This window comes from Pelophylax lessonae (assembly GCF_965119305.1).
Source record: "Pelophylax lessonae genome assembly, chromosome: 6".
Classification (NCBI taxonomy): domain Eukaryota; kingdom Metazoa; phylum Chordata; class Amphibia; order Anura; family Ranidae; genus Pelophylax; species Pelophylax lessonae.
In genome coordinates, this window is record NC_138773.1 from 259,942,226 (window position 1) to 260,230,583 (window position 288,358).

At 42.7% G+C, this 288,358-nt stretch overlaps 2 protein-coding genes across 2 annotated transcripts; one reads left to right on the forward strand and one right to left on the reverse strand.

Moving 5' to 3' along the window:
- Positions 1-10,002: 10,002 nt before the first annotated feature.
- LOC309557374 (bile salt export pump-like) lies at positions 10,003-164,693 on the reverse strand (the record flags this gene model as incomplete). The annotated part of the gene is made up of 27 exons (XM_082260065.1): positions 10,003-10,257; positions 12,618-12,764; positions 15,029-15,235; positions 18,152-18,349; positions 38,233-38,389; positions 41,829-42,070; positions 43,114-43,317; positions 48,440-48,601; positions 52,746-52,850; positions 56,155-56,313; positions 80,794-80,938; positions 108,420-108,495; positions 110,471-110,651; positions 117,361-117,531; positions 117,830-118,033; positions 123,063-123,188; positions 126,401-126,511; positions 128,207-128,320; positions 130,449-130,623; positions 132,235-132,359; positions 136,988-137,159; positions 140,223-140,356; positions 147,649-147,733; positions 148,393-148,631; positions 152,592-152,652; positions 159,106-159,133; positions 164,666-164,693. The coding sequence occupies 27 exons, from the start codon at positions 164,691-164,693 to the stop codon at positions 10,057-10,059; spliced, it is 3,957 nt and encodes a 1,318-aa protein (XP_082116191.1). The 3' UTR covers positions 10,003-10,056.
- An 84,425-nt stretch (positions 164,694-249,118) lies between these two features.
- On the forward strand, positions 249,119-282,034 carry LOC309557375 (retinol dehydrogenase 7-like; the record flags this gene model as incomplete). Its single annotated transcript, XM_082260066.1, has 6 exons — positions 249,119-249,327; positions 256,639-256,680; positions 256,814-257,144; positions 263,183-263,441; positions 279,827-279,990; positions 281,784-282,034. The coding sequence occupies exons 1-6, from the start codon at positions 249,313-249,315 to the stop codon at positions 282,032-282,034; spliced, it is 1,062 nt and encodes a 353-aa protein (XP_082116192.1). The 5' UTR covers positions 249,119-249,312.
- Positions 282,035-288,358: the final 6,324 nt, after the last annotated feature.

The following is a 288,358-nucleotide window of genomic DNA, read 5'->3' on the forward strand; positions in this document are numbered from 1 at the left end:
GAGATGCATGGGGTGACCGTTCAGATCCGCCAAAAAAAGCGGACAGGCGGATCTGAACGGTCCGAATGTGTGAAAGAGCCCTTATGGAACAAAGAGAGTGCTCTTAATCTCAGCTCGTTACCTGTATAGAAGAGTCCTGGTAGACAGAAATCTTGCTGATTGATAGGGGATCAAATACCGATTTCACTCATCAAAATGCAAATCCATTTATAACTTTTTTGAAATGTGTTTTTTTTTGGATATTTTTGTTGTTATTCTGTCTCTCACTGTTAAAATAAACCTACCATTAAAACTATTGATGGATCATTTCTTTGTCAGTGGGCAAACGTACAAAATAAGTAGGGGATCAAATACTTTTTCCCCCTCACTGTATTACTATCTCAAGGTCTGCTGATAAAAATTTACTCTGCTCATTCTCCTCATAACTTCTTCTTTCACTTGCAAGATAAGGTTGTGTAGGTTGAATGTTGTAAGCTGTCCACAATTTGGTAATGGCTATAAAAAGTCAATCATTATTGTGTCATGGACAGTACTGCTGTTTCCCGAGACAAGTTGTTGGGTAACATAACTAGAAATTATTTCCTCTAAACTCAGTAGATTGTGTTAGTGTTGCTTCATTAAACAGTTGTTCTGTGGAAGTACATTCTGTACATTGCTCGCCACAAAAATGTCAATAAATCACACCAAAATATTTTTCAAGAAAAAACACTTTATTGTGTAGAATATATTACATTTGTAATGCTTGTAAAAAAAAAAAAAAAATCGAATCTAAATGAAAAACAAAGTGCTCCTAGTGTTAACCACTTGCCGACCGCCGCACGACTATCTACGTCGGCGGTCAGCCCCTCACAGGCAAACTGACGTAGGTCTACGTCACTTGCTTGTGAGGGTCTAGGGAGCGAGCGCGCGCCCCCGGAGGCGCGCTCCCGCGTGGTCACGGACCCCCCCGCGCGTGTGACCGGCGGACTCGATGTCCGCCGGCCACTCTGCGATCAGCGGGGGAGAGGGAGAAAGTCATGCAGCTTGTGTAAACAAGCTGCCTGTCATTCTCCTCGGTATAAAGACACTGATCACACGGATCTACTATGTAGATCCGTTGATCAGTGTCCTTACAGCTCAAGCCACAGCCAATCACAGTAGAAAGCACGCTCCTAGGGACACACACAGCCCCTCCCTCTCAAATAAAGTTAACCCCTTCACTACCAGTGTATTTTTACAGTAACAGTGCATATGTATAGCACTGATTACTGTAGAAATGTCACTGGTAACCCCAAAAGTGTCAAAAATGTCAGTCAAGGGTCTGATCTGTCCGCCCCAATGTCGCAGTACCGCAAAAAAAAACGCAGATCGCCGCCATTACGCGTTAAAAAAAAACAACAAAAATGACAAAAATCTTTCCCTTTGTTAGTAAACGCGATAACTTTTGCGAAAACCAATCAAAATATGCTTTTTGCGATTTTTTTTACCAAACATAGGTAGCATAAAACAAATTGGCCGAAAATATTAAAAAAAATTAGATTTTTACATTTTTTTGGGGGGGAATTTCATATAAAAAAATGTGAAAAATATTGCTATTTTTGCAAAATTGACGCTCTTTTTTTGTTTATAGCGCTTGATCAAAAAATCGCACAGGTGATCAAATACCACCAAAAGAAAGCTCTGTTTGTGGGAAAAAAAGGACGCCAAATTCGTTTAGGTACAGCGTCGCACGACCGCGCAATTGTCTGTTAAAGTCACGCAGTGCCGAATCGCAAAATACCCCCTGGTCGTTTAGCAGCCAAATCCTCCGGGGCTTAAGTGGTTAAGAATACATAAAAATGAACCCCAAGTTATGTACAGGTATTTTCTAAAGAAATCATTAGGAAATGTATTTATAAAAAAATCTCAGAGCTATTCATCCTGTGATACTGGGTGTACATTTGTTCTGTTATTAGGCTATTTTCTATCCAGGTAGAGTGTTCTTTATTCCTATAAAATATTGTGAATCAGGAAAATACTGCAATATGGCCATTAGATGAAGACAATGACCACAGGCAATAAATCGTTTTTTACTATGATCGTTAGAAGGGCCATCTTACCGAATGGGCATGCTGGGCAGTTGCCCAGGAGCCCCACTTGTCCGGGGGGCCCTACCTGCCCAGCCCCAGCCAAGCATTAGTCCCGATTCCCGTGTCATCCCGCCGCTGAACTTAGCAGGTGACAAGCTCCTGTCGGCCCTGCTCTGCTGTCAGGCCACTTGGGCCGAGGAGGGGGAGCCCACAACTGCAGGAATGCCTGTCTGTCTCCACGGAACAGGCACACACAGGACAGTCTAGTCTGACACCCATCACCGGACCCAGCCACCGAGCTTGGAAGCGGTCATTAGCCTGGCACTGCTGTACCAATAAATATCACCTTATCGACAGTTTGCATTTTTATTCTAGTGGGTGGTTGTGTAGGCGGGTCCGCAGTGCGTTGTATTGCCTGGGGGGCCTATAATGCTCTTAAGATGGCACTGATCGTTAGTTCCATCTATTCGCCACAATGCCATATTTTCCTGAACCAGTTCATTTTTTTAATGAGCTAATATTTTGGCCTAGAAAGAAAAAAACCTAGCAGCATTTGATTTTGCCCCCATTTGCACAAAACTATTGAACAGGCAGTTTCACGGGACAAATAGCTTTGGGAATTTTTCATAAATAACTAGAATGTTTTTAAGTCCCGGTTTACACTGGTGCGATGCGGGAAACCCTGCGATTCATTTCCGGTTCCCGCATTGGACCCTGAATCACACAATGGTTTACAGAGATCTGTGAATCGCTGGAGGTGTCAATGTAAAGTTAATGACACTCCCAGATCGGTTTGCAGATTGCAGTGCGAAGTGTGAAATGGCGCAGGAATTGGATCCCATAGGTGTGAACACGCATGAGATCCGATTCCAGTGCAGGCCAAAAAAAGGGTCCTGGACCTGCACCATTGTGGCGCGAATGCGATTTCAGCTATACAATTTGTATGGCTGAAATCGAATCACACAGACATCACATGTGATCTGCACAGCAATGTGGTGTAAATCACATGCAATGTCTGGCATCACACTAGTGTGAACCGGCCCTTAATGTCTTTGAAACATAACTCGTATAATAGTTTGGACAAGAGTCAAGTTTAGTCTCTTGTAATTCCTGCATTTACATGTGATGACAAGGAGCATGCTGACTGGAGGAGAGATTGTGATGACCTTGTCAGTTTGTTCTTGCTCCTTTGCTGTCCAATCCCATGATAATGGTGAGTTGGTGATCAGGTGGTGATGTTTCATTTCAGTAGAGAAAACTCAGGTCACCAAACTTGGACATATTTACAAAAAGTTAATTCATGAGGTCAGGCAGTGATGTTGGGCAAGAAGGTCTGGCTCGCAGTCTCCGCTCTAATTCATCCCAAAGGTGTTCTATCGGGTTGAGGTGCAGGCCAGTCAAGTTCCTCCACCCCAAACTTACTCATCCATGTCTTTATGGACCTTGTTGTGTGTACTGGTCCAAATCATTTGGTGGAGGGGGGTTATGATGTGGGGTTGGGCTTGGCCCCTTAGTTCCAGTAAGGTGTCAGCATGCCAAGACATTTTGTACAATTTCATGCTCCCAACTTTGTGGGAACAGTTTGGGGATGGCCCCTTCCTGTGCCAACATGACTGCACATCAGTGGACAAAGCAAGGTCCATAAAGACATGGATGAGCAGGTTTGGGGTGGAAGAACCTGACATCAACCTGATAGAACACCTTTGGGATGAATTAGAGCTGAGACTACAACCCAGGCCTTCTCGTCCAACATCAGTGCCTGACCTCACAAATGCACTTCTGGTAGAATGGTCGAACATTCCCATAGACACACTCCTAAACCTTGTGGACAGCCTTCCCAGAAGAGTTGAAGCTGTTATAGCTGCAAAGGGTGGGCCAACTCAATATTGAACCCTACAGACAGACTGGGATGCCATTAAAGTTAATGTGCGTGTAAAGGCAGGTGTCCCAATACTTTGACAATATAGTGTATAAAGTTCACCTGTGTAGTTAGTTGTTTGTCTGGAGTTTATTTTTACAGGTGTTGTAACCTGTCATAGTTCAGGTTCCTATCCAGTGCGGGAAACTGGCAGTGACCAACTCCCGGAAGCTGGTACTCTCAGTGGCTTCCAAATTGTGTAAATGGGCTTTAATTACATTTTGCAATCAAAACATAGTAAATGTTCTCACCAGTTTTCATGCATTTTTTAGGTTAGGTCTCTAAAATGAGTATTTCCTCTGCTTTTCATGCCTGTCATTCAGTGCACTCATTGCAGGTTTTGGTATCTCTACAGACATTGTTACACAGTAGGAGGTCAGAGGAAGGGGGGGGGGGTGTAATAAATAAGAACTAGATCAGTGATAGGGAGACAGGGGAGACAGAAGCCAATCATTAGGATAAAAAGATATTATAAAGGACACTTGGGAGGAGGTTTACTAAAACTGGAGCACACAGAATCTGGTGCAGCTGTGCATAGTAACCAATCAGCTTCTTACTTCAGCTTGTTGATTTAGGGCTCTTTCACACAGGTGGACCGTTCAGATCCGCCTGTCAGTTTTTCAGGCGGATCTGAAAGGTCCCCCCATGCATCCCTATGGGGCATTGGATGCCAGTGGAGACATGTCCGCTGACATCCGATCCGTCAAATCTGGACAGATGGAAACCCTATTTTCCATCCGTCCAGCGGATCGGATGGGATCGGATGAGAACGGACCGACGGTCCGTTCCCATCCGATTCCACCATAGAGATGCATGGGGAACTGACAGCTGTGTCTCCGCACACAGCACGGAGAACAGCTGTCATCCTCCTGCTCAGCGGGGGATCGGCGGATCGATCCCCCGCTGAGATAAACGGAGTCCGTCAGACGGATGGAGTGTGTGAAAGGGGCCTTAAGCTTTGACAATAAAAGTTGATTGGTTACTATGCTTAGCTGCACCAGATTCTGTGTGCACCAGTATTAGTAAATCCCCATGGTGTACTTAATATTATTACAAAATACATTTAAAAAACCATAAAGCATATTTATATAAATTACTTTAGAATTAACTAAATATACACCTGTACTAGATTATGTACAGTAACCACTTCATGTCTAATAGCTAAACTCCTCTAATAAGCAGAGCTTTTTATAGATATGTCTGTCTGACAACTGCTGTTGTGTCTTGGGATGGATTTCTTTTCTTTGGATCTTCCACATGTTAAAACTAGAGATCAGAAGATAAGCGCCAAAGAGTCTACTTTTAAATTAAAGTGTAACTAAAGGCAAAACTTTTTTTTTTTAGTTTTAGATAGAGTAGAGATGGATTAGAACACCTGTCAGTTTTATTGCTGTCTGTGTCCCCGTTAAAGGGATTTACCTTCTCTATTTGTCTTGTTTACCATTATTATTGATGAAGATGTCCTTAAAGTGGTTCTAAAGCCTTAAAAGAGTTGTAAAGTCAGAAGGTTGTTTATCTTAATGTATTCTATGCATTAAGATAAAAAAACCTTCTGTGTGCAGAAGCTGCCCCAGCACCCCCTAATATTTACCTGAGCTCCCATCTCTCTCCAGTGATGTCCACGAGTCTCCCAGCCTTCCAGGACTCTCTCTCCTGATTGGCTGAGACACAGCCACAGCACCATTGGCTCCCACGGCTGTCAAAGTCAGTTAGCCAATCTGGAGAGAGAGGGGGTGGGGCCGAACGGCAGGTCTGTGTCTGAATGGACACAGGGAGCTGCAGCTTGGCTCGGGTGCCCCCATAGCAAGCTGCTTGTTGTAGGGGCACTCAATAGGAGGGAGGGGCCAGGAGCAGCAACGAGGGACCCGAGAAGAGAAGAGTCTGGGCTGCTCTGTGCAAAACCAACTACACAGAGGAGGTAAGTATATTATTTTTGTTATTTTTTTTATGAAAAAAACGAGACTTTACAATCACTTTAAGGTTTTCACCTTAATGCATTCTAGTCATTACCGTGAAAATCCTTCTGTGCTGCAGCTGCCTCCCAGACACCCCACCTTTTCCTAACCTGAGCCCATCCAATCCAGTAATGTGCATGAGAGCAGCAGCTCCCACTGCTGTCTCTCTATTCATTGGACAGATTGATAGCAGCAGCAGCGATTGGCTCCAGCTGCTATCAATCAAATCCAGTGACACAGGAGCAGGCAGCGGAGCTGAGTCCCGCTGTCTGTGTCAATGGATGCACGGTAAAGCCCCCGATGAACTGGTGGAAGACCCCAGAAGAAGAGGTTCAGGGCTGCTCTGTGCAAAATAATTGCACAGAGCAGGTAAGTATAGGCATGCTTTTTATTTGTATAGAAAAAAAAGAAGCTTTACAACCACTTTAAAGTCCTTTATAAGCTTTTTAACCACTTCCTATGCATCAGTTCTCAAATGCATGCACCATTTATAGTTAGTTCTGTAAACATCCAAAGTGTTTTATTCCATCTGTATTTCCATCTCTAAGCCTGTCACAGCTCTCTGAAAATCTCTGGTCCATGGGCGTGCCTTTGATCTGGAGTGCAAGGGGGGGGAGTCATGACATCACTGGCCCCACCTCCAAGTTGTACATTCACACACTAGCACTGTCGCTCCCTGCTGGGAGGTGCAATGTACAGCTGGGAGATGGGGCCAGTGATGTCACAAACCCGGCACCCACAGACCAGAGATTTTCAGAGAGCTGTAACAGGCACAGAAGTGAAAATACTGAGGAAAAAATACAGTGCTCTATATTTTTACAGAACAAACTATGAAATGATGCATGTCTTTGGAAACTGATGCATATGAGGTTTACAACCACTTGAACCTATAAACACTTTTGCTTAGGCTGGGACAGCAGGAGACACGAACCCATTACTCATGCTCGTGCATGAGTCTCCTCTGCATGTCTGTCAATCAAAGGAAAGGGGGGGGGTGGTGACAAATTATTTTTTTGCATGTGTCAGATTTTTTTTTTCAGTAGCAAAACAGGGAAGATTGCAGATGACAGACTGCCCGTATTCCCGCCAAGCCGTGCCCAAACGAGTTGTGCTGCTTTGCTGAGTTAGCTAAAATGTTCAGTTTACTTTTTGTTATCTGGGTTTAAAACCACTTTAAATGCAAAGAGACCTTAAAGTGTATTTTAACCCAAAGTAAAAATGTAATATATTACAGTTTACCAGTCCTTAAATTTGGTGGCTGTTGTGGTTCTCTTTTTAGGCTTTTTCTTTATTATCACCTGGTGATCCAGTCAGTAATGCCTCGTACACACGTACCGATCGTCGGCCGAACGATCGGCAGTCTTTTGTCCGAGGGCTGTCGTGTCTGTTGAAAAGTGCAAAAGACTGCACACGAATTTTGTCGGCCAACAACAGCCGACTGCAGAAGTGATGTCATGTGATGGTTAACTTTCCCTTTGTTTTTTCTTTTCTGAGCATGCCCAGTCTTGCAAATCTGCTGTCTGTCGGCTGAAATCTGTACTGACTGGCGAACAATCGGCCGTTCTGGTGTCGGCATACAAAAATTGTAATGCTTGCACGACAGATTCTGTTCGGCCGAAAGTGCGCTGTCGGCTGTCGGAAGCATCATACTAACAAGCCTACAATCGGCCAATCGGTCGCCGGCCGAATCTTTTCGGCCGACAATCTGCTCGTGTGTACGGGGCATAAGTCTATTATTTTATACCTTTCTTTAACAGACCAAGCTATTCAGCAAAAGTCCATCCCACCATCTACTACACTCATTGACAATGCTGAGGCCTGGAAATCGGGCACATTGAATTGAGGGTTATGGAGCGGTGTGTGAAGTGGTCCTCATACCTATAAGTAATAGGTTCCTCACTAGGGCAAAAGAAGCAAATATAGCAGTGGGTGAGTCTTGGCAGGTTAAAAGCAGCTACTGTTTTGGGTATTTTTACTACCTCACTTATTCTTTTGATCCTATCTGGGATTTTAAATAGAATAAGTGATCAACGCCTTTTTTTTTTATGTCAAAATCAGGTCTTGTTGTATCTTTCATTAAAATAATTTTAAAAAAGGGATAACCACTGTGCTAAATAAAAGAAAAATAAAATCCACATTTATTACAGAAGAGAAGCTAGTCACTAATAACATCAAATAAAATGAACTACAAAGTGAGTAATACAAAAAAAAAAAAAGAATGATGTTACAATGGAAATACAAATGATATCAGTATATAAGAACAAATTGCAGGACAGAAAAGGTTACAGAAAAGAAAAACTAGAGAAATAAAGGTGATACGTTACGCAGACATCCTGGTCGCCTAAAGTCTGGGCTCAAAAATAATTAATGCAGAGCTTTGACTTGCTTTTGTATACCTTCTCTACCCAACCTCATTTAGTTAAAATAAAGAATAAATAGAAAAAAAAAAACACACCCCTGACTTAACCGGTTGCCGACTGCGCACAGTATATTTACTGCGGCAGTCAGCCCCGGCCAGGCAGAGTGACGTAGATCTACGTCGCTCGCCTGTCATCGGGTTTTGAGCCAATAGCGGGCGAGTGCGCCCGCTGAGGAGCGCGCCCGCCTCGGCTCGTTCACGGAGGAGTGCGGGCGTGTGACCGGTGGACCCGATGTCCGCCGGTCAAACTACGATCGTCGGTAGAGCGGGAGAAAGGCGGAGCGGCTTATGTAAACAAGCTGCCTGTCATTCTCCCCTGTGTAAAAATGGAGATCAGACGGTTCTACTATGTAGGACCGTTGATCTCTGTTTTTACACTAGTAGCCATGTCCCACTACAGTTAGAATCACGCCCCTAGGACACACTTAACCCCTCCCTGTCCAATACAGTTAACCCCTTCCCTGCCAGTGTCATTTTTGCAGTAACAGTGCATATGTATAGCACTGATTACTGCAGTAATGTCACTGGTAACCCCAAAAGTGTCAAAAATGTCAGTTAAGGGTCCGATCTGTCCGCCGCAATGTCGCAGTACCGCAAAAAAAATCGCAGATCGCCGCCATTACTCGTTAAAAAAAAAAACACCAAAAATGACAAAAATCTTTCCCTTTGTTAGTAAACGCGATAACTTTTGCGCAAACCAATCAAAATACGCTTTTTGCAATTTTTTTACCAAACATATGTAGCATAAAACAAATTGGCCGAAAATGTTAAAAAATTTTGATTTTTACATTTTTTTGGGGGGAATTTCATATAAAAAAAGTGAAAAATATTGTTATTTTTGCAAAATTTACGCTCTTTTTTTGCTTATAGCGCATGATCAAAAAATTGCACAGGTGATCAAATACCACCAAAAGAAAGCCCTGTTTGTGGGAAAAAAAGGACGTTAAATTTGTTTAGGTACAGCGTCGCACGACCGCGCAATTGTCCGTTAAAGTCACGCAGTAAAAAAATCGCAAAAAAAACCCTGGTCAGGAAGGGGGTAAAATCTTCCAGGGCTTAAGTGGTTAAGAATGCTGATCAGGTAGAGGTCCAAACCCCCCCCCCCCCCCAAAGTGATTCCTTCCAGACAAGGGACTGCATTGTTTTAAGGAACATTACATTGTTTTTAGATACCATCTTTATACCAAGCAGCATCGTGAACAAAAGATTAACAGACCTTCCCAGATACTAACCCTAGATACAATGGAACAGACCTTCCCAGATATCAACTCTAGATAGGTGTTTTATGATGTCAGCTGTTCTCAGAATGTCCAGGCAATGTTCTGAGTCATCAAAAGTTCACAATAATGTTCATTTCAGGTAAAAATAATTGTAGACTTCAATATTTCCATTGCACTTATATAAGGGTAGGGGTGTTGTTCACCCTAAGATAAATCTTCTTGGCTCTATGGATTTATATATAGCATGTCACCTGGTGATCATCAATTTAAATGTATTTTTGCCAGTGTTCACTATATTGACTCTCAAGATGAATACATGACCAGAAAACATCAAAACTGTTCATGAAGAGCTGTGGAAGGAGACACATCAAAGGAGATACACAATACAGGCATTTATGTGATCTCAGGCACATGGTTTTAGGGGTCACACAAATATACAATCGCTGGACATAAAGCTGATAAAACACAAAGGGTTTGCACATAAACAAGCCTCTGTCTAACTTATGGGTGCTCCAGTAGTTACTAATTTATAATAGGCCCCTTTCCGAGACATCAGCTCTTCATGATTCCCTTTTTCTATAATGAGGCCTTGGGACATTACCGCTATGATGTCACTGTTTTGAATAGTGGTCAAGCGGTGTGCAATAGCAATGCAGGTCCGGCCTTGCCTAGCTTCATCAAGTGCTTCCTGCACAGTCTAAAGGAAAAAAAAAAATCCATGTTATAAAATTGTTTAATTAATGGCAAACATATCAAAGGAATTTCTACTTATAAACAATATTTACTCCAACACCATTTTTTAAGATATACTGCATTAGGGTGTGCACCTCAAAGCTCAAACATATACATGTGTATATATACTGATGGTGTCAGTAGAGCAGTGGACGCTGGCATTAGGGGCAGAGAGTGGTGTGAGGGTAGTGGATGGTGTCAGTAGTTTTTATTTTTTATTATATTTTACAATTTTATTATTTTTAGTATTTTTTATAAACATTGTAGGGACTGTTGGGGGCTTTGCTGAAATATCAGGGGATCAAACAGGGTGAATCTGCGCCACACAGGGTTATTAGGGTGTGCCCAGGCACACCTGGCACACCCTGTGCTCACGCTCATGTTCTGAATACTTCTTTTCACAAAATACTATTTATTACCTAATAAGAAAAGTACATTTCTATTATAGTATGCTAAAGGATTCCAACAAAAACATTTTTTTAACAAGCCACCACTGTACTACTGATAAATAATAAAAAAAAAAGCGTAATGGGTGTTATGTAGGAAAAATATACAGTATATAAGTCGTTATACTTATGCTAAAATTAAAGATATTTGACAGTAATTTCATTTTTCTGTACAGTTGAAATGATAGTTGTGCCTTCTGTTTAATATTTCTTCAACTGAAACCTCTATTTACCTAATCCATTAATATTAATAAATATTATATAATAAGATTATTAAAAAAAATAAAAAAATAAAAAATAAAAAAAATAAAAAATAGGGATGCAGTGGTCCTTTAACCGGTTGCCGACCGCCGCACGACTATATACTGCGGCGGTCAGCCCCGGCCAGGCAGAGTGACATATCGGTACGTCACTCGCCTGTCACTGACTTGCGAGCCTATCGCGGGCGGGCGCGCGCCCGCCGAGGCGCGCGCCCGCCGCGGCTCGTTCACAGGCAAGTCAGTGCGTGTGACCGGCGGACTCGATGTCCGCCAGTCACACTGCGATCGCTCCTGTGAAGGGAGAAAGACAGAGCAGCTTGTGTAAACAAGCTGCCTGTCAGTTCTCCCTGTGTAAAAGTAAAGATCTGACCGTTCTACTATGTAGAACGGTGGATCTTTGCTTTTACACCAATAGGAATGTCCCTACACAGTAGAAAGCACGCCCCTAGGACACACTTAACCCCTCCCTGTCCAATAAAGTTAACCCCTTCCCTGCCAGTGTCATTTTTGCAGTAACAGTGCATATGTATAGCACTGATTACTGCAGTAATGTCACTGGTAACCCCAAAAGTGTCAAAAATGTCAGTCAAGGGTCCGATCTGTCCGCCGCAATGTCGCAGTACCGAAAAAAAAATCGCAGATCGCCGCCATTACGCGTTAAAAAAAAAAACACCAAAAATGACAAAAATCTTTCTCTTTGTTAGTAAACGCGATAACTTTTGCGCAAACCAATCAAAATACGCTTTTTGCGATTTTTTTTACCAAACATAGGTAGCATAAAAGAAATTGGCCGAAAAATTTTAAAAAATTTTGATTTTTACTTTTTTTTTTGGGGAATTTCATATAAAAAAATGTGAAAAATATTGTTATTTTTGCAAAATTTACGCTCTTTTTTTGTTTATAGCGCGTGATCAAAAAATCGCACAGGTGATCAAATACCACCAAAAGAAAGCTCTGTTTGTGGGAAAAAAAGGACGTCAAATTCGTTTAGGTACAGCGTCGCACGACCGCGCAATTGTCCGTTAAAGTCACGCAGTAAAAAATCGCAAAAAAACCCCTGGTCCTTTAGCAGCCAAATCCTCCGGGGCTTAAGTGGTTAAAGCTAAACTTCAGGCAGATATAATGAAAAACCCACAATGCTATCTAGTTATTTGTTCACACAAAAAAAAATCTTTGAATGTATTTAATAAACAGCTACTATAAGTATCTAAATCTGTATTTATATTATCTCCTTGTAGTACCCTACTAAGTAGGATATGAACAGGGATGGACAGCACAGCTGTCCGTCTATCACTGGGAGCATCCTGACTGGAGAACAGAGTAAGCAGAAGGACGGCCTGTAAAGGTTTATAAATGTAGCAATACTCTTTCATTGTCCAATTAGCAAGCTGGGGGAGGCAGGTCGGTGAGGAAATGTATTAATTACAGTAGAAACTGGCAAAACAAAAAACACCGTATATATTTGTTTTTTAGACACATCAAATGACGTGTGATGTAAATTCAAAAATGAAGTCCTATTTTTATATGAAAGAAACACAATAGTATATTAAACACAAGTCTACCAGATTTATACTTAAAATATTCTGTAATTTTTTTTTACTACATTTTAGGTTACAAACCTTTTCACTTTCTGTGTCTAAGGCTGATGTAGCTTCATCCAGCAGTAAGATTTTAGGATCCCTGACTATTGCCCTGGCTATTGCAATACGCTGCTTCTGCCCACGAGAGAGCTGGGATCCCTGGATTCCCACATTCGTTTCATATTTCTAAGATATAAAGACAATAATTAATGAAGTAAAAATCTAAACATAGTACTACAAGCAATTTTTTTTGATTTTGAGTAGAGCAAAGGAGGGTAGTAAACACGGTCACATTTTTTTTCGCCATCTCTGTCCCATTGTGGAGATTTGGATATACAATGAGATTAAGGTTTTGTGGTTGTAAACCTCAGACATTAAATATGAACAAAGCATACCCTTCTATACTGTGTACTTGCCTCTATCCAAAGCACTGAGTGAGATTTACTGTATCTCTGCTGCTTTCTTCCTCTGTTATCTGTCACTTCTGACAGGTTTTCTTGACACCAAGAGATAAAAAGGTAATGGGGAGGAGAGCGCCAGCACACAGCCGGTGAATGGCAGCCTCAGATTTACATGTTCTCCCCGTACTGTGAGGAGGGGGTGAGTTCCTTCCCTCCAATCAGGGCTCAGAGCTGTCCTCACTGAGATCTGCATTGTGAGGCTTCAGCTCTCTGCCCTCTGCTGTTCAGAACTGAAAGATCCTGTGTAAATGCTAGACTTTGAGTGGCTGTAGATGGCTACAGATAAATAGGCCCAAGTTACATAGAAGAACTTGTTTCATCTGTATCACTTCAATGGTTATATGTGAGGGTTTTCAACCACTTTAAAGTAGAACTTAGAGACCTTGCACAGGTCCCCTTCCCCTGTAAAAATCTCTACCCTATAAAATGTCTAATGCTCCTTTCACACACGGAGTCTGTCAGGTGGACTCCATTTTTTTCTCAGCGGGGGATGGATCCGCCGATCCCCCAGTGAGCAGGCGGATGACAGCTGTGTCTCCACGCCATGTGCGGAGACACAGCTGTCAGGTCCCTATTCTTCTCTATGGGGGAATCGGATGGGAAAGGACCATCTGGATTGGATTGGATGTCAGCGGACATGTCTCCATAAAATCAACATGCAGCGCATCCGTATGGCATAGGGTCCGCAACTACCTCGTTCGCGGTGCACGCCTCATGGATGCGCTGCATGTTGATTTTATGTGAGTACTTGTTTTTTTCTGGAATCTAAATAAAAGTTTTTAAAGGCAATCCTGCACTATCGGAGGCTTCTGTTTTTCCCCTTTCTCATATACCCGGGAATTGTACTGGAGCTCTCTCCCTGATGCTTTAACCCCTATGTGTACCGGAGCAAGGAGTGGATACGAGTGGTAATAGGAAGGATAGGACGGAACCAGATTGCCGGTGTATGGGAGCGATCCCTGTTATCGACCCGCCATTTACCCCTGTAGGGGTACGGACATCCGGTAAGCACAGGACCCCAGGAGAGGGGGAGCACCCTATCTTCCGACCACTCACTGCACTCCCGGCTTCATAGAAAAAAAGAGCACCTTACTCCATCCTTTTATGGACTATAGAACTTTAGGATTTTCGTACCAGCTCTGATTGCACTATTTCTGGACAATTTTAAAATACACCGAATCTGCTTTTTGAGCCTTTGAATTTATATGGTTCTCACTTTTATAATTTATATAGTCATTTGCACGGCTACACTTATTTATTTACCAGTTTTTATACTGTCACCAGTGTGGGATGCACATAGTTCACCCACTTATTTATTTTCATTGCTTATGAGTATGCATTTGCACTTCATTGAATAGATGGTTATGACTATTCGGTATGCACTTTATTTAGTTTGATTAGTGCACTATATTTATATATTTTCTAGCACCTTTGCACATTAACTCTTTATATCACCATAATTCATTAATACTATCTATATATGCTTTTATATTTTTATACTTACATTTATTTATATTTGCATATTTATGTTGAGTTTCAATAAGCATATAAGGTATTGAACACATTTATTATTTATTGATTTGGTATCAGCGCAGAGTGTTAATTTTACACACTTATTACACACCCATTGTGTTTTTATATCCCTTTATTTATATAGTTTTCACTCCCACATACATTCTATGTGCATTTGCATGTGTTGAACTTGGTCTTGAACTATAGCAGCTCAACCCAGATTTCCCATTAACCTACTTCCCTGGCAGCGCCAATCACTTCCCTTTTGACATTTACACCTGACGCTCCCCCACTGGGGGTGCATCTTTTGAAGTGGGCAGCAGCCATTAGTGTTTTATTTATAGAATTTTTACGCACAATTTTATAGATAGCTTATCCTAAGCGCGGATCTTTCTTCCTTTCTTCATATTCCTATTATGTGTATACATCCCCTTTAAAGCTTGTTATATTAATTTGATTTATATTAGGCACACTTACATCTGGCAGTGACAGGACAAAGTCATGTAATTGGGCCTTCTTGGCAGCTGCAATCACCTCCTCCATTGAGATCTCTCGAGAGTTGTCACCGTACTTGATGTTGTCTGCAATGCTGCCTTCAAACAGTACTGGCTCCTGGGACACAATGCCAATTTTGCTTCTTAAAAATGATATGTTTACTTTTAAAGTATCATGGCCATCCACAAGCTGAAATTATCAATAAATAGATCAATACAAAGACATTGTGAAGTCATCACACTTATATAGCATATATCTGCTTCTTGACCAGACCAGCAATCTTCCTGTATCCACTTCATTACAAGCTCCGAGATATGATGTGTGATTGTATGCAGAGATTTGCAAAGGAAGTCAACGATGGAAAAATGAAAAACTGTTAAATGTTTATTAACCCTCCTCTTGTGTTAGGGTCAGAACCGACCCGTTTTTTCAGGTTTTGAATGTCTATAAGTATCACATAAATTTGTTTATTGCATCAAGATTTTTTACTTTGTCAGGAACCTCTATTTAAACAATGTAATAGAAAAATAATCCTTTTCACTAAATTATAAAATACTGTGGTGAAAATTAAGACGTTTATGGTGTTAGGGTCAATTCTGACCCAGTTATAATATAGGATTTTAGGACACTAATAAGTGCCAAAACTGAAATCATAAACACTCTCTCTGCTTAGTAACACTGACAGCCAATCCCCTCTCAGCCCTGTGAGCTGTAGTTAGGGAGGGGCCTATCTCTTTTCCTGCTTGTCTGCTTCTCTAAATAAAGTGAAGAAACATAGGACAAATTCATTTCAGAGTTGCTGACTTTATTTTACCATTTTATAAATTTGAAAATGAGAGGTATGCTATCAAAAGAATGGTCTAAGGGGTCACACCAAAAATATTAAAACCAATCTTTTCAAGGATAAAGAAGCCTAACAAGGTAACCAAGAGGTAAGAAACAAATTTGATGATATATAATTATTCAGAGGGTATTTTATGGCTGATTTAAAACACGGGTCAAAACCGACCCTAAACATCATGGATAGTAACGGAATTCTAACATAAGAGGAGGGTTAAGATGGAACTTTAGTCAATGCTAGATCACTTCAGGCTTGCCCCTTTTGCAGGTAAAGCTATGTAAAACTTAAGTGTCTATACTATTTAAAATCTAGTCATATTTTGGGGTTGATTTGCTAAAACTGTAGAGTGCAAAATCGAGTGCAGCTCTACATGGTAGCCAATCAGCTTTGAACTTCAACTTGTTCAATTTAAGCGTTCGTTATCCCAGCATTTCATATTCCTGGTATGTGGCTGCTGTACCATGTAAAATATAAAACAGGAAAAAATCCACGCTAGGTCAAGCAAAAAGAACGAAAAGGTAAGCAGCCACTTAACCAACTATGATACCAGCTGTAAATGATCAATAAAAATAAATCCTAATAGTGCAATCATGAATAATCATATGGTAAAAAATGTGGCCTGAAAACAACTAAACATCCAGTGAATATATTATGAGAAAAATCTATCATTGAAAAAGATCAATCATATGAAAGTAATATAATGAAATAGATGCAAAATCCAGTGTTCGGTAAACATAAAAAAGTCCTTTCAATGAAAAAGTCATTTTCAATATTAAACAAAAAGTGCCCATAAAGTGCAAAAAAAGTGTATAAGTGTATCTGTGACATCATTCCAGGGGCAGGCCGTTATCTAATGTTCGGCCTGCCCCTGGGAAGAGGTCACTGATGACGAAACGCGCTGGGATTGGCCGTTACTGAAGACATCACGCATGCTTAGCCGTCACTTACAGTGTTCCTTTCTCAAGAGCTGACAGTCTGCTGGTTTTTTACTCATTTGTGTCGGTGTACAACTCATCAAAAGGTACTTTTTAAATATTTTAAGTAAAAGGACTTAAATGTTAGCAGGCTTCACTATGCTTGTTCAATTTTTTTATTCTGAATTCATTTGCAGCTGCTGCTGATCAGCCACCGCCTACCTCGGAGGCCAGGTTATTTAAAGCTTTTATGACCAATATAATTTATGGTCTATGCTATCTGGTAAGAAGAGTATGCTAAGTGTTGGTGCTTGGTGGTGGATTTCATCAATCAACATTACTTATACACTTTTTTGCACTTCATGGACACTTTTGCGGAACCATATACTTGTATGAGATAGTATCCTGTTCTCTTTGTATTGCTTCCTTTGTGTGAAATCCTTGGTGTTTTTTGGTAGTCCCCTTGCTTTCCTATTAAAATATAAAAAGCTATACTGGGAACTCAGTGTACTCTCCTCCAATGATCAAATTTGTCTTGACATGCCCCTACTGCACAGCCATTCACTGGCAAGCTCAGTGTACTGCTGCTTTTCCTCCCTTCAGCTCTTCTGCAGTTGAGAACAGAGGGGATGTGATAATTTATAAATAAAAAAGGGAAGAAGGGTGTTTAGATTTTTTTTTTTTTTTTATCTATACAAAAATGTTTGACTTTCATTTCTAATAAAACTTAATAGATTTTTTTTTTTTTTTTTTTTACAAGGTGATGATTTACAATCACTTTAAGCTCTGATAAAAATCCTGGAAGCTAATTGGTTTCTAGGCTGTTCCTGGGGAAACTAGCAAAGGGTCATGTTAAAAACCTTTTGCTTACTTCTATTGCTTTTCCTGGTCACCTGAGGGAGTCTTCCTGATATTTCCTGTCCATCATCCAAACTGACCTAAAGCAAACAAACCTTTTGACTAATTTAAAACCAAACCACCGTTTGCACAGAAAAATGGCAGAATCTCACTTGGCTCAGACAAAAGCCTCTAACATACACATTAACTATCCCCTCCTGTTTAACACTTAATATGCTAGACAGAATTAGCCCAAGAAAGGGGTGGTCTTTTATGCAATTGGTATTATACAGGATTTATATTGAGTCAACAGTTTGTGCAGTGCTTTACAAAATAGTTATAAAACATTTTACTTTTGATGTATATTTTTTAATGGGAATGCTGCCTTTGCATGTGCCAACATAAGGGGTATTCTTAGAATATGCTTTAATACTCCAGGTTATACTGTATAACACATTACAATAAATAGTGTTAGGCAACCTATAGAATGTAAAGGATTTGCAGTATACCTACCACCTTCCCTTCATCTGGATCATAGAATCTCTCCAATAACTGAACACTCGTACTTTTTCCACATCCACTGCTCCCTACAAAAGCAAGGGTCTGTCCAGACTTTACTTCAACCGAAAGACCCCTCAGGACCATGGTGACCGGACGACTGGGGTACGTGAATTTGCAGCCCACAAACTGAATGTCACCTCGGAAATTGTCCTGTGTGGTGTTGAATAAAATTTAGGATGATTTTATAACGTCCATAATTGGTAATTGTCATGATTACTTGCAGCATAACATTTATTTGAAGATACTGCTATCCTAAAATGCTGAGTTGAGGCACTTTGGATACATGAAGTTAAAGTAGGATGGCTCACCATCTGACTGTCACGCATAGTGATAGTGATTTTTTATACCCCTGAAACTGTGCATGCATATTTGTCTAATCTAAGGAGCATCATACAATTCATGAATCATGTTTGCTTGGTTACCTAAATTATGTAATTCCCTGCAAATCATACAAATCCACATTCAGGAGATATTCAGAAAAATGTAAACTATATATATATATATATATATATATATATATATATATACACTGCTCAAAAAAATTAAACAAATGCTTTTTAATCGGCCAGAGGAGATAGTTTTATATAAAAAATATACATTTTATTACAAAGATAATAAAAGGACAGAGAACACATATATAAAGCATGTAAAGACAAAACCATAGGGTGGCTAACCCAAAAATGACCACCTCATGTAAATAGGGTACATAATAGCAAAACAGACAAATGCCGTAAGGATAGATACACCCAGGGTTCTTTTGTGTTCTTTGTCCTTTTACTATCTTTGTAATAAAATGTATATTTTTTATATAAAACTATCACTACTATTTTTTCACTACTATTATAGCAGCAAATGATTGTCTAAGACCTTAAAAGTCCCATTGGGGGTTCTCCTTTGGCCTTTTTTGTTTTGAGATGCTGTCTTAACCATTAACTCCCTATTTCACCAACCAATCCCTTTCTAACGCTTTGTAATCAGTATAGTATAGCATGAAGTCAATTAAACTCATGGGATATTGATCTGGTCAGTTAAGTAGCAGAGGGGGGTTGTTAATCAGTTTTAGCTGCTTTGGTGTTAATGAAATTATTAACAGGTGCACTAGATGGGCAACAATGGGACAACCTCCGAAACAGGAATGGTTTTACAAGTGGAGGCCACTGACATTTTTTTCCCTGCTTATCTTTTCTAACTGTTATTCACTAGTTCATTTGGCTCAGTGTCACTACTGGTAGCATGAGGCGATACCTGGACCCTTTTGAGGTTGCACAGGCAGACCAACTCCTCCAGGATGGCACATAATTACGTGCCATTGCCAGAAGGTTTGCTATGTCTTCCAGCACAGTTTTAAGAGCATGGAGAGGATTCCAGGAGACAGACAGTTACTCTAGGAGAGCTGGACAGGGCCGTAGAAGGTCCTTAAACTATCAGCAGGACCGGTATCTGCTCCTTTGTGCAAAGATAAACAGGATGAGGACTGCCAGAGCCCTACAAAATGACCTCCAGCAGGCCACTGGTGTGAATGTGTCTGACCAAACAATTAGAAACAGACTTCATGAGGATGGCCTGAGGGCCCGATGTCCTCTGGTGGGCTCTGTGCTCACGGCCCGGCACCGTGGAGCTCGATTGGCATTTGCCATTGAACACCAGAAATGGCAGGTCCGCCACTGGTGCCCAGCACATTCCACAGATGAGAGCAGGTTCACCCTGAGCACATGGGACAGACATGAAATGGTCTGGAGAAGCAATGGAGAATGCTGTGCGGCATATAACATTGGTTAGCATGACCGGTTTGGTGGTATGTCAGTGATGGTCCGGAGAGGCATATCCATAGAGGGACACACAGATCTCTACAGGCTAGACAATGGCACCATGACTGACATTTGGTATTGGGATGAAAGCCTTGGACCCATGCCATTGTCAGGCCCTATGCTGGTGCAGTGGATCCTGGATTCCTCCTGGTGCATGACAATGCCAGACCACATGTGGAGAGAGTTTGCAGCCAGTTCCTGGAGGATGAAGGAATTGATACCATTGAATGGCCCCCATGTTCGTGTGACCTAAATCTAATAGAACACCTCTGGGACATTATGTTTCAGTCCATCTGATGCCACCAGGTTGCACCTCAGTCTGTTCAGAAGCTCAGTAATGCCCTGGTCCAGGTCTGGAAGGAAATACCCCAGTACACCATCCACCGTCTCATTAGGAGCATGCCCCGACATTGTCAGGCATGCATACAAGCACGTGGGGGCCATACAAACTACTAAGTACCATTTTGAGTTGCTCCAATGAAACGTCAGCAAAATGGACTAGCCTGCTGCATCATTTTTTCACTTTGATTTTTGGGGTGTCTTTGAATTCAGCCCTCTGTAGGTTGATCATTTTAATTTCCGTCAAACGAGAATGCATCGTTTCATTCCTAACACGTTACCTAGTCGATAGCTATCAGTATAGATCACAATATTTATCAGTATAGATATCCAGAATGATATTTTCCCCTATTGAGATCTAATGTGTTTTCAAAGTGTTCCGTTCATTTTTTTGAGCAATGTATATATTATGCAAGTATATCTAAAACCAAAACTTTTGTCAAACTTCATACACAAAATTGTAAATGTACATGTAGGGCTGCAAGGTAAGCAAAGCCACACAAAATCTGTCTTACTTTTTTTTGTCAATTAGCCAGTCATTGTTTGACATTTGGGACTTTTGGCAGTGAGTGGGTGAAGGAAGTTGCAGAGAACAGGGAACTGACTGCACAGTCTAGTTTAAACTGGCTAATTTTTGTAAAAAAACGTAATTCCTGCAAAACATTAAAAAATGTGTAGCACCCTCCTAGGTAGGTGCTAGGAGAGAGAGAGAGAGAGAGAGAGAGAGAGAGAGAGAGAGAGAGAGAGAGAGAGAGAGAGAGAGAATAGTTTTGGGTCTTTCTTCTTACCAGAGAGATTGCCAGGTAAATTTATATTGCTCTCTGCCTAACAGAGAGCAGGATCTGTTAGTGAGATCTGCTCATGGTGCAGCTCAGCTTGTCTGAAGTGTTTCACACTGTTCGAAATAGGGAGGCATATTGGACAGTGGGAGGAAACCTGACAAATGAGTTCACAGGCATACTCTACAGCCCTGGTGACTGGCAGAGGAAAGTGCCTTGGTGCATGCTGGGATACTGTATAAATACAAAGGGAACATATGCTCGGGACCTTTTCAGCTGGAGAGGGGGATCCCAGAAGGAGGGTGCGGCTGCCCCTCCTCTGTAGAAGCTGCCACAGATGATCTGAAGGCACGAGTCAGAGAGGAGCTGAACCCAGAGGTCCTGCAGAGTTGACTGGAAGGGAGACATTGCATAGGATCTGATTCTGCCTACAGTGAGTACAGATATGTGTTGTAGGGCCTGTCCTGAGAGGGCCACCCCCTTCTGCTAGAAGAGTCATTGGATGTGTGTCAGTCATGGGGATGCCAGAGAGTGTCCTGAAGATAATATGTTGCATCAAGTCTGCTGCTAGAGAGAGCAAGAGGATTTAAATTATTCCATACAAGCAGCAGTATGGTTAAAGCAGCATGTCTGCTTCCACAAACAACCTGCTGAGGCCATCCAAGTTTCACAATAAATATTAAAACTAAATACCCTAGACCAGAGGCGTAACTAGATTTCTCAGGGCCCCGGTGCAAGAAATCATGAAGGCCCCCCCCCCCCCCCCCCCCCGAAAAAGCATGTTTTTGACACTATTTTTTTTTTTTTTTTAAATCTGACCTGGGAAATGGGATCAGTGGCAGGGCTGGTGGGGAGAAGGGGAATGGCATCAGTAATAGTTCTGGTGGGGAGAGAGGGGTAATGGGATCAGTGACAGTGCTGGTTGGGAGAGGACGAATGGGATCAATGATAGTTCTGGTGGGGAGAGGGGGGAATGGGATCAGCAGCAGGGCTGGTGAAGAGGGGAATGGGATCAGTAATAGTGCACCATGGCGATGGTGGTGAGGAGGGTGGGAGCAGTGGTGGCAATGGTGGGGAGAGGCAAGGGATCAGTGGCGGCAATGGTGGGGAGGGGGGTGTAAACAGTGGCGGCAATGATGGTGAGGGGGGTGGGATCAGTGTTGGCAATGGTGGGGAGGGGGGTGGAATCAGTGGCGGCAATGGTGGTGAGGGGGGTGGGATCAGTGGCGACAATGGTGGTGAGGGGGGTGGGATCAGTGGCGGCAATGGTGGTGAGGGGGGTGTGATCAGTGGCGGCGGTGGCGGGGAGGGGGTGTGATCAGTGGCGGCGGTGGCGGGGAGGGGGGTGTGATCAGAGGTGGTGATGGTGATGAAGGGGGGTGAGATTAGTGGCGGCAATGGTGGTGAGGGGGTGGGATCAGTGGCGGCAATGGTGGGGAGGGGGGTGGGATCAGTGGCGGCAATGGTGGGGAGGGGGTAGAATCAGTGGCGGCAATGGTGGTGAGGGGGGTGGGATCAGTGGCGACAATGGTGGTGAGGGGGGTGGGATCAGTGGCGGCAATGGTGGTGAGGGGGGTGTGATCAGTGGCGGGGAGGGGGGTGTGATCAGTGGCGGCGGTGGCGGGGAGGGGGTGTGATCAGTGGCGGCGGTGGCAGGGAGGGGGGTGTGATCAGAGGTGGTGATGGTGGTGAAGGGGGGTGAGATTAGTGGCGGCAATGGTGGTGAGGGGGTGGGATCAGTGGCGGCAATGGTGGGGAGGGGGGTGTGATCAGTGGCAGCGGTGGCGGGGAGGGGGGTGTGATCGGAGGTGGTGATGGTGGTGAAGGGGGGGGTGTGATTATTGGCGGCAATGGTGGTGAGGGGGTGGGATCAGTGGCGGCAATGGTGGGGAGGGGGGTGTGATCAGTGGCGGCGGTGGCGGGGAGGGGGGTATGATCAGTGGCGGCGGTGGCGGGGAGGGTGGTGTGATCAGTGGCGGCGGTGGCGGGGAGGGGGGTGTGACCAGTGGCGGCGGTAGCGGGGAGTGATCAGAGGTGGTGATGGTGGTGAAGGGGGGTGAGATTAGTGGCGGCGATGATGAGGGGGGTTGGATCAGTGGCGGTGGTGAGGGGGGGTGGATGGTGGGGTGGGATCAATGGCTGTGGTGAGGGGGGTGGGATCAATGGCGGTGATGAAGGGGCGATGGTGGAGAGGGATCAGTGGGGGCGATGGTGGGGGGGGGGTGGAGGAGGGGTGGGATGTGGTGTCATCCTCCCTGACCACCACTACCTCTGTCTTACTAATCCCATCCCCCCACCACTGCAGATCTCATCCCTACACCCCCCCCCCCACCTATGTTGTAAATGAGGATGAGATCTGTTCTGTGCCATCTGCCATGGGATCATTAAGAGGCAGCAAACCAGCAAGGGTGGAGTTTGGAATCATTATTCTTCAAGACAAGTTAGTTCACTTACATTATCAGACAGTTGGTCAGAGTCAGACGATTCCCCCTCACTCAGCAACTCCACTCCAGCCAGGCAGGCACGCTTCTAGCAGGCAGCATGGTCTCTTCGCAGAGGGGAGAACTCCTCCCCCTGAACTCTATTGTTATCACAGCCTTCTGTGTTCATTGGAGGATCGGCAGGGCCGAGGACTGTGCAGGCAGCAGCAGACTGCTTTTCAGAAGACTTAGCCCAGCCAGCCTCCTCTTAGAATCCTGGCCGCTGTAGACACCTCCCCCTCCCCCCCGCGCAGTGCGGGACAACGATCGGGGAGGGCAGCCAGTTACAGGAGCCACTAGACAGAACAGTCAGGTGGACAGACGGGCCCCCTCACGCCGCGGCCGCGGTAAGAGAACGGGGGCTGGCGGGCCCCCCCTCAGGTGGCGGAACTCCAGGGACGGTCGCAAGCGCGACCGCTGCGACCCTGATAGTTCCGCTACTGCCCTAGACTGTTTATTGAGTAACGAGCAACGGGGAGTAAGGATGGCTGTGTGAATTGTCCCTTAGTGACTGTCTGCAGATAATCAAAGGAGACCTAGGAAGTCATCACACAGCAAGCCCTATGGGGACAGTGCTACATTTAGGGGGCCTCTAAAGTCCCAATTTGCCTTTACCATCTATATTACTGGGTTGGGGGTGTGTGTCTTCCAGCTGGTCATTTTTTAGTTTGCACCCTATGGCTTTCACATAGCCATTCGTTTTTCGATACCAGTCATGGCTGGGAGCAGGTGGGGGAGGATTGGGCCACCTCCAAGCTCACCTGTTTCCCATCCATCCATTATCATTCATGTACTCCCATATTGGAGACACTCAGTAGACACTCAGTTTGAGTAGTGTTAGCTAGTGGTAGGACTGCAGAATACACAGGGTGCCTTGGAGTGGCCTGCAGCTTATACATGCATTTGCAAATGTGTGTTAACTAAACCCCTGTTTTTAACCTATTATGTTAGACAGGTTTATTTGTTTTGTCAGCAGACTGGTGGGTAAGTATAGCAAACTAAGGGCCGGTTGGTTTCTACACACACACACCCCTTCTTTAATCCCCTTTTTTTCTTCAGTTCATTTAGGGGGCCTAGCCTGGGATTTCCTCTGCATTACAGCAGCAGTTGCTACTGGCAACGACCAGATATTTACCCGAAAAACATTATGTCTTCTCAAGTAAAGTGCTGGAGTGTCAGTTGAGAAAGGATGTGCTGTACTGTGGAAGAAAGTAATGTCTGCTTTACAGTGATCAGTGCTTTCAAGTTATGGTCAAGAAAGCAGTGACCCGGAACGTGGGGATTGGCACATCAGGGGTTGTGTCGGTACATGTGCTGTAGAAGAAAATTCCCGCCGTGCAGTTGGCAACAGCAGTGGGGGAGTTTGGTCGGCTTGTGAATGAGACCGGAGCTCAAGTCAAGACAGAAGAAGCAGATGTATATGTATCTGTAGCAGGGAGCACAATCTGCATTGCAGTACCATTCGTGCAGGCTAGGCAGCATTATGGCAGCAGCGCAGGGGTTTTGATATAAAACAAAAAAAGGAAAATGGATTGAACAATCTTGTATTGAGGTGATACTTTGTTAAAACTTTGTATTACTTTTAACAAAGTATCACCTCAATACAAGATTGTTCAATCCATTTTCCTTTTTTTGTTTTTCCCGCATACTCCGGGAACTCCCGGCACGGTAAGCCCCGAATCCTCCCTGGATCGGGGCATTTCAAAGCCGATCGGTCGGTCTCTGACCTTCCACCATCCCCATTGGGGATCTCGGCTTTTACTCCGTGTCGGCGGCCGTCTGGGCACGTCCGCACGGTCACAAGGGATGCAGCTCCCGCATCTCGCAGGCGCATCCCCCACCTGACCACGCACGCCGCTCATTGGCGTCACGCAGCGCACTACCGCGCATGCGCGACAGCCTTTAAAAGGCCGGGGAACATCTCCAAGTCCTCAGTCTCTCCCGGACCAAGGGAGGAGAGGACCTGGAGACTACGTGCTGAGATACCCTATTTGAACCACACATCAAGCAAATGTAAGTATAGACTCGGAGAAGATTATCACATATCTTCTGACCAAGTCTAACTACTTACCTCTACTTTGCATCTTACTCCCAAACTTGCACAACTCAGAACCCTTGATGTATTACTCATCACAAGTACCACCTTTATACCTTTATTATAGAGGACCTTCATCGATGTGGACTCTCACTTATCCTGACCACATTGCATCTTGGACCCCTAAAAAGCGTGGCCCAATAAGTAATAATACTGAAATTTCTTTTATACCTTTTACTCCCAATTTGCTCAAATCTGGTAAACTCTAATATACATCCTCTCATCTAATACAGCACTGTTCCTGCAGCTCCCGGAGACACCCCGGAAAAACAATACTTTAGGAATTGGACAAAAAATATGTATGTAACAACACATTTTTATGAACAAATTAATGTTGATTACAGCCATATACTGTTACCACTGACATTATTTTTATTTACTTCAGAATCGGTAAAAAATCCTTGATAAAGGCCGCTACAGGCCGAAACATGTCGGAAATATTATGATCAAGCCCGTTCTCTGCAATCATTCCTAATCTTGGATATGAGGAGCAGCAGAACAGGACCAATTATCAATTGTTTCTTTAAAGTCATTCAATTCACGTTCAACACAACTTATTATTCTTCTTCACTATCACTATGCGACTGTACCCATTTATTCACCTATGTTATGTATAAAAACCTCAACATGGAATAAATTTCTATTTTTTACGTAAAATTGTACTACTTCTGTGTATTTGTTTACTCCTGCCCTTAAAATCCCATACTGACCTGAGGCACCACAGACCGACGGTTTCAACTAAGATAGCAGCCACAAGCACAAGGGACATTTCCCATTCATTGCAAGTACTGTCCCCTGTGTTTTTTTTTTTTTTTAATTAACTAAAATTAGGTTTTAACATTTTCCTTGTACATTTCATGGTATACTAACAGCTGAAAGAGTCTGCTTGTCTACACCTTTGTTTGAGGTTTTGTTATTTTCTGAAGAAACACATTGTATGTTGTCAGATGTTGTGCAATAATTAAATGACAGAGCAATTAGAATTTCTTCATAACAACATGTTTTATCTCTTCCAGGTGGAAGTCACTTGAGGTTTATAGAAATAAAGAGTTCTATAAGTGGCATTGTATAGTAAGTCTTTCTATACCACTGCGAGCAATTACATTTCCCATCTATGAGTCAGTCGAGAATTCAGAGTCAAAACATGCATTTTTATGGGCGATAATAGTCTGTCTTTTATAGTTTGTTCAAGACATTACAGAGTAGAAGCTCTTTGGTGACATCTGTGCGTAAAATGATGATATGTGCTAAGAGGATCAATTTGACAGAAGAATATATCTTTTCAGCAGAACCAACTGCTGCGGAGATTTACTCTGTATTTGGTTTACCTTTTGATATAAAACATCACTGAATTACCATTTAATGGCACCTCTTCCCTAAAAATTTTTTTTCATTACTGGGTGGAAGCTGTTTGAAGAACTGATTGCCTCCATCTTTCAAAGAATACAGACGTCAGACCTTTAGAGGTCACAGCACAACACCCATCTTGTTGTTACTATTTTTTTAGTTGTACTCTGCCAACACACTTTGCAAACCGATTGCTTAATTTTCTTTAGATTTAGCAATAGCTTGGATATAATTAATTGGATATAAATTGAATGTTTGTGTAGGTAGGCCTATGAACTACTCATTTGTTGGTAAATCTAAGGAGGACTGCACAGTTTGTAAAAATCAGATTGTAACATATGTGGGAAATTCTTGGCAGTACAAGGTAGATGAAAATGCCCTGTCACACCTAAAGAGATCTGGGGCACAGCTTGAAAGTTTTGATAATGTAGGGCTTAGAGCAGTGGCAGATCCGGGGGGGGGGGGGGTCAACAGGGCAATCCCCCCGAGAAAATATTAGGGACTCTCCCTCCAGTCCTGGGATGGGGGGTCGGTAAGCCCAGATTGCGGGTTCCTGTCCCGCCATCCCCAAGAATCACTGTAAATAATGGAGCTAGCACTAGAGGAAGCAGAGCCGATGCTTCCTGTATAGCGCCAGCTCCTGTCACAGACGAAGTGATACCAAATGCACTCTGCCTCCGCCTGTGACAGGAGCGATAGAGGAAGCAGCGGCTCCTGTCACGCTGATCCCCAGGAATGGTGGGTTGGGAACCCACCAACAGTACCTGCCAGCACCAGCAAGCAATACCAGCCAGCAGTACCCGCCAGTAGTACCCATCAGTACCAGCCAGCAGAACCCACCAGCAGTACCAGCCAGCAGTACCCACTAGCAGTGCTGGTCAGCAGTACCAGCCAGCAGTACTCGCTAGCAGTATCGGCCAGCAGTATCCACTAGTGATCGACTGATTATCGAGGGCCGATATGCACTTTGCACGATATATCAGAATCGGCCTTTTGATTTACCGATATTGCCGATATTTCAGGAAAGTGCTTGTATTGGGGTGATGCCTGAAGCTAAAGGGAATCACCCCGGTATCGGTGTCCATAGCCGACGGTCGGCTGTCTTGTAATGATGACCGATGTGGCTGAGAAGCCCCTCGGCTGTCATTCCAAGGAGTGGGAGGGGACGTCCCCCCCTCCTGTCGCCTTCCGCAGCTCGCCCGGGTCTACTTTCCCACCGGGAGACCTGGGCATCCTACCTTCACTGCCGCCGTCTGACCGGGTCTCCATCTGCACCGCCTCCGTCTGACCAGGTCTCCATTTCTTTGAATTCGGCGCCGCCGAGTACCCGGAGGTGATGTCATGACATGGCGGCGCCAAATTACTGGCGGCGCCGAATTAAAACAACTTTCTTTCTTTTAGACCCCCAGATCCCTCCACCACAGTACCTGTAGACATTAAAAAAAATAAAATAATTAATGTCCGAAAATATCGGCCGATACCAATATCCGATGATCAAAATATCGGTATCGGCGGTAAAAAAATTATATTGGTCGATCAATAGTACGGTGTGCAGCCCTCATGACCAAATCAATTAATGCCTTAAGGATAAGGAAGCGCTGTAAACCTGTTAGTAAAGCCAGGGTACGTGCCATTGTCACATCCCAAAACTGGGATTGTGAGGATGTCTCCTCCAATGAGGATGAGGAGATAAAGTTTGATGTTTCTGATGATGATAATCCAATGGGAAAGAAAAAGTATGCCAGACCTCTCATTACTAAACATAGGAAAAGGCAACATGATATAGAGGATATGGCAGATGGGGAGGTGCATTATCGTAACCCCAGAGATGTTGAATTTGAAGAAGTCAGGGAGTTTACACAAACTGAACTCCATGTGCTGGCAAAACAATACAAACAAAGGTACGGGGAACCCCTATTGAGCTATTGAGTTGGCTCTTATGTTTGTGGGATGAAGGGGCGGACAGCGTTGTTTTGTCAGGCAAGGAAGCAATGGCTTTGGGAGTGTTAACCCATGATCCACAATTGTGTCAGGCCATGCGAAAAGCCAGAGAGTTTAGTGTGAATTTTTCACTCTTAGACCTCGTGAGAGATGGTATAGTCCGAGTATACGCTAATCCTAGTGACCTGGAAAATACCTACTCGTGGAAAACATTAGGAGAGGGTATTTCCAGGTTACGTGAGATGGGTTGTATAACCGGATTAAATACATTTCCAGAATGGATGGGTCCAGATATGGAACCCTTCACATCTGCTCTGCGCTCTAAGCTAATCAAGTCTGCACCATTTAATCTCAGGTCTCCTTTATTGTCCTTGTTGGGAGGCCTGGGTTTAAACAGCAAGATTCATGAAGCAACAACCCTTTTAAGCCAGTTGGGGGAGCTAGAGGAGACTAAAACAAAACCTGTCAGGGCAGTAGATAAGGTCAGACAGGCAGAGAACAGGCTGAAAAAGACTTTTAAAGAGAAGAAAGGGAATGTGGGAGAGAAGACCGGAGGTGAAGAGAAAACCAGGCTAGTTATCTCTAGGAAACAAATGTGGGTGGACCTATTAAAAGGCAGGAGTACCTAAAAGTGAGATAGATGGGATCTCTACTCCAGAAATGTTGAAGAGGTGGGAACATTTAGTGGGGAAAACTGTCAGGGTTAGAAACGCTACTCCTAGTGAAGATAACATCAGCCTAGATTTAGAGACAACAGAACAGACCCCTCCTGTTAGCCCCAAACCCATTCCCAAAACTGCACATGAACCCAAACCCAAATCCCTTTATCCTGGGTAGGAGTTAGAGAGAATCAGAAAAGGGGATTGGGAGGTTCCTTGTCCTTTATGAAGGGAAGGTGGGTCTCCTATAATAGCAGTAAGGACAGTGATAGCAGCAGACCGACGCCCATATGCACCTGTCACTGTATGGTGGGGGAAGTCGTCTCCTCCTACACATGTCACGGCTTTAGTGGATACTGGAGCTGAAGTTACACTTTTGCAAGGAGATCCTTCCCATCACAAAGGAGAAGTGATTTATGTAGAAGGTTTGGGAGGGCAAACCACACCAGCAGTTAGGACACGGGTGAATTGGCTATTGGCAAGGGACCAGGATTTTGGACAAATGTTTTGGTATCAGAGTTACCTGAAAATATTCTTGGGATGGATGTACTTCAAGGTCAGTCTATTCAGACTGAACAAGGTACATTCACATTCGGGTATCCTGATAAAACGTATATGGTCAGGGCGGTGAAGGCTGTGGTCAGAGGTCATGCAAAATGGACCCCTGTCTTTATTCCTCCACCAGAGAAGCCAGTCTGTCTCAAGCAATACAGACTTCCTGGAGGCCACAAAGAAATTGGGGAGACTATTCATGAACTGTTAAGAGTAGGGATCCTTAGACCTGCTGTAAGTCCATTCTCATCTCCGGTGTTCCCAGTAAAGAAACCTGATGGGACATATAGAATGACTGTGGATTACAGAGGTCTAAACAAAGTGACACCTCCATTAACGTCAGCTGTACCTGATGTGATCTCAATCATTGAGAAAATTGCTAAAGAGGCAGGAGAATATCATGCTGTGATAGACCTGGCTAATGCTTTCTTTTCAATTTCAATAGACCCAGAGTGTCAGAACCAGTTTTCCTTTGTGTGGAACGGCCACCAGTACACTTTCACTGTCCTTCCTCAAGGCTACCTTCATTCTTCAACGATTTGTCATGGACTGATTGCCCGAGAATTAAGCACCCTGAATCTGAAAGTCGCTATGTTTCACTACATTGATGACATCATGATCTCTGGAACAAAGGAAGATGAAACTGAAGCACTGCACCTGCTGATACAGCACATTGAGAACAGAGGGTGGGCTATCAACAGAGTCAAAGTCCAAGGACCTACCACAGAGGTGAAATTCCTGGGAATGATGTGAACTGGGCCACAGAGGAAAATTCCAGAGACAGTTGTGCAAACTATCCAGGCATTGTTGCCACCTACTACCAAAAAGGAGGTGCAGAAGTTCATTGGAGTTGTGGGATTCTGGAGATCATTCATCCCACATCTTGGACTGATTCTGAGGCTTATATACAATGTCACAAGGAAAAAGACTGTTTTCACATGGGGTTCAGAGCAGCGGACTGCATTCCTGGCTGCTAAAGAAGCCATTTTGCAGCATCAAGGATTGGGACCTGTGAGACAAGGAGTACCATTTCAGCTGGATGTAGTTGAGCAGGATGGTACAATAAATATCTTGGATTTTGGTCCAAACAACTTACAGGGGCACAGAAGAGATACACACCCCTAGAGAAGTACCTGTTTGGGGCCTACACAGTACTTCAACACGTAGAGACCATTACAGGAAAGGACACAGTCATCCATACTGCATTGCCAATAGCAGGATGGGTGAGAGATAATGGACTGACCACTAGGGCAGCTGTAGCCCAGAACCAAACACTGATGAAATGGAAGGGGTAGCTTCAAGAAAGAGGGGGTATTGCAGCTGGGGATGTCAGAGACATTTAAAAACAGTTGGCTGGGCTTACCACTTTTACCAGCACCCATACAGAAGAAGAAATTCCTTTGCTGCATCCCCCATTCACGAGGCTCCACCCTTTGAGTCTCTGTCAGATAAGATGGAGGAGTCCACATGGCTCACTGATGCAGTGGCGTAGCGTGGGTTGTCAGCACCCGAGGCAAGGCAGGTTATTTGCGCCCCCCTAACCCGCGGGATTTTAGCACTCAAGTCTCTTCCACTAGATTAGTTAAAGAAACCCTTACCCCCTAAGCACATGTATTGTTTGTTATGAAAATACTGATGTAATTAAAGTAAAATACAATACAAGTTTGAATGACCAGTGTGCCCCCTTTCAATGCAGAGAGACCAGCGTGCCCCCTTTCAATGCAGAATGACCAGCGTGCCCCCTTTCAATGCAGAATGACTAGCGTGCCCCCTTTCAATGCAGAATGACCAGCGTGCCCCCTTTCAATGCAGAATGACCAGCGTGCTCCCTTTCAATGCAGAATGACCAGCGTGCCCCCCTTCAATGCAGAGAGATCATCGTGCCCCCCATTCAATGCAGAGTGACCAGCGTGCCCCCTTTCAATGCAGAATGACCAGCGTGCCCCCTTTCAATGCAGAGTGTCCAGGGTGCCCCCTTTCAATGCAGAGTGTCCAGCGTGCCCCCTTCAATGCAGAGAGACTTACCTGCAGCGGTGGCTTCTCCTCAGTTCCCTGCGTCTCCTGGAGTCCTCCCGCCTCCTCCTCGACCAATGGCATGCGTTCGCCTTCCGGCCAATCAGGAAGCGGGTCTCGGACCCACTTCCTGATTGGCCAGGAGGAGGATCCGTGTGACAATAGCGAATTTTCATTCACTATTGTCACACAATGGGTGGGCTCAGGGCAAACTGCTCTGCGCTCAGGGTCCACCCTTTTTTGAAGCCTATTCGAGCCTCTGGCTCTAATCAGGTGATTAAAAAAAAAAAAGACTCTGTGACAGCGCCAGGCTGCTGACTCACTCGCTGCTAAACTGACTGAGCAGGGAGGAGAGGCAGCATAGGCGGGGCTTGTCTTGCAACGCCACCCTACACCAATGGACAGGTGAGGCACAGTCCAGCCCCGCCCCGCCATTTTCAGCCATAGGGCGGCCGCGCTGGACATATCCCATCGTAAAGATGGAGGCAGTTGCAGACAGTGTGTGAACTGTGCATGTCAGAGTAAGACAGACAGATTGACACTGCGAAAGCGCCCCCCCAGATGTTGCACCCGGTGCGGACGGCCCCCCCTGCACCCCCCACGCTACGCCACTGCACTGATGGTTCAGCCATAGTCACCTCATCTGGGCGTAAATGGACAGCAGCAGCCTACAACCCGAGTACAGACACAGTCCTGCAGGAGACCGGAATTGGAGGGTCCAGTCAGTATGCAGAGTTGAAAGCTGTAGTGATGACTCTTCAGGATCAGGAGGATCTTTCTTCCCATGTCACTATCTACACTGACAGTTGGGCGGTCTTTAAAGGACTGACAACTTGGATGCCCACGTGGAAGTCCAATGAATGGTTGATTCGTGGAAAGGTGGTGTGGGGAGGCAAGGAAGTCTGGGACTTCATTTGGAAGGAAGCTCACTCCTGCACCATAAAAGTGGGGCATGTGGATGCCCATGTGCCCCTGGTCCCAGACTTTGAGAACTATAACAGAGTGGCAGACGAAATTGCCAAGGAGAATGCAGTTGTGCCAATTGACCCTGTCTTGGTTAACTTGGCCAACTGGGCCCACAAGCAATCTGGACATTTGGGGCAAAAAGCCACATATGAATGGGCACAGCAAATATGATTGCCCATATCAATGGACATGATAAGGACTGTAATAGGGAACTGTACAGTGTGTGGAGAAGTGTGACAATGGCCATTGCAAAAGTACTCCACCGGGTCGATTAAGAGGGGAGAGAGGCCTGCAGAGATTTGGCAGATTGACTTCACCGGTCCCCTGCCCCGGTGAAACAATGGACTGAGGTATTGTTGCACTGCAGTGGACACCTATTCAGGACTTTTGTTTGTTCATCCTTGCAAACGTGCAGATCAAGCTGCAACACTTCAACTGCTACAGAAAATTGTTGTTGCGTATGGCTGTCCCAAACAAGTCCAAAGTGATAACGGCTCACACTTCACCGGATCAACAGTACAGCAATGGGCCAAAGATTCTGGAGTGTACTGGCTGTGCCACATCCCATACCATCCACAGGCAGCTGGTTTGATTGAAAGATACAATCGGCTATTGAAGGACCAGATATGCAAATTTACACCCACACGTACACTAAGGGGGTGGGATCGGGTCCTCACACAGGCAGTCATGTTGTTAAATTCTAGGCCACTAGCCAAAAGCACACCATATGAAAGGATGGTTGGGGCTGGGGTGCAGATTCCACAGCTAGAGTGCAGAGTTCAGTATTTACACAAGTTTCCTGAAAGAACAGGGTTTAACAGGTACCAAGTTACCATGACATAGAAACCAAGAGTGACGTATCTGAAGCTGAAGCCTATCTAGGAATGAGAGGGAATCTGGCAGGAAGGTTTGAAGTTATATTTGCATTGGCAGATGAGCTTCAGGACAGTGGCTGGGACTCTGATTGGTTAGTGGATACTTCCTCTCCTCCCTATTGATGTTCTTTGGGAGGGTCAGAAGTGGATACAGGCAGGTGGAAAAGTGTTGGTCAGAGATCCAGGCAAGAAGTCAGTTAGAGGAGAGATTGTAGCTGAAGGGCCGGGGTCTACTGTATATGTATTATTAGAAGGAACAGATTATCCGCTTTGTTTTCCACTCCACAGGCTGTCTCCGATTTGATCCATAGGAAGACCAGAGAAAGTGGTTAAATGATGGACAGAATGATGGAAGACCACAAGAGCTATGGAGAGCAAGGCCTTTTGATGTACAGTATTAAAAGCCTGGACTTGTTTTCTAAAGAACGTTAGATTTGACTTTTCTAATGAACTTTTTTTAGCCAAAGACTGAAACACCTTCATAGTTATAGGAGGGGGTTGTATTCAAATTATTGTTTAGTTAGTTCACCCATTGTTTTTTTATTTAAGATAAACCAGGGGGTGGGAGAATTATTAGATGGTGTCTTTATGTAACGTTGGAGGCATTATATGACATTTGTGAGCCAAGGGGTGGAGTGTTGTGGAAATTGCATATTACATATTTCCCTCATTTAATACAGTGGCTCACTAATGCATTGTAATCTCTGGTCAAGAAGCCATATAAGGTCATACCTTTCTTTTGTAAAGGCTTGAGGAATGTCAGTTTAACAAAGCCTACCTTCCCCACCTCCCCTTTAAGGTGAAGTAAACAATGGATAAGCGAGCCCTTTTCTCCTCAGGATAAAGTATGTTGGTTTGGGGGGATGGTATATTCCTTATACACAAGTCTAAATACTACTGCCCAAAGCTGCAAGAGTCAGTCTCACAGAAACATCCATGAAGCAGGAACTTGACACTGATTTCCCTGAGCCATGTGCATGAAATGGGACTCCATGGCTACAAACTTCTTTTAGTTAAGTATTATATATTTGCTCTATCTTTATCTGTATCTGCCAGTCTTGTATTATGCTCCTAAATATTGTAATAGTTTTGTATGTACAGATTGCTTTTGCATAGTAAAAGCACATTTATACACTGCAAAGGTCTGAGTTTCCTTGTTTGTACCGCAAAGTAACCTTGCTAGATAGACGCAAGCAAAACACCCACCAGCAGTACCAGCCCTGTAGGACAGCCAGCAGCAGCCATCAGCCAGCAGAACCCACCAACAGTACCAGCCAGCTGTACCCACCAGCAGTACCAGCCAGCAGTACCCACCAGCAGTACCAGCCCTGTAGGACAGCCAGCATCAGCCTTTAGCCATACCCACCTTTGGGACAGCAGCAGCCAGCGATACCTGCAGTAATCCTGAGAAAGAAGGGAAGATTGAGGTCTGTTGAGGTGCAGGTAAATGACATCCGTGTGAAAGCAGCCTTAGGCCCCTTTCACACAATCAGTCTAATCGGGTCTGCCTGTCTGTTTTTCATGTGGACCCAATTGGACCCTCCATTTACCTCTAAAGAGTGGCAGATGTAAATGGACTTGTGTCTGTTTACACCAGCCTATCTGTAATCCGATCCACTTAAAAAAACAGAAGGGGGAATCAGTCCCCTTCTGTCTGGGTGGATCAGAGGGCCATAGAGTAAATAGGGCTTTTTCCATGTCTGCTCTGCATATGCTGAGTGGATACGGACCTGTCATCTGCCCACTCTGCTCATTGTGGCCTGTGACTGATTACCAAGGTGCTAAAGTGTTCCTCTCTCCTGAAAAGGTTGGGAACCCCTTCTGTAGGGGTTTGAGTTCTTGGGTGAGAGGTGTGCTGTAGCAGCCTTCCCTCTTAGTTTTGCCGCGGTGTGTGACGGAGGGAAAGAATCCCAGATGGAGCTACAGTATAGCGCATCAGGAGACCCTTGGGGAAATCATAAAGATTTCCTGTGAAGTTGATAAGTGTTAAGACCACTTCCACTGTCGCAGCTGCCCTTAACATTTTAATTACTGTGGTTGGCAGGTCTCACTATCCTTCTCTACCTCCTATGTGCTGAGAGGAAGTGGCATCATTTTAAACACGTCACTGTTTTAAACAAGGACTGTATGATACGTTAAAAATTGTTCTGTAAGCAACACCCTATTTTCTGGCAGTGCCCCTCCCAAGACTAGACTCTGGATCCGCCCCTTGGCTTAGAGCCTAATAATTAAAGTGGATCTTAAGACAAATTGACTGCACCAGTCTCCTTTCGAGCTGCAATTAAAAAATAGCATTCAAACCCCCAAGTACTTACCTTGGTAAGGTTTCATAAAGAATCCCAGGTTTCTTGTGAGGTTAGGTTTACTCCAATAAAGGAAGCTGTATCATAACTTCTATGAATGAAATGTGATATATGAATGGAGGACTGGCAGATGATTGAAAGGTCCACCCCATTCATTCATAGATTGTTTTCCATTTATAGAAGCTATATTACCGGCTTTAATGAATGGAGAAGCTGGGCAGAAATGATGGGCATAGCTGGGCTCTCTTGATGAAGATATAAAAGAGAGAACCGCCTTTAACTGTAGGAGTAAAACCACTTTATTGAGTACAAAGGCAATTGGCAGCTTACATAGCGAATAGAACAAAAGGCATATCACAATGGAGTCATCATATGAAGCTAACATCAGTGTCTGTCAACCAAGGCGCTGGCTCCCGCCGTAAAGTTCCTCCACTCGTAAACCCAGTACTCAGCAGGAAGATGGAATGGGTATCAAAGGGAGGCTTGGGGCGCTCGTGGAGCATGGTGCGAAGGGTGATGACGTCACTTAGTTTGCAACGCGTTTCCGATCATGCTTTTCCGAGCATGCGCTTTGGTTAATGGACACTGATATTAGCTTCATATGATGACTCCATTGTGATATACCTTTTGTTCTACTTGCTATGTGAATTGTCTTTTAACTCATGAATGTCATTTTACTCCTACACTTTGAGGCACTTCTCTCTTTTATATCTTTAGCAACTGCTGGATCATAAAGATCTCCTGTGAAGTTGATAAGTGTTAAGACCGCTGCCACTGTCGCGGCTGGCCTTAACATTTTAATTACTGTGGTTGGCAGGTCTCACTTTCCTTCTCTACCTCCTATGTGCTGAGAGGAAGTGGCATCATTTTAAACACATATGCTCCACTTGCTATGTGAATTGTCTTTAAACTCATGAATGTCATTTTACTCCTACACTTTGAGGCACTTCTCTCTTTTATATCTTTAGCAACTGCTGGAATCCGCTTCAGGTTCTTAACTAGGAAGCTGTCATTTGTTGATGGACTAACATTACCACTATAAGACTTTGAGACAGTATGCCTCCTTTTATGGACATTTGCACCATCCTTTATTGTATGTTTTCTCACCCCTAGCTATATCTAGGTCCCCCATATTTGCAAGGACACTGCACATTGGACGTTTACCAGTATAGCGCCACTAATTTCATATTATGGGCACATAATGGGAACTGTAAGTAATGTCCCTTATGCTGATTTTTTATTCTTTTTTTATTTCACTACACGAGAGGTAAAAATAAATACATTTATTTTATATCAGTCTTCTGCAATCTACCATGGAAAAGAGCTTAAACTGGGAGGAGGAGTTCAATGAGACAATTGTAACATGCTGATAGGAAGAGAAAAGAGGAGGAGAGAACCATGACAAACCGCTAAGTTCATTCGTTCATTAGTCTTCTTACTCAGTCAGCTTTCACTGCCCAGCCATAGGCTGGGGAATGGATAGGACATGCAAGTGTTACTTACCTGAAAGAGAGGAAAATCAGGTCTCCTGTATGCCAGATACTATTGTGTGGGAGAGCTACGTAAATCTCAGGGCTGGGAGGCCAGAAATGCAAATTCTATGGCAGGTAAACATATTTCATAGTATTTGTTTTGTAGATTTAGCTATTTGCCTAGAGTTCAGCTTTAATTTTTTTTTTCTTTTAGATTAGGTAGGTCCACTTTAATAACACTTAATGGATAAAGTTGGAAGCGCCAGGTGGATAAAGTTGGAAGCGCAGATGCTGATAGCCCAAAAGAAGACTAATGACATATCTCTCCTTATTTACATATCCAAATGGATTCTGCAATTGTGCAATGCTTAGAAATAGAATAGGCTTTTTATCAGCTGTCTCACCCATTTATCCCCATCTGTGCTGTAAACGCTGGTCTTAGGAATCCGATCCAATAACTTGAAGAATTGAGTGGCAGCAGTTTTTGCTTTGGCATAATCCGGAGTGAAGGAGGAAGCTCTGCCCAGTGCAGTACCACTTGTTACTAAAGCTGCAATTACTCTGAAGGAGAAAGATAGAATTCTCAGTGTATGTTTTTAGCCTATTATGGTGATCATCAAATATAACATTTTAAAAAATGGATTTATACTTAAAAAAAATAATGTATTCACTGTGGGCAGACAACAAAATATTTGGTAATTTCTGTTAAATAAAATATTTGTTCATTACTTTAAAGCCCAACTCCGGGTAAATAAAAAAATGATCCCTTGCACTGCACAGGTTAACTGCTCTTTTATGTCTCAGGGAACAATAAAATAAAATATACCTACCTAATCCTCTGCTCCTTCCTGTATCTAGACTTGTCCCTGCAGCTTCTGCACCCCCACACTCTAGTGGTCTAGGGTCTTGACATTGTCAAGACTAAAACAGGGTCCATAGCCCAGCTCTGAATGTAAGGGCATTGGGGAACAGTCCGCCGCAGGATCGCGGTGGAGCGTCATCTGCCAGGGGAGCAGGGGAGCAGTTAAGTGAAACTATTTCTCCTCTGCTCTGAACAAAATTTCCTATTAACTCTTGCAATACTGTCACAGCCCAACTGCAATGGATCATTTTATTTTCTGCCCTGAGTTGAGTTTTAGGAAGATTCCAACTCTAGAGCCTAAGAGGGACTGACAAATAGACTCCATTACAGCCTGACAAATAGAGGGTAAATTATATGCAAGTCTATTGGTGGATCCCCTCTTGATTGGTCTTCAGCAAATGCAGTTTCTTAAAGCAAAATACTGATTATCACATTAAAGTGGACTTAGACTCAGGTAACCTTATCCTTACACAGTGTGAGACAAGTGAGTTGTGAATGACATAATGATATTCATTGTGTAGCTGCTCTTTATGTTAGGTCCACTTTCATCTATAACAGTGGTCTCCTAACTGTGGCTTAGGGGCCAAATGCAGCCCTTTGCTTGCCTTTGTCTGGCCCTTGGGGCACTATTCTTCCCAATGACACCAACAATAAGGCAGTGATTTCTGCACTGACACCAATAATGGGATCTTATTCCTTCAACTGACACCAACGATGGGGCAGAAGACTATATTCTGCAAAGATGGGGCACTATTCCTACCACTGACACCAATGATTGGGCAATATTCCTACCACTGACACCAATGATTGGGCACTATTCCTACCACTGACACCAATGATTGGGCACTATTCCTCCCACTATCACCAACAATGGGGCACTATTCCTTCCACTTACACCAACGATGGGGCACTTTTCCTCCTATTGTCACCAATAATGGGGCACTAATTCTCTCACTAACATCAATGATTTGGCACTATTATTCCCTTTGACAACAATGATAGGACACTATTACTCCCAATGATACTATGATGGGGCACTTTTCCTCCCACTGACACCAATGATGGGGTATTAATAATTCCCCAGTAAAGATGGGACATTGTTTACTCCCACTGATAAAAAGGACATTTTCTACTCCCACTGGCCACGGTCCAGCCCCCAAAGGTCTAAAGCACAAACTGGCCCTTTGTTTAGAAACTTCAGAGACCTTAATCTATAACACAATGGCCTCAAACTATGCATTGCACAGTACCATGTTCCATGTAAATTTATGCGCACAGTGGCTCTAATAAATAGCTATCCCTCAGGGACCTCTGTCTATTGCATCTATATTGCATAGTGACAGTCACTGTGCAGCGAGAGATACAGCAACCTGGCAGCTCACAACCCTGTGATCAGTATCCGCCCAGAGGAGAGGGAATTGCAGGCAGCAGGGAAGCACAGAGCTGTCAGCTTCCTGCCCCCTCTGATGTGTGTCCAGCCAACCAGGCAAAAGGAGGGAGAGGAAAGGGAGGAGACAGCTTCTCTCGGCTCATTCCCCCTCTGGTAAGTGTCTACTGATGCTTATCAGAGGAATCAGGCCAAAGTGCAGGTCTTCACCAGGTTAGATCAAGTGGAGATCTGTGGCTAATATCTGTGCCATATTGAAGCACATGTATTAGTTTATAGGGTGCAAAAATTGAAACATTCCTGTGACAAATCACAATTTGGGATTTTTCAGTTTCTGGGACATTTTGCAAATCTTTTTCAACATAGTCGCAACTGTTCCTAGCTCCTGCTCCCTAATGGCATCAATGTCATTCTATATTCTGGAGCCAGAGTGGACAGGGTTTGCTTTTAAACACCTAATAGGCCACTGTGAGATTGGAAGAGTGGAGGGTGCCATGCCTGGCAGCATCACATCAGCACCATTCTTTGCACCAAAACACTGTGAATGGAGGGTGCTGTGCTGATGCACTGTCAGGGGTTGAGGCCATGACACCCTGCACTCACAGTGTGAGCTCAGTCTTCTAGGTTGAGTGACACTGGCCATTATTTGACCTGGAAGGCTGATTATATCTTCTGATGAAGAAGAGTATCTGCAAGGAGACAGTTCCAGATTGCAGGTGAGTATCACAGCTAGAGCTTTTTAAGAGTAGAACAATTCAGTCTGATGGTTGTCTTTAAAGGAAAGCTTTAGTTAAAAAAAAAAAAAGACCATACTCTGCAATTACTGAGCTCCTTTTTAAATGTCACTGGTCTGCTTTATTTCTTTTAGTCATGGAATAGTCACTGCAGCAAGACACAAGGAAAGTAAGGGTGAAGTCAGATCTTCTGATCTGCATACTTCCCCCAGGTTAAAGAGGTTGTAAACCTCATTTTTTTTTTTTTTTAAAAAGTAAACTTGAAAAAAAACACATAATGAGCTAGTATGCATCGCATACTAGCTCATTATGATATACTTACCTTAGAAAGAAGCGCCATCTGCTCACTTCTCCCATGGGTGACATGTTCTGTCACCCTTCTTCCGGGTTTGCGGCATCCGGCCATCTGATTGGCTGGACCAGCGATTGCATCACTCCCACGCATGCGCGCGGGAGCCGACAGTCACGGCACAGGGCTCTGAAGGAACGGCACCAGCGGCCGTTCCTTCAGAGCGCATGCGCCTGTGATGTCACTGGCTGCATTTAAGGTAAATATCTCCTAAACGGTACATGTTTAGGAGATATTTACAGTACCTATAGGTAAGCCTTATCATAGGCTTACCTATAGGTACAACTTGCAGAGGAGGGTTTACTTCCTCTTGAAAGATGAATTAACTATTGAAGTGTGGTCACCAACATAAAAAGTCTAAAAATCTAAATTTAAGTCAGCGGGGTTCCTTTAAAAGATACTTATTAACCCTTTGTATTCTGTGGTCATTCTATTTTTAAATTAAATAATAAGTCTACTTTCTTCTAAAAAGAAAGAAGGCCAGATAGGTCTATGTTGGCCCTATGAATATTTTCCCATCAGCAGCTCAGCTAAAATATGTCAATATGACAGTTAAATGATTTCACTCCCCTGGTGAAAAGGTTTCCCCTTTTTTCTTTAATTAAAGCATGAAATATCAATAAAATAACACACATGCTTCTTGGATTATCAGAATCAATATGTTGTACCTGAACACCAGAGAATAGTGTAAACCTTCCGTATTGACTAAATATCCTCCAAATCTGAAAGATGCAGCATAAGCCATATAGATGACACACTGGGCAAATCCAAAGCATGCTCCATATACGTGAGATTTTTTCACTGCCGCCTTGTATGGCATTACCAGCAGCTCCTCATACTTCTCCACAAACATCCTCTCCTTTCCAAGTCCAGCAACTGTTCGAATATTACCGATTGCTTCACTGGAGACCTGAGAAGTGGCAAATTCAAAATAAATTAGTTTCATAAGTATTTTGTGAACGATGTTGGGACGTGTGTTGATAATGGAATGACTTTTGACCTCTACAATAGCCTTTGATAAGCTTTTCTTGCAAACAGCTTACATCACATTGCTTAAGAGCTTGGTGAAATGGATAATGTAAATTGGATTTCTGTTTAATTGGCTTAAACAGTTAATTGCCTGTAAATTCTGCACAAAACAGCTTCTTCCATATCTGATATCTCGGTTTTGCCCATGCATTGGAAAGTTGAGTCATCTGTTTACCATACTGTATATTGCAATGTCTTCAGTGCCAATATATGTTCACCAAAATACCAAAACTAAAAAAAAAAACAGCTACTGTAGATCAAATACAGAGGCTAGAATACTTCTGCCCTGAATAGTTGCAAAGAAGTTAACTAAGATTACCCAAGGGACTTTTGATGGAAGTGTAGACAGATATAAATACTATGTATGAAAACAAGTTCATATACTTGATTACATAGAAAAAAAACTAAAAAAAAAAAAAAAAAATGCACCAAACATCATTGTTACAACATACAATGCAGATTATACACTTTCTTCCTCGTGACTGATATAATTTATATGAATACTCAAAATACAGGTGTATTAAACATCTTAGATCTCAATGCGCTTTGTAAAACAATGTTAACTTCATCAGGAGTTTGATGTTTCTGACATGATGTATATGAATAATAATAGACAAAAATTGCCCTACAGGACGGTTCACATCACTCAGCATTTGGTCACCATGGATTTCTGGGGTTCGTTCTATTTGGTACATGAGCCATGCTTCCACATTGTTGACCTTTACCCTCCAGGCATTCTTTGGCACACTTCTTGTCTCCTCAACCCCAGGACAGACTTTCCATCTGGTGGCTGATTTTTTGATCGAGTGGAATGTTGATTGGACGATTTTGGCTAGTATTATTCAAATACTATTAAAATATTATTCATATGGTTTGGTCTTATTATTGAATGGAGACTACCTTCAATGATCCCCATTTTGTTACCTTGCCAGCCTCTTCCAATGCTTCTTTGTCCTGATTGGCAAATCCTGTAAGCATTTTAGCTTGAAACACTCCAGACAATCCAATCAGGGGGAGGAAACAGAGGACAACCAGACTAAGCTTCCAGCTAAAGAAGAATGCAATGATGAGCGATGCTGCAATATTTGTCATGGAAGTAACAATCATTCCGATCTGGGCACCTGTCGCCTGAAGAAAAGGGTTTTAAGTAAAAGTATATTAATAAAAAAGGGTTATGAAATGATCCTAAAGAAGTACATAAACATTAAATGACGTGCTCCTAATAGTTTTTGCCATGTTAATTCCTAAGCCTATTAACGCATGATTAAAAGGTATTATTCAAATATACTTGAGCAGTGAATAACAATCAGATTTCCTATACTTCCCATTTCTAATATGAACAAAGTAGGAGCAGCGCCAATAGAAAATGCATATATATGTGTATCAAATTATATACATGGAAAGTCCCAAAATCTTTATGAGGCAGGGAGGAAGGAAGAGATCAGTCCAGATTATCCAATCACCGGTGTATACAGTAGGGAAAAACCTATTTCCACCCTGTGGTGACAGTCAAGGCTCCTTACCAGAAAGTCTGACCCTCCTGTTACAGAGTGGTCAAACAGTCGCCAGCCAAATAGGAATACACTCAATGTGAGAAGAGGAATCGCTCCCAACTTCTCCTGCTAAATAGCACTCCAAACCTCCAGGAAGGTGGTATAAATACAGGACCCCTCTGCACTCTCAGCACGAATTATCTCAGAAGGACAATGTCAATTATATGACGATACGCGTAAGGGGGACCAGACATACCCATGTGAAGCACGCTTTTTACATACCGCGGTTGATTGTTCTATATCAGGGGTCCTCAAACTATGGCCCTCCAGTTGTTCAGGAACTAAAATTCCCATCACGCCTGGTCATGTCTGTGAATTTCAGGGTTTTACAATGCCTCATGGGATGTGTAGTTTCACAACAGCTGGAGGGCCGCAGTTTGAGGATCCCTGTTCTATATGCTGATTCATCATTGATTTTATGTAAGTGCAATACTTTTTTCAATAAAGTTGCCTTTTTTAGACCTACTACACTATTGGCCCCTTTTCTGTCCTTCAGAGGTATTTCGTGTTGAGAGTGCAGAGGGGTCCGATATTTATACCACCTTCCTGGAGGTTTTGAGTCTTATTTAGCAGGAGAAGTTGGGAGTGATTCCTCTACTCACATTGAGTGTATTCCTATTTGGCTGGCGACTGTTTGACCACTCTGTAACAGGAGGGTCAGACTTTCTGGTAAGGAGCCTTGACTGTGACCACAGGGTGGAAATAGGTTTTTCCCTACTGTATACACCTGTGATTGGATAATCTGGACTGATCTCTTCCTTCCTCCCTCCCTCTTTCCATATATATAATTTGATACACATATATATGTATTTTCTATTGGCGCTGCTCCTACTTTGTTCATTGCTCTACTATAGGATTGTAATCCACCTATTGAGTTGGCTGCCTTTTGTCATCATGATGTTTTGATTATTGTATACTTTGTGGTTCTGATCGCAGATATTTCTTCCCTTTTTTTTTGACCATTTCACATATGGACATATAATAAATGAGTAAAGGTGGATTATTAACAACTTAGATATAAAATATTATCCTCCTTCTGGCTATTGGGGGTATTAGAGTATAGCAAATGCAAAACTTTTTATTTAATTTTGAAGAGTGTAGCGAAGGATATTTTTTGTCATCTGTGAGGTAATTTTCCTTCATTTCCTGTCATATGGACATAGCAGGAAGTAAAAGGAAAGCTCTCCAAGGTAAAGAGAAATTCCAGTTCTGGTGACATTTAGGGTTTTTCCTCACTTACTGGGCTCCATTCAAGCCCCTTTCACACTTGTGCAGCTTGTCCTGCGACTTAGGACTGCAAAGTCGCATGACAAATTGGAACCCCATGATTTCCAATGAGTACCATCCATATCTGTCTGACTTCAAGTCGCAGCAACTTCAAAGTAGTCCCTGCACTACTTTGTCTGACTTTGATGCGACTTTAGGTCCATAGACCTCAAGATTACACAGGCATTGCTTCAAGTCACGTCAAAGTTGCTGCAAATTTGCATCGTATAGGTGTGAAAGGGGCCTCACATAAACAGCACACATGCGGCATGTAGGTGTCCAGATATATTTTACCTAGATACCACATGCATTTCTGAAAAAGTCAATTCAGTATACTGTCAACGACCCAGCATGCCCCGGTCATGACATCACAAGGGGGTAGGGCCACTATCGTTTATTGAATGGTGGGAGGCAGAGAAGCTGTCACTCGCTGGAGCCTTTGTTTGGAGCTGAGCTGTTTTTTTGGGGGGGTCATGGTGGCAGTGAGCATGATAACTGATGTTGGATCTACACCAGAGGACAATTTTTAAAAAGGTTTGTGTTTTTAATAACAAACTTGTCAAAAACTGCCTCCTGTGTTTAGTAACACTACTTATTTTTGGTAAATGAGTAGGGGTACTATGTATCCCACATTCATTCACATAGGGAGCAACCGGGATCTTAAGGCCCCCTTGATAAAGGGGGCTTCCAAATTCTGATAAGCCCCCCACCCACAGACCCCCTACAACCCTGGCTGGCATCAACATGGGGACAAGGTGCTTTGGGTGGCCCCCTGCCCAAAAGCACCCCCCATGATGAGAGCATGTGGCCTGCTATGGTTCAGGAGGGGGGCACTGACTTACCTGCCGAGTGGCATGCTCGGATAGGGGCCTGGTATGGATTTTTTCCCCTGATTTTTTCATTGCCAGTCATGTTTTTTGCTACATTCAGCTGTCAGCAGGGAACCAAGCTAACAGCTGATGACTTATTGGTTGTTAGGGACGCGATGGTCATCCGCTCCTTAACAATCATGACAGTTACTGGTTGTTAGGGACGCCAATGACAACCCACTCCTTAATGCAGTATTTACTACTGTTAATAAATAAACCAGCTACCGCTAGGCATTAAATTATTGCATGTTTTCACTACTAAATACAGCAAGACTTCATAAAATTACTTGTGGTATTAAGTAGCATTTTTTAGTGAATGCCAAAAAAACGCTATCAGGTATTTTACAAAAAAATTGAAAGAAGAAAATACTGCTTTGTGAACGGAGCCCACTATCACATATTGTTCTGTTCTGTCACCCCTGTCACCCCTAACAGAAACACAGAAAGCAATAAAACCTGATGGGGGTTCTAATCCTTCCCCAACCAATCTAAAATTAAAAAGAAAATGTTCTGGGCTTAAATATATTTTAAGGCCAAATCCGACAAGCTTTACCCATAAAAATAAAATATTATTTTAACATTTATTTTAATGTATTATAGCACATAATTAGAGTATAGTACATGCTCCATGCAGCTGGTCCAAGGTGATTTCTTTATGGCAACAGTATTAGGCCGGGTTCACATATATGCAGATTGGATGTGTTTGGATGCCAATTTGCATAGCATGTGAATGTGACCGGTTCTCAACGAAGCGGGTTCACACAGGTCTGGGGCGGCCACAGTGCGGTTTTGAATATGGTCCAGTGCATCTTGGGTCTGGTTCAGGTGTGGATTCAGGCAAAAAATTGCACCTGAACCGGACAACAGAAATGCACTGGACTCCAGATTGCAAACCGCAGTCGGACATGTGTGAACCCAGCCTAACAAGCATGGTGCTATATTACGAATGATGGTATATTTTAGAAAGGACTATTGACCAGTACACTCAACTCACAGTGTCATGGTCAATGCCATATTTTACAATGTGAAACATAAACAAAAGATGTAAAATCAGTTAAAAAACAAAAGACTTTAGATGCAAAGTTCCCATCAAAGGAAAAATAAGAATATTTTTTTTTACTAGACTTGGAATTTTATTTCACCAGCTCTTCAGACTACAACCTATTAACACACGTTCCCCAGTTTTTGAAACTGGAAGAATTGCTAATATGCAGATTTGCTGATTTCCTAAACTGGACAGTAATTTGCTAACTCTGTTGTTAAATCATTTGAAGTAAGTGAGAAACATGCTGTTTCTGTTTCCCCACCCCTTAGATCCGAAAGTTTTCAATTCTTTCATGTTTACTAATAAGGGCGGGGACAAGGGGTGGGCAGGGTGTTCTAGGAGGAGAAATTTAGGGTGGATGTGCTAGGAGATTAGGGGGTGGGGGCGGTTTGTGTTGGCAAGGGGAATTTGGGGGGCAGCAGGTTGTAAGAATTGTTCTACGAGGGGAAATTTAGGGTGGATGTGCTAGGAGTGGTGTTTTAAGGGGATTTGTGCTGGGAGGGGGATAGGGGAAGAGGAGTTGTGTTAAGAGAGAAAATTTGGGGGTATTGTGCTAGAAGAGGTGATATGGTAGAGGAGGAAGGGAAATTGTGCTAGGAGGGGATTTTTTTTTTGTTGGGGGGAGGGGATTTGTGCTAGTAGAAATGAATGGGGGGGGGGTATTTTTGTGCTAGGATAGGAAATCTGTTGAGGGGGGGGGGGGGGGGAGGATTTGTGCTAGGAGGGGGATACAAGGGGATTTGTGCTAGGAGGGGGATGTGGGAGGATTTGTGCTAGGAATGGGGATTTGGGGTGAGAGGGAGAGGTTGTGCACTCAGAGAGATAATTTGAACGGTAAAGGGTCTGTGCTAGGAAAGGTGGGGGCGGGGGGGGAGTCATTTGTGCCAAGGGAAGCAGATTTGTACTAAGAGGAGGGGAAATTTATGCTTGGAAGGAAAGCATGCAGATTAACGCTAGCTTTATTTACTTTTTTTGTGGGGGGAGAGGGGGTTGCTGACACATGATGGTCATACATCTTGGGGAGGGGGTGAGGGAGCAGTTTGGCATGCTTGCCCTGGGCTCTAGATGACCTTGTCCCAACACCGGTGCTAAGTGCTAGATGGCATGGGGGATCCTTTTAGCAGTAATTGTTTTTTTTTTTTTCCACAAAGAGTATATTGCTATATACCAGTGATGGCGAACCTTGGTACCCCAGATGTTTTGGAACTACATTTCCCATAATGCTCAACTACACTGCAGAGTGCATAAGCATCATGGGAAATGTAGTTCCAAAACATCTGGGGTGCCAAGGTTTGCCATCACTGCTATATACTGTTTAGCAGAGATTACTCTGTAGCATAGAAATATATGCCCCCACCCACATTCCAGCAAAGAGTTTTTGTATCATATTCATATTTTTTTGTGTTTTTGTATCATATTTATATTCATCTTGTCAACCAGAGGAATTTTTAGTGGCTAATAACAATTTATCATTCATTTTACCAATATTTCTATGACATGCTAAAAGTTTGTCATACCCCTTGAACTTGAGATGCATCTGTGGCCAGTCTAGTGGTCAAAGCCCCAGGGCTATTATTGGGATTATCAAACCATCCAATTTCTTGACCAAGCATTGACTGAAAACCAATTCTTCTCAATCTCCGAGTCAGGAGTTCTCCAGATTTAGCAAAGGCATAACCCTGAAAAAAAAAAAAAAAAACCCACGTTAATGTCTTTTGCTTTTATATGATCCTCATGTTACTGCATCCAAACAAGGTTAGAAAAGGCCAATTCAACTAAATGAGAAGGGGACATTTAGATAACTGCTTAATATAAAGCATCAGTATACACTATCTCTGTGTTCTATAATGTTTCATGGCTCTTTGGTGAACAGAAGTAATTGTAAGTTAGTTGCCCAGACCAATCGTATCATGAAAAGTGTATGTCAGTGTACTTGACTTTAAATTTAAATTTAGTAATAATTTGTGAAATACCTGTTGATCTACCAGAAATCTATTGAGCGCTTAAAGAAAAGCTTCAGCCAGGTTCCAAAAAAATTAAGTCAGCAGCTACAAAAACAGTAGCTGCTGACTTTTAATAAACAGACACTCACCTGTCCAGGGATCCAGTGCTGTCCTCACCTGAGCCAAGTGGTGGCCCGTTCATTGAGGGCGCAGGGGCACCACCCACCCCATCCATGTGTCCGCCCCCCTAATCTACATGCAGAGCGCCAGACGCATGGATTCCAATAGGGGATTTTTTTTTTCTTGAAGCACGTGATTAGAGCCAGAGGCTCTAATAGGCTTCAGAAAAGGGTGGGCTCGGGGCCAGAGCACTGCGCCCAAGCCCACCCAGTTGTGTGACAATAGCAAATGAATATTCGCTATTGTCACACTGACTCTCCTCCCAGCCAATCAGGAAGAGGGTTGTGAGACCCCTTTCCTGATTGGCTGAAAAGAGAACCGATCTTACTGGCCAGTGGCCACGAAGAGGCAGAAGACACATGGCGGAGGACAGCGGCTCAGCCATCCAGCACTCCCCGGCAGGAGGAAGGAGGAGAGGAGGTAAAGAGGCAGAGAGGGGGGGGGGGGAGGAATGTGCCACCTGACTGACCCGACTGAGGGGGGTGCACTTTGTTTTTCTGCCCCCCCCCCCCAGCACCAGCCGCCACTGCCTGAGCCGGTTCTTTTTGGGTCTGTGGGTCCCTGGCACTGGCATGTTAACTGTGGGAAGCTGGTTGTGACTCCTTGCATCTTCACAGCCAGCTCCCCAATGTGCATGCGTGAGCCACACTGCACTCTCTGAATGGTCCTGCAGTCTCCTGGGACCTGTGATGTGTTTCAGAAAGTTGCAGGTGTGAAGTAAACTTCTGCTCAGATTGCCTAGGTGGAGAAGGAGGAAGAATGGAACTTTCCCTTTTGGATGAAATTTAACTTCCGACAGCAACACAACACTGTGCCTCTGTTGCACTGAAATCCTAAGCAGTGTTGTCAGCCTTGCCTTAGACTACAGGACACCTCCCCTTCTCTTCTGTAGTCGAGGAAAGCAGAAATCAGCAGGGCTAGTTATAACAACATTCTAAGACAAGCTAAGTGAATATTCCATAATTCTTTAGTAAATTAAAAAATTGAAAGGAAGAGTACAGGGTGTTGGAAGCAGAGCTGTGATCTTAGTAAGCTATCCCTAATAAATTAGATGCCTGTGGGTGATTATGCCACCAATATAACCACCAATATCAGAAATCTACTTAAGCCAACTTGCAGTTTAAAATGACAAGAGTAAAAGTGTCTCTTTAAGTGTCTCTTTAAATGTCATAAAGTTTTTTTTTCATGTACTCATGCAGACCGCTTCCCTTAGGTCCCCTACCGACCTTTTTTACAGCGTTTACTGAATTTTACCAGCAGTAACTACCGCTGTGGGACACCTCAGTATAAGACTGGTGTGACAGCACAGTATGATGTGTCAATAAAATAGCAATATAAGGGAAAGCAATCAATTTTTTAAAAGCCAAACTATTTTGTCAGGTTGGAAATTTCCCTTGTATTATTTTGCTGCTATTTTCTGTGTTTTCAAACTAGTTTGAAAGACTTCAACATAATGTGGCTTCTTTTATGTGTCGGAAAAATTCAGTACAGTTTGTAGTGATAGCCTGATTGCTGCTCTGGCAATTTAAACCATTAGACCAACAAACTACAGAAATAATGATTATTGGACTTTTTTTGTCAAGCTTTTTGCCAGCCATTACCTTGGTCACAAAATTGTGTCATACAATCTTGTGTGATTTAGTGTTCTTTTTTTTTTTTTTTGTGTGAATAACTAGACAACAGACAGACATGGATCCGGTTGAAAATATATATATATTACTGTGCAAAATGTTTAGGCAGGTGTGAAAGCAGGTGTGAAAATGCAGTATATTAGGAATGCTTTCAGAAGTAGAAGTGTTAATAGCTTATTTTTATCAATTAACAAAATTAGTAAAAAAAGAAAAAGAAATAGATAGAAGAGAAATCCAAATCAAATCAATATTTGGTATGACCACTCTTTGCCTTCAAACCAAAGTCAATTCTTCTAGGTATACTTGCACACAGTTTTTGAAGGAACTTGGCAGGTAGGTTGTTCCAAACATCTTGAAGAGCTAACCACAGATCTTCTGTGGATGTAGGCTGCCTCAGATCCTTCTGCTTCTCTGTAATCCCAGGGAGACTCGATGATGTTGAGATCGGGCTCTGTGGGGAACAATCACTTCCAGGACCCCTTGTTCTTTAATAAGACTGAATGACATCGGCTGTATATTTGGGGTCATTTTCCTGCTGCAGAATAATCAGAAGCCTCCCTGATGGTATGGCATAATGCATAAGTATCTGCCTGTATTTCTCAGCATTGAGGACACCATTTATCCTGACCAAATCTCAAACTCCATTTGCAGAAATGCAGCCATAATCTTGAAAGGAACCTCCACCATGCTATGTTGCCTGCAGACACTCATTATTGTACCGCTTTCCAGCCCTTCAGTGAACAAACTGCCTCCTGCTACAGCCAAATATTTCACATTTTCACTTATCAGTCCAGAGAACTTGCTGCCACCTCCAGCCCAGTTCCTATGTTTTCGTGCATAGTTGAATTGCTTAGCCTTGGTTCCACATCTGTAGAATGGCTTTTTCACCACAATTCTTCCATGAAGACCACTTCTGGTCAGACTTCTCTGGACAGTAGATGGGTTACCTGAGTCCCACTGGTTTTCACTAGTTCTGTGCTGGTGACACTTCTGTACATCTTCCAATGTTGAAAGGAAGTAAGCATGATGTGTTTTTCATCTGCTGCATTAAATTTCCTTGGCCGACCAATGTATCTACAGTCCTCAATGTTGCCTGTTTCTTCTTGCTTCTTCAAAAGAGTTTGAAAAACACATCTTGAAACTTCAGTTTGCTTTGAAATCTTTGCCTGGAAGAGACTTTGCTGATACATTATATCTATGTTGTGTCTTGGACAAAAAACAAGGGGTAGTAGGGGCCAAGAGAGGACCCAAGAAAGCGGGACTATACCGGAATAACTGGTGGTTACAGGAATACAAATACAACACTCATTTATGTAATAAAATGAATATATTTTTTTATACATATATGAGTGTTGTATTTGTATTCCTGTAACCACCAGTTATGCCGGTATAGTCCCGCTTTCTTGGGTCCTCTCTTGGCCCCTTCTACCCCTTGTTTTTTGTCCTAGTTTCTTGGGGATGATGGCATACATTTCACGGTATCCATTTTTTTGACTATGTTGTGTCTTGTTGCTGTGCTCAGTCTTGCCATGGTGTATGCCCTGTGACATGAAACTGTCTTCCAAAATCACACGTTAGTAACAGAGCTTGGCTGTTCCTCACCCAATGTTAAGCCTCTTACACAGCTGTTTCTGTGTCAATTTCTGACTGTGTTTACCTGTGTTGATGGGGGAATCAAGCATTTTTTTTTCCTTCAACCAGGGGTTGAAGCAAAGAAAATTGCATAATGAATGGCCAACCTAAGTGGTACAGGGCTTCTTAGCAAAACCGTTAAGGGGCCCTTTCTAAACTCCATCTTAAATTACATCCCTTTAGTCACGGTTTTTCCAGGCCTCCTGTGCCTAATAGCCATTGCAAGGTCTGTTATTACTATAGTTACAGCCTTCGGCCTGACTGTGCTGTCTGGCAGGTTTGTGTGGATCACAAGACTGACTACACAGAATAAAAAATACTTTACCAGGTAGAAGACTGTCCATATATTCAGCTGCTTGCTTAGAGTTCAGCTTTAACAACAATCAACATTTTATAGATGCTCTATCGAGAATTGAAGTATCACATTAGAGACTTACCTGTAAGAACTGGGTAACAAACGACACTGCTGCAATTATAACAAATAACACGCACATCCCATTTATCTGTCGTGTCTGCTCAGCTTCATCTGGCAGTGAAAAAGTCTAAAATAGAGGAGAAAAGCAGAAACCTCAGAAAGTAAATCTGTAGAGGATAAATTGGCTATATATGAAGAAAAATTGTTCTTTTATAAACATCTAAAGAGATGGTCCCAGAAAGTGAACACATCAATTCCCAGACAGGGATCACTCACAGCTGATACACTGGAGAGATGTGTTAAAGAAGGCATGGAGACGCTGAAGTGGAAAGAAAAAAAGCTTTATTAGACCCATTAATTGCTATATGGGTCGGAAAATCTGGTAAGAATCTTTGAGATTGAACCTACTGGATATACTTGCCTCACTGTTGACAGAGTGAAGAAACAGCTGCATATATTTAAGCACTGAACTTTTTGAATTTACACATAGAAAGACAAAATGCCTTGGGCACCGAGAGAAATTATTTGCAAAATTGGAAACAGTGTTTCTGGAGCCGTCCACCAGATTTTGTGTGCACAAGTTTTAGTAAATCCCCTCATTATGGGTAATATGGATTCAGATATAAGACAAAACTGTATATGTTATTTATATTTTGTCTTCAATTCACTGCAGCCACACTTACTTGCTCTATGTACATACTTAGTAATTTGCAGCATTTAGAAAACGTGTTTATGATTGTTTAGGATAAATGTTGTTTAACAGGAAAGTTTTGTGAGAGTAGGTGTTGCATCAAAGTCCAAAAATGAAATAATGAAATACATGAAATGATCTGCATGTCTTGGGGCAGCTTTTGATAAGCAGATCACTGGATTGTTTCTAGCCAGTGCTTCTGCTGCCCCCTACTGTTCTTTATTTTGATAAACTCAAACATACATACAGCTGTTTTGTGTTTTAGTTATACCATATAAACTGAGTTTTTAATTTTATTTTAATAACAAAAAACTGACCTTTTTTTTTTTTTTCAAGCTGTAGCGGTTTGTATTTCTTTAAAACTGCTAAATTAAAGTGCTACTGGAAATGTGCAGCTGGAAATGTTCTCTACACCATTTACTAGTGAATTGCAAAGGCTGTAGTAATGTTTTTATTACAACACTGACATCTTCTAACTTAAAGTGATTGTAAAGTCTTGTTTTTTTTTTTGTTTTTTTGCACAGGGCAGCCCAGATCCTCCTCTTTTCAGGTCCCTGGCTGGACCTCCTGCACCCCCCTCCTGGTGAGGGTCCCCACAGCAAACAGCTTGCTATGGGGGAACCCAAACCAAGCCACTGCTCTGGGTGTCCATTCAGACACAGAGCCCTGGCTTGGTCCTGCCCCCTCTCTTCTTCCTCATTGGTTAATTGAGTTTGATTGACAGCAGCAGGAGCCAATGGTGCCACTGCTGTGTCTCAGCCAATCAGGAGAGAGAGTCCTGGAAGGCAAAGGCAGGGCCGTCTTTATTCTTGATTGGACCCTGGGAAAAAATTTTCTTGGGCCCTCTTGAATCCACTTATCAACTATTTGGGGGCTCAAGGGGCCGCTGCTTTGGGCCCCACAACAATGACTAGACCCGGGGCAGCTGCCCCTTTTGCCCTGTGTTAAAGACAGCCCTGGGCAAAGGCACTTGTGCACATCACTGGAAAGAGAGGGGGGCACAGGTAAGTATTAGGGGGGCCGAGGGGGGCTGCTGCACACAAAAGGCTTTTTATCTTATTGCATAGAATGCATTAAGATAAAAAAAAAACCTTATGACTTTACAACCCCTTTAAGCCCTGTACACTGGGTAAATATTGGTCGACATCAGCCGTTAAAGTAGAAACTGCATGACTTTCGGCCCATGTGTGCAGCTACTTGCCCAACAGAAGCCGATCTCACGACAAGCTTCTGTTGAACAAACATGCTGGAAAACCAGCAGCTGATTTGCATCCGATCAGCGCTAGCAGCCAATGGCTGCAAGCGCTAACCGGTGTGTTCTGGCGAAAGGGGCAGCCTCCCTGTCAGAGCGTAATAGCACAGTGGGGAGATAGCTGGACTAACATCGCTGGATTGAATGAAAAAAAAATTACCATAGGTACCAGGCTTTAGGCTTCAGTTTAGTTAAAAGTGTTAGCAAAGGATCAGTGTCAGACAAGCAGCAAACGTTTGCTAAAACGCTTGCACTGTGTAGACTTAGGGAGGGTTTTGGGCTTCTCATTTAGGAAAGCCATCAGTGAAAGTAGTATATAGGCAGTCATTGATGTCTTTGAAAAATGCTAGTTGTCTGAAGGCCATCATAATGATCCAATGGCTTCCACGCTTTCTAACTCACAATTACCTGGAGTAAGTATGCAGTTTAGGAGTTTTGAGGAAGTCAGTTAATCATAAATGATTGAAGCCAAAAGGATCAGCATGACAACTGAGAAACTACAATTGATCATACCCCCAGTCACTGTCCCTCAGGACAGGTTTCCTTTACAGCAAAGCCAGAACATGGCAAGATAGTGTGATGGCATGAAAAATCCATGAAAATATTTCCAAATTTCTACTGAGGACATTTGTAAAGGCAAACCGCGGCCACTTTTTTTTCCCTCAATGGAGTTCAGGCTTTACATTTTGCTAAGCGCTAGGATGAAATAGCCAATATGGACTGAACCAGGACACAAAGCTCAGCTACTATTATGTAGCAAAAGATTTCCATAAGCTGCTCTGTGTGAATGTTGATTTAGTATGAAGCAGTGGAGAAGATGAGAAAATCATTTATTTTTCTGATTTAGGATCAGAAATGTATTTATTAAGGTTTCATCTCCTTTGTTGATTTTATTCCACAGAAAGTAAAAGGAAAAATGTTTTTTTTATGGATGTAAGCTAATGATCTCCTTTTCATTCTGCTAAAAAAGTTGAAAAGATGGTAGCGGCAGTAAAATATTTTATTCTGCAATAAAATCCAACGCGTTTCAGGAGGTCAACACCCCCCCCCCCCTCCCTTTATTAAGGCTCATTTCCTTCTGAGAAACGCTTTTCATTAACACATTTCAATATACACTAAAGGATGTCATTGGATGACATTATAACAAAATGGGGTCAATTTACTAAAATTGGAGAGTGCAAAATCTGGAGCAGCTCTGAATAGAAACCAACCAGCTTCCAGGTTTTTTTCCTTTCAAAGCCTAATTGAACAAGCTGAAGTTAAAAGGCTGATTAGCTACCATGCACAGCTGCATCAGATTTTGCACTCTCCAGTTTTAGTAAATCAACCCTAATGCCTTCCCAGACTGATATAAGTGCCCTGTAGGGAAACTCATGTTTTTCTACTAGAAGAGAAGAATGGTATTGGTACATAGAACCTGTCACTGAGCAACAAGAGCTTGGGTACATATATACGGAATGCATACATTCATCCATAAACATTACTTACCCCAAGTATCTGACTGAACAGCAGAGCATACAAGGGAGTTAGTGTGCCATTAATGGCAGCACCTACAGAACCCAGGACAAGGTAGGGCCATTCCGGGGCATTGTACTTCAATATTCTCATAACAACAGATTTATTTTCTTTCTTGTTCTTATTTTTACCCTGGTGAAAAACAAATTTACAAATGATCAGTAAACTCAGTGTCACTCTGCCTTGGTGACCATGCTAGAACATTAAAGCCCAAAAACAAAAATGTAATATACTGTAGCTTACCAATTCTTAGTGGTTGCATTCTTTTTTCTTTTATTTCACCTAGCGATCCAGCCAGTATAATGTAGGGGACCTGGGTTAGATGGCAAATAGCGCCATGCTGTCCCCGGGTCCCACCTTCTTTTTCTTGGATAGAGGCCCCACATACCTGTCTTTGGATCCACCATGTTGGATACGTTTCTCCTAGCCATAGGCAGGCTCACAACATCCTTGGCCAGGGGCCCATTATTAAAGTAAAAGAATGTCCACTCTTTGATGTGTTTCAACACTTTACTGCAACTCTTCTCACATACAGCTGCAAGAAAAAGTATGTGAACCCTTTGGAATGATATGGATTTCTGCACAAATTGGTCATAAAATGTGATCTGATCATCATCTAAGTCACAACAATAGACAATCACAGTCTGCTTAAACAAATAACACACAAAGAATGACATGTTGCCATGTTTTTATTGAACACACCATGTAAACATTCACAGTACAGGTGGAAAAAGTATGTGAACCCCTAGACTAATGACATCCCCAAGAGCTAATTGGAGTGAGATGTCAGCCAACTGGAGTCCAATCAATGAGTTGAGATTGGAGGTGTTGGTTACAGCTGCCCTGCCCTATAAAAAACACACACCAGTTATGGGTTTGCTTTTCACAAGAAGCATTGCCTGATGTGAATGATGCCTCGCACAAAAGAGCTCTCAGAAGACCTACGATTAAGAATTGTTGACTTGCATAAAGCTGGAAAGGGTTATAAAAGTATCTTGCTGTTATTCAGTCCACGGTAAGACAAATTGTCTATAGATGGAGAAAGTTCAGCACTGCTGCTACTCTCCCTCGGAGTGGCCGTCTTGTAAAGATGACTGCAAGAGCACAGCGCAGACTGCTCAATGAGGTGAAGAAGAATCCTAGAGTGTCAGCTAAAGACTTACAAAAGTCACTGGCAAATGCTAACATCCCTGTTAGCGAATCTACAATAGGTAAAACACTAAACAAGAATTAATTGCATGGGAGGATGCCACAGAGGAAGCCACTGCTGTCCAAACAAAACATTGCTGCACGTTTACAGTTTGCACAAGAGCACCTGGATGTTCCACAGCAGTACTGGCAAAATATTCTGTGGACAGATGAAATCAAAGTTGAGTTTGTTTGGAAGAAAACACAACACTATGTGTGGCGAAAAAGAGGCACAGCACACCAACATCAAAACCTCATCCCAAATGTGAAGTATGGTGGTGGGGGCATCATGGTTTGGGGTTGCTTTGCTGCGTCAGGGCCTGGACGGATTGCTATCATCGAAGGAAAAATGAATTCCCAAGTTTATCAAGACATTTTGCAGAACTTAAGGCCATCTGTCTACCAGCTGAAGCTCAACAGAAGATGGGTGTTGCAACAGGACAATGACCCAAAGCATAGAAGTAAATCAACAACAGAATGGCTTAAACAGAAGAAAATACGCCTTCTGAAGTGGCCCAGTCAGAGTCCTGACCTCAACCCGATTGAGATGCTGTGGCATGACCTCAAGAAAGCGATTCCCACCAGACATCCCAAGAATATTGCTGAACTGAAACAGTTCTGTAAAGAGGAATGGTCAAGAATTACTCCTGACCGTTGTGCACGTCTGATCTGCGGAAACGTTTGGTTGAAGTCATTAAATCCAAGGGTTCACATACTTTTTCCACCTGCACTGTGAATGTTTACATGGTGTGTTCAATAAAAACATGGCAACATTTCATTCTTTGTGTGTAATTAGTTTAAGCAGACTGATTGTCTATTGTTGTGACTTAGATGATGATCAGATCACATTTTATGACCAATTTGTGCAGAAATCCATATCATTCCAAAGTGTTCACATACTTTTTCTTGCAGCTGTATGCAGGGCCGGTGCAAGGATTTTTGCCGCCCTAGGCAAAATAAAAATTGCTGCCCCCCCCCCATATGCTCTCCCACCCCCCACCTGAGGATGCTGGAGGGATTAAAACCAGTGGTGGCTGGTGCTCCATCGGTCGGGCGGGGGGGACGGGGCGGCGGATAGACGGACCTGGCCACGGACCCCCCTGTCACTCCAGAGTCTAGTCCACACCATATCCCCCCCCCCCCCCAGGCACCAGATCACTTACTTTGTTCCTCCGGATGGCGACGGCTTCCCCCTCAGTCTCCTCCATGTCCCCTCTCAGCGGCCGTCTCCTCCCTCCTCCTCCACCAATAGGATGCCTTCTCCTTTGGCCAATTGGGAAACAGGTCTCGAGACCCACTTCCTGATTGGCCGAGAGGAAATCAGTGTGGCAATAGCAAATATTTATTCACTATTGTCACACAACTGGGTGGGCTCAGGACGCAGTGCTCTGCGCCACAAACTCACCCTTTTTTGAAGCCTATTAGAGCCTCTGGCTCTAATCATGTGCTTAAAAAAAGAAAAAAAAAAGTCATTGGAATCCATGTATCCGGAGCCCTGCATGTAGATTAGGTGGCTGGACGCATGGATACGGGGAGCTGCGCCCGTAATGGACAGGCCGGCCGCCACTGGTTAAAACCCCTTCAGTGACCTACGGTAAGTCACTTACCCCAGGTCAGGTTACGACGGCGCCCCCCCTTATAAGTTGCGCCCTAGGCGGCTGCCTAGGTCGCCTTACTGGTAGCACCGGCCCTGGCTGTATGTATCTCCAACATAGCATCACAACTTCACAGACAGTTACTGACAGTGTCTTTAGCGCAGAACATCAGCAATTTTAAAGTGACATCTTGACAGTGTTTTCATGTCATTGCAGAACACTATTCATCAGCTTAGCCATCTTCCTACATTTCCAAAATGAGCCCCTCACCAAACCCCAATAAGCTGAAGTACAGCTAACATTTTTTAAGCAGTTACAGCAACAGTTTTTCCTTTTGGGATAAAGGGTTTACATAAATGAAAAAAGACTAACTATAGTAAGCACCCCTGTCAGTGCTGAATGGGTTGCCTCAAGGCTATAACTGCTACTTTATGTGGACAGCTTGGTCTGTTAACCACTTTACCGCTAAGTACTTGAATAGTACTGCGGCAAAGTGGCTCTTGTAGGTCTGACGACGTAGACCTACGTCGCCAGACTCCTTCCCTGTAGGCGGCGCTCGCGCGCCGCCGGAGGCGCGCTCCCGCTGTTTTCATTCACAGCGGGAGTCAGGCCAGGGGAGGAGCAGCGGCGATCGCCGCTGCTCTGCCCCGATCGTCGGGGATCTAGTGTGGAGATCCGCCCGCCTGTGTAAACACAAGCGGGCGGATCTCCTCAGTGACAGGGAGTGACAGATCGGACTGTTCAGCTTAGCTGGACATCCGATCTGTCCCTGTCTCACACAGACACCTCCCCCCCCCACACATCAGTAAGCACCAGGCATACATTAACCCCTCCCTCTCCAATAAAATTAACCCCTTCACTGCCAGTGTCATTTTTACAGTAACAGTGCATATGTATAGCACTGATTACTGTAGTAATGTCACTGGTACCCCCAAAAGTGTCAAAAATGTCAATCAAGGGTCCGATCTGTCCGCCGCAATGTCGCAGTCCCGCAAAAAAAAATCGCAGATCGCCGCCATTACTCGTTAAAAAAAAAACACCAAAAATGACATAAATATTTCCCTTTGTTAGTAAACGCAATAACTTTTGCGCAAACCAATCAAAATACGCTTATTGCAATTTTTTTTACCAAACATGGGCAGCAGAAAACAAATTGGCCAAAAATTAAAAAAAAAATTGGTTTTTACATCTTTTTTGGGGGGAATTTCATATAAAAAAATGTTAAAAATATTGTTATTTTTTCAAAATAAACGCTCTTTTTTTGTTTATAGCGCAAAAAGTAAAAATCGCACAGGTGATCAAATACCACCAAAAGAAAGCTCTGTTTGTGGGAAAAAAAGGACGTCAATTTCGTTTGGGTACGGCGTCACACGACCGCGCAATTGTCAGTTAAAGTTGCACAGCGCCAAATCGCAAAAAGTGGCCCAGACGTAAGACAGCAAAGTGCTCTAGTGGTAAAGTGGTTAAAGTCTGCTAAAAATAGAAAACTGATGCAGCCACCACATCTAAGGATTGGTGAGCTGCAATTTAATACATTTTTGTTTTGGGATTTAATATTGCTACAAATGAAACAATAATATCAATATTAAACATTATCCAGCAAATATTGCAAAATGTCAGTGTGACTCCATTCCTTTATTGGTGTTGGGAGTCAAAGTATGTATGAGTATGGATCATTCAGTATGGATCAGTCTTTTTAACCAATTCAACTCCAGAAGGTTTTACCCCCTTCCTGACCAGAGCACTTTTTGCAATTTAGCACAGCACTGCTTTAACTGTTAATTGCATGATCATGCAAATCTGTACCCAAATTTGCATCCTTTTTTCCCCACAAATAGAGCTTTCTTTTGGTGGTATTTGATCACCACTGAGATTTTTATTTTTTGCAATATAAATGAAAAAAGACAGAAATATTTTTTTAAAAAATCCGATTTTCTACTTCTTAGGCCAAAATGTATTCAGCCACATGTCAAGTGTATATTTATTGGTTTGCGCAAAAGTTATAGCATCTACAAACTATGGTACATTTATTTAAATTTACACAGCTTTTAGTTTATGCCTATCTCATTTTTTGAGGTGCTAAAATGTCAGAGCAGTACAAAACCCCCAAAATTGTAAGGCCTCCAAAACCGTGATAGGTAGTGTGGAGTAAAATCAACAATTTATGCCCTTAGAAAGCCTGAAGGCAGTGATTCATTTTAGGGTCCTGTTAGCAGCTAGACTGCCAAAAAGTTCCACACATGGGGTATCCCCCTACTCCGGAGAAGGCGCAAAATGTATTTTGGGATGAAATTCCACATATATCTATGGCATGTGTAAGAAATATATAATTTCAGTGATACTTGTCCATTGATAAAACTATTATTTATTTATTTTTTGTCATTTTTCCATCACTTGTGACAAAAAAATGAAATATTCAGTTGGGGGGGGGGGGGGGAGTAATTCGGGGGGTTTTGTACTGCTCAGACATTTTAGCACCTCAAGAAATTAGATAGGCAGTCATAAACTAAAAGCTGCGTAAATTTAAATAAATGTACCATAGTTTGTAGACACTACAACTTTTGCACAAACCAATAAATATACACTGTTAGAAATATTGCCCTCGATCTGGCGTTCGCGGTGATACCTCACATGCATGGTGCAATTGCTGTTTACGTATGACACCAGATCGATGATTGCATTTGCCGTTGCGAGCATGGGGTGACAGGAGTGATTTTTTTTTTTTATTATTATTTATTTTGCCTTTTTAGTTTATTTTTACACTGTCCCTTTCATTTTTTTTTTTTATCATTTTTATTGTTATCACAGGGAATGTAAACATCCACTATGATAGCAATAGGTAGTGACAGGTACTCTTTTTTTTAAAAAAAAATTGGGGTCCATTAGACTCTCTCCTCTGCCCTTAAAACATCTGACCACATCAAGATCGGTGTGACAAGGTGCTTTCCCGATTTCCCAATGGCACTGTTGATATCCAGGGAAACCGAAGTCATGAAATGCTCTTAGCTTCCGGTTTTTTAGTCCATAGAGATGATTGGAGCCATTCTGGTCTCTGATCAGCTCTAAAGTCAGCTGGCGGAACCACCAGCTACAGTCTTGGGTTACACAGTGGGATAGGGAAGCCCGAGATATCCGTGAAAGGTGGGGGGCATCCCCTCCCACTGCTTGTAAAAGCAGTATAGCAGCTGATTAACCGCTAGGATTGCTTTTACATTAAAGCCGACTGCCGGCTGAAAAAAATGATACCAAGATGATGTCTAAACCTGCAGGCATAATTCTGGTATAACCACTACATAGCAGTACTTTACTGGTCCTTGTTGGGCATATATTGTACTGTTCTTTTCTTCATGCAGCCTAACACACTCCTCCATTCACATCGATCGCTGTGGATAAATAAATCTCTACCAGGATAAGTGAATTAAAATATATGCCAAACATAGGGTAGATCTGCTCTCTGTGTCCACCCCATCCCCTATGCTTCGGCATATATGCTCTTTTTTTAAACTGTGGTGGTGAAATCATCTCCTACAGTGCTGGAGTCATTGATTTTACGTGTTGTGAGAGCAAACCATGTTGCTGTCAAAATAAGCAAATCAGTGCTGCAGCTGAATGGCGTACCTGTAAAGCAAACAATGGTTAACAATAAAAAACAGTAACAGTACAGTAAAACAGTAAAATGACATACCTGCAAAGCAAACAATGGTTAACAATAAAACACAGTAACAGTAAAACATTACAGTATAGCATCAAATACAGTAAAACTGTAACCTATAAAACTTATATTGTAACTATAAATGTTCCAGGGTAGGGTCTCTCAAAATGTGAGAGCCATCTAACATCTTCCGAAACCCTGTATGAAAGTGTGCCCTAGACAGTGCCGTGCTTTACCCTATACTAATACTTTACTTTGTGTGGTAGCGACAAAAACAGTCACCGATGCAAAGACCAGGTTCCCCAGGACAGGAGGGACAAAAATAGTGGCTGTCACGCCTATATCCACGCTTGCTACAGACACAGCATCTTTTTTGGGGTGTTCTTTGGGTAGGGGTACCAGGGAGGACATCCAGAAAATGCCTCATGCAGCCGGCTCTGCATCTTGATTGGGAAATTGAGCCACAGCACCTTCTGGACACAGAAGGGTTGTGATCATCTCTTCCTGGAATTTTAGGAAGAATCCACTTCTTCCAGATGCATTGTATAGTACATAAGCGTTAAAAAGAGCCAATTGGAATAAGTATACAGACACTTTTTTGTACCAGCATCTGGCCTTACGGGCAATTAAGTACGGCCCCATTATCTGGTCATTGAAGTCGCTCCCTCCCATTTTACGGTTGTAGTCATGGACACAGAGGGGCTTCTCAACAACACCAGTCGCCATTGTACTTTGGATTGTCGTATCTGCGTGAATGGAGGACAGAAGGAAAATGTTCTGTTTGTCCTTCCACTTCACTGCAAGCAATTCATTGCACCTCAAGCATGCTTTCTCCCCCTGAGTAAGTGGGGCATTTACAAGCCGTTGGGGGAACACCCCAGCGATTAGACAGCACGGTGCCACATGTGGCAATTCCTAATTGAAAGAGCTGTCTAAAAAGTGTCAGGCTTGTATAGAAGTTGTTAACGTATAAATGGTACCTCTTTCCGAATAAGGGTGACACCAAGTCCCAAACTATCTTGCCGCTGCTCCCTATGTGGTCTGGGCAGTTGGGGGGCTTCACATTGCTATCTTTTCCCTTGTAAACCATAAAACTACACGTATAGCCTGTTGCCCTGTCACAGAGCTTATACACCTTGACCCCATAACTGGCATGCTTGCTGGGGAGAAACCGTTTAAAAACAAGTCGGCCAGAGAACTTAATCAGGGACTCGTCAGCACAGACATCTTGTTGGGGGATAAACAAGGCTACAAATCTTTGATCAAAGTGGTTTATGAGGGGCGGAATTTTGTGGATCCGGTCAAATCCAGGATCACCCCGAGGACGACAGAGTTCATTGTTAATGAAGTACATGAACCCCAAGATTTGCTCGTATCTATTCCTGGCCATGGCAGCAGAGAACACGGCATATGATGAATTGGGTAAGTGGACCAATATGAATGCAGCTCATTCATTTTAGTAATGCCCATGTTGAGGGATAGGCCCAGAAAGGTTTTACATTTGGGAACCGGTATAGGTTCCAGCAAAATTGTCTGGCAAGGGTCAAATTTGGATTAGCGGTGATAAATTGATTAGCATACAAAATGCTTTGGTCCACAATAGATCCGTACATATCTTCATTAAAAAAAACAGCTCAAAAAAATCAAGGGGAGTGAAATTGGCTGTTTTCACCAGAATTCTGGGCTGACCAGTGAATGGGGGAAGTATGGGTGCTGCAGAATCTGTAGGCTGGCAATCAGGATTTTCAAGCTGATCAGGGAAGGCCCTATGGGCTCGATGGGCCTGCGTTCGAATTTGTGGTGGCTGCGGGCCACTACTTCTGCTAGCCACCGCACCAGCTTGAACTGCACTTATGGGACTCACCATGTCATGAAGTGATACTGCAGTGCTGGTTTGTCTATGACCAGGGTGTACTAGGCAGCTGATGCTCGCCAGTTCACCAGAAGGTTGAGCAGCAGTAGTACCGACACTCTGCTGCATTCGAGAATCATGCAGTTGTTGCTCCTCAGCAACAGCAGAATGGGGTCGGGTAAGCCTGACCTCAGCAGGGACCACTACTCGGCCCTCAGAGGTATCTGTCAGGGTGCCGCTGTTCTTTACAGGTTCGTATACTGAGCCTGATTGTGACAGTGAGAACTCCCAGTCTCTCTCATCTGTCATGCTCAGTATCCTGTAGGCCTCTTCACTAGCGTACCTTTCGTTTGACATTTTGGCCAATAAATTTACAGGTACCTAGTGTAACTCACAGGTAAAAAAGCACCTGGTTTTCAAGGACTGTTTGAACCGCTACGAAAAAAAACAACTGCTAGTGCTAGCAGAGATTAGGCCTGACTCTGCTAACACTGCGGTTTTGTGTGCTGTGTTTTGGAAGTGACAGTGATCTATTGATACTGCAATTCTTGGAGGGAGGGGTTAAACGCAGGTCCTGGCAGATGTCAGGGCTGATCCTGCTAACGCAGCATTTTTGGGAACACTAAACTATTAGGGACGCTAGTATAGTTCTGATCAGATCAAAGATATTGCCACTTTCAGACACTATTCTAGTATTGGAGGTATATAGTGTGTGTTAGTGTTATGAGCAATCAAAGGGTTAAAATCTGACTCTTCTGGGATTGACCCCAACTGATGCTGATACTAACTAACTGGTGTCACGTGTGACACTAATACAGTGATCAGAAAAAAAGATCTGTACACTTTACTAGTGACACTGTGATAGGGAGTGAAATGGTTAACTGGGGGTGATCAGGGGGTTAAAACTTTTTTTTAGAAAATATGTGGTGGGACCCTGACGCTATACTAAGACTGACACTGATGTTAACTAGCGTCACCCATGACACTAATACAGTGATCAGTAACTTATCTGTATATACTGGGGGTGATCAAGGGGTTAAACCTTTATTAGGGGGATATATGGAGGGTACCCTAAACCTAACCTGGCGGGTACCCTAAACCTATCTGGGACTGGCACTAACTAGCTTCACCAGTGACACTAATACAGTGATCAGTAAATTATCTGTATACTTTATATAGTGACACTGTGACAGGAAGTGAAAGGGTTAACTGGGAGGTGATCTGGGGGGGATGAGGGGGTTAAATGTGTGCCTATGTGTACTGGTGTCAGTGTAGTGCTTGTGTACTCACTGTCTGATGCTCTCTTCTCTCACGCTGGAACAGAAAAGGGCTCCAGGAGAGAAGATTGCATAATTTTCTGTGCCTGTGTTTATATTACACAGGCACAGGACGTTCTGCAATTGGTCAGAACTGATCACTAGGTCCAGTCCATAAATCATTGGCCTGGACCTGATGACTGATCGGTTCTGAACCGAATCAGGTCACCGTAGAAACAGTGAGCGCCCGCACCCGCGAGCGTGAATTACATACTTTTACGTGATTTTGCACAGCCGGACCGCCCTGCCGCAGTTTAAACGTGGTGGGCGGTCTGGAACTGGTTAAATCAAACAAGTCATTACAAATGACTTCTAATCTACTTAAGCCTATTGGGCCGAAAAGTGGAGTCCGTCTGACAGAAGCCGGCCGGCTTCTGTTAAAGGGACATGACCGAAAAAGGTCTGCCGTTTGGATCCTGATTAGGGTTGAGCGGACACCTAGATGTCCGTGTTCGACGGGTTCGTCCGAACTTTAAAAAAAAGTCCGGGTCCGTGTCCCGGACTTTTACCGAACTTTTCCCGGACACCGAACCCCATTGAAGTCAATGGGGACCCGAACTTTAAGGCACTAAAATGGCTCTAAAACACCAAAGGAAAGGGCTAGAGTGCTGCAAATGGCAGCAAAACGTAATTAAGAGCATGGCAAGTGCTCTGCAAACAAATGTGGATAGGGAAATAACTTAAAACAACAAAAAAAAACAGAAAAATAAAACAATGTTCTTCTTCATCTCTGAAGGACGAGGCCCATATGGAGTAGGAGGGAGGTTGAGGTGGTGGTGGATGTGGCGGTGACATAGGCGTGCGCACAGGGTGTGCTGGGTGTGCCTGGGCACACCCTAATCACCTAGGGCACATAGCATTGCCAGTGAGGAGATGGGAAAGATCTCCCTGGGACCTGCTCTGCTCTATTTCTCCTTGCCTACAGGTACATGGCCCCGATACATTACTCTCCCTGCTGGCAAACACATGCATGTGTATTTCAACTTTGGGGTGCACACCTTAATGCAATAGGCTGCGCACACCTATGGGCGGTGTAGGTGGAAGCGGCGGTGGAGGAGGACCAGGGCCGGATTAACAGCATCATGGGCTTGGTGCTGAGGATTTTGAAGGGCCTTAAGGGCCGTGCCTTGCCATGCACCCAGAGGAGGAAGGGTGCAGCCATGCATGCCTAATTCAACATGGGATGCTGTCTCTGAAGCCCATAAACACATCCATGCATCGCCAACTGTCCCTCCTTGTCCGGCCTTCACGCTGTGTGGGGAGGTTCTGAGGGTGCTGCCTGGGGAAGCGAGCATAGAAGCCAGACTTCTGTGTTTACAAGTGACAGAAGAGCGGTAACAGTGAATATGGCCAACCCGGGGCCTATATAAAAGGTAGGGGCCTGGAGCTGCAGCTCCAATAGCCCCTACATTAATCTGGCCCTGAGGAGGAGGACGAGGTAGCCAACACTGCTTCTTTTCAAAAATTTTAAATGAGGGTACACCCCAAAAGAGTGAGAAAGAGCAAAAATGGAACAATGGGTGGGTAAGGTCGGTATCCATTGCTATTCTGCATAAGGTACGGAAAAGTCCCGTGGGATCCATGCCTGGTTCATTTTAATGAACGTGAGCTTGTCCACATTGTCTCTGGACAGGCGGCTGCGCTTGTCTGTTATAACGCCCCCAGCCGTGCTAAATACCCGTTCAGATAATACACTGGCTGCAGGGCACGCCAGCACCTCCAAGGCGTAAAGGGCAAGCTCAGGCCATGTGCCCAATTTGGAGACCCAGAAGTTGAAGGGGGCAGACCCGTCATTCACTACATGTAGGCGTGTGCACACATACTGCTCCACCATGTTGGTAAAATGCTGCCTCCTGCTAAGACGTTCCATCTGAGCTGCTGGTGCTGCTGTTTGTTGTGGCGTGCTGACAAAGCTTTTCCACATTTCGGCCATGCTAACCCTGCCTTCTGAGGTGCTGGCGGTGCCCTGGTTGCGTTGGCGACCTCCTCCTCCTCCTCCTCTGCCTTGTGCTTCCACTGTGGCCCCGCTGTCAGATGGGAATGCCAGCAGCATGGCGTCTACCAGCGTGCGCTTGTACTCGCGCATCTTGCGATCGCGCTCCAGTGAGTGAATTAAGGACGGTACGTTGTCCTTGTAACGGGGATCCAGCAGCGTGGCCACCCAGTAATCAGCACAAGTTAGAATGTGGGCAACTCGGCGGTCGTTGTGGAGACACTGCAGCATGTAATCGCTCATGTGTGCCAGGCTGCCCAGAGGCAACGAAAGGCTGTCCTCTGTGGGAGGTGTATCGTCCGTGTCCTCTGTATCCCCCCAGCCACGCACCAGTGATGGCCATGAGCTGGCCTGGGTGCCACCCTGCTGTGAACATGGTTCCATCTCCTCCTCCAGCTCCTCCTCCTCCTCATCCTCCTCATCCTCCAGAACTGTGCCCCTGCTGGACAATTGCGTCCCTGGCGTTTGCGTGTGCAGGAACCCACCCTCGGAGCCCCTTGCGAATGACTGCCCTGAAAGCCTTGGAAATGTTACCTCTTCATCCTCCTCCTCCTCCTCATCCTGTGCCACATCCTCTTCCATCATCGCCCGAATTGTTTTTTCAAGGAGGCATAGAAGTGGGATAGTTAAGCTGAGAACGGCGTCATTGCCACTGGCCATGTTGGTGGAGTACTCAAAACAGCGCAACAAGGCACACAGGTCTCGCATGGAGGCCCAGTTATTGGTGGTGAAGTGGTGCTGTTCCGCAGAGCGACTCACGCGTGCGTGCTGCAGCTGAAACTCCACTATGGCCTGCTGCTGCTCGCACAGTCTTTCCAGCATGTGCAAGGTGGAGTTCCACCTTGTGGGCACGTCACATATGAGGCGGTGAGCGGGAAGGCCGAAGTTACGCTGCAGCGCTGCCAGGCGAGCAGCAGCAGGGTGAGAACGCCGAAAGTGCGCACAAACGGCCCGCACTTTCTGCAGCAGCTCTGACATATCGGGGTAGTTTTTAAGGAACCTCTGCACCACCAAATTCAGCACATGCGCCAGGCAAGGGATGTGCGTCAAACCGGCTAGGCCCAGAGCTGCTATGAGATTTCGCCCGTTATCGCACACCACCAGGCCGGGCTTGAGGCTCGCTGGCAGCAACCACTCATTTGTCTGCTGTTCCATGCTCCTCCACAACTCCTGCGCGGTGTGTGGTTTGTCCCCCAAACAGGCAAGTTGTAAAACTGCCTGCTGTCGTTTACCCCTGGCCGTGCTGAAGTTGGTGGTGAAGGTGTTACGCTGTCCGGATGAGGAGGCGGTAGAGGATGAGGAAGCGGAGTAGGAGGAGTTAGGAACAGGAGGCAAACTGAAGCGCCCTGCAATCCTCGGTGGTGGAAGGACATGCGCCAAATTGCTATCCGCCTCAGGCCCATCCGCCACTGCATTTACCCAGTGTGCCGTTAGGGAGATATAACGCCCCTGACCGTGCTTACTGGTCCACGTATCCGTAGTTAGGTGGACCTTGGCACAGATGGCGTTGCGCAGTGCACACCTGATATTTTCCCCCACTTGGTTGTGCAGGGAAGGGATGGCTTGCCTGGAAAAGTAGTGGCGGCTGGGCACGACGTACTGTGGGACAGCCACCGACATAAGGTTTTTAAAACTGTGCGTCTCCACCAGACGGAATGACAGCATTTCAAAGGCCAATAATTTTGAAATGCTGGCATTCAGGGCCAGGGATCGCGGGTGGGTAGGGGGGTACTTCCTCTTCCTCTCAAGTGTTTGGGAGATGGAAAGCTGAACGCTTCCACGGGACATTGTGGAGATGGTTGTTGGTGACCCAGGTGGTGGTGTTGCTGACAGATCGTCTGTTTGCGGGGTGGCAGGTGCCGGTATCACTACAGATGTGGCTGGAGCGGCCGAGACTGCAGCAGAAGAGGAAGCAGGATGAGCCAGAGACGTTTCTTGGTTTTGAAGGTGTGTACTCCACTGCAGCTCGTGCTTTGCACTTAGATGCCTGATCATGCAGGTTGTGCTCAGGTTGAGAAGGTTTATGCCTCGCTTCAAGCTCTGATTGCACAGGGTGCAAACCACTCGTGTCCTGTCATCAGCACATTTTCTAAAGAACTTCCACGCTAGAGAACTCCTTTGAGCTGACTTTGGTGCGCTCGTTCCCTTGCTGCGTTGGGCAGTAGCGGGCGTAGTGTCTAGGGCAAGGCCGCTCCGCTTCTGCACCCTGCTCCCTCTTCTGCTGTGCTGGTGGCTCTGTGCGACCACCGCCTCTTCCTCCAAACTACTCAGGTCACCTGCATGACGTTCATTCCATGTGGGGTCGAGGACCTCATCGTCCTCCACATCATCTTCCACCCAGTCTTCACCCCTGCCCTCCTTGTCGGTCTCCACAATGCTGAACGCCGCAGCAGTTGGCACCTGCGTTTCGTCATCATCGGAGACGTGCTGCGATGATCCTTGCATGTACTCATCTTGAGAAATAAGTGGTTGGGCATCGCTGCACTCAATCTCTTCCACTTCTGGGGCAGGGCTAGGTGGATGGCCCTGGGAAACCCTGCTGACAGAGTCCTCAAAAAGAATAAGAGACTGCTGTATGGCTTGGGGCTCAGACTGCTGGCCTGATTTGCAAGGGGGTGAGGTGAAAGACGGTTGGACATTGGCTGCAGGTGCCAACTCTGACCTTTCTGCAGTAGACTGGGTGGGAGACAATGTGAAGGAACTGGAGGCACTGTCAGCAGCAAACCAATCTACTATCGCCTCAACTTGTTCTGGCCTCATCACTTCTAGGGGCGTTTGATGCCCTACCAAATACTGATGCAGGTTCTGTCGCCTACTCACACTTGAGGAAGGTGTTTCACTTGTGCGTGTAGCTGGCACAGATCGACCACGTCCTCTCCTTGCAACAGGAGCTCTACCAGCAGCACCACGACCCAGGCCACGGCCCTTATTTGACGGTCTCCTCATATTTCTGTAATTTAAGATCTTGCCCTAGAAAGGTTTTTATTGAATAGCGGAATAGTAAATATGATCCAAAAAAGTGTATGTATCTCGCACGTACAAAACCACACTAGGCCCCAATTACTATTGTTTCTACCCCTAAAAGGATGGATGAGGAGTAGGAGGAGTATGGAACAGACAGCACCCTCAAATCTTCAGAAGTATGAGATGAACCCCAAAAACTTGGAAAGGTGGATCTCACACGTACCGACACAGACTATCCCGCAATTCAATTGATCCTCAAAGGTTTTTATTGAATAGCGGAATAGGAAATATGATCAAAAAAAGTGTATGTATCTCGCACGTACACAACCACACTAGGCCCCAATTACTATTGTTTGTACCCCTAAAAGGATGGATGAGGAGTAGGAGGAGGAGTATGGAACAGGCAGCACCCTCAAATCTTCAGAAGTATGAGATGAACCCCAAAAACTTGGAAAGGTGGATCTCACACGTACCGACACAGACTATCCCGCAATTCAATTGATCCTCAAAGGTTTTTATTGAATAGCGGAATAGGAAATATGATCAAAAAAAGTGTATGTATCTCGCACGTACACAACCACACTAGGCCCCAATTACTATTGTTTGTACCCCTAAAAGGATGGTTGAGCAGTAGGAGCAGGAGTATGGAACAGGCAGCACCCTCAAATCTTCAGAAGTATGAGATGAACCCCAACAACTTGGAAAGGTGGATCTCACACGTACCGACACAGACTATCTCGCAATTGAATTGATCCCCAAAGGTTTTAATTGAATAGCGGAATAGAAAATATGATCAAAAAGAAAGTGTATGTATCTCGCACGTACACCACCACACTAGGCCCCAACTACTATTGTTTGTACCCCTAAAAGGATGGTTGAGCAGTAGGAGGAGGAGTATGGAACAGGCAGCACCCTCAAACCTTCAGAAGTATGAGATGAACCCCAACAACTTGGAAAGGTGGATCTCTCTCACACGTACCAACACAGACTATCCCCCAATTTAACTGATCCCCAAAGGTTTTTGATTAAATAGCGGAATAGAAAATATGATCCAAAAAAAGTGTATGTATATCACACGTACACAACCACACTAGGCCCCAATTACTATTGTTTGTACCCCTAAAAGGCTAGATGAGGAGTAGGGGGGGTATGGAACAGGCAGCACCCTCAAACCTTCAGAAGTATGAGATGAACCCCAACAACTTGGAAAGGTGGATCTCTCTCACACGTACCAACACAGACTATCCCCCAATTTAACTGATCCCCAAAGGTTTTTGATTAAATAGCGGAATAGAAAATATGATCCAAAAAAAGTGTATGTATATCACACGTACACAACCACACTGGGCCCCAATTACTATTGTTTGTACCCCTAAAAGGCTAGGAGTAGGGGGAGTATGGAACAGGCAGCACCCTCAAACCTTCAGAAGTATGAGATGAACCCCAACAACTTGGAAAGGTGGATCTCTCTCACACGTACCAACACAGACTATCCCCCAATTTAACTGATCCCCAAAGGTTTTTGATTAAATAGCGGAATAGAAAATATGATCCAAAAAAAGTGTATGTATATCACACGTACACAACCACACTAGGCCCCAATTACTATTGTTTGTACCCCTAAAAGGCTAGATGAGGAGTAGGGGGGGTATGGAACAGGCAGCACCCTCAAACCTTCAGAAGTATGAGATGAACCCCAACAACTTGGAAAGGTGGATCTCTCTCACACGTACCAACACAGACTATCCCCCAATTTAACTGATCCCCAAAGGTTTTTGATTAAATAGCGGAATAGAAAATATGATCCAAAAAAAGTGTATGTATATCACACGTACACAACCACACTGGGCCCCAATTACTATTGTTTGTACCCCTAAAAGGCTAGGAGTAGGGGGAGTATGGAACAGGCAGCACCCTCAAACCTTCAGAAGTATGAGATGAACCCCAACAACTTGGAAAGGTGGATCTCTCTCACACGTACCAACACAGACTATCCCCCAATTTAACTGATCCCCAAAGGTTTTTGATTAAATAGCGGAATAGAAAATATGATCCAAAAAAAGTGTATGTATATCACACGTACACAACCACACTAGGCCCCAATTACTATTGTTTGTACCCCTAAAAGGCTAGATGAGGAGTAGGGGGGGTATGGAACAGGCAGCACCCTCAAACCTTCAGAAGTATGAGATGAACCCCAACAACTTGGAAAGGTGGATCTCTCTCACACGTACCAACACAGACTATCCCCCAATTTAACTGATCCCCAAAGGTTTTTGATTAAATAGCGGAATAGAAAATATGATCCAAAAAAAGTGTATGTATATCACACGTACACAACCACACTGGGCCCCAATTACTATTGTTTGTACCCCTAAAAGGCTAGGAGTAGGGGGAGTATGGAACAGGCAGCACCCTCAAACCTTCAGAAGTATGAGATGAACCCCAACAACTTGGAAAGGTGGATCTCTCTCACACGTACCAACACAGACTATCCCCCAATTTAACTGATCCCCAAAGGTTTTTGATTAAATAGCGGAATAGAAAATATGATCCAAAAAAAGTGTATGTATATCACACGTACACAACCACACTAGGCCCCAATTACTATTGTTTGTACCCCTAAAAGGCTAGGAGTAGGGGGAGTATGGAACAGGCAGCACCCTCAAACCTTCAAAAGTATGAGATGAACCCCAACAACTTGGAAAGGTGGATCTCTCTCACACGTACCAACACAGACTATCCCCCAATTTAACTGATCCCCAAAGGTTTTTGATTAAATAGCGGAATAGAAAATATGATCCAAAAAAAGTGTATGTATATCACACGTACACCACCACACTAGGCCCCAACTACTATTGTTTGTACCCCTAAAAGGATGGTTGAGCAGTAGGAGGAGGAGTATGGAACAGGCAGCACCCTCAAACCTTCAGAAGTATGAGATGAACCCCAACAACTTGGAAAGGTGGATCTCTCTCACACGTACCAACACAGACTATCCCCCAATTTAACTGATCCCCAAAGGTTTTTGATTAAATAGCGGAATAGAAAATATGATCCAAAAAAAGTGTATGTATATCACACGTACACAACCACACTAGGCCCCAATTACTATTGTTTGTACCCCTAAAAGGCTAGATGAGGAGTAGGGGGGGTATGGAACAGGCAGCACCCTCAAACCTTCAGAAGTATGAGATGAACCCCAACAACTTGGAAAGGTGGATCTCTCTCACACGTACCAACACAGACTATCCCCCAATTTAACTGATCCCCAAAGGTTTTTGATTAAATAGCGGAATAGAAAATATGATCCAAAAAAAGTGTATGTATATCACACGTACACAACCACACTAGGCCCCAATTACTATTGTTTGTACCCCTAAAAGGCTAGATGAGGAGTAGGGGGGGTATGGAACAGGCAGCACCCTCAAACCTTCAGAAGTATGAGATGAACCCCAACAACTTGGAAAGGTGGATCTCTCTCACACGTACCAACACAGACTATCCCCCAATTTAACTGATCCCCAAAGGTTTTTGATTAAATAGCGGAATAGAAAATATGATCCAAAAAAAGTGTATGTATATCACACGTACACAACCACACTGGGCCCCAATTACTATTGTTTGTACCCCTAAAAGGCTAGGAGTAGGGGGAGTATGGAACAGGCAGCACCCTCAAACCTTCAGAAGTATGAGATGAACCCCAACAACTTGGAAAGGTGGATCTCTCTCACACGTACCAACACAGACTATCCCCCAATTTAACTGATCCCCAAAGGTTTTTGATTAAATAGCGGAATAGAAAATATGATCCAAAAAAAGTGTATGTATATCACACGTACACAACCACACTAGGCCCCAATTACTATTGTTTGTACCCCTAAAAGGCTAGATGAGGAGTAGGGGGGGTATGGAACAGGCAGCACCCTCAAACCTTCAGAAGTATGAGATGAACCCCAACAACTTGGAAAGGTGGATCTCTCTCACACGTACCAACACAGACTATCCCCCAATTTAACTGATCCCCAAAGGTTTTTGATTAAATAGCGGAATAGAAAATATGATCCAAAAAAAGTGTATGTATATCACACGTACACAACCACACTGGGCCCCAATTACTATTGTTTGTACCCCTAAAAGGCTAGGAGTAGGGGGAGTATGGAACAGGCAGCACCCTCAAACCTTCAGAAGTATGAGATGAACCCCAACAACTTGGAAAGGTGGATCTCTCTCACACGTACCAACACAGACTATCCCCCAATTTAACTGATCCCCAAAGGTTTTTGATTAAATAGCGGAATAGAAAATATGATCCAAAAAAAGTGTATGTATATCACACGTACACAACCACACTAGGCCCCAATTACTATTGTTTGTACCCCTAAAAGGCTAGATGAGGAGTAGGGGGAGTATGGAACAGGCAGCACCCTCAAACCTTCAGAAGTATGAGATGAACCCCAACAACTTGGAAAGGTGGATCTCTCTCACACGTACCAACACAGACTATCCCCCAATTTAACTGATCCCCAAAGGTTTTTGATTAAATAGCGGAATAGAAAATATGATCCAAAAAAAGTGTATGTATATCACACGTACACAACCACACTAGGCCCCAATTACTATTGTTTGTACCCCTAAAAGGCTAGGAGTAGGGGGAGTATGGAACAGGCAGCACCCTCAAACCTTCAGAAGTATGAGATGAACCCCAACAACTTGGAAAGGTGGATCTCTCTCACACGTACCAACACAGACTATCCCCCAATTTAACTGATCCCCAAAGGTTTTTGATTAAATAGCGGAATAGAAAATATGATCCAAAAAAAGTGTATGTATATCACACGTACACAACCACACTAGGCCCCAATTACTATTGTTTGTACCCCTAAAAGGCTAGATGAGGAGTAGGGGGAGTATGGAACAGGCAGCACCCTCAAACCTTCAGAAGTATGAGATGAACCCCAACAACTTGGAAAGGTGGATCTCTCTCACACGTACCAACACAGACTATCCCCCAATTTAACTGATCCCCAAAGGTTTTTGATTAAATAGCGGAATAGAAAATATGATCCAAAAAAAGTGTATGTATATCACACGTACACAACCACACTAGGCCCCAATTACTATTGTTTGTACCTCTAAAAGGCTAGATGAGGAGTAGGGGGGGTATGGAACAGGCAGCACCCTCAAACCTTCAGAAGTATGAGATGAACCCCAACAACTTGGAAAGGTGGATCTCTCTCACACGTACCAACACAGACTATCCCCCAATTTAACTGATCCCCAAAGGTTTTTGATTAAATAGCGGAATAGAAAATATGATCCAAAAAAAGTGTATGTATATCACACGTACACAACCACACTGGGCCCCAATTACTATTGTTTGTACCCCTAAAAGGCTAGGAGTAGGGGGAGTATGGAACAGGCAGCACCCTCAAACCTTCAGAAGTATGAGATGAACCCCAACAACTTGGAAAGGTGGATCTCTCTCACACGTACCAACACAGACTATCCCCCAATTTAACTGATCCCCAAAGGTTTTTGATTAAATAGCGGAATAGAAAATATGATCCAAAAAAAGTGTATGTATATCACACGTACACAACCACACTAGGCCCCAATTACTATTGTTTGTACCCCTAAAAGGCTAGATGAGGAGTAGGGGGGGTATGGAACAGGCAGCACCCTCAAACCTTCAGAAGTATGAGATGAACCCCAACAACTTGGAAAGGTGGATCTCTCTCACACGTACCAACACAGACTATCCCCCAATTTAACTGATCCCCAAAGGTTTTTGATTAAATAGCGGAATAGAAAATATGATCCAAAAAAAGTGTATGTATATCACACGTACACAACCACACTGGGCCCCAATTACTATTGTTTGTACCCCTAAAAGGCTAGATGAGGAGTAGGGGGAGTATGGAACAGGCAGCACCCTCAAACCTTCAGAAGTATGAGATGAACCCCAACAACTTGGAAAGGTGGATCTCTCTCACACGTACCAACACAGACTATCCCCCAATTTAACTGATCCCCAAAGGTTTTTGATTAAATAGCGGAATAGAAAATATGATCCAAAAAAAGTGTATGTATATCACACGTACACAACCACACTGGGCCCCAATTACTATTGTTTGTACCCCTAAAAGGCTAGATGAGGAGTAGGGGGAGTATGGAACAGGCAGCACCCTCAAACCTTCAGAAGTATGAGATGAACCCCAACAACTTGGAAAGGTGGATCTCTCTCACACGTACCAACACAGACTATCCCCCAATTTAACTGATCCCCAAAGGTTTTTGATTAAATAGCGGAATAGAAAATATGATCCAAAAAAAGTGTATGTATATCACACGTACACAACCACACTAGGCCCCAATTACTATTGTTTGTACCCCTAAAAGGCTAGATGAGGAGTAGGGGGGGTATGGAACAGGCAGCACCCTCAAACCTTCAGAAGTATGAGATGAACCCCAACAACTTGGAAAGGTGGATCTCTCTCACACGTACCAACACAGACTATCCCCCAATTTAACTGATCCCCAAAGGTTTTTGATTAAATAGCGGAATAGAAAATATGATCCAAAAATGTGTATGTATATCACACGTACACAACCACACTGGGCCCCAATTACTATTGTTTGTACCCCTAAAAGGCTAGGAGTAGGGGGAGTATGGAACAGGCAGCACCCTCAAACCTTCAGAAGTATGAGATGAACCCCAACAACTTGGAAAGGTGGATCTCTCTCACACGTACCAACACAGACTATCCCCCAATTTAACTGATCCCCAAAGGTTTTTGATTAAATAGCGGAATAGAAAATATGATCCAAAAAAAGTGTATGTATATCACACGTACACAACCACACTAGGCCCCAATTACTATTGTTTGTACCCCTAAAAGGCTAGATGAGGAGTAGGGGGAGTATGGAACAGGCAGCACCCTCAAATCTTCAGAAGTATGAGATTGTGTTCACTGTACCCCACAAAGATTGAGTTCACTGCACCCCACAATGATTGTGTTCACTGCACCCCACAAAGATTGTGTTCACTGCACCTCACAAAGATTGTGTTCACTGTACCCCCCAAAGATTGTGTTCACTGCACCCCACAAAGATTCTGTTCACTGTACCCCACAAAGATTGTGTTCACTGCACCCTAAAAGGATGTTGTTCACTGCACTCCACAAAGATTGTGTTCACTGCACCCTAAAAGGATGTTGTTCACTGCACCCCAAAAAGATTGTGTTCACTGTACCCCCCCAAAGATTGTGTTCACTGCACCCCACAAAGATTGTGTTCACTGCACCCCAAAAAGATTGTGTTCACTGTACCCCCCAAAGATTGTGTTCACTGCACCCCAAAAAGATTGTGTTCACTGTACCCCCCAAAGATTGTGTTCACTGCACCCCACAAAGATTCTGTTCACTGTACCCCACAAAGATTGTGTTCACTGCACCCCAAAAAGATTGTGTTCACTGTACCCCCCCAAAGATTGTGTTCACTGCACCCCACAAAGATTCTGTTCACTGCACCCCACAAAGGATTTTGTTCACTGCACCCCAAAAAGATTGTGTTCACTGCACCCCAAAAAGGATTTTGATCACTGCACCCCAAAAAGGATGTTGTTCACTGCACCCCAAAAATGATTTTGTTCACTCCACCCCAAAAAGATTGTGTTCACTGCACCCCACAAAGATTGTGTTCACTGCACCCCAAAAAGATTGTGTTCACTGTACCCCCCAAAGATTGTGTTCACTGCACCCCACAAAGATTCTGTTCACTGTACCCCACAAAGATTGTGTTCACTGCACCCCAAAAAGATTGTGTTCACTGCACCCCAAAAAGGATGTTGTTCACTGCACCCCAAAAAGGATGTTGTTCACTCCACCCCAAAAAGATTGTGTTCACTGCACCCCACAAAGATTGTGTTCACTGCACCCCAAAAAGATTTTGTTCACTGCACCCCAAAAATGATTTTGTTCACTGCACCCCAAAAAGGATTTTGTTCACTGCACCCCAAAAAGGATGTTGTTCACTCCACCCCAAAAAGATTGTGTTCACTGCACCCCAAAAAGATTGTGTTCACTGCACCCCACAAAGGATTTTGTTCACTGCACCCCAAAAAGATTGTGTTCACTGCACCCCAAAAAGGATGTTGTTCACTGCACCCCAAAAAGGATTTTGTTCACTGCACCCCAAAAAGATTGTGTTCACTGCACCCCACAAAGGATTTTGTTCACTGCACCCCACAAAGATTGTGTTCACTGCACACCAAAAAGGATTGTGTTCACTGCACCCCAAAAAGATTTTGTTCACTGCACCCCAAAAAGATTGTGTTCACTGCAGCCCAAAAAGATTGTGTTCACTGCAGCCCAAAAAGATTGTGTTCACTGCAGCCCAAAAAGATTGTGTTCACTGCAGCCCAAAAAGATTGTGTTCACTGCAGCTCACACACAGAAAAATGGATGTGGATCACTGACACCTGCCTATCTCCAATCCCACACCACACAGCAATATCGATTGTAGTTTGTAGAACACAGTTTCCCTAAAATTCAGCAGACTCTGTCCCTAACAGGATTGAGAAGAGATCGTAGATCAGGATTGAGTGCAGATTCACCCCACCCCCCACACAGCAATATCGATTGTAGTTTGTAGAAGACACTGACCCTATAATTCAGCAGACTCTATCCCTAAAATGCCTACAACTCGCCCTGCCTAAACACTCCGACCTGTCCCTCAATTCTATCCGGACACAAATGGTTTTTTCCTGCCTATCTTTCCCTAATCAGCAGCCAGCACATTGATGTGTGCTCTGTCCCTTAGCTAAGCAGCAGAATGACGCTGCTGCGGCGGCTGCCTCGAACTTATAAAGACTTGGTCACATGCTTCAGACGGCCAATCACAGCTACTAAGACATTTGCAGGCATGGCTGGGATGGCTTAAGGCACACCAGTTAAACGATTGTTGATTGGCTGTTGAAAGCCCGCCATGAAAAGAGCGCCAAAGCATGCAAAACCCGGAAATAAAACGACCGAACACGGATTTTTACCCGAACATACAGTAAAGTGTCCGTGTCCGTGTTCGGGTAAAAAAAATCCAATTATTCGGTACGAACACGAATAATACAGTCCGTGTTCGCTCAACACTAATCCTGATCAGTGCTCTCAGCACTATTGTCTCAGCACTGACACGCTGTTGTTAAGTGCACCAGCACTCTTTAAGGGCCCCAACAATAGCCAGCAGAAGAACATCTCAAAGGACTGTCCCTCTCATAATAATTATTCTGCAAGTCCCCTTTTTTCCCTTCCCCTCCTCTACCACCCTCCCTTTCCTGTGGACAGTGCATACCCAGTTGGTCTAGGATTAGAATTACCACCATAAATACTCTTTGACAGTATAGCTCCAGGACTCAGTAGCATAAACTTTACTACTGGCCACTGCTGCACATCAGGTGGCCTTGCCACTGTTTATTTTGATCTGGATGCCAAATGTCATCTTTTGCCTAATTTTTACTGTTAATCACTTTGTATAATAAATTGTGTTTTTACCATTGTAAATCAATGTTATACTTGCCTAGCTTCCAAACATATTGGGTGACAATATATTGAGTTTGTCTTTACTACCTGGTTTGGTGCCTGTTTTCTTTAAAAAAATGTACTACTACTTGGTACTAAGTATCACCTTCAATAATTTCCTTTAATATTGTATGTCTGTACGTTAAACCTGGTGTGTTAAAAGGGCTGAGGGTTTTTGGAAAGGTTTGAAGCAAAGAACAGAGGATCTATCCTAATTAACGGCTCCTACAGGGGTAGCACTACAGACATTTGTTAAGTGATGACAGCTGAGGGACCCACTGCAAGCTGTGCAAGCCAAAGGATGACATGCAACCATGAGATTGTCTAAAAGGAGACCTATTGTATGCTCTGTAAGGTGTAAGTGAACTTCTCAGGATTACATAGAATTTATCAGTTCGCATACCAATAATCTGATCACCTCTGGGACAAGAAAAAATACAGCAGTAATATTAGGAATGACTCCTGATGCGTCCATACCTTTTTCTGAATGTTTGCATTGTCTTGCAGCTTGCTCTCCTCAATTTCATTGGACAGTAAACTAGAAGGTGCGCTCACAGTACCAGACAATGAGTCAGGAAACAGATTGGAAAGCTGTGATTTCGTACGAAGTCGTAGGGTGTTCCTATAGAATATTTTATATTGCTGGGATAAGTGATATGTTAGACAATTCTTGTTGCAAATATTCTTTGCATTGAATCACATGGTCAGATATCTAGTCATACAGCTTTATTCATGAATGTTTGTAGATAATGACACTAGCTATAACCAATTGTAGAGTTCCAGTATGAGAAATATCTTTTTCTTATACTGGATTATCTATATCAACCTTCTAAATTCGGCTGCTCTGCCACAGCAAACACAACTACACAACAGACTATAAACTGAAAAGATAAACAGAATGTAGTACATTTGATATTAAAGGCGCAGACACAATTGTTTAAGCAGTACTTTGGAAACCCATAAAAAAAATAAATTTACTCTTATCTGTGACTGACATATGATTATAGATTCTATATCATGAACTACAGGACATTATAAATCATTATGGTCATTTGGTAATATGTTTTGTTTAACTTTTTTCTAGATGTCAATTCTTGCAGCTTTGCCCCCTGTACTGCTGATGTGGTGTCCAGGGCCATGTCCTGGGATCACGGCATTAACCTTATTGTACTTTTAGCACATGCTCATTAACTCAAAAAGGCATTGACTGGATTAATCAGGGCTGTCAGTGGGTAGTCCCAACATATATAGGAGGGGGGGGTCTGGGTGGAGCCAACACATAATGTAGGCATAATGGGCAGTACTTGGATATTTAGAGGCAGGGTCTGGATTGGACCAACCCATACAGTGGTTGTGATTTAGGCACTCCCACCAGCAAAGGTTTGTGCAACTGAAATTTGGAACGTAGGCTGGGTTAACAGTGTCCTGATACCTTTTTATTGGTACAGTGCATCTGGAAAGTATTCACAGCACTTCACATTTTGTTATGTTACAGCCTTATTCCAGAATGGATTCAATTCTTTATTTTACTCAACATTCTGCAAACAATACCTTATAATGGCAATGTGAAAAAAGTTTGTTTGAAATCTTTGTAAATTTATTAAAAAAAAAAAAAATCACATGTACATAAGTATTCACAGCCTTTGCCATGACACTCAAAATTGAGTTCAGGTGCATCTTGTTTACACTGATCATCCTTGAGATGTTTCTACAACTTGATTGGAGTCCGTCATTGGTAATTTCAGTTAATTGGACATGATTTGGAAAGGCACACACCTGTCTATAAAAGGTCCCAGAGTTAACAGTGCATGTCAGAGGACAAATCAAGCCATGAAGTCCAATGAATTGTCTTTAGACCTCTGAGACAGGAATGTATCGAGGCACAGATCTGTGGAAGGGTACAGACAAATTTCTGCAGCATTTGGAAGCAAGTTTGGAACCACCAAGACTCTTCCTAGAGCGGGCTGCCTGGCCAAACTGAGCAATCAGGAGAGAGGGGTCTTAGTCAAGCAGGTGACCAAGAACCTGATGGTCACTCTGACAGAGCACCAGCGTTTCTCTGGGGAGAGAGAACCTTCCAGAAGAACAACCATCTCTGCAGCACTCCACCAATCAAGCCTGTATAGTACAGTGGCCAGACAGAAGCCACTCCTCAGTAAAAGGCACATGACAGCCCATCTGGAGTTGCCCAAAAGACACCTGAAGGATTCTCCGACCATGATAAACAAAATTCTCTGGTCTGATGAAAAAAAGATTGAGCTCTTTGGCCCGAATGGCAAGCGTCATGCCTGTGGGAAACCAGGCACCGCTCATCACCTGACCAATACCCTCCCTACAGTGATGCATGGTGGCGGCAGCATCATGCTGTGGGGATGTTTTTCAGTGGCAGGAACTGGGAGACTAGTCAGGATCGAAGGAAAGATGAATGCAGCAATGTACAGAATGAAAACTTGCTCCACAGTGCTCTGGATCTCAGACTGGGGCGAAGGTTCATCTTCCAACAGGGAATAAGCACACAGCCAAGATAACAAAGGAGTGGTTATGGGACAACACTGTGAATGTCCTTGAGTGGCCCAGCCAGAGCCCAGACTTGAACATCTCTGAAAAGATATGAAAATAGCTGTGCACCGACGCTCCCCATCCAACCTGATGGAGCTTGAGAGGTCTTGCAAAGAAGAATGGGGGAAACTGCCCAAAAATAGGTGTGCCAAGCTTGTAGCGTTATACTCAAAAATAATTGAAGCTGTAATTGGTGCCAAAGGTGCTTCAACAAAGTATTGAGCAAAGGCTGTGAATATTTATGTACATGTTATTTTTTCAGATTTTTATTTTTAATAAATTTGCAAAGATTTCAAACAAACTTATTTCACATTGTCATTGTGGGGTATTGTTTGTAGAATTTTGGGGAACATAATGAATTTAATCCATTTTGGAATAAGGCTGTAACATAACAAAATGTGGAAAAAGTGAAGCGCTGTGAATACTTTCCAGATGCACTGTAAGTATGCTTTTGCATGCATGTACACTCATCTAAAAAGGGATTAAGGCTATTATATCTTAATTTCTGCCTATCAAAAATCTGTCAGAGTAATTTAAAGTTTAGAAGTTCTTTTTTTTTCTAATACTGTATATTGTACTACCAAAGAATATATTTTTGTAACTGATTTATTCAAAGTCAGTATACCAAATAATACTAATAAGGTAATCAAATAATGTAAAGGATCAAAGGATGTTAGATTCTTTGACCACCCTTTGATTCATGTGACATCTCAGGGGTAATATTAATTGTGCAGGTTATAGAACCTGTCCCACATGCTTTTTTGCTAACAGATGGAATGTATCTTATCTTGATCCTCTAATCCTAAAACTCATTTAAAAAGTGGATTTTGACTGCAACTGTTTCCATCAGTAGCTTCTCAGACAGGCATTTTGTTTTGCCATGAACATGTTCTAATAGAGTGGCAATGTCTGAGAGATTCAGAAGACAGATGCCTGAGCTGAGATTTTCCATATCATGCAGGAGGTAATAGAGTGTTTTATGACTGCTAACAGATGCAGCTTTTGGAATTTATGTCCTCACTGTTCATTATCTGAACAAATATCATTCGGCTGCTGGAGTGATTACACTCCATAATTGGTGCAGTTATTAGCAGATGATTTATTTGTTCTTATTCTATTCTGTTGTATAAAGTGAGCATTTTCCATAAAACCTGAGGCTAGTTGCACGCTGTTGCAATGCAATACCACTATTGAGTTAATGTGCATTATATCGTGTATTATTGTACACTGTCTTAGGTCAGACTATTCATTTTAAATGGCAGTCCAAGACCAAGCTGCAGCCAAGTTTTGACTGCAATAAATATTTTAACACACTTACACCTTTCATTGTATGTGTACATGCTTGTAAGTTCTGATCCACTGGCAAGGTACATTGAGGTGCCTGCCAGTCAAAATGAATGAAAACGTCCAGAAAACTGTTAAATATGGGTCACCTCTGAGGTGATGGATCACTGGGAGGGAGATCTTCAGAAACCTGAGTTTTTTAAACCACATAAAATGTTTAAGCCAAACAGTGATGACCAAGGAATTAAAGTGTAGCACTGCCCCCGCAAGGATTGCTGGATATTGACTCTGCAGGCTCCCCTGGTTGCCAACACACGGTTATAAGTAGATAAAGTTTCTGGATCCCTCCTTGCTACTGTTGGCTCTTGACAGAAATAAACAGTCTAAGGGTGTTGGTTTTTTTTGTTGTTTATTTTGTAATTGGGATAGGAGAAGGGAATAGTGGGATTCTCCAATTTAACTATTCACAATACTTGAGGACTTCTATCTTCAGACCTCTGCTGACATATATGGAACAGCCAGGCTGTTAATTCACCCTGCCACTGGGATGAACAGGGTTCAGCAGACCTCACTAACCGATCCTGCTCTCTGGTAGGCAGAGAACAATAAAGATTTACCTGCAGCCCCTCTGGTAAGCAGACAGAGCTCAAAACGATACTTTCTCCCTAGCACCTACCTAGGAGGGTGCTACACTCACCCCCTGTCAAAACAAGCCATGTCCTCACTGGCTCTGGGCAGCCGCCCCTACAAAAATTATTGTACAAAAATTTTACGGAGTATCCCACAAACTTGGAGTAGGGGAAAAGGGAAGTAACACATGTACAGGGCAATGGGGCATACCCCATATGTGGCCAGTGAATACATTAAATTATGTGGAAAAATATATGACTCTGCTGTACAAAAATTCACACATGTATGTACATATGCCAGGTGCATTTAGACCAATGCACCCCCCACCAAACAAAAATCTGTTTGACAGGTAAAGGCATTACCCTATCCAACTAACTAGACAATTTCAGCATTGTATAGAAATTTACATTGAAAAGTGGAGGGCCTATCCAGACCCGGAAGTCCCATGCAAGCCTGCAAAGGAAACAAAGGGTTAAGCACAAAATGTACATTGTCCACCTACTCACGGTGAGACTGCCCTCTCCGCAGAGGTGACCTTCTCACCAGCATTATCGTTAGCTGTGACATTCCCGTAGAGATCATCAGTTCCGGCCCCCTAAGGGCATGCTTGACTCGAAGTTCTGTTGTGTACCTGCAATAGACAACAAACAGATCCTGCCAAGCTGACTATTTAACACTTCACCATCAATTTCATTGATTTCTACTGAGAATCATGTTTTGACTAATAGGCACACAGTCCCTTTCAGACACCAGGGCACCGACTCTCTTTCCTATTATAGTCAGACCACAAGTTCAGAATGAAGAAATGTGGAGTCCACCCGAATGGTGTTCACGGTGTCCTCTCCTTCTGTAACACTGAGGCAACACATCTTCTTCAGGCAGCAAGGTACTTTGCTGGAGACTGAGAAACTTGCTTAACTTGCGAATCTCTGCAAAGCTCTTCAAGGGATCCTTCACTCCGGCATCTGAAGAGACAATGAGTCACTGCCCCTTTTTCACCAGGTAGCAACTCACACAAACTTCCTTCAATTGGCCCACTGGCCAAACAGGATCTTCACAAAGTGTCCTTTGAGCAAAATATTCTTGCAGTGTCCTCTTCTGTACTTCAACCGTCTTGGCTCACTGGACCAAAGCTCTTCGCAATGTATCTCTAACAGCAATTAGTGATCCTAGCCCAAGGGATTTTGGCAAGGTGTTCCGTGGACATTACTTCTTTTTGCAAACTGTAGCATGAAGGCAAAGCGTTCGCTAGAGTTTTTTTTAACAGAAAGTCTTTATAAACCAGAGGGTTGGCCCTCTTTCAGATAAAGGAACTGCACAGTAGTAGTGTTGCTGTATCCCAACTCCATATGCATGGTTAGAAAGAAAAGGGAATTAGGGGATAAGGCTCCGATCTTACCAACCACTCTGAACTCAGTAAAAGCTCTTCAGGCACTCTAGCCCCTTTTACATCGTCACATTACTGGAGAATATCCAAGCTAATTAGCCTCTTAACAATACAACTCTCCTGGCAAGAATAGGAACTCTGCATCCTCAGCAGTAGTAGTCAGGATGAGGTATCTGAATAGTCTTTCCTGAATTCAAACAGCCCAAGCTTGGCCTATTCCATTTGGCCACTGAATTTCCACTCGATCGATGTGGATGGACCGCCCCCAAGTTCCAGTTGGCCTTTGCAGATAGAAAGGTGTCCCACAGCTCAGGCCTCTTCTGGTTGCGATATGGCTTGGGGATGAACAGGAAGTCCCAAACGGCATCATCACACCAAGCCTCTCTCTTGGCCTCAATCTCCTCCATAATCTCCCGAGGAGCATATGGATAGTCGTACCCATACTCCAGGGCTACCTTCTTCTGTATTCGACGCTAGAACCGAGAGAACCTGGGAAGTCTCTGTCTCCTCTCCCAGGTGGTGTTTATAGGGTCTCCTCTTTCTTAAAGAGACTGGCGTAGGCGTCATTCTGGTCCCAAGCCCGGGTGTAGGTGCGAGGTGGGGATAAATCTGTGACCTTTGTGGCGTAGGTCTCACAGAACCCCAAGTTCCTGGCACACTGCATAGGCACAACAGCCCCCTTAGTCTCATCACTGAGAGAACTAGGACTTGCAGAGCTACTTCTCTTCTCTGTCCCCCAGTCCCATTCAGTCTCTTCCTCCAACTTCCACACATCAATGCCCTCTTCCAGGGACCCAAACTGACCTTGGAAATGGGGCTACCCTATGTCAATGGCTCCAGCCTCTACTTTACTGGACACACTAGAGGCCTTCTTCTCTGGAGCCCATTGACTCCCCTCTGCCACTTTAAGAGTGGAATGTTCTGCCATTGCAGTGGTTGCTGGGGCATCTTGCGGCTCAGCCTTCACAATCTGCGCACATCTAACCTCTGAGATACGGGTCTCCCTGGCTTGTCAGGCAGGTTGCTGACGTACTAGAGCTGCCAATGGCTTATGGAGCTCGGGACTTATTGTCCCTTCTATCAAAAACAGTGAGACATATATGCATATCCTTCCCTGCCTGGAACCATTCCTGCAAACAAATAGGTCCGGAGTATGATGCCTTACTTGACTACATAAAATGTGCCTGCCCCTACCTGCTTGAGGCTATCCCCACACCATAATAGATCTCTTACACCTAATGTTGAGCACCCATAATCCTGAATGTATCAGGGAGAGGGTGCGGGTAGTCGAGATTGCCAGGAGATTACCAACAGTGGAGACTATAAGGGTCCAAAAAATGTGTGAATCCAGCACAAATTTAATGTGTATACACGCCAAAATGAAGCGTATGTTTTGAATACGAAAGCAGTAAGCCCTATTCAGCATCTGTGTCGCCACAACCTTGTCATCTACTCTGAGTCATTATCAATAAGGGTCAGTACAGAACCAGAACCATGTGCAACAATATATGATAATAGTATTGATGACTTGTTAACAAATGTACAATTGACTAATAGTCACCTGGTTATGTTTTATGTTATTCATAGAAATACCGGTCTGTCTTGGTCTCTCAGGCCCTGAGAAAGCCTTGAGCGAAACGCTTCGGCTTGCTGGGGACCTACACTGACCGATTCCATCGTGAGACCTACACTCCATCCTACACAGGCTTTTTGATCTTGTTCCCCTTCTGGGACGTATTTCTATGTTGTAAATGGCTCATTCTACTTGATTTTATAATTGTACGTCAGTCCAATTGCATTCATTATGCATGGTGGTTCATGCTTTTTATCCGATATACTAATAAAATGTTGTCTGGTTTTATAAACTGGTTTTACGTCTGATCCTTCTACTCCCATTGGCCTGCAAAGCCCCATCTTTTTCTTTCTTTTTTTGTTGGCTTGACACACTGTAGTGCAGGTCTGCGTCGCCCCAGCAATGCTCTCAGCACTCCTCTTCCTCTGCCCACAGGGATCCCCATTGTAGAGGCCAGCAACTCCCGAGTGACTCCTGTCTCCCAACTCACTCTCAGTCTTCTGGGCTGACAGTCACTCTGCACTGCATGCAAGACCATGTCACCTCAGTGCCCACACTGACTCTATGCCAGCAGCCGCATAGACACATTCAAGCACCGGCTTCATACCAGCCCGAGATGCTCCTCGTCTCCTCCACTGCACAGGGCCAGTCTTCCTGTATGCACCAATCGCACCCCTGTATCCCATAGTGTCAAATTCGGCGACTCAGTCCACTCAGCAGGTACTTCGCCAGCATGTGGGATAGCCCCTGCGCTCCGGCTCACTCTGAAATCTGCCATCTTGCTCCTCCACACTCGTGTCTGCTGCTCAGCTACATCCGATGGTGAAAGGGATGTCTCAGCTCTCTTCCTCCACTTTGGTTGGCAGCTTGCGGGTGGCGACTCTGCCCGCGACCCCAGACTAGCTGACTCTGGCGGTGGCTCCTCCTGCGAGGCAGATCTCTTTAGTGCGCGCTTTCCCGTGTAGTGCAGCAACTCCTTCGCCGCTGCCATAACTCTGCCCAGCCGACACAAATGGTACTGTGTTGCAGACTGTGTTCCCTGACACTGACACACACACATCTGCTTCCTCCATCTGTACTTGAGCCTCAGTTGCGCTTCTCTCTTCACAAGCCAACCAATCTTCTGTACTGCCACTGAAAACTGTCCCGCTGTCAACTGCACGGCCGACATTTTTCTTCACAGTACATGTACAGACATGACCCCTGACACACTGATCCCTGCATCCCAGGTCACCGATTTCTCCGTTAACACTTGAAAGCACACTTGTATCGATTATTGTAAAGCAGACACAATTCTATTGTACAATACAGCACATCCTTTCTCTAGCAACACTCCAGCACTTTACTTGGGAAAACACACTGTTTCTTTGGTAAATGTCTAATGGTTGCCAAAAGCAACCGCTGCTGTGATCATGACTTAACAGCACACTTTCACTGATCACTGTAGAGCAGACATTACTTTCTTCACTGACACTCCAGCACTTTACTTGGAAAGACATCGCATTACTTGGTGCAACTACTCGGTTATTGCTGGTAGCAACCATTGCTGTAACCCAGGGGAACTTCCCAGATGACGCTCCCAAATGTAGCACTGCCCCCGCAGGGATTGCTGGATATTGACTCTGCGGGCTCCCCTGGTTACCAACACGCGGTTATAAGTAGATAATGTTTCTGGATCCCTCCTTGCTCCTGTTGACTCTTGACAGAAATAAACAGTCTAGGGGTGTTGTTTTTGTTGTTGTTTATTTTGTAATTGGGATAGGAGAAGGGAATAATGGGATACTCCAATTGAACTATTCACAATACTTGAGAACTTCGATCTTCAAACCTCTGCTGGTAAATATGGAACAGCCAGGCTGTTAATTCACCCTGCCACTGGGATGAATGGAGTTCAGTCTCTTGTTTTCTTTACCCTCTCTAACAAGGAGACTTGATGGATGATCGCCTGTCTTCAGGACACTCTCCCTAGCACCCTCCTCCTGCTGACACCCATCCACTGACTATCCTATGAACAGGGGTGGCCCCCCTCAAGTCAGGCCCCTTGACACGAGTTCCTGTATTCACGATACTGAAGAAACAGGACCTCCAGTGTCTCCCCTCTCAGTCAGCTTCCCTGGACCTCTAGGTTCAGCTCCTATCTCACTCCTATCTTATCTCAGCACCTCACTCCTCTGGACCTCAGAACGACCTCCTGAGACTGCATGGCACCTCTACAGAGGAGGAGGCAGCCCTCTCCCTCTGGAACTCCACTCTCCAACGAAAGAGCTCGAGCACATGTGCTCCGGGCTTTTATACAATATCCCAAAATGCACCGAGGCGACCTGCCCTCTGCCAATCATCAGGACTGTATCAAAAGCCCATGCACCCATTCATCAGGTTTCCTCCTACTGTCCAACGTGCCTCCCTATTGGACCAGTGTGAAACACTCTCTAGACTGAATGAATTGCATGCTGATCACAATGAGCAGACCTCACTAACCGATCCTGCTCTCTGGTAGGCAGAGAACAATGTAGATTTACCTGCAGCCCTCTGGTAAGCAGACAGAGCTTAAAACTATACTTTCTCCCTAGCACCTACCTAGGAGGGTGCTACAAAAGTGATACTAAACACACACTGTTTTATTTTCATTGTCCCTTCTATTTCTGTATGTGGATGAGCACCACTCACCCTGTAACTCATCTACTATATACACTATAATACCAAAAGTATTGAGACCCCTGCCTTTACACGCACATGAACATTCCAGGCATCCCAGTCTTAGTCCATAGGATTTAATATTGAGTTGGCCCACCCTTTGCAGCTATAACAGCTTCAACTTTTCTGGGAAGGCTGTCCACAAGGTTTAGGTGTGTTTATGGGAATGTTTGACCATTCTTCCAGAAGCACATTTTATGAGGTCAGGCACTGATGTTGTAGAGAAGGCCTGACTCACAGTCTATGCTCTAATTCATCCCAAAGGTGTTCTGGGTTGAGGTCAGGACGGGGCAGGCCAGTCAAGTTCCTCCACCCAAAATTGCTCATCCATGTTTTTATGGATCTTGCTTTGTGCACTGGTGCACTGTCATGTTGGAACAGGAAGGGGCCACCCCCAAACTATTAGAGAATTAGAGCAGACACTGTGAGCCAGACCTTCTGCTCCACATCAGTGCCTGACCTCACAAATGGGCTTCTGGAAGAATGGTCAAACATTCCCATAGGCACACTCCTAAACCTTGTGAACAGCCTTCCCAGAACAGTTGAAACTGTTATAGCTGCAAAGGGTAGGCCAACTTCATAATGAACCCTATGGACTAGGACTGGGATGCCATTAAAGTTCACGTCCATGTACAGGCAGGTGTCCCAATACTTTTGGTAATATAGTGTATATTCTAAGGAAGGTTGCCACCTAGTGGCCAAAATGGGAAGTACACTAACACTCTTTACAAGCCCCATTCCCCCTACCCACACCGTCTGACAACGTAGCTAGCAAGGAGACAGCTGCATGACCAGAGGATTTCTCAGCTCCAAGGGCTTGCCTGAGGCAAGCATCAAGAGGGATGCATGCAAGCATCAGGTTCCCATGCATTCCTCATGCTGCTGCCTGTCCTGGGCAAGTGCTTGGTGCCAAGACAAGCTGTGGTCAGGCGGCTTTAAAGAGCACTCTGTCTGACCTCAAAGCTTGGCTTTCGAAGCATGTAGGAACATAGTACAGAACACTGAAAAAAATAATTGAAGTAAGAGTTCCTTAAGATCTGATTAATGCTGGCTAGAAACCAGTAAAGCTTATTTTGATGCAGCATGATGTTCTTAACTGGCAGAGGTGTTTATATCACAGAAATAGCTGGCCAAAATTATAAATGCTTTGGCAGATAAAACATTAAACAATTAGGTCCTCTCCCATAGCAGACAGAGCTGTGATGTGTGCCAGGGCTGTGGAAATATCAGAAATGAATGGACAGATAGAGAAACCCTTGGCTGGCAAAGCAGCTCCAATACACGTATTTAATCTATGTATTGTTTTCTTAGAGCGCCACTTTAATAAGAATGCAAGTGGAAAGTGCATGTCTAGGCCAAGCTTGTTTTCAGTGTTTAAGGTATTTATGATCAGTCATGATTTTATTCTAATTTACAAATATAGCTAAGTAATATATTAGCTAAGTAATATATTACCCAATGGTCAAATGTGGTCCCCCGAGAATCAATTAACTGTCAAACGATAGGAGTTGTTTACTACATGGAGTGTCTGTGTAAGGCAATCTATGTAGGGAAAACAAAAAGACCCTTCCAAAAACGGATATGAGAGGGGGAGATGTTGACAAACCGCTGCTACAGCTGGAAACTCAATGGATTTTCCAGCTCAACATTACCAAATCACCTGGCTTAAATGAGTATGTTAGCTATAAATGCTTTTTGTGATTTGTACTGTATCCCCTTCTCCCCCCCCCCCCTCCTTTTCATCTAGGTGTCCATTGAGACCTTTTGAAATAAACGTTAGATTTCAAGAAATATACAATATATTTTCTTCTTTATGTACATTTATCTGCTATACTCTTGTATTGTATATATGAAAGTATTTATATTATTTATTTGGGTTAACGATCTCAGAGGGATTGGATTTGCCTCTTTCAGGGAGGTTGCAATTGTGGTGTTTCTGCATTCCCCAATTAGGGGAAAGTTTTACATATTTGGGAGAGGGGGTGATCCTTTAGTGGGTGATCCGTCCTGGTGGGGGCGACCCATCCTGCCCGGGGTTGCTCAATATGGAAGGTGTAAGTCTCGTTTGGGGGACCCATATGCAGGGTCTTTATTGATTGGTGATTGTGTGGTGCAGCAAAGATGATTGCACATAGTTACCTATATAGGGATCCCTGCCATCTCTAATAGACACGTATGTGATATTTATGCATGTTTCAAATATTTATACGTGTATTTCCAATTATGTAATACACACTTGTTTATGACAGAGCTGGTGTTCCTTCATTAAGTAATTCTCTTATTAACTGCGTTCAAATATAGGGATTGGTTGTTGTTTAGTGCCTATTAAGTGTCCACAGGAGTGAATATTTATAGACATATGCGATATGATGTCCTTTGTGAGAAAGAATGGTGCAGGTTTATTTCCCCTATGTTATTGGAGTTTTGTCACTGTGGGATGCCTGCCCTGCATATGGGGGCCAAGGCGTGGACTCGTGGAGGGACATAGCGGCTCTTTTTTTCTGCCCTCTCCTGACTCCCCTGCCTCTCCTGACTGATGCCATAGTTACGGAGAAAATGGATGACGTGGTGGGACGATGGAGGGTGACCGTATGCCACGCCATTATTGCACATACATGATAGCATCTTCCCCACTTGACGTTTTCAGACTTACGTTAGAGACAGCAATTGATGGGGGGTGGAGAGTAGGGAAGCTGCCATTGGGGATCCAGGAGGGTATCCGTGTTGTGTTGTCAGGAACAGGTTGAAGGATTGAAAGGTAATCTAAGACTGGACATGGATGGAACGTGGGGATCCCTTTTGGGAATTATTATATTGTTGGAATGGGATGTTTATATGCCCTACTTTTCTGGCTTGTCTATATAGGCACCAGAGAGATTAGCGTCCCTGGAGTGGGCAAAAGCAATTCAATTCTGGCCCCAAATTCTGGGAATAAGGTTGGCCTATGAAGGTTCTGTTTTGTTTGAGTAAACAGAGATGTATATATGGTTGCTCTATGATTTATATAGATTTTTCTTCCTCTATTGTGTTTCTTATTTCCTTCCTTATATGCCTCTATATAGCACTATTGGAATTGAGGCTATTTGTGCTAGACTGGGCCAAGTATCTCCCTCCCCTGTTTTAGATAGGATACCCAGTGTTTTGTGGATGGGCATGTAAGTGATTAGAACACGCAAAGTTAAGTTTGAAACGTATTATATAGTTTACATTGAATTAGCGTGTTTTTTTCTTTATAGTCACCCATTTGAACCCTCTTTACTAAGTACCCCTGAGGAAGCAAGAAAGGCGAAACGCGTCGGGGGGAGTCTGCTGCCCTCCTTCACTCACGTCGGTCATACTGTATGATACAGCAGATCTGTAGGAAGGTTTGAACTTTGATAGTTTTAGGGTGGTGAATTTATGTATTTGTTTTTATCATGTTTGATACCATTCCTGGGTATAAGGATTGTATTTGTGATCTGACAATATTTTTATTGTAAATTAATAAAGTAATAATAATTTTTATTAACTGTGTTTTTTAATCATTCTGAGTGGGGAAGTCAGCTCCGTGAAAGTCCCTGTTCTCTTCTCCCTTGTTTGCGTTTTAATTTATTATTGGGATGTGGTGGTGACGCGATTGACTTATCACTATAAATTGTTCAGGCTTTAATACCCACTTTCTACAGATGTCCGAAGCCAATCCCCCACTCAGAGTCTAATGTGTAATTGGGTAAAGGACCTTATGACTGTCGACATTAAGGACTTATTATCCTGTCAATTGATTGCATTGAGTCTATGAGTTAATCAGATTAAAACACCAAAATAAATTTTTGTGGACTGGATTGGGAGGGTTTCACCTCTAGGAACAAACTGGAGGCGATTGGCACAGTAGATGGACAACAGGAAATCGATGCATTTTTTCAAAAAATTCAACAATTATTGATAAAAAAAAATCTTCACTATATTGGCATATGAAATACTTTGAGTTGTAATCTGAACGTAAACGTATTTCCTTTGGTCTGAGAATTTAGATCTTTCCCACCATACTGGTGGTCAGTAATAAGATGAAAATACTCTGAGAGGATAATCTCCAGAAATGTTTAATGCAAATGATGGAGATCTTGAAAGCTCATTACCAAAGGGAAATTATGGACCTTGATGAACAAATCCAAATTCTTAGCACCAAACATCAAAATTTGGTGTCAAATTCAATATATCCAGATAAACAAAGAGATCTGAATGAGTTCATGGAACAATTTAACGAAAAACTGGTAATAAATAAAAATAAAACATTTATGAGACGTACAGGCCTATGATATGAACAGGGCTTATAAAGGGCAACAAACCCCCAGGGGTAGGTCTACACGCACTCCTCGCCCGTTAGCACATCAAAATAGGGTGAAAAAAAGACAAAAGAATGATGATGACACTGACGTCTTATCGTCTATTTCTTCTTCTTCAATTTCTTCTCGACAGGTGGATTCGGTAACTTCAAATACCCCGGAACGGCTAAGGAATAAAACATTTAAACATTGCGGACGGCGATCGAGTAACTCGCGCACTAAGAGACAAAACACGTATAAGGGTGACTTTTCTCAAATGGAAGGCTCGCAACTGCCTTCCCCCAATTTTTCTCTCTCTCAATTCCAACCTCCTACTTTTCTCTTGGTGGTGGAACTGTGGCACCCATACACAACGCGGGGGGGGTTCAGGTGCGAACGCTCTGGGGGAGCAACTACATACAGGTAAGCAAATGACAACAAATACGCTTACTAAGGTAGGCACTACACCATTTCAGCTAAATGTGTCCTATTTGAGGGACTTGAAGAAACAGGAGAATCTGGAACCGTATCTAATAAGGAAATATACTTAAATGCCGACAGTTTACGAATTGCGAATCTCTCTTCCAATAAATTGAAATAAATGGAAATAAAACTGCGCTAACTGGAATAAATGATGAGCTGCTAGCACACCAACCGACATAAGTTAGTAAATCAAACAATAACATAAAGTGCAGCGCTTAAAAATTGACAAATGTTATATCCGTTCATAAGTGGTCATAAAGTAAAGTCCATAAAGATAAGTCCCAAGTGAAGAAAGTAAACCTCCAAGTTCATGGGTGATATTACACGGTGAAGAAATCCCAACACCAAGAAGAACAATGAGTGCGCTCACCAGAGGATGCAGGCTGGTTATACTTGAAATCCCCAGAAGGTAGCTGAATCCCCGGAAAAATCCATAAGGTGGTTCGAGCGTTACAACCACAGTTGCCAGGAAATCCCTCGGTTGTGCATAAAGGGACAAGCCAGACAAAACCAACATAGTGTAAAACTGCTAAAATTTATTGTAAAAAACACAGGAATACACTTACAAGCATCCAGTGGAAATAATCCGCCCTGGTGGGAGCGACCCATCCTGCCTGGGGTTGCTCACTATGAAAGGTGTAAGTCTCATTTGGGGGACCCATATGCAGGGCCTTTAATGATCGGTGACTGTGTGGTGCAGCCAAGATGATTGCACACAGTTACCTATATAGGGATCCCTGCCATCTCTAATAGACACCTATGCAATATTTATGCATGTTTCATATATTTATGCGTGTATTTCCAATTGTGTAATACACACTTGGTTATGACAGAGCTGGTGTTCCTTCATTAAGTAATTCTCTTATTCATTACCTGTGTTCAAATATATGGATTGGTTGTTGTTTAGTGCTTAATAAATGTCCATGGGAGCATATATTTAAAGACATATGGTTAACTTGAACATAGATGAGGGTCATTTAATGTTTGGCCACAAGATGGCGATATGATGTCCTTCATGAAGAATAATGGTGCATGTTTATTTTCCCTATGTTATTGGAGTTTTGTCACTGTGGGTTGCCTGCCCTGTGTATGGGGGCCCAGGCGTGGACTTGTGACTCCCCTGCCTATCTTGACCAATGCAGAGGTTACGGAGGAGGTGGATGACACGGTGGGAGGACGGAGGTTGGAGGTCCTATGTCCCGCCATTATCGCGTATGCGCGATAACATCTTTCCCACTTGATGTTCTCTGACTTACGTTAGAGATGGCAATTGATGGGGGGTGGAGAGTAGGGGCATTTTTTGGTGCCAAGTACCCTTTATTAAGGGATTCAACAGAGAGGAAGCTGTCATTGGAGATCCAGGAGGGGATCCGTGTTGTGTCATCAGGAAAAGGTTGAAGGATTGAAACTGGAGAGATTAGCGTCCCTGGCATGGGCAAAAGCAATTCAATTCTGGCCCCAAATTCTGGGAATAAGGTTGGCCCATGAACATTCTGTTTTGCATGAGTAAACGGAGATGTATATGTGGTTGCTCTATGAGTGTATTAATTTTTCTTCCCCTCTTGTGTTTCTTATTTCCCTCCTTATATGCCTCTATATAGCACTATTGGAATCAAGGCCATTTGTGCTAGACTGGGACAAGTATCTCCCTCCCCTGTTTTAGATCGGATACCCAGTGTTTTGTGGATGGACTGCCCCTGTTTTGGGCCTGGACACACACCACCCCACTCCTTTGGAACAGTAGACTACCTGACTAACTGAGGTGGATGTCCATAATTCCCTCTGAGACCATAATTCAGCTATGTAAATGATTAGAATGTGCAAAGTTAAGTGTGAAATGCATTATATAGTTCACATTATATAAGCATGTTTTTTTTTTTTTTTTCTTTATAGTCACCCATTTGAACCCTCTTTACTAAGTACCCCTGAGGAAGCCAGAAAGGCGAAACGCATCGGGGGGATTTTGCTGCCCTCCTTCACTCACACCGGTCATACTGTATGATACAGTAGATCTGTGGGAGGGTTCGAACTTCGACAGCTTGAGGGTGGTGAATTTATCTATTTGTTTTTATAATTTTTGATACCATTCCTGGGTATAAGGATTGTATTTGTGATCTATGACAATATTTTTGTTGTAAATGAATAAATTAATAATAATTTTTATGAACTGTATTTTTGAATCATTCTGAGTGGGGAAGCCAGCACCGTGAAAGCCTTGTTTTTCTTCTTCCTTTTTTGTGTTTTAATATATTAAGATCATTGACAGTGACTGATGTTAATTGATTTAAAGAACAATGAAAATGTAATTTCCAGCTTTAAACTGCTTGCTTGATACCGAATGTTTCCAGTATATAACAAGAACAGATGGTTAGCATTACAGGAATGCATTTGGTTTGCAGCAATTTAACATAATCTGAAAAGGACAAATCAATACAGGATACATCAGATGTGTAGGTCAGCTGCATTCAGAGCTCACTGTTGTATTAAATTAACATTGAACAATGTCGTTGGAATATTTGTATGTCATTACATTGCACTAAACTGTCCCTATACAGTGAGAGAATTATTGTTAGGAAATATTGCAGTGAATAGAATGCGTAGTGTTTTTGTATTCGTTTTCTCCTAAATAATCTTTATGGCTCATTATTATTAAAATGTGGTTTCATTTCATATTCAAGTACCTATGAAATGTTGAATGTAAAGTTTTTAGATTTATTTCTAGCCAGGAGATGGAGCTAAAGGCTTTTTTGTACATGTTTGTCTGGGTAATTGGAATTGTTTTGCTTTAAAAAGAGCTCAATAGCTGAAGCTCAGGTTGCACACAGCTGAAAAACAGAAGAATGACCAATCCTCCTCTCCTCTTTCTATTTTATGTAGAACTTAATTAAGAGTTTCAACAGGCCACAGGCAATCTAAAAGGAAACAGCACTCCTTTGTGGGTTTTGGTATTCTCAGAAAACCATAAAATACTTAGTGTTTTGGGTGTTTCAGATATTGAATATTTGTAAAAAATATATATATATTTAGATAAAAAAAAGGTATTCATTTATTAGTTTAGAAAATGGCCCAAAACCATTATAGTTTCCCTGAAGGATACACAAGTATGATGTTCTAGTGATTTTCGAGATACAAGATGGAGCAATAGGCTTTTTTGTACATGTTTTTTCTGGGCAATTGGAATTGTTTTGCTACCACTTACCGCAAAGTGACGTAGGGGTACGTCGGGTAACTTTGCGGGGTTATACCGGGATGATGCCTCTAGCTAGAGGCATCATCCCGGTACCGTGGTTTAGTGCCAACGGTCGGCTTCCCGTCGGTAACGACCGATGCGGCTTGGGAGGCGCTCGATCGTTACCCGGGTGAGCGGGAGGGGACGTCCCCCCCCTCCCGCCGCCTTCCGTGACTTTTAATGGGCCTCCCATCCCACCGGGAGACCCAAGCACCCAGCCATAAAGAGTACCTGTCACTGCATATTGGTGTCACAAGGGATGTTTACATTGCTTGTGACAGCAATAAAAGTGATCAGATTTTTATTTTTTTTTTTTAAAACCTGTAATAAAGTTAAAAAAAATAATAAAATAAATAGGAAAAAAAATAAATACATTTTAGCCGCCGTCGTCACCGTTAGCTCGCGCACAAAAACAAACGTATACGGAAGTCGAGCCGCGAATGAAATCGCTGTTCAAACCACACATGTGAGGTATCGCCGCGATCGCCAGAGCGTGAGCAATTATTAAAAAAAAAAAGAGCTACACTCTAACTCTAAACTGGTAACCGTTAAAAAAATTTAAAGCGTCGCCTATTGAGATTTCTATTGACCGTAGTTTGTCGCCATTCCACGGGTGCGCGCAATTTTAAACCATAAAATGTTAGGTATCTATTTACTTGGCGTTACATCATCTTTCACAATATACAAAAAAAATGGGCTAACTTTACTGTTTAGTATTTTGTAAATGCAGTGAAATGTGATCTTTCAAAATTTTTCCAAAAAAATGGCGTTTTAAAGACCGCTGCGCAAATACGCGTGACAAAAAATATTGCAATGACCGCCATTTAAATCTCCAGAGTCTTTGCTAAAAGAATATATATATAATGTTTGGGGGTTCTAAGTAGTTTTCTAGGAAAAAAAATGGATTTTTGACTTACCGTAAAATCCTTTTCTCTTAAGCTCATTGACAGACGCAGGACTGATATCTTAATATCCGTAGGGTTATACTGCCCCCTACAGGAGTAGGACACTAGGCAGGAAAAAAGTTCTGGCCACACCTATGGGCAGTCCCAGGGGGTATATCCTCTCTCTCCCTGCATAGGATGTCAGTTATGTAACAAAGCAGTGTCAGAGACTCATACCAACCCAACTCAAAATAGAGGGGCGGGTACTGCGTCTGTCAATGAGCTTAAGAGAAAAGGATTTTACGGTAAGTCAAAAATCCAGTTTTCTCTGTCGCTCATTGACAGACGCAGGACTGATATCTTGATATCCATAGGGACGTCCCAAAGCAGTGCCATAAATGAGGGGTGGGATAATAGAAATAAAATCCAATCCAGAAGGCCAAAACAGAGCCAACCAGAAGAACAGAGGACTCATTGAACCAAGCAGATGAGACCCACCTGAAAAAACAAAACCCCCGAGGTAGACCAAAGGTCCCCTCAAACAGCAGCCTGCAAAACCTTGCGGCCAAAAGAGTTATCCGCCGATGCCAGCACATCAACCTTATAAAATTTTGTAAAGGTATGAACCGACGACCAGGTAGCCGCCTTGCAAACCTGAAGCATTGACGCCTGATGGCGGAAGGCCCAGGAAGCACTAAGAGCCAGAGTAGAGTGCGCCTTAACAGGGAACGGAGGAACCCGACCCTTAATAGAATAAGCCTGCACCACCATCTGTCTGATCCATCTGGAGATAGTCACGGCAGACGCAGGCAACCCCTTTCTAGGGCCATCCGTGATCACAAAAAGTGAATCAGCCTTACGAAAAGAGTCAGTAGTAGCCAAGTACACCCTGATCGCCCGAACCACATCCAAGGAGTGTAACGCAAACTCCCGAGGATGACTGGGCTTAGGACACAGGGAAGGTAACACAATATCCTCATTCAAGTGAAAGTCGGAAACCACCTTAGGAAGAAAGGATGGATTCGGACGAAGAAACCACCTTATCCCTATGAACCACCAGATAGGGGGAACGACAGGACAACGCAGCCAGTTCCGACACCCTGCGTGCAGAAGTGATAGCCACCAAAAAGGCCACCTTCTGGGATAAGGTAAGCAAGGGAATCGCCCTAATATTTTCAAAGGGAGGTTTTTGGAGAACCGACAACACCAAATTAAGATCCCAGGGCGGCAAGGGCGCGTGCACCGGAGGAACCATGTGCCGCACCCCCTGGATGAAGTTCCGCACCAAAGAATGAGTAGCCAGTGGCCTCTGGAAGAAGATTGCCAATGGTGAAACCTGACCCTTGATAGTGCTCAAGGCCAGCTTCTGCTCAATCCCCTGTTGCAGGAAGGCCAATATCCGAGCCACCGAGTAAGAACGTGGAGGAACCCCGAGGGATTCACACCACGCGATACAAGACTTCCATGTGCGATGATAGATCTTTCTGGAAGTCGCTTTCCTCGCTTTAATCAGAGTAGGAATAACTGAAACAGACAAACCCCTGTCCTTCAGCACCTGGCTCTCAACAGCCAAACCGTCAAAGCCAGCGATCATAAAGCAGGATAGAAGATCGGTCCCTGAGACAGCAGATCCTCCCTGAGAGGAAGTCGCCAAGGAGCGTCTGCGACCAGCCTGACCAAGTCGGTGTACTAGGCCCGACGAGGCCAGTCCGGAGCCACAAGCATGACTGGAATTCCCTCCGCTTCTATCCTGCGAAGAAGTTTCGGCAGCAACTTGAGAGGAGGAAAGGCATACAGCAGCTGATACTGCCCCCACGGAGCAACCAGCGCGTCTGCGGCGTCCGCCCGAGGATCGCGGGAGCGGGCTGCAAACCTCTGCACCTTCCTGTTGAGCCGAGATGCCACGTCCGGGGTGCCCCAATGAAGGCACAACTGGTGAAACACCTCTGGATGAAGAGACCATTCCCCTTGATCCAAGGTCTGACGGCTGAGAAAGTCCACCTGCCAATTTTCCATGCCCGGAATGTGAACTGCGGAAAGAGCTGGAACAAACCGTTCCGCCCAATGAAGAATGCCGGCCACTTCTACGGCCACCAGAACACTCTTGGTGCCCCCCTGGTGATGGACATAACCCACGGCCGTGGCATTGTCCGACTGAATCCGAACCGGTCTTATCCTCAGGTCTGGAAGGACCGTATTTTTGCTTACCAGACCAGGGTCTCTTGAAAACCCCCGGGGGGGGCTTTGGAGGGCTTCGCCTTGTCGCCCGCCCCGGAAGAGCGACAAAACTTCTTGTGAGCTGAAAAGGAAGGTCCCTGTCTGCGACGAGGTTCCTTACCCTTATTAGCCTGTGGTAGAAAGGTGCTCTTGCCCCCAGTGAGATCCTTGATAATCTCATCCAAGGTAGCACCAAACAGGCGATCCCCCTGAAAAGGGAGATCAGTCAAGGCTTTTTTGGAAGCCTGATCCTCCGACCAGCACTTCAACCATAGCATGCGCCGGAGGACCACCGTCGAGATTGACACACGCCCCAGCAATGGAGCAGCGTCCAGTGCGGCGTCACATACTGTAGCCCCTGCACAATTTGCTCCAGCAACTCCGCCACAGCAGGGGGGAGACTGCTCCTCTCCAGATCATGGCGTAACAGCTTGGCCCATTCCGTCAACGTCTGTGAAACCAGAGCAATGGTAGAAAACCAGCGGATCCACCGAAGGTGGCACCGTCCATTTTTTAAGGAGGGACTCTTCAAACGGGTAGCGTCTAGCAATCCGTTTGGGCATCCCTGGGGGTCGTTTATGACGGACCCACTCCTTCTTAATAAGATTGTCAAAGCATTTGGGAAAGGGAAACACCTTCTCCACCCTGGAGGGCTTGCGAGTGCCAAAGGCAACTTCTGTATGAGCTGCATCCGCAGGTGCAACCTCCAGTTTTAGGGTCTCCCGGACAGACACAATCAGTGCGTCCACTAGTGCCTTGTCTTGCAATATGGCGGAGGCAGAGAGGTCATCCTCACTATCAGAGGAGACGGGGCGCGAGACAGCAGCCCCAGAGGAGGAACCCGCAGCAGCAGCGACTGGCTCAGGATCAGAATCTGAGGCATCAGCCAAGACAGGGGTAGCCGGGGGTCGCTTTTTAGCCCCCCGTCCCTGACAGGCCACCTCCACCCGGGACACAAATGACTCCAGGACCGCCGAAGTGCATCAATGGTGAGCAGAGAATCAGAGGACCCTGCGGACACCTCGAGGGGATCAGGTGGTGACACATGTGCAGCAGGGTCCACGGTAACACCAGGGGAACCCGTCAGCAAAGTATGACAAAATTGAAAAAAATAAAAAAAAACTTTTTTTTTTTTTTAGAAATGTCACCCAGCGCTACAGCGCCCCTCAATGAGACAGCATGCCTCGAGACCCCCGCAGAGAGAGAGAGACCCCCAAAAGGCTCACCACACGATGCACCATAGTCCAACAGGACTGCTCTCAGCGTTGTCTACATGACAAGGAAGTCCTGTGGAGCGATCTTCCCGGGTCTAGGGAGGGGCTCCGCCCCCTCACATGCCCTCAGTAACTCCCACAGCTGCTCAGCTCTGCAAACAAAACGAGCTGGGTGTACCAAGATGGCCGCCCCCATGAGCCACATGAGGGACTCCAAACAAATGGCAGCCCCGCACGCTGCGGTGGGAAGGGGGGTCCCCACATCTACTAACAGACGATCGATCGGCAGGTAGGCCCTGGGAAGCCAGGGAGGAAGCCCCCCGCCCACAGGGGGAGGGTGCACAGGAGAACAGAGGGGAACCCAGATTAGTGTGGGTCCGACCGTCCCAGGGAGGGGCCCGGGTCCACCCCAGAGTCAGCCATGAGCAGGGGGGAAACATTTACTCACCATACCGGAACAGAGCGGGCGCCACTCCAGACAAAATCCCTCGCCGCCCAGTGGGGGGGTGTCAGCCAAAGGAGACACTGCGACTCGGCCGTCGACCGGTCCTATGCGACTCGGCGGGACATTTAACCCGCGGGCCAGTCCCCGTCCAACGGGACTATGTCGCGGCTGACCCAGCGCGGAGCTAGGGCCTGCATGCGCTCGTAGGCCGGCTGGGGTGACCACTGGATCTCAACATCCAGCCCGTCGCCCAGATCCGGCATAATTGCTTGAAGATCTCACAGGAACAACTGGAGAAAAAAGCTAACTAAAAAAAGATTTATCTAAAAAAGCTTGCCAGGACCAGAGATCCCAGCAAGGAACTTAGGTCCTTACTCCTGACTAGGCAGAAAAAAACTGACATCCTATGCAGGGAGAGAGAGGATATACCCCCTGGGACTGCCCATAGGTGTGGCCAGAACTTTTTTCCTGCCTAGTGTCCTACTCCTGTAGGGGGCAGTATAACCCTACGGATATCAAGATATCAGTCCTGCGTCTGTCAATGAGCGACAGAGAAATACTGATTTTAACTTGTAAACAAAAAGTGTCTGAAATAGGGCTGGGGCTTAAGTGGTTAAAAAGAGCTCAATAGCTGAAGCTCAGGTTGCGCACACATCTCAAAAACATAAAAGAATGACCGATCCTCCTTCCCCTTTCTGCCTACTATGTAGAACTCAATACAGAGTTTCAATAACACATAGGCAGTCTAAAAGAAAGCAGCTACTCTAGCACTTTTAGATAACTATAATATACTCAGTGTTTTGAGTGTTTCAGATATTAAATATATTTGCATAAAAAAAAAATGTTTACATTATTATTTTAATAATAAGTGAATAACATTCTTGTTCACCATTTTAGCTGTTCCTGATTGCCAGGGATTGCCCCAGATTTTTTGCGTATTTGCCTGGAATTGGTAAATTCTGACAACTGGGATAACAGTATAAGGTCTTATTTAGATCTGGGTTGGTTGTATTTTTGCTGCCCCCAACCGCTCCCTCTTGAGCTGAAAAGGCAGCAAAGGGGCTCATACCTAAGCCGTGGTATAAATTGTCCCAGTTGTCATTCTTCTAAGTTATTCCCAGTTGTCATTCTTCTAACTTATTCTTCTAAGCATTCAGCTGTGTCTGCCCCAATACAACTGAATTGAAGGTGCCCCGTAACCGCCACACTGGAACGTAATTAAAGGGGTTAAAACAGGAGGCTCATTGCCTGTCAAATAGCCTCTAAAGAGCAATCCAAATGCAAATCACTCTTCAGAGGGCTGCACATGTATAAACAAGGCCTATAATCTCTTTTCCCTGGTTTTGAACTATTTATGTTCTCTGAATAAGACAGTTAAAGCCCAACTGAAGTAAAAAAATAGATATTCACTCATATAGACATTGTACCAATAGCCTTCGTTTTCTCCCACTTTCTTTCTTTCTCCTTATTCCTCCCACTCCTCCCACTAAAACCAACTGGGCACTATTCTTTCCACTGGCACCAATGGCGGGGCACTATTCCTCCAACTAACACCAACAATGGGGCACCATTGCCCCTTACGGATCCAAACAACTGGGCACTATTCCTCCCACTGACACCAACGATGGGGCACTATTCCCTTTATGAATACAAATAACTGGGCACTATTCCTCCCACTGACACCAACGATGGGGCACTATTCCTCTCACTAATATAAAACACTAGGCACTATTCCTCCTACTAACACCAACGATGGGGCATTATTCCTCCCACTAACATAAACCGAATTGCACTATTTCTTCCACTGATTTAAACAAATTGGCATTATTCCTTCCACTGACACCAACGATTAGCCACTATTCCTTCCTCCCACTGATTTCAATGATTGGACACTATTCTTCCCACTTACACCAATGATGGGGCACTATTCCTTCCACTGACACCAACAATGGAGCATTATCCCCTTCACTGATATAAACAATTGGGCACTATTGCACTCACTGACACCAACAATTGGGCACAATTCCTCTGATTGCTCAGTTCTCAGTCTTAGAGCTGACAGGGGACAGATGCAGCATCGGATCCATGCTGTATCCACCTAGGAAAGTATGATTTAAAAAAAAAAAACACCTCTAAATTCTGATTTCACTCTAGGTGTGGCACTTAAAAATAATTATCTATGGTACTTATTCAAATAGCAGTGTTCTCCACAAAGTAAGCCTACATTTGTGATGTCTTTACTGCTGGCTGTTCCGCAATGGCAGCAGATGTTTAAAGGTTCGTCCTCCATTGCTAAACTGTAAGCTTTTGGAAGATATTAGAGAAATAACCTACCAAGGGGTTTTGTTGAGAATCTATAGAAGACGGTTGAACAAAAAAAAAAAGCAAATTACTAATCTTTTCTTTCCAATAACCAGGTGGATCTTTTGCTGTAATTATAGAGCATATTGACCATTGAGATTTGCTTGTTTGTTGCTTGATCATATCACATTTACCACCATTCAAGACATATTAATGGAAAATTCAGGTTTTAGTAACATTAGGTTGATTTACATACAGTATTTTTTTCATCGACCCTACCAATAACTCAACAGTAAATCATAATAGGGATGGGCTCCATGTTCAAGTCAAACGTAAGTTTGACACGAACATCAGCTGTTCGTGTGTTCCCAGAACAAATGGGGCGCTCGGCAGGAAGTTCATCCGCCGATGAGAACCCCATAATGCACTGAGCTGTTTCAGTGCATTGATTGCGGATTATAGGCTAAAGCATGCACCTGATCTGTATGCTTTGGCCAATCACAGCACAATGTCCTGTCAGAGCCATGATTGGCCAAAGACAGGGTGTCTTTAGGCAATCATGACTCAGGGGCTAAGCCCACGCCTCACACTATATAAGGCTGCTGCTTACCCAGCAGCCGGGTATAGTGTGTGAGGTGGCAAGATGGCTGCTTAAACAAGATGCCTGCTTAAATAAATGGCTGCACAGTATTAATCTCTTGTCTCATGAGCTTTCAAAAGCTAAAAATATATCTGATAAGCTGAGATATTCTGCATCTTTCAAAATTCCCTATCTCTCATAAAGAGGAACTCCGTCTGGATATCTTGACCCCAGGACATTAATATCTTCTACAAAAGTCCCTTGGAAATTCCCTGATGAATATCACACACATCGCAATATAGACTATTAACCCTATGCTTACCATAATAAAAAAGATCTTAATAACAACCTCCTTTTTTACGTCATATGGTATATTTAAACTCAGACACGGAATAATAAATCAGGTCATTTTGATTCAACCATCTTGAGTCTTATTTGATCTCACTATATATATATATATATATAGTTACATTTTCTGATTTGGTATCACTGACTAACAGGTAACAGTTATTTGTACCTGAGGAAAATTCCACAACATGTGTTACAATAGAGATTAGGCAGGTAGTTAGTGGATAGTGTGTTATAATAGAAAATAGGCAGGTAGTTAGTGGATAGTGTGTTATAATAGAGATTAGACAGGTAGTTAGTGGACAGTGTGTTGAGTTAGTTTAGTGCAGTCAATGTAGTGTACTGGCATACTCCACTTTTAAAATGTATAGATATGTTGTAGTCCTGGGTCCCCTCCTGGTGCTCCCCAAGTTTTGAGTCCCTGTCACTTATAGTTTGTGAGCAGTGCCATGCCAAGCAGACCAAGATTTCCCATAGACGCCAATGTTAAAAATGGGGACCAATGCCATGCCAAGCAGACCAATATTTCACATAGATGCCAATGAGCACTGAAAGCTAAAAATTGGTCTAGGCAGGAAGGGGGTGAAAGTGCCCTGTATTTAAGTGATAAAGGGGAACCCTATGACACAATTTAAAATGGCGTTGGGTCCCCCCCCCCCAAAATCCATACCAATGCCTTCAGGTCCCGCAAAAATCTATACCAGACCCTTATCCGAACATGCACCCTGGCAGGCTAGGAAAGGGGGGACGAGCGAGCGACCCCCCTCCTAAACCATACAAGGCCGCTTGCCTTGTTGATGGGGACAAGGTCTTCTTGCCGACAACCCTGGGTTGTGGTTGTGGGGGTCTGCGGGTGGGGGGATTATCAGAATCTGGAAGCCCCCTTTAACAAGGGGGCCCCCAGATCCCACCTCCTCCCTACATGAATGGGTATAGGGTACATCGTACCCCTACCCATTCACCAAAAAAGTTTAAAAAAGGAAAAACCGCAAAACAGTTTTTGACAAATCCTTTATTAAAAAGGAAAAAAAAAAAAATAGTTTCCCTCGATGAAAATCCATCATCAATCACGATGCCCACCCACCATATAAATAGAAAAAATTTCAAAAAGGTTTTGCCTCTTCTGAGGCTGCCTGCGGTATGGTGCGCTTCAGCTTTGACAGCCCTTTTATAGGCAAGGGGCAGGGCCACCCGATTATGTCACCCGGTGGCACCACCCCCTTCTGACATCACATAACGTCATGTGAAGTCAGAAGGGGGCGGTACCACCGAGTGATGTAACCGGGTGGCCCTGTCCTTTGCCTATAAAAGAGCTGTCAAAGTTGAAGAGCGGAATACAGCGGGTATCCTCAGAAAAGGCGAAGCGTTTTTTATTTTTTTTAATATATTTTTCAGGTCGGTGGGCTTCATTATTGACGATTTATTTACATCGAGGAACACTATTTTTTTTTTTTTTTTAATAAAGGTCTTTTTTTTCTTTTTTACATTTTTTTGGTGGATGGGTAGGGGTTCGATGGCACATTAAGGGGACCCCCCAGGCATGATGTTTAAAGGAATTTTTCATTTTTATTGTTTTACTTTAAGCATCCTTAAAATCAATGCTTCTGTAAAAAGGATTGTATTAAAAAAAATGTTTGCATTGATACATGTCCCTCAGGGCAGTACCTGGGTTCCCATATGCTTTTTATGGCAATACCTTGCATATAAGCCTTTAAAATGAGGACTTTGATTTTTCATGTTCGTGTCCCATAGATTTTAATAGATTCCGCATGTTCGCTAGACCATTTCCCTGTTCGAGATGTTCTGGTGCGAACCGAACAGGGGGGGGGGGGGGGTGTTTGGCCCATCACTAAATCCTAAGGACCCAAAACACTTACTTCAGCTCACCTTTTGAAGCACACCGTACCTCCATAACTATGCCTATGGAATTACAGAATTCAGAAGCATTAAAAAACACAAATTGATTGTAAAAACCTGAAACTGGATTGGTAGCTTCCTCTACTGAACGCCCTGGTTCTCTCAGTCTCAGGATTTTCATCTGTAACTTTTTCTGGAAATGAAAATAGGAATTGTATTTTAGGTTGAAATAAGTAACCTGTATGCATCAGTTAATACTTAACCACTAGGAGGCAGCCAAGTAACAAGCATGTCTCCCATTCTGCCTAAACATAACTTAATAGAAAATGTTACCTTAAAGAGGAAGTAAACCCTCCTCTGTAACTTGTACCTATAGGTAAGCCTATGATAAGACTTACCTATAGGTACTGTAAATATCTCCTAAACATGTACCGTTTAGGAGATATTTACCTTACATGCAGCCAGTGACGTCACTGGCGCATGCACTCTGAAGGAACGGTGAAGGAACGCGTGCGCGGGAGTGACATCACCGCGGCTCCGGCCAATCAGATGGCCGGATGCTGCGATCCCGAAAGGCGGGCGACTAGACATGTCGCCCGTCATACAGGTAAGCGGACGGCACGGCGGGGGCTCGTTCTAAGGTAAGTATTTCATAATAAACTAGTATGCGATGCATACTAGCTCATTATGGGTTTCTCTTGCAGGTTGCAAAAAGAAAAAAAAAATTTTTGGGGGGGTTTACAACCTCTTTAAGGCCCTGTTCACACCTGAGCGTATTTCAGCTCGTAAAAACGCTCATCTCTGAAGTCTCAAACGCCTAACAAGCAAAATACCATTCATTTCAATGGCCCCTGTTCACATCTGCGCGTTTTGTCTCCAGAAGAAAAACACCTGAAGCTCATAAAAGTACATGAGCTTCCTTTTTGGCTGATTGCAAGCATTTTTGTTAGATGTCAATGCCTTCCTTCAAACACCTACAACAAACACCTAAAAAAGCCAGAAAAAACGCCTGCAAAATACCTGTACAAAGCTAAAAAAAAAAGCCTGAAAACTATACGCTCATGTGCGAAAGGAGCCTAAAGCATATCTCCATAAAAAAATAACAAATCCTCTCTATTGAAAGACCCCCAAAGTCAAATCACCTGCAAAATTAAAATTAAAAGATAAAATTACCTTGGCCTGGCCTGGAAGATGCCACTGCGATGGGCTGGAGTGAATTATTTGAGGATTACAAGCACCCACCTATCCCAGAAGGCAGCATGGTAATATCATCTGCACCTGACAACATGTCAGAAGCAAGAAGGTAAGGGTCCTATCAAACGAGCGCTCCTATCAGATCCGCCTGGCAGAAATGATCGGATGCTCCATGCATCCCTATGGAGCAGCGGATGTCAGAGGAGACATGTCCGCTGACACCGCTGCCATCTGCATTCGATCCTGTCTGTGAAATCCGGACGGATGGAAACCCTATTTTCCATCCGTCCTGGGGATCGGATGGGATCGGACCGCTCAGATTCCCCCATAGAAATGCATGGGGCTCTGACATCTCCCTCTCCGCACACAGAGCGTAGAGGGAAATGTTACCTTCCTGATCAGCGGGGATCTGTGTTTAGGATCTCCTGCTGAGCAGCACGGATCTGCCTATGGAGGCGGACTGTGTGAAAGGGCCCCAAGTCTTTTTTTTTTACAGCTTTATTTTTAAATTGCCCTAGCAGGTGATTTGACTTTGGCGTGTGGGAGGGTCTTTTCAATAAAAAAAATTTAGCATTCATTTAAACAAATACACAAAAAGATGAATATATAATAACAAATAATTACCATTTTATATAATTTTACTATTTGCATATAGTGCATCAGAATATGATTGGCTGCACTGTGGTTCAGAGTGAATACCTGGCAGTAAAAACATTTTTTTAATAGGAGACTTTGCTGTTGGATTTCTGGGGGCTGCTGTACAGCACCGGCCCTAAGTACTGAATCAGCAGTGTCAATAAGTAGCATTGCTCCAGGAAGAAGGACATAGTTTAGTCATATACTGCATATCAACATGAACTATTTGGCAGTTATGATTTATAAAGCAGACTGCAGGACTGATTAATCTGTTTTTTGGTTTGCAGTCTGTAATTTTCACAGATGGACCTAAAATTATAGGGAATATAACAAATTACCTGCAGTGGTATTTTGGCTCTGCATTGTGACAAGAGTAAAGTAAACTCCCTTCTTTTTCAACAGTTCATCATGGGTTCCCATCTCTACCGCTCTGCCACCATCAAATCCCACAATTATATCAGCAGTCCGAACCGTGGACAGGCGATGAGCAATAGAAATTGTAGTTCTTCCACTGCGTACCTATAATATAAAATAAAAAATATTACTCAGACAGTGAAGCTTTGTCTGAAATTTTTAGACCAGGTATTTTAGACCAGGTAAAATATTTTTCTTTTTTAGTTTAGGATAAAGCGGGCTGGCTTACACCCTCTGTCCAGTTTTATTACGCTGCTTTGTCAGTGACGCAGGCATCCATTTACTGATTACTCTCCGGATTTAGATTCATTCATACATAGTTAGTCAGGTTGAAAAAAAGACACAAGTCCATCTGGCTCAACCAATAAAACAAAAAACAGTAAAGAAAACCCAACCATACAATCCCTTATAAACAATCCTATACCCGCAGTTGATCCAAAGGAAGGCGAAAACCCCAGCAAAGCATGATCCAGTTTGCTACAGCAGGGGAAAAAATTCCTTCCTGATCCCCCGAGAGGCAATCAGATATTCCCTGGATCAACTTTACCTATAAATATTAGTACCCATTTATATTATTTACACCTAGGAAAGAATCCAGGCTTTTTTTAAAGCAATCTAGTGAGCGAGCCAGAACCTCCTCTGGAGGGAGTCTATTCCACATTTTCACAGCTCTTACTGTGAAGAAACCTTTCTGTATTTGGAGACAAAATCTCTTTTCCTCTAGACATAAAGATTGCCCCCTTGTCCTCTGTGATGACCTCAGGTCAGGCCCCTTGACACGATCCCCTGTACTCACGATACTGTTTTTCTAGGGTCTCCAGTGTCTCCCCACTCAGTCAGCTTTCCTGGACCTCTGGGCTCAGCTCTGTTCCTCTGCTCCCCAGGCTGACTGCCTGCGACCACGTGCCACTGCTACAGAGGAGGAGGCAGCCGCCACCCTCCCTCCAGGACTCTGCTCTCCATCCGAAGACCCTGCAGCACATGTGCTCCTGGCTTTTATACAGTATCCCAGAATGCACCGAGACAGCCAGCCTTTGCAAACCACCAGGACTGTAACAAAGCCTATGTATCCATTGGTCCAGTTTCCTTCCACTGTCCAACATGCCTCCCTGTTGGACCAGTGTGAAACACTCTCTAGACCCAATGAATCACATACTGAGCAGACCTCACTAACAGATCCTGCTCTCTGGTAAGCAGAAAGCAATATAGATTTGCCTGCTGCTCCTCTGATAGGCAGACAGAGCCAAAAACTATACTCTCTCACTAGCGCCTACCCAAGAGGGTTTTTTTCATATTTCGGATACGTGTCTGTTGTACCATGCACTTTTATAAAAGTATCATGTTCTCCTTGCATTTCTTCTTTGTGTGAAATACCTAGTGGTCCTGCCAGTCCTCTTGCTTTGCTATATCAGATTGACCATGCTGAGCATGCAGCATTCCCATCCTAGCATCGTCAGCTATTTGGCTGTGCTGGGAGCACAGCCAGGTTGTCCTCCAGTGGCCAAGACTTGTGCTGATAAGCCCCCAGCACAGCTGTTTACTGGGAAGATCAGTGTGCTGCTGTTTCTCTGCCTCCTGCTGACATGCCCCCAAACAGTCTCCACCTTCACCTCTCCAAGCCCCTTATACAAAAACGCACATAAATGCCTTGCATTTCTATTTTGAACTAAATGGGCTGTTTTACAGGCTAAGGGTTCACATAGTTCTTTATCACATTCCAACTCTATGCAAAACTAAAGAAAAGTTTTGTTAATGCACTATTTATATATATTTTAAACAAAGATTCTGGCATCGTGTTAAAGCCCTTCTGTATAATCTTTTAAAATAAAGATCTGATGAAAAACTTCAGTTATATATGCAGTCAGTTTATACTTTCATTTATTCCTATTGAAATGGGGGATCACCTAAAATGATCTCCTCTGAATTATCTCAGACGATCAACCTGAGCTCATGTCAAAAGGCCATACAATTAGTATTGGTAGCTGTGGAATGATACAGATACTGCAAAAATAGTCCTGGTCTGGGTCTAGGCAAGGTGGACCATGGCTTTCTCTTTCTATCAATGTGAATGTCCAACTGAATCTAACAAAAACTATTCTATGTGTGAAGTTCTTATCACTTTTGAATATTTTTTTTCCAGCTGAACAGAAAAAAGTAATTGGACAGGTTGGAAAATGTCTGATCTTTTTTGGCAGTGATTAAAGAGAAACACCAGCTATGAGTAAAAGTGCAAATCCTGGGCATTATTTTGTTCAATACAGGAGGGATGGGAGACCCAAAAATTAGGAGAAAAATTAAACTTGGAGCTTAATGTACATTGTAAACGATCACCTTGTAAAACAACCCATTCAGTTTAAAATAGAAATGAAATGCAAAACATTTTTGTATAGATATAAAAAAATATTATAAATACCTTTTTTCTCTTTTTTTTAAGTGATCACATCCCCTCTGTTCTCGCCTGCATAAGAGCTAGGGGAGGAGAAGCAGCAGCAGCACACTGATCTTCTCAATGAATAGCTGAGCAGTGGGGGCATGTCAGGACAAGTCTGATCATTGGAGGAGAGTACACTGAGTTCCCAGCATCGTTATAGAACTGACCATGGTGTGCTCCCTACTTAGTGTGGTCAGTTTTTAATAATAAAGCAAGGGCACTAGCAGGATCTCCAGGGATTTCACACAAAGGAAGCAATACAAAGAGAACAGGATACTTTCTCATACAAGTACATGGTACAGCAGCCACATATCAGGAATATAAGTGTTGGATGTAATAAGTGTTGGGTTAACAAATGCTTTAAAGTATGTGGCAAGCATTTTTTTATTCGACCCTTAATACTTTTCTTATGAAATCTCCTTTAAAGCGGTAGTATACAGCTTTTTGTGATTTTTAACTACAGGTAAGCCTATAAGAAGGCTCACCTGTAGGTACAATTAATATTTTCTAAACCTGCACAGTTTAGGAAATATTTGCGCTGACGCGAGCGGCGCATACGCTCTGAAGGTCCGGCGGACCTTCAGAGTTCCTTGCTGGGAAGTTGCGCGGGAGTGACGTCATCACGGCTCCGGCCAATCACAGCGCCGGAGCCGCGGAACCCAGAAGAGACGCAGAGGGATCATGTCCACTCCCACAGCGGTGTCCGGGGGTCCGTGTCGGGGCTTCGTTCTAAGGTAAGTGTTTCATGATGAGCTAGTACGCTGCATACTGCATTATGCCTTTGTCTTGCAGGGTTTTTTTTTTTTTTTCTTCCTTTGAGTATACTACCGCTTTAATAGATAATTAATAATTCAGTACATCCTTCTATATTTGTTTTTCCAATAATAAAGTATAACTGAAGGCAAAAACTTTTATTATTTATTATTATTATTTTTATTATTCAGGTTATTTACAGTGGTTCTCAATTCCGGTCCTCGGGACCCACTAACAGGCCAGATTTTAAGTATTACCTTGGGGGATGCAGACTAGAATACTGCAATCACTGAGCAGCAAATGAGATCACCTGTGATGTAATTTAGTTATCTTGCAAGCCTGGCCTGTTGGTGGGTCCCGAGGACCGGAGTTGAGAACCACTGATTTATACCACCAACAGTTTGCGCAGCGCTTTACAACATTATATACAGTGGAGAGGGATTAGAACACCTATCAGTTTTTATTGTTGTCTGATCCTCATTAGGAAGATTCACCCTCTCTATTTGTCCTGGTTACTGTTATCACCAAAAGTGAATGAAATCCCACATTTTCAAAAGGAATAGCAGGGAAAACATCCACTGGGGACACTAGCTCTGGCGATCCTGGTGACTACCAAGGATTTTCTTCACTTTCTTTATGCCCCATGGCCAACTGTACATCCAGAACCACTAATTTACACCACAGTTACAGTCTAAGGTAAAGATAGTGCCATACATTATAAACCACTAATCATTTGAAACATGTTCAATAAATAGAAAAAAGAATACAGAAATGTTTGTGACAAATGGAAAAAAAATGAATGTCAATTAAGATAAACATTTAGCTGAGATAAAAAAGAATTAAAAATGTGATTAGCTGTGTAGAGTTTTAGAGATTACACGTGGTAATTTGCTGTGCTATCTTGTGATTGCAGTGATAATCAAGATAAGATAAAGGTTTGCTACTTATGTTCTACAGTCCTACAGTATGTCCAGTAGACAACATAATAACATTGTTGCTATTCTGTGCTGAATTCAGCTTTGTCATTCCAAGCTGTTTTTAATTTTTTTTCAGTTTCTGCAAAGAACTGTGCGTATATTGGATGAATAAAAAGTAAAAGAAATGTACTGTATCTTTAAAGCAGGGGTGGGGAACCTTTTTTCTGCCAAGGGCCATTTGGGTATTTATAAAACCATTCGGGGGCCTTACAAAATTATCACCTTAAAAATTAGCCTGTTATATTTGGTCAAACATTTAATTAACTCACCCCTAATGTGATGGCTGCAACTGCTTCTCTTTGGTGAGGTGTGTGATGTTAGCTGGTATTGATGTTGCTACTCGCAACAGGTTTTCCAGGTTTGCGTCGGTCAGTCTGGAGCGCAGTCGACTTTTTTTGTGGTGGTAAGTTTTGAAAAGAACTGCTGGCGGGTACTGCTGGTGGGTATAGCTGGCTGGTACTGCTGGCTTGTACTGTGCTGTGAGTACTGCTGGATGGTACTGCTGGCTCAGGCTGATACTGCTGTGGGTACTGCTGGCTGGTACTGCTGTGGGTACTGCTGACTCAGGCTGGTACTGTGCTGTAGGTACTGCTGGTTCTGACTGGTACTGCTGTGTGTACTGCTGGCACTGCTGTGCGAACTGCTGGCTCTGGCTGGTACTGCTGACTCTGGCTGGTACTACTGGCTCTGGCTGGTACTGCTGGCTCTGGCTGGTACTGCTGTGTGTGCTGCTGGTGGGAAATGCTGGCTAGGAGAATTGTAGCAGTGCCACGCTGGAGGAAGAGGTGATGTTTCCTGTATTGGTCACAGGCGGAGTGCATTTGATATCACTCCGCCTGTGACTCAGTCAGACTGTCATAACGGAGCAGGAACTATACAGGAAACATTGGCTCCATTCTGACAGATCAGCTGAGAGACACAGACTCAGCTGCATGGGGGGCCGGACCAGATGACTTCGGGGGCCGCATACGGCCCCCGAACCGTAGGTTCCCCACCCCTGCTTTAAAGGATAAGTCCACCCTAAAACTAAAATACCATTTCAAAGTTTAGTCTCCTTGCGGGACCGACAAATTCAGTATAAAATAGTGCACAGGGCTTATTTCACTCCTGCTAGATTGCATTGGATGCATCCATTACGCTTCCCTGAATGTTTGAGATGCGGAGACCATGCTGGGAATTTTATACATATTTTCTGGTCATGTCCTAAAATCATTAGTTATTGGGAGAAAGTTTTGGTGGTACTCAATTAACATACAACAATCTCTATTCCCAGGACCATTGAAATCTGTTTACTGGGTTTGGTGACTGCTTTGTTACATACCAGAGCTGAAAAAGTCTTAGTCAGTCTTCTTCTGTTTTATGCACGGAAGGCCATTACCTTACACTGAAAGAAAAGGGTTCCACCCACGATTTCCTTTTGGAAAGGTTTGGTTAATAGTAATTTACCATTGTATAGAGAAACCTATGCACATAGGGGTTGTTTGAGGGAATTTGATAAGATATGGTCAGGGTGGTTAGCCGTTTCTGGTACGGCCGCATAGAGGTTTAGTCTCATCCTTTTCTTCTGGAAGTAGTTAGGTATTGTGTAGGAGTTGGGAAACTCTGTTTGTAGAGAATATTAAAAGTATCCTTGTGAGGATTATGCATGGGGGAAGGAAGGAAGGACTTATAATATATATTTATTTTCTTTCTCCGTTTTTGTTTTGTTGTTTCTGTTCTTGTAATTGTCATTGCTACCTTTATGTGCATGTGTACAGTATGATTGATGTATGTATATAATCAAAAAACAGATTCAAAAAAAAAAAAACTACAATCCTTTCATCTACAGATCTCCACGACCTAACACTAACCTATCTAGCCCAGTAAAGAAGAAATGAGTATACATACCTTTTTTTGAAGCTGATCCGAACCGATCCCCAGCGGGGGGGAAGCTCTGCAGAGAGCCAAAAACGGCTGTGAAATGAATGGGAAGTGACGTCACCCATAGGCTCACTATGGGCTTCCGTTGTCGGCTGTATCCTCTGCACCGGCCTCCACAGCAAAGCCGAGGCTGACAGCTCAGCGTGAGATCAGGTCAGATCATCGGCTTCAAAAAAGGTATGTATACTGATATCAAAGTGATACTAAACCCAAAACAATTAAATCAGTCTGTATATGCAGTAAAGCATACTTGCTATACTCACTGTGGAACGTAAGGGGTTAATCCTCTGCATTGTGTAAAAAGGCTGATTGATCCTGTCTTCTCTGATTCTCCCGTTCTTCCACTATCACCAATCCATCTCCTGATAGAACAGAGCCTTGGGGGACTGTGCACATGCTCAGTTTAGTGTGTATTGCAAGAGTACTTTATTTTCTTGGGAGGGTGCATGTGATCAGCACAGGGCCAATCATCACCGTCCAGACAGAGGGCCAGGGGTCCTGCAGCCTCATAGGACAGCCAAAGTAGAATGAAAACTCCTCCTACAAGCTTTAACCAGACACTGATAGAAGTCACAAGACTGCTATATACTGCTGATGAGAAAAGGTATTTAGCAGTTTATATTTACTAATACAATTGCATTTCCATGTTCTGTGTACTGTGGGAGACCAGATATAGTGAATGCAGAGTCCTGGGTTTAGTAACACTTTAATTGTCACACTCTGAATAACTGACCTTATCAAGAGCTTCTTGGACAAAAGCCTCACTCTCGTTATCTAGTGCGGATGTAGCCATGTCAAGAAGAAGGATTCTGGGGTTTCTAACTAGAGCTCGAGCAATGGCAATTCTCTGCTTCTGTCCTCCACTCATCTGCCCTCCTCCTTCTCCAACAAGCGTGTCAAATTGCTAAAAGGAAATAAAAAGAAAAAAACTTTATTCAAAATGATAACTTAGCCTATGCTAAAATCATGTGTGTGATTCATGAATTTATTTTTACATTTTATGACCGTACATTGTTTTGTAATGTGCGCTTTGCACATGTATCAGCTGTAACTTGCAAAGTGTACATTTGATCATTTGATTGTCTTCTTAAAATAGCCAAACGACATTATCCTCTTTTGGAATCAGATTAGAGTGCTTATTTAATTTGTAATCTAAAACATTACTCTGGCATTTGGACTAAAGCTTCTTTGCCTCATTTTACCTGTGGTAAATCCATGATGAAGTTATAGGCATTTGCTTCTTTTGCTGCCTTTATAATGTCATCCATAGTGACCCCTTCCCGTCCATATTTAATGTTTTCAGCTATTGTGGTGGCAAACAAAACTGGTTCTTGCTCAACAATCCCAATTATGGAGCGCAACCACGGAATGTTAAGTGTACGAATATCATGGCCATCTAATGTCACCTGGAACGTTGTAAAAGCATACAAAACTTTAATTATTTATGTATGAAACATTTAATAGTGTGACTTTTGTTGTTTTTGTTTTGCAAATTCTCTTTTTGTTGTTATAATTTATTTTAATTTATAGTATGCACAGATTTAAAAAATGTAGAAAGAGAAAATAACTACAAACATTTTGTATAAGTAAAATACAAATTTAACTATTTAGGGTATCACATGCTGTATAAGATGAAAGGATTGCAACTATACTTAAACAATCATGAAAAGATAAACATAAAAGATACAATTAAATAAATTGCTGGACTATTCTTTACATCAAAAAGGAAAAAAGGGGGACATGTGAGAGGATAAAACATTTCTTACTTTTTTCTAAAACTTGTGCAGTTTTGCCTGTACATGCATAGGCTTCCATAGTTTAAAGCCTAAGTTTTGGTAAAACGTAATTTAAAAAAATCAGCACAAGGGACTGTAGTTATATTTAATCCAATGTGTCTCTTACACTGGTGCCAGCTGCCAAATCTTCTGTCCTCTGGACCTGTCACAGGCGGTCCTCAGAGATACTGACTATGCCAGTCCTTTCCGCCACCTTCTCCATTTATAGAAACTGTATATTAGCTGCCATCATTGAACCACTCATCACCCATTCAAAGGAGCTATAGTATGGCATCCATTAATGGAGGAGGAGGGAGGAAACAGCGGGCATATTTGTCTCCCTTGACTGATACTGAGTGATTTTAATAGATTCTTTAGCTCTATTAACCCCTTCAGCACCACAAGATTATGGCTGCAGGGTGCAGAGGGAGGCAGAGGATTCCAACTATGACAGCCAGCTCTGGCAACTTTAAATAAATAGAGTAAATTATTTTATTGTTATAATATTGTTTTTCTAATGTTAGGCCCCTTTCACACATACAAACCATTTGTCCATTTTTCATCCATCAGTTGACGGATGAAAAATACATCAATGCATTCCTATGAAAAATGGATGTAAATGGATGATCATCCATTTACATCTGTTTTCATCTGCTGCCATCAACATCCATTTTTTTGAATGGATGAAAGCCCTATATTCAATTCATTAAAAAAACGGATCGGACAAAAAATGGATGACAACAGATGGAAAATGGATGACAACAGATGACAATGGATTACAACGGATGAAAAACGGATGACAATGGATGAAAAACAGATGACAATAGATGAAAAACAGACAACAGATGAAAAATGGATGACAACGGATGAAAAACGGAGATCAATGGATTGACTAAAAAAACTGATGACAAAAAACGTGCCGAAACTGATGAAATGTCTGTATGTTTGAAAGGGGCGTTATAGTTTAGAAGGAGAAATCATATAACACTATTACTGGAAGGTATTTATTTAGCTAATTACATACCCCTGTTGGAGGAGATAAAGCAAAATATTAGGTATGTATCCAGGGCTGCCGCTAGAAATCCTAGGGCCCCATACAGCCTACCTGACAGGCCCCCCCCCCCTCCACCAAAAATATCAAAATTATTTTATCACCCCCTCCCCCAATCCCTCTTCCTAGCAGAAATCCCTCCCAATCACCTCTCACAGTGCAACCACCCAAATCCCTCCACAAATTCACAACCCCATCCCTGTACAGAGTGCAGGGGTCAGGAATACATTCAGGAGAATGCTAGATACAGAATGCAGGGTTCTGGAGTGCATTATGCACAGGGTTCTGGAGAGTGCTAGATAGAGAGTAGTGCCTTACTAAACTGACCAAGATTTCCCATAGATGCAAATGTTAGACAGGGAGCAGTGCCATACCAAGTTGACCAAGATTCTCCATTGAGGCCAATGTTATAAATCGGGAGTAGTGCTATACCAAGGTGACCAAGATTCTCCATTGAGGACAATGTTAAAAATCGGGAGTAGTGCCATACCAAGGTGACCAAGATTTCCCATTGAGGACAATGTTAAAAATTGGGAGTAGTGCTGTACCAAGGTGACCAAGATTTCCCATTGAGGCCAATGTTAAAAATCGGGAGTAGTGCCATACCAAGCTGTACATAGTAGCGAATGTACGTAAATGCCTCTGTACTGCACCTCTTCCCAGCTGCTACAACCTCTGCAACACACACACCTCTCCTCTGCCCTTATCTTCCCCAAAGGTCCCCCATCTTCCACACGATTTCCTTTCTAAAATACCTTTCTGTTGCTGGCTGCCATATCTTCCTTCTCCTTCTTCCCTATGCACGTGTTGCTTGACACAGGGGGCGGGTCTGAGTAGCAGTCCCGCCCATTACCGACATCACAGCATGAATTTGACAGGTGCAGTCTCTCATTGTGGCTGCATAGTGCACACCCAGCTGGTGTGTTAGCCAATCCCTGGCTGTTCTAAATGTTCCCACTGCTGCAGGTCCTTCTGAGCTAGAAGGTAACATTTATCACCAGAATTATGCCGGACAAAGCCTCTGTACAGCGGGAAAGTTCTGCCCAGGTTGGGAGGTATGCTGTCATCCTACCGATCTTCCTGCTGTCCAGGCCCCATTATGTGTCGGGGCCCCATACAGGAGTACTGGCTGTACCCCCCTGATGGCGGCCCTGTATGTATCTACTTGCCCAATCTCTTGGTTGGGTAGAATAAATATGTTCAAAATTATAATCTTGCCTAAAATAATGTATAGATTCCAAATGCTACCCATTGCAATTCCATCAGCATATTTTAAAACAATAAAAACAATGTTCTTAAAGTACATATGGCAAGGGAAAAAAACTAGGGTGCAGTATGCGGCTCTTAGCAGAGACAAGTTGTTAGGACCTGATATTAAAAGATTTTACACAGCAGCAGTGCTATCACGAATGATAGAATGGACGAAAAAAAAATTAAGAAAAAAGATGGGTTAAATTGGAAACCACCATAAGTCAAACACAAATAGATAACATTTGGATTACACCAAAGTATAGAGAAATACACGAGGACACACACAAAATAACGAAAGTTGTACACAAGATGCGTTTTATAAGCAGGCCAGATGGGAATACAACTCTCTGTTATTACCAATAGTGGGCACAAGTTTTTTTTTACCTGGATATGGAAAACAGTGTTGGGGTGGGTTAGGAGATTTATGATTAAAAGATATAATACACAAAGGAAAGATTAGGCCACTTCATGAACTCAACACTATGGGAAAGTTGACATTAAAGGAGTGGAATTATATGCAACTAAAGCACTTAGTAGTATCTTTGCCTCAACCCATCAGATCGGAAAAAAGAGTTGAACGTTGTGGAAAAACTCTGTAACCTGTTGACAAAGGTAAGACAGGTGTTAACTGATCTGGTGGGAATGAGGAGAGTCACTTTTGTAGAAAAATGGGAAAGAGAATTTGGATAATTAGTATAGAAGATCACGAGAGAGCCGTCCACTGCACCGCTAGAGACGTGAATACCATTGAGATGAACTAGAAGTGTCTCTCGAGATGGTATATTACACTGGTCATAGCACGCCGATTTCAACAAGAAAAATCAAATATATGTGGGAGAGGATGTCAGGCAGAAGGTTCAATGATCCATATATGGTGGGAATATCCCTAGATCTGTGAGTATTGGTTAAATATACAACTTATTAAACTAATCATGGGTGAGGATATCTTGGATGATCCTTGGATATGTCTTTTTCATAAAACAAATAGACCTATATAGATTATAGAAACTCAATATATCCAAACATGCTTAATACTGAGAAGGGGACAAGCCCAAAAAATGGTTGGAAATAGAAGCCCCTTCTGTTATAGAATGATGTGGGGGGTTGAATATATATATAATATGGAACACATGTGCAGTAGAGATGAATAACAAGTTGACAGCTTTTCAAAAAAATGCGAAAAAGTGGTTGGACTTTAAAAAAACTAGAGAGCATATACGAATATGGGAAAGCCAGAGAAACTAGTATGATCAGGATGTGTTAGAGGTATGCTGAAAAGATGGATAGGATTAAAATGGTTGAACAGGGTAACTGTAAGGGGATAGGAGAGGATATGGAGAGGGGTTAAGGGTGGGGGGAAGAAGACTATGCAATCTGTATAATTGAAGGAACTTCGTTTCTTTTTGTAGAATGGATTGGAAGTAATAAAAATCATAATAGCAAAAAAAAAAAAATATCCTTACTGTAAATTCTGTGGGCTGTTGTCTACTTTAAAGTCCCCCCCCCCGAAAAAAAATATAAGGGTGCCTTTTTTGCTGAGAGGAAAAAAGATTTAGAAAAAACTATTAGAGCAAAGGCATAATGTGCTAGTATGCATTGCATTAAGCTTGGCTGTTTTGAATGCTGTCATTTTTTTTAAACTGGCACCAGTACCCAGGAAGCGATGTCGTGACATCACTTCCTGGTTTTTGCATGGAGACCCGATCAGAACTGAATGCAGGTGGGACGGGAGACCCGGGTCAGCCGCAGAAGGCGGTGGGAGGGGGGGGGGGCGTCCCCTCCAGCTCCTTGTAATGACAGCCGAACGGCTTCTCAGCCGCATCGGTTGTCATTACAAGACAGCCGACCGACGGCTATAAACGCCGGAACCAGCGTGATGCATCTAGCTGCAGGCATCACTCCGGTACAAGCACTTTCCGAAATATCGGTAATATCAGGCACCTTGGTGGCTGATTCCGATATGTCGGGAAAAGTGCAGAACGGCCCTCGATGTATCGGCTTTTTGCCGATAATCGGTCGATCTCTAGTAAAAAGCTAAAGCTGAATATGTACAATCACGAATCATACAGTATCATTGTGTGGTTCACAAACATGTCTATTATACACAAATATATACACTATATATACACATACGCACACACGCACATATATATATATATATATATATATATATATATATATATATATATATAAGATAGATAGATAGATAGATAGATAGATAGATAGATAGATAGATAGATAGATAGATAGATAGATAGATAGATAGATAGATAGATAGATAGATAGATAGATAGATAGATAGATAGATAGATAGATAGATAGATAATATAGATAGATATCTCAAATCAATATGTTTACCTTCCCATCCATAGGGTCATAAAATCTTTGTATAAGCTGCACTGCCGAACTTTTTCCAGACCCACTCGGCCCAACAAAAGCAGTTGTTTCTCCGGGCTGAATGCAAATATTCAATTGGCTCAATATCTGTGGATTTAGGGAACAGATACATTATTTCTTGCACCAATTCTGTTATAGCCTGATTTATCTTCATACTTTTTTTTATGGGATCAGCACTATTTGATTTCTGTCTCTGTGTCCATGGAAATAACATATACCAATTATCCACTCTTCCATAGCTGTCTCTTTGAATTATTCTATGTATTGATCTCAAACAGGGTTAACTAGGAAGGGCCACTTTAAGTAATTACTAAATCAATCTGAAAAGCTTCTTTTTCTGTGTGTCCTTTTAAGACTGCTATAAATACCATTATTTATTGTTTTTTTTTTTATTTTCCTACAATTAAGACCATTGATTAGGTTTGACATTGGATACATTCAGTGACAGAAATTTTGATTGGAGATGATCTATGTATCAAGTACATGTTGGTAAAAGAATGCTCTTCATGACAATTTTAAGGCAATACACATCAGCTTACATTTTTACAAGGAATTGATCTCTTAAAATTATGTTTAATTTTTATCTTTTTTCAGTATAGTAAACACTTCAGCAATATATTTAGAAATGTAGAGGTCTGCTTGTTTAAACTATATATATATATATATATATATATATATATATATATATACTGTATATACAGGCGCTGGTTAGAATAGTTACTTTATTTCAGTAATTAAATTCAATGAGTGAAACTCATATTTTATATAGATGTGTTACAGACAGAGTGATATATTTCAAGCATTTCTTTCTTTTAATTTTGATGATTATGGCTTACATCTACTGAAAACCCAAAATGCAGTATCTTAGTATCAAAGAAACCTGGGCTTCCATAACACCTCAGCAGTGCCATAGGTTGATCGCCTCCATGCCATGCAGCATTGATGTAGTATTTCATGCAAAAGGACCCCCAACCAAGTACTAAGTGCATACTAAACTGCACATGGATATACTTTTCAGTAAGCCAACATTTCTGTATTTAAAATCCTTTTTTTTATTGGTCTTATGTAATATTCTAATTTTTTGAGATACTGAATCTTGGGTTTTCACCAGCTGCAAGCCATAATCATCAAAATTTAAAGAAAGAAATGCTTAAAATATATCACTCTGTGTGTAACACATCTATATACAATATTTTAGTTTCTCTTTTTGAATTGAATTACTGAAATGCATTACCTTTTTGATATTATTCTAATTTTATGAGATGCACCTGTATATATTCTAAGACAATATTTGAGATAAACCTGTACCAAACCTGTGTAACTCAAAAAGAGGATGAAAAAGTTAGCAAGATGAGATAATCTTCAGTGAGTACTGTTTGTCAAAATAAGTTGAAGTTCTTTGAAAATTTATACAATCCCTGTAAAGGTCCTTGTTGATGCACGTTGGCCTTGGGTCTATAGGCAAATGCAGTTTGCTTTTCATTTTGAGACGCTTTAAGATTGTTCAGAATTTAGTGACAGGTACATTTTACCCATAGTTGACCTTCTTCTTACCCATATTTGACCTGCTAAGCCTTCTTTTTTTTAATACTATAGTCTTGTATGTCTAGAGAATTAGTTCTGATGCAAACCAAAATTTGTGAACACTAGACCTAAAACATAAGTTCCCTTTTTGGCCATAGAGCTGCCCATCAAATTGAAGAACCATTAGGAAGGGTCTGAGGATGGAAGAAGTGGAGCAAAATTGACATTTAGATAACGTCACTGATTCCATATGCAGTATTCACTAAAGGTAATCTCTGATTGTGCCTGTTTTCACACTTTGTCTGCATTTATGGACATGCATCTGCACAGCTGTCAAGATTGGACCAGCGGCTGTGTCTGGGAAGCTGCTGCATTCTAATAGCCATGAAGGTGACTGGCCTCACGTGCATGCAAGGAACCCCTGTGCATCCCATGTGGGCAAAGACAGCCCTTCGCACAAATATACACCTGTGTGAAGGAGGTCCAATTCATAATATTATCAATAATTGTACACATTGAGTTTTATCCAACCAAAAAGAAAAAAAACAAAACATTTTTATGGTCATCACATTATACCGCTCCTCTTTTGTACCTCTTTTGTTTGGTACTTGTAATATTTAAAATTTGGGCAGAAATGTATCTATCTACCTTAAAAAAACTCTTGGGACTTCAGGTTAACACTTTGAATGGACAGTTTCAGGCTATAAAGTGCAAACACAAGGGTCATGAAAATTTCAATAAGATATGGGCATGCATAACTTCACCTTCACAACAGGATGTAAGAGGAAATTTCTCCAGAACAAGTCCTCTCTTATCTTGTCACCAGAACAAGGGTCCCCACTGGATAATTTCCCCTTTTTTTGGTTTGGAGAAACTAAAATTTTGGATTTTTCTTAGCTTTGGTCTTAGTGACATTGGTCAAGAGGAAAAAAACCCTGACAGTATTTTAAATTCACCCTGCTCTCTCCAGAACTAGCACAAAATGTTTGGCTTTACATGCACTTTAGGGAGTATTCATCTTAAATTACCAGATGTACAACTACTACTATGGTCAAGTTACCCTCTTTCTCCTTCTAAACTGGTCCCCTCTGAACTGAATAGCATAAACAAGGGTCAAAGCATCTCACCAAAAAATACTATAACAGATGTTCTAGAACTTCTAGACACATATAGATGGTTTACTAAAACTGGAGAGCAAACTGGAGAGCGCAACATTTGGTGCAGCTCTGAATAAAAATGAATCCGCTTTCAGGATTTTTGTCAAAGCCTAATTGAACAAGCTGAAGTTAGAAGCTGATTGGCTACCATGCACAGTTGCACCAAATTTTGAACTCTCCAATTTTAGTAAATAAACCCCATAGGGTAGCGATGATGGTGAAAATTGTAGTGGAGACAATATTAAATCACATGAAAGGAAAATAAACAAAAACATTGTTTTTGCTTGCACATTATAGGATGATGAAAGTCAACGAAGCTTCACCTCATTCACTAAAATAGGCGGAAATTTCCCTGCAAAGTAAAAACTCCCTTGAAATGTAAGTAGCCTGTTTTCCTTTAGTAAATCAACCCCGTAATGTACAATGAGTAATACATGTAAGTGTTCCATGTTTTAAACTTTTTTAAAACACTAACCTTTGTTTTACATATATCATGCTCCTTAATGAAAACTGAAAGGCTGTTCCTTTGATTTAGATTTGATACTGTGGTATGATTCCAAGGAAAGATTTTTAGATACCACCACCCAAGACTCCCCATGTTCATCTGTCATACATTACCTTTACTTCTGGCCTTGACGGATAATGGAAATTCACATTATGGAACTCAATAACTCCCTTAACTTGATCTAGCTTGTGACCTTCCTCAGACATGCAGTCAATAAATGGTTTCTTCAAAAGAAGACAAAAAAAGTTAATTCCACTGATTTGGTGGCATTTGGTTCAAACAGAAATAAAACTAAGTGTACAAAATATATTTACTATTTTAAAAGCAGACAGTATATGCTGTATTATAGTATAGATATAAAATATAGCAAAATGTATGTTTAATAGAGCACTGGACACACTTTAAAAGAACTATGTTGGCTTTTAGGTCTAGTGTGTAGTTGTGCTCCCACCTACTATGGAATCTTAGCCTTGTTGTTTGTTTGTCATAGAAAAAAATTATATGTTAAAGTTTGACTGTGATGGCTTAAGGGCCAGTGTCAGTGGGCGTTTGATTTGTTAATGGCATCAGATTGACATTTGTTTAAGACACACCTGAGATCAATCAAATTAATTGACCTGTGAATTTGACCTTCAGTAGACCTTCTTTTGGCCTGAATTTGAGCTACTTCAAGTGAGTTTTGCATATTCCTATAGACTTGTATGAGTATGCAATCCCACTTGAAGTAAGCAAGAGCCCATTAAAACAGAATTCCAGAAGTGCAGAGACATCACTAGAGTTCTTTAGAGGTATAAGAAGAGTTCTTTAGAGGTATAAGAAGCCAGTCAGAGGTGGATATTATCCTGCAGCCTTTAGGAACAAGGAAGCAGGGGCGTAACTGCAGGGGTTGCAATCGCTACCGGGCCCCATGCTCCAGGGGGCCGGTAGCAAACCAGTGGGTGAACTTCTAGGATCTCAAAGGTCACACTTGCGACCGGGCCCTGGCATTTCACCACTGTGGGGAGGCCCCAAGATTGCAGGAAGGGGGCCCACTGCAGAACTTGTGAAAGGATCCTGATGCGGGACCATAATAAAAGGCCATGCAATGAGAGTAAAGAGCCCCAGGATTAGTGGGAAGAGCCCCGGGCTTGAAGGGAAGGGCCCCGGCCAGGGGTCTGGGGGGCCCTTCATGGTTTCTTGCATCGGGGCCCTGAAGGTTCTAGTTACGCCTCTGCAAGGAAGCAGGTCCAGATTTATACTACCTGCCCTCTTAGACCAACTGTCTGCCCTCCTTCCCTAGTCTAACTAGATCCAATACCATGGCTGCGCAAGGCATGCTTAAATAGACAGTTTCCTAAATATGTTCGTGCTTATGACTAGAAAAAAAGGTAAACCATTTGCCCTATTATGTTTTATTATTTTTTGTTTTATTACACAAGGAAATTTGTTGCTGACAGTAAACTACATGATAATCTATAGGCTGTGTGCCACACCCAGCAGCCTTTTCCCCTAAGCCAGGGCTGTGCAGAAATCTGGCCCTGTAAGGCAGTTCATGTACTCTGGATACAGTAAAATTCCATCATTCCAGAGACATTGATCTAAACCCCTCTGCAGCTGTCCTTAAAAGTAAAGCCACTGAGTGCATAGAAGGACCACAGGGAGCAATGAATAGTAAGACCTAAGAGCATCTAGCACGAGGCAACAGTGAAAAGCTAGATCCCAATTAAAAAAACATTCTGACATGGAAGGAGATCCTTTACGTATTGTGGCAAATGTTTTCTTTTTATAGAGACTATAGAGTGTGACTAAGTCTGCTAGGATTAGAATATCCATTTTGGGTTGACTCTTTAATACCTTTATAAACAAAATAAGTAGCAAAAGTACAAGCTATTTAAAAAAAAATGTAAGAATGGGACATGAGATGTGATCTGCACACCAACCTTTTCTATTGTTTCATATATAATTGTAGCAGCAGCTCTTCCAGAAGCAAATGCTTCCAAACATGGAGAGGCTTGACCCAGATTCATAGCGGCAACTAAAATACCAAAGAATACCTAAAATGTAAAAAAAAAAAAAAAAACATTATCAATGTATATAAAGTATAGAACAGTTGATTTTTATTTTTATTTATTTCAGAGCTGAGTGCATTGCTAGTTTGTTATCTCTATTTGTCAACACTGTGGTCAGAATATGTTGCCATTTTAATGACCTGATGTATGGATATGATAATAGAATTGCATTACTATCACATCCATTGGTCAGACCATGAAAGGAGAAGTATTGTTGTAGATATTCATAACATGTAAGAAAATCTTACTTTATGGCAATGTAGGTGGGGTGCAGTGTGGTCCAGAGGCAAAAATTCACACAGTTGCATGCAATATAAAACTTGTATTGAAGAAATGCAGCAACAGCTCCCAATAGACCCGGTGGGATAGCTACCTAGCTGGGAACACTCACAATTTCCAATGACGCAAAGAAGCAGGTTCCAGCCGAACTGACAGCGTCTGTTGAAAGGGGACAGAATGTGGCCTGGCCATCTCGTGCCCAATCTGAAAAGTATCCAGAAAGATGGGACCCTACGCTTTCTTTCCTCGTCAGGAACCTTTCCCCAATGCTTGGTACTATCCCTAATAGACAGGGTACCTTTCCCCACACTGGCCACTCAAATAAAGCATGCCAAACCCAGGGTCCTAAATAGACTCTGTCACATCTAAGATGGCCATCAGAGTCACATGGGCAGCCAGCATCCAATGGGGTTGCTCTCCTAGTGACTCAGGAAACCATAGAGGAACCCTGTACCAGATGACTTCCTCTCCCTCTGCATTGCCGCTGCAGTTGAATGCCATCTGCGTTGGATACAATAGACTGCACCTGCCTAAAATTATAATATTGTGTGTTTTCCCAAACTGTTAAAGAATAGGGTTATGATCAGGTTCTATAATTAGTTTCTGTTGGTGGTGTGATACAGTTTATGTTTGTAAAAATGATATGCTGGCCTTATCGTGATCATTTCATTTTAGGCCTATAATGTTTTGCATGAAGTGTATCAGAATTGTATTCTGATAAAATTTGTTGGTAAGGTTTTTTTGTTCTATACTTATATAAAATAGTATAGTATAATATAGTACAGTATAGTATAGTATAGTATAGTCATTATTTTCACTGGTCAGGTCAATTTGATAGATTTCTTAAGAAAATTCCTATCCGAATTGTATTCTGATAAAATTTGTTGGTAAGGTTTTTTTGTTGTATACTTATATAAAATAGTATAGTATAATATAGTACAGTATAGTATAGTACAGTATAGTATTGTCATTATTTCCACTGGTCAGGTAAATTTGGTAGATTTCTTAAGAAAATTCCTAACAGAATTGTATTATGACTATGTTTTATACCATGGCTCTTATTGGATGTGAAGTTGTTGTATGTCTGTGGAAGGTATAAAAGAAAAGCATTATGGTAACATCCAATATGTGGCCATGTTGAAGTTGTGTTAGTATGTGCCAGTAAAGAGTGGTAGCAATTGCGCATGGATTATGCCTATGAATGCTGATCTGATCCATTTTTTTTCAGTATGTATATATATATATATATATATATATATATATATATATATATATATTCATTTTGACGCACAGTGACTCAAGATGATCTTGACCTCTCACTTATTCCTAAATGTGAACTTGACCCTATCATGTAAAGCCTCTCCCTACTTGTACCCCCTCCCCCAGTTAGCCTAACCCTTAACATTAACCTTCAATTGTTCACCTAAACCTTAACACTTAACTCTTAAAATTGGCCCTTAAATATAACTCTTAAAATTGGCCCTTAAATATCACTCTAACAGTTAAATTATCACTTAAACGCCTAACCCTAGGCAGTCCCGTATGCCATAATTGTGTTCCTAACCAGTCACCCTAACATAATCTATTTAATAAAATGCCGAACACTAAAATATTTCCTAAAATATCATACTTATCGTAAAAAGTATGTTGCTGTTGGGGTCAATTTAGTGCTATAAATTTTTTGTCTGGAAATGATTGCTCAGGCTGTGATGTAATAAGAAAAAAAGCTATATACACTATCCCAAAGAAAGTAACAAATGTGGAAACTGAAGGTGTGAAATACCCACAGGTAAATTAAAATTAAATTATTATAATTTCCAATGAATCAAGTTACCTGCAGCAGACCTCCGGGTGTCAGTTCTTTTGTATCAATGACAAGCTTAGATCCATACCAAAATGCTAGAGAGTAGCAGAGGAATATAATGCACCACATGTAACCTTGAAAAAAGCCAATGATTGTACCTTTCCTAATACCCCAGGCCTGGGCAGCCACCAAGTTTTTATCATATCTGTCAAAGATATAAACATTAACATTTAAATTGCATATGAATGGGAAGGAAGCCTAAAGGCAAATAAAAGTAATTCAGATCTAGTCATTGTTTTAAAACGTAACCATGAATGCAATAGAAACATAGAAACATAGAATGTGTCGGCAGATAAGAACCATTTGGCCCATCTAGTCTGCCCAATATATCTGAATCCTATGAATAGTCCCTGGCCCTATCTTATATTAAGGATAGCCTTATGCCTATCCCATGCATGCTTAAACTCCTTCACTGTATTTGCAGCTACCACTTCTGCAGGAAGGTTATTCCATGCATCCACTACTCTCTCAGTAAAGTAATACTTCAATGTTAATTCCAAAAAAACCTTCCACAAATAGAAAGAGGGCACCTTGTTGAGGTCAAATTGTTAGGCAAATAAGCTTCTGCCACACTCACAATGATGCTTCAAGGAAACATGAACTGAGAGAAATAGATGTGCTGGGTTCTTGGCTGTCAAGCTTGAAGGCGGTACCTCAAAGTGCCAGCTTGGGAAGGACCACACACACACACTAACACTAAATAGGTTTATGGTAACAGTTCAGAGTTTTAGGAATCACAGTAGACGAAAGCTATTGCACACTATTACAACACCATATCAACACAGCCTACTGTAGTATGGGTTGAAATAGAATTACCAGAAGACAGCCTCTGTTGGAGGGGTGGTGGTATTTCCTTTAATTACGCTACACTGAAAAGAGATCCTCAAAAAGATCTTCAGCACCAGACAGTGTCACTTACTCTGTCCTTACTCGCCAGGAACTCCCCCTTTCCTTCCCCACAGCATAGACCCTGCAGCACAGACTGACTTCCCCAGCACAGACTAACCCCACCCAGCCCAGACTGACCACCCCTAGCACAGACCAACCCCCGAGAATAGACTGATCCCCCAGGACAGACCTCCTCAGCACAAACTGCCTTCCCCAGTACAGATGGACACCTCCAGTACAGATCCCTCAATACAGAAACACCACCTCAACACCCTAGTATAGATGCCTCAGTTAAAAAAACCTCCCCAGTACAAACACCCCTCATCTCCCATTCCCCAGGGTACAGAACTTTAAGAACCGACAACACCCCCCCCCCCCCCACACACACACACACCAGATAACATATAGAGGAGGAGCTTAGAGTAAAAAGTCCAGAGCAGAGAAGGATAAAGCTGGGTAGGGCAGGGAAGGAGACTTCCTTTCATTGTGCTCCTGCCCTCACTGAAGCATCAGGGGCAGGCATACAGTCTGTGGCAGCCCCAGCAAGCTTGCACCCCATGCAGACCACACTCCCATTAGTACGCAACTGCGAGCTGCACACAGGATAACCTTTAGCAAGGACAGAACATATAGAGAAAAGCCTGAGACTAATTTAATAGACTATATAGACTATATTATGTACAGAAAAGCCTGAGACTAATATAATAGACCATATAGACCATAGTATTTAGACTAGTATAATAAAGAGGGACAGAGGGATTTCTATTCAAAGAGAGATAGATAGGATTTATGAACTCAACCATGTTGTGGTCTTAAGTAATGTAACATTTTTGGTATTAGTAGTCTTGTGGTCACTATGAGTACCTACCTATCAGCCTCTTTTTTCTCTCCACCAAAAGCTGCTACAGTCCGAATAGAAGAAAGAACCTCATCTGCCACAGAACCAGCTTCCGCATAGGCTTTTAGCTCTCTGCCTGTAAGTCGAGCAACAGCCTATACATAAAGGAAAAATGGACAAATGGGTAAGTATATTGACTGTAATTTATTTATCTATTATATTACATTTCACAGTAATAATTATTATATCAAAATTAGTGTGTGCTGTAAATTGCCTCCAGCTTTGCTCCTGTTTCTTCTTGCCCGAGGCTGCCATTTTGCTGAAGACTAGAGCCCCTGAACAGCAGTAAATCATAAAGTGTAAATAAACCCATCTATTTAACAGTTTTAAAAAACAGTTACATTTCTGGAATGCCAGGATTGCTAACTGTCACATTTGCTTGTGTCCTCAATGTTTTATTTGCTATACCTGCAAAAGTAGCCAACCTGAAGTGATCTAGCGGGACTTAATTTTCTGACTAAATTTCCACTTTAACTGTAAAGCTATGGTTTCATGGTGTACCTGCAAGCATGTCATGTTTGTTGAAGTCCAACCCCAGCGCATTTTTTTTTTTTTTTTTTTAGTTCTGGGTAGGTCAGGGAATGGTTTAACTATGTTAGGTTTTTATTGCTATCCAGTTGGGGGGGGGGGGGCACTCCAATTAATTATTAGCAGATGCTATATATGTCTTTTGTAGCACTACCCCTGTTTGAGTCACTAGTCTCCCGGGTCCCCACTGCTGCACGGCCAGACACATAGAATTTCCTTTGCATGCTCCAACACAGAAAACAGTCCTTGGCTTGTTTCCCATGTTTTATTAGGGGGTGATTTGGTTGGGGTAGGAAATTATGGGATGCACAACTTAAAAAATGTTGAACTATGAACAAAGGGACACTTCCTCCCTACTTACAAAAAGTCCACTTTTCCTTCCCCTGCACAAACATATTTTTCACAGTACAGTATCTGCTGGTTACTCTTGAGGGAACTAACAGTTTAATTGTTAGTTTAACAAAGGCCCATTATAGGCAGGAACTCTCAGTCCATTGACAAAGTAGTACAGTGAGCATACAGCATGGCAGTTCGCCTTCTGCTTTCCTGTGGCCATTGATCCAAGCCCCACTTGCTTGCAGAAAATGCTAACTCACCTGGCTGCCACCAGCCACGCCTGGCTGATCTTCCTCCCAGTCCTCCTGACTGACTTTCTGCCCCAGTCCTGCCCAACTGGCACACACTCATAAAGACTTCCCAGGGCAAGGTTAGATAAAGACCTGGCACTATGCGGTCCTTGAGAGAGGCGCCAGGGAGCTACAAGGATGAGTCATCCAGCCCTGGCCTCCAGTAACCCTGACCAAATTTAATGACTCAGGTTATTCCTGGCCAGAATATACTTTTTCTCACTCTCACACTAGTAGCACACACTAGAGGGTGCTACACCTAATGGATGTCTTAGAAGAGTATGAATGTTAAAATTGAGTCACCATAATAATAGTGGAAGAGTTACGTGTAACAAATTCAGGTTTGCATGTGGACTGGCAAAAAATATGTGAAGAGATGCTTTAAGTATAAAAGTCCACTTATTTGTATATACAACATTACAACACACTTCAGTGGTTTAAACACACTAAAACATGGTAACTTCTTGCGTAAAATAAAGCGGGCTTTTGGAATTTGGTGCTTCATTAGAACCAGGTTTGTATTGCTGTCTGTGTCCCCAGTTTGGCGATTTCCCTTTACATCTTCTTTCAGTAAAGGGTTATAGAGTAATGAGAAATCTTTCTACTGGAGGCAAAGACAGCAGCACTTCAAAGAGGAACTGAACTGTGGAAGCTGTACCCATAGGCAGAAGGCAAAAAAGTAGTGTCCACTATTATCTGTGGTCTTCCTGCAGCTGAGTTTTCCCTCATTACTGACTTTCCATGCCTTGTCTTGCACTCTCTCTGTGAGAAGGTGTCCATCTTTGTATATACAGGATTTGCTTCCTCATGTAAGTTTCTCCAGGAAGGAGAACATTGAGCAGCACAAATCTTAATCACAAATCTTTGGAGACTAGCAGTCAGAGGCTTAATTGCCTTAAATCGTACACTGCTGACATACAGTTGTGAGACTGTAGACACAGGAGTGTCTAGGCACACTCATATACCCGAAAGAGTGCTATTATTTTTTAAAAGAAATTCAAGGCGAAAGGTCATTTTTTTTAAAGTACTGCTTAGTCACAATTACCATTTCTAAATGTTCCCTATACCATAGTGAATTTTCACTTTTTGAGTTCAGTTTAACTTTAATTAGTAAAGAGGTGAAAGTTTAGACCCTCTGGGGTTGATTTGGTAAAACTGGAGAGCCCTGCATAAAAACCAATCCGCTTCCAGTTTTTTTTGTCAAAGCCTAACTGAACAAGCTGCAGTTAGAAGCTGCACCAGTTTTTTTATTCTTCAGTTTTAGTAAATCAACCCTTCTGTGTTCTTATTTCTGTGTTTCCAGGTCACTTTGACATATGAGGTCTTGGTGTCACAGGGAAAAAGAGTGAATAAATTCCCCCAAAAGAGCCAGCAATCAATTGAAATTCCAACCCATTCCCTACTTCTTTATAAGCTATAAGACGTGGTTTGCCTGGGCTTTGATCAACTGATGGGAACCAGGGCTTAAATGAACTAGGTGAACCTTGGAATTTTTGTAAATTTCATATTTTTCTGAAACTCACACATATACAATTTGCTGGAATATGGCCATGTCAGTTTGTCCTGACAACCTGTGTTAACAAGTTGCTTGATTTCTCACAGACTGAACAAATGTTCAGACACATCAAAATGTGCAATTTGCTGAGAAGAATAAACTTGCTGAGCAAAGCAGATTGGCCTTATTCACAAATCGATTCACTCATCTCTAACAGTTACCTTCACAGACATGTCAAGCTCAAATGAAACCAAGGAACAAGAGCAGTAGGATATGTCAGTAAAAGGTAAAGAGAGAGACTATGGTTCTAATGAGGGCCATAGTAAGAAAAACGCTACGTCTCTTTGATTTAACTTTTCCATTTGTAAATATTCTTGAGTATTTTTTATTTCTGGAAATTAAAAAAAATGATCCTATCCTATTGCAGTACATATAAAAACACTTTTTGTACTAGTGAACAGGCTACAGAACAGTGGGGTTGATTTACTAAAACTGGAGACTGCAAAATTTGGTTTAGCTGTGCATGATAGCAAATCAGCTTCTATCTTCAGCTTGTTCAATTTAGCTTTGACAAAAAAAAAAAAAACTGAAAGCTGATTAGTTTCTATGCAGAGCTACATCAGATTTTGCACTCTCCAGTTTTAGTGAAGCAACCCCAGTTTTGGGCAAGATTCACAATGAATTTTTAAAATGGGCCACCAGAGAGGGGCAAGAGGGCCGTGGAGCTCACAGAATACAGGTTTGACATGTCCGGATAAGGGCATTTGCAACTATTTACACTACCACTGTTATGGATCTACAAGTCTGGCTGGCAGTCTGGACAATTTGTTTCACAACTGGCAGGTCATCTCTAGGATGAACTAAATCGAGTTCTGCACGTAGCAATAAGCAGTGACAGTTTCCTGAGTTAGACAACCAGCTGAACTGTATTAAGTTACATAACCAGATAAGATAAGGCACAAACTGTACTCAACATCCCTATGACAGAAATAGCTGGCCACGTTCTTAGAAGAAAAACAATCAACAGATATATTTTAAGAACAAAATTATATATGTGAAAGAATCAGATAAAGAAGCAAGCTAATATTTTTTAGATATTTACCATTATTCCTTTTTTTTTTATCCCAAAGAAACCCTTGAAGTAATTTTAAGGTCTCAAGGAACTACTTCATTAGGAGTCAGTGGTAAGAACACCCCTCTTACAGTGATGATCAGTACGCCACCATTACAGATGGCTGAAAAGGATTATTAGTGTACTAAAACTGGCTTTTATACACATAATCATTCAGGCATCATCAAATGGGAGGTTAATCAGTTACAGCTCAAGGAACCCCAAGTAACCGCTAGAGCAGGGGTCTCTAAACTATGGTCCCACAGTTGTTCAGAAACTACAATTACCATCATGCCTAGACATGTCTTTGAATGTCAGCGTTTTACAATGCTTCATGGGATGTGTAGTTCCACAACAGCTGAAGGGCCGTAGTTTGGAGATCCCTGCTCTAGAGGAACCCTGGTTGAGAATGGCTGCTTTAGAGAGTCATTATCTGTATTTGTGTATATTATACAGCACTTAACATATATATATATTATTTATATATGTCCATGTCACAGTAGAGCTTACGGTCCAATGTCCCTACTACTGGACTTTGACGAAAGCATTTTTGCTATGTAAGGGCTAAAGCTTAAAGTAAACCCGGACATTCAGGGCAAACAGATTTGGTTTGATCCCCCCATCCTTTTCAGAATATACTTATATTTCCTTTGTTGCCCTGCCATTATATTCAGTGTCAGGAACCAAAGAAAATATCAGGTACTTCTAGGCATGGAGGCACATGTAACAATATTAAACAAAATTACTTGTGCACTTAAAAGTAAAAATAATTTACTAGAGTTAAGAGTCCAAATTCCCACAAGCACATGCATAGATCCACTCTAGGGCCAAGCTAAAAAACACAATCATGCCGTTTGGCAGGGAGACACACTGGAGTACCCCAATGTAATTTAAAAGTCAGTGTATCATAACAATAGCAATAGTCAGTTTAAAGAAAATAGAATGCAATAAATATATACATACCAGGGCCATTAATCCTGCTCCTATACCAATAAGGGGACTTACTGCTACTATTACTAAAGTAAGCTTCCAGTTTCCAAGAAAACCAATGAGGAATCCAAAGACGAATGTAGATATCCTTTCGACAAAGAATGCTACTTGATCGGCAATGGCATTGTTTATTTTGTTAATATCACTGTTTGATGAAAAGTAAACAGATTAGTGAGTACATTTTTATATTCAGAGAAAAGTTTTCTAAAACTGCCCTTATTTCTCCCACATGTAAATTACACCTAATTCTTCCTATCCCACTATTTCATGGATTTTTATAGGTAAAGTACTGTAGGTGCAAGCTGGTGGCTAGACCTACAACTTTTGATACACTTTTAATAGCATGGCCATTATTTGCTCTGGGTGTCCTTGTGCTGGCAGTATTCTATCTCAACAACAAGGTAAGGTTTACACCAATGCTAACCATTGAGATGTGCTAAGCGCATGCACCTTCATGGACACTGTGCCATGTGTTACTATGCATTGTGGTAGGTCAACCCATTCACCTAAATAGGCTGCCCAATGCACCACAATCATTCCCCAGACCAGCTACACTGGGCACATTTTCTTCCCCAAATTTGGGATTTTTTCCCCTTGAACACAAATCTGGACATTTTTTTCTTCTCTTTGAACACAAATCTAGGCATTTTTTTACCCTTGAACACAATTCTGGGCATTTTTTCTATCTGCTGCCCACAAATGCAGGTCATTTTTTCCTGACGTTGACCAAATGCACCACCATGATCCTTTCCCCTTATACAATATACGGGGCACTATGTAACATACTGCTGACTGATGCACTGCATTGTGTTGTACATAACAAACCAGTTTCCGCTGTACATTATAAACTTCTGGACAAAGTATTTATTGTCTTAACAGTTGCTTGTTACTAAGACGTTTTTAACTATTTTAAGTTCTATTTTAGGGTATGCTCCATTATATTGTTAGCTCTCTGTCCATATTCTGATTTATTTATAAAAAATAATCCTTTAGGTTTATGAGTGGCTGTAAAACTCTCACTCATGGTACAGTAGTTGAGGAGTATTTTGTAAGTAGAAGGACTGTGGCATATGTGTGGAATGCTTACTATGAGTAGTCTTAGGCTAAGTTCACAACTGCAGTCAGGGAAAGGGGGAGTAAAAACAGTTGACAGTTGGCATCACCTATTAAACTCTTCCATTGTGTCTGCAATCACATGCCATATGCGGCTCGATGCAGAAGTGTGGCCTCCAGACTGTCTGTAATCCAGCTGTAAAACGTGGTCTGAATGGCAATCCATTGCAGATCACTTTTCAGAGGGTGGTAAATATTACCACCAGTGTGAAACAAGCCTTGTGACAGAACCAACCCACACTGCTTCCTCCAGCCTTAAACATGGATATCAGATATTATAGCCGCATAACATACAAGACTAGCCGACAATAGCTTGTATGAGATCTGGAACGTTTATTTGACAAACTCACACAGAATATATACCCCCCCCGATCATATTACCCTAACAATACAAACTGTAACCAGAAAGATAGTTAACATGTGCTAATTAACTAGTCACTTAACCCAGACTGAAAGACTAGACTATTCGGCCACTACAACAGTGAATACAAAGGACACATTATTACAAGTATAAACACATCCCACAAGGGTTTGCTAGCAGAGACAATGGGTGTTCCAATTAACAATAAACTATGGCATTCACAGCTAAGCTTTGCTTTGATTAATTAGGAATATCAGATGGCATGGCAACGGTCTATAACAGGCTATAAGGTTTACCAAATATACCAAAGCTCATACAATGTTCCATCATTTTGATCCAGTGGAATTAATTTATCATAGGATTTCTTCAGGGATATTGTGGATAAATATTACTGTCCCATTTGAAGTAATCCAAACCATATTCTCAGTGTCCATTAAGTAGTTGTCCATCATTTTCCCAGTCACCCTGTGCCCCAAATAGGAACCTGGGGAGCTGAGACCTCTCAATATAAGCTGGGTTCCACGGGCCCCCCAACCAAGGTGACTCCCGTCACAGGCCTTTGATTACATTTAACAATGTTCCTTTTGGACATGCCCAAAATCCAGCGCAGTGAAGCCACACCTATTTTTTCCAGAATGGAGCAATGCTTTATATCTATTTTCTAAATACCCAAATTGTTATATCTATTTTAGCTATTTGTTTGGAGTTCAGCTATAAAGTAGATCAAAAGCTTACACGGTCCCTACAGTCACTATTTATCATAAACAACTGCCAAGTTTTAAAATACCGTGTTCAACTTTTTTATTCTTTTTTTGCTCGCTTCTTTTCTGATATAGCCACAATCACTCAATCCAGCATTAGCAGCACATCATTTCTCTGAATCAATTTCTTGATAGTGACAATGACGGATTAATGGTGGATGTGAAATATGTAGGTTGATTTTCTAACGGCAAATAGGCTGTTCACTTTGCAAGGGAAATTGCATTTTGCAAGAGTATTTTACCAAGAGGTTAATGAATGTGACATTTCACTTTGCAAATAGCACCCAATCACTCAAGAATCAATGCAAAATTTATAAAAATAAACAACATGTTGCTTGCACATGGTTGGCTGATGGAAATCAGCATAGCTTCACCTTCAAATGTCAACCTACCTTGCAAAGTGAACAGCCTTTAGGAAATATTCCCCTAAGTGTCAGCATGACCACTTACAGGGATTGATGTAAGAGAGGCAAACAGGCTGTTCACTTTGCAAGAGAATTTTCCTGAGAGCTTAGTGAATGAGATGAAGCTTTGCTGACTTCCATCATCCAATCATGTGCAAGCAAAAATGGTATTGCTTGCATATGATTGGGTATCCTTAGCAGAGTGAAATGCCACCACATTCACTACTTTCTGGGGAAAATCCCTTCACAAAGTGCAACTTCTCTTGTAAAGTGAACAGGTTATTTGCCTTTATTAAATCAACCCTATAGTTTTCATCAGCAGTGCATGTGACAGGGTGACAGGAAGTGCAATAACAGGAAGTGTCTGAACAATATATGACTATATGAATGTATTTTTCAGTTTAAGAATGTATTCTTCTTCAGAAAGTGGTGTTACACTTCAGTCTTCAGTTTATCAAAATCAAATAAAATGTACACTTACAGTACTGTAACTAGATACGTATTTTATGAATTGCATCCTTGGCAAATGCAGTAAACAAATATTTAATTCAATGCATCATTATACTCACTCTGAAATTCTTGTGTTAAGTTCTCCAACAGAATTGCAGTCAAACCAGCCAATATCAAGCCTCATTATTTTCCTAAAATATTCCTTCCGAATAATTTGAATTTGATGAGCTGCAGCCACAACCCATAATGAAATCTATTATGAATGGAAATACAATTGGATGCGGCATGATGATCTATGTTGTTACCGAGGAGAATCATAATGACAGCATTATAATGCAATGTGCTAAGCACTAGATATGCCATGCCAATGTCAGATATTTGAATGAAAAACATTTTTTTCACTATATTCTCTTCATAAGATTTGAAAAGACACATTTTAGTAAAAAATAAAAGTAGCTGAAGAAAGCATATTGTAAAAACAGATATTGCTGCATACTCAGAGGAGGGGGAGGCAAGGAAGAAGTCTTGTTGTACTCTGGAGAAGGTTGAGGTTAGGACAAAGGATACTGTTATTTTGCAGAGTACTCTGTGAACTGCAAAAGTCTTGTATACGCAGATTTTACTATTCATGGCACTTATGCTTATATTTTTGTATTATTAGAGTACCGCTATGAACTACCCCTGAAGAAGGAGAAAGTATATATCTTCGAAACATGTCGGGTTGATAGGTTCTAGCGTTTGAGTTTTTCTGTCCTATGCTTGTATATTGCTTTTAATTCCATTGTTCTCTATTTTTGTATTTAATAAAGTCATTGTTTACTACATATTAGTTTTATATCAATATGTGCCTATAAAGTCCCAATTAGGGGAACCCCCTCTTTCTGTACTTTGTTAACAGGGATGTGGCACAACCTAACTTAGGTCATCAGCACCCCGTATATTTTGCAGAGTAAAGGATTAATCATTCCATGTCCTATGTTATAATGCGCGTTATCACAACTCACAGCAGCACAATGTAGATGTGTTTTGCGGTGAGTTGTAATGGAAAGTTATATTCCAGTCCACATCTACAGTGGGTTGCACTGCATATGCATATGATCTGGGCTGTGCTCAACAAGATAATGCAAGACCCTTTTTGTTTGCCTTGAAGTGCATTATCATAATAAATTCCAGCACACTGCGTTATGGCATGCAAGGGCCCTAACAAACAGCCATAAATATATTTTATTGGAACACCAAACTACACATAATATGATATGACTTAAAATACAGTATGTATTATTTCTTTCACTTGTGTCGTTTACCTACTGCTGTCATGGTCCATGGTCACAAGGCTGATACATCTGCAGTTTTGCAGATTTTTAGACCAAATGCCAGCTAATTGGACTGTGAAAGACTATCACATTGCTGGAGTCACTCCTGCCCTTTACACCTGTGTATGTTGCCCAAACACCTTCCCCTTTAGTCTCCAGTGCCAGAAAGGATGTTGCACTGGATGTTACATCTTAGGCACCTTTGGTGTGTAGAAAACGTCCCAGTGTCCAGCTACGTTCCTGTAGCTACTGATCCCAGCACCACCTTTTCAGGCACTGCCAGCTGTCCTGACTGCAGCTGCCCCTTTCACTAGCCCTCCTGCCTAATCTTCCACAGTTTTCCCAGCCTGAGTCTACAACCATCTCAGACTGTTACTCCTCAGTCCATTCAGGCTGCCTCTAAAGCCCCGTACACACGTAGCTATTGTCGGCCGAACGATCAGCCGTCTTTTGTCCGGTGCTGTCCTGTCGGCTGAAAAGTGCTAAAGACTGCACAAGAATTTTGTCGACCAACAACAGCTGACTGCAGAAGTGATGTCATGTGATGGTTAACTTTCCTTGTCTTTTTTCTTTTCTGAGCATGCCCAGTCTTGCTAATCTGCTGGTTGTCGGCCGAATTCTGTACTGACTGGCGAACAATCGGCCGTTCTGGTGACGGCCAACAAAAATTTTAAAGTCTGCACGCCAAAATTCGCTCAGTTGTCGGAAGCATCATACTAACAAGCCGACAATCGGCCGATCGTTCGGCGGCCTAATATTTACGGCCGACAATCGCTACGTGTGTAAGGGCCTTAAGTCTTCCCCGACTACCTCACTCACCAGCCACCCAGTTGTCTTCTCCCTGGAAATTTCCTGGACATGCTCGCTGGCTCCTGCTGTCCTCATACCTTCTCCTGTGCCACTGGACAGGACTCCATGTGTTTAGAGAGGATCCCTCCTGGGCCCCAGCCCCAGGAAACTAGTGAGTTAATATTAGGAGCCTCTGACAGCCTCCTTAGCACTCCATCTCCAGCTTCCACTCAAACTCCACCGCCCCTGCTGGCCTGACACGAGTATTTAAGAGGTCCCTCCCCCTGCCAGCCAATTGGGCGTAGATTGGTTGGGGCCCTCATTAATACTTCAGGCAGCTCCTCATAACCTCCCTCCCATTCTTCTAAGGCTTGGTTCATACTATTGTGAATTGGATGCGGGGAGATTGTGACCGGCTCTAGCTGCTCTGAGCTGGTTCACATATCTCCGGAGCGGCTCCGGAGCAACTTTCAGAGTAGTCCTGTGCGTCTTCTGGTCTGTTTCAGGTGCGAATTCAGCCAAAGATTCAGACTGAAATCAGACCTAAAATGGTAAACAGAGACGCGCCGGACCATGCGGCAGAGTGAACCTAGTCTAAATGTTTCTGCAAAGTTCCAACAAGTAGGGGGAGGTATCAGAGATGCTGCCTGATGAGTCTTTCCAGCCTCCCTGGATCACTCACCCTGACCGAGATTCAAGCACACAGGCTGCCAGCCAAGCCTGACAATTTACCTACACTACCAAAAACCTATTTACACTATAGGACAGAGCTAAATGCTGCTACATTAGTACAAGTCTGAACTAAATGATATTCTGTTACATGTTCTTCTTAATCTTGCTTTACGCCAAACCTGCACTTTGCCAACACATGGAAAGCAACAAGCTTCCTTTATTGCCTCCTAACCAGCAGCACATACTCTGCTTTCCTTAGCTCCCCTGCTGTTCTGTTTTAGCCAGTAAAAAAAGGAGAGGAGATTGTGACTTATGCCATAGGACAGTGCTAGGTCAGTCAAGCACCAGTACTTCTACATGGAGTTAGTCTATATCAAGTATCTTCAAACTACGGCCCTCCAGATGTTACGGAACTACACGTCAGTGTTGCCAACCCCCCGGAGGGAAATTTACTGGCAGAACGTCCAAAATTTACGGACAGCACCAATTTTTTACGGACACTGAAAAAAGTACCTAAAATAACAATTTTCAGTGCTAAACCGTGCAAATATCAATATTTTTAACTATAAACATATAGCTAGTGCTATTAGCAATGTGTTAAAGTTAAACAAAAGTCAAAAAACATATTTCTCAAATTTACATGAAGGTTGGGTTACCATAACCCAGCCAGCACAGAGTTCCCCCTTACATCAGAGTCTGCAGACTCTGGTCAGACATGGTACAGGGGGTGGTCAGAGACGGTACAGGAGGTGGGCAGACACGGCAGACATGGTACAGGAGGTGGGTGGGCATGGTACAGGAGGTGGGCAAACACTGCGGACATGGTACAGGAGGTGGGCAGACACTGCGGACATGGTGAAGGGGGTGGTCAGAGACTGCGGACATGGTACAGGGGGTGGTCAGAGACTGCGGACATGGTACAGGGGGTGGTCAGAGACTGCGGACATGGTACTGGAGGTGGGCAGACACTGCGGACATGGTGAAGGGGGTGGGCAGACACTGCGGACATGGTGAAGGGGGTGGGCAGACACTGCGGACATGGTGAAGGGGGTGGGCAGACACTGCGGGCATGGTGAAGGGGGTGGGCAGACACTGCGGGCATGGTACAGGGGGTGGTCAGAGACTGCGGACACGGTACAGGGGGTGGTCAGAGACTGCGGACACGGTACAGGGGGTGGTCAGAGACTGCGGACACGGTACAGGGGGTGGTCAGAGACTGCGGACACGGTACAGGGGGTGGTCAGAGACTGCAGACACGGTACAGGGGGTGGTCAGAGACTGCGGACACGGTACAGGGGGTGGTCAGAGACTGCGGACACGGTACAGGGGGTGGTCAGAGACTGCGGACACGGTACAGGGGGTGGTCAGAGACTGCGGACACGGTACAGGGGGTGGTCAGAGACTGCGGACACGGTACAGGGGGTGGTCAGAGACTGCGGACACGGTACAGGGGGTGGTCAGAGACTGCGGACACGGTACAGGGGGTGGTCAGAGACTGCGGACATGGTACAGGGGGTGGTCAGAGACTGCGGACATGGTACAGGGGGTGGTCAGAGACTGCGGACATGGTACAGGGGGTGGTCAGAGACTGCGGACATGGTACAGGAGGTGGTCAGAGACTGCGGACATGGTACAGGGGGTGGTCAGAGACTGCGGTCATGGCACAGGGGGGTGGTCAGAGACTGCGGAGATGGTACAGGGGGTGGTCAGAGACTGCGGTCATGGCACAGGGGGTGGTCAGAGACTGCGGTCATGGCACAGGGGGGTGGTCAGAGACTGCGGTCATGGCACAGGGGGGTGGTCAGAGACTGCAGAGATGGTACAGGGGGTGGTCAGAGACTGCGGTCATGGCACAGGGGGTGGTCAGAGACTGCGGTCATGGCACAGGGGGTGGTCAGAGACTGCGGTCATGGCACAGGGGGTGGTCAGAGACTGCGGTCATGGTACAGGGGGTGGTCAGAGCCTGCGTGGACAATGGAAGTGCCCTCCTCACCCCCTCACAGCAGTTTCTTCCTCTGTCCCCCTTCATATTAGCTCTCCACATCAGTGTCCTCCTCCTAAGTCCCCTTCACCTCTCCATAGCAATATCAGTGACATTACTGCAGAGTGAAGCTGTGTGACTCTGCCTGTGGAGAGGTGAAGGGGGCACAGGAGCAGGACACTGATGTCCTCTGCCCCCTGACTCATCTCTCTACTACTTCAGTGACAGTCTACGCTGCTACTGCTAGCTGAGTGTCTGAGCCTCGGTGGCTCAGAACCCCACTCACCAGACCAGTCCTCCTGCTCTTCTGTGTGCTCTCTCTGCCTCTGCTGTCGCAGCCTGTCTGCTCTGTCCACTCCACTCCACCATCCGTCCGTTCTAGTTCTTGTCCACACTCCACAGCTGCGCTGGAGCACAGACTCCAATCCATACTGCTGGCGCAGCGCCTGGCGGCCGGCGGGAAAATTTAAATGACGGCGGGGGGCGGAGGCAGGGGCGGGCGCAGGCGGGCCGTGGCACTCGTCCGGCGACGATCACCATCCAGTGCGAGTCTGCATCTCTCTGCGAGTGCGAGAGAGCTCGGGGATCTTCGGAACTGCGCGCCGCGCACGCGCAGTTCTGACAGTGCCGCCGCCGCCATAGATTTACGGGCACTTTTCTCCTGCTACGGGCATTTACGGGCAGGAGAAAAGTGCCCTGTTTTTACGGGCTGTCCGTAAATCTACGGGCGGTTGGCAACACTGCTACACGTACCATGAGGCATTGTAAAACTCTGACATTCATACACATGACTATGCATGATGGGAATTGTAGTTCCTGAACAACTGGAGGGCCATAGTTTGAAGACCCCTGGTCTATATTCTTGGGTAAACTACAGCTCGAGCAACTGTGTAGATTACACAGGGCAGCTTCTCCTGCTCCTGACACCTAATGGTGTGTTAGGGTAGCAAAGAAAATGTGAATATATGCTGCTAGGGGAGGATCTAAAGTGAACATTTTGCATGATTTTACATAGTAGCACTAAGTTTACTGTGGGTCTGGACATATTGAATAGCAATTTGAAGTGTCTGGGCACATGGCAGATCTTCCAACTCTGTGCAGCTTTCTGCTACAGAGGCAGAGATAACAACAGAATATACTAAACTTGTTGATTTGTTTAATCATTTTATGAATATCTCTGATCTTGGCTATTTTCTATCAATGGCAATAAAAGATAAAAGTTTTATTTGGGTTATTCATATTTTGTCAAAGTTCAGGTAACATCAGCTCCATATGTGTGGCAAAGTCACATAGATTCTATCCCCAGTTGGTTGTGAAATCTTTCTATATAAAATATTATTCAAATCATTTTGTTACATATTCAGTATATTTATTGATTCTTTGTGTGTTGTGCAGAACCACGTTGACACAACAAATGGAAGCGATGGGGCAATGGGGGGATATAATTAAGGTGTGTTTTTGACAATAGTTCTGGAACCCCTATCGTGTATCCTTTACTGTTGCATTGTATAAATGTTTTCATAGTGAAATATAGTGCCAATTCAGTGTTACTGCAACTTGTTATTTCTATATTTGTTAATGGTATAACCTAGCTCTCCTATCTGTTGGTCAACATGTAAGAAGAACAGTATTGTGCAATCTGAATGTAAGTGTGAGTCAGATTTATTGTGGTGAAAAAGACAAATGGCAACTCATATTGTGACATTTAAAATCAGACTCATCATATAGTAAGGGCAAATTCACATAGTAAGGGGTCTCACAACAACTGGGAACCTCAGACCAGGATGGAAATACTGGGTGGATAGATACACCTGCAGGACCAAGAGAACACCCTGGGGGGCACCAAACTAGGTGCTGCATTACTAGTACTGAGAAATACTGGTAAGTTAGCAACTCACATGGGAAGAAGAAATAGCACATGTTGTATGTAATCCATGAGCGGTCACCTCATGCATCTGGGATGGGGAGCCTCTTTCTACAACTTGCAGACTGGAAAGTCTGGATATTAGGCTGGATGACAGCTTAGATGAGGAAGCAGAAACCAACAAGATGGTGGAGGGCGTCTTGTGGGATGCAGAGCAGACCGAAAGTGATGTCATTGGGGTGTCAGGGGGACGGAGCTATGCATTTCAAGGCCACTCAAGTCTCTTTCTGTGAGACTGTCATTTAGAAGCCCTTTCTATGTGATGAGCCTGATTTTAACTGTCACAATGTGAGTTGCCATTTGTCTTTTCACCACAATAAATCTGATAATATACTACTCTCAGATTATGCACTGCTGTTCTTATCTGTTTGCCTAGAGATACTTCAATTGCTTCAGAGGTGCTGCATCTGGTGCATTGAGATCAGCGGAAAGTTACTCTGAACACTTCAATTGGACTCCATGAACTTTTTGCTGTTGTACATAGACATTTTTGTACACACAACACTTATTGCACCATATATCCTATTACTACTGTATACTCCTGACTGTTAGCTGGGGCTAGTTCGTTTAGTCCTTTAGACAGACCTCTCCCTTTATCTCCACGTTTCCTCAGTGAGCTGCTAGCCTTCAAAGCAGGCAAAAGTTTCAGCAGATCATAGTCTGTTTACACCAAATAACCGGTAAACACCCTTTGTACTGCATTTCAAGAATTAAAACTATGTTGGAGAGTTTAGCTGTCTGTGAAATATGCTTAGTCAGCAAGTGACCCTACTGGCCAGACAGACTAGGGTATTAAGAAGGTACATCAAGTCTTAAAGTAGCACTTGAAACAGAATAAAGGTATAAGAAAAGAAAATAGTTTGTACCTGGAAGTAGCTGATCACAAGCACTACCGCTCCAATGGCGACATAGTAGTAGGCAAACTGTGTCATTTCTGTTTCAATGTTTATCCTGAAACAGAAGTTTTCGAGAGTCAGTAAAGTACAAGCGCCTCTTGAAATGGTCAGATGAAACAACAATAGTATGTACGGAAAACATAACCCAACATTTTGCCATTGAAGTTTTTGCGGAAGGTGAAATGAATGGGGTTTGCTTAGGGGAGCAATGGGTTTAAAACAACAACAAAAAAAAACATTAAATGAAATAAACTAAAACAACCCTTAATGTATTCCCCAGGAAAACACCTTTTAAATAAAGAAAACAAAAATGTAAAACATATTTTTTCCAAACAAATTACATCCAAGTAGCTGACAACTTTCCCTTTATCAAAATGGTGGCAAAAATAGGTCACACCAAAATCACTCCACTACTCCAGATCTTTCCACTGCTAAATATTACTATAGCCCCTTCTTATGTTTGATGTTTGTTGGGACCATTGTGTTCATCGCCTTTAAATGTTTCGCTCAAAATCACAAGCTGCTTCAGAAAGAAGAACCCTATTGTTACCCACCAATGAACTATAGCACTGTTAAAATGTGAAATATATTATCACAGTGGGGTAATAAACACAGCAAAAATATTTTAATGAGCTATGGTAATATTAGGAACAATTTTTGGGGTATCAATATTTTGCATGCATTAACTGTAACCAGATTGTATTTATCTCTTACCCACACTGCACTGTGGCGTTGTCCAGTTCAAATTGCGAGCCATTGATCCAGGTGATGATACCATTAATGCATGTTGTATTCTCATCTTTAAGTATCTGGCTTTCTCTCTCATATGCAATGAATATATCTGTCATCATGCCGTAGACTAAGAGCATGAGTGGCTGAGCTGCCCCATGTACTAAGGCACACACTGCGCCCACCGCCATCATGAGGATGTCAGTTCTGGTAGCATAATGGAACTGAAAGAAGACAATAAGAGTGCAGTAACTGAGCAGGGAGCACAAAGACTCTAACATCCAGAAGGAACCATGTTAAGAACCCCTTTCTATCATTTATTTTTACTATTAGGGCTGTTCAGCAGACTTTGGGCTAGGCAGGCCATGAAAACAAAGCATTTTGCACGAGGGTCTATTCACACCCATACCAACCAATCAAAAAAAATGTATTTCAGAACAGTACTAGTAAAGAGTGCTGGGAGATTATTTCTCATTGGTTATCTTGATACTCTTGTTACACACTTAAGCATAATTAAACAAAAATGTAATATATTGTAGCATACCAGCCCTTAGCAATTTTGACTGCATTCACTCTTTTTCATGTTTTTCCTTTATCACCTGGTAACCCTGCAAATAAAACAATCCCTGCCCTAGGCTGGCTACACTCTCTCACTGTCTTGTATCTATGGAGGGGGCCTTGGTTTCAGGACGCACTCCTGACTTGGACTACATGCATGTCTTCCTCTTTTCATCTCTATTACAGATAAATGTGTGGACAGGGGTGAATTAGTAGTTTACAGATGACAGCCTAAAAGGAAAAAATACTGTTGTTTGATAATTCATTTCAAATCACAGGAAGTGACAAGGATGCTGCATTTCTAGCAAGATAGATGTACTTGCTGAGAATGTTCTTAGCCATAAAAAAAAAAAGGAACATTTGTGCAGCCACCCCATCTACAGACTAGTCAGTTGCACTATATTACATTTATGTTCTTGACTTTTATATTTGCTTTAAAATTTACAGTATACTGTATATACAGTATAATTTACCTATTTTATTTAATGCCAATTATAAAATTATAATTGCTTATATAGCTTATATTATATCGAGCATGTATGCCTTAACCATTTCAATACAGGGCCCTTTCACCCCCTTCCTGCCCAGGCCAAGTTTCAGCTTTCAGCGCTGTCACACTTTGAATGACAATTCTGCGGTCATGCTACACTGTATCCATATGACATTTTTATAATTTCTTTCACACAAATAGAGCTTTAATTTGGTGGTATTTAATCACCACTGGGCTTTTTATTTCTTACTAAAAAAAAAAGAAAAATGACAGAAAATTAAAAAAAAAAAAAAGTAAATTTTGAAAATAAGTATTTTTTTTCTCCTTCACTGATATGCGTTGGATGACACAGCAATGATGGGCACTGATAGCCTGCACTGATGGCCACTGATGAGGAGGTACTAATATGCTGCACTGATGGGCACTGATAAGCGGTACTGATGAGCCCTGATAGGCAGCACTGATGGGCAGCACTAATGGGCACTGACGGGCACTGAATGGCGGCACTGATGGGCACTAACAGGCAGCACTAATGGATACTGATGGGCAGCATAGATGAGCAGGCACTGATGGGCACTGACTGGCAGCACTATGGGCACTGATTTTGGGCACTGTTTTTTTACTTTACTGTAATCAGGGCACTAATGATCAGTGCCCTGATTACCTGTCCTAGACTCCCCTTTGAGGAGGAGCCACTGACCGGCTCTCCTCACCACACACTCTGACAGTGTGAGGCGAGGAGAGCCGGTATATGGCACTTCCTCATTTACATGTGACCTGCTGTGATTGGGCACAGCCAATCACATGGGTAAAGAGCCAAGTCATTGGCTCTTTACCAAGAGGACACGGCGCGGTCACAATCCCCGCACTGCGCGCCCCCTGCGGCACGCGAGAGCAGCCGTTCTGGGGCACCGTCATATGACGTCATTCTAGAACGAGAGCCGCACTGCTCTGCCGTCGTTTGACAGTGGGCGGGCGGCAAGTGGTTAAAGTATATGTGAACTCTCAACTTGTAAAACAGTCCATTCAGTTTAAAAATAGAAATGAAAGGCAAAACATGTGTATATACATATAAAAAAACATTATAAATACCTATTTTCCCCTTTTTTTTATAAGTGATCACATACCTTTTGTTCTCAGCTAGGGGAGAAGAAAAAACAGCACACTGCTCTTCCCGGCCAATGACTGTGTGGGTGGGACAACGACTGTGTTGGGGGTGGGACATGGCATGTTAGAACCAGTCTGATCATTGGAGGAGAGCAGACTGAGCTCCCAGCATAGCTAGAGATATGACCATGCTGTTCTCTTCTACTTAATGTGGTCAGTTTTTAATAGGAAATGCAGAGAAAACAGGATATTTTTTTTAACAAAAGTGCATGGTACAACAGGTACATATCAGAATATGAAATGTTAGGGTAATATATTCTTTAGGCTGAATATTCCTATTACCCAGAAATGATTTTATGCTAAAAGTATTTTTTTAATTATTTGTTACACACAGTATATCATGTATTTGTGTTTCCTAATAGCAGGGGAAAATTAACAGTCTTAAAAAGGAACATATAGTTGTTATAGTATCTATTTTGATACTTTATTTATTACGGCCAGATCTAATAAAAAAAAATGTGTCCTTTTTTTTCAGGTAAGGCAATAAAATTTTGCATAGAATTATAATGGTCAATAGCTCAAGCTGAAGTTTGTAGACCTGTTGTTAATAGATCATAATAGGGAAAAGTGTAGGAAGGGGACACTCTTGTGCTCAGGTATAACAAGCAGCTTACCGAAATTCCGTGGCTGCTCAGTTTAATGAGACAGCCTCTCCCAGCTAGTAGTAAACCAGTAGGTCAACCGATATCAAGCTCAGGTGCTTCGAAAGACTCCAAAAGCCGAAAGCCGTTTCCGGTGTGTTGTTAAACCGATCACATTAATATGTGGCACACTTGGAACTTCTCATATACTCCATTGAACGTAAAGCCATATGTAGAAAGAAACAGAGGCCCATAGCGTAATCCCGTAAACCAATAGGTAAATTTATTAAAAAAACTACTTACAATTTAAAAGACAAAAACAGGCATGTAGTATGTGCCGGTCATGGATCTAACCGCGGTTAGATCCATGACCGGCACATACTACATGCCTGTTTTTGTCTTTTAAATTGTAAGTAGTTTTTTTAATACATTTTTTTAATAAATTTACCTATTGGTTTACGGGATTACGCTATGGGCCTCTGTTTCTTTCTACATATGGCTTTACGTTCAATGGAGTATATGAGAAGTTCCAAGTGTGCCACATATTAATGTGATCGGTTTAACAACACACCGGAAACGGCTTTCGGCTTTTGGAGTCTTTCGAAGCACCTGAGCTTGATATCGGTTGACCTACTGGTTTACTACTAGCTGGGAGAGGCTGTCTCATTAAATTGAGCAGCCACGGAATTTCGGTAAGCTGCTTGTTATACCTGAGCACAAGGGTGTCCCCTTCCTACACTTTTCCCTGGTGTCACTGGAAGAAAGTTATTTTGCACGTGGATTCACATCTCTGCACTTAATATTGGGACTATTCATTTGGACATTATCCCCTCTCCTTTTTTGTTTTCTTTATATGAGCTTTTCAGCTATATAATTGTATACTGATTTCAGCGCTGCACTTTTTGGTTTTTATTGTATTTTTTGAATCACTGTTAGTTGATTTTGTGCCAGCTGCTCACTATTGTTCTTAATCATTTGGTTTTCTGTCACATCTAGCGCGGAAATTTTTCTTCTATTTATATTAAATAGATCATAATAGCTTAAACTGCAAAATAAAGCACAAAGTGAATGACTCGCTGCATTGACTCCTCAGCTTGGCTTAAGTCAGACAAACCATGTCTCCATGCATTTTGTCTTTGCTTTGCTGTCTCGTCACTAACCTATGTTCCCGGGAAACCTTTGTATTGTAATAAATGTATACTTGTAAAACACAAATTGTATACATATAGTAAAAAAGATGTAAAATTATTTATAAACATATGAAAAACAATTAAGTTGGCTCAAAACCATTAAAGTTTCTATATCTGTCTTATCAAGGTTCATCATTATTCTTATGCTTACTGAAAAACTGTTGCCTATTTAATGAAGATCAAAACTCATATAGTTACCAGCTGAAAGAATCCGACTCTAATTTCTTTTTCTTTCTTTTTCTTGGGTTTATTTTCAAATCTAAAGAAAATAAAGGCAATCAGTAAAATATTTTTTCAATATAACTTGAAAATTAAAAGGGTAGTAAAGGAAACCAAGACCCACAGTGGTTTGGTAGAATTCAGCTCTGACTTTGGTTTAGGAATGCTTGTGTCTTTCTGCTTTATTGTCTCTTTTTCATTATGGCATATTATAAAAAAAGACGTTTATGTTCAAGTTGGTAACACTACGGGGTAATTTACTAAAGGCCAATAGACTGTGCACTTTGCAAGTTCAGTTGCAGTCTGCAAGGGCATGTGCTCCAGAGCTTAGTAAATGAGGTGAAGCTTCACTTTGCAAAGAATACCCAATCACAAAGCAAAAAAAAAAAAAAACAGCATTTTTGCTTGAACATGATTGGATGATGGAAATCAGCAGAGCTTCCCCTCATTTACTAAGCTCTGGAGTAAGTGCCCTTGTAGAGTGCAACTTTCTAAATGCATAGTCTATTTGCTTTTAAAGTCTCAGTAGATAAAAATGGAGGATGTGTATATACAAAAAAGTCAATAGCTACAAGGAGGTCATTATCCTGAAATAACATTACAAGAAAAGATAAAAATTGTCTAAAAAGATACACTTTATTACAAAAAATATATTACAATAAAAACATCACCATGAATCCTTAAAAAAAAAAAAGTATATACACCCTTTTATCAAAGAAATGTTGAAACATTAAGTCCTAAAAAGTCAGCGCGTTTCGCGGGCGCTCCGCTTTTTCAGTACTGTCTTTTAGGCAAACATTACATAGAAGACTCCATCATTCCAGACAGGGCAGACTGGCTAAGTTATCTCAGGCTGCGGAAAGGCTAGGGAGACCAAACAGGGGACAGAATAGGAAAAAAAAAACCCCAATAAACAGAACATTTCAAGAATGGCATCCCAAGGTCTATAGACTGTCCCGGCTGCACCACAGACTTTCTACTTCACATACAGTACTTCGTGAGAGTCTCCAAGTCTAAATGGGAACGATGGGGGAATTTTTACAAGATAGGAGCTATATATTAAACATGGAATAAAGAGTAGCTTTTTAGACAATTTATATCTTGTGTATGTATAACAGATGGTCATTGAAAAATTCCCTTCTTTGTTTTCTACAATCAGATTTTGGCAACTGTGCGTACTATACAGTATGTTATGATGACATTAATATGTTGCTGATGTTGGATGTACACTGTTTGTAACTGTTGTATAAGTATGATATTGAATGTACTGTTCTTCTGTATTTCTGAAAACCCAATAAAAATTAATTTAAAAAGAAAACTTCCCTTCTTGTCTATTTTGCTTTTTTTCCTAGGGCACATCTTTGACCTAAAGCATTAAAACCCTTCTATCATTTACAACCAAGGAAGCTGCCATCTTAGCCTCTGTTTGATCCTCAGTGGATATGGTGCTGTATATGTGATCAGTTATAGGACACTAGGGATGATCGAGCTTTTGAAAAGTTCGGTTCGACCAGAACACCCGAACTTCACGAAAGTTCGGTTCGGATTTCAGAACCCCATTGAAATCAATGGGACCCGAACTTCGGTAATCAAAAAACACCATTTTGAAGCCCCAAAACCCAATAAATGCCCCTAAAAAGTACCTAGGGTTCTGGGTCATGCCCCATTAACTATTAATCACACAAAAAAAAGTTCTTAAAAATTGTCATTTTTGATAAAAAAGCCAATTATTGAAAAATAAAAAAAAAAAAATAAAAAAGAGTTTTGATTTTTACTTTGGATTTAGTATCTGGGGGGTCTAAAAGGTGTGCATGTGAAGTTTCAGCTCTGTAGCATGTCCAGAACCATGAAAAAAAAGAGATAATTTTTCAGTAGAACAGGGATGTGGTTCGGGAGCCTCCTTTAACTTTAACACCTATATGATCTTTTTTTCTGGTTCTGGACATGCTACAGAGCTGAAACTTCACAGGTACACCTTTTAGACCCCCCAGACACAAAATCACACAAAAAAAAGTTCTTAAAAATTGTCATTTTTGATAAAAAAGCCAATGATTGAAAAATTATAAAAAAAAAAAAAAAGAGATTTTTTTATTTTTACTTTGGATTTCAGATCTGGGGGGTCTAAAAAGTGTACATGTGAAGTTTCAGCTCTGTAGCATGTCCAGAACCATTAAAAAAAAAGATCGTTTGTATTAGAAAACTTTAAGCACAGGAATATGGCTTCTCTGCTGTAACACCTTGCCGGTTTAATAGAAGGCATTTTTTTGGGTTCTTTGCAGTCAGGAAAAACATCTGAACTTGTGTATAGTGGTACTGTGCACAAGTTCTGATGTTTTGCCTGCCTCCAAAACCCCCCAAAAAATGCCAGCAAAAACACACATGGGCATTTTTTTTTTTGACGCTAGCGTTTTTTTTTGGCATTTTTTGGGGTTCTTTTGAGGCAGGCAAAACATCTGAACATGTGTATAGGGGGTATATATAGACATATATGTCTGAATATATACCCCTAGACATATATAGGTGTGATAGTAGCAGAAATAAATGCTTGCGCTAATGAAATCATTTACAGTAATATATTTCTGCTACTATCACACCTATATATGTCTAGGGGTATATATTCAGACATATATGCCTATATATACACCCTATACACATGTTCAGATGTTTTGCCTGCCTCAAAAGAACCCCAAAAAATGCCAAAAAAAACGCTAGCGTCAAAAAAAAAAAAATGCCCAGGTGTGTTTTTGCTGGCATTTTTTGGGGGGTTTTGGAGGCAGGCAAAACATCAGAACTTGTGCACAGTACCACTATACACAAGTTCAGATGTTTTGCCTGCCTCAAAAGAACCCCAAAAAATGCCAAAAAAAATGCTAGCGTCAAAAAAAAAAATGCCCAGGTGTGTTTTTGCTGGCATTTTTTGGGGGGTTTTGGAGGCAGGCAAAACATCAGAACTTGTGCACAGTACCACTATACACAAGTTCAGATGTTTTTCCTGACTGCAAAGAACCCAAAAAAATGCCTTCTATTAAACCGGCAAGGTGTTACAGCAGAGAAGCCATATTCCTGTGCTTAAAATTTTCTAATACAAACGATCTTTTTTTTTTATGGTTCTGGACATGCTACAGAGCTGAAACTTCACATGTACACTTTTTAGACCCCCCAGATCTGAAATCCAAAGTAAAAATAAAAAAATCTCTTTTTTTTTTTTTTTTATAATTTTTCAATCATTGGCTTTTTTATCAAAAATGACAATTTTTAAGAACTTTTTTTGTGTGATTTTGTGTCTGGGGGGTCTAAAAGGTGTACCTGTGAAGTTTCAGCTCTGTAGCATGTCCAGAACCCCAAAAAAAGATCATATAAGTGTAAAAGAGGGGTCCCACCATCCCTGCTCTACTGAAAAATGATCTTTTTTCTGGTTCTGGACATGCTACAGAGCTGAAACTTCACAGGTACACTTTTTAGACCCCCCAGACACTAAATCCAAAAAAAGTCATGCCTGCCTCCAAAAATGCCCGATAAATGCAAGAAAAAGCACCGTAGAGAAGCCGTATACCTGTTCTAATAAAAATTATAAGAAAATGCTAATTTTTGGGGGGTTCTGGACATGCTACAGAGCTGAAACTTCACATGTACACTTTTTAGACCCCCCAGATACTAAATCCAAAGTAAAAATCCAAAAATCTTTTTTTATTTTTTTATTTTTTTTTTTATAATTTTTCAATCATTGGCTTTTTTATCAAAAATGACAATTTTTAAGAACTTTTTTTTGTGTGATTTTGTGTCTGGGGGGTCTAAAAGGTGTACCTGTGAAGTTTCAGCTCTGTAGCATGTCCAGAACCAGAAAAAAAAAGATTGTTTGTATTAGAAAACTTTAAGCACAGGAATATGGCTTCTCTGCTGTAACACCTTGCCGGTTTAATAGCAGGCATTTTTTTGGGTTCTTTGCAGTCAGGAAAAACATCTGAACTTGTGTATAGTGGTACTGTGCACAAGTTCTGATGTTTTGCCTGCCTCCAAAACCCCCCAAAAAATGCCAGCAAAAACACACCTGGGCATTTTTTTTTTTTTTGACGCTAGCGTTTTTTTGGCATTTTTTGGGGTTCTTTTGAGGCAGGCAAAACATCTGAACATGTGTATAGGGGGTATATATAGGCATATATGTCTGAATATATACCCCTAGACATATATAGGTGTGATAGTAGCAGAAATATATTACTGTAAATGATTTCATTAGCGCAAGCATTTATTTCTGCTACTATCACACCTATATATGTCTAGGGGTATATATTCAGACATATATGTCTATATATACCCCCTATACACATGTTCAGATGTCATGTCTGACATCAAACATGTCCTCAAAAAAACACTGGCAGTGGCAGCCCCTGCAGCATAAAAAATGCTTGCTGGTGAGAAGCCACATACCTGTCCCGAAGCAACTCAGAGAAATGATCATTTCTCTATAGCGGTCACCCTGCTATGGAAGGGTTTTGTCACCCTGCCATAGCAGTCACTGTCAGTTAACCCTACACTACACTACGGTCCCCTGACACTTAACACTTTCCCTACAGAAACTAAATTTTTGAAGCTAACTTAAGTGTAAAGGAGCACTCTAACTACACTAGATATCCCTTTCCTCACACTAAAAATAGCTAAATGACACTTTTAAAGTAAAATTAACAGAACTGCTTCCACTCTCTTCCATGTCCAGTATAACAATGCTGGGAATATGGCGGGGGCGATCTTATATACTGGGGGGCGTATTCACTAATGATTGGTCTAGGGACCCCCTAGTCACTCCAATCACATTCCTAGCATTCTCCTGCCCCCTCAATTGGCTTTTGCTAATGGTTCTGGTCCAATCACGGGCTTTTAAAGCCCATTTCCTGAAGCATTGCATGTTGGGCGGTTCTGGTTGCCGAATTCCGAACTTTTTGGGCAAAAAGTTCTAAATTCGGCCGAACCTCGAACACCCAATGTTCGGGCCGAACCGATGGTGGACCCGAACCGTTCGATCATCCCTATAGGACACCAGCCATTTGATTACTTATTACTCAAAGCATGCCTTGAATGTAACTGTTTTGGGAAACAGTTAAATTGATGTGTTTAGTTCTGCTTTAAATCGATTGGTTTAGATTAGCTTTAAATTGATGGGTTTAGGTCCGCTTGATGCTGAGCGAAGTTGGCCTGGGTCTGATTTCATAAGGGTGAAGTTACAGTGCCTTGCGAAAGTATTCGGCCCCCTTGAACTTTGCGACCTTTTGCCACATTTTAGGCTTCAAACATAAAGAAATTTATTGGATATTTCAATCTTTGTTAACAAATAAAAAACTGAAAAATTGGGCGTGCAAAATTATTCAGCCCCTTTACTTTCAGTGCAGCAAACTCTCTCCAGAAGTTCAGTGAGGATCTCTGAATGATCCAATGTTGACCTAAATGACTAGAGACATACCCCAAGCGACTTGAGGCGCTACAAAGTATTAACTTAAGGGGCTGAATAATTTTGCACGCCCAATTTTTCAGTTTTTTATTTGTTAAAAAAGTTTGAAATATCCAATAAATTTTGTTCCACTTCATGATTGTGTCCCACTTGTTGTTGATTCTTCACAAAAAAATTACAGTTTTATATCTTTATGCTTGAAGCCTGAAATGTGGCAAAAGGTCGCAAAGTTCAAGGGGGCCGAATACTTTCGCAAGGCACTGTATATGAAATGAGGTGAAGGTATGCATTTCTATCTTTCAGACTTGTACGAGGAGATGTAAAAAAAAAAAAAAAACTGAGATACTTCTTCATGAGGCAGATGTGACCACAGCTCTTTCTTTTACCCCTCCTTGCTTATTTTCTTACTATAGTGAATAAGAACCTGGCCTCATAAGGGCCCATAACCTCATCTTATATGCCTGTACTAAGAGCTTGACAGAAGTTTTTATGGAACATAAAAAAACATTTCATGACAAGTGTAGTAAGCATTGTGATATCTAATACAGGTAGAGATAATTAAATTGCTTCCAGACTGACCAAGTTGGGAGGGGGTCCTGTCTGTCTCCGTCAGAATGGAATGCAAAAGCCATTCTGTACTTAGAGAGACTTTTGATGTCTCGGCTTTGATTCCTCCATGCACACAGGGACATTTCCAATGTACAGAAACAATGATAGAAAAACATAATGCTATTAATGCTTTAGCATTATCCAGCATTTCAGGGCAGTCATATGAAGGTATGCTTTATGACTGACTTGTGGTTGTGAAATTTAAAAGGGGACACACTTCTCCCATAGGAAGAGACAAAATTCCTTAGTCTGGCTTAATTTAGTCAATGGGGTTGTAGCTTCTTAACTGGCGAAATAGACAATACAACAATTTAATGGGAAATATGTATGTCATCCCTCATGTATCGTAAAACAATAAAAAGCACTGATGTGTGAAATGTTCACATGCCAGCAATTCTAAAAAAGACCAAATAATATTGCAACACATATTCTGAAAATGCTTACCCATCTGCCAGATACTGGAGTTCTCCTTCTGCAAAGAACAAGACAAGCATGTGAGGTATAATAAACAATGTAATGTGAATTTTTATATGATGAAGAATTACTTTCTAAACATGATTTAATGCGGGGAAGGGTGATAGGGTGGTCAAACTGGTCATCACGTCCTCCATATTTTTCCTCCTCGTTGGGTGCTAAGCTAGGAGGCCTGGGTTTTTCTGGGCTACACTGGCATTTTGTGTAGGATCACTGCCTTGCACGTGGGATACCTTTGCTTGGACAGACGACTGAACTTTAGTAAACTGTCTCGATGTTGTTTACATCACCATTGTTACTTGTGCATTTAGGAGAGACATGCAGAGCCCTTATCTTCTCCGTCTTTTCAGCGTATCACCGCTATGTCACTCCCAGTAATGGTATAGAGCCCCATTGTGCCCCTAGTGCTGACTCCATGCATGCACTTACTTAATTCTTTCCTCTTTTGTACCTGTGAACAGACTGGATACCTCTGCCGTGCTGATCTGCTCCCGTTGCTGTAGGAGACGGACCTGCTCACAGTGAGAGTGCCAACAACTCCTTCTGCTAGAAGCTATCCCACCTTGTCACTTGTACATGCTTATGACAGGCTGCTAGAGAAATCTATGTTACCCTTGTAACCATTAGTGTTTTCACACTGTAATCATTCTGGTACCATTATCTTCATAACCCAAAGTGCTTAGTGACCCAAGCTATAGACTATATGTGCCCGTTATTCGCATTACACCTCTTTAGTAACTTCAGACCAGGCAAAGGCAAAGTTCCAAAAGCTTTACTTCAATAATTTAGCATGAGGACATTCACAGGTAACAGTTCAACAGAGTTCAATCTTTGCCTACGTCGCTAGTCCCTAACTTCAGGCTTCTGGCTGCCCCAGCCTGCTTGCTTAGGATGAATGTCTATACTTGATAGAGTCCTTAGGAGGTTTCTTCCAGGAGAACTGCAAGTCTCAGCAGTTTCCCCTAAAAACGGGAGTTCCGATCCTGGCATGGCATTGGCTATCCAGATTTCGGCAACTGCGACAAGCAGCACATCTCTCTAGCTCCAAGCCCCAGGCCCTTGGGCCCCTGGATGCAGACCCTCTGTTCCTTTTATATCACACAGAACCAGTGGGTTGGACCCAGAAAAGCTCACCAAAAGAAAACCCAGGAACACAAATAACCATTTCCTTCTCAACTGGGGCAGCATTAACCTGTCTACATGCTTACAACTGTATTCAGGGCAGGGGCGTAACTACAGGGGTTGCAGGGGTTGCAATCGCTACCGGGCCCCATGCTCCAGGGGGCCCAGTAGCAAACCAGTGGGTGAACTTCCAGGATCGCAAAGGTCACACTTGCGACCGGACCCTGGCATTGCACCACTGTGGGGAGGCCCCAAGATTGCAGGAAGTGGGCCCACAAGATTGCAGGAAGGGGGCCCACTGCAGAATTTGTGAAAGAATCCTGCTGTGGGACCGTAATAAAAGGCCATGCAACGAGTGTAAAGAGCCCCAGGATAAGTGGGAAGAGCCCTGGGCTTGAAGGTAAGGGCCCCGGCCAGGGGTCTGGGGGGCCCTTCATGGTTACTTGCATCAGGGCCCTGAAGGTTCTAGTTACGCCTCTGATTCAGGGTAGTTCAAAGAACAAAAAACACTAACTGCAATTTACTTTAACCCACTGCGGCAGTCAACAGAATTCAAATGGCTGAATTCAAATAAGGTTTGAGCAGTACAGGGTGGATTTATTTTTCTGTGGGTAATACTCTTTGCATTACTGCAGTAGAAGGTGTTGGATCCCAAATGCAATTTGTTCCCATGGGTTTGTGTGGAATTAGATGTATTGGGATATGTAAAGCACTGGGCAGGCAGCTCACATGTAATGAAGGGCTTAAAACATTAAAGAAGGTTGAGGTTGGACTTAAGGAGTAAGTGGTAAAGAGAATGAATGCTATATTGTGAATAGCCACAATCCACAACTTGGAGTTGCTGCTGTGGAGATTGCATACAATACAATACACTAGAATATTCAAATATAAGAAAGTCCAACCTTCATCTTCATTAATACTTTAAGCCTTGATGCAGGGGGTGCTCTTTGGCCCCCAATACACATTGGCTACATGTATGGAACACATCAAAATCTTTTAATGGAATACATTTTACATTTGTACTCTCATTTTGGGTATGATGCAATACAGGCTAAACACATGTGGGTGGTATCCAGTGCGCCCATGCACATGTGGTAACACTTTGCCCATAGGCATGCTCACCAATGCCCATGAACAGGCTGAGGCTGCGGTCATGTGAGAAATCAAACATTAAGACAGTCACTGACTCATGTGTGCAGAAGTAAAATACAGAGTCCCTCTGTGGGATGTTCTGTCCCATGTCACAACACACTTGTAACCGATGCATGTTTGCATTGGGAGGGACATACAGAGCCTTCGCATACTCCACCAGTCCAGAAATCTCGGTTACCTCACTCCCAGTAACAAAATTGGGTTCCGCCGAGCACTTTCCTTCCCATGCCTAGTGCTCAGGCCTTAGATCTCTGTAACTAAAGTATATGAGGAAGGCAGCGCATGAACCACACCGGGATGCAATAGATAAGAAAGTCAGGTGAACATCCAGTATAGAAAGGGTTAACAGTTTATTGGTATTGATAACCGAAAAACAAAGTACATAAAATGCTTACATCCCCCTGGGCTGGAGTGGACAAGGGCACCTGGCAGCAAGCAACACGAGTGCGAGGAGGTCAGTCTCCCAGGACTGTTGAGCAGTGTGTGCACAAAACCAGAAACCAGCCGGCGCGAGGATGAAAGGACTCTGCTGTAGTTCCGTAGAGGTGACATCAGCCGGACAGGCGCCACTTGCGGGTAAATACCAGGAACCAGGGTGGAACACAAGCTATATGGTTGCCATGACCACATGTTTCGCGCTATGCACTTTATCAAGTTAGATCTCTGTAACTCTTGTATGTGACGAGAGGAGATTGACAAGTAGGGAGAAAGTCGGAGCACCAACCCTCTTGCTACCGGAGGACCTGTCACCTAAATGGGTACCTTGCAAATTGCTGGTTGCTGTAGCAGTTCTTCCTTATGGTTACCCATAGCAACTACCTCCTCTTCCTTGCCTTGCAAGTTAACCTTTTCTAGTAGAGTTACATGTACCCCATGGTTCTATTACAGTCCCAGATTCTTAAAGGAATAAGCCAAGATCCAACATGCTCTACTTGAATAACTTAAGACCAGGCTCAAAGTAGTTGAAACAACTTTACTGAAAACTTAGCATATTATATGCAACAAGGTAAAAAAAATTCTCCCTAACCAACACTTATTGCGGCTACTCCAACATATCTGCACAGGTAAAGTCCTTGCGGGTGAACGCCATAATTAGAGAATCCAGAATGGAGGTGTCCGTTGTTATGGGGTCCCGATTAGTCGGTGTTCCTGGAGAAGACCACAGATCCCAACAACTTTCCTCAATATCTCTTGTTTTCCTGCCTGCAGCCTTGGACCCAAACCTTTTCCTTTTATATTGCACACCTTCTGTTTGTAACACTGTTTTTGATTTACTACAGGAGTGAAGGATGTAACTTTCACGGTGTTAAATAACAGTTAGTAAAAAAGATGAACTTGTGTTTGCTTTGAATACTATGTGCTAGCAAATCCCGTGTTTTTGTTTTTATTTAAATTTTCTTTACAACTTATTAGGTATCCAGAGTAAAAACAAGTTACCATCTTTCCTAACATATCCTTTACTAAGTGAACAGCCTGTACTCCAATTTCACCCTGGCCATAGCTAGTCATGTGCACAGACTGAGGATTAACTTCACCAAAAGGCTGCCTATGGTCTCTGCTTCTAATCTAAAGTGGGAATCTAATGGGGACCCTGATAAAGTGGGGACTATTATAGGGACCCTGATGTATGGGATACCTTTGTTGTAAGGGGAACTCTAATGTAAGGGGGACTCTGCGAATATAAACTATACATTGGGGGAGATTTACTAAAACTGGTGCGCACAGAATCTGGTGCAGCTATGCACAGTAACCAATCAGCTTCTAACTTCAGCTCGTTTAATTAAAGAGAAAACCAGTCCCCCACAATAAATTAAAAATCAGCAGCTACAAATACTGTGGCTGCTGACTTTTAATATAAGGAAACTAACCTGTCCAGGGATCTAGTGATGTCGGCACCCGAGCCGATTCTTTAATTGGCTATGGGTGCAGCCACCGGCACCTTCACTTCACTAAACCTGTCGGTAGTGACGCCTTCAGACTTCACAGCCAGTTTCCTACTGCACATGATCAAGTCGCGCTGCACTCTGTGAATGGTCCCACCATCTTCTGGGACCTGTGTGTGTCCCAGAAGGCAGCAGGGGGAAGGAGGAGGGGCTGGACATACTCATAGTGTGCCACGGCGATCTTACACGGAAGTGGGTACCTGTCAAAACCAGGTGCCTTCTCCCCCCTAAAAAGTGGCAAATGTTGTAGTGGAGGGCGGGGGGGGGGGGGGGGGTTGGGTTGCGCACAAGTGGAGGGTGGAGTTCCACTTTAATCTTTGACAATATTATTATTTCAGGTACTTATATAGCGCTGTCAATTTACGCAGCGCTTTACATATACATTGTACATTTACATCAGTAAAACCTAGATGCTTAGAAGCTAATTAGTTATCATGCACAGCTGCACCAGATTCTGTGAACACCAGTTTTAGTAAATCACCCCCAATATGTACTATGTACTGAAAGGTTTGGAGAACCCTGCTCTATATGTTACACCTTAGTAAATCGCGGCTAAGTACCCATTACCTGACATAGAAAGGCCCTTTAAGTGTATAGAACAGAGGTGCAACTGGGAATGTTGTATTTCACAGTAAAATAAAGGCAGATTATATTATATTTTTGAGAATCAGGTTATTATGTCTGTGTCATGCAGGATCCTTAAAAGGCATTTTCATATAATTTTTTTACTAATATGTTCTAAGTTGCTGCATCTGCTACTCCCTCCTAGTTACACACTGGTACAGAAATTGCATGTAAACCCTAGCAATGAACTTCTCCTTTTTGGTCTGCCAAATATACCATTGTAAGCATTTTCTTATATCTGTTCAGTAAAGCAGGGTATACACTTACAGTTTTTTCTTTCCGATCAAGAAGCGGGTTGAACAAAAAAAAAAAAAAAACCTCGCAAACCACAGAAATGTAGCAGAACTTTGTCCAACTTCATGTCAGAAATTCAGAGCTGTCCTGTGTCCAGTGCCCTCTAAGTCTTTATCTTGGGACTACAGAATGACTAGCCCGTATGTTGGGTAGAAGGAAAAGTAGGTGGGTCGGAATAGTTAGGTAAGAGAAAACTGAATAGGGCCAAAAACTCAATCCACAAAAAATGCTGTGTTTTGGTCAACCCACAACAGGACTTTGGAGCTGGGTGCATTTCTGGGACCTTTAAAACATTAGGAAATGTACATGTGTGGCAGAGATAGACTGCATTCTTTTTATTTATTTTTTTGTGCTCTGACATACACATTAATATAATTAAAAAAAACAACGTTTACCTGTGGTAGACAACTTCCTTTTGTCCATAGTTAATGCTGTAAGAAATGAAAATGCATTATTCATATTACTGTCAACATCAGAGCTTGACAAACCGGGACACAATTTTTGGCTGTATTTCTTTTCTACAGATTTGGTTTTAATGCAAAAACCTTGCAAGTATAACCATTTATGTTATGGTTAGAAGAGACTACAGGAATCAAGAAGCCCTCAACCCAAATCAAGGCATACAGTGATGTTTTTATGAAACAAAAGGTATTCATATGTCTCAAAGAGCCACCCTCTTGAAGTTAGTGACTAGTGGACCACAGCTCAGGGGACTCCATTGCAAAAGTAAGACCTGGGCCAGCAAACTTCAATAAGTTGGTAAGGACAGTCTCTAGGATCTTTTCTGGTTTGTACTCACTGTTTCCTGGTACTTGAATGCTTTCCTGCAGTACCAGTCTCTGTACTGTGAGCCTACAGGTTAGTCTGTAGACTTCCTTTAACTGCTTTCAGGAACTCTGGACATGGCTCCCCTAGCTCTAGCTATAACTGGGACCCAGATGGCCTCTTCTAGTCATCAACTATGGGCCTAGAGTGATGTTATGGAACCAAAGGTATTCGTACGTCTCGTTATCTAATATCATAAAAATAAGTGGATTATTTCTTAAAGTGGAGTGGAGCCGCGCATATTATTCCTTTATGCCCCCAATGAAATGAGAATACCTTCTGTTTGAAAAGGCTCTACTGGGCTACTCGCTGAATTGGTTTGAGGGATGCGTGATACTTTTAGTCTCTTCTCACCATCACCTTAAATCTTGTCTCTATGTTTTCTTGTTTTTTTTTTTTTATCCAGAAAAAAACTTTATTAACATTCAACCAGTACAACACAGCCAAGCAGTTAGTTCCAGAAGAGGTGTACAAACAGTCATGACCAGGACAGCCCGGAGTCACAATATATATGCATATACATTCGGGAGCATTGCCTTAAGCAAATTATCATGACCACATACATATTAAAGCATCATATAAAAATCACTAAAATTGGGTATAATACAAAATTCAACCCTAACAGCCTGTCCATGACTAGATCCGCTGGGGCAACCCCCGGGACATTCAACCAAGGGGCCCATAACTTTTCATATTTTCTTGAACGTCCCCTGTGCTGGTAAATACGTTTTTCTATCTGCAGAGTATTACCCACTGCCGTAATCCATCCCTTTAATGTAGGAGGATTTTATGACTTCCAATGCACAATTATAAGCTACGTGCTAAGAAACAAGGTTCTCACAATTGCCTCTCTAGTATAATTCTCCTATTCAAATTAATCCATTATGCTAAGTAAACAAGACTTGGGATCCATGGGTAGAGAAACTTGGTAGACTCTGTTCAAAGTGTCCACCACCTTTTTCCTATACGTATGTAATTTGGGGCACCTCCATAATAGGTGTATTAGATCTACGTGATCTCGCTTACACCTTGTGCATATTGGAGTAGGCAATAAGCCCATAACATGCATTCTCTGGGGCGTGAGGTATACCCTTAAGATAATGTATAACTGAGTCAACCTCTGCGTCACATTCAATGAACTTGTCACCACTGTTTGTAAGACTTCCTCCCATTGATCTCTTGTGAGCTGGCCAATATCCCTTTCCCACTTCTCCCGCACCTTTAAAGGGTGTTTTTTCAAGAAAGTAGCATAGCATAGCATTGTGATAAAAACCCTTTAGATGTCTCTGCTTCTCTGATTAGTGGAAACAGGGGCGTCGGGGACATAATCCACTCCGATGATCTTCCCTGCACTATCACTGCATGTCTCAACTGCATGTAGTAAAAGAACATAGAATTTGGTAGGTTAAATTTCCCCCTATTCAAAGGATAGCAATTTCTAAAGATTTGTTACTCCTGTTATCCCCTGGTGATATTTAACTTTATTCCATACTTTCTGAATAAGGTTATATGTCGAGTACAGTTTATGTGGGTTAGCAAATGTCTGGGCTTCCAGATCCAAAGGGATGGATTCCTTTCGTACCGTATGCAACATCACATGCGATGAGCACGTGCAACTTGCTAGCAACTTGCTCACCGTCCCCTTGCATCGTCCTAATGAGGTGCTGCAATAGGGCCAATATGTAGTATAACCAGGGATTTGGTGGGGCCAATCCACCATCATCCTTGGGAAGCTGCAGATGCTCAAGTTTTATTCCAGGAGTCCAACTTTTCAAAATTAGAGTACAAAATATAAAGTTAACAATTCTAAATGTTTTTAAGGGGATCATCAGTGGGGAGTTATGGAGGAAGTAGTGTAATTGGGGCATAAGAATAATTTTGATTAAATTTACTTTGCCAGCAATGGATAGACAAAGAGAGTTCCATGCTTTAATATGATCTCTAAATCGTTGGAAAAAGAGAGATATGTTAAGACGGCTATAGTCAATATTGGGTGTTACTTGCACCCCTAAATATTTAAAAGAAAAGGTAATTGGGATAGGGCTACCCAGGTTCCCCTTATTTATACCTATTTCATCGATCCGCATTAGGGCAGATTCGGACCAATTGATTTTAAGTTCTGAATAGTTCCCAAATCCTGTAATTGTGGCCATAGTTTCCCTCAGAGAAACATTTGTGTCCTCTAACAACATCATCGTGTCATCTGCATACAAAATCACTTTTTCCTGCCTAACAGCGTAGCAGAAACCAGTGATGTTCAGGTTGTCTCTAATCCGGATTGCCAGTGGCTCGATTGCTAGAGCAAAGAGCAGGGGCGACAATGGGCACTTCTGTGTCATGCCCCTCCCCAAGTTAAAGGTGTGGAAAGGCTTGCCTGATGCCCTAATGGCTGCCTGTGGACGGCTATATAACACCCTTACCCATGAGATATATACCTCTCCAAACCTAAATCTCTAATACCTCCCATAAGTATGGCCACTCAACACTATTAAAGGCTTTCATAGCACCCAGTGATAACAGATCTCTGTGACCTACATTATCTGCCTGAGACTGCATGTTTAGGAACAACTGCCTCAAACTAACTGCAGTGGATTTATTCGGCATAAAGCCAGCTTGATCATAATGTATAATGGAAGTGATTACCCCATTCAGCCTAAGCGCCAAAACCTTAGCTAAGAGTTTGATTTCACTCTGAAGCAGTGATATAGGTCTATAAGAGCCCAGGTCTACTGGATCCTTTCCAGGTTTCAAGAGAAGAACAATATTGGCCATTGACATATAAGGGGGGTCTCTATGTTTTAGTGAAGTTTAATTAGTTTTCTTGGACCAAGTTGGTCCAAACTAACTATATCCTTAACTAGCACATGCAGCTGCTCTGTGTGCTGTGTAAATTGTATGTAGCATCAACTACATGCAGTATACAGTGCTGTGTTCTGGCAGTGGGATGGGAACAACGCATCCTGCGCCCAGAACAAAATCGAGTCCGGCTAAACACTGCAGAGAATCCGATATGTAGATCTTCTTTTCTATGTCCCCCAGACCTAAATGAGCAAAGAACCCTTGCATTGTGGGTAGAACCCCACTCCAAGAGATCATTTTAAATTTTTTGGAGTTAGGCTTTAACGTTCCTTTTCTCAATGGTATTATTACTACTTAAAGACACTCTGCACTGGGGGAAAGGGAGGCAATTACCCCAACTCACTGTCTATTTTTTTCTCCCATTGAGGAGGTTACCACTTTACAGATAAGACTAATTCCCACTATCAATGTGGCCATCAAATGGGTAGTTGCTGCACAGTGGAGAACTCTTCCACTCCCTCAAGTTAAGCTCAGAGTGGAATCCATTAACAGAGTGGAAAAACGTTTTCACACCTTATATCACGCTTTGCCTCATTGAGACCAAAAATTGGCTCCTTGATTTAATAATTGCAAAATTGTTTAATAAACTATTCTGATGATCAACATTATATGTCTCTCACTATAACAATGTTGATGTCTTTTCTACCACCTACGCATTATCTTTTGCTATTTTATTTGCTAACTGCATTTTTTATAGCTCATAAAAAATGTTGCCAAGTTTTGATACTATTTACTACTTACTTTACGAAACTGTTTTGATATGATCTTCAATTGCCAATTTCTCTGTACCACTTTTTTAAACTCTCGAATAAAAGTTTGTAAACTGGAAAGGGAGGCAAACTGCTAAAAGGTATGAAGTGCAGGCACCTAGAGGTACACATATCTGCAGCAGCCTCCTGAACCATCTGGTAACAGACAAAGGCAGGGCCATTTTCAGAGGCAATTTTTTAGGGCTTCTAGGTAATGTGTTAACTTGCTGTTAGACCTTGTCCCCAATATTCTCATTGACCCATCATCGTGATGGACAGTGTGGTGTTTATACCTCTGGCCTGTAGATGTCATTATTTACAGTTCCTTCGTGTATAATACTTTCTATACTCTGCAGAAGTTAGTTCCAGTTCCTGTTCCTGTTTTGATATACTCAGAAGGCTGCATGTATTTTATGGATGTCTGAACCTGTTAATAAAGCATTCTATAATTACTCTGCCCCCCAGACTAAAGGACACAACAGGCAGCCTCAATGGACAATAGGAATGTGCAATAAGTAGGAAGGGGCAATGCTTTGACTGTCAGACTCCTGTAGGTACATAAACTATCCCCACCCCTTCTCAAGTTCTCCATAGTAATAAAGTCTCTTTTAAGCATATCTTCAACAACTTCCGGACTGAAAGGTTTTACTCCCTTAATGACCAGGTCATTTTTTGCGATACGCACAGCGTTACTTTAACTGACATGGTCAAGCGATGCTGTAAACAAAATTGATGTCCTTTTTTTCCTACAAATAGAGCATTCTTTTGGTGGTATTTGATCGTCTCTGCGGTTTTTATTTTTTTGCACTAGAAACAAAGAAATACGGACAATTTTGAAAAAAAGGAAAACAATTTTTTTACTTTCTACTATAAAACACATCTATTAAAACATTTTTTAAAAATGTCTAATTTCTTCATTAATTTAAGCCAATATGTTTTCTGCTACATATTTTTGGTCATTTTGCGGCGGACAAATCGGACACCTGACACTTTTGACACTTTTTTTGGGAACCAGTGACATTATTACAGTAATCAATGCTAAAAATATGCACGGTTACTGTTTTAATGACACTGGCAGGCAAGGAGTTAATACCAGTGGCGATTAAAGGGTTAATTGTGTCCCTAGGGGGTGCTTGATAACTGTGCGGGGGATGGACTCATTGGATGAACACAGAGATCCTTGTTCCTGCTTAGCAGGGACACAAGATCACTGTGTTCATCCCTGACAGAACGGCGGTCTGCCTTATTTACATCGGCAGACTGCCGTTATACCTCTCTGGGTAGTGATTGCGGGTGGCTGGCTGACATCACGTCTGCCAGACCCACTGATTGGCCACAGGGGAGCTGGTACAGGTAAATTGTTTCACGCAATAGATTGTACCTGCCACAGTTAATATACAGTTATATAAGTGGTTAAAAAGACTACAACCATTTTATTCTTCAGGGTCTCTGCTCTCAGAAAATATATAATGTTTTGGGGAATGCGTATTCTCCAAAAATAATCCATACACATCGACTATTTATTGTCCCTGTAATCTATGTTTTTATAAAATTGTTTCTTACTGTGTTTTTCTGCCTCCTTGTAATGTTTCACGAACCTCTACTTTCCCCCCTCACTTTCCTTTATTTGGAACAAGCAGTGCACTTTAGTTGCGGTTATGTAAACTGCTCTATGCACACTACAAATCCCATAGTCCATAGTTCCTAGTCCATTCTGGGAGCAACCAAGAGAGGTTGGTTACGTATACACATACAGTGGAACCAAATTGGAACAAAGCCACCCTCTAACAGGAATTCCAATAACAGGAGCAAAAAAAAAGTATTTGGAGGAAGCTGAGAACAAATAAAGGTACTTTTTTTGAGTAAGAATACATATTGGATATACTTGTCCCACCCTCCTTGATGGGTCCAAGGATTAGATAGATTTAGTTCTGGCTCACTGTGTTCAGAGAAGCTGTCTTTTTTTGTTGTTAGATAAATCTGGTTCAATGTAACCAGTGTGGCTGTACTTTTTGGGTCAACCAAATGTAGTTCTAGCTCACTATAATCAGTGCAGCTGCATGTGATCACTTAGGTGATGTCTGTTAAGTGTTTCAGCTGCTTCAGGTTTGATTGCTTCCTCTGTTTTCTGGAAAACTGTGGATCTCTCTAGAGCATAGGTGTGGAGCAATGCAAAAGAGCGGCATAAAGTTTTATACAGCCCTGCCCAATCCCAGGGAAGGTGGTGCTGAAAACTGCTAGGAGGCTGTATAAATACTCTGAGACACTGAGCAGTCTTATCTTGTCCTGAAGAGGAGAGGTGGAGAAGTCCAGCCTGGAGGGCTTGCTGCCCTCTGGAAAGCCCTGCCATGTAATTGCTGTTTGTGAAGCCTCAGCTAGGCAAGCTGAGGGGCCTAGATGCTGAGGTTACAGAGAGTCGTCTTAGATCTAATCTTTTATCATAGGGAAAAGGTGTTGCATGGATGTTGGAAGGAAGCAATCAACTTTCCAAGGACATTTGTGAGTAAAAACAGTGAGAGAGATCTTAGAGACTTTTAGGCTGCTGCCACCCCTCTGGTGCTGGAAAGTCAGCTTTGCGTTTGTGTAATCGGGACATCAGCTGGTGTCCTGAAGAGCTCAGTCTATCTAATTCTTTGTGAATTACTCTGCTCTGATTGCTCAAAGAAAGACGCTTTTGTGATTTTACTGCTTCTACAACAAAGCCAAGTCCACAGTTTGCTTTTGTAAGGACTTTTGCTTTAGTTCTCCAGAAGGAAGTTTACTGCCTTCATTTTGTACATCAGGGGTCTAAAAACTGTGGCCCGGGGACAAGATGAGGTACTTTGCTTGTCTTTATCTTGCCCTTGGGGCAATATTTATCCCACTGATATGGGTCACTATTCTGCCCTCTGAGACTAAAAATGGGGCATAATTCCTGCCACTGGCACCAACAATAGGGCACTATTCCTCCACCTTATACCAAAGATTGGGCACTGTTTACTCCCACTGATGCCTAGAAAATGTTCTATTCCTGCTGGCCACAGTCCGCCCCCCCCCCTTAAAGTCTGAGGGAGAGTAAACTGGCCCTTTGTTTAAAAAGTTTGGAGACCCCTGTTGTACATAGTTATTTTCAGAGTGTCCTACCTAATTCCCCCAATTCTATCCAAGTTACCCCAAAAATAAAAACATCAAAAAGAACACCCCTGGACTGGTTATTGAGGTAAAAAGTGACTCTGAACATGTTCCTGGCTGCGGGACGGGGAAATTACTTAGAAAAAGAGCCAGTGGCTCTTACTGGGGTTTGCGCTACATATAATTATTATTTTATTTTTTTTTTTAAACCAGAATTTAAGGTCACTTTAAGAGTAGGAAGTCAGGACATGTCGGTCGCAGTACATACTGAACTTCTCACAGTCTGAGCTCCTCAGAAGAGCTTGAGTTGCTGCGTTCCTACACATCAGACTTTGGTTATAGCAATAACAGAGTGGTTCAAAAATAGTTACAGCTTTTTTAATAAATCTGCCACACAGTATCAAGCAATATAATATAAATCATCACAAGTTCACAAAAGGGCATGAAGTGCATGTCACAGTTTAGTTCAACGCACTTATATTGTATTGACCTAACATGTCAAGACTTCAAATCACAGTTCAAAGATCCCAACTGCTCTTATCTAATTTTAACAAAACAGTAGACCGCTACAAGAGTTGAAAGATCACAATGCAGTAGCTGACATTGGAAAAAAAGGCCTTATGGTAAGGAAAAACAAAATGCATAGGTTAGGAATCCAGCATGTGGATCATACATACATTTTTACCAAGGACTGCTGTTAAAAATCACAAGGCCCTGTACAGCCTACCTGACAGGGCCCTCTTTGCTCTGAAAATATCAAATGAAATATAAAAATAGATCAGGAGGATATAGAACTAGAAGATTATGCATTTAAATGCACACACACCTTTGCGTGTTTAAACACAAGTATTTTATGTATCATTTATGGAGGAACCTATGTGCCAGGAAAGCCATGGCTATCTGATCAATAAAACTCTTATGTCCATTAGCATGAAGATTGAAAGTGAAGTCCATAATGCAAACCTTGAGCCTCTTGCGCATTGGTGAAACAATGCAGTGTTTGTTACTGTGTAGCGTGTATTTTTTGACTCATAACACATGTGCATTGTTGTCTATGGGACCATGCACACAGTTGACTAATCATTCATAATGCATTCAGAACTTGAGTGCAGTAATGTATGTGTAGCACCCTCTAGTGTGCTAGTTTAGGTGTACATAGTTAGTTTGCAGTGTAGGAAAATTTGGCCTGGCTGAGAGCCTGGGTTTAATCTGGGTCAGGGCTAAGTGAGGCTGGATGACTCAGCAAGCAGCATCTCTGGTTATTACTCCTGCTTTCTGGATCCTTGGAAAACCTTCCAGAAGTAGAAGGTGGCGTCTAGGAGGAGCTGCTTGGAGTATTGATGAGAGCCTTAGACAATTCCCAGCAAAATGGGCTGGCCGAGGTAGTCGGGAGGAAGGTGGAGATGGGGTGCTAAGGGGGCTGTTAGAGGTCCTTGCAGGGCGTCCCCTAGTCTGGGGGAGGGTGACCTTAGGCCTGGGGCTCAGGTGCTAGAGGGACCCTCTACACCACATGGAGTAATCCTTCCTGGAGGCACGGGAGCAAGTGAGAGGACAGCAGGATAGGGTTGAGCGAACACCTAGATGTCCGTGTTCGACGGGTTCGGCCGAACTTTAAAAAAAAGTCCGGGTCCGTGTCCCGGACTTTTACCGAACTTTTCCCGGACACCGAACCCCATTGAAGTCAATGGGGACCCGAACTTTAAGGCACTAAAATGGCTCTAAAACACCAAAGGAAAGGGCTAGAGTGCTGCAAATGGCAGCAAAACGTAATTAAGAGCATGGCAAGTGCTCTGCAAACAAATGTGGATAGGGAAATAACTTAAAACAACAAAAAAAAAACAGAAAAATAAAACAATGTTCTTCTTCATCTCTGAAGGACGAGGCCCATATGGAGTAGGAGGGAGGTTGAGGTGGTGGTGGATGTGGCGGTGACATAGGCGTGCGCACAGGGTGTGCTGGGTGTGCCTGGGCACACCCTAATCACCTAGGGCACATAGCATTGCCAGTGAGGAGATGGGAAAGATCTCCCTGGGACCTGCTCTGCTCTATTTCTCCTTGCCTACAGGTACATGGCCCCGATACATTACTCTCCCTGCTGGCAAACACATGCATGTGTATTTCAACTTTGGGGTGCACACCTTAATGCAATAGGCTGCGCACACCTATGGGCGGTGTAGGTGGAAGCGGCGGTGGAGGAGGACCAGGGCCGGATTAACAGCATCATGGGCTTGGTGCTGAGGATTTTGAAGGGCCTTAAGGGCCGTGCCTTGCCATGCACCCAGAGGAGGAAGGGTGCAGCCATGCATGCCTAATTCAACATGGGATGCTGTCTCTGAAGCCCATAAACACATCCATGCATCGCCAACTGTCCCTCCTTGTCCGGCCTTCACGCTGTGTGGGGAGGTTCTGAGGGTGCTGCCTGGGGAAGCGAGCATAGAAGCCAGACTTCTGTGTTTACAAGTGACAGAAGAGCGGTAACAGTGAATATGGCCAACCCGGGGCCTATATAAAAGGTAGGGGCCTGGAGCTGCAGCTCCAATAGCCCCTACATTAATCTGGCCCTGAGGAGGAGGACGAGGTAGCCAACACTGCTTCTTTTCAAAAATTTTAAATGAGGGTACACCCCAAAAGAGTAAGAAAGAGCAAAAATGGAACAATGGGTGGGTAAGGTCGGTATCCATTGCTATTCTGCATAAGGTACGGAAAAGTCCCGTGGGATCCATGCCTGGTTCATTTTAATGAACGTGAGCTTGTCCACATTGTCTCTGGACAGGCGGCTGCGCTTGTCTGTTATAACGCCCCCAGCCGTGCTAAATACCCGTTCAGATAATACACTGGCTGCAGGGCACGCCAGCACCTCCAAGGCGTAAAGGGCAAGCTCAGGCCATGTGCCCAATTTGGAGACCCAGAAGTTGAAGGGGGCAGACCCGTCATTCACTACATGTAGGCGTGTGCACACATACTGCTCCACCATGTTGGTAAAATGCTGCCTCCTGCTAAGACGTTCCATCTGAGCTGCTGGTGCTGCTGTTTGTTGTGGCGTGCTGACAAAGCTTTTCCACATTTCGGCCATGCTAACCCTGCCTTCTGAGGTGCTGGCGGTGCCCTGGTTGCGTTGGCGACCTCCTCCTCCTCCTCCTCTGCCTTGTGCTTCCACTGTGGCCCCGCTGTCAGATGGGAATGCCAGCAGCATGGCGTCTACCAGCGTGCGCTTGTACTCGCGCATCTTGCGATCGCGCTCCAGTGAGTGAATTAAGGACGGTACGTTGTCCTTGTAACGGGGATCCAGCAGCGTGGCCACCCAGTAATCAGCACAAGTTAGAATGTGGGCAACTCGGCGGTCGTTGTGGAGACACTGCAGCATGTAATCGCTCATGTGTGCCAGGCTGCCCAGAGGCGACGAAAGGCTGTCCTCTGTGGGAGGTGTATCGTCCGTGTCCTCTGTATCCCCCCAGCCACGCACCAGTGATGGCCATGAGCTGGCCTGGGTGCCACCCTGCTGTGAACATGGTTTCATCTCCTCCTCCAGCTCCTCCTCCTCCTCATCCTCCTCATCCTCCAGAACTGTGCCCCTGCTGGACAATTGCGTCCCTGGCGTTTGCGTGTGCAGGAACCCACCCTCGGAGCCCCTTGCGAATGACTGCCCTGAAAGCCTTGGAAATGTTACCTCTTCATCCTCCTCCTCCTCCTCATCCTGTGCCACATCCTCTTCCATCATCGCCCGAATTGTTTTTTCAAGGAGGCATAGAAGTGGGATAGTTAAGCTGAGAACGGCGTCATTGCCACTGGCCATGTTGGTGGAGTACTCAAAACAGCGCAACAAGGCACACAGGTCTCGCATGGAGGCCCAGTTATTGGTGGTGAAGTGGTGCTGTTCCGCAGAGCGACTCACGCGTGCGTGCTGCAGCTGAAACTCCACTATGGCCTGCTGCTGCTCGCACAGTCTTTCCAGCATGTGCAAGGTGGAGTTCCACCTTGTGGGCACGTCACATATGAGGCGGTGAGCGGGAAGGCCGAAGTTACGCTGCAGCGCTGCCAGGCGAGCAGCAGCAGGGTGAGAACGCCGAAAGTGCGCACAAACGGCCCGCACTTTCTGCAGCAGCTCTGACATATCGGGGTAGTTTTTAAGGAACCTCTGCACCACCAAATTCAGCACATGCGCCAGGCAAGGGATGTGCGTCAAACCGGCTAGGCCCAGAGCTGCTATGAGATTTCGCCCGTTATCACACACCACCAGGCCGGGCTTGAGGCTCGCTGGCAGCAACCACTCATTTGTCTGCTGTTCCATGCTCCTCCACAACTCCTGCGCGGTGTGTGGTTTGTCCCCCAAACAGGCAAGTTGTAAAACTGCCTGCTGTCGTTTACCCCTGGCCGTGCTGAAGTTGGTGGTGAAGGTGTTACGCTGTCCGGATGAGGAGGCGGTAGAGGATGAGGAAGCGGAGTAGGAGGAGTTAGGAACAGGAGGCAAACTGAAGCGCCCTGCAATCCTCGGTGGTGGAAGGACATGCGCCAAATTGCTATCCGCCTCAGGCCCATCCGCCACTGCATTTACCCAGTGTGCCGTTAGGGAGATATAACGCCCCTGACCGTGCTTACTGGTCCACGTATCCGTAGTTAGGTGGACCTTGGCACAGATGGCGTTGCGCAGTGCACACCTGATATTTTCCCCCACTTGGTTGTGCAGGGAAGGGATGGCTTGCCTGGAAAAGTAGTGGCGGCTGGGCACGACGTACTGTGGGACAGCCACCGACATAAGGTTTTTAAAACTGTGCGTCTCCACCAGACGGAATGACAGCATTTCAAAGGCCAATAATTTTGAAATGCTGGCATTCAGGGCCAGGGATCGCGGGTGGGTAGGGGGGTACTTCCTCTTCCTCTCAAGTGTTTGGGAGATGGAAAGCTGAACGCTTCCACGGGACATTGTGGAGATGGTTGTTGGTGACCCAGGTGGTGGTGTTGCTGACAGATCGTCTGTTTGCGGGGTGGCAGGTGCCGGTATCACTACAGATGTGGCTGGAGCGGCCGAGACTGCAGCAGAAGAGGAAGCAGGATGAGCCAGAGACGTTTCTTGGTTTTGAAGGTGTGTACTCCACTGCAGCTCGTGCTTTGCACTTAGATGCCTGATCATGCAGGTTGTGCTCAGGTTGAGAAGGTTCATGCCTCGCTTCAAGCTCTGATTGCACAGGGTGCAAACCACTCGTGTCCTGTCATCAGCACATTTTCTAAAGAACTTCCACGCTAGAGAACTCCTTTGAGCTGACTTTGGTGCGCTCGTTCCCTTGCTGCGTTGGGCAGTAGCGGGCGTAGTGTCTAGGGCACGGCCGCTCCGCTTCTGCACCCTGCTCCCTCTTCTGCTGTGCTGGTGGCTCTGTGCGACCACCGCCTCTTCCTCCAAACTACTCAGGTCACCTGCATGACGTTCATTCCATGTGGGGTCGAGGACCTCATCGTCCTCCACATCATCTTCCACCCAGTCTTCACCCCTGCCCTCCTTGTCGGTCTCCACAATGCTGAACGCCGCAGCAGTTGGCACCTGCGTTTCGTCATCATCGGAGACGTGCTGCGATGATCCTTGCATGTACTCATCTTGAGAAATAAGTGGTTGGGCATCGCTGCACTCAATCTCTTCCACTTCTGGGGCAGGGCTAGGTGGATGGCCCTGGGAAACCCTGCTGACAGAGTCCTCAAAAAGAATAAGAGACTGCTGTATGGCTTGGGGCTCAGACTGCTGGCCTGATTTGCAAGGGGGTGAGGTGAAAGACGGTTGGACATTGGCTGCAGGTGCCAACTCTGACCTTTCTGCAGTAGACTGGGTGGGAGACAATGTGAAGGAACTGGAGGCACTGTCAGCAGCAAACCAATCTACTATCGCCTCAACTTGTTCTGGCCTCATCACTTCTAGGGGCGTTTGATGCCCTACCAAATACTGATGCAGGTTCTGTCGCCTACTCACACTTGAGGAAGGTGTTTCACTTGTGCGTGTAGCTGGCACAGATCGACCATGTCCTCTCCTTGCAACAGGAGCTCTACCAGCAGCACCACGACCCAGGCCACGGCCCTTATTTGACGGTCTCCTCATATTTCTGTAATTTAAGATCTTGCCCTAGAAAGGTTTTTATTGAATAGCGGAATAGAAAATATGATCCAAAAAAAGTGTATGTATATCACACGTACACAACCACACTAGGCCCCAATTACTATTGTTTGTACCCCTAAAAGGCTAGATGAGGAGTAGGGGGAGTATGGAACAGGCAGCACCCTCAAACCTTCAGAAGTATGAGATGAACCCCAACAACTTGGAAAGGTGGATCTCTCTCACACGTACCGACACAGACTATCCCGCAATTCAATTGATCCTCAAAGGTTTTTATTGAATAGCGGAATAGGAAATATGATCAAAAAAAGTGTATGTATCTCGCACGTACACAACCACACTAGGCCCCAATTACTATTGTTTGTACCCCTAAAAGGCTAGATGAGGAGTAGGGGGGGTATGGAACAGGCAGCACCCTCAAACCTTCAGAAGTATGAGATGAACCCCAACAACTTGGAAAGGTGGATCTCTCTCACACGTACCGACACAGACTATCCCGCAATTCAATTGATCCTCAAAGGTTTTTATTGAATAGCGGAATAGGAAATATGATCAAAAAAAGTGTATGTATCTCGCACGTACACAACCACACTAGGCCCCAATTACTATTGTTTGTACCCCTAAAAGGCTAGATGAGGAGTAGGGGGGGTATGGAACAGGCAGCACCCTCAAACCTTCAGAAGTATGAGATGAACCCCAACAACTTGGAAAGGTGGATCTCTCTCACACGTACCGACACAGACTATCCCGCAATTCAATTGATCCTCAAAGGTTTTTATTGAATAGCGGAATAGGAAATATGATCAAAAAAAGTGTATGTATATCACACGTACACAACCACACTAGGCCCCAATTACTATTGTTTGTACCCCTAAAAGGCTAGATGAGGAGTAGGGGGAGTATGGAACAGGCAGCACCCTCAAACCTTCAGAAGTATGAGATGAACCCCAACAACTTGGAAAGGTGGATCTCTCTCACACGTACCGACACAGACTATCCCGCAATTCAATTGATCCTCAAAGGTTTTTATTGAATAGCGGAATAGGAAATATGATCAAAAAAAGTGTATGTATCTCGCACGTACACAACCACACTAGGCCCCAATTACTATTGTTTGTACCCCTAAAAGGCTAGATGAGGAGTAGGGGGGGTATGGAACAGGCAGCACCCTCAAACCTTCAGAAGTATGAGATGAACCCCAACAACTTGGAAAGGTGGATCTCTCTCACACGTACCGACACAGACTATCCCGCAATTCAATTGATCCTCAAAGGTTTTTATTGAATAGCGGAATAGGAAATATGATCAAAAAAAGTGTATGTATCTCGCACGTACACAACCACACTAGGCCCCAATTACTATTGTTTGTACCCCTAAAAGGCTAGATGAGGAGTAGGGGGGGGTATGGAACAGGCAGCACCCTCAAACCTTCAGAAGTATGAGATGAACCCCAACAACTTGGAAAGGTGGATCTCTCTCACACGTACCGACACAGACTATCCCGCAATTCAATTGATCCTCAAAGGTTTTTATTGAATAGCGGAATAGGAAATATGATCAAAAAAAGTGTATGTATCTCGCACGTACACAACCACACTAGGCCCCAATTACTATTGTTTGTACACCTAAAAGGCTAGATGAGGAGTAGGGGGAGTATGGAACAGGCAGCACCCTCAAACCTTCAGAAGTATGAGATGAACCCCAACAACTTGGAAAGGTGGATCTCTCTCACACGTACCAACACAGACTATCCCCCAATTTAACTGATCCCCAAAGGTTTTTGATTAAATAGCGGAATAGAAAATATGATCCAAAAAAAGTGTATGTATATCACACGTACACAACCACACTAGGCCCCAATTACTATTGTTTGTACCCCTAAAAGGCTAGATGAGGAGTAGGGGGAGTATGGAACAGGCAGCACCCTCAAACCTTCAGAAGTATGAGATGAACCCCAACAACTTGGAAAGGTGGATCTCTCTCACACGTACCGACACAGACTATCCCGCAATTCAATTGATCCTCAAAGGTTTTTATTGAATAGCGGAATAGGAAATATGATCAAAAAAAGTGTATGTATCTCGCACGTACACAACCACACTAGGCCCCAATTACTATTGTTTGTACCCCTAAAAGGCTAGATGAGGAGTAGGGGGAGTATGGAACAGGCAGCACCCTCAAACCTTCAGAAGTATGAGATGAACCCCAACAACTTGGAAAGGTGGATCTCTCTCACACGTACCAACACAGACTATCCCCCAATTTAACTGATCCCCAAAGGTTTTTGATTAAATAGCGGAATAGAAAATATGATCCCAAAAAAGTGTATGTATATCACACGTACACAACCACACTAGGCCCCAATTACTATTGTTTGTACCCCTAAAAGGCTAGGAGTAGGGGGAGTATGGAACAGGCAGCACCCTCAAACCTTCAGAAGTATGAGATGAACCCCAACAACTTGGAAAGGTGGATCTCTCTCACACGTACCAACACAGACTATCCCCCAATTTAACTGATCCCCAAAGGTTTTTGATTAAATAGCGGAATAGAAAATATGATCCAAAAAAAGTGTATGTATATCACACGTACACAATCACACTAGGCCCCAATTACTATTGTTTGTACCCCTAAAAGGCTAGGAGTAGGGGGAGTATGGAACAGGCAGCACCCTCAAACCTTCAGAAGTATGAGATGAACCCCAACAACTTGGAAAGGTGGATCTCTCTCACACGTACCAACACAGACTATCCCCCAATTTAACTGATCCCCAAAGGTTTTTGATTAAATAGCGGAATAGAAAATATGATCCCAAAAAAGTGTATGTATATCACACGTACACAACCACACTAGGCCCCAATTACTATTGTTTGTACCCCTAAAAGGCTAGGAGTAGGGGGAGTATGGAACAGGCAGCACCCTCAAACCTTCAGAAGTATGAGATGAACCCCAACAACTTGGAAAGGTGGATCTCTCTCACACGTACCAACACAGACTATCCCCCAATTTAACTGATCCCCAAAGGTTTTTGATTAAATAGCGGAATAGAAAATATGATCCCAAAAAAGTGTATGTATATCACACGTACACAACCACACTAGGCCCCAATTACTATTGTTTGTACCCCTAAAAGGCTAGGAGTAGGGGGAGTATGGAACAGGCAGCACCCTCAAACCTTCAGAAGTATGAGATGAACCCCAACAACTTGGAAAGGTGGATCTCTCTCACACGTACCAACACAGACTATCCCCCAATTTAACTGATCCCCAAAGGTTTTTGATTAAATAGCGGAATAGAAAATATGATCCCAAAAAAGTGTATGTATATCACACGTACACAACCACACTAGGCCCCAATTACTATTGTTTGTACCCCTAAAAGGCTAGATGAGGAGTAGGGGGAGTATGGAACAGGCAGCACCCTCAAACCTTCAGAAGTATGAGATTGTGTTCACTGTACCCCACAAAGATTGAGTTCACTGCACCCCACAATGATTGTGTTCACTGCACCCCACAAAGATTGTGTTCACTGCACCTCACAAAGATTGTGTTCACTGTACCCCCCAAAGATTGTGTTCACTGCACCCCAAAAAGATTGTGTTCACTGCACCCCAAAAAGGATGTTGTTCACTGCACCCCAAAAAGATTGTGTTCACTGCACCCCACAAAGATTGTGTTCACTGCACCCCAAAAAGATTGTGTTCACTGCACCCCAAAAATGATTTTGTTCACTGCACCCCAAAAAGGATTTTGTTCACTGCACCCCAAAAAGGATGTTGTTCACTCCACCCCAAAAAGATTGTGTTCACTGCACCCCAAAAAGATTGTGTTCACTGCACCCCACAAAGGATTTTGTTCACTGCACCCCAAAAAGATTGTGTTCACTGCACCCCAAAAAGGATGTTGTTCACTGCACCCCAAAAAGGATTTTGTTCACTGCACCCCAAAAAGATTGTGTTCACTGCACCCCACAAAGGATTTTGTTCACTGCACCCCACAAAGATTGTGTTCACTGCACACCAAAAAGGATTGTGTTCACTGCACCCCAAAAAGATTTTGTTCACTGCACCCCAAAAAGATTGTGTTCACTGCAGCCCAAAAAGATTGTGTTCACTGCAGCCCAAAAAGATTGTGTTCACTGCAGCCCAAAAAGATTGTGTTCACTGCAGCCCAAAAAGATTGTGTTCACTGCAGCCCAAAAAGATTGTGTTCACTGCAGCTCACACACAGAAAAATGGATGTGGATCACTGACACCTGCCTATCTCCAATCCCACACCACACAGCAATATCGATTGTAGTTTGTAGAACACAGTTTCCCTAAAATTCAGCAGACTCTGTCCCTAACAGGATTGAGAAGAGATCGTAGATCAGGATTGAGTGCAGACCCCACCCCCCACACAGCAATATCGATTGTAGTTTGTAGAAGACACTGACCCTATAATTCAGCAGACTCTATCCCTAAAATGCCTACAACTCGCCCTGCCTAAACACTCCGACCTGTCCCTCAATTCTATCCGGACACAAATGGTTTTTTCCTGCCTATCTTTCCCTAATCAGCAGCCAGCACGTTGATGTGTGCTCTGTCCCTGAATCTAAGCAGCATAATGACGCCGCTGCGGCTGCCTCGAACTTATAAAGACTTGGTCACATGCTTCAGACGGCCAATCACAGCTACTGAGACATTTGCAGGCATGGCTGGGATGGCTTAAGGCACACCAGTTAAACGATTGTTGATTGGCTGTTGAAAGCCCGCCATGAAAAGAGCGCCAAAGCATGCAAAACCCGGAAATAAAACGACCGAACACGGATTTTTACCCGAACATACAGTAAAGTGTCCGTGTCCGTGTTCGGGTACAAAAAATCCAATTATTCGGTACGAACACGAATAATACAGTCCGTGTTCGCTCAACACTACAGCAGGAGAAGGTCAGCACATCCAGAAGATCTCCTGAGAAGTCAGCCAGGTGGGCTGGTGAGTGTGCAGTCTGGGCCGACTGTGGAAAGAGTGTCAGTCTGGGAGGACTGTGGGATAATTGTCAGTCTGGGAGGACTGTGGGAAGAGTGTCAGTCTGGAAGGACTGTGGGAAGAGTGTCAGTCTGGGAGGACTGTGGGATGATTGTCAGTCTGGGAGGACTGTGGAAAGAGTGTCAGTCTGGGAGGACTGTGCTGGAGAAGTTAGCCAGAAGGGCTAGTGAGAGAGGCAGCTGCAGACAGGTGGGCTGGCAGTGCTGGAAGAGGTGTTGCTGGGATAAGTAACCACAGCAATGTATGCTGGACACTGATGTTTTTGCCACACACCAAGGGAGGCTCAGGTTCCTGCCTATAATGGGCTCATAGTCTAAATCTGACTGAGATCTGTGTCAGATTAACTATCAGTGTGCCAGAGGGAGTTCGGCAAGCAAGTGTGCTAGAGAAAGTGAGGGGTGTATATAGGATAGGAGAAGTATTCCTTGAAGTTGTTTGAAGTCAACTGGGCATCCCATAATACCCCTATCCCCATTCAAGTTTATCACCCTCAATAAAACAAAATAAAAATAAAGTACTGGACTGTTGTCTTACTCTGAAGTGACTGTGAAAATTCAGTGTGCCTGGCTGTGCAAGGTGGGGGATCCCAGTTCACTGCGGCTCCTTGGGGGTGCACTACATATGTGTATGCACAGGCCTTTTCTTTTTAAAAGAATAGGTGTATGTACTCTTTCCTTGAGTAACCCCTTGTCTCTGCCCCCTACCTACCCCTGAGCACTGTTTCTCGGTTCCACCCCCTAACCACGACCCAGTATTGCCCTGTTTAAAGAATACAGCATCAAGTATTATTTTGTGGTGCTGAATTATTTGTATTGAATTTGTTAATAACAAGAAAAGCAGTAAAATAGATCCCCTGTAGCCATAAACAATTGCTCCCCCCCCCCCCACAACATTAGATCCACACCAGCAACAATACACCCCGAGAGGATTTTTATACCAGCAGCAATAGTTCCCCCACAATAAAATAAACCCCAGCAATAATAGATCCACCACAGCAGAAATAGCCCCCCCCCCCAACAACCCACAGTAACAAAATACCCTCCCCAGCAAAAATCACAGAGCAGCCAGCATTAATAGACCCTCCAGTAGAAAGCAACAACAGACCTCTCCCTCAACAGTAGATCCCTCCGAGCAAAACCCCCCCCAGTAATAATAAATCCCTCACCAGCAGCTTGACATTAGATACATTAGGTGCTGGAGGTACTGGAACTGTGACCCCCCCGCATTCCTGATGAAAGAAAGCCCTGCGTATATACATGTATATGCAAGTAAATACGAGCGCATATGTGTGAATGGAAACACTGACAGCTAGAAGTGGATGAAGAAGAATGTTAAGGCATGGACACAGCTGTAAGAATTTTACTGATCATATAGGCATGTTTTTTTCTGGCATAAAAGTTCTTGCGTAAATGAAAAATGCAAAAACAGACAGAGATTCGGAAATTGATTGGATATTTAGAAAACAGAAAGTGTCTCGGCACTTGTAAACGATCAATCAAAAAAAGTAGAAATGTGAAAGATATGTACACATATGTAAAGCAAGTGTGATCATAATTGCCCCCCCCCCCCCATATACTTACGGTTTATGAAGCACAGTGCAGTGAGCTCAGGGTGACACCTCTACAAGTGATGTCTTATAGAGAATCTTCACCATTCGTTCCATGTAGACTATTGATCAACCTTCTTCCTGCATTCTTCTAATTTATATCAATCTGTGTAGTTAATCATTATGTTAATTATCATTCTCTGATAGACAAAGCACCTTTCTCATAGCTTCCTGTATTGTTCACACATCCCATTTAATTTTATATCGGGGTACGCAGTATGTTAGTATCATCAGTAGGTCCCTCTTGTCCAAAAAAGTTCTTATATACACCTAATGTCATAGTAGATAAGGAAATTAAGAAAAGGCTTTGAAGATATTGGTCTTGTCTAAGAGAAACTGACTTCTGATGATTAATGACAGATCAGTAATAGGTAGATATTAGGTAATGTAGAGCCAGGTGTAAGCAGAACTGTCATGTTTCCCAAGTAGGCTGCACTACTGTACATTGGCATGTCAGGACAGCTGGTCATCCCAGAAATTGCAGTGGGGATTCTCCTTTTTAGTTTAAACTACAATTATTTAGGCTTGTTTCACACTACTCCAATGCGATTTTGATGTGATTTTCAGTGCAGTTATATAGTGCGACGTAGATGCAACTTGGTTGCATTTTTGCATACTCTATGGAGCCAAGTGGCACTGCATATCGCACCAAAGTAGTGCAGGAGCCTTTCCAAAATTGCACCGTGCTGAGTTATAATAATTAGAACAGGCATCATTGAATATATGTGTTTTCCCGTGTCATGTGATTTTGTGTCAAATCAGAAGTCACACTAATGTTAACTGGCACTTCGAGTACACTTTTATTTTTTTGATGTCTGTGTTTTTAACTGTACATATGCATACTTTGTTTAACAAATAAACATTAGTACATGGTAAAGGATTACCAGAGCACAATGGGTTATCTGAAGAGGTAGCTCACTAGACATTAATGGTTTTATGGCTGAGCTTGACTGATTGAAAACTGTGGAATGTGCCATCTGACCTAGGAGAAAGTAAAGCTTTAATGGGTGAAGGCTGAATGGATACTAAAGCTCCATTCTTGAAAAAATAAAATGTAAGTGTTTTGCTCCCTCAGCTGCTTAGTGCAATAGAACCTTTAAACTCTACAGTGCAAAGAATACTTAAAAAAGTGTCAAGTGCTTGTTATGAACCATTCATAAATACATATAAACCATGATGTGGCAAATTATATTCATCATCTCAATAAAGTAAAGTGTAATAGAGTGAACCATCCATAAAGTGCACTGTGCAAAAAACTCAGAAGGTGTGAAATAAAAATAAATTAAAAATGATAAAATGAATTAAGTATAAACCCATTCATATATATAATAGTACCATTCATAATATATAGTGCATATGTACAAGAAGCAAAACATCAATAACATAGTGTCAGTCCATCCATTGATGAAACAAATTCTTGATGAATAACAAAGTGTGTCCCTTCACCAATGTGAAGACACTATTTTATTGATGTTTTGTTTCTTGCACATTTAGCACTCTACAGGTAGGTGCTAGGTAAAGATATAGTGGGCCCTGTCTGCTTAACAGCAGGGCTGTGATTTGTTAGGTAGGGTGTCAGGGCTTCCAGATGTGCCTGCTGAAGGGAGAAGTATCCCCACTGGCTCCTGTGAGAGGCTTCTTATAGGGCAGTGTGGGAAGCCCAATCAGGGGACACATCCCAGCTTGTAACTACCCCAGAAGGCAGATTATGCTGCAAAGGATTCTGGGAGTGGGTATAAGTTTGGGGGTAGTGCGTGACAGGGTGTCTTTGGTGGGAGCAGAGTCCCAGGAAGGAGAGTGCGGCTGTCTCTCCTCCTGTCTGAGGAAGGTGGATGTCTCGGGGCGTCGTTTGAGTGTCCGGTGCATGCTGAGTGAACTGAGGGGATCCGGTGTGCTGAGAGAGCCTGCAGAGACAGAGAGGGGTCCAGTCCCAGGAAAGCCTACACAGGTCGTGAGTACTGAGGATTGCCCCTGGGGGTCTGCCTGAAGCTAGAGGGGACCACTCCGGAAGAGGTTCTGGGATCCAGTGCCAGCTAGTTGTAAAGGGGGTACCTAGGTTGAGGACCCTGAAGTACAGAGGGAGTACATAGTAAGTGGACCCTGAAGAGTTCAAGTGAAAGGGGGGGCACCTGCGGTTGGGCCCTGAATTGTGCAGAGTGTGCCAGTTGCAAGTTCAGCTATACAGAGCTCTACTTCATACTACCTCAAGCTAGCCAAAGCGGGGGACAGTATTCAGTGACTTCCACAGCACAACAGTGTCAGGAGTTCTACAGTTCTCAGTCCTGGATCTTCTGGACTCATAGTCGAGGATTCAGCACTTTAGTGTTCTACAGGCTATATACGGTGTTAGTGAGGGTTGGCTGGCGCCAAGGAAGCGCCAACGGGCATTTTTCAAGAATAAAGTCCCACATGTAATTAGTTCAAGCCTCAAGGAGTATCCCACTCATTCCCTTCTCCCATCCCCTTTAAACCAAATAAAAACCACAAACAAAGATGCCGGAGTTATCGCTGCTTCAGTTGTCACACCCAGGGTCACAGCTCACATGGGCTGGAGAGAGTACCGGTACTGATGGCAGACCCACATCAGGCCACAGGTCTGGAAACCTTGCTACACACATATGCACTTTATATGTGTGCATGTTTTTATGCATTATTTATTTTATCATTTTTATTTTTATTTTATTTTTTAACACCTTCAGAATTTTTTGCACATTGCACTTTATGGATGGTTCACTCTATTGCACTTTACTTTAATGAGATGATGAATATGATTTGCCACATCATTGTTTATATGTATTTATGAATATTTCATTTTTTTTTTCTGCCCTTAAAATCCCCTCTATGTTATCCTATGTGTTTTTAGCAGTTTATCAGCAGAGTTTATAGGCTGTTTTCTGAACGCCCTAAAATCACGTTCAGGAGCGGGAATTCTGACCACAAAAAAATGCATAACGCTGTTAAACGCTCATAAACGCACATAAACTCTAGGCACATTTAGCACTTCAGCGTTTGCTTTTTTCAATGGCCACAATAAATTAAAATTTTGCCCAATTAAATAAATCAATTCCCAAACTCTGTAAAAACTCTGATAAACTCACCTAAATATTTGGAAATAATGCAGCTTAGGTGAGTTTATACCGCTGATTTTCTCCTGTCACAATAAACAGCCTTTACAAGAAACCAGTGTGCATGAGGCCTTAATCTTTTTATTAATTTTTTACAACAGAAACATTCCATGATGTTTACATAAGACTATGCCACCTTGACTAAGGTTTAAGGAAACACCCAAATATTGATTACCTTTGTTCTGCTCGCATTGAACCTGAACTGCTGGTTTACGTAACACACAGCTGTGAATGTATTTCATTATTGCATGTAAAACTGCCCATTTTACATTAGCCTATATACCTAATAAAATGTATATGTTCAGATCCATTAGATAGCATATCTTGGTTTTCCCTCACAGTGGCAGACTATGTGGGAAAATCTCCCCAATAAAGTAAACCGTAAACAGCAATGAAATTATGATATGTAAGTATTTTTGGTCTAAATCAGTTTTTAAGGACTATCAGCATCTGCTTTAATCCATTGCTGAGTATGTAGCTTCTTTATCTAATCATTGCCTATGTTCCAGCTTAGTTTGGGACCATGACCGCTGCTCCAGGTCTCAATCCTTGTTTTAACCGTTTCTCGCTCACCCTATAGGAAGATTGCGCTGGGGAACCTCATATGAAATTTGATCACTGTCCAGGCCTGCTGCCTGTACCTTGTGATCGCTGTAACCAATCATAGCAGGTCACATGACAGTTGTAAACAATGGATGCCTTCTTTTCTAGCTGGAATTGGTCAGCGTGATCACAAAAAAACAAACTGAATGAATCGATTTTATCAGTAAAATGCTTGCATCCAGCAATGAAATTAATTGCTATATGCAAACATAATGTGTAAAAAAAGAAAAACAAATACGGATCATTCCCCAGAGTAGTACAATGTAACTATGGTAACATTATATTGTTCTGGTCAAAGTATGTTAAAAAAAAATTATATATATATATATATATATATATATATATATATATATATATATATATATATATATATTTTTTTTTTTTTTTTTTTTCATTTCTTAATTTTTTTAAAACTTATGACAAAAATGACAACTTCAAAAAGTTGGCATGCCTCTTACTAAAAACCTTACACTGTCTAGTTTCCAAAAAGGGTTCATCTGGGGGTATCTGTACCATCCTGGCATTTTTTTGACCTCAAGAAATTAGATAGGCCATCAGTACATCAGGATTAATCAATTCAGATTTCAGATTTGCTGTATACCACCCACATGGAAGAAAAATATATTAAAAATATATCTAAAAAAAACATTTTTTATTTTTCCCAAATATATTGGAAGAATATTTGACATGCTACAATTTTGGCCATATTCAATATATTTCAAAATATTTTTTCCCTAAATATATTGGAAATACATTTTTCTTCCTATGGGCATAGTTTGTAGACTCTATACCTTTCCAACAGACCAAATAATACACACTGATTTGTGTTATTTTCACCCAAAAAATATAGCAGAACTCATTTGGCCTACATTTATGAAGAAAGAAGATTTGTTTCTGTTATAAATTTTGCAATTTCTTTATTTATTTCTTTTGCAAAAAATAAAAAAACAAGTGGTGATTAAAATACCAATAAAATGCTTCACCCTGGGTGGCTCATTACCTACAGTCCCCGCAGCAATGGTCATAACTGCTGCATGCGTTCAGATATGTATGTGTAAGCTTGATCAACCTGGCGAATTCTACACCATTCCTCAGTGGTACCGATGGGGTACATATTTTGAATCCGGCAGTTCCTGGTTGGTCATACGCCCGCCATTGCCATGAACGCTATCCTGTTTAACTATGTTGCATTTCCTGTTTCAATGATACTCCTCGTATTAGCTGGTTCTACTATGCACTCAGCTGAGCTCACTCGGATGTTACATGTCTTCTTGCTGACCCTCGTTGGTCTCTATCATTGTATCCAGAGCTTTGTATTTATGATATGTATGCTTGTTGTTGCCTTTTTCTTAATAAAAACTTTGAATGGAAAAAAATAAATAAAATACCACCAAAATAAAGCTCAATTTGTGAGAAAAACAAAATGAAAAAATTTAGTTCGAGTACAGTGTTGCATGACCTCGCAATTGTCATTCAAAGTGTGACAGAGCTGAAAGCTGAAAATTGGCCTTGGCATGAAGGGGGGTAAAAGTGTCCGGCATTGAAGTGGTTAACTATCACTAGTTTCCTAATATGTGAACTGGTGGTAATTCTTAACCGCTTGCCGTCTGCCCTATAGCAGTTTTACTGCTATAGGGTGGCAGCTGTGAGCCAGATCACACACATATATATATATATATATATGTAATCCCACATTTCTGGGTAAGGTTTACACACAGTAGAAGCTGATCGGCGGGTGCTGGATATTCGATGTCCCAGCCAGTGTCATTAGTACAGTGACGGTGCATATTTTTTAGCACTGATCACTTGCATTAGTGCCACTGGTCCCTAAAAAGTGTCAGAAGTGTCAGTTAGTGTCAGAATGTTGCCGCAATATGGCAGTCACTGATTGCTGCCATTGCTAGTAAAAAAATAAATAAATAAAAATATCCCATAGTTTGTAGACGCTATAACGATTGCCCAAACCAATCAATATACGCTTATTGGATTTATTTTTTTTTTCAAAAAATATGTAACAGAATACATATTAGCCTAAATTAATCAAGACATTTGATTTTTTTTCAAATTTTTTATTGTTTTAAAGCAGAAAGTAAAAAATATATATTTTTTTCAAAATTGTCCTTTTTTTGGGGTATAGCAAAAAAAATTAAAAATGCAGATGTGATCAAATACCACCAATAAAAAAACTCTGTTTGTGGGGAAAAAATATATACAGTATCTCACAAAAGTGAGTACACCTTTCACATTTTTGTAAATATTTTATTACATTTTAATGTGACAACACTGAAGAAATGACACTATGCTACAATGTAAAGTAGTGAGTGTACAGCTTGTATAACAGTGTCAATTTGCTGTCCTCTCAAAATAACTCAACACATAGCCATTATTATCTAAACCGCTGGCAACAAAAGTGAGCACACCCCTAAGTAAAAATGTCCAAATTGGGCCCAATTAGCCATTTTCCCTCCCCAATGTCATGTGACTCATTAGTGTTTCAAGGTCTCAGGTATGAATGGGGAGCAGGTGTGTTACATTTGGTGTTGTCGCTTTAACTCTCTCATACTGGTCACCAGCAGTTCAACATGGCACCTCATGGCAAAGAACTCTCTGAGGATCTGAAAAAAAAAAAAAAGAATTGTTGCTCTACATAAGGATGGCCTAGGCTATAAGAAGATTGCCAAGACCCTGAAACTGAGCTGCAGCATGGTGGCCAAGACCATACAGCGGTTTAACAGATTCTACTCAGAACAGGCCTCACCATGGTCAACCAAAGAAGTATAGTGCAACCCAGAGGTTGCCTTTGGGAAATTCACATATGAGTGGTGCCAGCATTGCTGCAGAGGTTGAAGGGGTTGGGGGTCAGCCTGTCAGTGCTCAAACCATACCTTGCACACTGCATCAAATTGGTCTGCATGGCTGTAATCCCAGAAGGAAGCTTCTTCTAAAGATGATGCACAAGAAAGCCTGCAAACAGTTTGCGGAAGACAAGCAGACTAAGGACAAGGATTACTGGAACCATGTTCTGTGGTCTGATGAGACCAAGATAAACTTATTTGGTTCAGATAGTGCCAAGCATGTGTGGCGGGAACCAGGTGAGGAGTACAAAGACAAGTGTGTCTTGCCTACAGTCAAGCATGGTGGTGGGAGTGTCATGGTCTGGGGCTGCATCAGTGCTATCGGCACTGGGGGGCTACAGTTCATTGAGGGAACCATGAATGCCAACATGTACTGTGACATACTGAAGCAGAGCATGATCCCCTCCTTTCTGAGATTGGGCCACAGGGCAGTATTCCAACATGATAAGGACCCCAAACACACCACCAAGATGACCACTGCCTTGCTAATGAAGCTGAGGGTAAAGGTGATGCACTGGCCAAGCATTTCTCAAGACCTAAACCCTATTGAGCATCTGTGGGGCATCCTCAAACGGAAGGTGGAGGAGCGCAAGGTCTCTAACATCCACCAGCTCTGTGATGTCGTCATGGAGGAGTGGAAGAGGACTCCAGTGGCAACCTGTGAAGCTCTGGTGAACTCCATGCCCAAGAGGATTAAGGCAGTGCTGGAAAACAATGGTGGCCAAATAAAATATTGACACTTTGGGCCCAATTTGGACATTTTCACTTAGGGGTGTACTCACTTTTGTTGCCAGTGGTTTAGACATTAATGGCTGTGTGTTGAGTTATTTTGAGGGGACAGCAAATTTACACTGTTATACAAGCTGTACACTCACTACTTTACATTGTAGCAAAGTGTAATTTCTTCAATGTTGTCACATGAAAAGATATAATAAAATATTTACAAAAATGTGAGGGGTGTACTCACTTTTGTGAGATACTGTACATTTGGGTACAGCATTGCATGACCGCGCAATTGTCAGTTAAAATACCGCAGTGCCGTATCGCAAAAAAAAAAAAAAAAAATGGGCTGGTCATGAAGGGGGGATAAATCTTCTGGAGGTCAAGTAGTTAAAAAAACTATTGCTGCCGTAGTGACATGTTTTTAAAGTGGTGGTATATAGAACTGCCTGGATTTTTCTGTGAGATGTACAAAATGTGGAATATTTTTTTTATAACCTAACCCTGCTTTAAATTTCTTCACAACTGACCTGTCTTGTGTGTTCCTTGGCCTTCATGATGCTGTTTGTTCACCAAGCGCCACACTAGAAGCTGTGGGAATTCACGGCGAGTTTGTTGTGAATTTGCACCACTTAAAACGTAACCTGCTCATGTGAACTGATTGCGGAGTGTATGATAAGTTAAGAACACCCTGCAATCAGTTTGCAAAACAAAGCGCATTTTGCAGAATCAGATCGCATGGGTGTGTCATGCAATCTGATTCCGGTGCGGACAGAAAAAAACAGGGTCCTGCACAAGTTTAGTCCAAATACGATGTGAATTGGCATCGCACAGACATTGCATGTGATCTGCACAATGCAGTGTGAATCACACGCGATGTCTAGCATCGCACTAGTGTGAACCGGCCCTTAGGTTCTCTAATAATGGCTTCACAGAATTGCTGTATTTATACTGAGATTAAATTACACACAGGGGGTCTCTATTTACTAATTAGGTGACTTCTGAAGTCAATTGGTTCCACTACATTTTAGGTAGGGGTTTCAGAGTAAAGGGGGCTGAATACAAATGCATGCCACATTTTCACATATTTATTTGTAAAAAAATATTTGAAAACCATTTATCATTTTCCTTCCACTTAACAATTATGTGCTACTTTGTGTTGGTCTATCACATAAAAACCCAAGAACATTTTGGTTGTTTTTGGTTTTAACATGACAAAATGTGGAAAATTTTAAGGGGTATGAATACTTTTTCATATCCCATTTGTTGATATTTAATGCCAATACTGTGAGATCATTGCTCTTATTTTCAGGTTGCAGCTGCTGCTGGAAAAAGGTGCATATTATTTATTATTCTTTTTATTATGTAGCACCCTCCTAGGTAGGTGCTAGGAAAAATAATAGTTTGCACTGCCTGCTTCACAGGGGAGCCTGATCAGTAGTTATGCCTGTTGCATGTGCCCAGTGGGTGAGATAGTGTCCCCACTGTATCCAATACGGGAGCCTGTTGGATGGTGGAGGAAACCCAGCCAGTGACACACAGGCTTTTGTGGCTGTCCCAGAGTGGTGCATCCTGGGATTCTTCATAAAAGCCAGGGGCACATGTGACAGGGTGGTCTTTGGGTGGGAAGCCCGGTCCCAGAAGGAGGGTGACGGCTGTCTCTGCTCCTGTCTGCATGGAAGGTGGTCACAAGCAGTATTATTATTATTATTATACAGGTTTTATATAGAACCAAGAGTTTGTGCAGCACTTTACAATTTACTGCCGGTTCACACATATGCAATGTCAGACATCTCATGTGATTTGCAGTGCACTGCTCTGCAAATCACAAGTCTGTGCGTTGCGAATTCAGCCATACAAATTCGGACCAAAGTCGCACAGGACCCTTTTTTAGGTTTGCACTAGAATTGGATTGCATGGGTGTTCACACCTATGCGATCCGATTCATGTCTGAATTGACAGCTCGCACTGCGATATGCAAACTGATCTGGGGGTGTCATTAACTTTGTATTGACACCCCCAGCGATTCACATAAGGCAGTGTGAACTACCTGCAAATCGAGTGCGATGCGGGAGCAGGGTTCCTGCATCGCATATCTGTGAACAGGCACTTAACCTCCTTAGCGGTATTCCCGAGTGTGGCTCGGGGTTAAATTTCAGTGCTATTAGCGGTAACCCCGAGCCACACTCGGGGTACCACCAGGGAGCATCGCTGGATCCTTGTAGAGGTTACTTACCTTGTCCTCGGGATCCCGCGATGTGTCCCTGCAGCATACGGTGGCCGGATCTTCCGCCCGATGCTGTGAGCCCTGACTTCCATCTTCTGCGACGTGACGCTCGCAGGGGAGTGGAACCGGTGGCAAATTTGAAAAGTAAAACACACAAACACACTGATATATTGTAATCCTATTGGATTACCTTACAAAATAAAATAAATTAACATTAGTTTGCCCCCCAGTGCCCTTTCCTGCAGTTTTACTGTATTTTATATACATATATATATATATATATATATATATATATATATATATATATATATATATATATATATATATATATATATATATATATATATATACACATACATATATATATATATATATATATATATATATATATATATATATATATATATATATATATATATATACACACACACACACATATATATATATATACACATACACATACACATATATATATATATATATATATATATATACACATACATACACATACATACATACTTTAACAACTTATTTATAGTTATTCATTATATTATGATAAATGATTTTGTGTTTCAAACTTTATCAAACCCGAGATGTTGAGAATGCACAGTAAAAGTTATATGTAAATAGTTGGTTTGGGCTGCTCGTTCTTATGAATTACATGCATAATAATGGTACCGCTTTCAGCACCTAAAATCGGAAACAATCATACCGCCAGGGAGGTTAAAGACACAATAGACAAGACATTTACAATACAGCACAACGCAGAAAAATTAGGAGGCTCATGGATAGGGCCCTTTTCTACATGCATAGAAAACAAAATAGTAATAATAATATGAAACAACAAGCAGGTCAAATCTGAAAACTAGATTTAGGCTTTGTAATGCCAACGTGCGCTCACTGAAAACATGATACAGCTATAATTTACATCCCCTGAGCAGAATATAGAGCAAGCTCCAGTACCTACACAACACACGGCTTCTGATATCTGCCAGGGGAAGTCATACCTGTACACCAGTTCAATGACCGCTGTGTTACTGAACTTTTTTTTAACCTGCTTTAACAAGTACTGTCATAAATTATTAAAACAATAATGATCTACAACCTGATTTTCACGTCACTTTCAATTAATCATTAGTATACTAGTCACAGTAATGAGCTTTGTCAGCCTGAGATAAAATGAGTCAGTACGTTGAATAATACTGTGTGCTAAGAATATCCATGTATTCCTCTGAGAATGGACAGAAAGAATTCAGCCCCAGGGGAATATCTCCAAACTACTACAGCTGCATTCATAGTGATCTATGGATTACCCATTACCTTTTATGAAGAAAGAAAACAATAGGAGGTAAAGAGGTTCTATAGTAAAAACCTAAAATTTAAGATAACACTTTAGTAGTGTTTTTTTTTTTTTTTCTTTTATCTTCTGCCCTTTCTACTAGTTTACGGCTCAGTTCACACTGCCGCAACTTGTCCTGCGACTTGAGAGTTCAAAGATGCATGATAAGTCGCACCCCATTAGCTGCAATGAAACCATTCTAATTGATGTGACTTAAGTCGCAGCGACTCAGAAAAAGGTTCCTGCAATACTTTGGGGAGACTTCATCTTGACATGCATTGACTTCTATTAGAACCAGTTCATAGCATATGCAGTCCAGTGTGTTTTTTTTTTTCTGCATCAAAAACACATGGATAGTAGGGATGATTGAACTTTTCAAAAGTTTGGTTCGGCCAAAAGTTCGGCCCGTATTTCAGAACCCCATTAAAAACAATAGGACCCGAACTTCGGTAATCAAAAAACACCAGTTTGAAGCCCTAAAACCCAATAAATGCCCCTAAAAAGTGCCTAGGGTTCTGGGTCATGCCCCAGGGACTATTAATCACACAAAAAAAGTTCTTAAAAATTGTCATTTTTGATAGAGAGCCAATTATTGAAAAAAAAAAAAAGAGAGAGTTTTTGACTTTGGATTTAGTATCTGTGGGGTCTAAAAGGTGTACCTGTGAAGTTTCAGCTCCGTAGCATGTCCAGAACCATAAAAAAAAAAAAAAGAATTGTTTGCATTTTGTCACTTAGAAGTTAGAACACAGGTTGTTGGCTTCTCGCTTTTCACACATTGCCGGTTTAATAGCAGGCGTTTTTTTGGGCATTTTTTGGGTTCTTTTGAGGCAGGAAAAACATCTGAACTTGTGTATACGGGTATATATACCACTATGCACAAGTTCAGATGTTTTGCCTGCCTCTAAAGAACCCAAAAAAATGCCCAAAAAAACGCCTGCTACTAAACCGGCAAGGTGTGAAAAGAGCGAAGCCATATTACAGATCTATAATTGCACTAATACAAATGATCTTTTTTTTATGGTTCTGGACATGCTACAGAGCTGAAACTTCACAGGTACACCTTTTAGACCCCCCAGACACATAATCACACAAAAAAAAGTTCTTAAAAATTGTCATTTTTGATAGAGAGCCAATTATTGAAAAAAAAAAAATTAACCAAAAAAAAATTTCTTTGGATTTAGTGTCTGGGGGGTCTAAAAAGTGTACATGTGAAGTTTCAGCTCTGTAGCATGTCCAGAACCATAAAAAAAGATTGTTTGTATTAGTGCAATTATAGATTTGTAATATGGCTTCGCTCTTTTCACACATTGCTGGTTTAGTAGCAAGTGTTTTTTTGGGCATTTTTTGGGTTCTTTGGAGTCAGGAAAAACATCTTAACTTGTGTATAGTGGCATATATACCGTATACACAAGTTCAGATGTTTTGCCTGCCTCCAAAAACCCCAAAAAAATGCCTGCAACAACACACCTGGACGTTTTTTTTTTACGCTAGCGTTTTTTTAGGCATTTTTTTTGGGTTCTTTGGAGGCAGGCAAAACATCTGAATTTGTGTATAGTGGTGTATATACACACATACTTATATGTATATACACACCTAGCCATATATAGGTGTGATAGGAGTAACTATATTGGTGTTAATTATTTCATTAGCGCAAGTAGTTTTTTCTGCTCCTTTCACACCTATATATGTCTAGGTGTATATATACAGACATGGGTGTGTATATATACCCCCTATACACATGTTCAGATGTCATGTCTGACTCCAAACATGTGCTCAAAAAATCACTAGCAACGCCTGCAGCCAAAAAGAATGCTGGCGGCGGCGAAGCCATATTACAGAAACGAAAGTGACTTCAGAGAAACTAGCTTTTCTCTATAGCGGTCACCCTGCTATGGAAGGGTTTTGTCACCCTGCCATAGCAGTCACTGTCAGTTAACCCTACACTACACTACGGTCCCCTTACACTTAACACTTTCCCTACAGAAACTGAATAAATTAAAGCTAACTAAAGTGTAAAAGCGCACCTAACTACACTAGATATCCCTTTCCTCACACTAATAAATGCTAAATGACACTTTGTAACACTTTGTAACAGAAGTAACAGAACAGCATTCCACTCTCTTCCATGTCCCGTATAAGAATGCTAGGAATTTGGCGGGGGCTATCTTATATACTGGGGGGCGTATTCACTAATGATTGGACTATGGACCCCCTAGTCACTCCAATCACATTCCTAGCATTCTCCTGCCCCCTCAATTGGCTTTTGATAATGGTTCTGGTCCAATCACAGGCTTTTAAAGCCCATTTCCTGAACCATTGCATTTTGGCCGGTTCTGGTTGCTGAATTCCGAACTTTTTAGGCAAAAAGTTCTAAATTCGGCCGAACCTCGAACACCCAATGTTCGGGGCGAACCGATGGTCGACCCGAACCGTTCGATCATCCCTAATAGATAGTAGGTTATATGGTTTTTAATGGCATAGTTCACACCAGTGCGGTCAGTTCCAGATTAACCGCTTGCCGCTTGACCGCCGCACGACTATTTACTGCAGCGGCCAGCCCCGTACAGGCAAAGTGATGTAGAACTATGTTGCTAGCCTGTGAGCCTCTAGGGGGCAGGCACGCGCCACCAGAGGCGCGCTCCCGCCCTCGCTCATTCCCTAACAAGTCCGCGCGTGTGACTGGCAGACCCTATGTCCGCCGGTCACTCGCGATCTCCCCGTGGAGAGGGAGAAAGGCAGGCGGCTGATGTAAACAAAGCCGCCTGTCATTCTCCCTGATCTAACTGCAGATATCATACGATCCTGCTATGTAGGATCGTATGTTTCTGTGGTTACATCACTAGCTACACCCCTTTACAGTTAGAAGCACGCCCCTAGGGAAACACTCACCCTGCATCACCAATAAAGTTAACCCCTTCCCTGCCAGTGTCATTTTTACAGTAACAGTGCATATGTATAGCACTGATTACTGTAGTAATGTCACTGGTACCCCCAAAAGTGTCAAAAAATCACAGTCAAGGGTCCGATCTGTCTGCCGCAATGTCGCAGTCCCGCAAAAAAAAAAAAAAAACAAAAAAAAAAAAAAATCGCAGATCGCCGCCATTACTCGTTAAAAAAGAAACACCAAAAATGACAGAAATCTTTCCCTTAGTTAGTAAACGCAATAACTTTTGCGCAAACCAATCAAAATACGGTTATTGCGATTTTTTTTACCAAACATATGTAGTAAAAAACAAATTGGCCAAAAATGTTAAAAAAGTTTGATTTTTACATTTTTTGGGGGGGAATTTCATATAAAAAAAATGTGAAAAATATTGTTATTTTTTCAAAATTGTTGCTCTTTTTTTGTTTATAGCGCAAAAAGTATAAATCGCACAGGTGATCAAATACCACCAAAAGAAAGCTCTGTTTGTGGGAAAAAAGGGGCGTCAATTTCTTTTGGGCACAGCGTCGCACGACTGCGCAATTGTCTGTTAAAGTCACGCAGTGCTGAATCGGCCCTGGTCAGGAAGGGGGTAAAATCTTCCGGGGCTTAAGTGGTTAAAAAACATGCTGCATTTTTTCTGCACTGGAATTTAGTAAAACGCATCAAAAGCACACCGGAACATACCTAAATGCACCAAAAACGCACTGGAACACACATGTCCTTATTTAAGGTTAAGAAAAAAGAGGTTGGGAACAGGGGAGGACTGGGCCAGGGGGCAGGGGGGCAATTGCCCCCTGGGCTGCTCTGATGCTCCATAAAAAGGCTGCACCGGTTCTGCCACAGACATGCCTAAAATGATTCCTGGTGAAGAAAAGTAAAAAGTCACTGCCACTGACCTACTGAGTGCAGGTTGAAGACAAGGACAGAGTGCAGTCCTCACCCCTCCCACATCATGGATGGTGTAAACTGTGTCTGAGCAGAGGCCGGTTCCATGCCCCACTGCAGACTCTCCCTGCCAGCCCCAATTGAGCTGTCTCAGATCCCTCCAACCGCCCCCATCCCAGATTCAGCCAGTAAGTAGAGAGTGCCTGGAAAGGGGGTCAAGGGGAGGATAGGAAGAGGGAGAGCGGAAGGGGGGCCGAGTCACTGCACCATGGTCCTCTGGTTTGTATTTTCCCCTTTGGCCGAAAGTTGCCAGTCTGCCCCTGGTTGGGAATGCACTGGACTGCATCCAAAATGCACTGGAACGCATCAAAAACGCGCATGCAGGAAAGCTTTCAGAACGCATCTGGACTGCGTTGCTATGGTGTGGACTGGCCCTTATAAAAAAATGCAAGCAAGCCGCAATGAAGTCGCGCAGGATGTCGGTTGTCAAAGCCGTATAAATGTGAACCGCCACTAAATCTTTAATGAGGGTTCACAAAAAAGGAGAAATTGAGTAACACAATATTTGTGGGGGGGGGGGGGGGCTTCTTTCTATACTTTTATGAAGGGGTCCCTTCAACAAATATTTTCTCATTTTAACAAAAATTCCCTTTAACAGTAAAAGCTGTCGTACTGTAAATGACTGCTGTAAAGGAGAACATTGTCAATAAATAAAGTATGATAACCCTGGCATTGGACCACTTTGGAAGGAATGTGGTGTTCAACCAGGGGGGTCATGTATGAACATCCTAACTTTTACAGGCTTAGATGTCTGAATTCCTTTGGCACTGCAAAGAGAGGGTCTTTTTACTCAAAGCTCACCAGAGGTTGTCATAAATCCATAATACAACCTCTTCTGAATATCCTTGTCATAGATTGACATGTATATAAAAATAAATGTGTAATGGCACCTTACCTATCAGTCTGCATCCCCAGCATCATCCATGGTCATGAGCTTCAGGTAATGGCTGAAAGAACACGTTTCTGGAAGTAAGGCTGTTTGGTGGTTTCTAAGTAGTTCCTGAAAGTAGAAATAGTGAAAATGAAAGACTGGAACACTTACATTTTAAGAAAAGCTAACTGGTTGAGCAGCTTAAGTGTTTCGTAGTTGGATATACCTGAGAACAAGCGGAGACGGTTAATTTCCATGTATTGGGACCTCATTAATGGATCCCTCTGAAAATGTAAAAAAACCTGTAAAAAAAACCTGTAAAACTGGGTTGGTGTACACAGCCTTCTGCACTTATTTAAAACAACAGTGCTAAAAATGTATTAATAGCATCAATTAAAAAAGGCTGCTTTTCACAAACAAAGTGAAATAATTAAACCAAAAGTTTAACCTCTGAATGGTTGTTGGGAATTTACACCTGATCATGCTATTTTGTGCATGGGACTTTTTTTCATCCATTTATTTAACCATGGACTGTCTATGTGAGAAGTGATCTCAAAGTGAGTGTGAAAGAGGACCTAGTTGATGGAGAGTGTGCTGAATCTGAAGCAGTATGGGTTGAAATGTACATGGGTGTGCGTAATACAAAGATTATCATTGGAGTTTGTTATAGACCTCCCAGTATTAATGAGGAGGTGGAGACTACTGGCACAGATAGAAAGGGCTGCAAGGGCTGGGACAGTGTTAATAATGGGGGATTTTAACTACCCAGACATTGACTGGAGTAATGGCACTGCTGGAACAGTTAAAGGGCAACAATTTATAAACCTATTACAAGACAATTTTATGGTTTATTGAGGCCCCCACTAGAAATGATGCTCTGTTGGACCTGGTAATTTCAAACCATGCAGAGCTTATTAATAATGTTCATATAAAATAACATCTGGGTAGCAGTGACCATAATATGATTTCATTTAATGTTAGCTGTAAGCAAAAAAGGCATACAGGAAATACAAGACACTTAACTTTAAGAGAGCAAATTTTCCAATGATGAGGGCTGCTCTCCAGGATTTAGACTGTGAGGGGATATTGGCATCGATGAGCACAGAACAGAAATTGGAAATTTTCAAAAAGACTTTATGCAAACTCACTGCAAAGTAATGGGTAATAAGTTTAAAAGGCTAAAAATAAAACCTCTGTGGCTCACGGTCAAAGTTAAAAAAGCTATAAAAAGAAAAGAGCTTTTAAAAAATATAAAAATGAAGGAACACTATCATTGTTTAATTGTTACAAAGAATATAACAGAATATGTAAAAAGGAAATCAAGGATGCAAAAATTCAAAATGAACGACAAATTCAAAATGAACGACAGACTGCAAAAGATAGTAGGACAAACCCCAAAAAAGTCTTCAAATATATTAATATTAAAAAGGTTAGGTCTGAGCATGTAGGCCCTTTACAAAATAATCAGGAGTGGGTGACTGGGCACAAAGAGAAGGCAAATTTATTAAATACTTTCTTCAGCTCTGTATATACAAAGAATCATGGGGGAGCTCATGACCATAATGAGGATGGTATTGACACAGCCCCAAATGATCCACAATGGCCCAAGAGTGATCTGGTCCAGAAATATTTAGACAGAATAAGGGTGGATAAAGCGATGGCACCCACCCACACATCCTCAAAGAATTGAGCGCTGTAATTTCAAAGCCTTTGTTTCTAATTTTTAGGGACTCGTTAAAGCGGAGTTCCACCCTGGAATACTTTTTTTTAATAAAAATACCCCCGGGACAGGTAGGGCTAGTACATTCCACAATGGCTAGCCTCTGATCGGTCCCGGGTTGCACTTACCTTTTAGGACAAATACTTACCTTGAAAAAGTATTGTCCAGCGCTGCCATCTCAGGTGTGGGCAGCTTGAAGCCAGCGCGATCCTCTTCGGCGTCCTCTTCGGTCCCACGATGCACTGCACCGGCCCCGCCGTCACTTCCGGTGCGCGCTCGTCATCCCTCCACGGCTTCTGGGCATGCCCAGAAGCTGTTTAGAAGGGAATGACGCGCGCGCCCCGGAACTGACGTCGGGGCCGGTGCAGGCGCAATGATTCCTGGTAGCGATGACGTTCAGCTCCCAGGAATCATTGCAAAGCCAGGAAGTGACGACGGGCCATGGCCGCCGAGGGGAGGAAGAAGGAAGTAAGGTAAGTATATTTTCTTCTCTACGAGGTAAGTAAAAAAAAAAAATGCGATTATCCATTTGTTTTTCAGGTGACCCGGAGCGAGAAGATGGAGGTAAGTATCATTTTAGGGTGGAACTCCACTTTAAGGACTGGAATAGTACCACTGGCTTGGCGTAGGGCCAATGTGGTGCCTATATTGGATTCATGAGAGACAGATGTCAAACAAACCTGATTTCTTTTTATGAGGTGGTACGTAAAACCTTGGACAGAGGGGTGGCTGTGGACGTAGTATACTTGGATTTTGCATAAGTGTTTGACACAGTTCCCCACACACGGTTAAGGTGTAAGGTAAAGTCTACAGGCTTGGAAAGATCAGTTTGCAAATGGATAGAAAATTGGATAAAAGATAGAATTCAGAGTGTAGTGATTAATGATTCTTACTCTGAATGGTCTAAGGTTATCAGTGGTGTACCTCAAGGTTCAGTGTTGGGACCCTTACTTTTTAATATCTTTATAAATGATATAGGGTCTAGGATTAAAAGTACCATTTCAGTCTTTGCAGATGACACCAAGCTTTGCAGTGGAATAACTTCTTTACAGGATGTCTCCAACTTACAAGCTGACCTCAATGCATTGGGAAACTGTGTGGCAAATTAGGTTTAATATTGATAAATGTAAAGTTATGCACTTGGGGGCTAAGAATAGGCATGCATCATACATACTAGGGTGAGTAGAACTGGGGGAATACATAGTGGAGAAGGATCTGGGTGTTCTGGTAGATCATAAGCTTGATAATAGCATGCAATGCCAAGCTGCGGTTTCCAAAGCATGCAAGTCCTTTCTTGTATTAAAAGAGGCATGGACTCCAGAGAGAGAGATATAATTTTTCCCCTGTACAAATCATTAGTAAGACCTCATCTGGAATATGCAGTTCAATTTTGGGTACCAGTTCTTAAAAAAGATATCTGGAACTGGAGAGAGTGCAGAGAAGGGCAACCAAACTGATAAGAGGCATGGAGGAGCTCAGCTATGAGAAAAGATTGGAGGAACTGAATTTATTCTCTCTTGAGAAGAGCAGATTAAGGGGGGGATACGATCAACATGTATAAATACATAAGTGGTCCATAGAGTGAACAACACATATTAGGAGTCCCCCACACTCACATTTAAAGGTTTGGGAATAATTTTATGGACATCATTAAGTTGGCTTGGAATAGCCAACTTACTGATATTGTATTTAAACTTATTATTATTCTTCTTCTTCTTATTATTATTTTTCTGGCCGGTAAATTTTTGGACACTATCTCCTCCTAGACCATTCAAGCTACATACTCCAAACTCGGCACAGACCTTCATACTGTTCTGACTCGGTGTGCTATATCTTTTCAGACTGGTTTGAGTTACGGTTTTCCTAAAAATTAAAATTAAAAACCCAAAAAATGCCCATAGACTTTCATTGACAGGATGTTCAGATGACCCAAGCTCCAAATCCCATTAGACTCAATCAACATGCTAGTAACTTTGATAATCATGCTTGTCTTTAAAAAAACAAAAACAAATCCCATTACTTCAATTGCTGTCGCAAGGCATCCAGACAGACAGACAGACAGACAGACAGCGGGTGGGGGGCGGTAAATTTTTTTTTTTTGTTGTTTTTTTTTTTGTTGTTTTTTTTTGTTTTTTCTATTTAGCTTGTATTTAAAAAAACAAAAACAAATCCGATGACTTATATTGCTGTCGCAAGGCAGCCAGACAGACAGACAGACAGACCGTGGGTGGGGGGCGGTAAAATTTTTAATTTTTTTTTTTTTTCTATTTAGCTTGTCTTTAAAAAAACAAAAACAAATCCGATGACTTCTATTGCTGTCGCAAGGCAGACAGACAGACAGACCGCGGGTGGGGGGCGGTAAATTTTTTTTTTTTTTTTTTTTCTATTTAGCTTGTCTTTAAAAAAACAAAAACAAATCTGATGACTTCTATTGCTGTCGCAAGGCAGACAGACAGACAGACAGGCAGACCGCGGGTGGGGGGCGGTAAAATTTTTTTTTTTTGTTTTTTTCTATTTAGCTTGTCTTTAAAAAAACAAAAACAAATCCGATGACTTCTACAGCCAGCCAGACAGGCAGACAGACAGACCGCGGGTGGGGGGCGGTAAAAAAAAATGTCAAACCTTTTCTATCTATCTATCTATCTATCTATCTATCTATCTATCTATCTATCTATCTATCTATCTATCTATCTATCTATCTATCTATCTTCAAACCTTTTCTATCTATCTATCTATCTTCAAACCTTTTCTATCTATCTATCGATCTTCAAACCTTTTCTATCTATCTATCGATCTTCAAACCTTTTCTATCTATCGATCGATCGATCTAAACTTTTCAAACTTTCTGGTCAGGCTTTCTCAAGCCAACTTAAAGTTTGTCTCGATGAACTTTTTTTTCTAGTTTTAATATAATGCTATATACAGGCAGTCCCCGGGTTACAAACTAGATAGGGACTGTAGGTTTGTTCTTAAGTTGAATTTGTTTGTAAGTCGGATGTGGTACATTTTTTTAGTGTAGCTTCAGCCAAAACAATAATTTTTAAATTTTTTTTGGATAGCATAAGGAAGGGTTAACATCTCTGTAATGTTTGTTTTGCTGTCTGTACCCCTGTTCAGAAGATTTCCCCTCACTTTCTTTCCCTAGGACAATTGGATTTTGAACATTTTAAGTTGTTGTGGAAACAAAGATTGGTGATAAAGCTTCAATGGAGACATCTTTTTCCCATGATAACTCTTACAGGAGTGAATTTCTCTTCCTAGGAGTATATTTATCCTCACTTCCTGTTGTCTTCCTCCATTTGTAAGTAGGAGTCATTTCTAAGTCGGATGTTTGTAACCCGGGGACTGCCTGTAGATGAAACAATGCATTTTATTGTCTTAATTCTGTCTTGTGCTTTCAGAACGTGTATGGTGGGAGGTTGTTGTTTGCAGTTAAGGTGTAAATCAGTTCTTCTCAACCTTTTTTCAGTTGAGGCACCCTTTAAAATTATGGACAATCTCAAGGCACCCTTTAAAATTATGGACAATCTCAAAGTACCCTTTAACCACTTTACCACTAGCCACTGTGCTGCTACTGAGGCACAGTGGCTCGTTATCGTCCAGCGCCGTAGACCTACGTCGCTGGACTCCTCCCCCTGCAGGCGGGAGTCGGGCCAGGGGAGGAGCGGCGGCGATCGCCGCTGCTCTCCCCTGATCGTCAGGGAATCCAGTTTGGAGACTTGCCCGACTGTGTAAACAGAGCGGGCGGATCTCCTAAGTGACAGGGAGTGACAGATCGGAGTGTTCAGCATAGCTGAACATCCGATCTGTCCCTGGCTCACTCAGTCACCTCCCCCCCCACACGTTAGTAAGCACCAGGCATACATTAACCCCTCCCTCTCCAATAAAATTAACCCCTTCCCTGCCAGTGTCATTTTTATAGCACTGATTACTGTAGTAATGTCACTGGTACCCCCAAAAGTGTCAAAAATGTCAGTCAAGGGTCCGATCTGTCCGCCGCAATGTCGCAGTCCCGCAAAAAAAAAAAAAAAAAAAAAATCGCAGATCGCCGCCATTACTCGTTAAAAAAAAAACACCAAAAATGACAGAAATCTTTCCCTTAGTTAGTAAACACAATAACTTTTGCGCAAACCAATCAAAATACGCTTATTACGATTTTTTTTACCAAACATGGGTAGCAGAAAACAAATTGGCCAAAATGTTTTAAAAAATTGTTTTTTACATCTTTTTTGGGGGGAATTTCATATAAAAAAATGTTAAAAATATTGTTATTTTTTCAAAACAAACGCTCTTTTTTTGTTTATAGCGCAAAAGTAAAAATCGCACAGGTGATCAAATACCACCAAAAGAAAGCTCTGTTTATGGGAAAAAAAGGACGTAAATTTCGTTTGGGTACGGCGTCGCATGACCGCGCAATTGTCAGTTAAAGTCGCACAGTGCCGAATCACAAAAAGTGGCCCAGACGTAAGACAGCAAAATGCTCTAGTGGTAAAGTGGTTAAAATTATAGACAGTCTTGAGGCATCCCATTCTAAAATGTAAAAACTATTCTAATAGTTTTACATAATGCAGCAACATCTACAACCATAGGGCATCCCAACATTGGAGATGATGTATTGTTAAAGCAAATACACTTTTGCCCCATACACACCTGCAGATTATCTGCAGACTTTTGTCTGCAGACTTACCTTTTCTATGTAGTGCAAGGGCCTGCCGGATTGCATACAAATTGAAAGTGTTTAGGTTTGACCTCATATTATATGGTTTTGGTAAGTCTGCAGACAAAAGTCTGCAGATAATCTGCACGTGTGTATGGGGCATTTAGCACACTGGTGCTGACTAGTATTCCAATTTTTCTCTTCTCCCTCAATTTCTCTCCATCAGTCAGCTGTTACCTGAATGCTGAAGAAGAGGGGTGGAGGAGCGTAAAACACTGATGCCATGCAGGTGACTGACATCCTCCTCATCAACTGATAACATAATTGGTTGTTAGGATGATGGTGGCTATAAGGTGATAATGGTGCATAATAAAAACCTGTGGCTTTGTGTAACTAAACGGCAAGCTTGATCCACTTGCTAGCTTGTAAATGGTTTTTGGGAATTTTTTAGGCACCCCTGAAGAAACCTCAAGGCACCCCAGGGTGCCTGGGCCCCCTGGTTGAAAAAGGCTGGTTCAAATGACCACTTGAACAATTGCAACTTTTGTCTGGCTATCAAAATGGGAGTTATAATGACTTTTGATTTGGGTATTTAGAAGCACAGGATACTATAAAAAAAAAAAAGAGCATTTCTAATATGTTACCATTGTTTGTAATTTTAGACAATGTCAAGAACAGGATATACTGTTCAAAGTTAATTGTGTACCAGTTAGGGCTCATTTCCACCAAAAACTGCAAGTAACTGCATGCTTTTTCCTTATACCCATGCATGCATTTGATTCGCATTTCACATGCAGTTGACACGCTTTTCTATCTCCATTTGTCCTGTGAGGTCACTTCCTTCTCCTTTTTGCCTTAGGTTTCTATGTGCACTGTGATGCTTTGCAGAGCGTTTGCATGCGTTTTTGTGTGTTTGCGGTGTGAAAAAATGCAATATGCTGTACTTTACTGCAATGGTGTAAATAATGCCCATATGATAGCATGGATTTTGGACTGTCTATGCAGTTGGAGTGCAGTCCAAAAGGCATCCAACTGCAGCCAACTGTGTCCCACTGTGTTAGATGTGAAAGGGCCCAAAGTAGCAAAGGTCTGTTACATACTGTATAAACAGACAGTGCTGCATCATACTTCTTATGAGCAGTGTGTAAAAGGTGAAGAGAAAGATGAGTTCATTTTTTTTTTACAGGAAGCTTTACAGTGTATTTCCTATACCAATAAAAATACTGTTCTTGCTGCTACCAGGGAGTGTTACTTTATAACATATTCACACGTTTTCTTATCATGGCTTTTTTCGTTTGTGGGCTAAATTATGTAAACTAGAACAAAAAGTTGCCAATAAAACACAGAATTTAAACAGAAATGTCTACAGTGTTTGCCAATACTATAACATTTTTCTAGTCTTCGAGAGGGGAAGGAGTAGAACCTCTGGCTAGTTTTAGCTGCTATCTGGGGCTTTGTTACAGAGATTTACCCTCACTTCCTGTCCTGGTGACAGCAGTCTCACTAGAAAGGAAGAGAACATATACCATAGGGCAGGGGTCTTCAAACTATGGTCCTCCAGTTGTTCAGGAACTGCAATTCCATCATGCCTAGTCATGTCTGTGAATGACACAGTTTTACAATGCCTCATGGGATGTGTAGTTCCGCAACAGCTGGAGGGCCGTAGTTTGAGGATCCCTGCCATAAAGAAACAAGCAGAAATGTAAAAAAAAAAAATCAGACATTTAGTTCTAGCCCCTACTTCCAAGTGCTGGTCCTGTGGTCCTGTCCCACTCTGCCATCTCCCCCCCCCCCCCCCCCAATGTCATTTGAAACCGGCTGTCTTTACCTTGATCTATGACCTCGCACACTTCTGATAAAATGTCTTATCTCTTGAAAGCAAGTTTTTGGGGGCTATATTGATCAGTATATCACATTCTACATTAATTTATAAATTTATTCTTTTTTATTGTTACAAAAATGTATAAAAACATGTAAAAGAAGGAAAAACGGGAGAATTATAAAAAAGAGGCCTGTTGCAATTGTTGCAAGCATTGATTACCACAGCTACTTCCATATACAGTACACCTCTCCTCTGCTGGGTTTTATTCTTGTTATGTAATGCGTTGTTATTAATACAGTGGTATCTACTGACACCTAGTGGGGAGAGTAGTGCCACAGCAACTTGTTTATTTGCAGTCTTGGTATGTTACCTTGTATACCTCCATGTTTAGTATTATTTAGTATTTTCTTAGGTAGTCCCACTGTGCTCCCTTATGCTTCCTCAGCTTCAGTTTCATCGCAGAGAAAGGGATTGGGAAAATCATTGTCTTTTTATACGTCAAAAGACTGAAAAAATATAGTGTACTTTGTGATATAAAGCTACATTGGGTTTAATTTCTGTGTCTTATTGAAGAGTTAAGCTCAGTAACAGGGCATGGCATACTATATAGACAGACTGAGATCTAAGGAGGTTTGCCAATGCATAAAGCATAATTTGATACTAATAAAAGACCCTCAACAGCCCACCAGTTAGCATCTGCATATTCCAATCAAGGAGATCTATCCCAAGCTAATTTTAGTGATGGGGTCGGGGTAGCATTTGAAGTATAACCTGCTTCATTGGGAATATGTGGATAGTGCATCTAAAAATATAATTAAAAATTTGTAGGGGGACCATGGGAAAATCTCCAAAAGTACAGAGATGTTTGGGGCTTCTACATTCAATGACAAATGAAGTGGCACAGACCTTTTTCAGAAGTTAGAAAAATTACTTAGTAGAAAAATGGTGGGATAAAGCCTCAAACAAGCATTCTTAGAGGCACAGGATTTAAAAAAATGTCCATCTATGAGTTTACTGGTGATAAGATAAATGGATGGCGGTCCTCAGCAAGGTCAAATTTATGCATTTATTGGGGGCTATAATCAACCTTACAAATCAAACCAAAACTGGAAAAATGTAAAGAAACACCCTTACTTCACACCTTGGACAATAATAAATTAAATAGGACATCCAGTTCTTTCAAATATGTGAGGCAAACAGGACTGTGATGAATCCAAGGTGTACAATTGGGATGAAATAGGATTCAAAAGATTTAATAGAAATCTATTATGTAATTAAAGGAGTTCTTTCTTGAGACCTACTGTAGCTCTAAACCCATAAGCACCTTTAAAATGGTTAGTTTTTCTTCTAAAGTGGTAGAGCCTTCTGTATCAGAGTCTTCAACAAAGTTACCCTTAAATATTAAAGACAGGAAAAGGAAAATATTGGACACATTTTCAGAGGTTGGGGAATCACAGAATACAAAAAAGTACAAGTCTAAGGCTTGGTTTACGCTGCCACGACTTGGGATCTGACTTGTGAGACCCCCAAGTTGCGTGACATGTAAAATCCCATGTTAGTCAATAAGAGTGGTCATAACTAGCAGTACTAAAGTTGCTCTGACTTTAGAAAAGGTTCCTGTACTACTTTAAGGTGACTTCTATCTGACTTATACCCATAGACTTTAATGGAAGTCGTCTCCAAGTCGGATCCTCATCTATATTGATGAGATTTTGGATCCGACATTACAGAAGGATTACTCTGGCATTTTCTGAAAGTCACTTCAAAGTATCTTTAAAGTCACATCAAGTAGTACTCAAGTTGCCAAGAAGTCACCTGGTAAAGTCACACCATAAGTCGCGCAACTTTCAGGTCGTGGCAGTGTGCACCAAGCCTAAGAAACAAGAACAAAACTAAAAGAGTAGGGCCAGCCATAGACAGAGCGATTGATTCCCCCATCAACACTGACGGTGTCCCACCTGGGAGAACACAGTGATTTTTGCTAGTGGCAATAACAGCCGCTAGCAATAATCGCATGTCCAATCCGACATGTTAGTTGTACCCAAGTTGATCAATCAACTTGGGTACATTCAACCTGCCCATACATGGTTCCAATCTTGGGCAGTTCAGCAGGAACCACCTGAGATTCGAACCATCTATGGCTGGCTTAAGGCAAGTGGGAAGAAAAAATAAGAAACATATGTTTTCACAGTTGGCATATTCATGTATCAAACATATTTAAAACAGTTCTAAACGCCATTAAACTTCTCAGGAAGAGGCAGTTCTTTTACGTGGATTGAATTTTGCATTTCAAATTTTTTGCCACTTTAGTGAATACAAGGACACTCAAGGTCCGTACACACGATACGAAAATTGGAAGTAAAATTTAGTCCGACGAACAATCTGCCGACTTTCAGGATTGTTAGTATAGTGCTTTCGACAGCCGATTATGAATTTTCGGATGACAAAAACTGGATGTGCAGGCTATAAAATTTTTATCGTATGTCAACACAACGTCCGATTTTCATTTAATCAGTACAGTTACCGTCCTAAAAAAATCATAAGAGCAAGACTAGGCATGCTCAGAAACGAAAGAACACATACAAAACAATTCAACACATGACATCACTACTGAAGTTGAATTCTGTCGTACGAGAATTTTCGTATGAAAGTAACCTCTTCACTTTCCATATGAGACTAGCATGCAACAAAAAATGGATGAAAGATCGTCTGATAATCTGATTGTGTGTACGAGGCTTAAGGGGTCTTAAGGGGTCTATTTGCGAATGTCTCAATATTTATGCAAGTGTAACAAATAATATTCATAATATTTGTAATATGTATGTAATAGTTTCCCTGTTGCCTTTGGCTAAGCAAATGTAACATCCTCTAACATTCAATTCCAAGAGAAAAATAGCCCTAAGAACATTTGGCCATGACTCATGAACAGAGGAACTAGCCAAACACTTTTGGCTAGGAACATTTGACCAGCAGGGGAAATAATATGAGGGAGACCTCTGCATTGTGTACAGTCTATGGAGATTCCTGTGAAAAAGTCAAACAAATGGGTGTTTGGCTGAGTAGCAGTGGGAAGTGAAAAATTTAGCAGTGGTATTATTACCTCCTTGTTGCTAGGGAGCCGGCACCTGCCAGTGTCCTAACAACCAGTGACTCATCCCCGCCCAGCACATTCAGCTGTCAGTTGGGGACTCTTTGTCACTGAGGATAGTGCAAAAAAAAATAGCATGGAGTCCCCCCCCCCCAAGAAGTATTTTAATTGCCTACAGACCCCCACAACCACCAGGCCAGCATGAGAAGTGAGAATGGGAAGTCAGGGGAGCAAAGGGAAAGTTCTTATAAACAGTATGCAGGGCTGGTGCTTACAGAAAACTGTAGGCCCTAACTTCTTTCAATAGGAATGATAGTTCATACACTTATTAGATAGCCTTTGGAAGCCACACCAAATGGATCAGATAAAGGTATAGCTTTATGAAAAGGGTATGAAGTTTCCAGTTCTGCAAGTGTGATATATTTATGAAATACCCAGAAAAGTATGCTGAGTAGTCTAGCTCCATTGTGGAAGCTCTTGTCTACCCAATGGAGAAACATGCCACACCCCACTCATATGGGAGTTGAAAGAAGCCTGCCTGCATGCTGACAGTATTATTCACAAGACACATGACAACATCCAGAAATAAAGAAAAAAAAAGTCTTTATGATTATTATGATTTTAATCATTGTGGGAAGGTGGAGGTTCATTAGTGTGGAAAGTTCAGTGCTGAATATAACACTGCTTATCAAAAACCTTTTGCACAGTCTAATAAACAGCAATCCTCATCTATATAGGGAGTTCAGTATGCAAAACATTAACTTAAACCTTTAAAAAGATGAATAAAGATTCTGGCATTGCTGGATTCCTTGTGAAAATGCGAGTTGCCTGTTTGTTATGCTGACCCACTGTCCTCCTCAGTACTGCATGAATTACTGATCCAGAACAAACATTCAGATCAAAGTAAAGTTAAATTTCCCAATCAATTACTTATTCTAGGCCAGGTTGATAAAGCTTTGAAGGTTAAAACAAAGCAACAAAGGGTCCTTATTATTAGAAAAAATACATAAAAGTGAATAAAGTTGAAGGGGTCAGTATTTTAAATGTGAAGCCAATGCTGAAGAACATGGGGGGGGGGGGGGGTCATGATTTCAAACTAGCACATGGATAGTTCATGGGACACGAATAGATCTATATTCAGTATAAATCTAAAAAAGAAGTAGAGCAGACTTGAAAGACCATGCAGTTTTTTTTTTTTTTTTCTGACATTCCTCTTCTACCGTATGCTTCTATGTTTCTAGCAACAACTAGAATTCTCACGTTTTCTTTTAATACTGTCTTAGCCCCTGTTACTCAACCTGTGGTCCTTTGGCATTGACTATACAGCCTTTGAACCCTAGTAATCTGTAATGAGAGTGGAGCATTAATTTGTTAAAGTATAACTAATAGCAAATGCATGCTTTCATATTTGTATAGAGCTTTGAAGGTTAAAATGCTTGTCACTGGAACATGGGGAGAGGAGTTTGGGACTTTATATGAGACTCATGGCCAACAGAGTCTCCATTCCTATTTGCACATAAGCGAAAAACAAGTATAATTAAAAACTTAGGATTTCATATGAGGTGTGACCAGCTACTTTATGGGAGTAAAAATAAAATAAGAAAAAAGAACCAATGTAGAATGAATAGTAAATTTATTAGTAAAACCAGTTCTGCTAATTATTTAGCCTCAAATAATGGGAGTAGCCATAAATAATACAGTTGTAAATATATAAGACCATAATAATGGTACAAGGTAATATAATGATGTCATTATAATTACAAATAAAGTACATAAATAAAAAATTGTATACAGTCATGAAACAACGGATCGCATGTATAAACTTGCAGAAATGGCCTGTAGAAGACTCAACGCGTTTCCTGAACAAATTTCACTTCGTCAGGAGTAGGCATAGTTTAAGTATCTAGGAAGAATGTACAGAAATAAGAAACAGTATATATCCAATAATCACAAGGTCTCAAGCCAATCAGTATATAAAACTTACAATATAATATAGGGTATATATAATTTTTGGAGGTGGCGGATCATGCAAGGGTATGTCCAGCCAGGGAACTGAGGGAGAGAAGCCGTGTGTGTCAGGCAGGCATGATGAATCAACAATTGTGCAATACGGCTCTCCAAAAGGGGATCTCAAACCCTTCACTTCTAGGAGTATATATCTATAATAGTAGCAAAAATGCATGGGTATTATGATAAAGATAAAAATGATAAAAAAGTAAGATATGGGTGAGATCACGAAGCAGCCGAGACCCAAGTGAATAGCATATTACTGGGTGTGTCATAAGACCCATTGTACCATTATTATGGTCTTATATATTTACAACTGTATTATTTATGGCTACTCCCATTATTTGGGGCTATATATTTAGCAGTACTGGTTTTACTAATAAATTTACTATTCATCCTACATTGTTTCTTTTCTCTTATTTTATTTTTACCCCCATAAAGTTGCTGGTCACACCTCATATAAAGTCCCAAGTTTTTAATTATACTTGTTTTCGCTTATATAAAACGCTTGTCAGGTTCCGTTTGTCCCCTTTACAGATATTCGCTTTCTGTAATTGTCTAAATTACCAATGTCACTGTGAGGGTACAGATGTAGAATTAGCCAGTGGAAAGCAAGTTTCAGAGGGCAGAAATGGGGGCATTAGCGGTAGGGTGTTCGGAGCCCCTATACCCAGGGTGGGTACGGGGAAAAATCAAGAGAGCAGCCTAAAAACATCAAAATTACGAGGCTTATATACCAATGCCAGAAGCCTGGCCAACAAGATGGGAGAGCTGGAGCTGCTGATGTTTGAGGAGGACTTAGATTTTGTGGGGATAACTGAGACTTGGTTTGACAGCTCTCATGACTGGATGGCGACCATTCAGGGGTATTCCCTTTATCGCAGAGATAGAGAGGGTAAAAAAGGGGGAGGGGTATGTTTGTATATTAAGAACAGTATACAGGTAAATATGAGGGATGATATTAATAATGGAGCTATGGACGAGGCAGAATCCCTATGGGTAGAGCTTCAAAGGAAAGGCACGGTGGGGAAGGTAATATTGGGCGTATGCTATAGGCCCCCAAACCAGAGGGAGGAGGGTGAGGTGGACCTCATGTTACAGATAGGATTGGCAGCAAGGATGGGAAATGTCATTATAATGGGGGACTTTAATTATCCAGATATAGACTGGGCAGAAGGAACCGCGCATTCAGCCAAGGCTCGGCAGTTCCTAAATGTTTTGCAGGACAATTTCATGGGTCAGATGGTGAATGCACCGACAAGAAACAATGCGGTACTTGACCTACTGATTACCAACAATACAGACCTGCTCACGGATATAGAAATACGGGACAACTTAGGGAACAGTGACCATAGGTCAATTGGTTTCAGTATTAATTACAGTAATAGGAAACAAAAGGGTAATATAAGGACACTGAATTTCAAAAGAGCCAATTTCCCTAAACTGCGCTCACTGCTAGAAAATATCAAATGGGATAGAACCCTGGGAACAAAGAACACGGAGGAAAAATGGGAGTGCTTCAAGAGCATACTTAACAAGGGGGTGGGCCAGTGCATTCCACTGGGAAATAAATTTAAAAGAGCAAAACTAAACCCTGGGTGGCTAAACTCCAACATAAAAATGTATATTAGAGCTAAAGAAAAGGCCTTCAAAAAATACAAGACTGAGGGGTCATTGGCAGCATTTAAGCATTACAAAGAGTGTAATAAGAAATGTAAAGATGAAATCAGGGTGGCTAAAATAGAACACGAGAGACATATAGCGGAGGAGAGTAAAAAGAACCCCAAGAAATTCTTTAAGTATATAAACAGTAAGAAAGCGAGGCCAGAACACATTGGCCCCATAAAAGATGATAAAGGAAAAATGGCCACTGAGGACAGAGAAAAGGCGGAAGTGTTAAATAATTTCTTTTCTTCAGTCTTCACAAAGGAATCGGGGGGCTACATGAACCCCGCTTGTAAGGCCGAACTAAATAATACACCTCAGGAAGTGCCGCCATGGCTAACAGAGGATAGACTTAGAGCTAAACTAGAGAAACTTAACATAAATAAATCCCCGGGACCGGATGGCTTGCACCCAAGGGTTCTGAATGAGCTCAGTCAGGTGATCGCCAGACCATTATTCTTGATCTTTAAGGATAGTTTACAGACAGGTATGGTGCCAGCTGATTGGAAAAAAGCCAACGTGGTACCAATATTTAAAAAGGGGCCGAGATATATCCCGGGTAACTATAGGCCGGTCAGCCTAACATCTGTAGTCTGCAAAATTTTGGAGGGGATGATAAGGGACCACATACAAGACTTTAGTAATGAAAACGGTATTATAAGTAGTAATCAGCATGGATTCATGAAAAATCGTTCATGCCAAACCAATCTATTAACCTTCTACGATGAAGTGAGCTGCCACTTAGATAAAGGTAAGCCTGTGGATGTGGTGTATCTGGACTTTGCAAAGGCCTTTGACACCGTTCCCCACAAACGCTTACTGTACAAACTAAGGAAGGTAGGTATGGACCATAAGGTGAGTACCTGGATAGAGAACTGGCTCCAGGGGAGAGTACAGAGGGTGGTGATTAATGGGGAGTACTCGGATTGGGCGGGTGTGGAAAGTGGGGTCCCCCAGGGTTCTGTCCTGGGACCAATCCTGTTTAATTTATTCATAAATGATCTAGAGGAGGGGATATCTAGTACAATCTCAGTATTTGCAGATGATACTAAATTAGGCATGCCAATATCTTCTATGCAGGATGTGGAAATCTTGCAAGCAGACCTGAACAAAATAACGGGGTGGGCAACTACATGGCAGATGAGATTTAATGTAGAAAAATGTAAAGTAATGCACTTGGGGGCCAGAAACCAGAAAGCAAGCTACTCACTAGGGGGGGAACCTCTGGGTGAGTCTAGGATGGAAAGGGACCTGGGGGTACTGGTAGACAACAGGCTTGGAAGTGGCATGCAATGCCAAGCCGCTGCAAGCAAAGCCAACAGAATACTGGGTTGTATAAAAAAGGGGATTCACTCCAGAAATAAAGAGATTATTCTTCCACTCTACAAGACTCTGGTCCGGCCACATCTGGAGTATGCTGTCCAGTTCTGGGCACCGGTCCTCAGGAAGGATGTGCTGGAACTGGAGAAAGTCCAGAGAAGGGCAACAAAAATAATTAGGGGAATGGAGGACATCGGCTATGAGGAAAGACTACAAGCACTGAACCTATTCTCTCTGGAGAAGAGACGCTTGAGGGGGGATATGATATCAATGTACAAATACTGTACTGGCGACCCGAGCATAAGGAACAAACTATTTAGAGTAAGGGAATACAATAAGACACGTGGCCACTCACTAAAACTAGAGGAAAGGCGGTTTAACCTTAAAGTGCGTAAGGGGTTCTTCACTGTAAGAGCGGTAAGGATGTGGAATTCTCTTCCGCAAGCAGTCGTATCAGCGGGGAGCATTGATAGTTTCAAAAAACTATTGGATGGACACCTTAAAGACCACAACATACAGGGGTATACAATGTACGGTTAAAAGCAAACACACACACATAGGTTGAACTGGATGGACTTGTGTCTTTTTTCAGCCTCACTAACTATGTAACTATGTAACTATGTAATGAAAGTGAGAGAAAGTCCAAAATGTTTAAATTGCCACCAGAATTAGAATCAGGGCTGGTGCCTAAGGATTTTTATCTACACAGGCGGAGGTGCACTTTGCTGCCAACCCGCCATTCTCCCGCCACCCCCTCCCGCGCTGGTACCTCCTTTACATAACGTCATAAGGCACAGTGTGAAGGACGTCTCCCAGAATTGACAGTTGGATCTGTCCTGAACTGCCACTAAATGGCAGTGTTTTATGAGGGGGCGGGGTTATGCATTCCCCTCACTGGCTACAGACAGCTGGCAGGTCAGGCAAACCAAAACTATAATGCTCTGCCCAGTAGGAGAGAGTGCGCAGTGTTAGAGAATGGAAGACAGGTATTTTAACCCCTTCATGAGGGAGAGTAAAACATAACCACTTCTGGACCGAAAGGATTTCCCCCCTTCATGACCAGGCCATTTTTTGCGATTCGGCACTGCGTTACTTTAACGGAAAATTGCGTAGTCGCGCGACGCTGTACCCAAATAAAATTTTGGTTATTTTTTTCCCCCAAATAGAGCTTTCTTTTGGTGGTAATTAATTACCTCTGCAATTTTTTTTTTTGTTTGCGCTATAAACAAAAAAAGAGCAACAGTTCTGAAAAAACAACAATATTTTTCACATTCTGCTTTATAACATTTCCCCCCCCCCCAAAAAAAAAATTAAAAATCAAGCGTTTTCATAATTTTAGGCCAATTTGTATTTTGCTACATATTTATAGTAAAAAAAAATCCCAATAAGCATATTTTGATTGGTTTGTTTAAAAGTTATCGCGTCTACAAACTAGGGGAAAGATTTATGTCATTCTTATGTTTTTTTTTTTTTTTTTACTAGTAATGGCAGCGATCTGCAATTTTTAGCTGGGCTGTGACATTTTGAACCCCTAACTGACATTTTTTACACTTTTGGGGGGACAATTGACATTACTACAGTAATCAGTGCTAAAAATATGCACTGTTACAGTAATAATGACACTGGCAGGGAAGGGGTTAACACAGTGGGTGATCAAGGGGTTAAATGTGAGCCTAGGGGAATGATTCTAACTGCATGGGGGCGGGGCTTTTGAAAAGATCACGGAGACCTGTTATCCTATATAGAAGGATTACAGGCGCTCTGTGATCATTCCAGAGAGAAGAACGGTCTGTTTACAATAGCTGACCGTTCTTCTCTCTCAGCGGGGAATGATCGCGGGTGGCTGCCGGCAATCCCCCTAGCAGCAGGCGCGTGACCGATGTAGGGCTACGTCGGTTCGCGAAGGAGGGCCTGCGGCGGGCGGTCCTTAAGTGGTTAATGCCTGAACACATGTCTTAGTAAAAAGGTACATTTAATCACAACTACTTTGTGTATCCAAGTAGAGTATACCTTGCTTCTCATGACAAATTGAGCTTTCTTTTGGTGTTAAATGGAAAAAAAATATCTCTTGATTTTTTTTTTTTTAATTATCAAAGGACAACTGCCCAAAATAGACATTTTTTTTTTTAAATTTAGCTGTATGTGTCCTGCTTTTACCATAACTTACCACTAAAGAACATTCTCCCGCTCCTGATGAGCCCAGCGATATCACATATGTGCATGGTATTTGTTGCTTTCATTGGTAGTAGGGCCCAGAAACAGTAGAGCGTATTTTGCTTTTTTGTTTTTTCCCAATGACAATTTTATTGAAATTTACAAAACAAAGACATAATGCACCTGGGTGGTACAGCTTTGAAGTTTACAAACATACAATGTATCAACATCTTAAACTTATTAAGGTACTATAAAGCTTAAAGCGGAGTTCCACCCAAAAGTGGAACTTCCGCTCTTTTGTTTGCTCCCCCCCTCTGGTGCCACATTTGCCACCTTTCGGGGGGGGGGGGGGGCGGGTACCTGTTTTTCTGTTTTTGACACTTCCCCACTTCTGGGAAACGACACAGTGGCGCTACCCCCTCCTCCTTCCCCCGCCGCCGAGCCAATCCAGATGCGAAGTGCGCTTCACGCATGCGCAGTAGGGACCCGCCTGCCGGGTTCTCTTACTGGCAATGGAGGCGGCAGCATTCGACAGCCGATGCAAACATCGGCTGCGGTGCCGACATCTCTGGACTCCAGGACAGGTAAGTGTCCTAATATTAAAAGTCAGCAGCTACAGTATGTGTAGCTGCTGACTTTTAATTTTTGGAGGGGGGAGGCCGGAACTCCGCTTTAAAGCGGAGTTCCGGCCACATACACATTTTTTTTACTAAAATACCCCCCTAATCCAAAGCTATCCCTTATTACCCTAACACTAACCCCACATTACAGGTTATTACAGTTATTAAATAAAGATAAATACCTTTAAAAAAGATTGCAGAGTCAGCCATCTCCGGTGTGGGCATCTGAAGCTGTGGTGTCCCCCGCTGTGTCCTTCTTCCAGGTTCCTGGCTACCTAGAATGCAGCTCGCAATCTTGCGCATGTGCTGTAGATTGCGATCGGCAATCAGAGTAGCGGCCGGGGCCGTTCCCATTGCATCCTGGGATTGATGACGCTCATCTCCCACAATGCAATGCAAAGGAGGAATTGACGTTGGGGGCCGCTGCCGCACAAAGAGGAAGAGGAAGGAAGGTAAGTTTATTTTCATTAAAAAAAAGGTACCGTATATACTCGAGTATAAGCCGACCCGAGTATAAGCCGAGACCCCTACTTTTACCACAAAAAGATGGGAAAAATCATTGACTCGAGTATAAGCCTAGGGTGAGAATGCAGGGCGGCGGGCATGGTACAGGAGAATGCAGGGTGACTGGCATGGTGCAGGAGAATGCAGGGTGACTGGCATGGTGCAGGAGAATGCAGGGTACTGGCATGGTACAGGAGAATGCAGGGTACTGGCATGGTACAGGAGAATGCAGGGTACTGGCATGGTGCAGGAGAATGCAGGGTACTGGCATGGTGCAGGAGAATGCAGGGTACTGGCATGGTGCAGGAGAATGCAGGGTACTGGCATGGTGCAGGAGAATGCAGGGTACTGGCATGGTGCAGGAGAATGCAGGGTACTGGCATGGTGCAGGAGAATGCAGGGTACTGGCATGGTGCAGGAGAATGCAGGGTACTGGCATGGTGCAGGAGATTGCAGGGTACTGGCATGGTGCAGGAGATTGCAGGGTACTGGCATGGTGCAGGAGATTGCAGGGTACTGGCATGGTGCAGGAGAATGCAGGGTACTGGCATGGTGCAGGAGAATGCAGGGTACTGGCATGGTGCAGGAGATTGCAGGGTACTGGCATGGTGCAGGAGATTGCAGGGTACTGGCATGGTGCAGGAGAATGCAGGGTACTGGCATGGTGCAGGAAATTGCAGGGTACTGGCATGGTACTAGAGGATCCGGGGTTGTGGGCATACTACAGGAGATGCAGTGCTGTGGGCATGGTACATGTGGACCATGCCCGCTGCACTGCATCCCTCGTAGTGTGCCCGCAGCCCATGGCAGGTAGTGAAGCTGTTTCACTTACCTGTTCCAGAGGCGCCTTCATTTTAAAAATGGCGCCGCCCGGCGCCGACACGTCATTGCGCACGCGCCACCGCCGCTCGTATACTTTCGGCTATTCCCGGCCTCTCCCGAGCGGCGCCGGGAATAGCCGAAATTACACGAGCGGCGCGTGTGCGGTAACATGTATGCGACGGGCGGCGCCATTTTTAAACCTTAAACCCGTCGGAGAGGACATTTTTTTCCTTGACTCGAGTATAAGCCGAGGGGGACGTTTTCAGCACAAAAAAATGTGCTGAAAAACTCGGCTTATACTCGAGTATATACGGTAAGTGGAAAAAAAAAATATATTAACTATCCAATTCTTTTTCAGGTTTTTTTTTTGCTAACTGATGCTGCAAAACATTTTTTCAGGGTGGAATTCCGCTTTAAGTAGAAATTCCACGCCCATCTAGGGTACAAATAGTTCCATCTTAGGAGCTTGGGGAAGGTAACCGGGGATATAGATGGTATTTTGCTTTTTTTTTTTTATCCTACCTAAAACACTATGATAATTACACTAACTGGCACTGATACTAATTTTAAAAAAATGTTTTTTTTTTTGTAATACTACCCTAAATATACTGACCATAACCTTTGACCCCAACCTTTGACCTTGACCTTTCGTTCTTACCTTGACCTTTGACCCTTACCTTGACCATAACACTAACCCTGGCACTACCTAGACCAGTTATAAAATACATGGGTGGGCTACACAGTGACTGATCACTTTGATAGCCAAAGAGAGGCTATCACAGCGATCAAGTGATTGCAGGGCTCACGGTGAAGGCCCAGGCTCTGTGCTGTGCAGCAAGCTCCCAGTACAAGCACTGGTGTGTGCCGGCGGTGGGGAGGGGTTAAAAATCCCAATACCCAGTAAGGGGATTGGATTTTATTTTTGCCCCCCATCCTAGTGGTGGCTGCCTAAGCAGCCTTATAGTGGTGCCAACCCTGGCTATGCTAAACATTGTGTACAGCCTTTTGGTGATGTCTTAGTCCACAGTTGAGGTGCCCTGTACCTCGTTAGTTGGCAACCACCTGTCTAAGCAGGTTGCAAATGCCAACACTCTGTAAGTGACCAACATTCTAGCATCAAGAAGCTTTCTCTAGAATAGCTCACTGTGTCTATTTCAGAGTTGGAAACTGTTATTGAATCAATCAGTCAGAAGCCAGGAGTCAAGAGGGAAAGGAATGGCACTGGAAAGTGAAGCAGAAGATATTACCTTTTTATTTATTCATTCATTCATGATAGAAACATTAAATATGGAGTCATTTGTGACTGGAGAAGGCGATACATTTCCTGTGGCGTATATTTGTAATTATTTGTTCATCTCTTGTATTTTGAATGTCATCCAAATATAAATTACATAGTTTAGTTTGGAATATTTTTGTTTCCAGAAGGAGGTGAGGCTCCAGTGTCTGATCTTCACCAGTGACCCCAAGGTATTGCTGACCCATAGTAGCTTAAAAATTGCTTTCATAGGCAAAAATAGATATGCAAGCAGAAGATCAAAGTGAAGTATGAAACCGAAAAAGCATAGACCATGAGTGGCAACTGGTGGCATAGATCCAGAGCCTAAGGCCCTTTTCACACGGCTCCGTCCCGTCGAAGCCATGCTGCTTAGCGGGCAATCGATCCGCCGATCCCCCGCTGAGCAGGCGGATGACAGTTCTGTCTCCGCTCTGTGTGCGGAGACTGAGGTGTCAGATCCCCGCTCTCATCTATGGGGGAATCGGATGAGAACGGACCGCCTGCCCGTTCTCATCTGATCCAATCCGCCAGACGGATGGAAAATAGGGTTTCCATCCGTCCGGATTTGACGGATAGGATCGGATCGGTCTCCGCTGACATCCGATGCCCCATATAGATGCATGGGGCATCTGTTCAGATCTGCCTGAAAAACTGACAGGCGGATCTGAACGGTCTGCAAGTGTGAAAGGGGCCTTGGGCTCCATTCACACCACTACTTTTTTTTATGCTTTTTTGCAGAATCTCAGCACATTATTTTTAACATGGGTTCCTATGGAACACATTCACATCAATGCATGTTTGTGCCTCTGCGTTTTTGCAAAGGGTCAGGGGCTGCTTTAACCACTTCTGGACTGGAAAGTTTTACTCCCTTAATGACCAGGCCATTTTTTGCGATAGGGCACTGCGTTACTTTAGCTGACAATTGCGTGGTCGTGCGACGCTGTACCCAAAAAAAATTGATGTCTTTTTTTCCCACAAATAGAGCTTTCTTTTGGTGGTATTTGATCACCTGTGTGGTTTTCTTTTTTTTTTTTTTCGCGCTATAAACAAAGAAAGAGCGACAATTCTGAAAACAAAAACAGTTGCTATAAAACACAGCCAATTAAAAAAAAGAAAGAAAAAATCAAATTTTTTCATAATTTTAGGCCAGTATGTATTCTGCACATATTTTTGGTAAAAGAAAAATCCCAATACGTGTATACTGATTGGTTTGAGCAAAAGTTATTGCATCTACAAGTAGGGGATAGATTTATATATTTTTTTCTATTAGTAATGGCGGTGATTAGCGATTTTTAGCGGGACTGCTACATTGCAGCGGACAGATCGGACACCTAGGGGTCCTTTCACACGATCCGATCAGATCCACCTGTCAGTTTTTTAGGCGGCTCTGATCTGATGCTCCATGCATCCCTATGGGGCAGCGGGTGTCAGCGGAGACAGCTATCCGCTTTCGATCCTATCTGTGAAATCCAGACGGATGGAAGCCCTATTTTCTATCCGTCCAGCGGACAGGCGGCCCGTTCTCATCCGATTCCCCCATAGAGGACAGCGGGGATCTGACAGCTCTGTCTCGGCACACATAGCAGAGATTGAGCTGTCATCCGCCTGCTCAGCGGGGATTGGCGGTTCGATCCCCCGCTGAGCAGAACGGCTCCGTCGGTGGATGCGGACCATGTGAAAGGACCCTTACTGACACTTTTGAGGGGACCAGTGACATTACTACAGTAATTAGTGCTAAAAATATGCACTGGTACTGGCAGAGAAGGGGTTAACACCAGGAGCGATCAAAGGGTTAAGTGTGTCCCTAGGGGGTGCTTTCTAACTGTGCGGGGGATGAACTCACTAGATGAACATAGAGATCTGTGTTCCTGAATAGTAGGAACACAGGATCCCTGTGTTCATCTGTGACAGAACGGTGGTTTGCATTGTTTACATTACAATAGCCACTGGCTATTACATGAAATGACATATAGGTACGTAGTTTCACGTAATAGAGCCGACCTGCCGCAGTATAATGTGCAGTGACTGGTCAGGAAGTGGTTAAACACAAAACACTGCTTTTTTGGTTCAACAGACTTCAACAGAGAAGCTGCAGAAAAGCATGTCGTTTTTACCCTGATTTTGCCATGATTTTATTTTGTGTTTTTAAATCAATCTGTCCAACAACAAATTTGCCTTAAAAAAAAAAAAAAAAAAGACATAAAAAAATGCAAAATCGTGACAAACTCGCTGAAAAATTGTGATAAAAAATGCAGAAAGCACTGCAGAAACACTCAAAAACAACATGCACTGGTGTGAATGGAGCCTAAAGCTGGATACACACTATACAATTATCTTTAGATTTTTTCCTTTAGATTTGACAAAACCATATAATATGAGGTCAGACCTAAACACTTTCAATTTGTATGAAATCAAGCAGGCCCTTGCACTACATAGTTGAGGGTAAACCCAGTGGTGTATTTTGGTCTTGTGCTGCCCTAGGCAAGACTAAAATTGGGCACCCCACCCCCCTTCAAAGTAAATTTGCCCCACTCCTTCCTTAAGGGATGTGACTCCCTCCAAAATTGAAGTCAAGTCCCAGCATGAACCCCTGAGATCTCACGAGAGGGGAGGGGGTTGTGAGAGAGGGGTGGGTGAGGGAGGGAGAGAGAGGGGAGAGGGAGAGAGAGGGGGGTGAGAGGGAGAGAGAGGGGGGTGAGAGAGAGGGGGGTGAGAGTGAGAGAGAGGGGGGTGAGCGTGAGAGAGAGGGGGGTGAGCATGAGAGAGAGGGGGGTGAGCATGAGAGAGAGGGGGGTGAGCATGAGAGAGAGGAGGGGGGGTGAGAGAGAGGAGGGGGGTGAGAGAGAGAGAGGAGGGGGGGTGAGAGAGAGAGAGAGAGAGAGAGAGAGAGAAAGGGGGGGGGCGAGAATGAGAGAGAGAGCGAGAATGAGAGAGGAGGGCGAGAGAGGGGGCGAGAGAGGGGTCGAGAGAGAGAGAGAGAGAGAGAGAGAGAGGGGGGAGAGTGAGAGAGAGAGGGGGGGAGAGTGAGAGAGAGAGAGAGAGAGAGAGAGAGGGGGGAGAGTGAGAGAGAGGGGGGAGAGTGAGAGAGAGAGAGGGGGGGTGAGAGTGAGAGAGAGAGAGAGGGTTGAGAGTGAGAGAGAGAGAGGGGGGGTGAGAGAGAGAGAGAGAGAGAGAGAGAGGGGGGGGGGTGAGAGAGAGAGAGATAGAGGGGGGGGGTGAGAGAGAGGGGGGGTGAGAGTGAGAGAGAGGGGGGTGAGAGTGAGAGAGAGGGGGGGTGAGAGTGAGAGAGAGAGGGGGGGTGAGAGTGAGAGAGAGAGGGGGGTGAGAGTGAGAGAGAGAGGGGGGGTGAGAGTGAGAGAGAGAGGGGGGATTAAGAGAGAGAGAGGGGGGTGAGAGAGAGAGAGGGGGGTGAGAGAGAGAGCGGGGGTGAGTGTGGAGGGGGGGTGAGAGAGGAGGGGGGGGTGAGAGTGAGAGAGAGAGAGGGGGGGGTGAGAGTGAGAGAGAGAGGGGGGATGAGAGAGAGAGGGGGGTGAGTGTGTGAGAGAGAGGAGGGGGGGTGAGAGAGGAGGGAGGGTGAGAGGAGGGGGGTGAGAGAGGCGGCTCTAGCAACCAGTGGCCAATAGAGTCTCAGGTGGAGGGGGGGCTGCTTTTTTGCTGCCCCCTTGCAAAGTGCCGCCCTAGGCCTGGGCCTTGTCGGCCTAGGCCAAAATACAGCACTGGGTAAGCCTAAAGGAAATCTGCCAACAAAAGTTGTATGGTGTGTACGGGGCTTAAGGCTATGTTCACATCTAGGTGTTGCTATTTTTACAGGCGTTTTTTCTGGCGTTTTACAGGCATTTCTGTGCAGGCGTTTTTAGGTTGGCAAGTGACCAATGAAAAAAAATAAAAAACACCTGTAATCTGCCAAAAAAGAGGCTCATGTACTTTTTTGAACTACAGCGTTTTGCTTACGGCGACAGGACGCTCAGATGTGAACAGGGGCCACTGAAATGAATGGGATTTGTCTTGTTGGGTGTTTTTAGAGCTGAGGCTTAGAGCAAAAAAATCGCCCAAAAACGCTTAGATGTGAACAGAGCCTTATAGATTTTAGGATAGGAGACGGAGAGGCAATTAACATAATTAAGTACTAATGTGTTACAAAGTAGCGGGAGAAAACGTTCTGTTTAGGCAGAAGCTCAGTACAAGAAGTATCATTTACTTTTACTACATAATGATACTTTATGGGAATACTTGAAAGCTCTTCTGTCAATGAGTTCCTGGTCAATATAGATGCCTAAGGTGATTGAAGCCATATTAATGCACTTGTAATAAAAACAACTGACTACTTTCCGTGATACTTTTTTTTTTGTGCACTAATACCCAACTTTTCAGGACAAGCTTTCTGGGTGTATCCCATTTATCAAGGTCCAAGAAGTATCTGAAAGCTGGTCCTGAAAATTTGGTTGTTAGTGCAAATAAAAAAAATATCGTGAACAGTACTCTTCCATATCGTTTCCAAATCTGATGAGAGGTATAGGATATAATCCTACAAGTATGTCTGATATCTGCTCTGACCTGGGCCTAGCAGTTCTACAAGTTCTGGAAAGCTGATCTGTATAACTATGTGCATTGTTGAATGAATTAAAGTATAAATCCAGGCTCTGGGTGTGATGTATTATAATAGCAATCTGAACTGCAGCACTCAGAGGGGGTCCAGATGTTTCATATTTAAAGCGGAAATCCAGCCTGATACCTTAACCGGTTGCCGACTGCGCACAGTATATTTACTGCGGCAGTCGGCCCCGGCCAGGCAGAGTGACGTAGGTCTACGTCGCTCGCCTGTCACTCCTTCTAGAGCCAATAGCGGGCGGGCGCGCGCCCACTGAGGCGCGCGCCCGCCTTGGCTCGTTCACGGAGGAGTGCGGGAGTGTGACTAGCGGACCCGATGTCCGCCGGTCACACTACGATCGCCGGTACAGCGGGAGAAAGACAGAGCGGCTTATGTAAACAAGCCGCCTGTCAGTTCTCCCTGTGTAAAAGTGAAGATCAGACAGTTCTACTATGTAGAACTGTTGATCTTTGTTTTTACACTAGTAGACCTGTCCCTGCACAGTTAGAATCACGCCCCTAGGACACACTTAACCCCTCCCTGTCCAATACTGTTAACCCCTTCCCTGCCAGTGTCATTTTTGCAGTAACAGTGCATATATATAGCACTGATTACTGCAGTAATGTCACTGGTACCCCCAAAAGTGTCAAAAATGTCAGTCAAGGGTCCGATCTGTCCGCCGCAATGTCGCAGTACCGCAAAAAAAAAAAAATCGCAGATCGCCGCCATTACTCGTTAAAAAAAAAAACACCAAAAATGACAAAAATCTTTCCCTTTGTTAGTAAACGCGATAACTTTTGCGCAAACCAATCAAAATATGCTTTTTGCGATTTTTTTTACCAAACATAGGTAGCGTAAAACAAATTGACCGAAAATGTTAAAAAATTTTGATTTTTACATTTTTTTGGGGGGAATTTCATATAAAAAAAGTGAAAAATATTGTTGTTTTTGCAAAAATTACACTATTTTTTTGTTTATAGCGCGTGATCAAAAAATCGCACAGGTGATCAAATACCACCAAAAGAAAGCTCTGTTTGTGGGAAAAAAAGGACGTGAAATTCGTTTAGGTACAGCGTCGCACGACCGCGCAATTGTCCGTTAAAGTCACGCAGTAAAAAAATCGCAAAAAACCCCCTGGTCTTTTAGCAGGAAAATCCTCTGGTGGTAAAGTGGTTAAATTTTCCACTGCAATGATTAATGTGAGCGGAGTTCAGATTTATGTGTCAAAATGAAAAAAATCCCACTTAATCTACCTGAATTCTGTCCTTTTCAGGGCTGTCACATGAGTTCATCTCCTCTGCCTGCTGAGTCCAAGAGCAGCAAGTGGGTGTGGTTACTGAAAGCCAGTGACATCACTTCCAGGGAGGGGCACTGTTCCTGTGTAGCCAGTGGGCGTATACAGAATGGGTGGAGCTGATCATAGGTTCACGCCCAGTGTTTTCTCATCAGTAAGGATGCATTGTTCATCCTAATTCATGAGAAAATGAAGAAATAATTCACACAGGACACGGAGAGGGGGCATATATACAGAATAGCTGTGCTGAGGGGGGGGGGGGGGGGGGTTGCATATTTACAGTATAGCTGTGCTGGGGGGTTTACATATATACAGTATAGCTGTGCTTGGGGGGGGGGGGGGTTGCATATATACAGTATAGCTGTATAGCTGTGCTGGGGGGGTGCATATATACAGTATAGCTGTGCTGGGGGGGGGGGGGGGGGTTACACATATACAGTATAGCTGTGCTGGGGGGGTGGCATATATACAGTATAGCTGTGCTGGGGGGGGGGGTTGCATATATACAGTATAGCTGTGCTGGGGGGGGGGGGGTTACACATATACAGTATAGCTGTGCTGGGGGGGTGGCATATATACAGTATAGCTGTGCTGGGGGGTGGGGTTGCACATATACAGTATAGCTGTGCTGGGGGCGGGGTTGCACATATACAGTATAGCTGTGCTGGGGGGGGGGTTGCACATACAGTATACAGTATAGCTGTGCTGGGGGGGGTTGCACATATACAGTATAGCTGTGCTGGGGGGGTGGCATATATACAGTATAGCTGTGCTGGGGGCGGGGTTGCACATATACAGTATAGCTGTGCTGGGGGGGGGGGGGTGGGTTGCACATACAGTATACAGTATAGCTGTGCTGGGGGGGGGGGGTTGCACATATACAGTATAGCTGTGCTGGGGGGGGTTGCAAATATACAGTATAGCTGTGCTGGGGGCGGGGTTGCACATATACAGTATAGCTGTGCTGGGGGGGGGGGGGGGGTGGGTTGCACATACAGTATACAGTATAGCTGTGCTGGGGGGGGGGTTGCACATATACAGTATAGCTGTGCTGGGGGGGGTTGCAAATATACAGTATAGCTGTGCTGGGGGCGGGGTTGCACATATACAGTATAGCTGTGCTGGGGGGGGGGGGTGGGTTGCACATATACAGTATAGCTGTGCTGGGGGGGTGGCATATATACAGTATAGCTGTGCTGGGGGGGTGCATATATACAGTATAGCTGTGCTGGGGGGGGGGGTTGCACACACAGTATACAGTATAGCTGTGCTGGGGGGGGGGGGGGTTGCACATACAGTATACAGTATAGCTGTGCTGGGGGGGGGGGTTGCACATATACAGTATAGCTGTGCTGGGGGGGGTTGCAAATATACAGTATAGCTGTGCTGGGGGCGGGGTTGCACATATACAGTATAGCTGTGCTGGGGGGGGGGGGGTGGGTTGCACATACAGTATACAGTATAGCTGTGCTGGGGGGGGGGGGTTGCACATATACAGTATAGCTGTGCTGGGGGGGTGGCATATATACAGTATAGCTGTGCTGGGGGGGTGCATATATACAGTATAGCTGTGCTGGGGGGGGGGGGGGGGTTGCACACACAGTATACAGTATAGCTGTGCTGGGGGGGGGGGGGGGGGGTTGCACATACAGTATACAGTATAGCTGTGCTGGGGGCGGGGTTGCACATATACAGTATAGCTGTGCTGGGGGGGGGGGGGTGGGTTGCACATACAGTATACAGTATAGCTGTGCTGGGGGGGGGGGGTTGCACATATACAGTATAGCTGTGCTGGGGGGGGGGGTTGCAAATATACAGTATAGCTGTGCTGGGGGCGGGGTTGCACATATACAGTATAGCTGTGCTGGGGGGGTTGCATATATACAAGATAGCTTTGCTGGGGGAGGGGGGGGCTGTCAGTGTAGCTGGAAGTGCTCTGGGGTCTCAGCTCACAGTCTACAATCATCATAGTACAGGCAACCACACTAAGTTTACGTTTCCACTAGTGCGACTAATCAATGACACCCGTTCCCATCTATGTGACTTTGAAAATTGGCTACCTTGAAACCTGCACTACTTTGATGCGACTTTTATTCAGAGAGTGTAAAGTTGGACCAAAGTCGCATCAAATTCGCACTGTAAATCACAATAGTGGAAACGTAGACTAAAGCTTTGTTTCCATTAGTGCGACTCATCATGCGACTTTGGACACACAAAGTCGCATGACAGGTGACAGCTCATGAATTTCAAACAGCACCCGTTCCCATCTGTGCGACTTTGAAAATCTGCGGCTTTGAAAAGGTGCCTGCACTACTTTGATGCAACTTTGATCCAGAGTGTAAAGTTGGATCAAAGTTGCAGCAAAGTCGCACTTTAAATTGCAATAGTGAAAACGTAGACTAAAGCTCAGTTTCCACTAGTGCGACATATCATGCAACATTGGACACATGAAGTCGCATGACAAGTCACACCCTATTAATTTCAATGGCACCCGTTTCCATCTATGCAACTTTGAAAATCAGCGACTTTGAAAAGGTGCCTGCACTAATTTGATGCAACTTTTGATGCGACTTTGATCCAGAGAGTGTAAAGTTGGATCAAAGTCACATCAACGTTGCACTCTAAATTGCAATAGTGAAAATATAGACCAAAGCTCTGTTTCCACTAATGTGACTTGGCATGCGACTTTGGAGGCACAAAGTCACGTGAAAAGTCACAGCCCATTGATTTCAATTGCACCCGTTCCCATCTATGCAACTTTGAAAATCAGTGACTTTGAAAAGGGGCCTGCACTACTTTGATGCAACTTTTAACGTGATTTTGATCCAAAGAGTATAAAGTTGGATCAAATTTGCATTAAAGTCGCACTCTAAGTCGCAATAGTGGGAACGTAGACTAAGGCCCCTTTCACACTTGTCCTGCGATTTGGGACTGCAAAGTCACATGACAAGTCACACTCCATGATTTCCAATGAGTATCGTTCATATCTGTGTCACTTCAAGTTGCAACGACTTGAAAGTAGTCCCTGCACTACTTTGGTCCAGCTTTGATGCATTTTGAGGTCCGAAGACATAGGCATTGCTTCAAGTCTAGTCAAAATCACAGCAAAATAGCTGTAAAATTGCGGCAAAATCGCACCAAAATCGCGCGACTTTTAGGCTGCACAAGTGTGAAAAGGGCCTTAAGCTCTGTTTCCACTAGTGCAACTAATTAATGACACCCGTTCCCATCTATGCGACTTTAAAAATCAGCGACTTTTAAAAGGTACCTGCACCACTTTGATGCAAATTTTGATGCAATTTTGATCCAGAGAGTGTAAAGTTGGATCAAAGTTGCATCAAAGTGGCACTCTAGGGGGGCGTGGCTTGCGCGCGTACTGGAATGGACGCCTGAGCGGTGAGCTCCCAGTACCCGGCCGACATTTACCTCAGCGACGGGGATCCACAGCGTCTGACCGAACTACAATCGCTCTCATCCACTGCCCAGCACACCCGGGGAGATGACCAGCCGCAAAAGAAAGGACGGGAGAGGCCCTAAAAAGCTCACGGCTTTCTTCTTCAAGCCGCCCACACAGCCTGGAAGATTCCAAAATGGCGCAGGCGCGCTCTCTGATCCCGGAGGGCCCGCGGCCTACACTGACTTGCCTGATGCTGCACCATTGCCGGCGGAGCCCGCACCTCTTACTGCGATGCCGGACTCTGCGCCTACATCCCCAGTCTCCAGGAGCCCTGAGAAGTCTCGCATGCGAATGGATCCGGCAGAATCCTTTGATCCCGCAGTGAGTAACTCCTTTGCTTCTATGCTCCCTATGTCTGAACTGCAATCATCCATTGCTGCCTTCCCTACCACGGGCCAGCCTGTCCTGGATACCACATTGAAAAACATGCTTATCACATTCCAATCCTCCCTGATGGCTAATCTCACCACTATAATGCATAAGTTCTCCTGTGAGATGAAAGGTGTGGGGAATAGGGTGTCACGTATTGAGCACAGCATGGAAGAATGCACTGAAACAGTGAATGAACTGGTTGATGCCTATACTGACCAGAAGGATGATACTGAATGGATTAAACAGAAACTTGCGGATCTGGAAGATCGCTCTCGCCGCAACAACGTTAAGTTGCGAGGCATCCCAGAATCTGTTCCACCTGCTGATCTGCTGCAATATGCATCTTCCATGTTCTCCACGATGGTGCCTGAGTTAACCCCCATAGAATTGACCATCGACAGGATCCACAGGATCCCCAAACCGCGCCACCTTGAGGACTCAGTCCCTAGAGATGTCTTACTACGCCTACATTTCTACCCTGCTAAAGAAAAAATTCTACAGGTATCCAGGCAGATGGGCACACTTCCAGCGCCATATGCAGACATACAACTGTACGCGGACCTATCCCAACACACGCTACAGCAAAGGAGGCAATTGAAGACGCTCACTAAAGCCCCGTACACACGTACCGATGGTCGGCTTACAAATGTTCCTCTTTTCTCCCCGGGATGTCGGTGTCTGCTGAAAAGTGCAAAGACAGCACAAGGACAGCACAAGAATTTTGTCCGCCGACTGCAGAAGTGATGTCATGTAATGGTTAACTTTCCCTGTGTTTTCTATTTTCTGAGCATGCCCAGTCTTGCAAATCTGCGGTCTGTCGGCCGAATTGTGTACTGACAGGCGAACAATCGTCCGTTCTGGTGTCGGCATACAAATATTTTCATGTTTGCACGAAAGACTTTTGTCCGCGGATTGTGCGCAGACATCTGTCGGAGGCACCATACTAACACGCGTACAATCGGCAGATCCTTCGTCCACCGACGTTTGTATGCCGACGATCGGTACGTGTGTACGGGCCTTAAGGCTCTTTACAATCATAAGATCACATACAAATGGCGCCACCCCGCCACACTGCTCGTCACCTATAATGGGATACCCCACACCATCTCCACTATTGAGGGTGGCATGAAACTCCTCCACTCCTGGGGAATTATACTGGAACCTCCTCAAGGCTACCTTGATGGGCCGAAAAACCCTCATCCATCTCGCTCGGGGGGTCCCTCGGGGCAACCACGGCAGAAGTATCGTACATGAGTCCTTGAACCTCCCCTGCTTCAACGATGCCTAGCCCGGCCGGGCTACTACTTGCTGTCATCTTCTGTTTTTTGGACAAACCTTATTCACCTCGGTGAATAACCCCCACCTTTTTGTCAGTAAGCCCACCAAGGGATAAAACTTGCTGACTTTAGTTCTTTGGTTATCTGTTTGATCCACTGCGTTGTTGATCAGTACCAGTTCACATCTACACCCACACGAGCCTAAGCATTTTTTGTGCTTTTATTCTTGCTTGGCTGTGGTATTTGTTCTTTTTCTTTTGTTATCTTTTTTGTTTCTCTTTTTGTGTTCCCAGCACAACATCTTCCTCCAGCAGCAGTAACGCTTGGACCCCGGGACAGTAAGTGCACGTCACCAACTCTTAGAGTACTCCTCATTCTACGTTGATCGTCATATCGACGAACGGACGTTCTCATCCAACATCACTCCAACGTCTAAGGTACCGATTGCTCTGTTGACTCAGATCTCCACTACCATTTTGTTATCCGTATTGATCAAAGAATATGTCTTTTACTATCCTTTCACTGAACGCCAGAGGACTCAATCACCCCGCAAAACGGACCTCTTTATGGTCTACAGCCAATTCCCTAAAATGTGACATCCTGTGTGTACAGGAGACGCACTTTTCACAGCCTGCAACCCCTAAATGCAGCCATTTGCAATTCCCTGTTCTCTACATGGCTTCTGGGAAGAAGAAGCGTAAAGGTGTCCTTATAGCTATCAGACAATCCTTGGCCTTCCAGCACCATGAATCCATACTAGATACTAAGGGTCGCTACATTATTCTTATAACACAAGCTTGGAAACGAGAACTCCCACCTACAGTCCCAGACGTTATTGACCTAACTAATTTACATTGCACATATGAACGTGCCCTTTCTCTTAAACACCACTCTGTACACAAAATGTCTAGCCACTGGCAACCTTGGATTGATTGGTTTGAACACTTGACGGTCCACTCTCCTCCTTGAGGTTATACTTATTTCCTAGTGTGCTTACGTTATGGATAGCTGATGGAGGGATTTTTCCTCCTTCCCCCTCCGCGCTTGGGCACAGTGTTGTTCCCCTTGGGGGTGTCCAGGCGTGGAATGGGTCCCTAGATTCTGCTAACGGAGTAATCTTCGATGTGGACGTTTGACTCTCTCTTCTCCTTTTTCTTTGGTTTACAAGTGTTTAGTGTACTATGTATACACAGTTATCCTGTTCTGGTGTACTCAATATTACTCACGATGTATGCCTTACTGCTTGTGAAGTTTGGTAATTATTTGTGCTGATAGTTACTGTCAACCATAATTGTCGTTTAAACTCTGGACCCATATGGTCCTGGTCATCAATGTACGTTTTGCATTACACTATTTCATCTGATGTGTTTTACTGCATACTTGTTACTTGTATGTTTTGTATCTCTCATGATATTGAAAATTCAATAAAAACATTTATGAAAAAAAAAGTGGCACTCTAAATCGCAATAGTGGAAATGTAGACTAAAGCTCAGTTTCCACTAGTGCGACGTATCATGCGACTTTGGACAGTGCTTTTTTCTTTGTTCAGTAAGAGGACTTCAACCTTTGTTGAAGTGTGATCATCGAATATGGATTACAGAAGACATCTGATTGCAACACTCATATTGCTGCTTATAAGGATGAAAAGGAGGAGACAGATGGATCTGATTCAGCGGAGGAGACGTCGTCTCTACTGGGTCCATCCTTTGACCTCCCAGTGTCCATCTATTGGCTACTTTGCCCTCATGTTTGGAGAACTGCGCACTCACCAAGACTAGTTCTACAATTGTACTCGGATGTCAGTGGCAACCTTTGATCAGTTACTAGACCTTGTAAGAGGATGTCTGAACCGAAGGCACACCAACATGAGAAGAAGCATAATGCGGAAGAACGGCTGTTAGTGACTTTAAGTTAGGTTTTCGATATATTGAAAAGATGTTTAAAAAATATGTGTAATCATCTATCTTCAGATTTCTCATTTTTTTCTCAATTATTTAATTGCAGATACCTTGCCACTGGTACCAGTTTCACCTCTTTACACCTTTGATTTTTAATGGCAAGAGTCAACAATTGTGCATGGCACTTGTCTCATCCTATGGGAAGAACAGTAAAACTCAGTTATGCCAGAACCAACAATAAATGTGTGGGAAGAAATAGCTGATGAATTTTGGGAGATAACTAACTTCCCCAATTGCATTGGGGCATTAGATGGTAAATTTGTCCGTCTCATCAAGCCACCTAATTCAGGTCTCGCTTCTTTAACTACAAAAAACAGGGCTTTTTTTCAGCTGGAACTTGGTGGAACTCAGTTCCACCACCTTTGGCTCAGGTCCTCTGCTCCCTGCTCACCAATACTACTTGTAAACACAGAAGTCCGGCTTCTGTGTTTAAAAGTGACAGCTTGTCTCCCAACGTCTCCCAAAGATCTGACCACCTGGGTGGCTCCCACTGAGTGAAGGATGGGGACAATGGAGATGCAGGTGCCCTGGGTGCAATGCAAATGCCGACATCTTCACTGGATGATCTCCCCACTAGTGAGAGGCCACACTAACTACAGTGTGTGGGGAGGTACTAGAACCCACTGGGTGCTTCAGCTTAATACAGCAACAAAAGTAAGACACGTGGAAGATAATGGAGCTTTTAAGGAGGTGGGGAGAAAATTGGGCAGTGGAGGGGGGGGGGGGGTTGCATGCAGAGGTCAGAGCTGAAGAGGTTTGAAGGTGAGATGTGGATGGGAGGGGGGGGGGGGTAAGCAGCAGTGGAAAGAGGTTGGACTCAGCACTCTGTATGCAGTGCACCCCCGAACTCTGCGCTCTGTGTATAACCCCCCCTTCCTGAACTCTGCACTGCTGGTATTTAATGCCCCTTTAAGCCCCTCCCACTGTTCGTGAAATTTGACCGCACCCACTATTTGATGCTGTTTGGAGTTGATAAAGTGTGGGTGGTCGTGGTTGAGTTCCTGTACCTATTTTCTGAGAAAAAAAGCCCTGAAAAAAAGTATTTTTCAATTGTTCTGCTGGGACTCAGTGATAACAAACATGAAATTTATAGCGGTGGATGTTTGGGCCTATGAAAGTTCTGCAGATTCTAGAATATTTCCTAATTCTGTGATGGATCAGTGTTTCCAATATGGGGTATTTGACGTGCCACAATCAAGGCCTCTGCTTGGTGCTGCTGGTCCGGATCTGCCTCTAAGTTGTAGCAGATGAGGCATTTGCTGTATCCCCCTACCTCCTCAGGCCCTACACGAGGCATGGCTCTGATTCCAGGAATCACATTTTTAATTATCGACTGAGTAGAGCGCGCCAAACAGTGGAGTGTGATTTTGGAATATGTACATCGAAATGACATGTTTTATTAACATCAATGCACCTGGATGTTGAGCATGCAGTGAATGTAGTTTTGGCGTGCTATGCTCTACATAACCTTTTAACCTTCCTAGCAGTATTCCCGAGCGTGACTCGGGGTTAGATTTTAGAGCCAAAAGCGGTAACCCCGAGCCACACTCAGGGTAGCGCTAGGAAGATCGCTGGATCCTGGTAGAGGTTTTACTTACCTTTTCTCCGGGATCCAGCGAAGAATGCGGGCGGTATGCAGCAGCGGAGCTTCCTCCCGATCGTCTGCGAGCCCCGTCTTCCGTCTCCCGCGACGTGATGTCCGCCGGGGGCTGGAACCGGCGGCAAATTCAAATGTAAAATACACCAAACACACTGATACCATTCAAAATAAAAAAAATTCACATTACATTGCCCCCCAGTGCCCTTTCCGGCAGTTTTATATGTATATATGTATATATATACATATATATATATATATACGTAATTCTTGTGAATGAGCAGCCCAAACCAACTGTATACATTATATATATATATATATATATATATACATATACACATATATATATATATATATATATATATATATATATATATATATATATATATATATATATATATATATATATATATATATATACGTATATATATATATATATATATATATATATATAATATATATGTATACATATATATATATATATATATATATATATATATATATATATAATAAATATATACAGTTGGTTTGGGCTGCTCATTCACAAGAGGTACATGCAAAATAATGGTACCGCTTTCAGCACCTAAAATCCAAAAGAATCATACCGCCAGGGAGGTTAAGGATAAAGGAAAATGTGCCCAGTGAATGTTCAGAACTGATCCTAAATGAACCCCAAGGTCATCAGACTGGCACTTGTCCCAGTCGTTACGCCTTCCTGAGACGAGAACATTTTGCAAACTACTTTCTTTCTGATAAAGGACAGGTTCCGTGGCAAAATAACTTTATATAATTCTTTTGGATATAGAGTTTTCCCATGTTGTAAACTTGTGATTACCACTGTTGAATCATTTTGAAATTTTGATCATGTTTACTTTTTAGTTACATTTCTGTAGATACTATTCCATTAATAAATTTTTTAATAACATAAAAAAGAGTCAACACATTTGTCCAATTATATTGGATTTATTTTTACGTTTGCTTTATGTAAACACGTATCAAACTTGGCAACCAATGAAGACCCTAGGCCTTCAATATATAAAAATTTGATGCCTGCATGTAAAAGAAAAAAAGTTTTTCAGTTACAAGTATCCAACACTTTTTTGAGTCAATATTGCAGGTGTGATTTCATGAGTCGCAATAAATGTGTAATGTACCTAAACCTGTGAGCGCAGTAAATTGCTTTGTTTTTTTTACTGGAGATATTGTCAGTATACACACCAAAAAAATGTATGCATGCATGACTTTTTATGAATTACAGAGGTGCAGATAGTGACATCAGCCATGTTGGAACAGAAAGGGCCAACCCCAAACTGTTCCCACAAGCTTGGGAGCATGAAATTGTCCAAAATGTCTTAGTATGATAAAGCCTTAGGAGTTCCCTTCACTAAAACTAAGGTGACATCAGCCACCCACCTTGGAATTGTATATAATTATCTGAGATCTTCATAACTTTATTACCAAATACTGTGTAGTACTGTGTTTACTCAATGGTACACACAGGGCTTACAGTGGCCACAAATATTGCTTGAAAAAAAAGATATTTAAAAAAAAAAAAAATGGGTTCTGAAATACACAAACCTCTCCTTCATTTACAAAAAAAAAAAAAAAAAAAAAAATCCAGAACTGGTTTGGCAGGATTTACCAGGATTTTTAAAAAAGTACACTGTCATTCATCATACCTGGACATCATCTGGTTTAGCAAGCTGTGTCCAGACAAGATTGCTGGAGGTGAGGACATAAAGAGGGGGTTGAGAAGGTAAAATTGAAGCAATTTGACCATGCCAAGATGAAAACCTGTCTTTAGTGGGGATATCATACATAAGAATCTGCAGGAATTTGGATATACCGGATTACAGCAAAGGTATCAGTCAGATTAAAGCACAATATTAAAATAAACAGGCATATAAATAACAAAACGAAGACAGAACAGGTCACCCGCGCCAAGGGCCACCTTTATAAGTTAAAAACTTTTGTAAAATGCTGAAATAATAACAAAAATTGCGATAGAAATAATAATATAATATATATATATATATATATATATATATATATATGGAACAGCTGCTAGACCCCCTCCTGCTACGGAATTGAACTAAATAGAAAAGAAGGGGGTGGAACACCTACCCCCACAGGTCTGCGCTTACAAATATATATGCCTAATGAATTTCTAAAACAAAAATTGGTGATGGGATATGTGCTAGGACCCAGTGGATGGTGAGAAAAAATATTTTTTGTGTATATAGTTGTGCCCCTATTACATAGAAAGTACACAAAAAATCAATATTAAATTATAAATCTGTGTACTAACTGTGTTGAGTACAAACGTGATCTGAAAAGAAATGATTTAAATAGCCAAAGGACACAAATGATGCTGGTATACCAGAGGGGATAGAGTATTGTGCAAAAGTAAAACAGTTCAAAAAACTATACACATGGATTGAAATTTCAAGCAGGATGGTGGTCAAAAAATGTGTGTGAATCCCAGGAGAAGAAGGCTGCACTGCTATGGATGGAGACCAGGGACACCACAAAGTGCTCGAGAATAGGGTTGAGCGAACACCTAGATGTCCGTGTTCGACGGGTTCGGCCGAACTTTAAAAAAAAGTCCGGGTCCGTGTCCCGGACTTTTACCGAACTTTTCCCGGACACCGAACCCCATTGAAGTCAATGGGGACCCGAACTTTAAGGCACTAAAATGGCTCTAAAACACCAAAGGAAAGGGCTAGAGTGCTGCAAATGGCAGCAAAACGTAATTAAGAGCATGGCAAGTGCTCTGCAAACAAATGTGGATAGGGAAATAACTTAAAACAACAAAAAAAAAACAGAAAAATAAAACAATGTTCTTCTTCATCTCTGAAGGACGAGGCCCATATGGAGTAGGAGGGAGGTTGAGGTGGTGGTGGATGTGGCGGTGACATAGGCGTGCGCACAGGGTGTGCTGGGTGTGCCTGGGCACACCCTAATCACCTAGGGCACATAGCATTGCCAGTGAGGAGATGGGAAAGATCTCCCTGGGACCTGCTCTGCTCTATTTCTCCTTGCCTACAGGTACATGGCCCCGATACATTACTCTCCCTGCTGGCAAACACATGCATGTGTATTTCAACTTTGGGGTGCACACCTTAATGCAATAGGCTGCGCACACCTATGGGCGGTGTAGGTGGAAGCGGCGGTGGAGGAGGACCAGGGCCGGATTAACAGCATCATGGGCTTGGTGCTGAGGATTTTGAAGGGCCTTAAGGGCCGTGCCTTGCCATGCACCCAGAGGAGGAAGGGTGCAGCCATGCATGCCTAATTCAACATGGGATGCTGTCTCTGAAGCCCATAAACACATCCATGCATCGCCAACTGTCCCTCCTTGTCCGGCCTTCACGCTGTGTGGGGAGGTTCTGAGGGTGCTGCCTGGGGAAGCGAGCATAGAAGCCAGACTTCTGTGTTTACAAGTGACAGAAGAGCGGTAACAGTGAATATGGCCAACCCGGGGCCTATATAAAAGGTAGGGGCCTGGAGCTGCAGCTCCAATAGCCCCTACATTAATCTGGCCCTGAGGAGGAGGACGAGGTAGCCAACACTGCTTCTTTTCAAAAATTTTAAATGAGGGTACACCCCAAAAGAGTGAGAAAGAGCAAAAATGGAACAATGGGTGGGTAAGGTCGGTATCCATTGCTATTCTGCATAAGGTACGGAAAAGTCCCGTGGGATCCATGCCTGGTTCATTTTAATGAACGTGAGCTTGTCCACATTGTCTCTGGACAGGCGGCTGCGCTTGTCTGTTATAACGCCCCCAGCCGTGCTAAATACCCGTTCAGATAATACACTGGCTGCAGGGCACGCCAGCACCTCCAAGGCGTAAAGGGCAAGCTCAAGCCATGTGCCCAATTTGGAGACCCAGAAGTTGAAGGGGGCAGACCCGTCATTCACTACATGTAGGCGTGTGCACACATACTGCTCCACCATGTTGGTAAAATGCTGCCTCCTGCTAAGACGTTCCATCTGAGCTGCTGGTGCTGCTGTTTGTTGTGGCGTGCTGACAAAGCTTTTCCACATTTCGGCCATGCTAACCCTGCCTTCTGAGGTGCTGGCGGTGCCCTGGTTGCGTTGGCGACCTCCTCCTCCTCCTCCTCTGCCTTGTGCTTCCACTGTGGCCCCGCTGTCAGATGGGAATGCCAGCAGCATGGCGTCTACCAGCGTGCGCTTGTACTCGCGCATCTTGCGATCGCGCTCCAGTGAGTGAATTAAGGACGGTACGTTGTCCTTGTAACGGGGATCCAGCAGCGTGGCCACCCAGTAATCAGCACAAGTTAGAATGTGGGCAACTCGGCGGTCGTTGTGGAGACACTGCAGCATGTAATCGCTCATGTGTGCCAGGCTGCCCAGAGGCAACGAAAGGCTGTCCTCTGTGGGAGGTGTATCGTCCGTGTCCTCTGTATCCCCCCAGCCACGCACCAGTGATGGCCATGAGCTGGCCTGGGTGCCACCCTGCTGTGAACATGGTTCCATCTCCTCCTCCAGCTCCTCCTCCTCCTCATCCTCCTCATCCTCCAGAACTGTGCCCCTGCTGGACAATTGCGTCCCTGGCGTTTGCGTGTGCAGGAACCCACCCTCGGAGCCCCTTGCGAATGACTGCCCTGAAAGCCTTGGAAATGTTACCTCTTCATCCTCCTCCTCCTCCTCATCCTGTGCCACATCCTCTTCCATCATCGCCCGAATTGTCTTTTCAAGGAGGCATAGAAGTGGGATAGTTAAGCTGAGAACGGCGTCATTGCCACTGGCCATGTTGGTGGAGTACTCAAAACAGCGCAACAAGGCACACAGGTCTCGCATGGAGGCCCAGTTAAATTAAATAGCGGAATAGAAAATATGATCCAAAAAAAGTGTATGTATATCACACGTACACAACCACACTGGGCCCCAATTACTATTGTTTGTACCCCTAAAAGGCTAGATGAGGAGTAGGGGGAGTATGGAACAGGCAGCACCCTCAAACCTTCAGAAGTATGAGATGAACCCCAACAACTTGGAAAGGTGGATCTCTCTCACACGTACCGACACAGACTATCCCGCAATTCAATTGATCCTCAAAGGTTTTTATTGAATAGCGGAATAGGAAATATGATCAAAAAAAGTGTATGTATCTCGCACGTACACAACCACACTAGGCCCCAATTACTATTGTTTGTACCCCTAAAAGGCTAGATGAGGAGTAGGGGGGGTATGGAACAGGCAGCACCCTCAAACCTTCAGAAGTATGAGATGAACCCCAACAACTTGGAAAGGTGGATCTCTCTCACACGTACCGACACAGACTATCCCCCAATTTAACTGATCCCCAAAGGTTTTTGATTAAATAGCGGAATAGAAAATATGATCCAAAAAAAGTGTATGTATATCACACGTACACAACCACACTAGGCCCCAATTACTATTGTTTGTACCCCTAAAAGGCTAGATGAGGAGTAGGGGGGGTATGGAACAGGCAGCACCCTCAAACCTTCAGAAGTATGAGATGAACCCCAACAACTTGGAAAGGTGGATCTCTCTCACACGTACCGACACAGACTATCCCCCAATTTAACTGATCCCCAAAGGTTTTTGATTAAATAGCGGAATAGAAAATATGATCCCAAAAAAGTGTATGTATATCACACGTACACAACCACACTGGGCCCCAATTACTATTGTTTGTACCCCTAAAAGGCTAGATGAGGAGTAGGGGGAGTATGGAACAGGCAGCACCCTCAAACCTTCAGAAGTATGAGATGAACCCCAACAACTTGGAAAGGTGGATCTCTCTCACACGTACCAACACAGACTATCCCCCAATTTAACTGATCCCCAAAGGTTTTTGATTAAATAGCGGAATAGAAAATATGATCCAAAAAAAGTGTATGTATATCACACGTACACAACCACACTAGGCCCCAATTACTATTGTTTGTACCCCTAAAAGGCTAGATGAGGAGTAGGGGGAGTATGGAACAGGCAGCACCCTCAAACCTTCAGAAGTATGAGATGAACCCCAACAACTTGGAAAGGTGGATCTCTCTCACACGTACCGACACAGACTATCCCGCAATTCAATTGATCCTCAAAGGTTTTTATTGAATAGCGGAATAGGAAATATGATCAAAAAAAGTGTATGTATCTCGCACGTACACAACCACACTAGGCCCCAATTACTATTGTTTGTACCCCTAAAAGGCTAGATGAGGAGTAGGGGGAGTATGGAACAGGCAGCACCCTCAAACCTTCAGAAGTATGAGATGAACCCCAACAACTTGGAAAGGTGGATCTCTCTCACACGTACCGACACAGACTATCCCGCAATTCAATTGATCCTCAAAGGTTTTTATTGAATAGCGGAATAGGAAATATGATCAAAAAAAGTGTATGTATCTCGCACGTACACAACCACACTAGGCCCCAATTACTATTGTTTGTACCCCTAAAAGGCTAGATGAGGAGTAGGGGGGGTATGGAACAGGCAGCACCCTCAAACCTTCAGAAGTATGAGATGAACCCCAACAACTTGGAAAGGTGGATCTCTCTCACACGTACCGACACAGACTATCCCCCAATTTAACTGATCCCCAAAGGTTTTTGATTAAATAGCGGAATAGAAAATATGATCCCAAAAAAGTGTATGTATATCACACGTACACAACCACACTGGGCCCCAATTACTATTGTTTGTACCCCTAAAAGGCTAGATGAGGAGTAGGGGGAGTATGGAACAGGCAGCACCCTCAAACCTTCAGAAGTATGAGATGAACCCCAACAACTTGGAAAGGTGGATCTCTCTCACACGTACCAACACAGACTATCCCCCAATTTAACTGATCCCCAAAGGTTTTTGATTAAATAGCGGAATAGAAAATATGATCCAAAAAAAGTGTATGTATATCACACGTACACAACCACACTAGGCCCCAATTACTATTGTTTGTACCCCTAAAAGGCTAGATGAGGAGTAGGGGGAGTATGGAACAGGCAGCACCCTCAAACCTTCAGAAGTATGAGATGAACCCCAACAACTTGGAAAGGTGGATCTCTCTCACACGTACCGACACAGACTATCCCGCAATTCAATTGATCCTCAAAGGTTTTTATTGAATAGCGGAATAGGAAATATGATCAAAAAAAGTGTATGTATCTCGCACGTACACAACCACACTAGGCCCCAATTACTATTGTTTGTACCCCTAAAAGGCTAGATGAGGAGTAGGGGGAGTATGGAACAGGCAGCACCCTCAAACCTTCAGAAGTATGAGATGAACCCCAACAACTTGGAAAGGTGGATCTCTCTCACACGTACCGACACAGACTATCCCCCAATTTAACTGATCCCCAAAGGTTTTTGATTAAATAGCGGAATAGAAAATATGATCCAAAAAAAGTGTATGTATATCACACGTACACAACCACACTAGGCCCCAATTACTATTGTTTGTACCCCTAAAAGGCTAGATGAGGAGTAGGGGGGGTATGGAACAGGCAGCACCCTCAAACCTTCAGAAGTATGAGATGAACCCCAACAACTTGGAAAGGTGGATCTCTCTCACACGTACCAACACAGACTATCCCCCAATTTAACTGATCCCCAAAGGTTTTTGATTAAATAGCGGAATAGAAAATATGATCCCAAAAAAGTGTATGTATATCACACGTACACAACCACACTAGGCCCCAATTACTATTGTTTGTACCCCTAAAAGGCTAGGAGTAGGGGGAGTATGGAACAGGCAGCACCCTCAAACCTTCAGAAGTATGAGATGAACCCCAACAACTTGGAAAGGTGGATCTCTCTCACACGTACCAACACAGACTATCCCCCAATTTAACTGATCCCCAAAGGTTTTTGATTAAATAGCGGAATAGAAAATATGATCCAAAAAAAGTGTATGTATATCACACGTACACAACCACACTAGGCCCCAATTACTATTGTTTGTACCCCTAAAAGGCTAGGAGTAGGGGGAGTATGGAACAGGCAGCACCCTCAAACCTTCAGAAGTATGAGATGAACCCCAACAACTTGGAAAGGTGGATCTCTCTCACACGTACCAACACAGACTATCCCCCAATTTAACTGATCCCCAAAGGTTTTTGATTAAATAGCGGAATAGAAAATATGATCCCAAAAAAGTGTATGTATATCACACGTACACAACCACACTAGGCCCCAATTACTATTGTTTGTACCCCTAAAAGGCTAGGAGTAGGGGGAGTATGGAACAGGCAGCACCCTCAAACCTTCAGAAGTATGAGATGAACCCCAACAACTTGGAAAGGTGGATCTCTCTCACACGTACCAACACAGACTATCCCCCAATTTAACTGATCCCCAAAGGTTTTTGATTAAATAGCGGAATAGAAAATATGATCCCAAAAAAGTGTATGTATATCACACGTACACAACCACACTAGGCCCCAATTACTATTGTTTGTACCCCTAAAAGGCTAGGAGTAGGGGGAGTATGGAACAGGCAGCACCCTCAAACCTTCAGAAGTATGAGATGAACCCCAACAACTTGGAAAGGTGGATCTCTCTCACACGTACCAACACAGACTATCCCCCAATTTAACTGATCCCCAAAGGTTTTTGATTAAATAGCGGAATAGAAAATATGATCCCAAAAAAGTGTATGTATATCACACGTACACAACCACACTAGGCCCCAATTACTATTGTTTGTACCCCTAAAAGGCTAGGAGTAGGGGGAGTATGGAACAGGCAGCACCCTCAAACCTTCAGAAGTATGAGATGAACCCCAACAACTTGGAAAGGTGGATCTCTCTCACACGTACCAACACAGACTATCCCCCAATTTAACTGATCCCCAAAGGTTTTTGATTAAATAGCGGAATAGAAAATATGATCCCAAAAAAGTGTATGTATATCACACGTACACAACCACACTAGGCCCCAATTACTATTGTTTGTACCCCTAAAAGGCTAGGAGTAGGGGGGAGTATGGAACAGGCAGCACCCTCAAACCTTCAGAAGTATGAGATGAACCCCAACAACTTGGAAAGGTGGATCTCTCTCACACGTACCAACACAGACTATCCCCCAATTTAACTGATCCCCAAAGGTTTTTGATTAAATAGCGGAATAGAAAATATGATCCCAAAAAAGTGTATGTATATCACACGTACACAACCACACTAGGCCCCAATTACTATTGTTTGTACCCCTAAAAGGCTAGGAGTAGGGGGAGTATGGAACAGGCAGCACCCTCAAACCTTCAGAAGTATGAGATGAACCCCAACAACTTGGAAAGGTGGATCTCTCTCACACGTACCAACACAGACTATCCCCCAATTTAACTGATCCCCAAAGGTTTTTGATTAAATAGCGGAATAGAAAATATGATCCCAAAAAAGTGTATGTATATCACACGTACACAACCACACTAGGCCCCAATTACTATTGTTTGTACCCCTAAAAGGCTAGGAGTAGGGGGAGTATGGAACAGGCAGCACCCTCAAACCTTCAGAAGTATGAGATGAACCCCAACAACTTGGAAAGGTGGATCTCTCTCACACGTACCAACACAGACTATCCCCCAATTTAACTGATCCCCAAAGGTTTTTGATTAAATAGCGGAATAGAAAATATGATCCCAAAAAAGTGTATGTATATCACACGTACACAACCACACTAGGCCCCAATTACTATTGTTTGTACCCCTAAAAGGCTAGATGAGGAGTAGGGGGAGTATGGAACAGGCAGCACCCTCAAACCTTCAGAAGTATGAGATTGTGTTCACTGTACCCCACAAAGATTGAGTTCACTGCACCCCACAATGATTGTGTTCACTGCACCCCACAAAGATTGTGTTCACTGCACCTCACAAAGATTGTGTTCACTGTACCCCCCAAAGATTGTGTTCACTGCACCCCACAAAGATTCTGTTCACTGTACCCCACAAAGATTGTGTTCACTGCACCCCAAAAAGATTGTGTTCACTGCACCCCAAAAAGGATGTTGTTCACTGCACCCCAAAAAGGATGTTGTTCACTCCACCCCAAAAAGATTGTGTTCACTGCACCCCACAAAGATTGTGTTCACTGCACCCCAAAAAGATTGTGTTCACTGCACCCCAAAAATGATTTTGTTCACTGCACCCCAAAAAGGATTTTGTTCACTGCACCCCAAAAAGGATGTTGTTCACTCCACCCCAAAAAGATTGTGTTCACTGCACCCCAAAAAGATTGTGTTCACTGCACCCCACAAAGGATTTTGTTCACTGCACCCCAAAAAGATTGTGTTCACTGCACCCCAAAAAGGATGTTGTTCACTGCACCCCAAAAAGGATTTTGTTCACTGCACCCCAAAAAGATTGTGTTCACTGCACCCCACAAAGGATTTTGTTCACTGCACCCCACAAAGATTGTGTTCACTGCACACCAAAAAGGATTGTGTTCACTGCACCCCAAAAAGATTTTGTTCACTGCACCCCAAAAAGATTGTGTTCACTGCAGCCCAAAAAGATTGTGTTCACTGCAGCCCAAAAAGATTGTGTTCACTGCAGCCCAAAAAGATTGTGTTCACTGCAGCCCAAAAAGATTGTGTTCACTGCAGCCCAAAAAGATTGTGTTCACTGCAGCTCACACACAGAAAAATGGATGTGGATCACTGACACCTGCCTATCTCCAATCCCACACCACACAGCAATATCGATTGTAGTTTGTAGAACACAGTTTCCCTAAAATTCAGCAGACTCTGTCCCTAACAGGATTGAGAAGAGATCGTAGATCAGGATTGAGTGCAGACCCCACCCCCCACACAGCAATATCGATTGTAGTTTGTAGAAGACACTGACCCTATAATTCAGCAGACTCTATCCCTAAAATGCCTACAACTCGCCCTGCCTAAACACTCCGACCTGTCCCTCAATTCTATCCGGACACAAATGGTTTTTTCCTGCCTATCTTTCCCTAATCAGCAGCCAGCACGTTGATGTGTGCTCTGTCCCTGAATCTAAGCAGCATAATGACGCCGCTGCGGCTGCCTCGAACTTATAAAGACTTGGTCACATGCTTCAGACGGCCAATCACAGCTACTGAGACATTTGCAGGCATGGCTGGGATGGCTTAAGGCACACCAGTTAAACGATTGTTGATTGGCTGTTGAAAGCCCGCCATGAAAAGAGCGCCAAAGCATGCAAAACCCGGAAATAAAACGACCGAACACGGATTTTTACCCGAACATACAGTAAAGTGTCCGTGTCCGTGTTCGGGTACAAAAAATCCAATTATTCGGTACGAACACGAATAATACAGTCCGTGTTCATTCAACACTACTCGAGAAGTGTCAGGAAAACTCACCAGATGTCGTAGATTCCCTTTTGTCTTACGACAAAGGGGATCAGCCGGGCTTAGGTGGTCTCCCCCACCGAGGGCTTATCTGTGTTTCCTATGGTCTTCTTGTGGCTCCTCTCCTTCCTCCTTGTTCGCCAGAGAGATCCCCAGAGAATTCCATTTTGGAACGCACATAGGCCAAGTGACCAGCAAGCGGAAGCTAGCAGTGGAACGCACACTGTTAGTTGGCTTCCTTGTGCTTCCTACTGGGCGTACACCTTTGCAGGGTGCATATATCGTGGTATACACACAACATTTGTACTGTGCCATTCCCTTGGATGTTGCAAAGCAGTGGTCCTCAACCCTGGCCTACAGGGCCCACTAACAGGCCAGATTTGCAAGATAACTGAAATACATCCCAGGTGATATAATTTGCTGCTCAGTAATTGCAGTACTCTAGTCTGCATCTCCCCAAGGTAATACTTAAAATCTGGCCTGTTAGTGGGCCCTGAGGACTGGAGTTGAGGACCACTGTTGTAAAGGGCTTTTTTTAAGCATATGGAGCTTTTTATCAAGCTGTTTCCCCAATACATTTTTACATCGGAATGCACTATGAGGATTCTGTACCTCTTTTTTTATACATCCATATACACTTGAGCTCTCTTGCGTGGTCCAGCCAGAGCCCAGACTTGAACCTGATTGAACATCTCTGAAGCGATATGAAAATGGCACTGACGCTCCCCATCCAACCTAATGGAACTTGAGAGGTCCTGCAAAGAAGAATGGGAGAAACTGCCCAAAAATAGGTGTGCCAAGCTTGTAGCATCATGCTCAAAAAGACTTGAGGCTGTAATTGGTGCCAAAGGTCAACAAAGTATTGAGAAAAGGCTGTAAATACTTATGTACATGTGATTTTTTTCATGTTTTATTTTTAATACATTTGCAAAGATTTCAAACAAACTTCTTTCATGTTGTCATTATGGGATATTGTTTAAAGAATATTGTTTGGAAAATAATTCATTTAATCAATTTTTGAAAAAGGCAGTAACAGAACAAAATGTGGAAAAAGTGAAGCGTTGTGAATACTTTCTGGATGTACTGTAATAAACACCTTCTTAGCGTAACAATAGAGGTTAAAAGCCAGCAATCTATCAGGAAAACAAAGCACGCATTAGGTTGGTGAAAGACAGTTTTAGACTATAGTAAGGGTTTAAGTAAAACCAGGTAGTTGGATTGGAAAGATGAGACTCTGGGCAATTACTGAAATAATACCCTGAATAGCTTTGCATAACAATATTTATAATTAACTCTCAGCCCCTCCATCCCTGAGGGAGTTGAGATGCCCGTGATTTAGCCTTTACTAATAAGGATTAAGTGGCTACAGTCCAAAAATAATCTAGACAAGGATATATGTCGTACCAAGGCAGACATTGAATCGTCACAACATGCATGGAAATTGCATAAGGCCCAGTGAAAAGTGCATTAAAGCCAAGGGAAGGGGGAAGTTTTCTTTTTATACTTTAGAAGTGATGCCTTGGAAAAAAGAATCTACACTTACATCGGTGCAGAAGACTTTGCCAAAGTCCACAATGAACTGAAAAAATACGTGGCTTATCTGACATATTTTTGGTGCTCCAAAATATCCCAGATTTCATAATGTGGCTGTACAAAGTAAGTACATTGTCATAACCAAATCAACTTTATTGCTTTCTATTACACAGAATAATGACAGCATATATAGACTAAGTAGTCTGCCCATTTTCCCTTTTAATGCTTTTTCCATAGACAAATTTGTTATTATCCACAACATGATTTTATTTTCATTTTCCTACTACACTTGCTACTGGTTGGTTCCATATATCTGTTACTTTACCAGTAAAACAATACTATCTAACTTAAATCTCCAAGAATGAAAAATCTATTTGCATATTAAGTATTTACAAGAAGTACAAATTGTGATAAATCTGCTATTAGTTGTAATAATCATAGAAAAAAAGTGTTACTGCTGTGGTAGTAGTATTTGTAGTAAAAATAATATTGGTGTTTGTAGAGGTTAAAGTAGTGACAGATCTGTTGGTTTTATTATGCAGGGTTTATATAAACATGGGTATGGGATATATATATATATATATATATATATATATATATATATATATATATATATATATATATATGCACTATTATTATTATTATTATGCAGTATGCAGGGTATATATAAATATGGGATTGGGATATATATATATATATATATATATATATATATATATATATATATATGCAACAGTTTGTGCAGGGCTTTACAAAATGTAACTATTCATAACAGTTGTATTTGTAATTGTATAGAACTATTTGTAGTAATTGTAGATATTAAAGCAAGAATAGTAGCAGTAGTAACAATATTAGTAGTAAAGGAGTAGTCATTTCTGCAGTATAAGTAGCAGAGAATAGTAGCTATTTACAATCGCAGCTGTACTGCTAGAAATACTAGTTGTACAAATAATGATAACAGTAGTAGTAGGTTTGATTATAGCATGGTGATTTTAGGACTAATACATTGTTGTAGCAGTTGCTGTTGTAACAGTTGTAGTAAAAGTAGCAATACTACTCAATGTACCAATAATAATAATTGTAGTATTAAATGTATTAGTAGAAAAGTTGTTGTTATTAAAAAATTCATGATTATTATTTGCAAGTTACTATTACCTAGCTAACACCAGGTATTAGAGCTGTTGGTTGTTGCTGGAAAGATATAGTAGTAACTATTTTTATAGTAATCGCTGTAACAGTATTTTTAATTGAGGCAGTTGCAATAAATAGTTGTGTAAATAATTGGTTTTTGGTAGTTGCAATAAATACTGGAACCAACATTTTTTAGGGTTGCACACACAATGCTGAGTATTTTACTGTATACACAGTTATGATTAGATCTCGAAGAATGGGACACCAGACCCAAGGTTATAATCTATATTCAACCCCTTCTACAGATGGACACATTACAATGAAAAATAAAATAAATGAGAGATTTCCCACATGCAACTAAGTTTAGTTTTAATATTTATACATTGTTATTAGAAAATAATATAAATCCCCCTAACAAAAAGGGAGCACCACTGATAATTCTACTGCTGTGCTATCATGTTGTCATAATCTCTACAAGCACATTGACAATAATTACTGATATCCCAAGGTTAAAAGGTGTTTGTCTGCAGATCTTAGTTGCTCTTTAATACACTCTTCCCATGCACGCTACCTAAGTACTCATACACAATAAAATAAATTGCAGCGGTAAGGATCTATAGGGACTAGCACCAACTTCCCCTATCCAATTTGAGAATATGTATGCGCCTTTCAAACTTTCTTTTCTGTTATCCCCACCCAGTACTGGTGATCAGCCAGATCATGTTATATGATCTATATTTGTCAGATTTAGGAACCACTGTGAATGACCCTATTTGTTGCATGTGTGGTATGCTAAAAATGCAGGTGTATGGTGCTGTGCTGGCTAGATGCATTAGGGTGCCATTAAAACTAATGGTGCCACCAGGCTTCACACCAAGCATTGTTTGTTACCACGTGATGCATTAATGCTCACAAATTGCCCTCAGCACATAAAGTGAAGGTGTGTTTGCCTTTGTTTACCCAATCATGTGCAGGGGAAATTTGAAAAACATAATTTTTGTTTGATGTGATTGTATGAATGAAGTGAACACAAATTTACTTAATTAACTAAGTTCAGTGAACATTCACTGTAAATGTTGTATTATGTTTTTGGAAACATAAAAGCTTATAATATGGTCAACAGCTCTACTTTTGCTGAAACTCTCAGTCAGTCCTCTTCTGTATCTGTCCTGTACATTTTATCTGGTCATGTTTTTTTTTTACTGCGTTACTTTTTTCAAAAGCGTAATGTGTGAATAAGATTCTGCAGCCTGACATTTTTCACCTGTCCAATAGACCCTTACAATTTATGGCACTGTTCAATTAACTCAGAACAAAGATAATATCAATTTTCTGTTAATATTTTATGAGTGATTTCCTGGAGGTAATTTGTCCCTTTGTAACAGAAAGTATTTTTTTAAATCAAATGGTGTCCAGGCACAGCCAAGATTTAGTTTACAATTGTAGAAACTTTCTGTTTAATGAACTCTGTTTTCCTGTTTCTAGTTCAAAAAAGGCAATTTTAGGATATGTGACTACAGTAGTCCCTGCATGTCTTCTATATCTATTTCTTGCACATCAAGAATACCTGCAGATTTGTGGTGGCCTAGAGTACCGGTTCTGCAACCCTACTCAGTCTGAATTTTAATTGCCATGTTGTCACTCAGCCGGATTGACTCCTTCTTTTTATTGTTTCTATCCAGTGCATTGCAATGGTTGACCCTGACATCATATGACTATTCAGAAACCTACCTCCTCCTACTTCAAGAGCTTAGGGGGTTGCTAACTAGTGTAATTGTTAAAGTATAGTTCCTACAGGGCAAAGAAATAGGCATGTTTAAAAAAACTCATCCATCAGCAATACATGTTCACTTTTCCTTCACCCCTCACTGATACGTACAGCCCCCAGGAGCAAAGAAAATACTCAGTACTACTCGGTACTTCAGGCATGATGGAGCATGTTACTTAGTCCATGTGATAAAACAGGTGCTTGACTGTTGGCTGAGTGCTGTTACATGGGGGCAGTTAGCCCCACTCCAAAATGGTGAACGTCAAGGGTCTTCATTACATTAGCCAACGTGTTGCAGGGATTCAAAACTTGACCCTTCATGAGGGCTTGATGATGTACAGCAGGGAAAATAATTATTTGATCCCCTGCAAATTATGTAAGTTTGCCCACTTACAAAGAAATGAAGGGTCTATAATTTTTATCATAGGTGTATTTTAAATGATAGAAACAGAATATCAACCAAAAATCCAGAAAAAAATACATAAAACAAATGCTATAAATTAAGTTGCAGCTCAGTGAGTAAAAAAAGTATTTGATCCCCAAGCAAAATATGACTTGGTGGAGAAACCCATGTTGGCAAGCACAGAGGTAAGATGTTTCTTGTAGTTGGTGACCAAGTTTGCAAACATCTAAGGAGGGATTTTGGTCCACTCTTCTTTACAGATCTTGTCTAAACCCTTAGGTTTTCTTGGCTGTTTCTTGGTAACTCGAAGTTTCAGCTCCCTCCATAAATTTTCTATAGGATTAAGGTCTGGAGACTGACTAGGCCACTCCATGACCTTAATGTGCTACTTCTTGAGACACTCCTTTGTTGCCTTGGCAGTATGTTTTGGGTCATTGTCAGGCTGGAAGACCCATCAATGACTTATCATCAGTGTTCTGGCTGAGGGAAGAAGGTTCTTATCCAAGATTTTACAATACATGGCTCTGTCTATTGGCCCCTCAATGTTGGCCTGTACCTTTAACAGAGAAACAGCCCTAAAGCATCATGTTTCCACCTCCGTGCTTGACTGTAGGGATGATATTCTTAGGGTCATACTCAGCATTTTTCTTCCTTCAAACACAACGAGTTGAGTAAATGCCAAAGAGTTCAATTTTGGTCTCATCTGACCACAGCACTTTCTCCAAATCCATCTCTTAGATATTCATTGACAGGCGTCATCAGGGGCGGGGTCTCACATGTGTACAATGCCTTTTTATATGATAGGAGCTTGATGTGAGTGATTCACATCTCCTGTACTCCAAAATGCCGGAAATAGTTGTGTGGCAGGAAACCAGAAGCAACACTGGGGCTGGCCTAATATTCATCCTATGGGGAAACATAAAAAATAAACTACTTCAAAGGTTCCGGCCAACCTAAAAACATTTACCTCCTACAATGGATATAGAGGTAGCCAGTTGGAAGCACAAAACTTAAAATTAAAAAACTGCAAGGTAATCAAAAATGTTTTAAAAAAACAAGACATCATATACCTAAAAATAAAAAACATATTTGTTTTGATCGCCTGCACCTGTATCTATACATGACTGCCGCCATCTTGTGGTTGAAAACATTCTTTACAGCATAATTAAAAATACCCCATAATCATAAAATAATAAAATAATCATAACATTTCTTTCCTAACATGATTCCCCCTCCAGTTGAAATTGCATTGGATAATAGCTATAAAAGATGTACCCTTAGGTTCCCTATTGTGGCACAGATTGTATTGTTTTGATAGACTGTGGTTAGGAAAACCTTTCATGAAGCTTTTGCATGAAGATAAAAAGCCTTCTGTGTGTAGCAGCCTCCCCAGCACCCCTAAAACTTATCTGAGCCCCCTCTCTTTCCAGTGATATCCACAAGTCCCTCGGCCGTCTGGGACTCTCCCTCCTGATTGGCTGAGACACAGCCGTGGCGCCATTCAGCCAATAATGAGAGAGAGGGGCGGGGTCGAATAACAGATCCCTGTCTGAATGCCCCTATAGCAAGCTGCTTGCTGTGGGGGCACTCGACAGGAGGGAGGGGCTAGGAGGAGCAATGAGGGACCCGAGAAGAGGAGGATCTGGGCTGCCCTTTGCAAAACCCACTACACAGAGGAGGTAAGTATAACATGTTTGTTATTTAAAAAAAAAATGAGACTTTAAAATAATTTTAATGCCTTTATAAATAATGGATAAAAATATTTTTTAAACTGTGTTGCACAATTGGATTCTCACAAGGCTTGCAAATATACAGGTCTTTCCAATTTGCTCTCATCTAAAAAAAAACTTGTTAGTACTTTATGTATATGGGGTATCATGTATTAATTCATATTGAATCTATTTTTTAATTATGCTGTAAAGAATGTTTTCAACCACAAGATGGCGCCAATAATGTATAGATATCAGCGCAGGCTATCAAAACTAATATGTTTTTTATTTTTAGATATATGAGGTCTTGTTTTTATTTTAAACATTTTTGATTACCTCGCAGTTTTTTATTTTAAGTTTTGTGTTTCCAACTGGCCACCCAATATTCATCGAGGGGTACATGTTTTTAGGTTGGCCGAAACCTTTGTAGTAGGTTCGGTTTTAAGTTTAAGACATATCTATCATTTATAAAGACATCGTACACATGTGAGGCCATGCCCCTGATGTCGTCTGTATGACGAAATGTGTTGGGTTGAGCTTGATCATGTGACATTGCTGCGCACTGAGGTGGGCCATCTTCATGGTTGTAAACGTTCCATTGTATTACGGATTCACATGCAAGATTTTATCTGATGTTCTGTGAGTGTTGTTTCTGGATTTTTTTTTTTTTTTTGTTTTGGCGACTCTGGTGGGACCCGAACCCACTGTTTCTGGATTTTAATGTACAATCTTGACATGCCTTGAGATCTAGATCAACGTAACTTCTGACGGCTTGCTGAGATTTACATCATATGCAAAAATAAGTTGCGCTACACTTGAAATCAAAAAGTGATTATGACATAAATTGTGATGCAAGCAAACACCAAAACTAGTGATAATTAAACAAAAATAATAGTCCGAGAGTGATATGGTATAAGTCCAACCATGGAGTGTTCAGATCCAAGTTGAACCATGCAGAGTAAAATGCCACCACCTTAAAAACCTGTCCGCCAACATTCAGATGACCTGCTTACCAGAAAGAAGAGACCAAAGGGTCAACAAAGCTGGAAGTAGACACACTGATGGCAATAGCACAAAACTGACAAGGTATTCCCCAAAAGATATAATAGGAGATACGCCATAGTGTAGTAACGTATGAGAGTTTAATTAAAAGAAGGATTAATCACACTTACAAGACAGTAATGATCTGGAATCATGAATAAGAAAGATAAGCCGGCCAGCTAAAAATACAGCACCCGTCCTTCCGGGATCTCCAACACGTAATGATGTCAGCACGTCACGTCGCGGACCCAACGTACTGACGTAGGGATCTGTGATGTGCTGTCGTCACCGCGTGTTGGAGATCCTGGAAGGACAGGTGCTGTATTTTTTCTATCTTTCTTATTTATGATTCCAGATCATTACTGTCTTGTAAGTGCGATTAATCCTTTTTTCCAATAAACTCTCATACATTACTACACTATGGCATATCTCCTATTATATCTTTAGGGGAATACCTTGTGACAAGCTGTCCATCGCCGTTTTCTGCTATTGCCATCAGTGTATCTTAAGCATACTTCCAGCGTTGTTGACCCTTGTGGTCTCTTCTTTCTGGTTAACAGGTCATCTGAATTTTGGCGGACACATTTTTAAGGTGGTGGCATTTTACTCTGCATGGTTCAACTTTGATCTAAACACTCCATGGTTGAACTTATACCATATCACTTTTGGACTATTATTTTTGTTTAATTATCACTAGTTTTGGTGTTTGCTTGCATCACAGTTTATGTCACAATCACTTTTTGATTTCAGGTTTAGCGCAACTTTTTTTTTGCATAGTTTTAAGTGTATATCTCACTGTTAGGTTGCAGCATATTCTAGTTTTCTATTTAGCGAAGTTATTTGTGTAAATTATTGAGATTTACATCAATCTTGGCCACTAAATCAAGATGGCCAAGAACTCCAAACCTTAAATAAAACTGGGGGAATATGAAATAGGTGACGATGGAACAATGATGGGGAACTCAAACACTGCATCATTCAAGGAGGGCACTATATGAGGTCAGTTTGCCTTAATGTTCAAATGTGTTCTACATACTTGCACATGGCAAAAACCTTGGAGAATCCTTTCTGATTTAGGCTGGCCATACACTATACAATTTTCTTCTTCAACTTTCCTTTAGATTTACCAAAACCATGTAATATAGGGTCAAACCTAAACACTTTCAATTTGTATGCAATCAGGCAGGCCCTTGCACTACATAGGTGAAGGTAAATCTAAAGGAAACTGAATAAGAAAATTGTATAGTGTATGGCCAGCCTTAGTTTCACTTTATTGTTGTGTATTGTTTTTAAATGGAATGGGAAAGTCTGATACCCTTTGATTTGAGTAAAAGGAACTTCCATATGACGATGTAGATAATTATCGTTTTCTGTCATTTCAGCAGGGAGAAGAAGAAGAAGATTTGCTTGAAAGATTTAAAGAGGTAACTATAGCAAATAAAGCCTATTCAAGAAAACATTTAGCAGCTTTAATGACACAAATTAGCTATTAGAATTTTGAACATTAGTCTTTTCTGCATGGATAATGTAGCTGACGTTCACATTTTTCTCTTGTAGCTATGGATTGTTCATCCAGCATTGATGGGTACTGTGACCTCCATCATAGTGTTACTTCTTTGCTGGAACATTAGAGACAGTGTAAAAATTAAAGGTATTCCTGAAAAACATGTCTTCGTCACCGGCTGTGACACTGGCTTTGGAAATTTACTGGCTCAGAGACTTCATAGAAAAGGATTTATCGTCATTGCTGCCTGTCTGACAGAAAAAGGATGCCAGGACCTAAAAATATGCACGGCTCCGACACTGAAAACAGTCATATTGAATGTAACCAATCCCAAAAGCATCGACAATGCTGTGGAATATGTCACTGCAGAGACAGGCAATAAAGGTACTATATATTTTCTAACTGCCAAAAAGAAACTTCATCCAAAACACATTTCTCTTTTTTTTTCTCTATTGTGGATGGGGATAGCATTGTTATCATATAGCTGTCTGTCATATTGTGACCCTTCTTCTGGAATTGTGAAGTTCACATTTTCAACCAAGCTTTTCCAGTGGCGGAAGCTCTGCAGAAGAGACAGCCGACAAATGAATGGAAAGGCTGGGAAATGAATGGGATGTGACATCACCCATAGAGTTACTACAGAGCTTCCGTTGTTGGCTGCCTCTTCTGCACCAGCCTCCACAGCGAACCCGCCGCTGACAGCTCCGTGTGGGAGCGGACCAGAGCAGCTTAAGGTATGTATAACGATTTCTTCTTTACAGGTCTAGATAGGTTAGTCTTACTCTTAGATCATAAATGCCTGTAGATTTACAGATTTTAGTGTTAAGGAATTAACCACTTTACCACCAGAGGATTTTGCTGTCTTACGTCCAGGCCACTTTTTGCGATTCGGCGCTGTTTGAATTTAACTGACAATTGCGCGGTCGTGCAACGCCGTACCCAAACGAAATTTATGTCCTTTTTTTCCCACAAACAGAGCTTTCTTTTGGTGGTATTTGATCACCTGTGCGATTTTTACTTTTTGCACTATAAACAAAAAAAGAGCGTTTATTTTGAAAAAATAACAATATTTTTAAAATTTTTTTTATATGAAATTCCCCCCCAAAACAATGTAAAAATCAAATTTTTTTTTAATTTTTGGCCAATTTGTTTTTTGCTACCTATGTTTGGTAAAAAAAATCACAATAAGCGTATTTTGATTGGTTTGCGCAAAGGTTATTGCGTTTACTAACTAAGGGAAAGATTTCTGTCATTTTTGGTGTTTTTTTTTTAACGAGTAATGGCGGCGATCTGCGATTTTTTTTTGTGGGACTGCGACATTGCGGCGGACAGATCGGACCCTTGACTGACATTTTTGACACTTTTGGGGGTACCAGTGAAATTACTGCAGTAATCAGTGCTATAAATATGCACTGTTACTGTAAAAATGACACTGGCAGGGAAGGGGTTCATTTTATTGGAGAGGGAGGGGTTAATGTATGCCTGGTGCTTACTGACGTGTGTGGGGGGAGGTGACTGAGTGAGTCAGGGACAGATCGGATGTTCAGCTATGCTGTCACTTAGGAGATCCGCCCGCTCTGTTTACACAGGTGGGCGGATCTCCAAACTAGATTCCCCGACGATCGGGGAAGAGCGGCGGCGATCGCCGCCGCTCCTCCCCTGGCCCGACTCCCTCTGTGAATGAAAACAGCGCGAGCGCCGCCTACAGGGGGAGGAGTCCAGCGACGTAGGTCTACGTCGCTGGACGATAACGAGCCACTGTGCCGCAGTAGAGGCACAGTGAGCGGAGTTAAAGTGGTTAAACAAACTTTCTGAAAATTCATTTTTTCAAAAGAAATCGTACTGACATATGAGCAGCTTAAATCCTGCTGACTTTCTTTAGGTGGAGTTTTTCTTTACATTACAATTCTGAAGTCCTCAATAAGTGGTTAAAGAATAATTGCATCTATACCTAGGACAGTGTGGTGCTTTTTCAATTAAATTTTTTCTAAAGCCATCATCCACATCTGTTCAACAAACTGTCCGCCTGTACATGGGTAATGTCTTTCCTTCTATTATTGACCCATGGCTTCTATTCCGTTACAAGTTTGTGCCTGCCTAATTGTACTCATTGTACAATTCTGGTATTGACCCATGGGAGATATCTGATTGAATTCTCCCAGCTGCTGAATTCTAGATGCTATTTGCCTTTGTTATTGACCCATGCAGGGTATCTTGCTTGTAACTTCTGAATTGCACACTTTGCCTACTGCCTTGTTATTAACTTGTGTCTAGAATTTGTTTTCATCTCCAGTCTTCAGAACTGTGCACTTTTTATGCCTGTCATTGACTGACATGCAGTTTACATCTACTGCATGTTGCATTGATCACATTGTCTAGCTTCAAGTCATGGGAATGTAAGTTGCATTGTTCTAAAACAATATCATTTGTTATTTAAAAGAAATAACAACACAACAATTGTTTATGGTATTGAAATGGGCGCGGCACCTTTAGGGCTCTTTCACGCGGCCGCTCCGTGTGTCCGCAAATCATCCTATTTTTTTGCGGATGATTTGCGGACATAATGTAAGTCTATGGCATTGCAGATGTCAGCGGAATACCATCCGCTGACATCCGATTTTCCTCCTTTCAGTTCTGTTCCGTTTTTTGGAACGGAACAGAACCCTATTTTTCCTCCGTTCAAAAAACGGAAAGGAAGGAAAATCGGATGTCAGCGGTGTCATCCGCTGACATCCGCAATGCCCATAGACTTACATTATGTCCGCATATCATCCGCAAATGGATGGGATGATATGCAGGCATACGGAGCGGATGACACAAATGTCATCCGCTCCGTGAAAAAAAAAAAAAAAAGCCCCGCAGCGGAGCTTTCCTACAGAGCGGCCGTGTGAAAGAGCCCTTATTGGTATAATAATAAATAAATAAATATTCAATAAATAATAATAAATATAATAATAAATAACAATAAATATATAAATATGAATAAATATTAAAACCAGAAAATTTCAAAACATCCGCTCAGTCATAAAACTCGAGCGTAATAAAATTTTAATTAAAAGTCCCCCCTTGATGCAAGGGTGACAAACCACATAATGGTGCTCGTGATAGGGAGAGAGGGGAGCTCGCCGAGCTGCTCCAGGACTGACTGAAGAAATCCGTGTTGCGCGCCTTCTTATATAGCCCTAGGCACGTGACCTCACCTCAGGCTACTCACGTTTCTCCCGCCTACCTACACGTGACTTTCCCGCTTCAAATCCAGTTTCCCGCTCGTTAACCTGACAGGACTCCCGCCTAGATTTAAAATGCCCATATTAACTAAGCGGCTGCTCTAAACTAGGCTGAATAAGAAAAACTATAACTTATTAAGGATTAATAATAAAATGTAATTTTTGGCAACCACAATCCCATGCTGTGGGCATTATATTGTCATGCCCACATAACATTCTTTCTGTATCTCATTTACATGCTTTGCCGGCTCTATGATACTCTTATGTACAAGGGAATGGACATACCGTCTCACTATATATCTGCTTCCTGCTTTCCAGTATTCTGCATTGGTTTTGCAATCCAAGTTTATGTTAAGCCATGTCTATTAAAACAATGCAATCCTTAGGTGTTGATATCTTATCTCAACAATTGTCAACAGAGTCATTTTCCTGAGCCATTGAAAGTTCCCTTTAGAGGCTTACCTTCAAATTTCTATATTTGATCAAGTAACAAAATTATAGAAGAGCAAATCTAATAGGAATATGGAAGTCAACTCAACAGTTGATGTAATAACTCAAAATGGGCCATTAATAAAATGCACTATACTTTCCTCTTAGAGCCCTGCTATGTCATAACACTGCTTATCTGTCTTCTAGTCTGGCTACCCAGGAATTACATGAAGCTAATATACAGACAAAATTAGGTGTTGATACTAATGGCGTTCCAAGATCAGAAGTGGAACGTTATCACCTGGGACAGGAAGTGAGATACAGATGCCTAATGAGCACTTTTACCCTCTTCCTGAGCAGGCCAATTTTCAGCTTTCAGCGCTATCACATTTTGAATGACAATTGCTAACTCATGCAACACTGTACTCATATAAAATTTTTCATCATTTTTTTTTTCACACAAATAGAGATTTATTTTGGTGGTATTTAACCACTTAAGCCCCGGAAGATTTTACCCCCTTCCTGACCAGGGGGTATTTTGTGATTCGGCACTGCGTGACTTTAACGGACAATTGCGCGGTCGTGCGACGCTGTACCTAAACAAATTTGGCGTCCTTTTTTTCCCACAAACAGAGCTTTCTTTTGGCGGTATTTGATCACCTGTGCGATTTTTTGATCACGCGCTATAAACAAAAAAAGAGCGTAAATTTTGCAAAAATAGCAATATTTTTACCTTTTTTTTATATGAAATTCCCCCCAAAAAAAATGTAAAAATCAAAATTTTTTAACATTTTCAGCCAATTTGTTTTATGCTACCTATGTTTGGTAAAAAAAATTGCAAAAAGCGTATTTTGATTGGTTTGCGCAAAAGTTATTGCGTTTACTAACTAAGGGAAAGATTTTTGTCATTTTTGTTGTTTTTTTTTAACGCGTAATGGCGGCGATCTGCGATTTTTTTGCGGTACTGCGACATTGCAACGGACAGATCGGACCCTTGACTGACATTTTTGACACTTTTGGGGTTACCATTGACATTTCTACAGTAATTAGTGCTATATATATGCACTGTTACTGTAAAAATACACTGGTAGTGAAGGGGTTAACTTTATTTGAGAGGGAGGGGCTGTGTGTGTCCTTAGGGGCGTGATTCTAACTGTGATTGGCTGTGGCTTCAGCTGTATGCAGAGTGATCAACGGATCTACATAGTAGATCCATATGATCATCTCTCATACAGAGGGGAGAATGACAGGCAGCTTGTTTACACAAGCTGCCTGACTTTCTCCCTCTCCCCCGCCGATCGCAGAGTGGCCGGCGGACATCGGGTCCGCCGGTCACACGCGCGGGGGGGTCCGTGACCACGCGGGAGCGCGCCTCCGGCGGCGCGCGCTCGCTCCCTAGACCCTCACAAGCTAGTGAAGTAGCCCTACGTCACTTTGCCTGTGAGGGGCTGACCGCCGCCGTAGATAGTCGTGCGGCGGTCGGCAAGTGGTTAATCACCCCTAGGTTTTTTTTTTGCTAAAGAACAAAAAAAGACTATGTTAAAAAAAAAAAAGCTTTTCATAGTTTGTTATAACATTTTGCAAACAGGTAATTTTTCTCCTTTACTGATATGTGCTGATGAGGCTGCACTGATGGGCACTGATAAGGCAGCATTGATGGGCACTGGTAGGTGGCACTGATAGGCAGCACTGATGGGCACTGGTAGACAGCACTGATGGGCACTGATAGGTGGCAATAGTGATGAGGCACTGATGGGCACTGATAGGTGTCACTAATAAGTGGCACTGGTGGGCACTGGTAGACAGCACTGATGGGCACTGATAGGTGACACTAAGGAGGATGCACTGATGGGCACTAATTGGCAGCACTGATAGGCACTGATTGGCAGCACTGATGGGCACTAATAGGCAGCACTGGTCGGCACTGTTGGGACTACACTGATAGTCATTGCCCTGATTATTAGTGTAGATGTCCCTTTTACACAAGCCTCTCCTCACGCTGATAGTACGAGGAAAGGAATGCCGAAACCTGGCTTGAGTTTACATTTTGATCAGCTGTGAATGGACACAGCTGATCACGTGGTAAAGAGCCGCTGATTCACTCTTTACCCAAATCTGTGATCAACTGTGTCTTCGAAGATGCTCCTCCTCTTTGAGGAGGAGCGTCTGACGTCACCCGCTGACACTTCGGAAACCGGCGAGGACCGAGCTGGTCTCGTAGCTCCCGCTGATGCTACACAATTGTACCACTGCCTACTACTGATCATCTCAGAGTAAGAGGCCAATTTTATGTTTTATGATCAATAAAGTCTGTATCAGGTTTACGCTATGGGCTGCTTGCTTTTGTCTCCTTTTTAATGTTATGTTGGAGAGAGTCCTGGAGTACACTGTTCCATACTTATAGCGGTACCCTGTCTTGCCTGAGGAAAGTGGAGAGTGGAGATCTGGTTGCCCGATTTTTTTTAGGCTTAAGGTGAGAGGCCATTCTGCATGGTGGTGGGCTGTGTGTTGCACACTGAAGAGCACCTGTTATACTTGTATCTCCCATCAGGATTTTTCCACTAGTCTGCACCTATGGGCTATTTGCATGGACATTCACTTGTCATGTTATTACATTTTATCTAGCGCTACACTATTTGTTTTATATTCTATGTGCTGGTTTTTGTATTTGAACCTGAGTGTATAGCTGCTTACTGTTAGGTTTCTGAGCGCTGATATTATTCATCTTCTATTTTAGTATAACTGTGTAATTATTTTCTCACTTAGGTTTGTATGGTTTGGTTAATAATGCTGGTAGAGCCACTCCAATTGGACCCACAGACTGGCTGGATATGGAAGACTTTCACAGAGTTCTCGACGTAAACCTCATTGGACTCATTGAAGTCACTTTAAAGTTTCTACCTCTTTTAAAAAAGTCCAGAGGAAGAATTGTCAATGTAGCTAGTGTTATGGGAAGACTGGCCTTTGGAGGAGGTGGCTACTCCCTGTCAAAGTGCGGTGTCGAGTCGTTCTCAGACAGTTTGAGGTAAGTCATGGCATGATCTCATGTGCTCCTCTAATCTTGTGATCATTTTGTTACTGTACATCACTATTAGAAGGAGTCAGCTATTTATATCTAACCAATGCCTAGCCAAACTGGACTTAGGTATACAGTAGTTTAGGTAGACCAAATGAACTGCTCTCAGATAATATGGCCAGTTAAACTAAGAGTAAGAACAACTGCATGTCAATAGGAATGCCAGGTCTCTGTAGACATACTTTGGCTGTTTAACAGATTTTATTGGATTTTCCCAGCTGATCGCTATTGTTTTCATAAAATACGGATATTGGTTGTGGGAGTCTCGCTCTCATCCAATACCAGTGCCTTAATTCTTCTTACAATTGGGAAAACAGCTATTACAAACTCAGATGTCTATAGGCACCTTTATTATGTGGGGTTGGATTGGCTCAGCACCAAACTGAAAGATACTCAACTAGCTCTGGATACAAGATTGTTATGAAGTACCCTCATTAATTGTATGTGTTCTTTACTACAGCTGTCAAAGCATAGGAAGAATACAGTAAGAGATCTATAGGATTCAGTCCAGTATCTGCTGATGAAGCGCAAATTGCAATATACCCAATGTCCAGAGGCATATTAAGGCAGAATGGGGTCCTAGGCAAGAAAGCAGCTTTGGCCCTTTCACCCCTTCAATTGACAGTAACATTGGGAATTACAACATGCACAGAGAAGTCATGTCATTTGCATGTCCTGTACTGATATGGCCCCATCAGTAAGGATGATCGAACCAAAAGTTCGGTTCGGATTTCAGAACCCCATTGAAATCAATGGAACCCGAACTTCGGTAATCAAAAAACACCATTTTGAAGCCCTAAAACCCAATAAATGCCCCTAAAAAGTGCCTAGGGTTCTGGGTCATGCCCCATTAACTAATAATCACACAAAAAAAAGTTCTTAAAAAAGATTTTTTGATTTTTACTTTGGATTTAGTATCTGGGGGGTCTAAAAGGTGTGCATGTGAAGTTTCAGCTCTGTAGCATGTCCAGAACCATGAAAAAAAAAAAAGATAATTTTTCAGTAGAACAGGGATGTGGGTCGGGACCCTCCTTTAACTTTAACACCTATATAATCTTTTTTTATGGTTCTGGACATGCTACAGAGCTGAAACTTCACAGGTACACCTTTTAGACCCCCCCCCCCCCAGACACAAAATCACACAAAAAAAAAGTTCTTAAAAATTGTCATTTTTGATAAAAAAGCCAATTATTGAAAAAATTAAAAAACAAAAGAGAGATTTTTTGATTTTTTTACTTTGGATTTCAGATCTGGGGGGGTCTAAAAAGTGTACATGTGAAGTTTCAGCTCTGTAGCATGTCCAGAACCAGAAAAAAAAAGATTGTTTGTATTAGAAAACTTTCTGACAGGGGGTTTGCTTCGCTCCTGTAACACCTTGCCGGTTTAATAGAAGGCATTTTTTTGGGATCTTTGCAGTCAGGAAAAACATCTGAACATGTGTATAGTGGTACTGTGCACAAGTTCAGATGTTTTGCCTGCCTCCAAAACCCCCCAAAAAATGCCAGCAAAAACACACCTGGGCATTTTTTTTTTTTGACGCTAGCGTTTTTTTGGCATTTTTTTGGGTTCTTTTGAGGCAGGCAAAACATCTGAACATGTGTATAGGGGGTATATATACACATATATGTCTGAATATATACCCCTAGACATATATAGGTGTGATAGTAGCAGAAATATATTACTGTAAATGATTTCATTAGCGCAAGCATTTATTTCTGCTACTATCACACCTATATATGTCTAGGGGTATATATTCAGACATATATGTCTATATATACCCCCTATACACATGTTCAGATGTTTTGCCTGCCTCCAAAACCCCCCAAAAAATGCCAGAAAAAACACACCTGGGCATTTTTTTTTTTTGACGCTAGCGTTTTTTTGGCATTTTTTTTGGTTCTTTTGAGGCAGGCAAAACATCTGAACATGTGTATAGGGGGTATATATACACATATATGTCTGAATATATACCCCTAGACATATATAGGTGTGATAGTAGCAGAAATATATTCCTGTAAATGATTTAATTAGCGCAAGCATTTATTTCTGCTACTATCACACCTATATATGTCTAGGGGTATATATTCAGACATATATGTCTATATATACCCCCTATACACATGTTCAGATGTCATGTCTGACATCAAACATGTCCTCAAAAAAGCACTGGCAGTGGCAGCCCCTGCAGCATAAAAAATGCTTGGCTGGTGAGAAGCCATATTCCAGTTACGAAGCTATTCAGAGAAATTATCATTTCTCTATAGCGGTCACCCTGCTATGGAAGGGTTTTGTCACCCTGCCATAGCAGTCACTGCCAGTTAACCCTACACTACACTACGGTCCCCTTACACTTAACACTTTCCCTACAGAAACTCAATTTTTGAAGCTAACTAAAGTGTAAAGGAGCACTCTAACTACACTAGATATCCCTTTCCTCACACTAAAAATAGCTAAATGACACTTTTAAAGTAAAATTAACAGAACTGCTTCCATTCTCTTCCATGTCCAGTATAACAATGCTAGGAATATGGCGGGGGCGATCTTATATACTGGGGAGCGTATTCACTAATGATTGGTCTAGGGACCCCCTAGTCACTCCAATCACATTCCTAGCATTCTCCTGCCCCCTCAATTGGCTTTTGCTAATGGTTCTGGTCCAATCACGGGCTTTTAAAGCCCATTTCCTGAAGCATTGCTTTTTGGGCGGTTCTGGTTGCCGAATTCCGAACTTTTTGGGCAAAAAGTTCTAAATTCGGCCGAACCTCGAACACCCAATGTTCGGGTCGAACCGATGGTGGACCCGAACCGTTCGATCATCCCTACCCATCAGACACTTATTGACTAAAATACATCTGCCCTTATAATGTAACAGGCAGGTTTACAGTTTTGATCAGTTGAGCTAACTCCCCTGATTTACTGCAGGAGCACAGAAGTTGTAACTTGACCCCCTGGACATCCACTAGGCCACTGCAAATGTACTATATAGGGTTGCAAGCACAGTTGCAGACTACCCTTATTTAGGGTAATTGTGATGATCAATAAAAAACATATGGGGGGCATATGATACCTCTGCACAGAAGAATGAGGAAGACGAAGACCTATGCGGGGCATGTAACTTTCTAGGCAATAATGAACCTTAGGCGCAACTGCGTGCAAATATGCAGCCTCTTGTTAGGTGGGCCTTTGGGAGGATCAGCCACAAATTTGCGTACTACAGTGCAAACCCAGCTGTGCCAAGAGCGCAATCCCTGCATGCTCCTGGCACAGTTACAGGGGGCTAACGGAAAGGTCCTGGTTTCTGCTTGCAATTGGGAGCTTTTAATCATGTGATCACTGTGACAGCCAATCAAGGTGGTCACATGATAATAAACCCTGCCTCCCAGCACCTGAAACCCCTTAAAGGACCGGGAGGCACCGGCGCCAAGGAGTTAAGATTCTAATGGAAACCTGTGATTACTTATTTTGTCTACAAGGTAACATTGCTGATATGATGAAGCTGCTAACTTTATCTGGTGATGTGCTCTAGTTATGGCTTATCTTTGTTGAGGTGGCATGGCAGGAGTGTGGAGGGGGACAATTTCAATACCTTGCTTCATTCACAATGCTTTGAGACTTTATTTATACATTGTGGTTAAAATTTACTGTATATAGGTATAACATTTTTTAGGGTGTTGCATAGAATTGCATTTTGCATGCATTACAGATTGTACACACGTACCAGAAGTTGTTCAGTTCAGCAGGAACTGGCCAACTTTCTTTACATGTCTACAGCTGTTTGTTCAACAAAAGCAAGTTTAACCACTTGATCTACCCCCCTCATGACCAGGCCATTTTTTGCGATACGGCTCTAAATTACTGACAATTGACGCTGTACCCAAATAAGATTGATGTCCTTTTTTTCCCGAGAAATAGCTTTCTTTTGGTGACATTTGATCATCTCTGTGGTTTTTATTTTTTACACTATAAACAAAAAATGACCGACATTTTTGAAAAAAAAAAAAAAAATATATATATGTTTTACTTTCTGCTACAAAACACATCCAATAAAAACATTTAAAAATCAAATTTCTTCATCATTTTAGGCCAATATGTATTCTGCTACGTATTGTTGGTAGTAGAAAATTCCAATAAGTGTATATTGATACTAATGACGTTGACTGGGAAAGGGTTAACATTAGGGGCGATCAAAGGGTTAAATGTGTTCCTAGCCAGTGCTTGTGTACTGTGGGAAGTGCTTTTACTAAGGGAAAGCATAGATCCATATGCCTGCTTTGCAGGAACAAAGGATCAATTCCATCTCTACTGACAGACCGGCGATCTGCCTTGTTTACATAGGCAGATTGCCGTTCTGCCCTTGTACTGAACAATCGGCAGGTGCTGGCGGACATTGAGTCACAGCGATGTGATCACAGCGGGAGTGAGTCGTGGCGACACGCATGTGCCCCAGACCTGGAAGTGCCAGATCACGTACTAGGTATGTGATCCGGCACAGCCATGCCACTTTGCCGCTGTATATCTAAGTTACAGTATATGGTAGGCAAGTGGTTAACAACTGGCTTCTGTGGAATGGGCTTGCTGGGAAACCAGCATTTGACCAGTGCTTGCAGCCAATGAGGGAGAGTCCCCACTATCAGAATACAATAGCCCAGCTGGAAAGACACCTGCTTCACACATCGTTTGTGTTGATGCGGGAATCTGTCAGTTTTTTTTTTTTTTATTCAACCTGCTAGATCGTGGTTTCTCAACCAGGGTTTTGTGGAACCCCAGAGGTTGCTAGGGGTTCCTTGAGAAATGGGCAATTTCTGCCTCTCAGATAAGTTTCCAATGACACCATTGTTCCTTTTAGCTATCTGGGGGGGGGGGGGGGTAATTCTTCCCAATGATGACAAGAGTAAGGAGCATTCTTCTCACTGACTGAGTTGGGAGATAAAAAAGGTTGTGATCGCTGGGGGAAGGGGATGGGGCTCTGAGGGTCATTGGGAGACATGGGAGCAGAGGTTACAGCTGGTGGGGGAAGGAGGAGGCAACACAGGGTGGGCAGTAGGACACAACACAGAGAGGGCACAGCAAGCACAGGAGGCAAGAGGGCACAGTACAGGGGGTTAGGTTGGCACATTACAGGGGGTTAGGAGGGCACAGCACAAGGTGTTAGGAGGGTACAGTACACAGGGTTAGGAGGCACAGTAAGGGGGTTAAGAGGGCACAGTAAGGGGGTTAGGAGGGCACAGTAAGGGCATTAGGAGGGCATAGTACAAGGCGTTAGGAGGGCACAGTACAGGGGGTTAGGAGGGCACAGTACAGGGGGTTAGGAGGGCACAATACAGGGGGTTAGAATGGCACAGTACAGGAGGTTGGGGGCACAGTAAAGGTGTAAGGAGGGCACAGTACAAGGTGTTAGGAGGGCACAGTACAGGGTGTTAGAGGGGCACGGTAGGGGGGTTAGGAGGGCACAGTGCAGGGGGTTAGGAGGGCACAGTACAGGGGGGTAGGAAGGCACAGTACAGGGGGGTAGGAGGGCACAGTAAGGTGAGGGGGGGGGGTAAGAGAGCCCAGTGCAGGGGTCACTGCTGGCAGTGCACTAGGCAGAGCTCTGTTTCCCATCCCTGAATTGTACACAGCCTGAACACAGTCAGAGCTCCTGCTATCTACACAGCACACGCTGGAGCTGAAATCCAATTCCCTTACAGCTACAATGTGCACAGTGTATAGCTAGCTACTGGGTTTCAGTTCTGACCTGTAAAATTCCACGGTAGGAACAGAAACTTAGTTGCAGTAGCTAGCTATACTCTGTGTGCACATCGTAGCTGTAAGGGAATGGGATGGGGAGAAGGAGCTCTTAGTGCTGTGCTCATTATGTACCATGCAGGATAGGAGACTGCCGGCAAATGTCAGGGCAGTGGAGGGCTTGGAAGGGTGGAGCCCACCACTCCCCAGTATCCCCTTAGATTGGGGCATGACCTCACCACTACAGTGGTCAGTGCTGGAGTGATGTCTACTGCTCTGAACCCTGCTGCAGGAGGGGAGGAGGAGGCATCCTGCCCCCAGCTGATGTCTCTTCCGCTATTGGTTTCCGGTATCTGAGCATTTTCGTAAGTACCAATACTTGCGAAAATGCCTAGTATCAGCACTGATACCGATACCAGTATGGATATCAGTGCAACCCTAGTAATATCCCCATGTGAATATTTGATGGGACTGGGGGGGAAATGGGTCAAGGATTATGTTTCTCCAGGTGATCCTACCCAGACACCTTGGGAGATAGAGAGGGAGACTATTGGGGAGAAAGATGTTATGTTATTCCAGATGCAATTAAAATACAATTAAAGCTAAGCTCAAGGCAAATCTAAAAGACACAACGTAATTCAGCACTGTTATACATCATTAAATATATATATATATATATATATAAATGTAGTAGGATTCCTAGCCATTTTGCTGGATACGGGTCCGCCTGGGTTACCACTAGCAACAACAGCACATTTAAGCATGTTCTCCAAGTGTGAGCACTGAGGCAATGACCAGTCCAGTATCTTTGGGTTTTAATATTTATTGAGAACTTTGATGGGAGATGGGAATGAGTGGGATACTTCTTTGGCTCAACTATGCACAAATTGCTAGGGACAACTGAAAAATGCTGAGTGGCACTGACTTGACGCTGGCTAGATGCCGGTCAACGCTGGTTGACGCTGGTTAACGCTGGCTTGCTGCCTGTAGACTCCAAACTGACTTTGGACTGCTTTCTCGAATAAAGAAGCCCTCTTTGAGCTCCCTTAAGCACTCCTTGCTGAGGTAGCTACTTGTACTACTGCTGCACTGCTGAACACTTCAGGGCCCACACTGGCGCCCCCTTTCACTCACTTATCTTCAGGGCTTAGACTCTGGCACCCCCTTTTCTAAGCCTTCCTCTACTGGTTAGCTGGCTCCTGGATCCCTTTGACCTTCTGGAGTGGTCCCCTCTCCTACGCAGACCCCTGGGCGGTTTCAAGTACTCACGACACTCATTTTCCCCGAAACTTCTGCCCAGCAGCTCCACTCGGTCCACATCACTCTGGATCCCTCTTTGCAGCCCAGCTCAACCATTGTGCTCTAGGCCGACTGCCCAGGACACATTCTCTAGCTCTGACAGGAGGAGAGACAGCCAACAGCCTCCTTCTGGGACTCTGCTTCCCGCCAAAGACCCCCTGTCACATGCTTCCCTCAGACTTATAACTCATCCCAGGGTGCATCTCTGCCCACTGAGATAGCCATAAGCCCTGGTGTACTATTGGCTAGGTTTCCTCCACTGTCCAATAAGAGCCCTCATTGGAAACAGTGGGGAGACTCCCCAGGCTCAACAGGTCACACCTGGAAACGTGTTAACTAAATGATCAGGCCCCCTGATATGCAGACAGGGCCACCTATATGGTTTTTCTCTTAGCACCTACCTAGGAGGGTGCTATATATATATATATTTATATTGTAAGGGGTTAGCTCGGTAGCGGGTGTGGGTGACCCTCTGTGTGGGTTCGCTACACAGAGAGACAGTCGAGGAGTGGTTGAAAACAACAAACAGCATAAATCAAACAAACATAAAATAAACCCTGGCCACTTGGGGCGTCTACCTTCACAACACAGGAACCTACCTATGGAGTCTGTCCCAACCTACTGCTGGGCAGACCCTGCTGGTCATACAGCAGAAGACCAATAGTCTATTTGTTTTCTTTTCACACAGAAAAAGTCAACACCACCTCACCTTCAGAAGTCTCTCAGCTCACTGCTCTCCTTAACGCACAAAGCCTCAGGATGCAGCAATCAGTAGTCATCCTCTGGATAACTTATAGAGGCCTTAATTACCTCATTCTGAATAGCTGAAGCTTTCCAATGTCCTTAAACCTTTCTGGCTATCTCTGCAGCCAACACCTGATAGTAATTGGTGAATTGTCTAAACAAGGCAGAAATGTATCTCCCGTCTGTAGCAACACCCACAGATTTACCTGACTTCCTGTCACAATATATATATATATATATATATATATATATATATATATATATATATATATATATAAAGTAATGAGAATTGACTTTGTATGAGCCTCTTGCAGTCCTTGTATGGAAGAGCTTAGAATAGGAGATGGAGAAGCAGCACAAGGAGCCAATCAGTTGTGCTGCAGGGTTCATGTGCTATCAAGGAATATATTGACAGAAGGAGAGAGTGAAATGAAAGAGTTCATCTGTTTATTTCTTCTACTTTTCCTGTCCAGTTACAGGTTGAGGGAGGGATAAGACATATAGATGATAGTCACTTGGGTGAAGAAAACTCCAGTCTCCTGGTATCAGGACAATATCCCCCTGGAAAATATCCCCCTGGACATAATCCCCCCTGGACAATATCCCCCCCGGAAAACATCCCCCTGGACATAGGGTTAGGGCTAGGGTTAGAGGGGGGATATTGTCTAGGGGGATATTGTCCAGGGAGGATATTGTCCGGGGGGATGTTGTCCAGGGGGGATATTGTCCAGGGGGATATTGTCCGGGGGATATTGAACGGGGGGATATTGTCCTAGAATCAGTCTCCTACACTGGCAGACAGGGCCGTGTGGTGTGTCAGAGCTGTGTAAATCTCAGGACTAGATAAACAATATTACAAATCCCATGACATGTAAACAGCTCCCTTATGCTTATTTATTTTTTGTATTTACCCTCCTGCTTGGAGTTCAGCTTTAAAACGAAAGCCTGTCGTTACGCTGATCAGAATTAGTGATGTCGCGAACATAAAATGTAATGTTCGCGAACGGCGAACGCGAACTTCCGCAAATGTTCGCGAACCGGCGAACATTGCGAACCGCCATAGACTTCAATAGGCAGGCGAATTTTAAAACCCACAGGGACTCTTTCTGGCCACAATAGTGATGGAAAAGTTGTTTCAAGGGGACTAACACCTGGACTGTGGCATGCCGGAGGGGGATCCATGGCAAAACTCCCATGGAAAATTACGTAGTTGACGCAGAGTCTGGTTTTAATCCATAAAGGGCATAAATCACCTAACATTCCTAAATTGTTTGGAATAACGTGCTTTAAAACATCCAGTGTGTGTATACAATCAGGTATGATGTTGTATCAATCAGGTAGTGTAAGGGTTACGCCCGCTTCACAGTGACAGACCAAACTCTGACAGACCAAACTCCCCGTTTAACGCACCGCAAACATCCGCAAACAGACCAGAACCGACCAAAATGGGACAGGAACTGGGCTTTAAGGGTTAGGGTTAGGTTTAGTGTTAGGGGATAGGGTTAGGGTTATGGTGAGATACTTAAGGTTAGAGTTAGTAATCCTACCCCTACGCCTCTAACCCTAACCCTCTAACCCTAAGCACTAAAAATAACCCTAACCCTAGCCCTAACCCTAACCCTAGCCCTAACACTAATTCTATTTTTTTTCTGATTCTGGACATGCTACAGAGCTGAAACTTCACAGGTACACTTTTTAGACCCCCCCAGACACCAAATCACACAAAAAAAGTTCTTAAAAATTGTGATTTTTGATAGAGAGACAATTATTGGAAAAATAAAAAAAAAAATAAAAAAAAATAAAACAATTCTTTGGATTTAGTGTCTGGGGGGTCTAAAAGGTGTACCTGTGAAGTTTCAGCTCTGTAGCATGTCCATAACCAGAAAAAAAGATCATTTTTCAGTAGAGCAGGGATGGTGGGAACCCTCCTTTTATAACTATATGATCTTTTTTTTTTCTGGTTCTGGACATGCTACAGAGCTGAAACTTCACAGGTACACTTTTTAGACCCCCCAGACACTAAATCCAAAGAATTTTTTTTTTTTTTTAATTTTTCCAATAATTGTCTCTCTATCAAAAATGACAATTTTTAAGAACTTTTTTTGTGTGATTTAGTGTCTGGGGGGTCTAAAAAGTGTACCTGTGAAGTTTCAGCTCTGTAGCATGTCCAGAACCAGAAAAAAAGATAATTTTTCAGTAGAGCAGGGATGGTGGGACCCTCCTATTACACCTATATGATCTTTTTTTTCTGGTTCTGGGCATGCTACAGAGCTGAAACTTCACAGGTACACTTTTTAGACCCCCCCCCCCCCCGACACTAATCCCAAAAAATTCATGCCTGCCTCCAAAAATGCCTGATAAATATATAGAAAAAAATAAAAGCAGACTGAAATACCAGCCCTAAAAAGGGCTTTTTGGGGTGCTGTCAGGATGCTGTCCTTACAGCAGGAGTGGACACAGAACACTGGCCTAGCTAATGATTTCCCTATCAATTCAGCAGCAACAGCAGCCCTCTCCCTGCTCTAACTAACTCTGCAGCTTCAGAATGAATCTAAGATGGATGCTGCCCTTGTTTTTTTTATAGGAGGTGGGAGGGTCTGGGAGGGAGGGTATGCTGATTGGCTGGAATGTGTCTGCTGACTGTGAGGTACAGGGTCAAAGTTTGCTCAATGATGATGTATAGGAGGCGGACCGAACATCGCATATGTTCGCCCGCCGAGGCGAACGCGAACATGCGAAGTTTGCCGGGAACTGTTCGCCGGCGAACAGTTCGGGACATTTCTAATCAGAATGTGGATATACTGTACACTGAGCTATCTATTACAAACACCTGTACACATCTTTATTTATGGAATTACCTAATTAACCAAACCTATGGCAGCAGAACAACTTATAAAATCATGCAGATGCAGGTACAGAGTGTCTCTGAATGTAATGGGGGGTAGGTCCCCTTAATCTTGCCCTGGTGATCACTGAACAATACTCCCTGCCTATCCGTACCTATTGGTATTCATGGTCAATGGGAGATGGGAGACCTTGGGAGGAGGACTTCTGTGAGAAGAGAGATGAACACCTACTTTTTCACTATGTGAGTAGCCCAGGACTAAGGATCCTTATAGAGGGAGGGGGTGGCCTTACTTCCTTAAAGGAGCTAGACTCCAATATGTAGACTGTGGACACTGGATTTCCCATGAAGGAAAGTTATACTCCGCAATGAAGAACATACTGTTTCATCCTTCAGTATGAGTGGCCTTTATGGGAAAGGTTTCCCCTTAGGACAGTAAAGTAAAAAGAGTTACTGTATGCCTACTACAATTGTGGAGTGTGAAGGTTTCCCTGTCTTGTTTTCCGCTGTTGGCTGGCCTGGAGCCTCTGACCCAGGCATAATGTTACAACTCTAGAACAGTGGCCTAGACATTAACTGTGTGTATGAGTGGTCTGTCATGGGAAGGGCCTTCTCCTCGGACAGTGCCTTAAGTTAGAGGGATAGAACCCTAAAGCATAATGTAACTGAAGCATAAATGCCCTGTAATATTGATCACTGATGAACCTGTTGTCAGAGGTCATGTTGGTTTCATGTATTAAAAACAAAAAACCTCCAGTGGTGGAAGTTCTTTAAAATAAATTATTTTTTAAAGAGAGATCTCAGCTCAGAGGAAACTTTGCCAGACTGGTTTGAGTTGACATCAGTAACTCAGATAATGACTTTACCACTGTGTTAAGCAAAAAAGCATCTCAGAATACACAACACATCCAGCTTTCAGACAGATAGCCCACAACAGCGGATGACTATGTTGGATTCCATTCCTGTCAGCCAATAACAAAAAACTGAGACTGAAGAGCAGGCTCACCAAAACTTAACAGCTGAAGGCTGGAAAAATGTATCTCGGTCTGATGAATCCCGATTTCTGTCAAGGCACACCAGAATCACACCATCATCAGAATCCAACTGAAAACTTTGGGATATGGCAATAATAATAAGAAAAATAATATTATATTTCTATAGCTCCTTTCTTTGGCTGGTGAGTAAACTGCAGCATTCTGTAACAGCTGCAAATTATGTTGTTCTTTCTTAGAAATTCCATAATAAAGGTGTAAATTAGGCAGAAAGGTAAGTGTGGAATGAAGTATAAATTTTACACATACACTCGTGGAGTGACTCAGGGTATCATCCCAATATGTATAGTAAAGGGAAGGTAAGGGAGACTTTGGGACTTTAAATATACCCCTAATGTCACTTATGTTTGATTCAGCAGAACATATAAATTAATAAATTAATCAATTTTAATAAATACAGTTTAAAACCATATAGACATCACAAAAGCAAGCGATCTGTGTCCTTCAAATGAGGTCTATGCGTTTTACGGATATACCACTTCTTCGGACCTGCAAAGGTTTTTGTATGTTCAGAGAGCTTGTTCACAATCATCAAAACAAATCTACAGGAAAATAATAGGTCTGAGAGGTAAGGGTTAACACTGCTGGCTAGGTTTTCCCAGGCTTTTCTGAGAAGTGCCGCCCTCTGCTGGACAAAATATATAAGAAGGCATGCCAATATCTTCTATGCAGGATGTGGAAACCTTACAAGCAGACCTGAACAAAATAATGGGGTGGGCAACTACATGGCAGATGAGGTTTAATGTTTAAAAAATGTAAAGTAATGCACTTGGGGCCAGAAACCAGAAAGCAAGCTACTCACTAGGGGGGGAACCTCTGGGTGAGTCTAGGATGGAAAAGGACCTGGGGGTACTGGTAGACAACAGGCTTGGCAGTGGCATGCAATGCCAAGCCGCTGCAAGCAAAGCCAACAGAATACTGGGATGCATAAAAAAGGGGATTCACTCCAGAAATAAAGAGATTATTCTCCCTCTCTACAAGACTCTGGTCCGGCCACATCTGGAGTATGCTGTCCAGTTCTGGGCACCGGTCCTCAGGAAGGATGTGCTGGAATTGGAAAGAGTCCAGAGAAGGGCAACAAAAATAATTAGGGGAATGGAGGACATCAGCTATGAGGAAAGACTACAAGCACTGAACTTATTCTCTCTGGAGAAGAGACGATTGAGGGGGGATATGATATCAATGTACAAATACTGTTCTGACGACCCTAGCATAAGGAACAAACTATTCAGAGAAAGGAGATACAATAAGACACGTGGCCACTCACTAAAACTAGAGGAAAGGCGGTTTAACCTTAAAGTGCGTAAGGGGTTCTTCACTGTGAGAGCGGTAAGGATGTGGAATTCTCTTCCACAAGCAGTCGCATCAGCAGGGAGCATTGATAGTTTCAAAAAACTATTAGATGGGCACCTTAGAGACCACAACATACAGGGGTATACAATGTACGGTTAACAGCAAACACACACACACATCATAGGTTGAACTGGATGGACAGATGTCTTTTTTCAACCTCACTAACTATGTAACTATGTAACTATGTAAGAAGGGATACTGTATCTAAGTAAAAGGTCTTTTCATTGCTCTCTGCATGGGAAGACAAGAAGAGTGCTGCTGAGGATGTAGTTGACAGTTTACAACCACATGTGGAAACCCATTTGGGGTTCTAAGAGATATGGACTTATGTTGCTGAATGGACTAGTGGACTAAAGGGCTTTCTCACCTATTCTAAGGTATGACTACCTCATGGGCCAAAAAGGAGCCCCAGGGACACACTAAAAGGGCACTTAGAGGACTTTGTACAGGAATGTGTATGGAAGATGTCTCTGAGAACTGTTCATCTGTTTTGTTTAATTACTTCAGTAAAATAACTTTGTTATTACCTAAATTACCTGGTCTGAAGTCACTTAAGTGGTGCATGCATGGCATATCTAAAAACAGGGCTTAGCAGGGGACCGAGAGGAGTTAGTGAAGATGCTGTACCAATGTCTAACAAGCAGAAAAGCTATCCAGAGGAGGCTATATTGCCATTGCTAATGACTACAGTACCAGTGTCGTGTGCATAAGCAACCAGTCAGTCGGTAATTGGGTGACATGGCAGGGGTGAGGTGAGCCCTGGTAGTGAAGGAGCTTTGTGTATAGGCTTCTTCCCTAGCAACAGGTTCTCCACATACTGGGACCAACCTCGCAACATGGGGCACCTAGGGACCTAGCCTGGGAAACATGAAGAAAGATCTAGTGAGGCCTTAGGAGAAAAAAACGCACAGGAAATGTAGAAGTCAGCTTCCTGGTATCCATGTGTAACATACAAATCAATGTCACTGGGAGTAAGGTGACAGGCTACTGGGTTATTTATTTCAGGTACTTACAGTATATAGCACCATCAATGAAGGTAGCACTTTACATATATACAGTATTATACATACACATCAGGCCCTGCCCTCAAGGACCTTACAATCTTAGGTCCCAAACTCACATTTCATACATTCACATACTAGGGCCAATTTGGACAGGAGCTAATTAACCTACCAGCAGGTCTTTGGAGTGTGGGAGGAAAAGAGAGTACCTTGAAGAGGCCCACACAGGCGCAGGGAGAACATACAAATTCCATGCAGGTAGTGCCATGGTTGCGGTTCAAACGGATGATGACCCTAGTGCTGCTAGGCAGACGTGCTAACCACTTAGCTAATGTTCTGGGTTGAAAAAAAAAGGGGGGGGGGAAATTTGGGACTTTGAATGAGGAAACGACAGGGTAGGGTCATATTCCTCCATCCCTATACATATATAAAAACAAAAGGAGGTTGGGACTTTAAATGAAACATTGGCAGCAATCAGGGGAATTATATATAAATGTATCAATGGGCTGGCGTAAATATTGCATATGTGTATATGAAATCCATAACAGCATAATTGTATGTTACATTTTAATAAATGGATGCATAAGTTAACATCATAACATAATGACAGTGGTGGTCATTACTGATAAATAACATAAAAACATAGAGAACATAACATCATATTTAATTATTAGATATATACATACATCTTACATAAAACCAAAATGACATGGATATATCATTAAATGGTGAAAGACATCCAGAAATGCATAAGACAGCCCATTGCAGCAAGCATAATACAATTGCACATAATGATGTCAATGGTGTCCAATTGGATAATATGGACTAGCACCAGTATAGATAATATAAATAAATTAGGGTTAAAATTCATTGCAATACATAAAGGGTTGGTAGACACATAATAATCATGATGTGGCATCCTTAACAGCTCTACGCGTTTCATGGTTGATACCAATCATCAGGAGCAGATGCAACGTATGTAAGTATAAGCGTGTCTATAATAAAATGCATGGTTGTTAGTATGGTATAACAAAGGGCTATAAAGGGGGAGGGGGGTAAAAGGGGGGGGGGGTGAGGAAAAGGGAAAGGGAGAGGAAAAAAGGGGAGAGTGGGGATATACCTGTTGGCACTGATAAAATAACTAAGATTGCAAAAGTCACATGAGGTAGTTTGGAGGTGCATAGGGAATATCATCCCCTTCCCGGGAGCTGTGGGATAGGATCGTGGCGGAAGGTCAGCAGGGCCACCATTGGACAATATCTGGAGATTGTGGGATACATCCTAGTGAATCAGCAAAGAAAAAAATGATTAAATATCTCAAATGTGCTGCTGTGGAGTACCTTATAGGTATGTATGTGAGGTATAAACAAGTATCTTATATGATTCAATTAGAAATGATGCCCAAAAGGGTAGTCACAGTGCATTGATTGTTGGTGATATGATAAAAAGATTAAAAATTATAAGAATTATAAAAATGATATGTGTGAAAATTATGTGAAAGGTGAAGACCATAAGTCTTGAACTAAAGAAAAAAAGGGGGGAATAACCAAAGGTTGCACCAAAAATAGACATAAATAAGTGTGTAAAAAATGTTTATATATATATATATATATATATATATATATAAAAGATGATACCTTATGAGATAGGTAGCACAGCTCCTAATGAGTAGTGCTTGGTCTCCTCAGAGTAAGTGCTTGAAAGGTGAGTGTATTATCCATGGTGGTACTTATAGTGACCCACATCCAACGAACCTCCCCAACATCATGTGGGCATCTGTAAGAGGGGAGGGGAAAAAGGTGCCCATACCAACGGTATTGGCGCCAAAACCACTCCTGAACAGTGCCGTGAATGGAATGTTCTGGGTTGGTGGAGACAGGTATAGGCTCAGCAGTACCAGCTCAGAAATGCTGCACAACTCAAGTGAGAGAAGTGTTCTAAAGTGTAATGAGCAACTGTGTCTGTAGGAACAATGTGAAGTGTTACAGATGTTGGCCAGGGATTACAAAGAGTTAACAGTGTTCTACAGGAGGAGCCTTGGTTTTAGGTTGGAGTGCTGCCAAGGATAATTTCATGTGACAACAACCTCAACCCACTATTGGGGACACTAGTGAGAGTTCGCTCTGGGTCCTTGGGCACAGGAAGGCACACCTGCAATATGGACAAGGAATACTTTTTCCCTTCAGTAGGCTCATAGACATGTATGCCTATTTACATATAGGTATATGCATGCTAGAAATTCACGTGTGCACAACCATACACCTGGAACATGCATGTAACTCAACTGTCAACTCTTTCCTTTTTTCCTTGTTTTAGGAGGGACATGCAGCACTTTGGAGTGAAAGTCAGTATTATTGAACCTGGCTTCTTTAAGACTGGAGTAACCAGCCTTGAAATAATAGAAAAGGATCTGAACAGATTATGGGATAGGCTTAAACCGGACGTCAGATGTGCATATGGAGATAAATACTTTCAAAATTGTAAGTAAATAATGTATGCCTTGTTCAAGTGTAAGTGAATTGGATCACCAGTAGAAATAATGGTTGGATCAGCCTCTGTAATAATCTTGTATTGAAAGCAAAACTCTCAGCAAACAGCTTTTCAGGGATTTAAAATACGTGTATGTGAACTGCCGTTCTCGGCAAGAGATTTGTAATTCCGGATAGGAAATATTAAGGTCACCGGCCTAACTGTAGAATCCCCCAGGCATATGTAAATAGCAAAGCAGGCTAAACAAAATAAGAAAACCATTAACAGGTAAAGCATTTCACATGAATTCAAATCTGAATCTATGACAAATCTATCACAAATGTCAGGATGTGGCAGACGTTGGGGCACTCTCTTAGCAAAAGTGAATTGCAAGTACACTATGTTACCAAAAGTATTGGGACACCTGCCTTTACACGCACATGAACTTTAATGACATCCCAGTCTTAGTCCGTAGGGTTCAATATTGAGTTGGCCCACACTTTGCAGCTATAACAGCTTCAACTCTTCTGGGAAGGCTCTCCCCAAAGTTTAGGAGAGTGTCTATGGGAGTGTTTGACCATTCTTCCAGAAGCCCATTTTGAGGTCAAGCTGGATGAGAAGGCCTGGCTCGCAGTCTCTGCTCTAATTCATACCAAATATGTTCTATTGGGTTGAGGTTAGAACTCTGTGCAGGCCAGTCAAGTTCCTCCACCCCAAACTCACTCATCCATGCCTTTATGGACCTTGCTTTGTGCACTGGTGTGCAGTCATGTTGGAACAGGAAGGGGCCATCCCCAAACTGTTCACACAAAGTTGTAGCATGAAATTGTCCAAAATGTCTTGGCATGCTGATGCCTGAAGGGTTTCCTTCCCTGGAACTAAGGGGCCAAGCTCAACCCCTGAGAACAACCCCACACCATAATTACCCCTCCACCAAATGGTTTGGATCAGTCCACAGCTTAATCCAAAAGTAAGACATGTGGAAGATGGTGGAGCTTTTAAGGAGGGGGTGGGGGCAGTGAAGGGGGGTTGCACACAGAGGCCCAAGCTGAAGAGGGGGGGGGGGCGTGAGATGCGGATGGGGATGCAGAAGTAGGAAGCTGTGGAGGGCGGCTCTGTGTGTAGAGCACCCTGAACTCTGCACTCTGTATGCAGCACACCCCTAAACCCTGCACTCTGTGTGTAACACACACCAACCCCCACAAACTCTGTACATTATGCACTCCTAGTGTTTAATGACCCTCTCACTATTGGTAAAATGTGACCACACCCACTATTTTACGCAGTTTGGAGAGTGTATGTTTATTGGGGCGGGGGTTGTCTATGTGTATAGGCTTACCTATAGGTAAAAGTCAGAAATGGGAGTTTACTCCCACTTTAATGTATAAATCTCCTCCAAGGGCCGTATTTTCCTATAGGTGTCCCTTAAAAAAAGACAAATCTTCACTGCAAAATCCGTTTATAGAAAAATATAAATAAAAACAATTAGTGACACTCATAATGATTTTCTATGTACACCAGATCAGTATACAGCCAGATTGCTTAGTGGGTGCACTTCTGAGCAACAAAATGTGCAGGGAGGAGGAGAAAGTGACAAAGTTATGTTGATGAGCTGTTACCCAGAGGTGCGGCTGCTAAGCAGTCTGTGCATTGTATATTGGTGTAGTGTGCCAAAGAAGCAAGCTGGTGAGCAAAAGAAATCTCAACAAGACTCTTTATACAACAAATCCAATCATCTACGTCCATCTCTCAGCAGGATTCAGTCAATTCCAACACTAAAACCATCATTTTCTCTTTGTCTTAGATTTGAAAGTGCAGAGATTATCTATGAAGACGCTCTGCAGTGCTGATATCTCCAAAGTCACAAACTGCATGGAACATGCTCTGATAGCCAGGTACCCACGGACGCGGTATGGCGCTGGGTGGGACGCCAAATTCTTCTGGCTTCCTTTGTCTTATGCTCCTGCCTTTGTTGCTGATATGATGTTACAACTCTTATTACCTCGACCAGGTTGCAGCAAAAGATCACTAGCTAAAAATCAGGTTGATGTATAAATGTTTAGAGCGCCTCTTCATGATTTATATATCTTTTTTTGGAAATAAATGTCATATCTTTGTGACGTTTTACTGCTTTGTGGAGTCTTCTTTTTCATGGGGAACTTCAAGGAACTAAAATGTATGATGGTGGTAAAATTTTGGGCAAATGTTTAAATTGTTTCAGTCATTTCTAAGACTTTTTTTTTTTTTAGACTAGACCTGAACTGAAGAATAGAATAGTCCACTCTTATTTTATTATTCATTCATTATCAATGACGAAAGAAAATCTTCAAGCAAAATAAAAAAAATAAAAAATAAATGTACCTGTTGCTGTAATAAGAGTATTTACGCATCTCTGGCAGCCAGTGAAGTGACTGTCCTCAGGTGAAAAACAGATGAAAAAAAAATCCTCCGACATACTGCAAGTTGTACCTGTTTATCTGCAGTCATCTCTTCTCTTCCACACACCTGTTCAAAGTGCAACATTTATAAGCTTGTCTGAGAGTTCCAAAAAAAAGGCGCAGAGAGCTGAAGTTATGCTGTGATGTATGCCATACACTAGCCGAAATATCGGACAAACTCATTTTCGAAAAATGAAAAATCGGTGCTGAGAGCAGACGATCGTGCCATCATGTAATGACCGAATTTCAAACGATAAATCGTTCATTGGAAATAAATGAATCAATTTTTCGTTCAGTTTGTCACATATGCCTAGTGCAAACAGGTCGGCCTAGAAACACATTAACCTTTCAATTTATTGTTCGTTTATCGTTCGGCCGGCAGATTTTCAAAACTGTTCCTTCGATTTTTCGGCTCTGAAAAGTTGAAAATGATTTTCTATTCGTGCCCATTAACTGGACGAAAAATGGACGATCGGACCAATTGACAGATTTTCGAACGATTTTTCAGCAGGTGTATGGCCAGCATTACACTCTGCAGAGCTTGGTGAGGAGAGCTCTGAGAGCTGATTAGAGGAAAGGGACTCCCCCCCCCCTTCTTCACACAGCACACAGGAACAAAGCTGAGGCTGTTAATCAGCTGGAGATCTCTCCCCTGTCACCTTTTTTCTCTTGGTGTCAGAAAAACTTGTCAGACGTGATTCATGCAGATAGAAGAGGAATGAAGCAGCAGATAAAAGTTATGCATAGTGCTCTTAATTGAGACAAGTACACACTATAGAAGGATATGCATTGTTCATATTTCCTGTCTGAGGTTTACAACCACTTTAAACTTAAATGCGGGCTAAAAATGTTTTATCGATCTACAAGAGGCATGTGTGTTCTTCCTTAAAGAAGAATTGCAGGTATGGATAATTTTACATAGTTACATTAGTCTATCTCGGACCAATATAAGTATGCCTATACCATGCCAGTGGGATTCCCATGGATTCTGAAAATCTCTGTATTAGGCTTCACTACTTCAGTGATCTCCACTACCTCCCAGGTGTGGACACCATACAGAGATAACTTTGCATTTTCTCAGTGGATGATGTGATTGGATGATATGAAGAGGTGGGGGTTTATTGAAAACATGCAAAGTATACTCTGAATGGTGCCCAGATGACCACCTGTGCTCAGTGAGCGCAGAGCAACCGCCCAGGACGGAGCCCAGGAGCTTGTGGAGATCACTGGAGAAGCAGTGCCTACAAAAGTGATTTTTGGGGATCCCACAGGAATGGTATTTGAATTATTACATTGGTCCAAGCTGTTTCTGTTACTGCTTAAATTTTTTTTGCTGGAGTTTGGTTTAGTCTGTTTAGTCTGTTATTTCAGTTATTATTTATTTTTTTCAACCAGAGAGCCAAGAGAACCAAGAGGGAGGTGTCCTCTGCTGTCAGAATACACAAATCAGTGCTGATGCCAATTGTCTGTGAGCTGCTGATTGAAGGAGGTTTTCAAATAGGACTCTTCAACAGAAGCCTTGTGTACCCAGCTTTATGTAAAGTCCATCTAAATATACTGATCCATCTAACATTACCCTTTTCAGACACTGCTGCTTCTTAGGAGTGCCTCCATTGCTCCTACACAGAGTGGAGACTCCCTATAACAGGACGTGTGTTACTGGCCAGATCACCAGGTGAAAATAAAGGATAACACATAGCAGCCACAATATCTAAGGTTCAGGAAGCTGCAATATTTTTTGTTTTTGGGCTTAGATATGCTTTAAATATTGTTCAAAGGCTATCACTGCTTAAAAAGGCACATTTGTGTGTAAAGCCCCCATTTCTAGCTGAGTTTGCTGCAGCAAAGCCAGCTGGAAGTGGAAGCGGGCACCTGTCAAAACCAGGTACCCCCCCTCAAAAGGTGCCAAATGTGGCAGCGGAGGGGGGGGGAGGAGGCAAACAAGCGGAGCTTTTCCTTTTGGGTGGAGCTTCACTTTAAGTTAATTTCATGTGTGAGATTGCTAAAAAATTAACATGTTATAAAAAGGTGACCAGTGCTGTCTCCAGAAGAGGGCAAATCAAATTACTAGAATGGAAATGGACTACCCCGGATGAGAAATGAGAAAGTCCAGTGCTGCCTGCTTGTTTATTGTCAGCTTTTGCTATTCCAATGTCTGTTAGCTATCAGATTTTAGCACAACAGCTTCACAAAAAATGTTCTCTATAAGACCACTACCCTGGCGCTTTTAGGGTAGTAATAAAAAAAAAAAATTGAGAGAGCACACTGGTCTAGTGCAATACTTCAGATACCATTTTATTATTAGAATACTTTGGAATACTCATAGAAGTATTAACATTACAGGTATGTATCATCAAAAATCACAGGCATGTATCATCCTATCCTATATACAGAGGCTCTTTGCACCTCCATAACCTGGATAACCATTTCAAAGACCTCTTCAGCAATTGGTGATAAAGTTTCTGATGCATTTCAAAGGTTGAGCCTTCTTTCTCAGAGCTCTGGTGTCCGAGGTATTGCACTATGCAGGTGCTCTTTCTCCTTTTTTCCATGATTATAGAATTAAAGATTCCTCCAATTTGATGAGAGCTGCAAATCCTTGAATGAGACCTCAACATCATAGGAACTGAATTAGTGAGCAAGTGAAGTTCTCCAATCAAAAATCGTTCCTATATCCTCAAGCACTTTAGGGCTGACAGTGTGTTTGCTTTACATTGTTGCTTTTTGGGTGTTTAGATACAGAGAAATCGTGCTCTTATATCATAAAATACATATCACCATAGATCGAAAATATCACCATAGGGAATAAATGATAGTGAATAAATAAGTAAATAAAAACATCTTCATCTGAGGACCCCTGAGGACGTCAGACATGGACTGACGAAATGGCATTGTGTGGTGTTTGAGATATGTCATTTCCGGTCAGCTGGAATGCAGGTGGAGCGCAAACCGGTGATTCCTATACAATACATGCTGATCCTTGTCTTCTTTGATGTAAGTGCAATACAACCTTCTTTTTTAAATAAATTATTTCAAATACTGCACCATGAGAGTGTTCTTTCCTCTCCCTTTCTACATGGCAAACACTGGAGCTTTGAATGTGTTATTTATATAAATATTGTATGGATGACAGCAGCGGTTTGAATTAATTCCTGTGACCTCATGTATGGCATCTTGGATTTTCCCATATGCGTAATCTCTCTGCCTCTCCTTCCTATATTCACTATTCACTGGACATTGTTCGCATGTGGGAGTTATACATGGACTTCACAATTTTTATGTATTTTGTATAATTTACCCACTTCCGGACCACCTGCCGCAGTTTTTACTTTGGTACTTTGACATTAAATAGCGATGTTATGGCAGCAGATAGCTGCCATAAGCCCAGTATTTTCCTACATGGCTGGCGGTCCTCTTTCACATAAAAGTGGTTCCAGTGGCGGATTCACTTTTATAGGTGGCAGAAGGGGTGCCCCCCCCCCCCCTCCCGCCACTTCCCGGTTGTTTTCCCCGCTTACCGGAGCCTTCGGTAGTGGGGAAAATGAACCGGTCCATCCATGTCCCAGGCAGGAAGTTGAGTGTGGGCAAGATGGCCCCCACCTTACTCTATGGCCATGGAGGACTAGAGCGACATAATTTTTTTTTCTCTTTTAAGTGTAGATGTGAAACCTGAGGTCATTTTGACCCCAGATCTCACATTAAAGAGGACCTGTCCTGTTTATTTCTATTACAAGGGATGTGTACATTCCTTGTAATAGGAATAAAAGTGATCAAACATTTTTTTTTTAAAGGGACAGTGTAAAAATAAAAAATAAAGGTAAAATAAATAGGAAAAAAAAAAATTTAAATCGCCCTGTCCCTCCGAGCTTGTGAGCAGACGTGAACGCATACGCAAGTCGTGCCCACATATGTAAACGGTGTTCAAACCACAGATCTGAGGTATTGCCACGATCATTAGAGGGAAAGTAATGATTCTAGCCCTAGACCTCCTCTGTAACTCTTAACTGGTAACCTGTAGAACTTTATAAAACGTTGTCTATGGAGATTTTTAAGTACCACTGTTTGTCGCCATTCCATGAGCATGTGCGCAATTTTGAAGCATGGTATCTATTTACTCAGCATAACATCATCTTTCACACTATAGAAAAAAAACTTAACCATTTTCTTATTTTTTAATTAAAAAAAGTGTATTTCTTCCCAAAAAATTGCGTTTGTAAGGCCGCTGCGCACATATGGTATGACATAAAGTATTGCAACAATCTCCATTTTATTCTCGAGGGTCTCTACTAAAAAAATATATATATATAATGTTTGGGGGTTATAAGTAATTTTCTAGCAAACAATACTGATTTTAACTTGTAAACAACAAGTGTCAGAAATAGGCACGGTCCTTAAGTGGTTAAATGAAGATGTAGTTATTAATATTTTTATTCACTAAGGTGATATTTTAGAACTATGGTGATATGTATTTTATGATATAAGAGCACGGTTCCTCTTTTTCTTTTGATGGTATAGGTGCTTTTTACACTTTACAACGCGCAGCTCTTTATTGTAGTTTATTTGTTTTTGGTTACCGATTTGCGCGGGTTTAGCACCTGTTGGTTTCTATATGTTCCTTTTGGGTGTTTAGCAGAAACTTTTAACAGAGAACTGCAAAGACAGCCTGCTGATGTCCTTGCTATCTGTCTTGCTATCATACCAAACCAAAGTCTTCAAAACCTTCTGGGTCACTAACTCCAACCAAGCATGGAGATCGAGAATTCCTATTTCCTGCATGATTCTGCTGGGCATTCATTTAGAAAGTTTTGAAGCCAAAGGCAGACAAGAAAATTGCATTTTTTAAATATCCTCTACAATGGCAGCCTATATTTTTCTATCGATTCGTGATCACTCTTACAAGCCTATAAATAAGTATGAAAAAGACAATAAAAGCCAATGTCTGCATGCGAACTTGCACCAGTTAGCAAGGATGATGAACATACTCCCTAAGCAGAATTCAAGAATACAGAACTATAAACTAGAGAAACATTAGTTCATAGGGATATCCACAATATTATTTATTTATTTCCATTTAACAGGAGGAGAAAAAAATATGGTGGTCTAAAAACATGTCCCAGCCATTATGCTATCCACCCAGCCTGCAGTATACAGTATATTAATATACATATATCACCCCATGTCATAATAAATCCCACCACCACTTTATGAAATCCTCGAGCCAGTAGTATATATTATGATATCATCCTAACCAGCAGAACATTAAGATATCCCCCTAAGCCAGCAATATATCTCCCTGGCTAGAAGTATATTATGGTAATACCCAGTCCAGCAATGCATTAATAAATTACCCAAACCATCTGTGTATTTTAATGTCAGACCAAAAGTGAGTTATGATATCCTTCTCCAGCCAGCACTATTTTAGGATACTATCCTAGTTAGTAATGTATTTTACCATCACCCCACTCAACAATGTATTATCATATCAAGTAGCAATATAATATATGTATTACTCCTTGACAGCCATAAATTATGATATTACCCCAGTGAGCAATATCAAATGATTTCAACCCACCAAGTAATATGTTATTCTTCCCAGGCAGAAATATATTATTATATTTCTCTGATGAGTAATATATTATGATTTCATAGGCCCTCAATGTATTTTATATGCTTTATATCTCTAGCCATCATTGAATCTAAACATCAACCCCAACCAACAATACATTTTGCTATCCTTCCAACCAGCTCTATATTTTGATATCAAGTCCATACAACAATGTTATGATGTCTCCAATCAGGAAATTATGGAATCGGTAAGTAGGCCACATAATACTCCCAGACAGAAATACTGTAAATTATTATGTTCACCCAGACAGCAATATAGCTCCTCACATATATCCCCAGCCAGCAAAGTAGTGTTATATCCATCCACCTTGCAATA